The following is a 288,358-nucleotide window of genomic DNA, read 5'->3' on the forward strand; positions in this document are numbered from 1 at the left end:
GGCCAAGACATTGGGGACGCATTTGATTCACTGCCTACATCTAATAATACCCTCACAGAAGTATCAATGAAGGGAACGCTGACCGCAATGCGCAGATCCTTTCAAAAGGACATTGCTCAAGTACTGATCTATTACTGATTACTCAGTCTCTGGGCGACAGAACTGACCATATTAAAAACCAAATGGGAGAATTTGAGTCATCTCACAATGACCTTAGGAACAAGAAAATGAGGAACAACAGCTAAGAGCTAAAATTAGGTTTTAGTCAGATTTATCCAAAAAGTGTAGTAATTCCAATTACTAGTTTGTAGGATAATGTGTGTCAGTGTCATGCTCGGTCCATGGTGTGTGACTGAAGAGGTGCCGATTCTATCTCTGTGGGTTTTTTGTACTTCTGTAGTGTGAACACAAGTTTTAGTTGCTATTCTGTTTTGATTGATTCACGTCACCTCCTGCAGCTTAGCTTTAGTCTTGTTTTAGTTAACCATGGTAATTGACAAGTTTAACATCCCTCACTTGCTCTCTGAGCTAAGGCCAAATCACTTTTGAGTTTGGGGCTTTGAGATCACATATAAGTCCTGCCCACCCTTCCTAGGTTGCTGGTTATATACCGCATGTACTCGAGTATAAGCCGAGTTTTTAAGCACAAAAAATGTGCTGAAAAACCTCACCTCGGATAATACTAGAGTCAAGAAAAAACTGTGTACTCACTTTCTGAGGCCCCCTTCCTCCTGGCAGGTCCTCTTCTGTACAGCGATGATCCAGCATAGGCTCTGTGTCACTGCACCGTCCATCACAGGGATTGTCTCAGTGGCTGACGTCATGATCCCTGCAATGGACAGTGCGGGGACACGGAGCCGATGCCAGAGCATCGCTGTATAGAAGAGGACCTGCCGGGGGGCGTTGGAGGGTAAGTACACTGTTTGTTTTTTACTTACAGGCATTATTTTGGGGGCAAGGGGCTGCAGGCTATACACTAGGGGGCTGGCAGGCTATAAACTACAGGAGGGTGGCAGTCTATATACTACAGGGGCTGGCAGGCTATATACTCCAGAGGGCTGGCTGGCTATATTCTACAGGGGGCTTGCTGGCTATATACTCGGGAGGCTCTGACCAATTCATTTCCCACCCTCAGTTTATACTCGAGTAAATAGGTTTTTCCATTTTTTTTTTGTTAAAATTAGCGGTTTGGCTTTTACTTGAGTATAGCTCCAAACCTTCCTTGCAATTTGTATCTTTGATTCTTGATTTTCTGACTTTAGATTGTTATTCTGACTTCTCTCCTGTCTAGCATTTTTGTACTGTATTGCCCTATTTGTTGTGAAGAAAAACTTGTAGGGCAGAGTATACAGGTTGAACTTTCAACCTAGTTATAAGGTACTCACTGTGACCATTTAAACTTAACTGTGTTACTTAACTGTCATTGTAAGGGAAGTGAGGAGCTCAAAGATTTCTTTCTGTAAGCAGGGACGTATTTTAACTTCGCTAGGACACAGCCAGTTTGTAGCTTAAGGCATTATTACAGATAGTTTTGGCATCACTGTGACTGCGGGTTACTGGAGGCATCATTGTGACTAATGGCTATTGGGGGCATTACTGTGGCTACTGGTGCATCACTGTGAATGACTAGGGACATCATCCAGGCCTACTGACTACTGGTGGCCATCACTGTGACTACATGGGGCATCATTGTGACCAGTGGCGTAACTAGCATCTGATGGGCCCCAGTGCAAAGACTGTGCCAGTCCCCCAACTATATTGTATGGTTTATAGTAATAGTCTTCTCATATGGGAAAGTGACATCATAAGGGCCCCCTAAACCTCTTGGGCCTGGGTGTGACCGCAACCTCAACACCCCCTCAAGTTACGCCCTGATTGTGAGTGCTTGGTACATCACTGAAACTACTACTAACTGGGGGCATTATTGTGACTACATGAGACATCAGGGTGGCTAATGGTTTCCAGAGGGAATCACTGTGATTAATGGCTATTGGGGACAATACTGTGACTGCTGGCTACATTATTGTGGCTACTGGGGGCATCACTGTGACTGGAGACATCACTGTAACTACTGCCTACTGTGAGGCATCATTGCGACTGCTGGGTGCTGGGGGCATCATTGTGAGTGCTGGCTGCTGGGGGCATCACTGGCTAGGGGGGCATTATTGTGGCTACACGGAAAATCACTGTGATTTACAGTGCTGACAATGAGCTCACAATTATGCACTCAATACAAATTTTTTACAATGAGCTTGGTTTTATTTTTATTCACTTACCAGTTGTTGGGTTCCGGTAGTGTTTTTATCAACTAAGCTGACTTCTGGTGCTGCATTTATTTACTGATCTTGGTTCTGATGCTGTGTTTATATATACTAAATTCTATATATTATATATAGAGAACTTGGTTATAAGGCTGTATTTATGGTATGATCTCGGCTCTGGGTATTTATCTAACATGGTTCAGGTGTTGTATGTGTTCTACCTTGTGGGTCTATTCAGTTAAACCAACATTTTTGTATTTCTGGTTTGGTAAAAGGGTTTATACATGAGTTAATATAATCATTTTAGATACATATGGTTGCTTTAAATAGTTCATTAGGTGGCACTTTTTATTGTTATTAAAAAATATACACCCACTCCTGCCTTCACCTGACCAAAGCCCCTACTCCTACGGAAGCAGGTAAGACCTGTCCTTGTGTTTGATTTAGTTTAGACTTTATCTGAGCCCCATGGGTCATATTGCTATATGTTGTATGTGCTTTCTTTTAAGGTGAGATTTTGTGCTTTATTTTTACCTCAATAAAAGTTATGTTTTATGTGTATATACTTTTCACCTTTGCTTACATATAACTGCAAATGATGCATATTAATTGTAAAAATTTACTTGAAATTAAAATGTATGGGATATTGCCTAGTTATGTAGACAATATTTTTTGCGTAGTTGTGGCATATGGAAAATAAATTAATCAGCTTGTCACTTGCAGACAAGCCCATTTTGTGTACATGTCTCTGGGCAAGGGAAAATCCACAGGAAATCTGTAAGTAAACATTGTTTTATGTGTATTTCATGTGGATGTATTCCAAAAATTACATTTAATCACAAGTCAAAAAGAGCTTAACAATCTGCATCAAAACCGCAATACTAAAGAAACCTCAAGGAAAATTTACATAGATTTTCCACATAATATTCTGGGTCCCATACAAATACCTGGTCACAGTGAAACATATTCTGTTTTTTTGAATGCTATATGTTCTAGATTATTTCTAGATACACTCTGGTCTATGTAATTTAAATAACCGTAAAATGTAATAAAGTAGTATTGCTTGTCACAGGTGCTCCTGCGAACCAGGTCTCGGGTCGCGAGCGCACCCATGTGCCTCTGTGTGCCATCTTCGTGGTGGCTTCAGGTGTGCTCAGCCGTCCATGCTCCAGTGACAACCCCTGTGGTCCAGCACGCACATCCCGGCCCACTGGGGCGTGCACACATCTGCTCTCGAAATTTAAAGGGCCAGTGAGTCGCAAGTTGGCACTGCCCTGCTATATAGCATGCCTCCTATGACTTCTGCTGGATCTTTGTGCCCAGTTGCCTTAGAGAAAGTGTTATTTTTGAGACTCTTGCGATTTATCCGTTGTGACCTCTGCTTCGTTTCCTGACCTCGATTCTCTGCCTTGACTGTCTGCCGACTGTTCCCGACTCTGATCCTCTGCTGCTGGTCCTGACCTCCTGCCTGACTACGACTCTGACTTTGTTTGCTGTCCTTGTCCAACCCACTTTGTGGTGGGCTCTGGTGAACACCGGGTGCGACTTAGACTCTGCTCCCAGGAGTCGGTTTACTCCATCACTCGCGGCAGTTCAGTGGGTCCACCACCACCGATCCTGACATTGCTTTAGTATTACTATTGCTTAGCAGCAGATAAAAATATGTTGATGGTAGTTAACACTTAGTGGCCATGCTACCAGGTCATACATTTAAAAAAACTAACAAAGCAGCCAAACTCTTTGATATAAGTGGGTCTCAATGCCACCAGATTTATTCATAAGCCCCTCACGAGCAGTAAAACACTTATATCAACTGTTTCTAAATGTATATACATGTATATTGGCAGACTGAGGAACAGTCACATGAAGAATGCAGATGTCTGAAAATCAGGATCTGTTGCAACAAATGACAGTTGTCAAATGTCAGACGAAGTGCAGGAGTCTGTGAAACGGGCCATCGCTATAATTGTGTACCTACTGTACAACTCTTTGTCACAAGGCTGACATAAAATGAAAGAAGATTTTATCGGTGAGTGCCGCAGATTTTTTGTCTTTTTTGCTGCAAAATGTCAGTGAAAAATGGCATTAGGATACAAACTAGAACCAAAAAACAGAACTTTTACAAAACAATTATATATTTTCATATGACAAACATGTTGTGTATATGTATACAGTTCTGTCACTGTGTGATATAAATACAGATGTCTACTGCAACTTTGCTGGCCTGCCGCAAACAACTTACAGATTATCTACATTACAAGCAGTATCCATTGGAAAACTGTAAATATAATCTGTTGCAAATTTAAGATTTAGGTTTTTTGGCCACAAGCATTTTTCTCATGCACGTGCAGTCAGATTTGTCATTGCCCTCGGTCTGAACTCTAAAACATCTGAGAAAAATGACACATCTGAGAAAAAACGCAGCATTCCCTACTCTATTCCAAGTCCTATGAAATAAAGACCAAAAGAAGTCAATGGGTACTTGAATTGACAACACTAGGATGCATTATAGTGAGGTCAGTTTTTCCCCTGCATGAATTTCAAGAAAGTAGCTGAGAAAACTCAAAAACAGCTAAAGGTTATAAGAGCCACAACAAAAAAAGGGATGGCTGAATAGTACAGGATGGAACTCTGACAAAACTTTGAACAAGCTCTTATGATTTTCACTAACCAAAATCATAAGATTTGACTCTCGGTTCGTGTGCAAGTGGCCTTAGTAAAGTGAAAAAATAGAATTGTAATAAAAGCATGGGAAAGCTTTAAATGTGAAATACACAAATAATAAATAACTAGTTTGAAAGCCAAATATATGAGAGTTTGAATTGAATTTTGGGCTCATGAATGTAAGCCAAAATAATAAACCAGTAAGAACAAAACAAGATCAGATAATGTGAGCAAACACATTATGTGTCTTTCATCATTGCTGGGTAAATGAAAACATGATGAATGTGCACTTGTCTAAGGAAATATTGTTTGCTTACCAATTTAAAGTAAATGAAATGAATGGAAAGTTTGTTCACTTAAAGGACTTGCTACATTGTTGTGGAACACTTTCTTTTTATACACAGCAATTCTTATGACGTGGAAGAGTTTACCTCTTAATCCTCTTGGTATGGTTTGTATCCTGGAAACAAAAAGAGCAGTAGAGCTCAAATATTATTGAAGTCTGACACTCTTCTCCCAATGCCAACCTAATGGTTTTAATCTTGTTGATAATGACACATCCATAAGGAATTATGAAAATTCTATGTAAAAATGTTTATATATTAGTTTAATGTATTTGTGTTATAATTCTGGCATATCACTGTGATTTTTGATTGGTGGATATGGGTGCTGAGAGGTGAGAGGTGCTAAGAGATGAAAATGTGTGGTGTGGATTAATAGAAAGGTCTTTTGTTGTTGCAAACACAACATGGCACAAAAGTTGGTGGTGGTCTGGGTTCTGAGATCCTCTATCACTTTAGCGCTCTACCTATTTGCTTCTTTTTTATGCTCAATGCTCCTAGGAGTGCTAAATTTGAAGTATGTCAGGGAAACTGCAATCATCAGAATCCCTGAACTAAACATGTAAAGCCCAGGGGGCCCACAACCGCACTATGTACCCCCCTACTCGTTACACTTTTATGGAATGTGACTGCCAAAAGCCACTTTGCTCACTGATACAGTCACATACTTATTCCATACACTAATCTTCGCTGCCCCCACCCATTGATTAAGGCCTCCTGGAAGCCTACACCAGGACTGAACATGTACACCTACATATGCACTCCTCTAACTGCTAGCACACAGACAAAAAGAAAAACAGACCTCTAACTATATAGATTGGCAAAGATATCCCCATGGGAGAAATAATGTAATTCTGGACAGCTTGTATGCTCTTTTTAAATATCCACCTAATCAGCCTCTTTGGCATGTGGGAGGGGCATGGCTACACTTGTATCAAGATGGGATGTGGAGAACATATTTCCTAACTATGTCATATCTTCTCCCAGGGCTCTCCTAAGAAGAAGATATGTCCGGCACATTCCCCAACATGAATTTGCCAATTTAGGAATACCAAACACCAGGGGTGTTGCTAGGGGTGTAAAAGATCTGGGGCACAGGCCCCAATACATATGTAGCGCTCTTACAGTAATGTCCCCTCCTGTACATAACCCCCTCATTGCCAATAACAACTGACGGTGTATACAGCTACAGAAACCACAGGAAAAATTCCTACTTTTGCCTCCAGTGACTGCAGGTGACGTGTCCTCCATCTTCTCCATTAGGCCCAGAATCACAACATCTTATGTTTCTCATAGTTCATAGTTCCTAAGTCTTGGTTCCCTGGCAGTGTTATTCTGCTGCTGCCCCTATAAAATCAAATCCCCCAAATACTGTAATCTGTGTTCACAAGTTTGTCTTTTAAAACAACACCAGGCGCTTGTTACCCACCACATGGGTATTACTGGAACGCAAATGAGATGAAACCAAGGCCTGTCCTAGTGCCATGTGTGAACACGCCCCAAGAAATGCGCCCATTACCCCCAGTAATGTCCCCCACACAGCCCCCAGCAACTAATGTGCCCACACAGCCCCCCCATAAGTAATGTGCCCACACAGCCCCCCAGTAAGTAATGTGCCCACATAGCCCCCCTAGTAAGTAATGTCCTCACACAGCCCCCCCCAATATGTAATGTCCCCACACAGCCCCACATGTCCCCCCTCACCTCAATGATGCAGCCCTGTGTGTGCACTGCTTTCCCTGGCAGGTCATGTGACCATGGCATCATCAAAGGTCCTTCAGCCTCTCGGAGTATTATTCTCCCGGAAGCCGCAGTTACTGCCGTGGAAAGTAATACACTCATTCTCATCACAATCTGATGAGAGAGGGGAGGATGCCTGGGCAGCGGTGCAAATGTCTTGCTGACCCGAGGAGATCCGGGGCACTGGCCAAAAGATCCAGGGCACGAGCCCCAAATCTTTTGACCTAGCGACCCGCCTGCCAAAAACCATCATGACTAGAGATGAGCGAACACTAAAATGCTCGGGTACTCGTTATTCGAGACGAACTTTTCCCGATGCTCGAGTGCTCGTCTCGAATAACGAACCCCATTGAAGTCAATGGGAGACTCGAGCATTTTTCAAGGGGACCAAGGCTCTGCACAGGGAAGCTTGGCCAAACACCTGGGAACCTCAGAAAAGGATGGAAACACCACGGAAATGGACAGGAAACAGCAGGGGCAGCATGCATGGATGCCTCTGAGGCTGCTTAAACGCACCATTATGCCAAAATTATGGGCAACAGCATGGCCATGACAGAGTGACAGAATGAAGCTAGATAGCATCTAAAACATGCAATAATTGACCCTGACACTATAGGGGACGGCATGCAGAGGCAGCGGCAGCAGGCTAGAGAGTGTCATGGCGACATACCCTAAATGGACTCAGGCTTCAAACCAATGGGTGGCAGAGAGGAACCAAAGGAGGTGAGCAAGAAGTGCTCAAATAATATCGGTACATGATAAAAGTTTGCCAGTATATTTTGTGGATTACACAGCAGGGTGGCGACAAAGTTAACATGGAAGCCATGAAAACAACCCAAAATTCTGCCTGACACAGCTCGTTTGATAAGGGGACCATGTATGGAGGCAGTGAACTAGTAGTAGATTAAAGGTGCTGCAGTTAAAACTATGTTAGTTGGATCTTGGCATGGAGCTGGCGCTCCGCTGCCAGGCGAGCTTTCGCCAATCCAAGCCCCTGTCTCTAGGCTACTCCCCAAACAGCACTTCTAAGAACCTTTTGTATAAGATCAAGTGTAGTAGCGTTCTTATAAGTTTAGGATATGCCGGGTGAGGGGAATGTAAACAGATGCGCAAGAAGCGCATGATGCGCATGGAGCTGGCGCTCCGCTGCCAGGCGAGCTTTCGCAAATCCAAGCCCCTGTCTCTAGGCTACTCCCCAAACAGCACTTTTGTATAAGATCAAGTGTAGTAGCGTTCTTATAAGTTTAGGATATGGCGGGTGAGGGGAATGTAAACAGATGCGCAAGAAGCGCTGAAATAATATCCCTAAATGGTAAAAGTTTGCAAGTATATTTTGTGGATTACACAGCAGGGTGGCGACAAAGTTAACAACTTTGATGTGGAATCCATGAAAACAACCCAAATTTCTGCCTGACACACCTCGTTTGATAAAGGGACGATGTATGGAGGCAGCTATATGGACGACTTTTGGAGGTAGGAATGGAGACAACGTGTGGAGGCTGCTATGGAGACAATTTAATTTGGATAGTGCCTGTATGTGGCAGTCCCAAACATTTTTCAAACCAGAGGAGCAGGTAGGTGGCCCTCCAGTAAAATGGGATAGATTGAGTGCCTGTATGTGGCAGTCCCAAAAATTGTTCAAACCAGAGGAGCAGGTAGGTGGCCCTCCAGTAAAATGGAATAGATTGAGTGCCTGTATGTGGCAGTCCCAAAAATTGTTCAAACCAGAGGAGCAGGTAGGTGGCCCTGCAGTAAAATGGAATAGATTGAGTGCCTGTATGTGGCAGTCCCAAAAATGTTTCAAACCAGAGGAGCAGGTAGGTGGCCCTCCAGTAAAATGGGATAGATTGAGTGCCTGTATGTGGCAGTCCCAAAAATGTTTCAAACCAGAGGAGCAGGTAGGTGGCCCTCCAGTAAAATGGGATAGATTGAGTGCCTGTATGTGGCAGTCCCAAAAATGTTTCAAACCAGAGGAGCAGGTAGGTGGCCCTCCAGTAAAATGGAATAGATTGAGTGCCTGTATGTGGCAGTCCCAAAAATTCTTCAAACCAGAGGAGCAGGTAGGTGGCCCTCCAGTAAAATGGGATAGATTGAGTGCCTGTATGTGGCAGTCCCAAAAATGTTTCAAACCAGAGGAGCAGGTAGGTGGCCCTCCAGTAAAATGGAATAGATTGAGTGCCTGTATGTGGCAGTCCCAAAAATTCTTCAAACCAGAGGAGCAGGTAGGTGGCCCTCCAGTAAAATGGAATAGATTGAGTGCCTGTATGTGGCAGTCCCAAAAATTGTTCAAACCAGAGGACCGGGTAGGTGGCCCTCCAGTAAAATGGAATAGATTGAGTGCCTGTATGTGGCAGTCCCAAAAATTCTTCAAACCAGAGGAGCAGGTAGGTGGCCCTCCAGTAAAATGGAATAGATTGAGTGCCTGTATGTGGCAGTCCCAAAAATTGTTCAAACCAGAGGACCGGGTAGGTGGCCCTCCAGAAAAATGGAATAGATTGAGTGCCTGTATGTGGCACTCACAAAAATTGTTTCAAACAGAGGACCGGGTAGGTGGCCCTCCAGAAAAATTAAATGCATGAAGTATAGCAAGAGCCAGTGGGCCCTGTCAAAAAATAGCCATTTTCCTCTGCTTTACTGTACAAAGAGGAGGAGAAGGAGGAAAATGAGGAGGAGGAGGAGGAGTGGATCAATTATTCAGGTTGAGCTTCCTTCACCTGGTGGAGATTGGAAATTCTGAGAAATCCAGCCTTTATTCATTTTAATAAGCGTCAGCCTGTCAGCGCTGTCAGTCGACAGGCGTGTACGCTTATCGGTGATGATGCCACCAGCTGCACTGAAAACCCGCTCGGACAAGACGCTAGCGGCAGGGCAGGCAAGAACCTCCAAGGCGTACAGCGCCAGTTCGTGCCACATGTCCAGCTTTGAAACCCAGTAGTTGTAGGGAGCTGTGTGATCATTTAGGACGATGGTATGGTCAGCTACGTACTCCCTCACCATCTTTCTGTAAAGATCAGCCCTACTCTGCCGAGACTGGGGACAGGTGACAGTGTCTTGCTGGGGTGACATAAAGCTGGCAAAAGCCTTGTAAAGCGTACCCTTGCCAGTGCTGGACAAGCTGCCTGCTCGCCTACTCTCCCTCGCTACTTGTCCCGCAGAACTACGCACTCTGCCGCTAGCGCTGTCAGAAGGGAAATACTGTTTCAGCTTGTGCACCAGGGCCTGCTGGTATTCATGCATTCTCACACTCCTTTCCTCTGCAGGGATGAGAGTGGCAAGATTTTGCTTGTACCGTGGGTCCAGGAGAGTGAACACCCAGTAATCGGTGCTGGAATAAATTCTTTGAACGCGAGGGTCACGGGATAGGCAGCCTAGCATGAAATCTGCCATATGCGCCAGAGTACCAACGCGTAAGAATTCACTCCCCTCACTGGCCTGACTGTCCATTTCCTCCTCCTCCAACTCCTCCAACTCCTCTTCTTCTGCCCATACACGCTGAACAGTGAAGGACTCAACAATGGTCCCCTCTTGTGTCTCGCCAACATTCTCCTCCTCTTCCTCCTCATCCTCCTCCACCTCCACCTCCTCCGATATGCGCTGAGAAACAGACCTCAGGGTGCTTTGGCTATCAACAAGGGAATATTCTTCCCCCGTCTCTTGTGACGAGCGCAAAGCTTCCGACTTCATGCTGACCAGAGAGTTTTTCAACAGGCCAAGCAGCGGGATGGTGAGGCTGATGATGGCGGCATCGCCACTGACCATCTGTGTTGACTCCTCAAAGTTACTCAGCACCTGACAGATATCAGACATCCACGTCCACTCCTCATTGTAGACTTGAGGAAGCTGACTGACCTGACTACCAGTTCTGGTGGAAGTTGACATCTGGCAGTCTACAATCGCTCTGCGCTGCTGGTAAACTCTGGATAACATGGTCAGTGTTGAATTCCACCTCGTGGGCACGTCGCACAACAGTCGGTGAGCGGGCAGTTGGAGGCGGCGCTGCCCTGAGAGTGGCAGCATCTGGGCTGGACTTCCTGAAATGCGCACAGATGCGGCGCACCTTCGTGAGCAAATCAGACAGATTGGGGTATGTCTTGAGGAAACGCTGCACTATCAGATTTAACACATGGGCCAGGCATGGCACATGTGTCAGTCTGCCGAGTTGCAGAGCCGCCACCAGGTTACGGCCGTTGTCACACACAACCATTCCCGGCTTGAGGTTCAGCGGTGCCAGCCACAGATCAGTCTGCGCCGTGATGCCCTGTAATAGCTCTTGGGCGGTGTGCCTTTTGTCGCCTAGGCTCAGCAGTTTGAGCACCGCCTGCTGTCGCTTAGCGACGGCACTGCTGCTGTGCCTAGAGCTACCGACTGATGGCGCCGTGCCCACGGATGGTAGTTCGGAGGAGGAGGTGGAGGAGGGGTGGGAGGAGGAGGAGGCATAGTAGGCCTGAAACACCTGGACCGAGGTAGGCCCCGCAATCCTCGGCGTCGGCAGTATATGAGCAGCCCCAGGGTCAGTCTCGGTCCCAGCCTCCACCAAGTTAACCCAATGTGCCGTCAGCGATATATAGTGGCCCTGCCCGGCAGCACTCGTCCACGTGTCCGTGGTCAGGTGGACCTTGTCAGAAACGGCGTTGGTCAGGGCACGGATGATGTTGTCTGACACGTGCTGGTGCAGGGCTGGGACGGCACATCGGGAAAAGTAGTGGCGGCTGGGGACCGAATACCGAGGGGCGGCCGCCGCCATGAGGTTGCGAAAGGCCTCGGTCTCTACTAGCCTATAGGGCAGCATCTCCAGGCTAAGCAATCTGGAGATGTGCACATTAAGGGCTTGGGCGTGCGGGTGGGTTGCACTATATTTGCGTTTCCGCTCCAGTGTCTGGGGTATGGAGAGCTGAACGCTGGTGGATGCTGTGGAGGATCGTGGAGGCGACGATGGGGTTTTTGGGCCAGGGTCCTGGGCAGGGGGCTGACTAGCAGCTGACACAGGGGAAGGAGCAGTGGTGTGCACGGCCGGAGGTGAACGGGCTTGTTGCCACTGAGTGGGGTGCTTAGCATTCATATGCCTGCGCATACTGGTGGTAGTTAAGCTAGTAGTGGTGGAACCCCTGCTGAGCCTGGTTTGGCAAATGTTGCACACCACAGTCCGTCGGTCATCCGGTGTTTCCTTAAAGAACCTCCACACTTCTGAAGATCTAGCCCTCGCCGCAAGAGCCCTCACCACGGGAGCTTCACTAGTTGACAGTGGCGCTGATGCACCAGCTCTGGCCCTGCCTCTCCGTCTGGCCCCACCACTGCCTCTTCCAACCTGTTCAGGTCGAGGACTCTCCTCCGTCTCAGAAGCACTGTGTTCACCCGGCCTCTCAACCCAGCTTGGGTCTGTCACCTCATCATCCTCCGATCCCTCAGTCTGCTCCCCCCTCGGACTTCCTGCCCTGACAACAACTTCCCCACTGTCTGACAACCGTGTCTCCTCATCGTCGGACACCTCTTTACACACTTCCACTACGTCAAGAAGGTCATCATCACCCACAGACTGTGACTGGTGGAAAACCTGGGCATCGGAAAATTGCTCAGCAGCAACCGGACAAGTGGTTTGTGACTGTGGGAAGGGTCCAGAAAACAGTTCCTCAGAGTATGCCGGTTCAAATGGCAAATTTTCCTGGGAGGGGGCAGACTGGGGGGGAGGAGGCTGAGGTGCAGGAGCTGGAGGAGTGGGGATTTCGGTGACATGGGTGGACTGCGTGGAAGACTGACTGGTGGTGGACAAATTGCTCGAAGCATTGTCAGCAATCCACGACATCACCTGTTCGCACTGTTCTGGCCTCAACAGTGCTCTACCACGAGTCCCAGTAACTTCAGACATGAACCTAGGGAGTGTAGCTCTGCGGCGTTCCCCTGCTCCCTCATCAGCAGGTGGTGTCTCACCCCGCCCAGGACCACGGCCTCTGACCCCTGCAGTAGTTGGACGCCCACGTCCCCGCCCTCGTCCTCTACCCCTAGCCCTGGGGTTAAACATTTTTAAAATGAGAGTTATAACTTTTTTTTTTTTTTTACTTTTTTTTTTTTTTTTTGTGTGTTTTTTTTGTGTTTTTTGTTTTTTTTTGTGTTTTTTGTTTTTTTTTGAGTTTTTAGAACCAAACAATCCTATCCTATTGCTATGGCTATTTTCTAGCCAAGTATCAAAGGAAGCACACTACTATGCCAGATGAGATGACACTGAGTTATTGCCTAATAGAAATCCAACCCCTACTGAATTTTGCCACTTCAGCCTTTGCTATGGATATGTGCGCCACTAAGCGCAGAACACAGCGGTCGCAAGTCTCACTACAAATTGCTCAGAATTGGCAAGTACATGCACTGCAGAAACTACAGCCACCAGCAGATCAACCAGAAATCAAATATATAGAACGCTACTGTAGGCTTCAAGAAGCTATTTGTATTCTCCTATGGCTATTTTCTAGCCAAGTATCAAAGGAAGCACACTACTATGCCAGATGAGATGACACTGAGTTATTGCCTAATAGAAATCCAACCCCTACTGAATTTTGCCACTTCAGCCTTTGCTATGGATATGTGCGCCACTAAGCGCAGAACACAGCGGTCGCAAGTCTCACTACAAATTGCTCAGAATTGGCAAGTACATGCACTGCAGAAACTACAGCCACCAGCAGATCAACCAGAAATCAAATATATAGAACGCTACTGTAGGCTTCAAGAAGCTATTTGTATTCTCCTATGGCTATTTTCTAGCCAAGTATCAAAGGAAGCACACTACTATGCCAGATGAGATGACACTGAGTTATTGCCTAATAGAAATCCAACCCCTACTGAATTTTCCCACTTCAGCCTTTGCTATGGATATGTGCGCCACTAAGCGCAGAACACAGCGGTCGCAAGTCTCACTACAAATTGCTCAGAATTGGCAAGTACATGCACTGCAGAAACTACAGCCACCAGCAGATCAACCAGAAATCAAATATATAGAACGCTACTGTAGGCTTCAAGAAGCTATTTGTATTCTCCTATGGCTATTTTCTAGCCAAGTATCAAAGGAAGCACACTACTATGCCAGATGAGATGACACTGAGTTATTGCCTAATAGAAATCCAACCCCTACTGAATTTTCCCACTTCAGCCTTTGCTATGGATATGTGCGCCACTAAGCGCAGAACACAGCGGTCGCAAGTCTCACTACAAATTGCTCAGAATTGGCAAGTACATGCACTGCAGAAACTACAGCCACCAGCAGATCAACCAGAAATCAAATATATAGAACGCTACTGTAGGCTTCAAGAAGCTATTTGTATTCTCCTATGGCTATTTTCTAGCCAAGTATCAAAGGAAGCACACTACTATGCCAGATGAGATGACACTGAGTTATTGCCTAATAGAAATCCAACCCCTACTGAATTTTCCCACTTCAGCCTTTGCTATGGATATGTGCGCCACTAAGCGCAGAACACAGCGGTCGCAAGTCTCACTACAAATTGCTCAGAATTGGCAAGTACATGCACTGCAGAAACTACAGCCACCAGCAGATCAACCAGAAATCAAATATATAGAACGCTACTGTAGGCTTCAAGAAGCTATTTGTATTCTCCTATGGCTATTTTCTAGCCAAGTATCAAAGGAAGCACACTACTATGCCAGATGAGATGACACTGAGTTATTGCCTAATAGAAATCCAACCCCTACTGAATTTTCCCACTTCAGCCTTTGCTATGGATATGTGCGCCACTAAGCGCAGAACACAGCGGTCGCAAGTCTCACTACAAATTGCTCAGAATTGGCAAGTACATGCACTGCAGAAACTACAGCCACCAGCAGATCAACCAGAAATCAAATATATAGAACGCTACTGTAGGCTTCAAGAAGCTATTTGTATTCTCCTATGGCTATTTTCTAGCCAAGTATCAAAGGAAGCACACTACTATGCCAGATGAGATGACACTGAGTTATTGCCTAATAGAAATCCAACCCCTACTGAATTTTCCCACTTCAGCCTTTGCTATGGATATGTGCGCCACTAAGCGCAGAACACAGCGGTCGCAAGTCTCACTACAAATTGCTCAGAATTGGCAAGTACATGCACTGCAGAAACTACAGCCACCAGCAGATCAACCAGAAATCAAATATATAGAACGCTACTGTAGGCTTCAAGAAGCTATTTGTATTCTCCTATGGCTATTTTCTAGCCAAGTATCAAAGGAAGCACACTACTATGCCAGATGAGATGACACTGAGTTATTGCCTAATAGAAATCCAACCCCTACTGAATTTTCCCACTTCGGTCTTTGCTATGGATATGTGTGCCACTAAGAGCTAAACACAACGGTAGCAAGTCCCCCTGCTAATTCCTCACAAAATGGTAAAAGATGCAAATTAAAATAAAAAAAGTAGAACGTTATTGTAGCCCTAAGAAGGGCTGTTGGGTTCTTTGAGAATCACTCCTGCCTAACAGTAAGCTAATAGAACACCCTAACGCTTTCCCTGACCAGCAGCAGCTCTCTCCCTAGCGGCATCCAGAGACAGAATGATCCGAGCAGCGCGGCCAGCGGCTAGTCTATCCCAGGGTCACCTGATCTGGCCAGCCAACCACTGCTATCGACGTGTAAGGGTACCACGTCATGCTGGGTGGAGTGCAGAGTCTCCTGGCTTGTGATTGGCTCTGTTTCTGGCCGCCAAAAAGCAAAACGGCGGGAGCTGCCATTTTCTCGAGCGGGCAAAGTATTCGTCCGAGCAACGAGCAGTTTCGAGTACCCTAATGCTCGACCGAGCATCAAGCTCGGACGAGCATGTTCGCTCATCTCTAATCATGACATATTGAGCCAATTGTTTAATAACTATTTTGTCAGTTTCCTGACTCTATAACAAAACTGCACTTAAAACCACCCCAAAACTGATTGCGTTGCAGTTGTAACTGCAATGTGTGATTGCACCCTTACACAAAACTATATATGCCCACAGGAAAGATTGCATGGACACTATGACAGGTGTGGCTATTAATAAGACTAGCATATCACTTATCTCCTGTTAAACAGAACAGCTTTATTTTATTTTACTTTTTAAGCTCTATAAATATTGGTTTTCTTTTCTTAAGAAAAGTTGTATACCACACTGAAAATAAAGTTGGCAGCAGTAAAAAGTTTTATAGGCCCATAAAACTAAGGTTTAGTCCTTGTACCATAAATAAATGGCCTTTCAATGTACTTTGGGGCAGACTTATCCAAAGCATTGCAAGGAAAGGTTCTGGAAGTATTGAACAACTGTAATGTCTGTGACTTTTTAATTCAATTATGCTTAAAAGTCAAAGCACACAATTCAATGAAGTGGTATGGCACAAAGGCATGGTAGATTATATAGACCACCCTCATCTATATACTGTATCTATTATTGATGCTTAGTCACACGTGTCTTAACTGCAACTATAACATCTGGTTGGTAGCGGTTAGTACAATCTTACTTCAACCCTTTAATGACATGTGTCATACATGTATATGTGCTCACAGGCTTCTTAATACAGGGTGGCTGTCTTAAATCCACCTTACCACCAGTAATTTGTGCATGCACAGTATTACTTGTTTAGGTCCCACTGCATTTCAATACTAATACCGTATATTCCGGCGTATAAGACGACCTGGTGTATAAGACGACCCCCCTACTTTCCTGTTTAAAATATAGAGTTTAAGATATATTCGCCGTATAAGACTACCCCTTTTCCAACGCATACAGTAGTATACAGCACAGCCCCCAGTAGTATACAGCACAGCCCCCAGTAGTATACAGCACAGCCCCCAGTAGTATACAGCACAGCCCCCAGGAGTATACAGCACAGCCCCCAGGAGTATACAGCACAGCCCCCAGTAGTATACAGCACAGCCCCCAGTAGTATACAGCACAGCCCCCAGTAGTATACAGCACAGCCCCCAGTAGTATACAGCACTGCCCCCAGTAGTATACAGCCCAGCCCAGCCCAGCATTAAAAAAAAATAAATAAACTTATATACTCACCCCGATGCTCCCCGATGTCCGCGCCGTCTTCTTTCTTCTGCCGGGCGCCGCCATTGATCTTCCCCGGCAGGCGCCTAGTATGACGCGCCGCTGCTGACGTCATACTAGGCGCCGACCCGGGGAAAGACATGGCGGCGCCCAGCAGAAGAAAGAAGACGGCGCGGAAGACTGAAGACAGCACAGCGCGGACATCGGGGCCAACGGAGGGTGAGTATTTTCCCCCCGATGCCTTTTTGAGGCTGCCGGCAGCTTTTTGAGGCTGCCGGCAGCCATCGCTGTGCAAACACCCGCGATCGGTGCTAGCACCGATCGCGGGTGTTACCGGTAAGCCTTTGCTGCAATATGCAGCAAAGACTTACCAGGTATGGAGAGGGCTCAGCCCGTGAGCCCTCTCCATGCACCGGTACCCGCCGTATAAGACGATTACCGGCGTATAAGACGACCCCAGAGAAGACAGAAGATTTTTCTGTCTTCAAAAGTCGTCTTATACGCCGGTATATACGGTATATTTTAAAGAGAACCTGTCATGCAAAATAACCCCCCTAAACTAAATATATTTTCATAAACTGCCATTAGAGAGCATTGCCTCTATCCCTTCATTGTCCCTCTACATGCCTGTAAACCTAAGCAATGAGGTCCTAAAGCTGTATGCAAATGACCTGTGAAATGTCCAATGAAGCATTAGCATATTCAAGCTGTCCCCTCTATTCATGAGTGGGAGGTGCAGCCACACCCCCAGTGCATGACTGACAGCCTGTATAATGATGTGAGGCTGTATAATGATGTGCTTCCTGGTGCTGGTGGCCACGCCCCCTGCAGCCTGTGTGTGTATAGGAGAGATACAGCAGCTCCAGGCAGCCATGTTACAGCAGAACATGTCAGATTCATGTGTAGCTGATGTCTGTGTCTCTCACCTGTATATTAGGAGGATGCACCATGTCAGCAGATGCAGCACACACTAGCAATGCTTTACTATACATTACACACAGACATGAGCAGGGGGAGGAGAGGGGAGGGGGAACAGGGGTGACATCACTGCCTCTGACCATGTGACCAGCCTCATTTACATGATAAAAAATAGATGATTTTACAATGAATAATGTATGAAATAACTAGATAAAGGCTGGGATGGGATCCTTGTGAGCTGCTCCAACAGGTAGTAGTGACAGGACAAGTGACACAGACCTGATGACAGGTGTCCTTTAAGTGTGTAATGCAACTGATTGAGCATGCTGATGCTTGCGGGGTTGCTTACAGGTTTTACAAGCACGATCTGGTGATAGGTGGTAGAGGAGGGTGTCAGCTGTAATACGTAACTGAAGCCTGCGGCCTCTGGCACCGGCATTGCTTGTGAGCCAGTCCCAGAAGCCAGATGTAATAGTACTGCGTGATGTGTGAAGTCACCTGCTGCCATGCAATACTTTTACATCGAAAGTCGTGGAGGGGTTAAAAGTATTCCATTTATGTCAAGAGAGGATGATAGCACCAGAGGTTTGATGTGGGGAAAAATATGGACTTACTGTATATATGTCATGGAGGCAGACTATTAGATTATCAGGTTTTGTAAGGATGATGCAGCATAAGTGAGTGCCTAAGTCATATGGTACCCTTAAGTTACAAAGTTGTGCTGAGGGGGATTCTTTGTTTTTGGGACTAGATGATGGCTGGTTCTTCAGTCATTTTATTACAAAAAACACTGACCAAAATCTATCATTGTGCCAAATTCAAGAGGCATGACTTTTAGTATAAACTTCTGATTTATATCTGCATCAGACTTCCTTATTTGTTATTCTATGTAAAGATCAAAATGTTAGCTTTTTCTCCACGTTCACACATCCGCAAGAGGCGGCCTTGAGATAGCTGCAAAGGTCATGGCCTCCATAAAAGTGCATTGTGCAAGGACATTATGCAATAAGTTCAGTTTGCCCCACTATCCTGCGGGCGCCCAAACTGAATGTACCAGGTTTTTATTTTTGTACACTCATTTAAGTTGGACTTCCAAGTTGTGCGGCTGCTTCACAAGAAATAGAACAGGTCCTATATCTGCCCTGATTTGCAGCGCAACAACTCAGCTCTCTATGGAGAGGGGAGGAGTGAGCAACAACCTTCCCCTTTCCTCCCTTCTTGCGGCTTACGTCACATGTCTGCTGCTGCGGATATGTGCATGGAGCCTTACATATACTGTAGAGCTAAAGAGCAAGAAGGTATATAGATTGAAAATTTGTGACGTCAGAGGTCTGTTGCAGCCAGACTTCCTTTGTGGACATGACCCTTGAGGGGTCACACTTAGCCACATGTTGTGTCTAATGCTTGCGCATTGCACCAGTTGGAGAGAAATTTTCCTAATTAAACAGCTGTTAACACTTGCGTTTAAAACGCATACAGTACACGTAATGTGTGACTGCACCCTCACCCCTCCTTAGGTGACATTCATTGCACAAACCACCTCTTGATGCCCCTTAACTTGAATGAGCAGAGTAACTGCCATGGCTACATCCCAGAGCCATATAACCATTAAATAGACATTTATAAATACTTATACTTTATATTTAATTGAATGTCTGCAGAAAAATGGGATTTGCTCTTTCTATCCTGTCAGTAGAGAATAACATAGTAATCCAGGTCCAAGTCTTAGCATCTTTTAATCCCTCTACTTCTAATTTTTTATCATTGTACCAGTGTTGAAAAAAATCTAATTTTAATCATGTAAAAGTGCAACATAAATTCATGAAGGATCCAAGTCAAGATCTTTCCACCTCCACACGTGGAATCCATTGTTACAACATTTTTCTTCTCTGCCACTCAGGAAGTCTTGCTCTTGTGCCATGTATAGTGGATCCTGATTAGAAACCCCACTGATTAGAGTGTACTGGTACATGTACCTGCATCATGGTGTGCACATTGCATGAGCCATGTGCAGAGGAGAAGCAGATGTAAATGTTAAAATATATAAACAGGGTATCGGTGCATAACTAATAATAATTCTTTCTTTATATAGCGCACATAGATTACGCAGCACTGCACAGAGCTTGCCAAATCAGTCCCTGTCCCCATGGGACTCACAATCTAATCAACCTACCAGTATGTTATGGAAAGTGGCAGGAAAGCGGAGGACCCAGAGGAAATCCAGCATTGTGGCTGAGTGGGTAGCACAACAACCCTGCAGTGCTGGGGTCCCGGCTACAAGTCCCCCCCAAGTCAACATCTGCAAAGAGATTGTACATTCTCTCCGTGTTTACGTGGGTTTTGTCACGGGTGGTCCCGCGACCCATATCGCGGGTCGCGGGCTCACCCGTGCCCCCCGAGCCTCGCAGGCGCGGTGCCGGCGCGACTCACCTCTCCCCGCTCCGGAATCGCTGCCAGGTTCCGGCCGCGCGCGTCCCTGTCTCCCAGGGCGCGCGCGCGGTATCTTCAGGAAATTTAAAGGGCCAGTGCACCGCTAATTGGTGCACTGGCTGATCACTTCCCCTTTAAAAACTCTGCACCTCCCTCACACTCTTGCCGGATCTTTGTACCTCATAGCCTTAGAGAAAGCTCTGTTGCGATTTGCCTGCGTTCCAGTGTCTTCTGCGTTCCTGTGTTTTCCGCGTGCCTGACTCCTACCGTGTTCCTGTGTTACCTGACTACCTTCGTGTTCCCGTGTACCAGTGTCCCTCCGTATTGCTGTCGTGTATTCTGTGTTCCCGTACCCTTCTGCTTGGACCTCCTGTTGCTGACCCCGGTTTGGACCCTGACGTTGCATCTCTGCCGCCTGCCCTGACCCTGTGCCTGGACTGTGACCTCGAGCCTGACTGTTGTTTCTGTACCTCAACCTTGGCCGCCACTGCAGACAAGTCACGCCTGAGGAACGACCTGGTGGTACCACGGCGCAGCTTGTCTAACCCGCTTTGCGGCGGGCTCTGGTGAAAACCGGGTACCACTTAGACTCCGGTCCCAGGTAGTGGCTTGAGCCATCGTCTGCAGTGGTCCAGCGGATCCACAACCCGCAAGCCTGACAGTAAGATCCGGCCATGGATCCCGCCGAGGTTTCGCCTCCCAGCAAGCCGGACCTTGCCACTATTGTAATGCACCAATCCCGGCAGATTGCTGCACAGCGTGATCAATTGGAGCAAGTCACCGCCATGCTGCAACAACTGCTAGCTAACCAGCAACAGGTTCCTGAGGCTGCTATTGCGACTCCTTCTGCACCGACGGCTCTACCTGCTGTTGAACCCAGAATGCGGCTGTCCATGCCCACCAAGTATGATGGCGATTCCAAGATGTGCAGGAGCTTTATAACTCAGTGCTCTCTGCACATAGAACTTATGCCAAGCCAATTTATCACGGAGCGTGCCAAGGTGGCGTTTATAATCAGCCTTCTCTCTGGGAAAGCCCTGGCCTGGGCTACTCCCCTTTGGGACCGGAACGACCCAGTCACGGCTTCCCTTGCGGCCTTTCTGTTTGAATTCCGGTCTGTATTCGAGGAACCGGCTCGGGCCTCCTCCGCTGAGTCTGCCTTGCTGAATTTACGTCAGGGGACTTCCTCCGTCGGAGAGTACGCCGTTCAGTTCCGCACCTTGGCGTCAGAACTCTCCTGGAACGACGCGGCTTTGTCGGCAGCTTTTAAGAAGGGTCTATCTTCTCAGGTTAAGGACGCACTGGCCGCTCGTGACCTGCCATCCTCTCTGAGTGGCCTCATCTCTCTGGCCACCCGAATTGATGTGCGGTTCAGAGAGCGTGCTGAAGAGTCACGTTTTGAACAACTTCCACTCCGTCCACGACGCCCTCCTCGCCTAGCTCCTACCTTCCAAAGACCATTCCAGCCTCCGGTCACACTACCTGCAGAGGAGTCTATGGAAGTGGACAGAGCCAAATTGTCACCGCAGGAGCGTACCAGAAGACGCCAAGGAAACCTCTGCCTCTACTGTGCTAGTCCTGAGCATTTCCTTGGGTCTTGTCCCATTCGACCCCAACGTCCGGGAAATGCCAGCACCTAGGGTTCTTGGGAGAAGCGTCCCTAGGTGTGAGCAGTGCTTCTCCACGCTTGTTGATTCCGGTGCTTCTCAGTATTGGTACCGGCAACCAGACCCAAGTTTCTGCCTTCCTGGACTCTGGCTCCGCGGGGAACTTCATGGATGCCGCACTGGTTTCCTGGTATCGCTTTCCAGTGGTCCTACTTGACAAGCCGCTGGTTATTTCCTCAGCGGACAAGTCCTCTCTGATCCGGTGCGATATCGCACTAAGCCTTTAACTATGCAAGTCGGTGCTCTACACAAGGAGAAGTTGTCCTTCCTGGTGCTACCTCGCTCTACTTAGTCTCTTCTGCTAGGTCTTCCATGGTTGCAGAGCCACGCACCAGTTCTTGATTGGAGGACGGGAGAAGTTCTTCGTTGGGGTCCGGATTGTCGGTCTCGTTGCTTAGAAGTTCCTCACCCTGTACCTGACTTGCCAACTACCTTGGGCGACAAGTCTCTGAAGAACCTTCCTGCGTGCTACCGAGACTATGCTGACGTTTTTTCTGCGAAGCAAGCGGAGGTTTTGCCTCCACACCGTGCCCATGACTGCCCCATCGACTTGCTACCGGGTACGTCTCCTCCTCGAGGACGAGTGTATCCATTATCAGTACCTGAGACCGAAGCCATGTCTGGCTACATAAAGGAAAATTTGGAGAAAGGATTCATCCGGAAGTCTTCTTCCCCCGCTGGAGCTGGTTTCTTCTTTGTATCCAAGAAGGATGGGTCCCTCCGTCCGTGCATTGATTACCGCGGCCTCAATAAAGTCACGATAAAAAACCGCTATCCCTTGCCTCTCATCACCGAACTCTTTGACCGCCTACGGGGTGCCAAGGTTTTCACCAAGCTGGATCTGCGAGGGGCATACAACCTCATTCGTATTCGGGAAGGCGATGAGTGGAAGACAGCTTTCAATACTTGTGACGGACATTTTGAGTATTTGGTAATGCCCTTTGGTCTCTGCAATGCTCCGGCGGTATTCCAGGAGTTTGTTAATGATATTTTTAGAGACCTGCTCTACTCCTGTGTTATTGTCTACTTGGACGACATTTTGGTGTATTCTTCAGATCTTTCCTCTCACCAAAACCACGTCCGGCAGGTTCTCAGACGCTTAAGGACTAATCATTTATACGCCAAACTCGAGAAGTGTCAATTCCACCAGAGCAGTCTTCCGTTTTTGGGATACGTCATTTCTGGCCAGGGACTCCAGATGGATCCTTCTAAATTGGCAGCCGTACTTCAGTGGCCACGCCCAGTGGGACTGCGTGCTGTTCAGAGATTTCTGGGCTTCGCCAATTACTATAGACAGTTTATTCCGCACTTCTCTTCACTTGTGGCTCCTATTGTGGCATTGACTAAGAAGAATGCCAATCCTAGACAATGGTCTCCAGCTGCTGAGGAAGCCTTTACTAAGTTAAAATCTGCCTTTGCCTCTGCGCCAGTACTTACAAGACCAGATACAGAGAAACCTTTTCAGTTGGAGGTTGATGCTTCATCCGTCGGTGCTGGTGCAGTTCTTACCCAGAAGGGGCCCAAGGGCCGTACCTTCACCTGCGGGTTCTTCTCGAAGACATTCTCTCCTGCCGAGAAGAATTATTCCATTGGAGATCGGGAACTGTTGGCCATAAAGTTGGCTTTGGAGGAGTGGCGCTATCTCCTGGAGGGGGCTCGTCACCCGGTTCACATTTATACCGACCACAAGAACCTCCTATACCTTCAGACCGCTCAGTGACTGAATCCTCGTCAAGCCCGTTGGTCTCTTTTTTTCTCCCGATTTGATTTCTTAATTCATTTCCGTCCTGCGGAGAAGAACGTTAAGGCAGATGCGCTCTCCCGTGCTTCGGATGTGGTTGGAGAAGACCCTGTGCCCAGTCATATTGTGCCTCCAGAACGTCTGGTCCTTGCAGCTCCAGTGGACCTTAGGCAGCTTCCACCAGGCAAGACATACGTCAGACCTGCCCTTCGTAAGAGGATCCTGATATGGGGACATTGCTCTCGTGTGGCTGGACACCCTGGAGTGCAGCGTTCCATAGCCCTTATTTCCCGTTATTATTGGGGCCAGACCTGGCCAAAGATGTGCGGGATTTTGTGGGTTCCTGCACCTCCTGTGCCCGAAATAAGTCGTCACGCCTTAAACCTGCCGGTCTCCTGATGCCGTTGCCTATACCCAGCCGCCCGTGGACTCATGTGGCAATGGACTTCGTCACTGACCTGCCTTCATCCTCGGGGAATACTGTCATCTGGGTGGTAACCGACCGGTTCTCGAAGATGTCGTATTTTGTCTCCTTGTCAGGTTTGCCATCTGCTCCGCGTCTTGCCAGCCTGTTCTTCTCCCACATCTTTCGGCTGCATGGACTCCCATTGCACATTGTTTCGGACCGTGGGGTCCAGTTTGTCTCCCGTTTCTGGCGATCCCTGTGTAACCATCTTCAGGTGAAATTGGACTTCTCGTCAGCATATCATCCTCAGTCGAATGGACAGGTAGAGAGAGTCAATCAAACCCTTGGCTGCTACCTTCGGCACTTCGTCTCGGCCCGCCAAGATGACTGGTCTTCCTTGTTGCCATGGGCGGAGTTCTCGTATAATTCCCTGGACTCTGAAGCTTCTGGTTCTACTCCCTTCTTCATCATTTATGGACAACATCCACGCCCTCCTCTCCCTCTGCATGTGTCCACGGAGGTTCCTGCTGTTGACGAGTTGGTACGAGACCTTAAAACCATTTGGGAACAAACTCGCCTTGCGTTGAAGCAGGCTTCCGCCCGTACCAAACTCCAAGCGGATAAGAAACGCAGGCCATCTCCTGTTTTTTCTCCTGGGGACAAGGTCTGGTTGTCAGCTAAATACATCCGGTTAAAGATTCCTGGATACAAGCTTGGTCCACGGTTCTTAGGTCCTTTCGAGGTTATATCCCGCATCAATCCGGTGTCTTACAAGCTGCGCCTTCCTTCCACCATGCGCATCCCGAACTCCTTCCATGTCTCTCTACTCAAGCCTGTTATTCTGAACCGCTTCTCCCGGCAAGTACCTCCTCCTGCTCCGGTGGCTGACTCCTCAGATATTTATGTGGTAAAGGAGATCCTCGACATGAAGACCGTAAAGGGTAAGCGGTTCTTCTTGGTTGACTGGAAGGGGTTCGGGCCTGAGGAGAGATCTTGGGAGCCTGAAGACAACATCTTGGACCATGATTTACTACAGAGATTTTTACAACCCAAGAAGAGGGGGAGGCCGAAGGGGGGGGGTACTGTCACGGGTGGTCCCGCGACCCATATCGCGGGTCGCGGGCTCACCCGTGCCCCCCGAGCCTCGCAGGTGCGGTGCCGGCGCGACTCACCTCTCCCCGCTCCGGAATCGCTGCCAGGTTCCGGGCCGCGCGCGTCCCCGTCTCCCAGGGCGCGCGCGGTATCTTCAGGAAATTTAAAGGGCCAGTGCACCGCTAATTGGTGCACTGGCTGATCACTTGCCCTTTAAAAACTCTGCACCTCCCTCACACTCTTGCCGGATCTTTGTGCCTCATAGCCTTAGAGAAAGCTCTGTTGCGATTTGCCTGCGTTCCAGTGTCTTCTGCGTTCCTGTGTTTTCCGCGTGCCTGACTCCTACCGTGTTCCTGTGTTACCTGACTACCTTCGTGTTCCCGTGTACCAGTGTCCCTCCGTATTGCTGTCGTGTATTCTGTGTTCCCGTACCCTTCTGCTTGGACCTCCTGTTGCTGACCCCGGTTTGGACCCTGACGTTGCATCTCTGCCGCCTGCCCTGACCCTGTGCCTGGACTGTGACCTCGAGCCTGACTGTTGTTTCTGTACCTCAACCTTGGCCACCACTGCAGACAAGTCACGCCTGAGGAACGACCTGGTGGTACCACGCCGCAGCTTGTCTAACCCGCTTTGCGGCAGGCTCTGGTGAAAACCGGGTACCACTTAGACTCCGGTCCCAGGTAGTGGCTTGAGCCATCGTCTGCAGTGGTCCAGCGGATCCACAACCCGCAAGCCTGACAGGTTTCATCCAGTTTCCCTCCACACTCCAAAACATATATAGATAAGATAATTCCAGGACATGGTAGTGATACTTGAGTAATTTCAGAAGAGGGTATAAGTACATGGTTCTGTCCATATATAGCATAAGTATCATTTCAGAATGGTGTAAGTACATAAAACACTTATGAGTTGTTTATTTATAAACAGATCAACATGGTCAGGGTGGGAGCACATCAGTGATTTCAGTATGATGCAAGAGTACGTGGATCATTTGAGGATAGAGTATTAGTACATGTATCAGTCCAGGAAAGGACTTCTTTAAATAGAATAGAATAAAAGTACATGAACCAATTATTGAAAGCGGTAGATTAATTATTCCAGAATATTAAATGAGCCTATTATGTTCCCTTTAAGACTTGCAAAATACCGATCTGAAGTGCTGGAAACAGACAGAAGCACTACAATGAATCATCACTACATTATAAATTACTTCAACTCAGTTTCATAAATTTTAATTCTGCAAGGGTGACCTGCTTTTTAGAATCACCTAATGTAGAAAAATGTCTTATGTGACATTATTATTCTCGGAGGTAGGAGAAAGTTATTACCACAAGTTTGCAAAGGAAACTCTGTGTTCACAAATTTTCAAAATTTAGAACTAATTCATCATCTGGAAAAAAGCGGTCATGGTGCAAGTCACATGTACTGTACAAAAACTGTTGCATTTAAACAGCTATTAGACAAGATAATACAACTACACAGTAACAAGAAAGCATCCCAATAGTAATGCCCTTTCAGGTTTATAAGGTATCAGTAAATCTAGAATATTATCCTAATACATGGTTCATTCCAGGACAGTGAATACTCTCTTTTGGTGATTGACAAACCATGAAAGACTACCTCTATTATAATCTAAAACCTACCATACAACATAGTATATTACGATACAGACCTATTGAATAAAGTAAGACATTTTAAGAAACATTAACATAGTGAAAATGTATCATTCCAGCAAAGCTTATTAGTGCAGGAAGTATTTCCTTCATTTCTTACTTATGTCAACGTTACGAGTACAATGCATAGAGATAGAGGGAAATAGATTTGAACAACCAGTTATTGCTAAAATATATTGTAAAGCTACTTGCATATCAGTCTTGGGTAAAGCATTTGGACAGGTCACCTTTCAGAATTAGATTACATTAGATAAAACTTTATCACCAAGAGGAAATTGAAATGCCCCAGCAATGATAAAACACATAAAGGATATTATAACAAACAACATTGTCACGGGCATCCCGGGTGCACCAGGGCCCCTCTCAGCGGCGCAGACCCCGCTCCCATGGACTTACCTCTCCAGGTTCCTGCTCCCGTCCGGACTAGGCCCCTTCAAGATTTAAAGGGGCAGCGCACAGGTGATTGGCCACTTCCAGGTCTGCATTTAATCCGGTGGCTCCCATAATTCCCCACTGAATATTCAAGCCATTCCTCTGAAGAGAAAGTCCTCCTGTGTATTCCTAGCGTTCCTGTGTGTCTCCAGTGTTTCTGTGTGTCTCCATGTATACTGCGTTCCAGTTCCCGTGGTCCTGCTCCTGATCCGTGTGCCAGTCTGTTCCTGTGTTCCTAATCTATGTGCCAGCTCCTGTGTTCCTGCTGTGAGTCCTAGTGTGCCTTCCTGTGCTGTTCTCACGTTGTCACCCAGGGTACGGACTGTCTCCTGTATTGCTACCTTGGCTGCCACCGCGGGCTAGTCGCACCTGTGGAATGACGTGGTGGTACCCCGCCGCTGCAAGACCATCACGTTTTGTGGGGGGCTTTGGTGAAGACCAGGTGCAACTTAGACTCCAGAGGGTCCACAGACAAACATCACACAATAATTAATATAACATAAACACAGTTTAAAGGAATCTACTTCTGTACTACTACTGTGTAGGGATTAGGCAAATTTGGGGAATTGACTGTCTGGATATGCTAAGTAGATTCCTGACAGAAGACATAACAAAATCATAACCCCACAGCACAGATAAGTACACCAGGTTTCCTCTCAAATCCCTTTACAATTTCCCTTTATGACATCACGTTAGAACCCCTTGCTAGGAACTTTGAAGATGCAGGACTCTTCAAAGACATAAAAATCAGAGAAAGGGAGGTAAAGATAGCACTTTTTGCAGATGATGTGATTCATGGCAGATCAATTAAAGGATCTCAAGTCTTTGATACGATTAAGAAATTTGGAACCTTTTCAGGCTATAAAATAAATGCCCATAGAAGAGAAATATTAGAGCTCGGCGCTTTGAATACCTCGGGAATAAAAATTAAAGGGGTATTCTCGTCTGGACATTCACAATCAGTTTGATAAATCTGCCATATATAAACATTTTTTCAATTGGATGTTATTAAAAAAAATGTTCCTGTGTGAAGATAATTTCTCATAAATGTAGTGATATGGTCCCTTAGAAATGAGATAGCTTCCTCGGATACGGCCACCTCTGCTGGAGGGATTGCGCAATGAAACAAAAGGTGTTTGTATATGAAGTGTCCGGGAGTTACTACATATCGCACAGCTGTCCTGTGGTAATGATCGCTGAATCAAGGAGGTCAGACAGGACTCTATAGCGCATGTCTGGCCACTGCTGCCAGAGTATGACGTGGTCGTAACCGAGGAAGATATCTGGTTTCTAAGGAACAGAATGGCTACCTTTATGAGAAATTATCTTCACACAGGAACATTTTTTTTAATAAGATCCAATTGAAGAAATGTTTATAAATGGAAGATTAGTGAAACTGAATATGAATGCCCAGACGAGAATACCCCTTTAATATAATGATCTCTCATTTTCCCAGATTCCCAGAAATTAGAATAGAGAACTCGAATATGGAGTAAGATGTCGTGTGAAGTGGATAGGCTGGGATTAATCAAAATGGTGGTTCTCCCATAAGTTCTTTATGTTATTGCCAACTGCCCCTGCTGGATCAAGGACAAATGGTTCAGAAAATTGAGAGCAATTATGAATAAGCTTTTATGGGAAAGATCAAGAGTCCAGATTAAGCAAAATTTTTTATGGAAAAGTATCACGAGCGCAAATCCTGTTTGTTGGGGAATGCAGGGACTCACTCTTCTTTAAAAGGAGAGTACACGAGAAGATCTTTTCCGGATTAGAATCCGGTGTTTTGAACAAAAAGATAATGCAGCGTGTGCCCACATCAGGTATGGCACAAATATAAGGCCCTTTTAGGAGTGTATGGAACAATTGAATGGATCTCATTATGGGAAAACTTATAGTTAAAAGCATTTTTAAATTTGGAAGGGATTGATTTTTGAAAAAGAAAAGGGTTGAGATATGTTACATAGTTGTTTCACAGGGGGAAAATTAAAGATTTTCAAGAATTGAAACACAAATTAGCATTAAATGACATTTGATGATTATTTTAGATTTGTACAATTAAAACACTGAAATAGAGGGATAAGTAAATGTTTTAATTGTGTCTTATGTAAGATGATTGAACCAAGAAGTTTAATCACTTTTATTTGACAAGTGTATTCGTGATGTACAGTGATTATCTATTATGTATCACTTGTTGTTATCATTTATAGAATAATAAAGTAAATTAAAAAGGGATAACCAAAATTAAAGCTGAGCTGGACAGATGGAGCTCATTACCATTATCACTTTTAGGAAAATACCACCTTATGCGTATGATGAGTTTTTCTAATCTGCTATACCCCATGCAGACCCTTCCACTTTTGTTGAGGCATTCTGACATCCAGTCAATTAACAATCCATATTGTAATGGAGGGCAAGAAAACCATGTATAGCTTTGAAAATGTTAATGATCCTGAAAGAGGAAGGGGGCCTAAATTTCCCGAATGTAAGGGCCTATAATTTAGTATGTTTATTTCAACATGTTTTAGATTGGTCTCAGAATGCCTCTTCATATTCAAACTGGCTATAGGAACAAGACTATGCAGATTCATGCGAACCACTTGCATCCATACGAGATATGATGGAAAGAATGGAAAGAACTTTTCGGCCTGCCATATTCACTATCAAAGAAAATTACATTAGGAGGGCATCCTGAGTCCCCATGGCAGGGAAATAAAATAACAATGAATGAATGGAAGGAGAAGAGAAAACATATAGTGCAGGATCCAATGAATAAAGAACATTTGAGGTGGTCCACAAACTCAGAGTTGTCTTTGACATTTAATTTGAACTTCAAACAACAACTGGAATTACAGCAATTTCTCTTCTTTTGCAAACAAAGGGTCAAAGATGTCAGGTAAGAGTTTACAGAGCAGGCGTTCGAGTGCCCAGGACGTTGTTTAAAGGATAGGAAAAACGTTTAGGAGTCCCAAAAACACAACCTTTAATCTTGATAAAGTAGGACATAGTTAAGTGATTACCAACGAAAACCGGAGGGAATCATATTTTAAACTCATGCATTGGGCAATCTTTGGATTTAACTTCCATCCGTGCCCCAAATGCAGCCAACCTAGTAAAGACATTTGGCATGGGATTTGGGAATGCTTAGAGATAAAGGGCTTTTGGAAACTTGTAGGCCAATACATTGAGAAGGGTTGGCGTATACAATTAAGTCTCTTACCACAAGAGTGCTTAGTTTACAATATACTTGGAGATGAGGAAGAGACAAATGAGACAGGCGGGACAAGCTGGGCAAATTTTGTTTTTGTTCATGTTTGTTGTCTGTTAGAGTTATTCAATCATCGGGACCATCGGGATTTTTTTTTAAATGCGGCGTTTTTTCTGAAACCATCAGGTTTTCGTTCGGCCACGCCCCCCAATTTCCGTTGCGTGCATACCAGCGCCAATGCGCCACAATCCGATCGCGTGCGCCAAAATCCCGGGGCAATTCGTGGGGAAATCGGTGCAAATCGGAAATATTCGGGTAACACGTCGGGAAAACGTGAATCGGGCCCTTAGTAAATGACCCTCAATGAGTCAGAGCACTACATAGTGGCAGCTTACACGGGACACAGTGTCAAATACATGACACTGTCCAACATTAGGTTTCCACCTTGTTGTACTCCGTAACTCGGAGCAAGATGGAAAAGATGGTTATAATTCTCTATATGAGAGGCTGCTGCTTCTGACCTACTATATTGAGCCCTTGAACTCTAAGAAAGCCTATAGGAGGAATTAAAATAAAGTGTTGTGATATGTCATGTTACGATAATGTAACTTCATTGATCTTGGAAAGTATCTGATCTGTGTTGTAATAATTTTATTTGGAACATCAAATAAAATGTTTTGGGAAAAAAAACAACAAAATCTTCTGTCAACGATAAGCATTGTTCTGTATTAACTAGTGTGAACGCTGGTTTGTAACAAAACTGTATTGGGCCCTGTTGGGAACTTTATATGGGGACCCCAATCCAAACTCTTACCCCCATCCCCGTCCCCACACATATAATCACAGAATCCTACTTATACACCTTATATGTAGTGTCCAGCAGCAGCCTCCCTTATTAATATACTGTCCAGCAGCTTTTATTAAAGAAATGTTCACAGCAGCCTTATTATTGTTATGCTCACAGCAGCCCCCTTAATGAAATTCCCACAGTGGCAACCTTAATGAAATGCCCGCAGAGGCCCCCTTAATGATATGTTCGCAGATTCTCTCTTAATGAAAAGAAAATAATAAAATCTCAAAAACCTCACCCAGCGATCCCCCGACTTTCTTTTTCATGCAGCAGTGTAGGCAGATGTACGTCCATCCATGTTCTCTGGTTGCGCACCCTGTGTGATGTAACATAAGCGCCTTTGATGACATCATACAGCATTTGCAGACAGGGCGGATAGACGTGTCTGTCTGCATGCGCCAATATTGTAATCAATTTTATGCGTGTTTTGCATGCACACATACAATTGATTCTCTTCCTCTCTGAGGGGGCCTGCAGACAGCTGGCAGATTGTGGGTCCAGCTCCATTGCTAGGCCGCTGTCCAGCAGTGTCCTTTTTGGTTCAGTAACAGTTATCCTGCTGTGATGGTCAGAATCCTTATCCTGCTTGTAATAGTTCACACTTGGCCAAGCATGCATATATACTGCCTGCTTATATCTTGTATCTTCTGACCCCTTGTCTTCTTGGTTAACCCTTTTAGTTATCAATTTGGTACTCGGGTGACTTTTCTTACTCGTTTATTCGTCTTGTCCGCATCTTTTCTTGTCATTTAGAGTTAAATGACTTTCTGCTAAGGGGCTCACTGTTAAGAGAATGTATCACAGATACTGGCCACTGCCTGGGTTGGTTTTGAGTAATTAGGTAGGGACCATCTGGTAGGTTCAGTTTTAAGGCTCATTGTCTTGAGCGCATCTTTCTGTTCGTAGTCTGCCCAGTTACATTATAACAAGCCCAATTGTTCTCTCCTCTACTCTGGTTCAGTATGACCTCCATTCCAGATCTTGAGAACCAGACAAAGGGTTTAGCTAATGTGCAGATAGCGGAAAAGGTCCAATCTCTGTCACAACAGCACAAGTTGTAAAAATAAGGTAAAAATGTTGCTTAAAGGGGTTAAGCCATGAAAAAATTGACTGCAAAAAGCTGTCAAAGATGTTAAAATATTTCAAATATCTATTTGTAATGGTTACCTGGAAGTAAACGTACCTTTCTATTTGTTATTATGATGCTTGTTCAGCCTCTATTCTGCTCCACACAGAAGCAGATGTGGGAGGGGCCTAGCAATCAGCCTTTAGAGTCTCCTTCCACCTGCTGTGCTCAAATAGTCCCTGCATTTACAGATCCAATAGAAGTCCAATAGAAATGTGTCACACGCCCCATGTTAAAAGTGCACCAAAAAAAGTTGGTGCAGTCAGTCAAAGTAGTGCAGGGGGCACCAGATTCATGAAGAACGTGCGCCAGAAATCCTGATTCTGGCAGCCCTGCACACTACACAGGACACTGCACATGGTACACATGTACTATGTATTCTCACAGCATCATGGTCAGTGAGGCTGACATGCATGGCGGAAGTCTAGGTTTGTGCAGGGGAGGCAAACCCCACGTGTATCGTCACTCCAAAGTGCCACTTACCCCTGAGACCTAGCATGATGCTGTGAGAATACACTGAATTGCAACTAAATCACTAGATAGATATTTATGAGATAGATAGATATGAGATGGATAGATGACAGGTGATAGATAATAGGACTTGGATAGATAGATAAATAGGTGACAGCTTCTCACATGTTACTGATCTTTAGCCCTGTCAGGGACAGGGCCCCTTTGCAGAACAGCATGGAGGGACAGTGAATGATGGAGAGTACAGGAGGAGGACTGCATCAGGAGAGGTCAGAGCTCAGCCTGTTACTTGTGTTATCTCTGCAGCCTCCTGTGTGACCTGACTAATGGTGGAGGGAGGAAGGGCTGCTATATTGCTATGATCCATGTTAGGGGAGGACTCCTCTTAGCAGCAGATAGCCATGTCTGGCTGCAGTTACCTTGTATCTACTGCTGTAGGCTCCTGTGTGACCTGACTAATGGTGGAGGGAGGAGAGGGCTGCTACATTGCTATGATCCATGTTAGGGGAGGACTCCTCTTGGCAGCAGATAGTCATGTCTTACTGCATTTACCTTGTATCTGTTGCTGTAGGCTCCTGTGTGACCTGACTAATGGTGGAGGGAGGAGAGGGCTGCTACATTACTATGATCCATGTTAAGGGAGGACTCCTCTGGACAGCAGATAGTCATGTCTGGCTGCATTTACCTTGTATCTGCTGCTGTAGGCTCCTGTGTGACCTGACTAATGGTGGAGGGAGGAGAGGGCTGCTGCATTGCTATGATCCATGTTAGGGGAGGACTCCTCTGCGCAGCAGATAGCCATGTCTGTCTGGCTGCAGTTACCTTGTATCTGCTGCTGGAAGCACCTGTGGAGCTGGTAAGCAGTGGACATCACAGCACAATCTCTGCCCCTGCTCCTCTCTTACTTCCTATTGGCTGCAGTGTGTCAGGTGATCTCTCTGTGTGGAGAGGAGCTGTGAGCCCAGTGGAGTGATCTGTAGAGCAGCTGCTGAATCCTTGAGCGCAGACTCGGCCAGATCAGCTGTTGCTCAGGACGGGACACAGCTACCACTAGAGGGCGCCAGAAACCAGGACAAAATGAGTTATCTCAGTAAGGCTGCATATTTTGTAATAAGTGTAAATGGTGAACGTACTTGTCACAATGCATTGGACCCAATTACAGCCTTTTGCTATGGTGACACAAGCCCTTTAAGGAGAATTTCTCCACAGACAATGCGACATTTTAAAGATTCTGGGAGTCCTGTTTGCTATATTTTTGAGTCATTTCTCTAGACTCCCAAGCCAGATAGTAGGAAGATCACAGTCCTGGGCTTTGCAGCTTCCCTTAGGTGTGGAGGAATGGTCATCTTGGATCAATTTTTTTTTCAATACTTAGGGCTTATTTATTCTGAAACTGATCATATAACACTTGCAGAATCTAAACTGCTTTCCAGCACTCAAGTTAAACGCTCTGTGGAAGAGTATTGTAAGTACTGTGTTTCTGTGAATTGGTGTGAACCTTCCCTGAAGGCCCTTTTTAAACAGGGACTTTGGGCCATGCTAAAGATGCCTAGATTGGTCATACTCACTGTAGTTCCTTGGAGCAAAACATGGCACTGGCAGTCTGTATTTAAAATTGGACAACCCTTTCCACAAGTCTGGTGCATGATATCACAGCAGAGGAGAAGTACTGAGCAGGGGGAAAGTTGACAAAAGCTAACGCAACAGCCCCCCACCGGGGTATGGCATTTCTTCAGTGGATGTAGACAGTCAGAATACCAGAGTGGCTGGCTTATGCGGCCTTGGGCACGCTATGGACACGGTGCTTGGTATTGGGACCAGTGGACAGGCCTACAGCCAGGCAGGTCTTCAGCAGGTGGTGTGTGCAAGAAATATGGAGGGAGAGGCTGATGCAATAAGTTTCTCCATAGGGCAACCCTTGAAGTATATGTAGGAGTCCCTAGATGATGGACGTTGGGGAGCCCGTGGTGGTGATGCAGCCTGATCCAGGGATTACATGGAGGCACATTGTGCAAATCAACTTACAGTTCTTTATTCAACTTCAAACAGAAGTCAAAGGTTAAACTTAGCAGCAGATTCAGAAAGCTGGAAGGTTGATGGAGATAGCTGGTCCGCAGGAAGGTTCCTCACAGCCTGGTAGTAACTTCAGACTGAGCTGGTAAATATAGAGCCCAAATCGTGGATCTCTGCTCTGGGGGCTTAGACTCCTGACATTCCATGGGTGCTAGGCAGTGGCCAGAGGCACCTCTGCTTTCTGGTTTTATGACAATGGCTGGTGCAGCTCTGCATTCTCCTCCGCTTGCTTTGCTGTCATGTGCTCCAAGATGGAGTCTCTGCTCTCTGACTAGTTCTCACTGAAGACCATGTGCTCCTGCCCACCGGGGGCTTTTATACTCCCTCAGTCAGGTCATAGCACTATCCAATCAGCCTCCAACTTGCATTACAATAGTATAGCTATTCTTATTGGACATTACAAAGTTCTCCAGTATTTAGAGACCTCCTAGAGAGGTGATCAATCTCCTTAACATGGAGAGGGCACTATTTGCAACAACCATCTTGCCTATGTGTTGGCAGGGGCGTGGCACTTAGCTCTCAACCTCCATGACTTTATGAAACTAACTTGCATCTCACTTTAAAATGAATCTGCCACCGTCTTCAAAGTGGATGTCTTCAAAGCTGTACCATGAAAGAAACATGATCTGGACGATGTTAAGCTGCTTGACAACATACTGGTAATGGTTTATTTGGTCTATTGCTGCTGACAGGTTCCCTTTATCTAATCAGTTGTAGGTGTAATAGTGTTGTTGTATAGCCTAGTGTAGGATAGGTGTAGTAGTGTTGTGCTATGGTCTATTATAGAATAGTTGTAGTAGTGTGCTATAATATAATGTTGTATTGTTGTAGTAGTCATGTGCCATAGTCTAGATTAGGATAGTTGTAATAGTGCTGTTCTATAATCTATTGTAGAATAGGTGTACACTCACCGGCCACTTTATTAGGTAAACCTGTCCAACTGCTCATTAACACTTAATTTCTAATCAGCCAATCAGAAGGGTTGGTCTAAGTATTTCAGAAACTGCTGATCTACTGGGATTTTCAGGCTTTACAGAGAATGGTCCGAAAAAGAAAAAACATCCAGTGAGCGGCAGTTTTGTGGGTGGAAATGCCTTGTTGATGCCAGAGGTCAGAGGAGAATGGGCAGACTGGTTCGAGCTGATAGAAAGGCAACAGTGACTCAAATCGCCACTTACAACCAAGGTAGGCAGAAGAGCATCTCTGAACGCACAGTACGTCGAACTTTGAGGCAGATGGGCTACAGCAGCAGAAGACCACACCGGGTGCTACTCGTTTCAGCTAAGAACAGGAAACTGAGGCTACAATTTGCACAAGCTCATCGAAATTTGACAGTAGAAGATTGGAAAAACGTTGCCTGGTCTGATGAGTCTCGATTTCTGCTGCGACTTTCGGATGGTAGGGTCAGAATTTGGCATCAACAACATGAAAGCATGGATCCATCCTGCCTTGTATCAACGGTTCAGGCTGGTGGTGGTGGTGTCATGGTGTGGGGAATATTTTCTTGGCACTCTTTGGGCCCCTTGGTACCAATTGAGGATCATTGCAACGCCACAGCCTACCTTAGTATTGTTGCTGACCATGTCCATCCCTTTATGACCACAATGTACCCAACATCTGATGGCTACTTTCAGCAGGATAATGCGCCATGTCATAAAGCTGGAATCATCTCAGACTGGTTTCTTGAACATGACAATGAGTTCACTGTACTCAAATGGCCTCCACAGTCACCAGATCTCAATCCAATAGAGCATCTTTGGGATGGAACGGGAGACTCACATCATGGATGTGCAGCCGACAAATCTGCGGCAACTGTATGATGCCATCATTTCAATATGGACCAAAATCTCTGAGGAATGCTTCCAGCACCTTGTTGAATCTATGCCACGAAGAATTGAGGCAGTTCTGAAGGCAAAAGGGGGTCCAACCCGTTACTAGCATGGTGTACCTTATAAAGTTGCTGGTGAATGTAGTAGTGTTGTGCTATGGTCTAGAGTAGGATCGGTGTAGTGGTGATATGCTATGTCCAAAGTAGGAAAAGATAGGCAGAAGACAGGCAGAAACAGCAAACACATTCAGGCAGACACACACATGAACACACAGAAAACTCATACTTACCTCACACAAGTGCTCCGTCTCCCCTCTGCAGCGCTGCATGAACAGAACCTTTTGATGACTCACCCTCAAAGCTTAATAGTATAAATGTGTGTTTGGAGCAGCCACACATGTATTACCATATTGACTACCCCTGGTAGCTACGCCTCTGAGTATAGGCATAATAAACAGTGAAGTCTTAGGGGGAGCTTTATCAGTAGTGGTATGTAGCTAGTTGGCGTATCAAATACAAATTGAGTATTGGAGCACAGTAACTTCAAATTAGCCACAATTTTGAGCTCAATGTTTACTGTATAGCATGTGGTTGCTGCTAATTGTACTGTTTTGTAGAATAATGGCCAGCGGTTTCCGATTTGTTGGCATGCTCATGAATGGTAGGATTATGGGCTGCAGCTTGTAGTGTTTGGGGAAGGCAATGTTGGTGCAGGTTGGGTTGGAGATGGCATGGTTCAGCTTGTAGGGTTGGTGCTTGCACAGAAGTTCCCTAAATATTTAAGAAAGACAGTCTCTCCTGCATAATTTTATGTATTAATTAACCTCAGGGTTACAATTGCCTCTATCCCGCCTTTCTGCACGTTCAATTGTCTCAGTCTTGCTCAATTTTAACATTTTTGCACAATTTTAGTTTTTTTTTGTCTTGTATCAGAGAATTTTCTGTGCAAAAACATTGCAAAAAGGCAGAAATTGCACCGATGTTAAACATACGTAGACTGATGCTAGTCTATTCGCACAGAGCAGACACAGCCAATACTTGCGTCAGCAAGCATTTTACACCGGACTATAAATAAGACAGTGGGAAACCTGCCTGTCTAACACATAGATGTCTGCGCAAACTACTACCTAAAGATAAATGCCCCCCCATAAAGTAGAGGAATTATGTACACTGTGATGTCACATAACTAGTCTCAGTGTCTGAGTTGTGCTGTATTTGATTATATGTGCAAAAGGTTGGTTTTTACATTGGAGTTCACTTGCAGATCATTCCTGCTCCTCCCACTAAAAGATGTAAACATAAAACTATGATTGGTTGTGAACCCGCACTTGAAACAGATGCAAGTTAAAACATTGGATCATCTAAATAATTTTTTGTAAGTGTGAAAGATGCTGTATGTTAGAGTTTTTAGACTTCATCATCCTCTTCATTTTCCATCTCACAGAATATCAAGTTATCCCACAACACCCACAACAGGCTGTAAAATAGCAAGAAGACAAGTGTTCTTCTGTGAATTGTTCTGCCCACGCTGACATAAAGTACAAGTGATGAGGAGATTCTTTTCTTTCAAAGGAGAGCGACAAATTCTAGTGTCCATGTGTAAGGGATTAGTTCCAGGATCGCCATAAACGGCCATATAAGCAAGTCACAGTCCACACTGTGCAAGTGACCACAGACCAGTTAAAAAATAAAATAAACAAAACAAACATAATCACAAATCTTAGGCCTCTTCTGCACTAACTGGCTGGCACAGTTCTGCAGTCCACAATTGCCATGGAATGACCTGGCTCTACCAATCAGCAGCAAAAAAAAATCTTCTTTTTAATTATATTCTGAGACCAATAACTTTTATCTTTTGGTGCACAGCGCTGTTTAAAGTGTCTTGTTTGCGGTATGAGATGACGTTCACATTAATTTTTGGGACTGTATGACCTTTTGATCGCTGTTACTTAACATTTTTATGTCTTACAAAAAAGTGGCGTTTCGAACATTTGGGCGCTATTTTCCATTACAGGGTTCACTGACAAGAATAACTGGTTTTAATATTGATAGATCGGGACTAAAATGGGGCGATACCTAATATGTTTTATGATTTATGTTTTTATATCAGTTCTAGGGAAAAGAAGGTGTGTTGATTTGAACTTTTGTTTTTTTTTTTGTTTTACATTTGTTTAGACCCCTAAGGCACTTACCATATTCTGCTATACTACAGTATAGTAGAATATGGGGATTTTGCACATGTGCAACTGGCACATTGTAACAGATGTTCAGAAATGAATGAAAATTCTGCAGTCTAAAGACCCCCATTGCTCCCTGATGACATCATGCAACCCGGCTGTTACATCCAACCAGCAGCTTTGGTGGTGGCATGTAAAGGGTTAACACCTGCAATCTGTGCCAGCACCGATCGTGGGTGTTTGCTGCATCATGCATCATACACCGGCTGCTGCATCATGACGTTGGGTTATGTTATGGTGCAGCAAGGGGTTAAAGAACATCTACCATCAGAATTATTGATGGTAGGTGCTTATTACTCATCACCTCGTTCTGAGGTACTGTGCAAGGACCCCCTAACTCCCGACGGAACTGCGGTGCTCACACAGTAACATGATGCTTGCTACTATACTGCAGCCACAGCAGATTTGGGGTGTGGCCAGGGTGAGGTTAGGGGCGTGGCTAAGGTGTGGCTTCCAGGGGGGTAAAAAAAATCGCCCCCTCCAGCCTAAATGTGACCACTGCCATTACTTATGTACCAAGACAAGAGGACGTGTTATAGGTACTGATACTGTACACAATATGAGTGACAATAAAGTATCTTTATTAGTATTTACATAAACCAAATGTAAGTGTATGTCAAACCAGTTAAAAACAATTAAAAAGCACTATCCCTTGCTGGGTCTCAATATAGCAGCAAAGACATATAATGTGCAAAAAAGTAAGCACTTGTTGCTATGGGCAACCGTACGGTCATGTGCAAAAATAAGCAATTGGTTGCTATCAAAACTATCCTGATATCTAATCAAAGTGACCAATGCCTAGCAAATTAGAATAAAGATATTATATTACAACATGGATATTGCGCAGAGTAAATACATCATGCATATGTGAGTCAAAGAATGGCACTGCCATTACTACTATTCAATAATTAAATACAAATGGTTTTTATGGTGCGGGGGGAGGAAGGTGCAAAACCCCTGCCAGCCCAATGTTGTAAAATCAAAATCTCCCTCCATTCAATAGTGTTTCTCTCAACCTTCTGTTTCTGATCAACCTAGGAAGACCTCAAGTGTCTGGAAATGGTAATGGTAAAGGGGTATTCCCATTTCGGCTAATAAATGTTATTGTTTGAATAATGAAAAGTTGTACAATTTTCAAATAGACTTTCTGTATAAACTCCACATGGTGTTCTAGATCTCTGCTTGCCATCATTCTATAGAAAGCTTCTATGTTTTCTTTTAGTGGATAGAAATCTGACCATGGTCACACAGGTGCACGACTCGTTAGTATCACAGAGAGTAACCAGAGCTGTGTGTTATAACGAGCTGTGCACCTGTGTGACCATGGTCAGATTTCTATCCACTAAAAGGAAACATAGAAGCTTTCTATAGAATGATGGCAAGCAGAGATCTAGAACACCATGTGGAGTTTATACAGAAAGTCTATTTGAAAATTGTACAACTTTCCATTATTCAAACAATAACATTTATTAGCCGAAATGGGAAAAATCCTTTAACAAGCTGCCTAAGAAGGAACGTATAATTCTTGCAACCAATGACATGCTTTGTTGCTATTGCATTGTAAAGAGAGTGCTGGATGAGACACTTGTCACCTCACAATGGGAGGTTATTAACCCCTTCCCGCTCCTTGGCGGATATATATCCGACTTTGAGCTGATGCTGGCTCAGTTCGAGATCGGAACCGAGCCGGCATCGGGATACACTGGATGTCAGCTGCAGCCAGTAGCTGACATCCCAGTGTAACACTCGCAGTCAAAGTGGGCTCCACGGCATTCAACTTGCCTGCCAGGGGTCTTTCCCCCATGATCCCCAACGTTCCCTGCGCCGTCTTCACGGGGCGGAGGCGTAGATTGTTGGGTGTCGGGGTTGAACTCGGGGTTTCTGCGTCCCCGGTGCGTGCTGTGCCCCTTCCCCTCCTATGTGGCATCTTGCAGGCGGGGAACGGCGCTCCAGATCCAGTAATGGCGCCTGTCAGTGAGGAGCTCCTGAGGTGAGCGTTCTCACTCCGCCATGTCCAAGCCACGCCCCCCCTATCCACTCACTTTCATTCGTACATTCGTCCATCACAGCACTTACACTACACGGTTATGTAGATTCCAAGCACACATGAACATTCACCATCATCCTCTCACATTTGTTGTCCCACTTTCCACTGCATTTTCACACACCATGCATTCTCACTTATTTAGCATATATTGCACACTGCACTTCATCCACGTAAATTTATGTGCAATACTATCCTTATATGTGCATGTCCTTTTTCATGAAAAATTTTTTTTGTACGAAACCTTTATGAAATTTTTATATTCTTTTTATATAATTACGCGATAATGTAATACATTCATGAAATTTGTCCATTAACATTTGCCGATTGTAAATATGTATGCTTTTGTATTGTACAAATATGGTGCAGGTCAGTGGATGCCATAATTGTTACATTTGTATTAGACCCATTTTTCTGGTTCTGCTATCTCCCCTTAGTTGTCCTATATATTGTGGGGATTTGGCCCAGTAGAGACCGTGGTAGCGGGGTGCTGTGATGCAGTTCAAGACAGTGACACCAAGGTACAGTCCAAAACAGGTCTCGCCTGCATTTATTGCAGCAGCAAAATAAAACAGCCTTTACATTCAGGCATTAAACAAACAAAATCCTTCCCGTCGGGGTGCTAACTATACAGGTATTCCACTAACTCACCACTATACAAAATCACTTGGCTGCTCCAGGCACAGAGGTTAGGGCTGTGTGCTCTCCAGCCTCCTTACAGAGAGACCACACTTCCAGCTCTGCTGAGCGGCTTTATGGGGCTAATTGGGCTGTTCCCACCACCTGTGTCCAAGGTGCTGGACACAAACCTCAGCACTAAGGCCTTGCATAATAGCAAAACCTAGGGGAAACATACCGCCCATCCACAGTTAACCCCTTCAGTGTCTCACATACCCTCCCCCTCTGTTTGACCCTGTTGGGGCGAACACCTTTGGCCATCAGACTGTGGGTACGAGACAGGGCATCGGCATTCCCATGCAGCTTTCCTGCTCGATGTTCCACCGTGAATTTGAAATTCTGCAACATTAGGAACCACCTTGTGACCCTGGCGGTCCTCTCTTTGGCCTGACTCATCCAGGTGAGGGGAGAGTGATCGGTCACTAGTGTAAACTGTCGCCCTATCAAGTAATATCTCAGGGATTCCAGAGCCCATTTAATCGCCAAGCACTCCCTCTCAACTATGCTATAGTTCTTCTCAGGGGGTGTGAGCTTGCGGCTCAGGAATGTCACGGGATGTTCCTCACCCTCCACTACTTGGGACAGGACAGCCCCTAAGCCCACGTCAAAAGCGTCAGTCTGCACAATAAAGGTATTGGTGAAGTTAGGGGTGATCAGCACCGGTCCCTCACACAAAACCGTCTTAAGTCGCTGAAACGCCCCCTCAGCCTCTTCACTCCACTTTACCATCACCGCCCTGCTACCCTTGGTCAGGTCAGTCAGGGGTGCCGCTATTGTCGCAAAATCGGGAATAAATCGGCGATAGTAGCCCACTATGCCTAGGAAAGCCCTGACTTGCTTCTTGCACATAGGTCGTGGCCACTGCTGGATCGCCTCCACTTTATTTGCTTGGGGTTTGATGACACCTCGCCCAATACGGTACCCCAGGTAACGGGCCTTTTCCAGACCAAGTGCACATTTTTGGGGGTTCGCTGTCAACCCTGCTGCCCTCAGGGAGTCTACCACTGCTTGTACCTTGGCTAGATGACTCTCCCAATCATTACTAAAGACTATGATGTCATCCAGGTAGGCCGAGGCATATCTTCGGTGAGGTTTTAGCACGAGATCCATTAACCTCTGGAATGTGGCGGGAGCCCCATGTAGCCCAAAGGGGAGTACCACATACTGAAATAGCCCATCAGGAGTAACAAAAGCGGTCTTCTCTTTAGCCCTGTCAGTGAGGGGTACCTGCCAATACCCTTTCGTCAGGTCAAGGGTGGAGAAGAATCTAGCCTGTCCAAGTCGTTCTATCAACTCGTCAACTCTGGGCATAGGATAAGAATCAAATTTGGACACCTCGTTCAACTTCCTAAAGTCATTGCAGAACCGTAGGGAACCATCAGGTTTAGGAATCAACACAATAGGACTCGACCAGTCACTTTTAGACTCCTCGATAACCCCCAGGTCTAACATCTGCCTGACTTCTTCGGATATGGCTAGCCGGCGCGCTTCAGGGACCCGGTAGGGTTTTTGGTGTACCCGGATGTGGGGTTTGGTTATAATGTCATGCTTGATGACTGAAGTACGACCCGGTAACTTAGAGAACACATCAACGTTTCGGAGCACAAACTCCTTCGCTTCCTGAATCTGGGCCCTGGAGAGGGACTCCGAGATCCGTACTTCAGGCACCTTGGCATCGGGTACACCTACCTCCGGTGTCACCTTCTTGGGGACAGGCGCTTTTTCTACTCCCACGGCCATCAGGGACTCTCTTTCCCTCCATGGCTTTAGGAGGTTCACGTGGTATATCTGTTCGGGTTTCCTCCTCCCCGGCTGAGATACCTTATAGGTAACCTCCCCCACTTTCTCCATGACCTCATATGGACCTTGCCATTTTGCCAAGAACTTACTCTCAACGGTGGGCACCAGAACTAGCACTCTGTCGCCTGGGTTAAAGGTCCTGAGTCTGGCTGATCTATTGTAGACCCTAGACTGGGCCTCTTGTGCCCTTGTCATGTGCTCCTTTACAAGGGGCATTACCGCCGCTATGCGGTCCTGCATAAGGGAGACGTGTTCAATCACACTACGGTGGGGGGTCCTCTCCTGTTCCCAGGTCTCCTTAGCTACATCCAAAAGCCCACGTGGGGAACGGCCATATAACAGGTCAAAGGGTGAGAAACCCGTGGAGGACTGGGGAACTTCACGTATGGCAAACATCAAATAAGGCAACAAACAATCCCTTTCCTTCCCATCTTTGCTGACCACCCTCTTTAGCATCCTCTTCAAGGTCTTGTTAAACCTCTCGACCAGGCCATCTGTCTGAGGATGATATACAGAGGTGCAGAGCTGTTTAACCTGCAGTAATTTACACATCTCCTTCATTACTCTAGACATGAATGGGGTTCCCTGGTCAGTCAAGATTTCCTTGGGGAGGCCTGTGCGGGAGAATACCTGGAACAGCTCCCTAGCAATGTTTTTGGAGGAGGTGTTCCTTAACGGGATTGCCTCTGGATACCGCGTAGCGTAGTCCAGGAAAACCAGGATGTACTGGTGCCCCCTTGTGGACTTGACTATGGGGCAAACCAAATCCATTGCAATCCGTTCAAACGGCACCTCTATGATTGGTAACGGGACCAGAGGACTCCTGAAGTGGGACACCGGGGCAGTAAGTTGGCACTCAGGGCAGGAGCTACAATACCGGTTTACCTCCTCCCACACCCCGGGCCAGAAAAATCTCTGCAGGATCCTCTCTCGGGTCTTCTCAGCACCTAAGTGCCCTCCCAGCACATGTTTATGTGCCAAATCTAGCACCAGCCTACGGTGAGATTGGGGTACTACAAGTTGCTCAACCTCCTCACCCCGTACCTGGTCAACCCTGTACAACAGTTCCCCAACAATCACCATTCGGGGGTATATTTTGTCAGCACCTGGTATTTGGAGTACCCCATTTATCACTTTAACATTCTCCCGTGCTTTAAACAAGGTAGGGTCCTGTAGCTGTGCAGCCCCAAAATTTTCACGGGAAATCTCAAGGTCCGGCAGGTCGGCTACCTCCTTGTGGCCCTCGACCTCACCAGCTAGGACCTCTAGGGGAGAGAATTCATCACATGGGGTCACCCCTACTGCTGGCGTGGGAACATTGGCCTCAAAGGGTTCAGGGGCCAAGGCCGGACATAACTGATGTCCATTATCTGCAATAGCACCTGAGGTGGGTCTTCGTCTCGTCTTCGTCTCCAGAGGTCCCAAAACACTGGTAAGTCTCTGCCAATAATAGCCTCATGAAACAGGGTCCCCACCACCCCCACTTCATGGGTAATAGTACCACAAGGGGTATGTAGGTTGATGACAGCAGTGGGATATTCGCGAGTGTCCCCATGTACACAACACAACACTCCCACTTTCCGCCCACTGTATAGTCCAGGATCAACCAAAGTTCCCCTCACCAGGGTGACCAGACTCCCTGAGTCTAGCAAGGCTTCCACTGTGTGGCCCCCGATTGTGACCATACACACTTGGGGTTCTGCATCCGTGACCGTTTCAGCTGTCAGAACCGGCCAGGCAAGCAGTGACCCATACGGCCCATTTCATGGCATCGCCAGCACTGGATACGGCTATGACCTCTGTCACGAGCCTCACTGGGTTTCTGGGTATCCACGCCCCCCAATGAACCTCCTCCCAACCTGACCTGTCTCCCCTTTTCCGCAGTAGCAGTCTTGCCAGATGATTTGGTGACCTTGTCACTGGCACTGCTTCGTGTGGGAGAGGTAAGTAGAAGATCCTCCGTAGCCCGATATCTCTCTACTAGGGACACGAGTTCCTCAGCATTTGTGGGACCGGCCTGTCCAACCCACCGCTGGAGCCGAGAGGGCAGAGAACGGGTGTACTTGTCAAGAACCACTCTCTCTACCATCTGTGCTGGGGTGCAGTCCTCTGGTTGTAGCCACTTCCGGACAAGATGGATCAGGTCATGCATTTGGGAGCGTGGGGGTAGTTTTTCTGAGTATGCCCACTGGTGGACCCGGCTGGAGCGAACTTGAACGGTGACCCCAAGACGAGCCAGAACCTCCGCCTTTAGCTGGGGGTACTCACGTGCCTCCGTTTCACTCAGGTCGTAGTAGGCCTTCTGCGCTTTGCCCGTCAGGAACGGTGCCAGGACATCTGCCCACTGCTCAGCTGGTAACTCCTCTCGCTCAGCTACTCGCTCGAACACAGTGAGATACGCCTCCACGTCATCGGTCGCCGTCATTTTTTGTAAAGCCTTTTGTACTGCAGCCCGTGCGGAACGCTGGACAACCGGGTACCCTTGCAAACCAGTATGGGACCCCTCAGTAGTCGTTGCTTGCGGTGCTGCCATAATGCCAGAAAACTTTTCCATCATCAGCTGGAACATGGCTCGGGACTCTTCCTGCTGCTGGCGGGACCTCTCCTCCTGCAGCTGGAACATGGCTTGCTGCAGCTGCCGATTAGCCTGGGACTCTTCCTGCTGCTGCTGCCGATTAGCTCTGGCCTCCTCCTGCTGCTGGCGGGATCTCTCCTCCTGCTGCTGGAGCATGGCTTGCTGCTGGCGGGACCTCTCCTCCTGCTGCTGGAGCATGGCTTTAATAAAGTCCTCCATCTTGACTTTATCCTGCAATTTGCCTGCTGCTTTCACCCAGGCCATGCACTGTTGCAGGATGTAGCGAGCCTTTCAGGTGTGTGTCTTTTTGAACTGCCCGCAATCCGAAGCACCATATGTGGGGATTTGGCCCAGTAGAGACCGTGGTAGCGGGGTGCTGTGATGCAGTTCAAGACAGTGACACCAAGGTACAGTCCAAAACAGGTCTCGCCTGCATTTATTGCAGCAGCAAAATAAAACAGCCTTTACATTCAGGCATTAAACAAACAAAATCCTACCCGTCAGGGTGCTAACTATACAGGTATTCCACTAACTCACCACTATACAAAATCACTTGGCTGCTCCAGGCACAGAGGTCAGGGCTGTGTGCTCTCCAGCCTCCTTACAGAGAGACCACACTTCCAGCTCTGCTGAGCGGCTTTATGGGGCTAATTGGGCTGTTCCCACCACCTGTGTCCAAGTTGTTGGACACAAACCTCAGCACTAAGGCCTTGCATAATAGCAAAACCTAGGGGAAACATACCGCCCATCCACAGTTAACCCCTTTAGTGTCTCACAATATGTATGGCTATATTTCTCCCTTTTCTCTAATAATTCCGGCTCTTATCTTAGTTCCTTATGTCATAGCTGAGACCTCCCACCTGTGCGCACACGCCTGAGGCGGGACACCCCCCGATCACCTGATCCGCAGCCCACATGATGCGTCCCACCGTGATGTCACCATCACGTGTTGGGTCATGTGCATTGGGTAAGACACAGGCGGGAGGTGTGTCCCTCTCGGATGGCGTGCGCCCGATGGTGCCGTTTGGATTGGGCTACTAATTTCTGACAGGTCTGTCATAAAACCCCAGTGCACTCATCCACATAACAACCCCAGACAAAGGCTTGTGCCGAAACGCGCGTTGGGGACCTCACACTAGACGAGGGTGAAATTTCATCATGGGTACGTGCAATACTTCCTTTCCAGCTCTTATGCATTAAGATATTGTAACAATGTCAATGGGTATGTGCAATATGCTTCTTTGTATTATCATGCAATAGGACTAGACACAAGCATTTGTCCTTATTACAGGCAGTATAGTAAGGAGTGTATTCTTGGAGGATGTCATTTGGAATTTACATGTTCTGTGCACTTTATAGCACCTGACACTTTCTCTGCAAACAGCAATAGTGTAATTTCTGACATTTGCCCCCACATGCAATACGCACCTTAAAAACAAAAATATTTTACCACTGCCCCCTATTGTCACTTATCTACATTTCAGTTTTTCATTGTTCTGTGTATTATTTTTGATATTTTAAGCATGAACCAGTCCCATGCATTACCCTGTACCATCTGGTTGTATCTTTTGTAGGGATCTTCCCGGGGGATGGTGTGTTAGGACACAGTTCACAGCAGACGTAGATGTATAAAAGATCAACTTGGCGTTTATTTTTAGCATAAACAGTCCAGCAAACATAAATACAGCAACACCGTGCTTTTAAAAGTTCAAACAAAAGACCTACCCGTCTGGGCGCTTACTAACAGGTTGTCTCACCTATCTAACACTCGTAAACACAGCGGCCGCATAGACAGGAAGATGCAGGGCTCCTCCAAACCCACATAGGCTGTTTCCTGGCTGAGAGCCCAGACCTGCAAGCTTTTGGAAAGCTTTTACCTTCACAGGCTGATTAGGAGCAGAGCTCACCTGATCCAAAACCCGAACTGGATCGAGGGGAGGGAGTGGCAAGTCCCACTACCAAACCTACCTGCCACTCCATGTAAATCCAGGCCCGGCAAGATTAAACAACAACTCAGCAGCATAATACTGCTGAGCAACAGATCAATCCTGGACTTACCATCTCACACTACGTAGCAACCTAGGTGAGATGTACACCCCCTCGAGCACTTCTCCAGTGAGATGTCTACATATCCCCCCCCTCTTTTTCAGACCGGAGGGCTGAGCATTTTGTCCCCACAGACAATGTACCCTTGACAGTGCATCAGCATTCGCCTGTAATTTCCCTGGTCTGTGTTCCACAGTGAAATTGAAATTTTGTAGGGACAGAAACCATCTAGTCACCCTTGCATTTTTCTCCTTGTTTAGTTTCATCCATGTTAGGGGGGCATGGTCTGTCACTAACTTGAATTTCCTGCCTAGCAAGTAATACTTCAGGGATTCTAGGGCCCACTTCACTGCCAGACATTCACGCTCCACAATAGCATAATTCTTCTCGGCCGGGGTTAACTTCCTACTCAAGTACATCACCGGATGCTCCTCACCATTCACCACCTGTGAGAGAACTGCACCTAACCCTGTGTTAGAGGCATCTGTCTGGACCAGAAATTCTCGCCTGAAATCGGGGGTAACTAGCACAGGTTGTTGGCACAGAGAAGACTTAAGGCTTTGGAAAGCCTTCTCGGCCTCTGGAGTCCACGTCACCATTGCTGACTTTCCGCCCTTTGTCAAGTCAGTTAGCGGGGCTGCAATTGAGGCAAAGTTCGGCACAAACCTACGGTAATAGCCCGTAATACCCAGGAAAGCTCTGACCTGTTTCTTTGACAGGGGTCTAGGCCAATTCTGTATTGCCTCAATTTTATTTAACTGTGGCTTAATCAAACCCCTCCCAATAATGTAACCCAGGTACTTGGCCTCTTCTAGGGCTAGTGCACACTTCTCGGCATTTATGGTCAACCCTGCATCACTTATGGCATTCAACACAACCTGTACCTTACAGAGGTGACTTTCCCAATCGGGACTAAAAATGACCACATCATCGAGGTAGGCAGCTGAATAATCACGATGTGGTCGCAGAATCAAGTCCATCAACCTCTGAAAAGTCGCAGGTGCTTCATGTAACCCGAATGGCATCACTACATACTGGAACAACCCCTCAGGGGTGGAGAATGCAGTTTTCTCTTTAGCCTCATCAGTAAGAGGAATCTGCCAGTAGCCCTTTGTGAGATCGAGGGTGGTTATGTACCTGGCATTACCCATCTTTTCAATCAGCTCATCTACCCTGGGCATAGGATAAGCATCGAACTTGGAGATCTCATTCAACCTTCTGAAATCGTTACAGAACCTCCAAGTTCCATTGGGCTTTGGGATTAGCACAATCGGACTGGACCATTCACTCTGTGAAACTTCAATCACTCCTAGGTCAAGCATACGTTTCACCTCAGCAGACACTGCCTCTCTGCGTGCTTCTGGTATCCTATAGGGCTTGAGGTTTACTCTGCTTCTAGGCCCAGTTTCAATGTGATGACGGATGAGGTGTGTACGCCCTGGAAGGTCAGAAAACTTGTCTTTGTTTTTCTGCAAAAACTCCTTAGCCTCCTGTTTCTGTGACCCTGATAGGGTATCACCAACCTTGACCGAAGGGATTGGTTGTGACAAATTATTACCAGGATTTGTTGCCACCAAGGATTCCCTGTCTTTCCAGGATTTGATCAAGTTTATGTGATAAACTTGGAAAGGCTTCCTTCTACCTGGTTGGTGCACCTTATAGTTTACCTCACTGACCTTTTCAACAATTTCATAGGGACCTTGCCACTTCGCTAGGAATTTACTCTCTATAGTGGGAACTAGTATGAGAACCCTGTCACCTGGGTTAAATGTCCTGATTCTCGCAGAACGGTTGTAAATTCTACTTTGGCTCTCTTGCGCCCTCTGGAGGTGTTCCCTTACTAGGGGCATTACAGTGGCTATACGGTCCTGCATTTGTGCTACATGCTCGATAACACTTTTGTATGGGGTGGACTCACTCTCCCATGTCTCCTTTGCAATATCTAATAGACCCCTAGGGTGACGACCATAGACCAACTCAAAGGGAGAGAACCCTGTGGACGCTTGGGGAACTTCCCTCACAGCAAACATCAGGTAAGGTAACAAGTGATCCCAATCACGACCATCTTTTTCTACCACTTTCTTCAACATATGTTTGAGGGTTTTATTAAACCTCTCCACCAATCCGTCTGTCTGGGGGTGATATACAGAGGTGCGTATAGGTGTGATTTTAAATAGCTTACATAGCTCCTTCATCACCTTAGACATAAAGGGCGTACCTTGGTCAGTCAGGATTTCTTTGGGGATCCCAGTCCTAGAGAACATATAAAACAGCTCCCGGGCAATTGTTTTAGATGCAGTGTTTCTTAAGGGCACAGCCTCAGGATAGCGGGTCGCATAGTCTAAGACAACCAAAATGTACTGGTGTCCTCTAGCCGATTTTACAATGGGACCCACTAAATCCATGGCAATACGCTCAAAAGGCACCTCTATAATGGGGAGCGACACCAAAGGACTACGAAAATGTGACACTGGGGCGCTAAGCTGACATGTGGGGCATGACTCGCAGTATTTTTTAATGTCATCATAAATTGCAGGCCAATAAAACCTCTGGAGGACTCTCTCCCGCGTTTTTTCAGTCCCCAAGTGTCCCCCAAGAACATGGTTATGTGCCATGTCAAGCACCTGACGCCGGTACGGCTTAGGGACCAGAAGCTGTTCCACAATTTCATCATTAATTTTAGTGACTCTATAGAAGAAATCATTAGTCACGGAAAAATGTGGAAATTTATTCTCAGCATCTGGTTCCTGAGGTACCCCATTCAAAACAGTAACCTGCTCTCTCGCATTTTTAAGAGTGGGGTCCTGCAACTGTGCAGTCCCAAAATTAACCCTAGACACCTCTAAGTCTGGTATATTTTGCTCAGTGGGAGGAGCTTCCTCTTCCTCTCCAGCCAGGACCTGTAAAGGAAAAGCATCACTTTCATCCTGCACAGTTTTATCATTTACAGTGGGTAATGCAACAACCTTAGGGGTATTCTCACTCCTTTCGGGGGTTTTTCTTTTTCCCCATAAAGCCCAGAACAACGGAAAATCTCGTCCCAATATTACATTATGCATGAGGTTTTTAACCACACCCACTTCATACTGTACGGAGCCTAGTTCAGTCCCGACTTTAGCCAGCACTATAGGGTAAACTTTTGTATCACCATGTATGCAAACCACACTCATGTGTTTTTTTGACCCAAAGTCCCCAGCCACCAGGCTGGCATGCACCAAGGTTACAAGGCTTCCTGAGTCCAGCAACGCCTTAACAGGGAAGTCATTAATGGTAATGTTGCAGACTTGCGGTTCAGTCTCTAGTCCAGGAACTGCAACACAAGATGGTTCCGCAAATAGCGACTGACGCCGGCTAGCGTCACACTCCATTGGCTCAGAGGTAAGGGGGCAATGGGCAGACACGTGTCCCACCTCATGGCATCTCCAGCACTTGATAGGGCCTGGTCTCCCTGGCAGGGAGTCCTTTTTAGGGCCACTTGGCCACCCGGGACCATCGCCAGTCTTTTGCCCCTGAGATACCTCTTGAGCCCTTTTCCCTCGATCAGCACCCCTCCACACTCCCCCAATCGATGGAAGTCTCTTACCAGGTGACGGCACAGACCTGGCACTCCGGGGAGGTGAAGAAGCTGCAGGAACATCACGGAGGTAGTCCTCAGTCGCTTGGAACCTCTCCACAAGGTTGACAAGTTCGTCTGCATTCTTAGGATCACCTTGTCCCACCCAGCGTTGCAGGTCAGCAGGCAGTGCTCGGAGGTAGCGATCCATCACGACCCTCTCTAGGATCTGTGCAGGAGTAGAGGTGTCTGGCTCCAACCACTTTCTTGCCAAAGGGATCAGGTCATACATCTGGGACCTCGCAGATTTGTCCAGACTGTAGTTCCAGTTGCGTACCCTCCGGGCACGGACAGCAGCGGTAACTCCTAGTCGGGCAAGTATCTCTGCTTTTAGCCGAGTATAGTCCTTGACCTCCTGCTCACTGAGGTCATAGTAGGCCTTTTGAGGTTCACCTGTTAAATAGGGCGCAATGACCTCTGCCCACTCAGCAGCTGGTAGCTTCTCTCGCTCAGCCACACGTTCAAAGACAGTTAGGTAGGCCTCAACATCGTCCTCAGCAGTCATCTTTTGCAGCGCTCGCTGCACAGCCCGTCTCACATAAAAAGTCTCTGGAGCGGCTGCCACCGCTGGCTGTGGATTAGCCTCTGCAGACGCCTCTTGCTTAGCTATCAGGAGCTCGATGAGTTTTTGTTGTTGAGCCATTGCTTGTTCATGGCGCAGGTTAGCCGCTGTCTGAGCCTGCTGCTGTTGCAAATTCACTTGCATAAACTGCTTCCACATCTCCTCCATGGCGCTTGTCTGTTTTTGGAGTGAAGTAGCAGTCTTCACCCAGGACATAAGCAGCTGTAGCCAAGTTGATACACACCGTTGCCCCTAGCAACCGTTTTTGCCCGCTCCGCAGCACCAATTGTAGGGATCTTCCCGGGGGATGGTGTGTTAGGACACAGTTCACAGCAGACGTAGATGTATAAAAGATCAACTTGGCGTTTATTTTTAGCATAAACAGTCCAGCAAACATAAATACAGCAACACCGTGCTTTTAAAAGTTCAAACAAAAGACCTACCCGTCTGGGCGCTTACTAACAGGTTGTCTCACCTATCTAACACTCGTAAACACAGCGGCCGCATAGACAGGAAGATGCAGGGCTCCTCCAAACCCACATAGGCTGTTTCCTGGCTGAGAGCCCAGACCTGCAAGCTTTTGGAAAGCTTTTACCTTCACAGGCTGATTAGGAGCAGAGCTCACCTGATCCAAAACCCGAACTGGATCGAGGGGAGGGAGTGGCAAGTCCCACTACCAAACCTACCTGCCACTCCATGTAAATCCAGGCCCGGCAAGATTAAACAACAACTCAGCAGCATAATACTGCTGAGCAACAGATCAATCCTGGACTTACCATCTCACACTACGTAGCAACCTAGGTGAGATGTACACCCCCTCGAGCACTTCTCCAGTGAGATGTCTACACTTTGTAGTGAACTTATTTCCCTTAATCAGATCAACCTGTTACCAGTTTTTAAATGTTTGTCTATGATTTATTATTTAATAAAGATTAATTTTTTCATACTTCGGGCAAATTGGCTTTGTTGTTCTTTAGTTTAGGTTTTGTATGCATTTATAGCCATACCGTACTGCTAGATTAGGAGCGCTACACAGAAGTAGAGTATAGGTACAGTACAGTTAGGGTGATCCCAATGGGAATGTTTGTACCGTTAGATTAACATTAATCCCACCCTATCACTACCATTTCTGCCCTTTACCTCATGTATACAGCTACATTATTTGTATATACATCTATACCCTGATAATCTAACCACATTGTCAGCTCACAGCATTAGAAGGATCATGTCTGCTCCCAGCTGGGGGGAACTTGCACTGACCAGCCTAGGGAGTGATAAGAGCTAAAACTGCAATAAAACTGAGTAAAATTGTAAAGTAAGGGGTTAAAATGATCTTTATTATGTAAACATCACTAGGGGATTGAGATTTGAGAATTTTCTTTTGTGGGAAAACCTCTTTAAGCAGTGGCGTAACAAGACCAAGTGGGCCCCGATGCAAACTTAGAACTGGGGCCCCCATATACCTAAGCACTCATTGCTGACCCTATACTGCACATTATTGAATTCACATATCTCATATATACACTCCACAGACATAAGCACACATACAGTATATATGCATAACACGCATAAACACATATAAACACAGCACCATATATACTCTACACACACTATATTTACGCTACACATACAAATACACACCATAAGAAACACTGAAATACATAAATATATTTATACCCACACCAATACCCACATGCCTGAACAATACTAATAATATTGCTGTAATGAGTACACCACACATACAAACATATACCAACTGGGGAAAAAACTACACATTACTATACAGCACAAAAAAATTACTTCACTCCAGGGCTACCATAAGGAAAATATAGACATCACTCACTGTGTAACTCAGTCGTAGCTCCGGAGCTTCTACCTCTGATTTGATCTGTCCTGGTCTTCATCAGTTACAGAACCTTGATGACTTCTCCGTCTGTACCTTATTGCTACAGAATTCACCACAAGACGTCTATTGCGGCTCCAGGCAGCACATCCCGAAACGGAGTCCCTAAAAACGTCACAGTCACTTACAGTATAATGTTACATGGATAATGTTACATTGAGTGGCTGGCGGTTGCGGCCTAGGCACGCTGATGTCACGGTGCTTGGTATGGGGACCGGACCGGGGACAGCCTGGCAGGTCTCCAGCAGGTGGTGTGTGCAAGAAATACGGAGGGAGAGGCTGATGTACTGAATCTCCCGAGGGCAACCCCTTTGGTGTCTGTAGTACGAGTCCCCCTGACTGTCTCTCAGTCACTCACTCCCCCTGACTGTCTCTCAGTCACTCACTCCCCCTGACTGTCTCTCAGTCACTCATTCCCCCTGACTGTCTCTCAGTCACTCACTCCCCCTGACTGTCTCTCAGTCACTCACTCCCCCTGACTGTCTCTCAGTCACTCACTCCCCCTGACTGTCTCTCAGTCACTCACTCCCCCAGACTGTCTCTCAGTCACTCACTCCCCCAGACTGTCTCTCAGTCACTCACTCCCCCAGACTGTCTCTGTCACTCACTCCCCCCGACTGTCTCTTTTTCACTCACTCTCACTAGCTGTCTCTGTGTCACTCTCCCTGGCTTTCTCTCTGTCACACACTTTCCCTGACTGTCTCTCTATCACTCACTCTCCCTGGCTGTCTCTCACTCTCCCTGCCCATCTCTATGTCTCTATCCCTATACATCTTACCTCACACATAAGTGTCTTATACTCATTGTCAATTGTAACCAATCATAGCTCAGAGCTCAGGGTGCAGTCACACATTGCAGTTAAAACTGCATCGCAATTAGTTATGAGGTGGTTTTAGGTGCAGTTTTGTCAATTTCACAGGTGAAAGACATGAACTGAATGGGTGAATTTGATTTTGAAAGAGAAAGCTGTTCCACAAATGTCATTCACCCGTTGATTTGATGTAATTTACTTGTTAAAATAAGTAATACCACCTAAAACCAACCCAAAACTAATTGCAATGCAGTGTGACTGCACCCTCATATTAGTGACCTGTATTCCACTGTATGCTTATACAGTAGGATACGTCCCCCAGGGACCCTTCTCCCCCCCCTGAATGCAGGGGTAGGAGTGTCCATGAATGAGGTGTTCCACCAGTGATGTCACTGTCCTGCTGAGCAATGTTATGTGCTTGGTGGGGCTGTAGGGAAAGATGCAATGAGCTGCATCCGCTTCCCATAGCGTACGCTGCTCAGACAGAGACTGTATGATAAAAGACTTACCATATATACTCGAGTAGAAGCCTAGTTTTTCAGTATAAAAAATGTGCTGAAAACCCAAACTCGGCTTATACTCGAGTAAAAAAAATATAGGTTTTACCAGGTTTTTGTAGTAAAATTAGGGGCCTTGGCTTACACTTGGGTAGGCTTATACTCGAGTATATATGGTAGCTTGCTACTTCTTTCCTGCTTTTTTTGGCGAACGTCTCCATTTGTCACTATTTGACATTGTATACGCTTAGGGTATACATAAACCGTGGTGTAAACCCAATCTAAGGGTGATGCCACACATGGCGTTTTTGGTCCGTTTTTAGTCCGTTTTCCCCAATTATCTTAATAGATAAACAGGTTGTAAGCAGCCAAATGCATGGTAAACTGCCAAAAACAGATGTTTAAAAACGGACCAAAAACGCCATGTGTGACATCACCCTTAGGCTTAATGCACAAACGAGTATGGGGTGAGCACTGCTCGCCCCTGCCCCTCTACCATTAAAAATACTAGCTACACGTCCTTAGATATGGCCAAAGATAGAGCAGGCTCTTTCTTTTTGCGGCTATGGCTTAAAATGGTGAGCGCTTATTGTGCTCACCATACCAAGCCGTGCGCCATAGCTGTCTATGGGGATGTATGTACTTCCCACTGACGGTTGTGCGCATGAGGCCTTATATGCAGTGTCAGCAGTGGTGTAACTTGAAGCTGATGGGCCCCAGTGCAAAATCTGTGCCAGGCCCGTGCTGCAGGGGCGTCGCAATGTCAAAAGATCCGGGGCTCGTGCCCCGGATCTTTTGGCCAGAGCCCCGGATCAGCAGGTCACTGGTCCCGCTGACCGGGGAGTTTTTCTCACTCTCATCCCTATCTGTGACGTCAGGACACAGATAGAGATGAGTAGTGTGGTGGAGCACTGAGCTGTCAGCTCCGTGCAACAATACACAGAACCGGAGATGCGATAATGTGATTACATTGCGTCTCCTGCTTGGAGCAGCTTAAGACAGCAGCCGGGAGCAGGAGACGCGATGTGATGACGTCACCGCCGATCGTCCTGCACAGAAGACTGAAAGGGTAAGGAGGGGAGACTGGTGAGAATTAGTGAATTTTTTTGGTTTATTATTAGACAGTGTGGGCATAGTTATGGACTGGGGGCATTACTGTGCACTGGAACTATTACTTTATAAAGGGGGATTTACTGTGGATGGAAGGCATTACTTTATAAAAGGGGTATTGCTAGGGGCATTACTTTATAAAGGGGGCATTACTATGGACTGGGGGCATTATTTAATAAAAGGGGCATTGCTGTGGGCTCAGGGCCTTACTCCATAAAGGGGACATTTCTAGGGACTAGGGGCATTACTTTACAAAGGGGTCATTACTGTGCACTGGAACATGACTTTATAAAAGGGGCATTGCTATGGACTGGAGACATTGCTTTATAAAGGGGACATTACTACAGACTGAGGGCATTATTTTATAAAGGGGGCATTATTTGATAAAGGGGCATTACTGTGGACTAGTAGCATTACTTTATAAATTGAGCATTCCTGTGGGCTGGGGGCATTACTCCATAAAGGGGGCATAATTGTGAACTGGGGGCATTATTTTATAAAGGGGGCATTACTATGGATTGGGGGCATTATTTTATAAAGGGGGCATTTCTATGGACTAGGAGCATTACTTTATAAAGGGGGAATTATTTTGGCCTGGAGGCATTACTATATAGAGGGGGCATTACTGTAGACCATGGATAATAATGTGGGCTGCAGGTAATTACTGTGGGCATTTTTATGTGGACTGTGGCGTGTGGACTTATTTGGTGTGAAGGCACTATTAGGCAGGGGGCTCCTTTCAGTGGACAATGTTAGGATGGGAGCCTCAATTGAGGAAGGGGAATTATTAGGAAGGGGTCACAGTGAGAGGACATTAGTGGGGTCCACAGGGATTAAGTGTGGATGGCATTATAGCATGTCAGGACATATTAATGGAACATTTATTGGGTGGGTGGCACAATTAGGGGACATTATTAAATGCAAATAACACAAGAGAGAGAGGGGTAATATAATGTATGGGACTACTGGGGGGTTGGAAGGTTATTCATAAAATGTGAGGACCACAATAAGGGTGTATTATAAAGTGTAAGGATCAAAATGGGGACGATATACTGAGTTTAAACCACAATGTGAAGTTTAATGATTGTGGGTCATTACTAAGTGTGGGGGCCATAATCAGGACAGCATTTTGCCACAATATCAGGCTTTATAAAGAATGGGGCCCACACTTGAGGTAGTGGTGGTATTTTAGAGCGCAGGAATGAGGGCTTTTTACCTACAATGGGGAACATTTTACAGTGTTTTACTAGGAAGCATTATTACTGTGTACTGGTAGTATTTTCAGGGGTACTTAAAAATACCATTTAGTACCCCTGTTGGGGGAGCAGCAGCATAACACTGTTAGGAGATCAACATGTAGGGACATAAGATGTGTTTGTGGTAAACCACACAGGTATGACGTGTTGCTGAAAGAGGAGACATGGTGATACTGGGCCTAATGGAAAAGATACAGAACAGTTACAATGCGAGGGCACATCAACTGCATTTACTGGATGGAATAAGTAGGGATTTCGCCTGTGTTTTCTCTAGCTGTATAGGTACAATTGTTTTTGCTGCAAGAACATGTACAGGAGTGGACACTTCAGAAATTATGGTACATATACATTGGGGCCCGTGCCCCGGATCTTTTGCTACCCTAGTGACGCCCCTGCCGTGCTGTAATGTATAATATGTATATGTATAAATATAGCGCACACAGATTACACAGCACTGCACAGAGTTTGCCAAATCAGCCCCTGTCCTCATGAGGCTCACAATCTAATCAACCTACCAGTATGTTTTAGGCTGCTGCCACGCGTAGCACCGGCGCGGGCCGCGGCCTGATCGCATCGGCATTTCTATGGAAACGCCTGCGATCGGGAACGAGACGCCGGTGTTTTGCGTTAATTTAATAAGTGTGGTACCAGCCTTAGAGTGAGGTAGGAAACCAGAGGACCCGGAGGAAACCCACACAAACTCGGAGAGTGCATACAAAATCTTTGCAGATGTTGACCTGAGACTTAAACCGTAATGTATGTATTATAGTACTAGTTTTCTCATATGGGAAAGCACAGCCTTATGAACCCCTAAGCCTTTTGGGCCCAGTTGTGCACCTTGTAGTCTGTGAGCTATATCCATGATAGCAGTAATATCTATGTGCAGTGTCAGCTGTACCAGGGGTGCACCTAGTACACAGTCTGTGAGCTGTATCCATGATAGCTGTATTATCTATGTGCAGTGTCAGCTGTACCAGGGGTGCACCCAGTACACAGTCTGTGAGCTATATTAATGATAGCAGTATTATCTATGTGCAGTGTCAGCTGTACCAGGGGTGCACCTAGTACACAGTCTGTGAGCTGTATCCATGATAGCTGTATTATCTATGTGCAGTGTCAGCTGTACCAGGGGTGCACCCAGTACACAGTCTGTGAGCTATATTAATGATAGCAGTATTATCTATGTGCAGTGTCAGCTGTACCAGGGGTGCACCCAGTACACAGTCTGTGAGCTATATTAATGATAGCTGTAAGATCTATGTGCAGTGTCAGCTGTACCAGGGGTGCACCTAGTACACAGTCTGTGAGCTGTATCCATGATAGCTGTATTATCTATGTGCAGTGTCAGCTGTACCAGGGGTGCACCTAGTACACAGTCTGTGAGCTGTATCCATGATAGCTGTATTATCTATGTGCAGTGTCAGCTGTACCAGGGGTGCACCCAGTACACAGTCTGTGAGCTATATTAATGATAGCAGTATTATCTATGTGCAGTGTCAGCTGTACCAGGGGTGCACCTAGTACACAGTCTGTGAGCTGTATCCATGATAGCTGTATTATCTATGTGCAGTGTCAGCAGTACTAGGGGTGTACCTAGTACACAGTCTGTGAGCTGTATCCATTATAGCTGTAAGATCTATGTGCTGTATCAGCTGTACCAGGGGTGCACCTAGTACACAGTCTGTGAGCTGTATCCATGATAGCTGTATTATCTATGTGCAGTGTCAGCTGTACCAGGGGTGCACCTAGTACACAGTCTGTGAGCTGTATCCATGATAGCTGTATTATCTATGTGCAGTGTCAGCTGTACCAGGGGTGCACCCAGTACACAGTCTGTGAGCTATATTAATGATAGCAGTATTATCTATGTGCAGTGTCAGCTGTACCAGGGGTGCACCTAGTACACAGTCTGTGAGCTGTATCCATGATAGCTGTATTATCTATGTGCAGTGTCAGCAGTACTAGGGGTGTACCTAGTACACAGTCTGTGAGCTGTATCCATGATAGCTGTAAGATCTATGTGCTGTATCAGCTGTACCAGGGGTGCACCTAGTACACAGTCTGTGAGCTGTATCCATGATAGCAGTATTATCTATGTGCAGTGTCAGCTGTACCAGGGGTGCACCTAGTACACAGTCTGTGAGCTGTATCCATGATAGCTGTATTATCTATGTGCAGTGTCAGCAGTACTAGGGGTGTACCTAGTACACAGTCTGTGAGCTGTATCCATGATAGCTGTATTATCTATGTGCAGTGTCAGCTGTATCAGGGGTGCACCTAGTACACAGTCTGTGAGCTGTATCCATGATAGCTGTAATATCTATGTGCAGTATCAGCTGTACCCTGTCTGTGCCCTTCCTCCCTGCTGTGCCCTCACCTCACCCCCGCCTCGCAGCATTTTCTCTTTCTCTCTGCTAGTCTGCACATCCTCCCACACGCGGCTCATTTGCATACGTGTTGACGCGGGGGGCGGAGCCTGAGAATCTCCCGGAGCAGACAATGGAAGTCGCGGACCGCTAGCTGGGATCCTCCATGTGAACGGCCGGGGGTGCACTAGCGGGTTATGTCAGTGAGTTGGAGCGCTCTATTCTTACATCATGGAGCCCGTGCTGTGCTCAGTGATGTCTGTGAAAAGTCACAGCTACGAGGTGACCCTGGACCCCTGCATGGCGATACTGTCCTGGAGAGAAGTGAGGCCCCGGCGGGGACGGGACAGCAGCCGAGCTGGTGAGTAAATGGTGCAGCATCACATGCTGCTGGGGCTGGTATGGCTGCCCTGGTCTGGGGGCAGGGACCTCACCTGTCAGTCTGTCCTGCTAGTGGGCCTTGTGCAGTGTGCCAGTCATCATGCACTGGTGCTATGCACTGTACTTTATCTGTACCCCTAACTATTATACTAGTGCCCTGTACCGCTAACTATTATACACAGTGGGGAGGCCATGTAGCCACATACAGTACAGTGCCCCTAACTATTATACACAGCGGGCGGTCATGTAGCCACATACAGTACAGTGTCCCTAACTATTATACACAGGGAGGGCCATGTAGCCACATACAGTACAGTGCCCCTAACTATTATACACAGTGGGGAGGCCATGTAGCCACATACAGTACAGTGCCCCTAACTATTATACACAGCGGGCGGTCATGTAGCCACATACAGTACAGTGTCCCTAACTATTATACACAGGGAGGGCCATGTAGCCACATACAGTACAGTGCCCCTAACTATTATACACAGTGGGGAGGCCATGTAGCCACATACAGTACAGTGCCCCTAACTATTATACACAGTGGGGAGGCCATGTAGCCACATACAGTACAGTGCCCCTAACTATTATACACAGTGGGGAGGCCATGTAGCCACATACAGTACAGTGCCCCTAACTATTATACACAGCGGGCGGTCATGTAGCCACATAAAGTACAGTGTCCCTAACTATTATACACAGGGGGGGCCATGTAGCCACATACAGTACAGTGCCCCTAACTATTATACACAGCGGGTGGTCATGTAGCCACATACAGTACAGTGCCCCTAACTATTATACACAGGGGGGGGCCATGCAGCCACATACAGTACAGTGCCCCTAACTATTATACACAGCGGGGGGGGGGGGGGGGGTGGAGGCCATGTAGCCGCATACAGTACAGTGCCCCTAACTATTATACACAGCGGGGGCCATGTAGCCACATACAGTACAGTGTCCCTAACTATTATACACAGGGGGGGCCATGTAGCCACATACAGTACAGTGTCCCTAACTATTATACACAGGGGGGGCCATGTAGCCACATACAGTACAGTGCCCCTAACTATTATACACAGCGGGTGGTCATGTAGCCACATACAGTACAGTGTCCCTAACTATTATACACAGGGGGGGCCATGTAGCCACATACAGTACAGTGCCCCTAACTATTATACACAGGGGGGGCGGTCATGTAGCCACATACAGTACAGTGTCCCTAACTATTATACACAGGGGGGCCATGTAGCCACATACAGTACAGTGTCCCTAACTATTATACACAGGGGGGGCCATGTAGCCACATACAGTACAGTGTCCCTAACTATTATACACAGGGGGGGCCATGCAACCACATACAGTACAGTGCCCCTAACTATTATACACAGCGGGGGGGGGGGGGGGGGGAGCCATGTAGCCACATACAGTACAGTGCCCCTAACTATTATACACAGCGGGTGGTCATGTAGCCACATACAGTACAGTGCCCCTAACTATTATACACAGGGGGGGCCATGCAGCCACATACAGTACAATGCCCCTAACTATTATACACAGCGGGGGGTGGGGGGGGGAGGCCATGTAGCCACATACAGTACAGTGCCCCTAACTATTATACACAGGGGGGGCCATGTAGCCACATACAGTACAGTGTCCCTAACTATTATACACAGGGGGGGTCATGTAGCCACATACAGTACAGTGTCCCTAACTATTATACACAGGGGGGCCATGCAGCCACATACAGTACAGTGCCCCCAACTATTATACACAGCGGGGGGCCATGCAGCCACATACAGTACAGTGCCCCTAACTATTATATACAGCGGGGGCCTTGTAGCCACATACAGTACAGTGCCCCTAACTATTATACACAGCGGGTGGTCATGTAGCCACATACAGTACAGTGCCCCTAACTATTATACACAGCGGGTGGTCATGTAGCCACATACAGTACAGTGCCCCTAACTATTATACACAGCGGGGGCCATGTAGCCACATACAGTACAGTCCCCCTAACTATTATACACAGCGGGTGGTCATGTAGCCACATACAGTACAGTGCCCCTAACTATTATACACAGGGGGGGCCATGCAGCCACATACAGTACAATGCCCCTAACTATTATACACAGCGGGGGGGGGGGGGGAGGCCATGTAGCCACATACAGTACAGTGTCCCTAACTATTATACACAGGGGGGGCCATGTAGCCACATACAGTACAGTGTCCCTAACTATTATACTCAGGGGGGGCCATGTAGCCACATACAGTACAGTGTCCCTAACTATTATACATAGCGGGGGCCATGTAGCCACATACAGTACAGTGTCCCTAACTATTATACACAGGGGGGGCCATGTAGCCACATACAGTACAGTGCCCCTAACTATTATACACAGGGGGGGCGGTCATGTAGCCACATACAGTACAGTGTCCCTAACTATTATACACAGGGGGGCCATGCAGCCACATACAGTACAGTGCCCCTAACTATTATACACAGGGGGCGGTCATGTAGCCACATACAGTACAGTGTCCCTAACTATTATACACAGGGGGGCCATGTAACCACATACAGTACAGTGCCCCTAACTATTATACACAGCGGGGGGCCATGCAGCCACATACAGTACAGTGCCCCTAACTATTATACACAGCGGGTGGTCATGTAGCCACATACAGTACAGTGCCCCTAACTATTATACACAGGGGGGGGCCATGCAGCCACATACAGTACAGTGCCCCTAACTATTATACACAGCGGGTGGTCATGTAGCCACATACAGTACAGTGCCCCTAACTATTATACACAGGGGGGCCATGCAGCCACATACAGTACAGTGCCCCTAACTATTATACACAGGGGGCGGTCATGTAGCCACATACAGTACAGTGTCCCTAACTATTATACACAGGGGGGCCATGCAGCCACATACAGTACAGTGCCCCTAACTATTATACACAGCGGGTGGTCATGTAGCCACATACAGTACAGTGCCCCTAACTATTATACACAGGGGGGCCATGCAGCCACATACAGTACAGTGCCCCTAACTATTATACACAGGGGGCGGTCATGTAGCCACATACAGTACAGTGTCCCTAACTATTATACACAGGGGGGGCCATGTAACCACATACAGTACAGTGCCCCTAACTATTATACACAGCGGGGGGCCATGCAGCCACATACAGTACAGTGCCCCTAACTATTATACACAGCGGGTGGTCATGTAGCCACATACAGTAAGTGCCCCTAACTATTATACACAGCGGGTGGTCATGTAGCCACATACAGTACAGTGCCCCTAACTATTATACACAGCGGGGGCCATGCAGCCACATACAGTACAGTGCCCCTAACTATTATACACAGCGGGGGGGGGGGGGGCATGTAGCCACATACAGTACAGTGCCCCTAACTATTATACACAGGGGGGGCCATGCAACCACATATAATACAGTGTCCCTAACTATTATACACAGGGGGGGGGGGTCATGTAGCCACATACAGTACAGTGCCCCTAACTATTATACACAGTGGGGAGGCCATGTAGTCACATACAGTACAGTGCCCTGACTATTATACACAGCGGGGGCCAAGTAGCCACATACAGTTCAGTGACCTGTGCCCCTAACTTATATACCCGGGGGTGAGGAGCATGTAGCCACATACAGTTCAGTGCCCTGTGCCCCTCATTTATATACCTGGGGGGGGGGGCATGTAGCCACATACGGTACAGGGCCCTCTGCTCCTAACTTCTATACACAGCAGGGGGGGGGGGGGGGTCATGTAGCCACATACAGTACAATGCCCTATTATACACAGCGGGGGTCATGTGGCCACATACAGTACAGTGCCCTGTTATACACAGCGGGGGCCATCTAGCCACATACAGTGCCCTGTTATACACAGCGGGGGCCATCTAGCCACATACAGTGCCATGTGCCCTGTTATACACAGCGGGGGGCCATGTAGCCGCATGTAACACTTGTTGGTAGAAGTTCCTAGCCTCTAAGATGAGATGATGGTGAATGTCAACTCTGGAAACACTTAGTTGCTTTTATTGTAGTTTACATGTGGTTCAGTTGTGGCACCAGGGATGTCAGGGCATTACTTGGGTGAGCTGTCTTGTTGTGTTACTTTTAAGTAGTCGGTTGTGAGTTGTTCTTTTCTTTCTCTTAATGTGTATCTTTACTATCTCATTGTGGTCCACGATGGAAGAATTAGCTGATGGGAGCGCCGTTGTGAGCGTGTGCGTATATGCACCAAAATTTGAGACTTAAAAAAAAAAACAAATCACAATTTCAAATCTTGGATCTGGTGATAACAGGGAACACACCAGAAAAATAAACCGTGGAAAACTCTGAAGGGAGATTGCTTTAGGTACAAAAAAAAGTCTCAATAAAGGGTCATTATAAGTCGCAAATGAAGAAGAAAAAGCAAAGCCAAAAATTAGATACACGTGCTTCACAAAGTTTAAATACTGAATTCTAAGGAAAGATCCTCTTATTAGCTAAATACATTAATCTTTAAAAAAGGAGGAGAAATATTTGACTTTTTAAAAGGAACCTGTCAGCAGATATTGACCTAATAAGCCACAACCAATATGTTTCAAAGCAGCTGAACACCTTCCAGATTATGTTTCTTTCATGATCCAGTGTGGTGGCATCATCCAGAAAATCTACTTTACCGACATGTAAACTGGTTGTATAAAGTGAAGGAGGACACTAAAGTGAAGCCCTCTTCCTCAGAAAGCCCCCTGCACTGTAATTGATGGTCCTACATCCAGAGGCATCACTAACCAGGTCTCTTAAAGTCAGATGCATAATGTCAATCACAGAGGAGGCGGCGATCAGAGCTCCCCCACCTCGACTTCAGTGTTAAACTCTCCACCTCCGTGACTTTATGCAACCAATTTACTTCTCACTTCAAACTTTATTTTCTGGATCACACTGGGACATGAAAGAAACAAAAAGTAGATTGTTACACTCTTTGACAATATTCTGGAAGTGGTTTATTAGGACAATATTGCTCATGACAGGTTCCCTTTAAGTGGAAAACTGTAGCAAAGAGGTATAACATTTCTTGGTGGTAACAATTTTGCATTTCTTCAGACACGGCCAATACATAGTAGAAAAGGGCAGTGGTTGTAGCTGGTGCTCATATAACCAGCCCTTACTTACGTAACTCTCGTATTTACATGCTCTACAGATTCGGCTCCTATTACAGCAGAGCAGCTGACTGAAAACACCAGAACATTTGTAATAGCAGTCATGAAAAAGGAACAGAATAGATCAACTGCTGATTTTGCACATGACGAACCTTAGTGTTGGTGTGAATGCCATTACTACAAACAAAAATGACATCACATGGATTAATCTATAAATTAATCTACTGCATATGTCTGTTGTGACTGCAACCTTATAAGGGTTATCCATAGATTTTAAAACATACTTTTTTCTTCCAAAAAATGCTCCTCTCATGACAATGGTTTGTGCTGGTTTTGCAGATCAGCTCTATAGAAATAAGTGCAGCTTTGTTGCAATACTACCCCTTGTCAGGAGAGGAGCTGTTTTTGGCAGGAAGCAGCCATGTTTTTCAACCTTCAAAAACAAATCATCTCTTGTTTGCTGGTTAGGTGATAATGTGGAGACTAGAACAGGCTTCCCTTGGCCTGAACGTAGCAGCAGATAGGGCATGTGTGCTTTATTTCTTTGGGACTGACGATTTACATACATGGTACATGTTTATCTAGTCGTTTTTAGATATATTTTGAGAAAAACTTAACGAAAGTAAAAACACTTATACTCAATGCTAGTAATATGTAAAGCAATCGTGTGTGTGACTTAGCTTTTTCTTGTGTGCGCAAGTTAATTCTTTTTTTCCACTGTTAGCTTTTGGTTCACCTTTGAACACAATTTTCTATACAGATACAACCTGCATAAAAAGCTGAGTAAGTCTGTGATTTTATTGCATTACATACCTTGTCCTGAATGACATCAGATTATGATGCAGTACCTGCCTAACGCATCACAGAGATTGCTGGCACATTTAATGTTTGAGGCCTGCAGAGATGTACATTTTGTAGTAACCTTGTTTACACAAATAGAACTGTTGCAGCAAGTGTTGGCTCAGTCTGTTCAGAAATTCATGGAAACATTTCTTAACTTTTCCCTTAGGGTGAAGACACACATGGCGTTTTTGGGCCGTTTTTTACTAAGTGCGTTTTCAGATCGTTAAAAACGCATGCGTTAAATTTGAAATTGCGCAATGAAAAACTGACAAAAACGCATGCGTTTTCAAAAACCGCATGCGTTTTTTTTAACGCATGCGTTTTTAACGATCTGAAAACGCACTTAGTAAAAACGGCCCAAAAACGCCATGTGTGTCTTCACCCTCAAAGAGTATCTCTGCTAAGGCTAGATTCACACCACTTGTATTATTTTTTCATCTGCTCAGTGTACATGCCAGGAGAGCATCGTTTTTTTTTTTCCTTCAACTGTCTTAACAGTATGCAACATGGAAATGCAGCAGGCTGTATTTTTCCATTCTGTTCCCTCCTGCTGAGTGACATATATGCTCAGCGGAGGCCATTGAAGCCTTTGGGAGCTGGATCCAGCATTATTGTATTGCCACCGGCCTCCACGAGTGTAGGCTCAAGGGGATTCCTCTGTGATGTCACCGTCCATAGAAGGACAGTGACATCGATCTGGAGACGACCTGAACATCGGCAGCAGCCAATCAACGACTGCAGTTGCCAATGTTCACCCCTCTCCCTGCATTCATTAGGGGAGACACTGGGTGCCACACATGGTGTTTTTGGTCTGTTTTTTAACGCATGTGTTTTTTTTACTGTTTACCATGTGTTTGGCTGCTTTGAACCTGTTTAGGTTCTTAGCAGCCAAACGCATGGTAAACTGTCAAAAACGTTTTTTAAACGGACTGAAAACTCATGCTTAAAAAACGTCATGTGTGGCATCACCCTAAGACTGGTGGTTCAAATGACAGTCTTCATACATACCTGTCACTGTGAGACGTCTGTCTATGTTGTAAGGACACGTTAGTAAACTGCCCAACGTGCCCTCACAAGGTAGGCAAAAAAAACAAGGTGTGAATTCGGCCTAAGAACTTCATTTGCAGTTTATAGCAGTGTTTTAACCCCTTAAGGACGCAGCCTGTTTGCAGGTTAAGGCTCGCAACTTTTTTTTGAAATTTGACCTGCGTCTCTTTATATGGTTATAACTTTTGAACACTGTTACTTATCAAAGCGATTCTGATATTGTTTTTTCCCCACATGTTGTACTTCATTTTAGTGGTAAATTTTGGCTGATACGTTTTGCGTTTATTTACAAAAAAAAGAAAAAAGTGATGAATTTTTAGAAAAATTTGCCATTTTCGAAATTCAAAATCACCGCGTTTTCAGGCAGATAGATTTACCACCTAAATAACTTGCAGAATAACATTTCCCATTTGTCTACTTTACATTTTCATAATTTTTGAAATGTTTGGATCATTTATTTTGACGTCACGCGGCCTACAAATCGAATAGCGCTTTTCCGTATTTTCGGAATTGACTATTTTGGGGATAAATACTGTTTGAAATCAAATTTTACATATTTAGCAACAAAACCACCTATATAACCAACCCATTTTCAAATCTGCACCCCTCAAACTATCAGAAACAGCATTTACAAAGATTGTTAACCCCTTGAGATCTTCATAGTAATTGAATCAAAATGGCGGTGAAATTTAGAATGGTCAAATTTTGTCGGTTATACGTTCATCTAGCCCTAAAATTTACACATTTCCAAAAGATAAAAAGAGAAAACTCACCATAAAATTTGTTCTACAATTTCTCCTGAGTGCAGCGACCCCCCACATGTGGACATTACTTGTGTTATGGGGGCACAGCAAGGCGCAGAAGGGAAGGAGCACCCTGCAGCTGCCAGGATTTTAGTTTCCTCGTTGCCCCCTTTTGAAGGCTATAACATTTTCGCTTTACCGTTATTTGGGCCATGTGACGGCATTTTTTTTGCGGGATGAGATGCTTTTTCCAGTGTTACCATTTTGGGGTTGGTATCACCTATTGTTGAAAATTTTGGAACTTTTTTTGAGGTCATGAGTAGAAAAGCATCAATTCTGTACTGGATTTTTTACTTTTTTTTTTTTTTGTGTTCACCGTATAGCCTAAAAATCCTGTTATCTTTATTCTATGGGTCGATACAATTACGGGGATACCAGACATGAATATTTTTTCTTATGTTTTACTAAATTTGCCAAATAAAACCCTAATGTGGGGAAAAATCTATCATTTTTGCATCGCCGTCTTCCAAGTGGCATAACATTGTTACGTTTTTGGCTACAGAGCTGGTTGATGGCTTGTTTTTTGCGGGACATGTTTTTCTTTGCAACAATATCATTCTGGAGTACATATGTTTTGTTGATCACTTTTTATTGCATTTTTAGTGGGATATAATAGGTAAAAATCATAATTTTTGGCGGGTTTTTAACGTTTTTTTTTTACGGCGTTCATCATATGGGTTCAATAGTTATTTAGTTTTATTCTATGGATTGTTACGGACGCGGTGATACTATATATGTGGGGTTTGTGTTATGATTTAGACTTTTTTGAGTGTTATATGTCTCTTTATATGTTTTGGGGCTTATGGGCATTTTTAGTGATTTATAAAGTAATTTTTTATTGAAAAACATTTTTTTTACATTTTTTTACATGATCCACCATGGGATATGAACAAGCAATCATCTGATTGCTTGTTCTTGATAATACTCTGCAATACTAATGTATTGCAGGGTATTATCAGTGCCAGCCTATGCAGATGCATAGGCTGACACTTTGCCTTTAAGATGACGTCACAGACGCCATCTTAAAGGTAAAGCCTCCAGGCTTCTCTGGGGTCCCGATCGGACCCCAGAGGTGCCAAAACAGCAATCGGCCCCCCCGAAAACGGTGCGGGGGGGCCGATTGTGATGTAAAGACCCCCAGAAGGCAGGTTAAATGCCGCGGTCGCGTTGACCGCGGCATTTAACGGGTTAAACACCCGCGATCGGAGCCCACTCCGACCGCGGGTGTTAGCCGGGGATGTCAACGGTAGATTACCGTTGAAATCCCGCGGCTAACGATGCCGGTTCGGCTGCTATACAGCGCTGAACCGGCATCGTCTCTGCGCAGTAGCTGTACTGCGCTGAGCGCTATTCGCGGGACTCAGCGCAGTACAGCTACGGCGCAGAGCGCTAAGGGGTTAATGTAAATGTATGTGCTTCATCCTTCAGTTGACTAATTCAGCAATTGTGCAACTTCTGGAATTGGCCGCACTGTATTTGCTAGTACATTTATAGTGGGAAGCTGCTTATTTATAGGTGAAAATGTTATAAAAAGTTGGAACTGCACATGGGGGGAGTGGGTTATTAAAAGAAAAAAAAAAATTTTGAGAGCAGAAGTGTTCTAGTTACCGATTGCAACCAATCAGAGCTCAGTTTTCATTTGTCCACAACTGTTTATAAAATTACAGCTGAGCTCTGATTGGTTTCTATGAGCAAGTAGAACCGTTTTACCTCAGACATTTCTGATAAATGTCCCCCGTAATTTTTGTACCATGGTTTACCTCAGATACGGTAGCACTGCGTCTATATAAAGATGGATGCAATTCCATGTGCTACTTTCATTTCACTGCCACGTTGCACACTAAATGTAAAGCTGCACTACTATATTTCCAGTTGTTTGTAATCTTTTTCCTATGTAGAGGGAATGACACCTGTTCCTTGTAGCTGGGGACTGTACAGATAGCAGGAGTTGCCTTTCACTTTCCTTCAGCATGCCACTTACTGTTTGTATACACTGCAGCAAAACATATGTTAGAGCACTCCATAAAGAAACCGTAGCAGCTGTAAACACACCCAGCACAATATTACTCCTACATTAGGACAGGATGCTGGGATCAATCATGCACACAAACCGATTTACCTCAGGTGATACAGCTGTGGTTTTTGTGTCTAGCTCATGTCCTCTATGCACTTAATGGAAACCTACCACTTGAAGTGGCAGGTTTCAGAAGAAAACACCGAGCACCAGCTCAGGCTGAGCTGGTGCCGGTGCTTATTTTTGTTAGTGTTTTAAACCGCGGTATCGCGGTTTAACCGCTTAAGAACGCAGGGTTTTTCGGCTGATTTCTCGCTCTCCAACTTCAAAAATCCATTACTTTTTCACTTTTACGTGTACAGACCTATGTGAGGGCTTATTTTGTGCGTAACAAATTTTACTTTCCCGTGATGTTATTTATTTTAACATGCCATGTACTGCGAAGCTGAAAAAAAATTCCAAATGTGGAAAAATTCAAAAAAAAACGCACGTGCGTCACATTCTTGTGGGCTCAGTTTTTACGACTTTCACTCTTCGCTCCAAATAACATGCCTACTTTATTCTTTGGTTCGGTGTGATCACGGTGATACCAAATTTATACAGGTTTTATTGTGTTTTAATACATTTTCAAAAATTAAACGAATGTGTAACCATTTTTATATTTTGATAGATCGGGCATTTTGGGATGCGGCGATACCTAATATGTCAGTGATTTTTACTGTTTGTTATGTTTTATATCCGTTCTAGGGAAAGGGGGGTGATTTGAACTTTTAATATTTTATTTTTTTTTATTTTTTAGACTTTTTCTTTTCTTTTTTTTTTCACTATTTTTTAGACCATCTAGGGTACATTAACCCTAGATGGTCAGATCGCTCCTACCATATACTGCAATACTACAATATTGCAATATATTTTTGCAGGTCATACATTACAATGAGCCACTAGCTCATTGTAACGAACCTGCATAAGCCATGTAGCCTTGTGTCAAAAGAAGACCCGAGGCTACCATGGTAACTGATCGCCGCCCCCCGATGACGTTCGGGGGCATGGCGATGGGAAAAAAAATGGCGGCGCCGGCGACTTTGCCGGCGGTGTTTAGAGGGTTAATAGCCGCGATCGGTGCAAGCACCGACCGCGGTTATTAGCGGTGGGGGTTTTGTGCAAAATGCAAAAACCCCCACCTCTGTATGAAGAGGACTCAGCCCGTGAGCCCTCTTCATACATCCCTTATACCTCTGCGCCGTAGAGCTACGGCGCAGAGCGTTAAGGGGTTAAAACACTTTTTAAACTGTATAGCGCAACCATGTGCGCGACCGTGCGCGCGGCTACGCATGGTAAGCGCCGAGCGCGTACCTCCCTGCGCCGGCTATACAGTTTAAAAAGTGTTTTAAACCGCGATACCGCGGTTTAAAACACTAACAAAAATAAGCTCCGGCACCAGCTCAGCCTGAGCTGGTGCTCGGTGTTTTCTTCTGGAACCTGCCACTTCAAGTAGGTTTCCTTTAACTCTGGCATGTGTTTGAGCCTGGTGCCCCTGAGTAAAAGCTTGGTGCCGTTCGTGGGCATTGTTTTTTTTTTTTTATTATTATTTATTTTTTAAATCAAACTAGTTTTTTTTTTTTTTTAATTTCATAGCATAAACAATTACATACAGTAACATTTCATTATAGTCAGTCATATACACTTCATAAGGAGAGCTCGCCAATACAGTTAGTGTTAAAAATGCATGCGTTTTTTTGAAAATGCATACGTTTTTGTCTGGTTTTCCTAATTATCTTAATTAAAAACTGACAAAAATGCATGCGTTGTTTAACGGACTAAAAACACATGACTAAAAATGGGTTCAAAATGCCACGTGTGACTCCACCCTAAGGCTGCAATACAGGTTCCACACTGCACGCACTTTATGCTTATGGACTTGTCACATCTACAAGTAGTCAATTTTTTCTGAATAAAAACTAGGTATGAATGGCTTCTTAGTTATAGCTTTGTATAATATATATGGTCAGGGTCAAAAGTCATACACAAACAAACCAATAATATATTCAAAAGAAGTATGCTATAAGACCCAAATTCAAAATATAAACAAATTTATTTGTACCGTGGTACACCACAACACAAAAACACATATAAAAACAATTAAAAAGTGTGGAAAACACACAAACACAATGCAGCAGGAAGACCTAGCATATGGTGATGCTGGTCCTCCTGACAGCCACCAGCTCCCCCTACTCTCAGCGACCTCTCTAACTACATGTATATCATAACAGTATAAACTGAAAAATGATGGCAATACATAAAACAAAGATGGCAAAACCCAAACAAACAACGGTATAAAGGTATGGAGTACTCAATTGACAATAGAGCCAAATCACTATTTGAAAATTAATAATATGAAAAAATGCTGATAGGTCAATAAGGGTATTTACCTGTCATGTAAAGGATCCAAACCAAGGAGAGGTTAGGGGAAGCTGGGGCACAAAGCCCCACGCGTATCACCAACCAACTGTCTTCCTCAAGAGTCAAGGGGCCATTAAAGATTTTCTTGAGCGGAGGTGTACAATAGGACGCTTTGTGGAAAAAAAGAGATATACACGTAATGCAAAGTTTGTTTTCTTTCCCCAATAGTAATCTGGTTGAACCACATTTTAAAATCTTTTTTTAATATGTAGCTGATTTTTTTTTTTTTGAGGCTGCATGCACACATTCCATCCTTCACTGGACCACAAGCAGAGCCCCACCAGGAACAGTAGAGGAACTTTGGACACTCTACTCCGCGTCCTTAACTTGACATGTATAATAGGAGTCAGGATACAGAATGGAGTGACAAGAGAGGACAAGGGAGCAATGAGAACCTCAAAGCTACCCAGCCTCCTGTATCAATGAACACTTCAGTTATGATACATCAGTTATGGAAGTGCTCATTGGACTCTGTCAGCAGGGTGCGGACTGCAACTAATGTGGGTTGTGCATCCCCAATCTAGGCTCCTAGTTGAAATGAATAAATTAATGGAGCTGCACTTTATGTACACGTTCAGTAGTAAAACTCCTCTGCTACAGGTTAGGGTACGTTCACACGGTGGCATACCGCTGTGCACTGTAGAGGAGGAGGAGGTGATTCCCCCCTATCCCCCATAGAAAACAGTGGTACACGGGGAAATATAGAGCATGCTCCATCTTTTGTCAGTGTACGGCGCCATACACTTGTGGCACTTTATTGCCACCGGGCCGCCATTGCAGTTTATGGGGACGTATACGCGGCCGTATATACATCCCCCTCGCCCCCCAGATGACCGTGGGAATGCTCCCTTAGAGGATAAAGACTCTGGGAAGTTATGCCTGCATTTATGTCGGCACTGCTAGAGTGACAAAGAATACAGGGCTGTGGAGTCGGAAGTTTTACCGAGTCCACAGCTATGTTTTTAAGTATATTCCAGTTTTTGAATTTCAGAAGTTTTCTTTTTGAACTTAATAGTAACCAAGGTATCCAAGGCAATGCTGAGGAATCAATGGCAAACCAATGAAAGAGAGAAAATTTGGTAAGTGAAGCATGTAGCGCAAAAGATGAGTGATACATCACTTTCCTCTAGATAAATAAGGTGTCCAAAGTGGTCATCAAATGCCTTCTTACTTTCTTATAAAAGACATGTCTGTAGTTGGGGCTTTTGATTTGCTGTTAAAATTCAGTTCTGTATCATCTTTCTTTAGTAGTTACATTAGTGTACCTTTGTATAAGCTACTTTTTAAGAAGTGTTCATTATACAATTTTATCAATGACTGTTCTCAATCTGTATTTCAGAGTTTGTATTATGTTTTTCTCTTTTCTTCCCAAAAGATAGCCAGATCGACCCAAGTGAAATATGGCCAAAACTAGCCAAAGAGAGTCCACACACATTTGCCGTTACACACAGTTTTTTTTGTCTGGAATTTCTGTAAGGACATATTTAAACTCTACCTGAGCCTGTGATGCGGCCGCACTTAGTGTTTGACTGTACCATCGCCTAGCCGGGTGGCCTCCCTACTCCACCCTGCTGTTTTCTATGCTATTTATACTGTTCAGGCGAGCACAAGGCCATGTGAATGAAGCCTAATACAGTTGCAGTGTGTTCAACTACTTTGGGCTCCCAATAACTGATGCAAAAAACTGCTGAAATAATCGAGGTATTCCCAAGAAGACAAGTTTCCTACCATACTAAGGACAACGAAATAACGCATTCTCTAATTCACTGTTATTAACCAAAATACAGCATTTCACGGATATAATTCCAACCTGTCTCTATCAATCCTGGTGTACACAATTTCAGTTGCCTCTGGTTTCCGACCCTGTATCTTCTGACTTTTGGGTCTGCAGCCATCTTTCCTAACGTTGTGGAGCTTCGCTCTTTTCTGCTCCCTGCAGCGACCCCTCCCCCTGCATAAAAATACAATTGTCACAGACACCAAAAACATGGGTGTCCTGTTTGGCCGGCGCCTCCCAGCTAATCCGCCCCTTATGCCTTATGTCCCCTTACTGGTGACAGCTCATGTGAGCAGAGTGACTTCATTTCAGGTACTTTAACTTCTTAATAATAGCAAACTGTTTCCCATGCATCTTTCTGACCACATGGTCTTATACTGCTCTCCATTCTCCATGAAGGCTGCTGTGATTTCATGTGATCACATACATGGTGTACAGTTTGCTATTCTTAGAAGGCTAAAGGACCTGCGATGATGTCACTAGTCACATGTCATGAATGTCAATCTCTATTGAAATAAAATAGAAAAGACCTAAGGCTACTTGTTTTGGTCGGGACCTATATTCAAAACTGTGTTTTCACATTACTTGCATTTCTGCAAGAAAAGAAGGTCCTTAGACCAAGAGTAGAAAATAGCTTTTATTGTTTTCAATTAATAAAATCAGACCTGTGTCTGTGTTGATATTTAATCAGAATACATGTGCAAACCAAAATAGGTGAGATAAAAACGTAATGTGGTGGGAGTAGGTGCTAAATTATCATTTAAAGGAAACCTACCACTTGAAGTGGCAGGTTTCAGATGGAAATACCGAGCACCAGCTCAGGGTGAGCTGGTGCCGGAGCTTATTCTTGTTAGTGTTTTAAACCGCGGTATTGCGGTTTAAAACACTTTTTAAACTTTATAGCCGGCGCAGGGAGGTACGCGCTCGGCGCTTACCATGCGCGCGGCTCTCCTTCACTTCCTATGTAGCCGCGCGCATGGTAAGCGCCGAGCGCGTACCTGCCTGCGCCGGCTATAAAGTTTAAAACACTAACAAGAATAAGCTCCGGCACCAGCTCACCATTTCCATCTGAAACCTGCCACTTCAAGTGGTAGGTTTCCTTTAATGGAGAGGTGGGGATTCGGTATTATAGGAGTAAATGTGTGTTCATACAAGTGTGTCTGTTTAAGAGATAGTTATCGACTGGCATGTGCTGTCAATCTCTGGTGGATTATACAGAGATATTTGATTGATAGTTGATGCCAAGTTTAGGTGAATAGGATATTGAAATATCCCACTTATAAAGTAATAAACTCTGCTGTGAAGATAACTCCTAACGCCCACACACACACAATTATTGCTCTTTTTCAACGCAGCTCTCTCATTCACCCCTAGTCTTTAAATGCTCCACTAGCCCTAAATTCTTTAAGTCCTCTCCAGTTGGTTGATTTCCTAGATCTTATATATCGCTGCAGTCCGACATATAACTAGTCTGATTTGCCCCTACTAGTCTGATTTCACCACTAATAAAATTGCAAATGCTCATACAGCCCCCCCCCCCCCTCCTGACATGTTTCGCCATATTTATGGCGTCCTCAGGGGGTAGTGCAGCCCCGTTAACACCTTGTAGTGGGTTTACCCAGTCAAGTTTCAATATTTGCAGATGATACTAAGCTGTGTAATATAATAAATACTGAGGTTGATAGTTAAGCATTACAGAGGTATTTGTGGAAGCTTGAGGAGTGAGCAGAGATGGTTGACAAGGTTTAATGTAGATATATGTAAAGTAATGCATTTGGGCCGTGGAAACAAAGTATAATTATGTTCTAAAGGGTCAATTACTTGGTAAAACTGGAGCTGAAAAACCTTGGGGGTATTGGTGGATGGCAGCAGACGGCTGCTGCTAAAGCAAATAAAATTATGGGATGTATCAAGAGAGGAATAGATTCTCATGATAAAGACATAGTTTTGCCCTTATATAAATCCCTGGTCTGATCACACATGGAATATTGTGTACAGTTTTGGGCACCAGTGTACAAAAAGGACATAGTAGAACTGGAATGAGTGCAGAGGAGAGCAACCAAGATAGAAAAAAAGAAGACTGAGGGGAGACCTCATTACAATGTACAAATACCTGAACAGACAGTACCTAGGCCTGTGACCAGGACAAGGGGGCATCCTCCACGCCTAGAGAGGTGATTCTAAGGTTCTTTACTGTAAGAGCAGTGAGACTGTGGAACTCTCTGCCACATGAGGTTATTATGGTGGACTCTATGTACATGTATGTACATGAGGCCTGGATGCCTTTCTGGAGAGAAAAATATCACGGGTTATGGGGACAAAACATTTATTTAATTCTTAAAGGTTGGACTTGCTTCTTTTTCTGGCCTTATATACTATGATACTATGAAACTGTAAAGTGGGTTTCTAAAAAGTGAACCTCTGAAAAACAAGAAATTAAACCAAATATACTGGTGACATCCAGTATATTATGAGATAAACAATGAAATATACAGCAATGGATACCTATTAAACACCTATTAAACACCTATGTGTATGTAGTCTACACCTCCATCTGCACCCCAAGGAGATGTAGATTACATACATAGGTGTTTCATTGTTTATCTCACAATATACTGGTTGGTGCATGTATATTTGGTTTATTTTAAATCTTTTAACTTGGGCGTTGTTCATTTGTGGTAAAATCCAACATGTCATCTTGATGCAGTGCATATTGGGTTAAATGAAATCTGCCGTAAAAATCAGGCTTGAGAAACCAGAGACCCTGGTCTTCTAGTATTCTAGGGTTATCCATGGCCCCCTTCCAATCAAATTATATTAATGAACCCAAAAGGCTCCTGGAGTGTTACCAAACCCCTACTTGTCCTGCATATTCACAGGCTGTTGCGCTACCCCCCCTCCCTGCTTCCACAGAACTTCTTTCCTCCCTTTGATGTAATCTCATTGCAGCAAAGGAAGTTTCAGCACACAGTGGGAGTGGGATAGTGCTCCATGCACACTGTAACAGCTGGTAAATGGAGATAAGTGGCCCTTACATTTGCGTTCGGCTTCACCTGTGTGACCCAGATATTTCCGGACTGGCTGTTCACCCGCCAATCCGGCAATATCTGGGTCCACTGCCGCTTGCTACTAGTCATGGCTAAGACTGGCCAAAACTCAAATATCCATTCCTCTCTACCTGTGAATTCGGAGCATAGAGGGGCTCTGGTAACACCTCCCAGAACCCTTTAGGCTGATTAGTATAATTTTAAAAGTTGATTTTAGAAGGAAAAAGGCCATGGATAACAAATATAAGAAGATTACCATAGTTGCAGAAACCTGGATCTACCTGTAAATGTCCCTGGTTTATCACTATGGATTTTGATTTTACTTTTCCTATTTTTATTTTGCTGTTGTTACATGTAGTAGATATGTGCTATGAAGCCATTACATATGTCAAAAATAAAAAAATGCAGATAAGATATTGCTATAGGAGTTGCTCAAGCGAAGAAATGGCAGAAACCCTGCCCTAAATTGTGTAGATGTCCTTCCTTCAGTTTGTTCCAATCCTCTTTCCAACGTGGTATGCTCCACAGTCGAGCATCTATACGGATGGTTTCTTTTTCTTTAAACTCTGAACTTAACCTGAACCCATATCGATTAAGCTGATTGATGGCAGGTCGGATGTATAATTTCCTTACAAGTATTCTGTTAAATCATCTGACTGTCTAGAAAAATCCCTGTAAAATGTCCCTAGTGTCAGATGAGTATAAAGGGTCTTGGAGGTCCTTGAAATCTATATTCTAGAGTTTGAAAAGAGCTCAATTAATGACAAACATATTAGCGTTTCTTTACTGTTTTAACATCTCTCTGTAAAAATACAGTAATATTTATATTTGTATGGAAACAGAAGGAAAGGGTTCATAGTGGAGCATCTGTTGTGTACAGAGCAGCAATGTAGAGCTTTATAAATGATAGTATCAATAGAATCTTGCAGACTAGTCCATTAGTATTATACTAGGTGGGTAGACCAGCAGTCCATATATATAGGTCTCCGCTACAGTCTGCTTATATTTCTAATTCTTCTCATTTGTTTTGCTTGTTCCCATAGCAACTTTGGTCTCTGGAGAAGCTAGGAAAGTGCCTGAGAAATCTCTACATGAGCACATGAACTCCACCTCCTGGGGTGTCCAAATGTCTATAAATTAGCTTTCACATAGTTGTTAGTTTTCTTACATTACAAAGAAAACTTGTTCCTATTTTTGGGGATTGAGAATAAAAGCCCTGCACTTGGGTTATTCTGCTAAATTAGCACACCATCTGGTCATATGCAGATCTATTCAGTTTCAGTTATGGGCTGACATCACCATTTATAGAAACTTCATATAGAAACTCTGGTGCCACAACCCTGCGATTTATAATCCGAGGGCAAAAATAAACAATTCCATGCCTCTCTTACCAGCCAGACTAATGTGGGTGAACCAATCTTTAACCAGTACACAGCGTGTCCTCTGGATAGCGATCATATATGTTGCATTGGTTGTGAAAATATTTTCACCATTTACATGTGTAGAAAACAAGTGACAAACTGTGTGGTGCCACTTAATCCTCAAAGTGAATCATAATATAATAAGCTGCCAGTAGACACACATGCTTTCTCTCTTCTCCACTAGGTCATTGAGATCCTATACAGACTTGCTGTAACTTATTGTTCCCTGTCCTACTTGTTTGCTAGGGGAAGGAGCAGAACCACTAAAGCCAACCCCAGCAACAAGGATGTGGCCATAATGAGAAGCTCCACTTCAAGTTTCCGGCAGCCCGGTATTTCCACTGTGCCAGGCCTCTGGAGGCTGCCGGAGCTGAAACAAACAGGGGCATTGCTCTGATGGACTGGGGAACTAGGAGAGCTGGAGGAGAGAACCTCCCCAGCCCACCTGATACTTCTTTTGTTTTTTTCTAATAGTCTGACAAACCCCTTAAATGCTTGGGTACAAAAGGGTCAACCAAATGGACAATAAAATTAAGCATACTGCAAAACTGGCTACAATGTGGCTTAAGGATAAGACTTAAGTTCATTAAGACAGGGGTTTTGTACGCTAGTCTTCTAGTTCTTGCAGGTGATGCTCTGCCCTCTTAGCAAATACTAGTGCAAATCCGACATGTAGACCCGACCTGAACTGGCAGAGTGTTTTGCTAGAGCCCGCTCCACTCTCCACCTCTACACGTCGAAAGTGATGTGTGGGTTGGGGAAACAGGAAATCTGGTGGGAAAGGGGAGATTCATGTGCCTACTCTGCAGAGAAGGCATAATGAATCTTTCCAATGTTTTGGAAAGATCTGATCTGAATCCTAATGAAAATTTATGGAGCAAAGCTGAAAAGGCAGGTGCAAGGCAGGTAGCCAAAAAACATGGCTCAGTTACATCCGTTCTGTCAGAAGGAATGGGCCCAAATTCCATTCAAGTATCATAAGAAGCAAAGCATTAATTTTGGATATCCTCAAAATGCAGTAAAAATTCTCCTGTTATTCTGGCATTTGGCAAACATAAATAATTTTGGTTTGATTAACTATGATTATCTAGTAAATTGTAGATTTTTTTTTTTTCAGAACGACATTACAGACAAGAAAATCAGTTAGTCTAAAATACCTATGTTATCCATAGGAGAATATGACGTGAAGGTGGTGACGGTTTCCTTTCTGTAAATGAATTGCCAGTTCTATTCTATATCCAAGCTGAAGGGGTTGAGTTACTCTTTAGGCTCTGTGTAATATAGAAGGGTTGGAAGGTGATCCTCGTGTTATGGGAAAACAATGTCTAGGCTATTTCTGTGCTTGCAATTTTTACCTTCATTTTTAAAATAGATTGGAGGGGGAGGAACTGACTCATTAACTATATCTGTCTCTGGAGGACTGTATTGTTATGCAGTATTCATACATTATGGTAATGATTAATGAATAATTTACAGCAGAGACAGTGATAAATCTTACGTTGCATAGCAATTAAAACTTCAGCTTTTACTGTGTGTCAAATAGCGTATAGTAGTAGCTTTTAATATCCTTTTCTTGTATTATATTTCTTCAAAGAAAAAAATATGCTGTAAATATGTCACTAGTAGATCTCTGAGCCTTACAGATGGTGTATTTTAACATACTTGCTATGCACTTTTCCCTTTTAGTTTACAGGGAACCTGTCACCAGGGACCTAATTTTCAATAAAGACAGGTTGCAAAAGCCCATTACAGCTGCAGTGCAAATATGTCTTTCTGCCTTCTCTAAGCATTTGCATTACAATATAATTGCGTGTTAAACTTGGCTTGCACCCTGACAGAATCTTCTGTGTAGTCAGAGGTTGGGCTTTGTGCTCCTCCCTACATACATGCACCCTCCTCTCCTCCATGTAGCTACGGATTCACATGGCAACCAACCAAAGAAAGGCAGTCAGAGAGACCATGTAACTGCTAGCTTCTAGCCTTCTAGCTGACAAATGAGTGTAAATCAGAGAATTGCTTATTATAGCTTACTGCAAAGCTATGCAAAAGTTTAATCTTAGACTACATTCACACTGCCGTTGCCCGCCGTACCGTAGCATGGCGGGCAACAACCCGGGGCGCAGGGATAGGGATGTATGTCCTATCTTTTTCCCGGGTACGGAGTGGTACGATTGCCGCACGTGTGCTGCACCGTACCGCTCCCGTAGGGCGCAGTGCGCCCATTGCCGTCTATGGGGGACGCATATCGGCCGTGTATACGTCCCCCTTGCGGCAGTGTGAATGCAGCCTTACTCTAGGAAGAGAGAACATTTTCAGGTCATTGGTAGTATATGTTTCAGTGCCTCCCTTCCGGAACCCCCACAAACCATACACTGTGTACTTGTTAATCATGAAAATCCACCATAAAAATCCATCATGATAAACCAGGGGCACTGATAGATCCAGGAACTGCGACTGTGGTTATCTTTTATATGTGTTATCCATTGCCTCCTTCCTTCAAAAATAAACTTTTGAAATGGCTTGGCTCTGGAAACACCAACCAAAACCTCTCATTGATGTCTCTTCACTGGTTGTTACAATGAGTAGAGCAGGTTTCTCCTCACTCTGCTGCTGCTCTGGTAACATCCACCAGAGTCCCTCAGGTATATTGGCACAATTTTAGAAGGAAGGAGGATATGGATAACAAACATAAGATTACCACAGTCACGATGCCTGGATCTATGCATTGTTTATCCATGCTTATTTTTGATGATAGATTTCCTTTATATAGAAGGTCAATAGCTCATACAAGTGAAGCTTGGAAAAATAACTGGTCTGCTTACATAACTAGAGTGAAGGGCCACAGTACATAAGCTGTCTCGAGAACATCCACATTATTTCCAATTTCTAGAGAGGGTTGTAGCTCTATGGCAGGGGTGTCAAAGTAATTTTCCCAGTGGACCACATCAGCCTTGTGGTTGCCTTAAAGGGGCCATATGTCATTTTATTACTGTATAAATGTATCTACTTAAACTGTTCAGTGGGTACATTTATACAGTATTACCATTATACTCGGCCAATTCAGAGAAACCGCAAAGTTAAACATATTCTTAAATGATCTCCATGGTAAGGGTCCCCCCCCCCCCAAATAGTAGCCAATAGTCAGAATGACGCCACAGATGCCACAGTGCTCCCCACAGCCGCCACAGTTCCCTCCACAGATGCCAAGGTCATAGCTGCTAGAGTTCACCTGTAGAGCCTCCGAGATGCCCCCCTCCCCACAGTGATGCAGCGGCCGTCATCTTCTTTACTCCGCTGATTGACAGCTGTACATGCCGGCTCTGAAGCCAACAGACGAGATGACATCATCATGTCTGCCGGCTTCAGAGCCGGCGTGTACAGGTGTCATTTAGAGGAGTAAATAACTTGATGGCTGCTGCATCGGGGCAGGGAAAGGTGAGTTAAGTAGTTACCCAGACCCTAAGCTGCACTCCTGACTATCGCAGCCTAGGAGCAGGGAGCCGGTCCAGACAACGCAAATCTAGCCCATGGACCTAGTATTTGACACTCGTGCTCTAGGAGATAAAGTAAAACAAATAGAAGAACTGCCTCTGACTGCTTCATGTGAATGAAATTCCAGTAATAGCAAGGTAATTCAGAGCCTTGTAGACTACCAAAGTCAACAGATAAATACTACATAAATGAAAAATCCCATCAGAATGATCAATAAAGTGGTAATTCTGGTTTTAATAGTTCACCCATAAACCTGATCTGATAACTGAAACCGCCATCGATTGGCTGTTTGAGTTCAACATGGCTGACCAGTGGAGCTACTTCTGCTTTATTGGCCAGTGATATTACTTTCCATTAATTTTGTAGCCTAATGAAGTGAAAGGGACTAAGCTACAATAACTATGCCAGCTGCTTTTAGGGAAATGGCAGTGTGCTTTGTAGATAGAGAACATATTGCAGTTCTGGTCTAAAAACTGCAGTCTTTAACTGAGCCAATCCATGAAATACCCCTTTTAGGCCCCATGTACATGACCATAATTGGTGCTGTGATGTGGCTGCAGAAACTGTGGTCAGATCTTGACCACAATAGAGGTCTATGGCACCTGATCGCAATACATTGAGCACACACCGAGTCTCTCCGCATTTTGATCCAGCTGTGTGGCCATTCCTGCTTTCTACGGATCAGGAAGGAGTTATGAGTGCACACCCCTCTACCTAACTTCACCAGCTGGCTTTGTGCTGTGCCCAGGTTTCGGCGCCACTGTGGACACAGTTGTGTGCATGTAGCCGCAAAAAGAATGGATAGGAGTCTGAGAGCACACATTTTTCCAAAATCCTAGGAGTTTCATGTGAATTTTCCAATAAAATGTTTATGCTTGAAAGGATTGTCCCACAAGGAATGCAGCTTATACTTATGTTCAGCCTGGTCATTTTAAACATTTCCTTTGTATAATCTTATACTCATTGTTTTAATTTCCTGTGTAAGGCCTCCTGTCTGCGAATGTGAAATGTGGATGTACGCTAGCCATTCGAAAAGTGGAAGCAGACATTCAAAAAAATTAGAATCGATGAATAGCGCAGATGATAATTGTTAGAGATTTTTATCTAGGACTTTAAACAGTCCTTACTTCATGTTGTACAGTAACTTTCATATTAAATATTTCATGGTTGTCCTGGTACCAGGTACTTGAACATAAAACCAAGACGCGTCAGTCTCTTAGTGTATGTAAAGATCTTCTCCCGTTTAATCACAGCTGCATGTATAAATCACCCATCACCCACCAAATGTGCCCCCCATAATCCTCCCCTCAGCCCCTTTCTCCCGAGCCATTTTGTTTTTTTTTAAATTTATGTGCCGTAAATTCATTTAAACCGATCCAACCTGTTACCAAATAAGAGGTCGGATCGTGTATTGGTGTGCTGGTAGTCGGCCTTATTCATAAGAGGGCGTGCCGACACGCCCCCAGCACGGCCTTGCAAGCGGTCACATTGTAGGAGAAGTCGGCAGCCTGGACTCACATTGCGACCCTATCTTGTATGTTAGCCGGGGGCTGCCTGTATTTAACCCCTTAGCGCTTATTTAACCCCTTAGCGGGCTCCTGCTATTCGTGCTTACAAGTTAAGCTCTAAGCTGATGCCGGTTCGGCTCGGCACTGGAGCCGGCATCGGGAGTCGCCGAGTGTCAGCAGTAATCCACCCCTGACGTCCCCGAGTAGCACCCCCGAGTGTGTTTAACACCTTCCCAACATTTGACATAATAGTACTGCATGGCAGGAGGTGCGTTCCCGCATTTTGCATTACTATTACGTCAAGCTACAGGTGATTGCTGAATATTATAGAGGACACCCACCTATAACACCCGCGATCGGTAATTCTGGGGTAGTCGGCTGCTCCGATCTGAGCCCCAGGGCTGCATGATCCTCTAATCCTAATTAGTTTCCTAATACAGTTTCTGTAATAAAAAGAATTCATTAAATAAAGTGAAAGTCCCCTAAACACAAACATTCCCTATACATATCTAATAAAGTAAAAAATAAAAAATCACCAAAACCCCCACATATTTGGTATCGCCGCGTCCATAACAATCCGTACAATAACTCAGAAACATTATTGGACCCGCTCGGTGAACGCCGTATAAACAAAGCCTAAAATGTACATTTCTCATAAAATCCCTTCACAAAAATGTTTTAAAAAGTGATCAAAAAAGTTATGTGCTCCAAAATGGTACCACTGAAAAGGACTTTTTTTTAAATTAACATTTACTGACATGTAAGCTTGAACAAGTGCACTTGTTCTAGCTCTTATACAGCTTATACAGATGTATTGCACTGTGTAATGTAAGACATTGAGCATACTGCGCATGCTCAGTGTCTTACAGCCAAAGGCTAGAAAGCAGGACCCGGCTCCGGGAAGAAGATCACGCAGCCCTGGGGCACTTGCAGTGCCGCGGCTGCGATCGGAGCAGCTAACCCTCTCCTCCCCAGTGTGTGTGTGTGTGGGAGTCCAATTGACGTTAAATGCCCCTTGCACGCCGCGGTCAGCTTGACAGCGGTGTGTTAGTGGTTAACACCCGCACGGGTGTTAGAGGCGGTTGTCGGCAATAATATATAGCCAACACCCACCAGAAGCTTATGTCAAATGTTGGGAAGGGGTTAAGTAATGAAAAGTGCTGCTTAATTTGGTTTCCTATTGCCTTTGGGATAAAAAATATTTATTTGTAATCTATCGTTATATCCCTTTTAAACAGTTGATGGTTTCTGAATTTGCACAGTATATTGTGGAAGTATGTTGTGTTTTCTTTTGGGGAAAAAAAATTCATTACGTTGTATTTATTTTCTGCAGAGATATTTAATATTTCGGTCATCACTATATTGTGACCTCAGCCAAAGTTACTTGATCTTTTATCCTTGACAAGCACTTGAAATGTCTGGAAGAAACAAAAATGTTCCGTGGATGAGTATACCCTAGTGCAGATGAATAGTCCAGAAAATGAAGCATAATTAGTGCCTCATACATTAATTTGACAGGCCGGTAATTAGAGTGAGACCAATAATGAACAGTAATTGAGCAATGTAGCATAAATGTGCTGTGCTCTGGGTGACATATCCAGTATTTCCCGAAAGGAAGAGTCCACATTTTAGTTTCGGTGGTATTTATATTCCTCACACTTGCACGTTCCATCCTTATTGGATGTATATGTCTTGTTGATTAGGCATCCTTATTCGGGAGACTGCTTTACTATAAAAATGAGTGGTGACCTTTTCAAACGTCATCCTTTCACTTCTGCTTTGTTGCTTTGCTTACAGTCTACTAAGAATAGTGAGCAGTCTCCTTTCACTGTTTATTGCTTATGAAACTTCCTTGGCAGTCGTGGAAACATTTTTACAATTCTGGGATGCACTTATCAAAATGGGATGCATATAACTCATGCATATGACATTGTGGGGGTGAGTAGATTGCTGAAACTGTGGTATGGGAATAAGCAGCAATCATACCTGAACACTGCTCAAGATGTTATGTTTATTCTACAATGTGCAATAGACAGCTGTGCCATGTTATCCATTCCACTTAGGGTCTTATCCCAGTGACCCGACAGGTTTCACCATTTAAAGAGGACCTTTCACCACCTCATTTATAAAGAGATTAGCACACTGCTGTACAGCTTCAGGGGCAATTTGAATTTTCTTCCTATCCCCTACAGTTGCAGAGATATCAGTCCCAGTCACTGGCCATTCTAATTTGTGTTCTGTCAGAGGGGAGGATCTTGGGCTGGAGCTGGAAGCATCTGTTATGCTAATCATCTCTCATACTAACCAATCAGCAGCAGATGCAGTGCCTGAGGTAGGAGTGGTCCCAAAGCTATGTTTCTGCTCTCAGAAAGGGATGGTAGGGAATGGGGAAATAAGTCCAGAGAGTCGGGGTCTGCAGTGAACGGTTTCCTTCTTTATTGAAAAAATTCATGTGCAATGCAATACAAACAAATCAAAGTGCTGTTGTCTCCAGTCACCTCCATGGCAGAAGAAGGGTTATATGCTGAGGAAAAGCCTGGGCTAGCTATCCCTCTTTTTTTTTTTTTTTCTCAGAAGCCTGGTACCCTGGTCACAGGCCAGGAGCCCAGGATCTATGGCAGAGTATCCCAGTTTTAACTTCTTCTTCTTCTGGTTGATCAAGTAGACTGGTGGCTTCACCTCCAAGCTGTGTTTCCTAACTGAAATTAAGGACTGGAATTGTTCTCCTTATATACCTTCTTCCAGGGGAGGAGTGGTAACATTCCAGCTCAAAATACTGACAAAGGGTTCTTCCATAGACTTTCATTGAGTGCCCATAATATTCTGTGGCATCAAGAATCTAAAATTTAAACAACTTTCCAGACAACACCTTGCATTGTAAAGGTCATGTTTGTGCTTACATCGAATTTGTATTTACGTGGAATTTGCATTGGCAGGGTGCTTGTGTCATATGTACGATTATGGTTATGTTGCATTTGCATAAGGTTTGAGACTGTTTATTTCGCTGTTTGCTTCGATTTAACGCTTCTGTTTACATGCAGTTTGCATTTACGGCTTGCTTATATTTTACGTGGCGCTGGCATTTAAATGGTTTTCGCATTGCTTTGTAAACTTATTGTTTACTGAATATTAGCAGAATACAATCTATAAACACAGAATCTAGGTCTGCCACTGATTGGACAGTATGAGAGAAGATTAGCATAGCACACACCCACAGATTCTCCTCTCTGACAGAGGACAGAAGGGAATGGTCAGATACTGGGACTAATATCTCCACTACCATTTGGGCTAGAAAAAAATGTTCAAAGTGCCCTGAATCTGTGTCACAGCCCATACAGAATAGTATGTTCTGTGCGGTAAACTTCTATAATGGATCTGGACCTTGTAGAGTGAGTTGCAAAGCATCTACCTTTCACATTATAGCTTGTATAGATTGTTATACACAAATATTGTTTCATCTGGTCAGTTTATAACTATACAATGTCTTATTTTGTTTGTGTATGTACTTAATTTATAAAGTTCTGTGAAATATAATGGAACCAGATACATGGTACTTACCACAGGTTGGGAAGGGCAGTACGGATTTTAGTCAAGACATGTGGTGTAAACCTTGCGTGACTAGCATGATTGCCAAGTGGGGGAACTATCATGCCAAAAAGTTCAAGAACATCATTTCTTCACTGATTCCATTCCAGTGATTAGTGAGGCTGTGAGCCCGTCCAGAGGAGTAAGTAATGTTTTGCTATATTTATATGTATATTAAGAAGGTCAGACGAAGTGTGTAATGGGCTTCACTGGACTTGTCGGTGATGAGCATTTTATTTTGTCACCAAATTGTTATTGCTAAACATATAGTTTCTTTTTGAAGGTTTTGAAATGCACAAGATGTAACCCAGACATCTAAGATTTATGAGTTTTGACAGAGGGGTTATCATAGTTTGGCAGTGGGTTGATCAAGATTTGTTGGAAGGTTGACACATCTGAAGGAAAGATGAGCAAGATGTATAGCAGGGAGCAAGGTTTGTATGAGAAATGACAAACATTTGGTGAAAACATGACCTGAGTATATTTAGGAATGACATCTGACTGTCAGTGATGATACATTGTCAATGGCATGGTGCTACTTGCAAGGAAACATGGTTGCTAAGGTGAGCGATACTGTGGAGGAAGTAATATTAGAGCATCTTGCAAACAGTAGTTTGTCCTTATGTTGCTGGTAATGAAGCAGAACGTTGTATGATGGCTTCTGTGTGGTGTTGCATGAAAATATTTATTAGGCCAAGTTTAAAATGTATCCAAAATCCAAATCAATATGGTTACTACATGCAAAAGAAATGCTGGTAGTAATTCTAGAACAATAGGCTTTGTATATTTAATGTTTAATGATAAATAATGTCTACATGAGGAGCTTGTTTTGTGCTTCCTAACATTACATGCGGTTATAGTACAAATTGTGAAATGAAGAAAGTTGGCACTATAGGATCTGTAAGGGCACACAATACTCTGGAGTCTTGGCAATGTGGATTTTATTAAATGGTATTTCATGTGTTAAAATGGTTGTTTCCATGGAAACGGTATGATGCTTTATTCAGAAAAGTCTTGTTTTTAACTAGTCCATTGTCATGCCATTGTCATTTCTGGATTATTGTAGCTGTGTTAGGGGTTGTCATCATGCCACAACTACTTGTTGGTAGTTTTCTTGCATTTACAACAATTTGATGTGGACTTTGTGCATTTCTAGTAATTTGATATCATATAAATGCTCCGTATTGGATAAGAAAAGCTCCCTGACTTATAGACTGTTAAGCTTCTGTGGCCAGTATAAAAAAGCAATATTTAGATCTCTCCTTCTAAAATGTTTATTAGTTTCTAGGAAAATCTATGGATATCGGTCAGTTCTAAGTACTTTTACTAGAGGAGAGTATTTAGACTTGGGAAAGTATCTTTCGCTCGATAAGCTGGAAGTTATATGCTTAACCCCTCAAGGACGCAGGGTTTTTCCCCTCATTTCTCGCTCTCCACCTTCAAAAATCCATAACTTTTTTCATTTTTCCATTTACAGAGCTGTCTTTCACTGTCTTTATTCTTTGGTTTGTTGCAACATTTTGATCACTTTTCATTACATTTTTTATGGCATGTAAAAAAGTGACATGTAAAAAGTGACAATACCGTTGTATTGCAGTCTATGGTAGGAACGACCAGATCATCTAATAATTAATAACATCACGGGAATAATAAATAACATCACGGGAAAGTAAAATTTTTTACGTACAAAATAAGCCCTCACACAGCTCTGTACACGGAAAAATAAAAAAGTTATGGATCTTTGAAGATGGAGAGCGAGAAATGAGCGAAAATACCTTGCGTCCTTAAGGGGTTAGAGGTAAAAACTGAAAACATTCTGTTGAGTGAATCCTTTAATATAATTTTGTTAGAAATTTGGGGGTTTAAAATCAAAGTCCTGCTTGTAAAAAATATTTGATAAGCGGCTTAGAACACAGAAAAAAATAACATCTTGTTGCAAAAACAATCCCTGGACCCCTCAAAATTGCAAGAGGCGCAGAGAAAGATATCCGTCCGGTCTACGTATAACTTTCTTATGTTGGCGTATTGAAATGTGTTATCAGCTATGCTTGGGGAAAGCACATACAGTATAGTGCATTGTACTGGAGTCACTGTGTGAGGCATACACATCGCAAGGCTTTATGGGTAAAAATATGGACCGGATGTAAAGGACTAAGCTTTTAGGCAAGACAAGAAGAGGTTAGACTCTAGAAAGTTGGGTATTGTACGGTTTGTTTTACAAGGGCAAATCAGTTATAATGATTTGCAAAAAAAATCATTATGAACCTAGAGTACACTTTAAGTGTTCTATTATTTGCTAGCTTATTTATATAGCATTTTTTTTGTCTGTTTTTCTAGATGCTTGCCTCACACGAGTCCTACACAGAGCTCAAGGTCTAACCGGCAGATTAACTCATCGATTGTATACAGGTAGGAAACCTCTAAACCTGTTAAGAAGCAGTGCCTTCAACCCGGAAACCAATTTTTTTTCAGGTTCTTTATCAAAAACACATAAAAACATCAAGACTTGACACTCCTTAAAGAAGACCTGTCACCAGAATTTTCCCTCCCAAACCAATAATGCTTGCTGGTAAAGGGTTACAAGTACTGCCCATTTCACCTATAATTATCTGGCATTGAGGCACTGTAGCTTAATTACAGACGTTTTTCTGATATGAAAATTAGCACTCTTGACTCTTTATCCTGGATATGACTCTTCATGGCAGTGAACCAAGCTCCAGTACTTTGACTGACTGAAATCTCAGGCATTGCCCTGCCTCCTTGTTCCTGATTGACAGATCTCACTTCTAGGACATGCTGCCTTATGGTGAACAGGAAGAAAAAGAGCTCTTGTGGATGTTATGAAATTGCAACTGATATTCTACTGGAGCCACCCATCTAACTTAGAGTAGAGTGACATGCAGTTCTGTATCACTTTAGCAAAAACTCAACGTCTATCACTATATGCTTATTATTAGGCACTGTTTAGATATTTCTGTCTTGCAGACCTCTATGGTGACTGCAGCACAAATGCTATATGACTGTCAATTGTTGAGTGTGTCACTTGGTCTAGTGAGCTAGTCTTACCTTGAAGGCTTTGTCCTGTGTGCAGCTGGTCTTACCTTGAAGGGGATTAAAAAAACAAATGCTATTTATTGCTGGGGGCTATAAACACAATAAACATATTTGCCTCCTCTGGCACTCCCGTTCACCCGCAATGCTGCTTGTTAATGCCCGGCCTTTGTATGTTTGCACTGACCAGTGATGCTGTGCCTACCACCTGCGCACCTCCTGTGGTCGGGACAAAAATGAATAAGATAAATTTGTACTGTAGTAGACAGTGTAAAGTTTTTCAAACCTACTGCTGTGTACTTGGAAGGTTAGATTTTTTTTTTTTCTGCTATAATTTGTTCTTTATGTTTAAATACAACCCCTAGGAGTTCTTCTGCCCAGTGCTTGTAAATTTAGATTTACTTAACAAACTTAATCACATTGTATGATTTAATTATGGATGCTTATTTGATTTTCTTCTCACAACGGGTAGACTTTTGTCATCCTCAGTAAGGATAATTGAGGATGGAAAATCACAGTTAAATCTTTTTTTTCCAGTTTAATAGTAAGAAATCCATTTGCAAGGACTACTTAGGGGCAGTTTGCATCATGTGCATTTCATTGCTCAAAAACAATGGATTCACATTCCGTTTTGCGGCCATTTTTTTTCTGTTTCTTTTGTGAATCGGCAAAATAACTTGTCCCTCTCCCAACTTTTTGAATCATGACATGATGTGTTAACTACAACACTCAGCAAGAAAGCCTGGATCTTTTGAATAAGGATAACTTAACGTAAGTGGTCTGACCCTTTACAACAAACTTGTATGACCAACAAAGGGTTTTCAAGAGGCCACACAAATGTGTTTTTTCTTATTGTGAAGAAAAAAAATAATTATAAGGCTTTGGCCTAGTTTAGTTGTACAGTATTATTTCATGTTCTGTTCCACAAACCATCTTTTGAACATTTTATTTTAAATGTTTTTATTGAGCACAGCCTTTTATCCTGTGGAGCAGAACACCTTTTCCTTTCATTCTGTATGCAGCCACTTACTGTATAAGAGCCTCACACTTGTCATTGTTATAGCTCATAACATCTAAGTCTGTTCCCTAAATTTTTCCTCATTTTGCAGGTGGTCAGACTGTCCCAGTATCTGAGATTGTTTCTGTTGGAGAAGCTGAGATTGATGAGAAGTCCTATCAAGGCATGCAGTGGAAGCACATGTGCAAGCCTCATGCATTTACAGGTAGATCTGGGAAGAGATACACGAGCCAGATAGATGGTTAATACTATACTAGATGTGTAAGGGTTTAATGTTCTGCTCTTTATTTATTGATCAGCAGTTGCTACTGTGCTTGTTAAAACAGTGCTTTTCGTCATACAATATTTTCACACGTCGTTGAAAAAAAAATATCTGTTTTTAACCCCACTTGTTGTTTCATTATTCTAAATTTGCTATTCCTGTGTATTATGATTGCACATATGTGGAATATGTTCTAATATAGTTCTAATAGTTTTGTCATGACTTTGGTTTGATACCATGATTCTGACCAAGTCTTACTGTGGCTGAGCAGCGCATTTTACTAGCTGCTCTCTAGGATATCCTCAGCCTTGTTCTGAAAATAAGTATAATCTTTATTTATATAGTGGCATTGAATTCTGTACTACTTTACAACTCCTAGGGGACATATACAAATTAAATACTACATTACAGAGTACAAACAGTCATGGAACAATATAAGTGAGGACCCTGTTTACAAGAGATTAGTCTGTGAGGATGATGGGGTATAAGAGGTATAAGAGCTTGTATAATGGTCCAGCCATTCTTTATAAGGGAACAGAGTATAATAAGTTAATAAAATAAATTCTGCTGCTTCAACCAGTCATCATTCATCCTCTTATATACAAAGTCCAAGGTCAATGGGACTTCAGAGAAATCCGTAGCTTGGTATATATCTGGTGTGCTGGATAACAGGAGCAGGAACAACTGCATGTTTCCTCATTACAGACATCCCTAAGAGAAATCCTCAGTTTGTGTCTAGTTGGGGGATATCGCCAAAAACCGCTGGCGATCTGCTGCCCTATGATGTTCATTTGTGTCCCTGAGCATGTGATGCCATGAATTGTACTGTCAGGCAGTCGGGATAGTGGCCACACACAGGCACTTAAAAGTTTTGTAATTTTTTTTTTTTTTTTTTTTGCTGTTTCATCTTGTATTTGAGGATCCTAATACTCGCCCCAATTTGGAATTCAGTACCAATACTTAGTTATCAATAGAACTGTTATGTTCACACTTTTAAATCAAAATGATTATGACACAGGAGAGTAGGAGGACTTTACAGTATCTTTTGCTTGTAGGTAAAGTAGCTTATTATATTAAGATGTCATTACTTATCTTCTAGTGCACTACGTCCAGAGAATGAAGAAGCACCGCTGGCGGTGTAAAGCAGTGACATTCTGGTGCAGTGATGAAGTTCTGTGTTGCCACTGGTTACAGGCACTTAATGATCTACTTGAACAGCAGAGTAGGTATCTTGATTGCTCTATAGCTGTAATATAGGTGGTGTCCTGCCCAGGAAGGTTTTCTTGAATCTTCAGCAGGGATCCATCAAAGATTCCATTGATAGGTCTCATTCTAACAATTCAAGGTGTATTGGGTGATCATTTATAGCAGAACCAGGCATGAAAAAGTTCTACAGAAGTGTAAGACAAAATGTCCAATGAGTGTAAAGTCAGTAAGTTTAGAAACCCCTTTTTATAAATCTTGTCTGTTATACTGAAAGATAGTGTCATTGAAAACAAGGGTACTTCTACCTCAGAGCAGTTTTCCTGATTACCATCAATAAAACATTTTGTCTCTTCCTACAAGATCTATTACTCTCAGCTAACATCTTGGTTGAGAACTCTGAATGCCCAAAGAGGCTAAAAATATAAACAAAGTGGGAGACAAGATTCTGCTGGTATTACATAACATACTGCTGTATAGAAAATAAACATAACACTGCACTATCTCTAAGGAATGCCTTGATAGCCTTTTTTCCGCTTTGTTGTCAGAATGTCTTATTTTCTTCTCAACAGCATGGAGACCAAAGCATTTACTAGTCTATATAAACCCATATGGGGGGAAGAAGAAAGGAAAGCAGATATATGAAAATAAAGTAGCTCCTTTGTTCAGCCTTGCCTCCATTTCTACAGAAGTTATAGGTAAGAAGTAAGATCTGTATGCGACTTTACATCCTTGTGACCTCCCCCTGACTGTATATAACACTTCCTTTATACATTTTATGCATACTTTTTGCCGTACAATCTCTGCTATGCCTAAAAAAGACTCCATTTTAACTTTTGTATTTTCCATTTCATTATTCTTATCTTTTATCTTTCCTAGAATCACATGATCAGTCAGATTCTGCTTAGTAAGCTGAAATAACTCAAGTATACAGTCAAAGGGGCTAATCTGGGGGCTCTGTGTCAGAAAACTCTTTAATAATATGAGGTGCGACTTGATCAACAGTTGATAGCCCTTACCACCTTCATGCAACTTTGTGTCAAACACAAATTATTGAAAAAAAATGCATGAAAACATACATTTCAGCATTAAACTTGAATCAAATTATAGATTTAAACCAATTACTGATATAAAAGATATATTTATATATACCACAAACAAGAATTTACACTTCCAAAAGCCTCTAACGACAAAGCCATGTTAACTGTTGGTGTACACAAAGTAAAAAGCACAGCCTACCTGGTAAAAATATAAAAATATAACTTTATAGTTTATTCACACAACCACCTTCATTTAGTTTTGTAATAAAATGTACATATTTTAGTGGAAACTTTTTGATTTCCATGTAATTTTTTTGCAACGACAGAATACTTAAAATAAACACTTACTTTCTTAAAAACGATGGTACATTAACCGGTTCGCGACCGGTTCGCGACCGCCCGCCGTGTATTCACGGCGGCGGTCGCGTTTCGATGCATGGAGAGGGCTTGCGGGCCGAGCCCTCTCCATAGCCGGTAAGTCTCTGCTGCATATTGCAGCAAAGGCTTACCGGTAACACCCGCAATCGGTGCCGGCACCGATCGCGGGTGTTTTCTTGCTGATCGCCGCCGGCAAAGATGCCTGCGGCTTCAAACATGCGCCGCCATCTTTCCGAGGATCGCCGCTCCCCGTGACGTCATCGGGGAACGGCGATCCGTTGCCATGGTAGCTTCGGGTCTCATGAAGACCCGAAGCTACTTCGGGTTAACCCATTCATTACAATGTGCTATCAGCACATTGTAATGTATGAGGAGTAAAATCCCCATATACTGCCATACTGTAGTATGGCAGTATATGGTAGGATCGATCAGACAACCTAGGGTTAAAGTACCCTAGGGAGTCTTAAAAAATAGTAAAAGGGAAAATAAAAAAAAAAAGTTACAAAAAAATTATAATAAAAACACCTAAAAATTCAAATCACCCCCCTTTCCCTAGAACTGATAAAAATATAAATAAACCGTAGAAATCATAAACACATTAGGTATCGCCGCGTCCGAAAATGCCCGATCTATCAAAATATAATAACGGTTTTTCACTGCGCTTAACCCTGTAACGGAAAATCGCGTCCAAAGTCAAAACTGGCACTTTTTTGCCATTTAAAAAAAAATTAAAAATTCTATAAAAAGTGATCAAAAGGTCGTACAGTCCTAAAAATAATATCATTGAAAACATCATCAAAAGTCGCAAAAGATGACACCACCCTCAACTCCATACAACGAAGTATGGAAAAGTTATAAGCACAAGAAGACGGCAAAATAAAAAAAAAAATTTTGTTCATGAGGTTTTAATTTTTGTATATGTATGAAAACATTATAAAACCTATACAAATTTGGTATCCCTGTAATCGTACTGACCCAAAGAATAAATTAGATGCGTCATTTGTGGCGTGAAGTGAAAACCGTAATATCCAAGAATATCCACAAGAATACGACACAAATGCGTTTTTTCACCATTTTCACTGCATTTGGATTTTTTTCCCGCTTTCCAGTACATGGCATGGAATATTCAATGCGATCACTATGAAGTGCAATTTGTTACACAAAAAATGAGCCGTCACATAGCTTTTTACGTGTAAAAATAAAAAAGTTGTAGATTTTTGAAGGTGGGGAGTGAAAAATGGAAATGAAAAAACGGGAAAGGGCCTGGTCCTTAACCGGTTAAGAATGATGTACATTCACCAGAATACGCATCAAAGGGAATGTTAAATCTGCACAGTGCGCCAGACCATTTTTGCTGAGTATTAGATATTTATTTTATACTCCCTTACACAGTAACACAAATAAAAACTATATATTCATATATTCATAAACCAATTAATGAGATAACATTCAAACAGTGGTATGCCTGCCGGGCGGGCATTTCGCTGTGTGCTGGAGAAGAGGAGGCGGAGGTGACCCCTCCCACCTCCATAGAGAAAAGAGGCACACAGGCTGCACACACCCAGGGAAAGATAGAGCATGCTCTATCTTTTCCCCGCGTATGGTGCAGATCGATGCCACACATGCGTGGCACTGTACCGCTGCCATTGCTGTCTATGGCGACGTATATGCGGCTGCAAATTTGCGGCCACATATACATCCCCACAGATGGCCATGTGAATGCACCCTTAATATGTTACTTGCTTACCAACAGAAGATAAAATGTTTTGTTCTAAACTTCTTTAGAGAAAATTAAAGAAAACTCATATATGACAATTGGTGAGCAAGTGTTCTCTATGATTGTTCTGGGTAAGAGAGGGTTCATAACATGAACACTAGTTCATGTTATCCCTTTCCCAGATTTACTCACAGAGAAAGTCAAATGTTTACTTCATCTGTGAGCATCTGCTTCTCTCCACCTCTTCCTTCTCTGCTCTGTGCTGGAGAGGGCATGTTTAAGAGGGCTATGACTTTAGATTAGTGGCATCTAGAATCACAATTCTGCTGTCATCTGAAAAAGAAGTCTTCACTTTCATAGGGTACCAGAAGTGTGTTTCTATGTACCAGACAACCAAAGATATTAACTGTCAAATTGCAAGTCTAGAGTGGGGTCTGGATATGAAGATCACACACCCAAATTTCACTTTAACCATTAATATGTGTAATAAAATATAATAATATCCGGTTCTCTGGCATCTAGAAACTCAATTCTGGATTCTCTTAGAAGTTTGGATGTATCGGGCACATCCCTGGCCCCATAGGTTCCAACCTTGTGAGGGCGTATCAGATAAGTGGTTAAGGGAAGGGAAATGGTTAAACATATTGCAATATTGCATAGTGTTTGTGCAACTTCCTATACAGATCAGATCACAACGGTGCATCTGATCCATCCTGCATGCATGTGCCCCAAGCAGAAGCTCAGCAGAGCTCTTCGTTCATGAGAATAAGGGACAAATCTGTTAGTGACCTCATATGATTTCCTCTGTAAAGTTCAGCATCGGGTGTTGGTCTGTAATTATTTTTTATTTCCTACACACTATCTTCTTAAATATATATTGATGACTTTTTATGTTTTACTACATTAAATACTGTCATCAAGTACTAAAGGCAGAATAACTTCTCTCAGCGCTGCTGTGTAATAATTAAGGAAATGATGAGATATAACAGTAGAAATTTATAGTGAATTGGCTAATACTAGCCAAGCAGATAGTTTTGTTTTATTTTTGTCTTGTGGAGTGGTTCCATGTGTTGTTTGAAAATAAACCCATACCACCCCATTGGCTAGTATGAGCCAAATCATATATAACTTACAAGAACCAAAACTTTTGTGTGGTTTTATAGATTTGACTAATAAATAAATATAAAAAGCGCACAAAGAGGGGGAAGTGCTGAGGGGGTGGAGGAGACAGTATAGCAGCCTGTGAAGCTGCAGCACGGAGGTGCACTGTTAACAAAAAGTCAAGGAGTTGGGGGAGCTTCCTCTACCTTCTCACTACCATGTGGAAGCATGCCCCTCAGCTCTGTAGTCACTACCTTCTTCTCCTGGGCTTGCGCTGCTTCACTGCATGATTGAACTCCCCCTCATCTTTTACACCTAGCTCATACTTGCTCCCATGCTGAGAGAGATATGAACTATGCGCTGAAGTACTGCATGCGCACTGTGCCTGTGGAGCCAGCCGCTCCGAGAAGGTGGTGGAAAACCGTATTGTGTGAATTTTTGGGGGTTTAGTGGAAGCTTTTTGTTTCTTTTCTTTGACATGCATCTCTTATATACTGAATTAAAACATTTCTGAATGTTGTATCATACTTTCACTTTGTTTTATATTCTCCTTTATGTAAAAGGATGGTTGTAGGGTATATGACATGTAAATCTCTGCGAGTAGTGGGTAGTACAGTTTCTGTGAAAGCACTGCTCTTTTGTACTGTATGGAGATATTATATGTAATTTTCCTTTTGTACTTTCCAAGTATTGTAGGAAGCTTCTAGACTGTCTGCTAATCATTAGTTCTGCTGCTATTGGAACATGATGATGGAATGCCATTCACAGCCAAGGCATATTCTGCGGTTGTCACCACTAATGATACAGTGTCAAATAAATTGCACATTGCTGTTTTATTTTTATCTTTATAATTGCAGCAACATCTTAGAAATCTGGAACTGTAGTAATTATCAGCTTCGTCACTATTCCCATATTTCATCTGTTTTCTTTCAATTTGCTTTAATTTAAAGGGATTTTTCCATTTCCTCTGCCTTCTGTGCTGGCACCAGGAAGTACTGGCTAATTAGCTGTATTAATTAAGAGCATTTATGAATTGTTGCCTTTTTAGGTCAGGGCTCTTTGGTCCATTTACTAAATTCTGTGTGCTAGGTATATTTTACCTGATTATGTAAACTTAGTTCATGATTAGAATTCTTGTATGCAAGTAAGCACATTCTTTATTTTAATCATGTTGTGTAAAGGAATACATAAGGGTCATATTAAGCAGTAGGAATGGAAATGATCAACTAAATTACATGAAAACAGGAGTGTTCCTATTAACTATTAGGTTTTATGTTTTTTTTTGTTTTTTTTTTTTTTTGCTTTTTTATTTCTTTATCATTTTTTGTGTATCCAATAATTTTTTAACCAATGTCCAGACTGGTGAGTGTCTCAACATTTCAAATGGGTTTGCTGGGTTTTAGCTAATGACCTGTGTGGTTTTCAACAGGTATGCATTGCAGTGGGAACCAAAAGCATGCAGCTGTGTCTGCAGTGTACCTGCAACCCTCACAGACTACAGGATCAACTCATTTGATTTAATTGGAGTGGAAGCTGCTGTGCGCTAGGACAATTGCTATACTATATACAGCAGCTTACTGCACAGATCAAAGCGTAGTTACTCTGCTGGCACTGGTTCACTCAGCTAATCAGTGGGGGTGCCTAAGGCTGGCTCATTAAAGTGTAACTAAAACTTTTAGGGAAATATTTATATATTTTTATTGGCAAAAATGAATAGTGCAGATGATAACAGTAATATTTGTAATATAATTTATTAAAGTGGTCGACCACTCATTTACATAAGTTGCCCAAGTGCCTTTATAATAATTATTATTATTTATACAGGCAGTCCCCTACTTAAGAACACTCGACTTGCATACGACCCCTAGTTATAAACGGACCTCTGGATATTGGTAATTTATTGTAATTTAGTCCTAGGCTACAATTATCAGCTGTAACAGTTATCACATGTATCTGTAATGAAGCTTTAGTGTTAATATTGATTTTTATGACAAGTCAACATTTTTAAAATCCAATTGTTACAGAGACCAAAAAAGTTCTGGCTGGGGCTACATTGATAAAATATACAGTTCCAACTTACATACAAATTCAACTTAAGAACAAACCTACAGACCCTATCTTGTATGTAACCCGAGGACTGCCTGTATAGCGCCTACAGATTAGGCAGCGCTGCACCAAGCATGAGGCATTGGTCCCTGCACCCTTAGGGCTCACAATCTAAACAACCTACCAGTATGTTTTGGAGTGTGAAACTAAACCGGAGAGTAAATCCACACAAACTTGGAGAGTACATACAAACTCTTTGCAGAGTTTGAACCCAGGTCCCCAGCGCTGCAAGGCAGAAGTGCTACCCACTAAGCCACCATGCTGCGCGACACTACCTTTACTGCCTTGTCGATAATCCCTGAAAGTTCATGAGGATATTCAGCAGGCCTGCTAGTTACATTTAACAGTCTTGCTAGTTACTTTTGTACTGTGTGCAGACTATACATGCTCTGCTGCACATCTTTAATCTCTGCTGCATGGGAGGATCTCCAGCAGCAGAGTTATGACTCATCTTGTTATCTTCCCTTTACCAATCTCTGTCAGAGACACAGGGTGACGCCATTATAGACGACCCGGAGCAGAGACAGAGGGGGCTGCTGTGTATCTATGCAGTGGGTAGCTTGCATACAAAAGGGAAAGGCAGCAGCTTTGAAAGGATATAAAAAGACAGGCACATATACATGCAGAGCCATGTCTAATAGAAGAAATTTATTGAAAAGTGGCCAATCAAAAAAAAAAAATCTGTCCTTTTTGGGGTTTTTTTTTTTTTTTTTTGCTACTTTCTTGCCTTGCTGTGAGCAGTGTTTCAACAAAGCTGCCTTAAATAAACAGCAGATATAGCTTGTAGAAAATGGTCATTTATATTGTACTACCTCTAATGCCCATGTCCTGCTGTCTTCTGGTGGATGAAGGGGGCTGTGTGGATGTTCCTGTATGCATGCCACCTCAGTCATTACCACTACAATATTAGTGGTTATGATGGAGATGGCAGGCAGGCAGCCAGAAATGTTTGCATGGCCAGAAGGCAGGATGATATGGGATGTTGCAGGAAGTCCCAAGTCCTTCTGCACGAGGTTTTATATGACCCATGGTTCCTGTTGGCAAAAGGGAAACTTTATTGGGGTAAGTAAGACCAGGGTGACCATTAGGGCCTTATACATACCCTGTGAAAGATTAACAAGTGACAAACCCATTTAACTACTTACACAAATAGATAATTAATCTCCATAAGTAAATTTAGCTTATCTGTGACTGTCGCCAAAAAGTCAAAGGGGTTTTACTATGAAAGTTCTCAAATTTTAATCCTCTAGGGATGGGAACAATGAGGATCATTTTTAACCCATACATTGCAATAATTGTCAATTTTATTGCTGATTTTGGTCCTATCACTCCCAGGCCTAGACAGCTTGGTCCACTTTCAGATGGATTTATACATAGCTTTCTGCTACCTGTCCCACTCTCTAAGAATTGTCTGCTGAAAAGAGCTGATCACTGGGGTGCCTTTTCATGTACTCTCACTGATCCTATATTATGAACTTATTCTATGGACATTTAGCATTTTAAAGAAACTATTTACCCAGGAAAATTGTTTTTTGTCTGTACATTAGGCTTGGATAGTCATGGTACCAATTATTCTGATCAGGGTGCCCCCTTTTGGTCTCTCTTAAAATGACTGCTGACCTCCATTACCCTAAACTGGGACAATGGAATAGTAGTGGGTAAGGTGCACGGGCAATAAGCAAATGATGCACTTGGGACAGAAGCTAGTAGTAAAATAGTATGTTGACTATTCATGCCTAATATAGACGGTCATGATATCCATTTATAGCAGGAGCTAAACATTCTAAACATTTTACCGTTTAGAATTTTTAGAGCCCATTTAGATTTTAGACACTTCTATATGCAACCTTGTCCTTGTTCTGCATTGTGTCCTGAAAGAGGAGAGTCAAAATGCAGCAAAAAAGGTAAATGTTGAAGCTATTCCCCAATATGTTCATATGTATTTAACCTTTCCCTTTAAGTGTCAAGTGTCAGTTTGACTACTGACAAAGATTACATTAGAAAACTTAACCCCTTCCCGACATTTGACGTACTATTACTGCATAGCGGGAGGTGCGTTCCCGCAAAATGCAGTAATAGTACGTCATGCTTCTGGCGCCGGCTCCAACAATTGACAATTTTCTTTTCACCCATACATTCAAGAGTTAATAAAATCTCATCAATAAGCTCATGACCCACGAAAATGAATTATTTGTAAACTGCATCTCATGTCGCAAAAAATAAGCCCCTAATATGTCCAAATTGCCAAAAAAATAAAGATTGTATAGCCAATAAAAAGTGACAATGCATAATCTGTTCTGAATGGCGCAGCTCCCTTCGATGCCCTGGCGTGTGCCCATACAGCAGGTTACCACCAAATATGGGGATTTTTTTTATATGCGGGAGGGATTGGATATCAAATTTTGTGGAGCGTTTTGGTATTTTATCCACTGAGAATTTGTGCATTTTTTGAGAACACATTCATTTAGCCAAAAAAGTTTACTTTCAAAATTGTATCCGATTTTGTTTTAACCCCTGTAAAACAATTAAAGGGTTAACAAACTTCATAAAAGTTGTTTTACGTACGGTGAGGGGTGTAGTTTCTATAATGGAGTAATTTATGGGGTTTTACTTTTATTTAGGCCTCTCAAAGTGATTTGAAACCTGAGCAGGTCCCTCAATAGCAGGATTTTGCGTTTTTTATGAAAATGTGAAAAATCGCACCTAACGTTCAAAGGCCCATAACATCCTACAAAAATAAGAGGATGCCTAAAAAACCATGTCCACATAAAGTAGACATTTAGTGAATGTTAGTTATTACATTTTTTTGCGGTTATGACTATGTATGGAAAAAGTAGAACATTTTGAAGTTCGAAAATCAAGAATTTTTCCAAATTTTCACCAAATATCTGATTTTCTCATAAATAAATGCAAAACATAACACCAAAATTTTTCAACTAACATGAAGTACAATGTGTCACGAGAAAACAGTTTTAAAATCACTTGGATATGTTAAAGCGTTTCGAAGTTATAACCACTTATAGTGACACAGGGCAGATTTGAAAAAATGTGCCGTGTCAGAAAGGTGAAAAGTGGCTTCAGCGTTAAGGGGTTAAATTTAACCAGATCCTTTCATAACTGTCACTTATGAATGACATTTGCTTTTGCCATTTATTTATCGGCTCTCAACTCTTAATTTTACTTTTAACAGTGACAGAATATGCAAACCATGCACGAGATAACCTGTATGAGGTCAATTTAGAGAAGTATGATGGGTAAGTTTTTCACCTTAAATTTTATAAAATATAATAAATATATATGACTTATCCACGGGTTAGACTATCAGTATTTTATCAATGGAAGTTTGACCCTTGGTATGTCAAATGATCAGATGGTTCAGACAGCCTCTGGCTTCTAATAATTTGATATGGAGTCCAGCTCCATTCTTTTTATTGACTTTCTTTTCATCGGATACTTTTAGCTGAGTTGAAGTTTACTTGTATAATAGCTCTTCTACAGTTCATGGAGTAAACCACTACATGGGAAGGAGGAGTTTGACTTCTGGTTCTCTTAGTTTATTACTATTATCTGATCCGCAGGGGTCCTGAGTTTCAGCCTTCCACAGAGCTAATATTGAGGCCTTCACTAGGGAATAAGTCAGACAGTGTTGTAAAAAAGACTTAGGTTATCTACCTAAGCTTTTTAAGGCCTGGTCAGAAAAAAGTTAAGGAGCTTTTGTTCAGCTTTGTTATTGTTGTTAAGGGTATTTTGCATCACTTCTTTGTTCATTGTGTATAAAATCTGTGTTGTTTCAGAAAGCCATCATGCTTGATGAAGGGATCTTGCCAGTCCCGAAAGCTTGCTTGTAACATCTTATATTTAAGTTAGCCATTAAAAGGTACCTCAATTTCTAGAACGTTGGTTCACCTTATTTGATCTATCAAAAGCAACAGGAATTTCTTCAACTGGCTAAGGCCTCATGCACAAGAAGGCGAGCAACTGGGTGCAGGAAAAAGAGTTAAGTGCTCATCAACCCTCACCATAGAGAGACTTGATATGGCAAAATATGACCACAATGTGACCAGGTGCCATAGTTATCCATGGGAACTGTGATCAATTTCTGTGCATGAGGCCTAACATAATACAAAACTTTTTTCCTCCTACATGAACTCATAGTTGCATGTGCAACTTGGGGCCTGGAGACAGCTGGGGCCCGCAGTACCTGAGTGGCTGGCGGTTGCGGCCTGGGCACGCTAGTGTCACGGTGCTTGGTATGGGGACCGGAGGGCTGTCCTACAGCCGGGCAGGTCTCCAGCAGGGTGGTGTTGGCAAGAAATAATGAGGGAGAGGCTGCTATAGCGGTTCTCCCTGGGGCAACCCTTTGGGGTTTGGAGTATGAGTCCCTGTGTGGTGAATAGGGTGCCCGTGATGGGGACAGCCGTAGTAGCAGGGATCAGACGGAGGCAGACGTTGTCTAAAAGCAACTTAGTTCTTTATTGGAACTAACAGGAACAGTGGAGAACTTGCCAAACGAATCTTGACAAGGGTAACAGGCTGGAGATGCACTTGGAGAGAGGGAACCACAGGGATTGATCACCAGCCTGGATGCAGGCTGCAGAGGTAGGCTGGGAGATAGCTGTGTCCTAGTAGGATGCTTCAGCTTGTCCTGGGTTACTTCAGATATCACCCTTGAAGGTAGGATGATACCCCTTTTCTCTCAATAACTCCTCAGAGCTGCTCAGGCAATCAGCTGGCTCTCCCCCGTCTGACTAGACTGGTCTCATCTGGTTTACTGGCTGCACTGTACTGGTCTCACTCAGAGACCAACTGAACTACTCTGTCTGACTGACATTTGTCAGACTAACCTGACTGGATTAACTCCAATCTTCTTCTCCCTGACTCCTGTCAGACTCACTTCTAGAAATTTCCTGACAGGGGTTTTATTATTCCCACTGGTCAGGTGGTGGTTACTCCTCCACATTAAAACAATTAACTCCTGCCTTGCCAGGCAGGATCTACCGCTGCAGTGTTCCCGGTGTTATGTAGTGACCTGCTGTGGGGTTGATCAGACTCCACACAGGTTGCGAGCTACATATTGGGACGTGTTTGCAACAACCACTCTGCCTTGCAATGACAGGGATGTTGCACATGCCTACTCCATAAAGGAATAGGCATCTACCAGACAGCTCTGGTGGTGACTTCTCTCTTGTGATAACAAGGTTTGTTGATTTCATGATGCCAATACTTCTTTATCCAAACATCTGTCACAGCAAGAGGTGACATACCCCAGTACATGTAATGTAAGATAGTCCTCCTGAAATTTGCAGGTTGGGTTGACATTACCATTATGTATATTTATCTACCACCAGGATCAAGGATTGTAAACCAAGCACACTGACAGACTGTTGTGAACCTTCTTTGGAAGGATCCAATCTTATTTTAGCTTCTTGTTCCCTTGTTTTTACAAAAAAAAGTCTTTAAAAATTATGCAAATGAGCCAGAGGGGCTCCAGGCTCCATAGCTGTTAATGGAGCCTGGAGCCCCTCAGGCTTATATGCATATTTGTTATAGCCTTTATTTTGTTAAAACATAAGTATAACTAAGATTGGATCCTGTCAGAGGGGGCGCACACCTGTATGTCAGGGTTTTTCGTTTAAAATCCTTCAAAGCATTCTAGATTTGATTCTGGAAATGCTTGAACTGTGTTAAGCTACAGTCATGGTCTCAAAAATGTAACATTTTCTTTCTTTGGGTTAAAAGAATCATATTATGTTGCACAGGTAGCTGTGTATTTTCTGTTCTGTAAGATCAGATAACATGTACTTCCCTTTATTTGCTCCCCTGTCACACAAGCTGCTTACAATTTGTCTGTATATTCTCTTCACCTGCAGCATTGTTTGTGTTGGTGGCGATGGTATGTTCAGTGAAGTGCTTCATGGCCTCATAGGCCGGGTACAAAAGGATGCTGATGTCGATCAGAACAATCCCAAAGTCCCATTATCTCGGTGCAATATGAGGATTGGCATTATTCCTGCTGGTAAGGGGACTAATTATGTTCATTCTGACCTCATATTGTTCTGCTTCGTTTGTGATTTTGTGACATTGACTTTTCTGCTCAGTGATGCAGCTCATTTTAATATTCCATATGTGACCTTGCACGGCTCGCAAAGCTATTTTAAGTATGGTACAGAGCTAGCATATCAAAATGATTATACATTCTGGTTCATGCCAACGTCACTAAGGATTAAACCCTGTGCATATACTCCATTATATTTCTTTGCTTCTGGGTAGGGTCATTTCTGCTATCTTCCTTCATACTTCAGTCACTCATTTTATACTTTTTATGTCTTTTTTCCATGCTAAAAATGTACACTTAATAGTTTTAGTATTGTATGTATAATATGCACTGTGCCATATAAACGACTGTTATTGACTTGTAACATGATTTCACCCTTGGTCTCTGTTAGCTAAGAATGATTGAACGTGATAAAGCTGTTAACCCTTCACCTTTGTGCTGTACATTATTTACTTGATCGTAATCTCACATGAAGGCATTTAGCATAATTCTATATACTGATCTCCGCTTCTGATTCATCATATGAGACCAGTGGATCACTCTGACAATAAGGTTCCATCTTTTTAGATGGAATCTTAAGAAGAGCCTTGTAATGGATGCAAATGTGAACGTAGCCTAAAGTTATGTTTAATAGTTGACTTGTGTACATGGTGTCTTGTATAACAAACACAGATTCTTAGAGCTTGTCCCGAGGCTGCCTAAACTTCTTATTACAGCTGCAGCATGATACAGCGTAAAGACTCGGAGCACAATACACAGTGACCCGTGTGGTGTTATACATATGCCTTTTATCTCTAAATTTAGCATTAATGTCACCAATTATAAGACTAAGAAGTCTTTGAGTACTGTAAGAAGCAGTTTTGGTCTATAAGATTGGACCAATCAACAGGGGCTGTAAGCTTTCCATGTTTGGGTATACCAGCAGCGAGCAGCTTTTTGCAGAAGAGGGTTCGGATTTTCAGTGGCCTGATGTAAACTCATCCAATTGTACAATAGCTTTGTCATTATACTTTGATCTTTTGCTAATCTTTACTGTAGTTATTCATGGGAAAATGCTTCATGTCAGAGAAATGTTTGCTCATGTACATTCAACAATAAATGATACTATAATGGAAACATGTAAAATATTTCCTGATTGATTGATTGTTTTTTTATCATCTAAATATCGTTAACCAATAACCTGTATTGTTTTTATACCTTTTTTCTAGAAATTAAGGGCCTAAACAAATATTGTTGCAGAAATTCAGATAAACCCAGATAGTTAGTTACATGCTGCAGCTGTAACAAGATGGTTGTGGGAATTCCTGGCCTTATTGTGCAGAAAAGAACTTCAAGTGAGGCACCCAGCTGAGACCAAAATTGAACTCTTTGACCAGACTGTGTTCTTACAGTTTTTCACATACTTTCTGTCTATCAATAGTTTTGTGTGGAGAATGTGCATACAGGCCATTAGCCCCTTTAGGATGCAGCCAGTTTATAGCTTAAAGGACACCTGTCTTGAGGCTGGTCAAATGGTCAGAGGGAGTGATGTCACCCCGGTTCTCCCTCCCCTCTCCTCCCCCTGCTCATGTCTGTGTGTAATGTATAGTAAAGTATTGCTAGTGTGTGTGCTGCATCTGCTGACATGCTGCATCCTCCTAATACACAGAGACTCAGACATCAGCTACACAAGTACCTGATATGTTCTGCTATAACATGGCTGCCTGGTGCTGTTGTATCTCTCCTATACTCACACACAGGCTGCAGGGGGCATGGCCACCAGGAAGCACATGGAGGAGCCATTACATCATTATACAGCCTCACATCATTTATACAGGCTGTCAGTCATGCACTGGGGGTGTGGCCGTTCCTCCCACTCATGAATAAGCTGGACAGCTTGAATATGCTAATGGCTCATTGGACATTTCACAGGTCATTTGCATACAGCTTTAGAACCTCATTTCTTAGGTTTACAGGCATGTAGAGGGACAATGAAGGGATAGAGGCAATGATCTCTAATGGCAGTTTATGAAAATATATTTAGTTTAAGGGGGTTATTTTGCCTGAGGTTCTCTTTAAGGCCCAGGCTCTTGTTATGTAATCTGACATACATCTATATGGTTATAACTTTTGAACACTTCAACCTTTGACAAAAAAACAAATCTTACTGATTAGTTACATTTCACATTAGTGGTAAATTTTGGCAAGATTTTAATTTATTTATAAAAAAAATGAAACATTTTTTTCAAAATACAAAATTATCTGTTTTTTAAACACATTTTACCAGCCAAATTAGTTGCCAGATTAAATTTACACAGCAAGGTGCAGAAGGTAGGGAAGGTATGGGGCTCGCTTCAACTGTGGGTGTTACACACCATGGAATCTCATTTTTTCCCAATGATAGTTCAGCTCCGGTGTAGAGCTAAACCACCATCCAGTCCATGACATACTATTACTGCATGATTACTGCAGGATTAGCAGCTTTTGACACATCAGCTTCAAAAACAAACTTTCCATTAGATGCCTAATATTTACCACCTAATGACAGGCGGCATCGTCACAATAATAAATGTTTTTCTTTTCACCTTGGTGTTGATTTAAAGGACATCTACCACCAGGACCAACCAAACACACTGACACTTGCTTTTTTGTTTTTTACAATAAATGCTTGCATGTCGCACAATGCACATATAGCAAAATGCATGTGCAGCAGCTGGTGAGAGCCCCCTGGTGTGCACCTTACATTAATTTAAATGGTGCTGGTGGCTTTGACAGCAACATTTAAATAGATAACACCCGCAAATGGTGCCAGCGGGCATTATTGTTTCGGGGTACAGAACTTTTAAATTCGTGGCCACTCACCCCTATTCATTAGCATAATTTTAAAAGTAGATTTTAGAAGGGAGGAGGCCATTGATAACAAATATAAGATTACACCTTGGATATGAGTTAGTGCCTCTGGTTTATCGTGCTTGATATTAGGTGTAGATTTACTTTTATTATTATGAAGCATGATAAACCAAATGCACATGAACAGCCCATGGAAACTGGCCGTATGTTGGGCTGATCCCATGGACTGCACACAGTGCAGTATAGGGTAGTCCCTGGGTTATATAAAAATATAATGCAAGGATATCCCACTGCCAGTTGATGATTGTATTAGCTAATATAATTCTGTTCAGCCGACAGACCTCTGTGCATTATTTTTCTATATAACGCAGAGATGTGGGATTGTGCCAATGTATGACTGTAACAGCATGTGAATCTGCAGCACAAAAGGCCCCCTAGGGCTCATTAGCGTAATTTTAGAAGGAAAAGTCCATGGATAACAAATATAAGGAGATTACCATAGACACCCTGCCTGGATCTATAAGGAAGTGTCCCTGGTTTATCATGCTTGATTGATAGTGGGCTGTATATTAAAGGAAATGTGAAAGAAGAAACCTTTAAGATGGGAGGACATTGTGATGTACATGTATGATTCTTAGCAAATATCAGTGAATAACATTCTTTTAGTAATATTAGTGTGAAAGATTCAAGTTCCATCTTCTGTCACCCTCTAAAGTCTCCATTATTAAGTACAAGTCTTTCTGCTGGTATTTTCCACATTGCATGATGTTCTTTGGGCCGATTGTATAATCTCTGTACATGATCAGTTTCCTGGATACACACACAAATAGAATGTGTAAAACATGTAGCTGTAAAATGCTCTCCCACATTTAATAAAGTTTACTTCACGGCTATGAAATTGTGTTCATTTTATAACCAATGTCATAAAATGGAAGCCACTGGAGCTTTAATCTACTGTGTGTTATATTTCTAGAGACAGATGTAGAGGGTGCTACAAATTGCCATCACGGGCCATTTTAAGATAGGATTTTTGTTGTATTTTTTTTTTTTTCAGTTTATTTTTTGTGGCCATCATTCTGCCTTTTTGTACCGCGAGGACAATAAGTATTAAAGTGTAGCCGAAGGCCTGATAATAAATGAGAGCCTTTAGCAGCCCTGTACTCATCCTTGTAATGATGAAGTGTACTCTCTTGTGCATTGCCTCGCTCTTATGAATGTTCTTTGGACTGGTTACACAGCGATCCCTTATTAGTCAGCTTCCCCACCCCTTTTACTTTTATACACCGCACAATTTCTTTCCTGCGGTCTTGACTTATTGCAACAAACTCAAAATATAATAAATACCTCTGAAATCCAACTGCTCTGTAAGGCAGAGGTTTTATTAGTAATATGTCAAAGACTGAGATTTATCTGATGTGTTGACTTGAGCGTATAGTTCTATTGAAGCACCATTTTTTTTCCTAAGACCTGCAAAGACTAATCCTTTCTTGAGAAGCATATGCCCTTGGAATTACATTAAACTTTTTATGTGGGCAGTGATAGAAATAGGGCCGCTTCTGCACAGCGGTTTGATCCATTGCGGCTTTTACTACAAGCTTAGTAAAACTGGATTTAACATACAGTGCAGGAGCTGGGCATGGTTCCAGCTCTTCTCTGCAGAAAGAAAGAAAGAAATGAAACTCTCCAATTTTCTGTCCATTATAGGAAGGTGAAACATAATCTTATAACCAACTGAACTATCACGTTTTTGTTTTGATTTACAGGAGCGTGTTTTATTGTAGTCTTTTTATTTTCCTCTACTTAGTTTCTGATTGTGAAAGCTGTGCATGTCACTGGCTTGCATCTCCGGTCGTATTATAAAGCATAGATTTTTGATATAGTTAATATTTAATAAAGTGATTAAGTAGTTTGGGTTCAAAGATGCTTATTTTAAATGGTTCTAATTATATAACCGAACTATATGAGAGGATATAGGGTTTGTCATATTGACAAACCTAGTTATTCTATGTATGTTTAATAGGTTTATTATGTGAAAATACTTAAAGGGAACCTGTCACCAGAGGGCCATTTTTAGCTGAGGACAGGTTCCCATAGATACAGTACTGTATTTCCTGCACATTCTTTTTAAAAATAGCTCTGCGTTGATTATTTTAAATGACAATACGCAATCTCAAACTTTAGCTAGGTTACAGATTCTGCAGCCGAAGTCCCAATTTGCTTGGGTGCATTTCATAACGTCTGCTCCTGGAGGCCTCAGCCACTTAGCGCCTCTCCTTCAGCCCATCCCACATCCTCTGTTTTCTCCACCTTCCCCTTAATGTCGGCTCACCCTGAAATGTTCTCGGTGTGTTTACATTACTTTCTCCAACTCAGTTTCTAGGAAGTGAGGTGCCATTGGTACCCAAACAGCGCTAACTGACTGAGGCATCCAGCAGCAGACTTCTGCTCCGAATCAATAATGACAGAAAGTAGAGCTATTTTAAAAACTTGTGCAGGAAATACAGTACTGTATTTATGGGAACCTGTCCCCAGCTAAAAATGGGCCTCTGGTGACAGGTGGGATTAACAATTTACACTTTGCGGATACTTTGTGTTTTATTGGAAGAATTTATAATTTTTTTTCATCCTTTTTTTTTTTATTTATGAATTTTTTTCTGACATTAAATGTGTTTCCTCAGGTTCCACAGATTGTGTATGCTTTGCTACTGTAGGCATCAATGATCCGGTCACTTCAGCTCTGCACATTATTTTAGGTATGTAATATTTAGAAATACTTTTTGCATTCTTTTTTTTCCCCCGGTGGCAGAATATTTATAAAATCCTTGAAAATATGAGCAGTGAGCAAAGCTATGGAATTTGTAATGTTCATGTTAGTAGAACCCATAAACAGTGGATGTACTATTAAACACCTTGTGAAATAGACTGCTTAAGAGTATTGTTATTCTTTTCTTTTTAGCCAGACACACATATATCCTTCTTATATTGGCCATGCCTGGTACTGCAGTTCTAATCAGGAGTGGAAATCCAGTACTGGAAGTAACCAGGAGTTGCAATATCAGACACAGACGCTACAAAATGTATGCTTAGAAAGCAATAAATGGAATGCATTATTAACAAGGGGTCAGCTTTTTACTTTGGCTGTTGTTGGTGCTGTAGCCTAGGCTCATTGTGACAGATCATATGGTAAAGATGGTCCTTTTACTTTCATACTCAAAGCCCCTGTCTGAACATCACATTTTTGTGTGCTTTTTTTCAACAGGTGATTGTCAGCCGCTAGATGTATGCTCCGTTCACCACAAAAATATGTTTCTAAAATACTCAGTGTCATTGTTGGGTTACGGTTTCTATGGTGATGTGTTAAAAGGCAGTGAAAAAAATCGCTGGCTGGGTCCCGCTCGATATGACTTTTCAGGTAAATTTACAAAATTCTTATGTTTAACATAATAGATGTTCTAGCATTTAAGGAATAATCTGTACATTTAACTTGTATGGTGGTGTTGGGTGTCTCGTGATGCTGTCAGGCATAGGCCTCACAGCTTCCAGAGAGGCCCATTAAAGTGGAAATATTATGGCCATTATCATACACTTGAGGCTACACGCAGATGGCCAAATATATGTCAGCGGCTGACATTATAGTTTGTGCACCGGCCAGGCACGTGTGACATGGAGCCGGCGCACGTGAAGTAAAAAGAGGACCTGCCCGTGGCGTCGGCAAGGTGAGTACTCTATTATAGTGAGTATATTTTTTTTTTATGTGCTGGGTATCCTAACGGGGGCTGGTTGGCTATTTACTATACAGGGCTGGCTGGCTAGCTAACTATATACTACTTTGGATGGATGGCTATATACTACCAGCGGCGGCTGGCTGACTATATGCTACTGGCAGCGGGCTAGCTGGCTGTATGCTACCGGGGGGCTGGGCTGGGTGGCTATATGCTACCAGGGGGCCGGGCTGGCTGGCTGGCTATATGCTAGCGGGGGGCCGGGCTGGCTGGCTGGCTATATGCTAGCGGGGGGCCGGGCTGGCTGGCTATATGCTAGCGGGGGGCCGGGCTGGCTGGCTGGCTGGCTATATGCTAGCGGGGGGCCGGGCTGGCTGGCTGGCTATATGCTAACGGGGGGCCGGGCTGGCTGGCTATATGCTAGCGGGGGGCCGGGCTGGCTGGCTATATGCTAGTGGGGGGCCGGGCTGGCTGGCTATATGCTAGCGGGGGGCCGGGCTGGCTGGCTATATGCTAGCGGGGGGCCGGGCTGGCTGGCTGGCTATATGCTAACGGGGGGCCGGGCTGGCTGGCTATATGCTAGCGGGGGGCCGGGCTGGCTGGCTATATGCTAGTGGGGGGCCGGGCTGGCTATATGCTAGCGGGGGGCCGGGCTGGCTGGCTATATGCTAGCGGGGGGCCGGGCTGGCTGGCTATATGCTAGCGGGGGGCCGGGCTGGCTGGCTGGCTATATGCTAGCGGGGGGCCGGGCTGGCTGGCTGGCTATATGCTAGCGGGGGGCCGGGCTGGCTGGCTGGCTATATGCTAGCGGGGGGCCGGGCTGGCTGGCTGGCTATATGCTAGCGGGGGGCCGGGCTGGCTGGCTGGCTATATGCTAGCGGGGGGCCGGGCTGGCTGGCTGGCTATATGCTAGCGGGGGGCCGGGCTGGCTGGCTATATGCTAGCGGGGGGCTGGCTGGCTATATGCTAGCGGGGGGCCGGGCTGGCTGGCTATATGCTAGCGGGGGGCCGGGCTGGCTGGCTGGCTATATGCTAGCGGGGGGCCGGGCTGGCTGGCTGGCTATATGCTAGCGGGGGGCCGGGCTGGCTGGCTATATGCTAGCGGGGGGCCGGGCTGGCTGGCTGGCTATATGCTAGCGGGGGGCCGGGCTGGCTGGCTGGCTGGCTATATGCTAGCGGGGGGCCGGACTGGCTGGCTATATGCTAGCGGGGGGCCGGGCTGGCTGGCTATATGCTAGCGGGGGGCCGGGCTGGCTGGCTATATGCTAGCGGGGGGCCGGGCTGGCTGGCTATATGCTAGCGGGGGGCCGGGCTGGCTGGCTATATGCTAGCGGGGGGCCGGGCTGGCTGGCTGGCTATATGCTAGCGGGGGGCCGGGCTGGCTGGCTATATGCTAGCGGGGGGCCGGGCTGGCTGGCTGGCTATTTACTACCTGGCTGGACTTGGCGCATGCAAGGTTTTTTTTTCTTTTATCTTTTAATCGCTGCAAAGATTCTGTCATAGCCGCTGAAAGAAGTTTAATAATTCATTATGGGAAGTAATTCCGATTGGTATCTACTTGCCATTTATCAAACCTCTCTTTCTAAAGAGTAATGTTTTGTATGTGATGCCGCAGTAGGAAAATTAAACACAAATTTGCTCTAAAAACATCTAAGCTGTGATATGCAATTAAAAATGTAAATGTAATTTGTGGATTTGAGTTTTTTTCACTGAGCAACAGCAATCTATCATCTGACTGTATGAAATCTTTCCCAAACTCCCAACACCCTTAAATAGAATTATGGAAAGTTTATTTATTGTTGTGTTCATTTTTTATGTCTTTCTGCTTCCAAACACCATCAATCCTGGCAATTTACTGCAGTAAAATTACCTTTACTCTTGTATCAAAATTAGACTCAAAATAAATTACATCTTCTAGTCATTGAATAGTGCAGTTTTTTCTATATGAGATTATTACTCTTTCTCCACTTTCTGCACATCCTACAATCGAGGTTGTGTCCTGGAGTATATACCGTAATTGGATGCAAACATGTGGCTTGCTTTAGGTGCGCATGTAAAGAGAATGCGTGCTGATGCCAGGGAGAAAGACTGCAAATGACAGCTGGGGTGAATGTGATTTACAGAAAGAGTACAATATTAATTATGTTAATCGAGGAAGTAGCCACTGGGGATCCATGGGCAGTTTAATTTTACCATTTGGTTGTTGTAATATCATATTCCTGGTACTTTTCTCCGCTCATAAATCTGCTGTATAATTATTGTAATTCAGTCTTGTCCCGCTGTTCACATAAAGATGGCTTTATTTCTATAAAATTGTTTGGCATAGGACAAATATTAATTTAACTCCGGAAGTCCATGAAGTTGTAGGCACCGAGGTAAAAAACAGTTACTCAGTCACATTATAATGCTTCATCTTGAATCCACACAAATATCTATATATATATATATATATATATATATATATATATATATATATATATATATATATTATATTCTGCACTGATTTATTTCCAGGATGGGTCATTTTTATAAACTTGGAAAATGTTTTAATAGAACCAAGAACACAGAACAGTATTGTAGGATGATGCTAACCATCAGAAATCGAAGCAAAAAGATGGCACTAGAAGTAGAGAACCAGCATATGGCGTATGCCATTTGTTACTAATTCATCCCATAGTAGTACTCCATAGAAAAAAAGTCATAGAATTCAAAGTATCCTGACACGAAATGTAAGTTAGTTACCTGTCTGAATAACCTCTTATAGTTTAACAAAAATAAATGAAGTTAAAGGGGTATTCCCATCTGGGCATTCACATTTCATTTAATTCATTTGCCATATGTAAACATTTCTTTAATTGGATGTTATTAAAAAAAATGTTCCTGTGTGAAGATAATTTCTCATAAATGTAGCCATGTTGTCCCTTAGAAACAAGATGGCTTCCTCGGATACGACCACCTCACATTTTGGCAGTGGTGGCCAGACATGCACTATTGAGTCCTGCCTGACCACCTGGCTTTAGTGTTCATGCAGTAACTCCGGATATTTCATATACAAAAACTTTTTGTTTCTTTGTGCAATCCCTCCAACATAGGTGGCCGTATCCAAGTAGTTAGTCTTGTTTCTAAGGGACTATATTACTACATTTATGAGAAATACTCTTCACACAGGTAAAATTTTTTCGAAGAAATGTATATATATGGCAGTTTAATGAAACAGAATGTGCATGCTCAGACCAGAATCGTAAAATACAAAACACAGTGTGTGGAGTTTCTCTGTATATTGTGGTCTAGGACGAGAGATTCTCCAACTCTCCCCTAAAAACGCATACAGTGAACAATGTCCAAAAATTGACCAAAGAAATAATCTTTCAGAAAAGTGTTGCTTTTACTTCATAAATTCATAGCCATACATTATCTTTTAATACTTTCATTTTGTTCCATAATTATACGTAGAAAATAGCACATCTTTTTAGTGTCTGCTTGCAAAACTGTAAATACCTTAGGATCCAGTGAGCCGATTCCTGTTGCTACTATTCACCATCCTTTAAGTCCGATAATACGGTACATGAAATATATCATATTAGAAAGGACTTGCATAAGTACGATCCCTGGGACAGAGACTCTACCTCACTTGCCAAACAGGTAAGCTCCATGTTGGTATGTGACGTTTCGAGGGACACGCCCTCTTCCTCATGTCTGAATGCCCATTGTTCACTGAATGCCCAGACCAGAATACCTCTTTAAATTAGCTGCTAAACTATATATTGAGTGCATTGGTAAAACACTATTAAACACTATATGACTAGCAATCGTGCAGCCTATAGGACATAAGTTCTCCACGCAAACTGTTGATAGTGTCCAGCAACATGCCATCTTAGATGTCTAAAATGTTCCAACAATGTCCCAAACTGCAAAAGGGCCGACAATGTGGATAAAGGCACTATATAGTCCTCATATACTATAAGTAAGTACTAGTGCTTAATAAGTTTCTTAAATTGTTACTAAGAAAGGCAACTGTATTGCATTTTAATACAGTTTCAAAAATTAAACGAATGTGTGCAAAAAAATGTTTTCGCTATCTTCTGACTTTAACAAAGTTTTTATATAATGGGGTACGGAGCTGTGTGAGGTGTCATTTGTTGCAAAATGAGCTGAAGTTTTCATTGCTACCATTGCAACATTTTGATCACTTCTTATTATATTTTTTATGTGATGTAAAAGTGGCTTTTGGAACATTTTAGCCGCTATTATTGGGCCAATGACATTCGGGTACATGATTATCACAACAAAGATGGCGGCTCCCACACTGCCGTCTTTTAAATGCCGCCTGCGGCATCTGCAGGGTTAATGCCCATAATCGAGAGCGTTTAAGAGTTTAACGTTTTTTTTTTTTTTTTTTTTAATAAAGAAGTTGCTGCTATGGACTGAGCACATTATGTAGAAGGTGTGTGTTTGTTGCTACAGATGTTATTCTACAAAGTAAAGAGTTGCATATTGGAGGTGTACCCTGTTGCCATTAAAAGTTTTTGAATTATTTCTGCCATCAAAATTATAAAATTGCACTCTTTTTGCTACAGTGTTTAACTCCGGTTTCCATACAATTCAGTACCAAGCCTAGATCTTGTTGCCACAAGAATTAGCAGGAGGAATAATTTCTTCTGGCCTCCGATTGCTTTTTGGACAAATGCCTGAACTGATGACCTCCTGCATTTTCTCTTTGAACTCCTCTACATCACATTATGATCACAGACATGATTACAATGATTACACCTATATCTGTATAACAAAGGATCCATCAGTCTCACCTTCTCCCCCTCCTTGCTCAATGGATTTGGCACGTAGCGGTTTTTGAACATTCAGCCGTAGAAGTTGATGATTCCCTCGTGTCTGCAGAACCTATGGTTCATGTGGCTGGTAGAATAACTTTGGTTGCACTCATAAAAATATATAGATTTACAGAAATGTATTAAATAGACCACTTATTCGAAAAATAATCTGTTAGTATGTGTTTTGATTTGTCACAAAAAGAAAATGATAAATGTTATATTTTATGTAACGTTGAAACCCACCACTAATGCTCACAATTTAAGTAAATTGCTGGCTGCGTCTGTATTTTGATTGTTCTGAGTTTGCATGTCCAGGTGAAGCCAAATAATTATCATAAAAATTAAAGCATTAGCGTTTGGTGCTAATGTCCATGAAATGATAGCTGTGCGTGTAGAATACTAAATAATTGTTTGACTGACGGCCATCTTCTCTGTACAAATACCATTATCTCCCTTCAACAGCAGTAGTATATGTTCTATAGTTCTGTGTTCAGACTTTTCTGTTTCATTTATTACTGTCTTTTAACAAAGTAAATACATTTTACGATACTTGTGCACCAGCTATATTCCAGCAATATACCACCAGTATAGCCCCTGGATGGACTGAACAGTCTGCCTGTCAGCCTATGCAAGTGCATAAATGGTAGCAATGAAAACATCAGCTCGTCCCAGGAATACAGGCAGTCCCCGGGTTACATACAAGATAGGTTCTGTAGGTTTGTTCTTAAGTTGAGTTTGTATGTAAGTTGGAACAGTATACTTTATTATTGTAAAAAATTATTGTATAGTCAAAAGATTTTTGGTCTCTTTGACAGTTGGATTTTAAAAATGTTGGATTGTCATAAGAACCAGGATTAATAATAAATCTTAATTACAGACACCTGTGATAACTGTTATAGCTGATTATTGTAGCCAGGGGCTAAAGTACAGTAAATTACCAAAATCCAGAGGTCCGTTTGTAACTAGGGGTCGTATGCAAGTCGGGTGTTCTTAAGTAGGGGACCACCTGTATATTACAGATGCCATTTGGAGCACACAGTGAAAGACTTTAAAACAGAGCCCACAAGAAAATGGTGGTTTCTTGTCAATTTTACTGCATTTTGAATTTGATTTCCACTTTCCAGTACACGGCATGGAATATAAAATAATGTGACTAGGAAGCACAATTTGTTACACAGAAAACAAGCTCTCACACAGCTCTGTACACTGAAAAATTAAAAAGTTATTGATTTTTGAAAATGGAGAGCAATAAACAGAAAGTAAAATGGAAATAGCCCATCAGTGACAAGGGGTTAAAATACCCCTTACACCACATGACAAAAAGTTTAAAAATTTTCTTGGATAAGGGGCGAAACCTGTGTGGCACCTGAGGCCACGTTCACACGTACCATTTTGGTTGTGTTTTGAAATGCAATCCAAAGGCTGTTCACACGTTTCAGTAACATTGTGTTTCCAACACGTATCTAAACACCAAGGAAATGTTACTGCAGCCTGCACGGTATGGCACCTGGAAAACATTCTATCAAAATCAGTCTTAAAAAAGTTTGATGTTGCTCCTTCTGCACCCCGCCATTTGCCAAGACAGCAGGTTACTTCCACTTATGAGGTGTCCACTTACTTGAAAGATACAGCACAATATATTACTAAATGCATTCCTACTTTTATTCAATTTATGTGGGTATATTTTAGGACTAAATGAACGTATTAATGATAAATATTAGTGAATTCCAAATCAAACCTTCATTTTGTTTGAAGTTCTGTAAAATACTTAAAGGGTTAACAAGCTTAGTTAATAGAACAGGGTTATATGTGGCGGCTTTCTCTTAACAGAACTTCCAGAACCCCTATAAAATGGTCCTTAAATTTGATAAATATATCAACCAAAATGTACCACTTTCTTGAAGTACAAAAGGTCATGATAAAACAAACTCAAAAACACTTGGGTAAGTTAAAGCATGCTAAAGATGTTACCAGATAAAGTGAGACATGCTGGTTTTGAAAAATAGGCCTTGGTTATCAAAGCACAAATGAGCTTGGTCACCAAGGGGTTAAGAGTGGATGTCTTCAGGTTCAGTGAAACATCCATAAACAATCCTTATATCATATTAATGGGGGGATTCTCCTGACATTAGATCTGTGTTTCTAAGTACCAGGGTTCAGGAGATATAGGCATTGGAAATGTGCCCCCTCCATCCTGTCAGCTCAAGGCAGAATGAAGAAGAAGCTGCAACAAGTACATGCACCCTCTTGTATCTGAATTTGGGGAAAGGGTGATGGATTAATGTTGTACATATTTATAACATATTTTGGTAAAAGTGTATTTAGTTTACACTTTTTTTAATAAGTAGTAAATTGGAAAAATAACAAGTTAGTTTTTTTCTATTTGTAGTAATTTATCAGCTAATTTCATAAATTATTTAAACAATCTTATCAAGTATCACATGCCATGACATTGACTGTCAAAATTGTTTGGATATGTAAATCATTTCCATCATTTTTTATGCCGTGGTTTTTAAGAAAAAAGGCTTTAAAATTTATGCATATGAGCTTGAGGGGCTAAAGGCTCCATTAACTACTATAAAGCCCGGAGCCCCTCAGTCTGATTTGCATAAGCTTTTTTTTTTTTTTTTTTTGTAAAAAGACTGGGCATAAGAAGTTAAAAGAAGAGATCCTGCCAGGGGTTGCGCACCAGTCAGTGTGCACTTGGTTTACAATCCTTCATACTGGTGGTAGATGTATTTTAAAGTAGTGCATAACAGAACTGCAAAAAATTACCTGAACATTCAGGTATGAATGACCATCAGTGACGAGGTTAATGTTGAAGTGAAATTGCATAGAAATAAAGTGTTGTGGACAGTTTTAATGTAAATTCTCTCAAATGGAATGATCTGTAGTAATGCCAAAAACCTGTTTAACCCTTAAGATGTTGATGTCATGTACTAAATATGTAACTCATAGGTGTAGTGTTTTCCATCCATTGAAGGACCACAACCTTTTCTGGCCACAATTACATTTTCCTGACGGAATATCATTTGGTGTGCCCATTGTTAATTTAGATAGATATTTTACAGAGAAGGTTCAGAAAACCCTTCAGCATAGCATTTCCCCTCTTTACCTGAGACAGAAGTAATAACTGCAGCCCCTGGAAACTGTGTAAATGAGGTATGCTAAATACATCTATAAGTGGTAAGAGGAACCTCATTGTTCTTTCCAATTGTATTTCCAATCAACCCTAAAAGGTATTGTTCCTTCAACCTAGTCAGGGCCTAAAATGTCCTGTATTCATAAATTGTTCAAAAAAAGTAGTGAATGTGCAGGAAAAATGACTTTTAGCATGACTAAAGACAATTGATAAATCAAATTGCTGCATATTCCAGAAAAACAACCTTTAATTCCCAAATTACAAACTGCCCCCTGATGATAAGACTACAGAGTCGCCCTATGGAGAAATCCAGACAAAACACTTGGTATTGCTCTATAAAGGGTCTCTCCCAGCATATAACACACGTGGCTGGGTATTTTCACCGGATCTAGTTTACATTTGAGTTGTCTTTACCATGCAAGAAATAGGTCCATATTTGTGCAATTCCTTTCTTTTTCATCAGAATTAGAGTTGGCAGTGATATTAATGATATAATTGTCTTTTCTGTTAGGTTTCAAGACGTTTTTGTCACATCGTTACTATGAAGGAACGGTCTGCTTCCAACCAGCAAAGTGGGCTGTAGGGTCTCCAAGGGACAAAGTCTGTTGCACATTTGGGCAAGTTGGTTTATAATACCTAATATGTGATAACCTCCCAAGCACGTTGTCCTTTCTGTTGTGATGTACACCAATCCTGAACACATAAGACTCTCCTGACATATCTCACTAAATAGTTTTATTCAATATGAAATCCTTTCCTAGAATTCTGTGTTGTATTTTCCTTTGTTATAAATAACAAAGTTACAGTAGTTACCAGTTGGGGGTGGTAGGATTATTACAGCATCTTGTTGTCAATTTGTTCATAAGTTCTTGGTGAAATAACTTATAGTACAAGCAACTCATGACAGTTATAAGACAAAATACTCCAGTATTGTAATCCTATTACAAGCCGTTCATAAAACAGACATGTACGGAAAATTTGACAGGTCCTCGAGAAGGACATCATATGCTATGACATTGGTGGCGAACCTATCGTACGGGTGCCAGAGGTAGCACTCCAAGCCATTTCTGTGGGCACTCAGACCATTGCCCCGGCACAGAGTTCACCAAATAGGACCAAATCCATCTTCCTGCAGTCCCAGGCAACTTAAGAGATGCTGCTCCTAGTGGTATTTTAAAGCGACACTTCAATGGCAGTTTGGAACTGAGGGAAAGTGAGAAGGTGTTGACAGAACTGCAATATGTTTGGAGGTCCTGAACCCGCCATTCTTCCTCTATAGGGAGACTCTGGAGAGAAGCTGCAAGAATCTGAATTTGCCTCTCTTCTTTCAACTGTATTGTTGACCTCAGGCGGTCTATACGATTGAAAAATGTGCAAGAACAATTAGCAATAAGTTATCGCTTAAAATGCCATGTTGGCACTTCACGTTAAATAAGTGGATTTTGGTTGTAGTTTGGGTACTCTGTCTCCAAAAGGTTCGCCATCACTGAGTGGACTGCTTGACCTGGCATTCCCCTGCCACTCTTCACCCTTGGCAGTGAATAAAGGCTGACTACTATGTATACATAGCATCCCATTTGTTATCACAAGGAAGATGCAGGGAGCGGATTTTAAATTAGCCACCAATGCTGGTATTTCTAACAAGAGTTTTTCGTGTTCCAGGTGCTACATTTGCAGGCAAAGTAGCAAACAGCTGGAAGAGCAGCAGAGAGTGAAGACCAATGGGCTAGAAAGCAATGGTAAGGCCATGTTAATGAAATTGTAATTGCTAGCTCAGTGTGGCACAGAGTATTTAAACTCCTTTTTAACTTGCATTTCAGTTTGGTAAAGCCCCACATTGGAATCCGTGCACTTCAAGATAGAAAGCAGAGGAATAAGAATGTTTTTGTATTAAATTGTATAGGAGTAATAGCTTCTAGCACGCTTTCGATAGTTTTGTAAGATACAGTCAACAAAGAAAAAGGAAAGTTGTTTAGCACTCTTGCTACTTGTTTAATTCTAAGATAGGAGTGTACTCAAATATCACAATTTGACACCACATCAAGGGTTTTGCATGTCCGTAAGTGAGCACCTTGGGTGCATTATGCTCCACTACACAGTCTCCCTTTACACATCTTTGTCATATATGTGTACTTGATTAACCTCTTTGAGACGATTTTTTTTTTTCCCCCATTTTTTTCAAGTAGTAAAACTTGAATAAAGTTTACAAAAGTATCTTCTAAATATGTACATCATCATCCATCACCATTTCCCCGAGTTCATCTAAAACTCATAGTGCATGTGCATGTACAATGCAGCGGGAACATTGACTTCTGCAAACTGTAGGCTAAGTCTGGAACCAGGCTAGTTGGATATAGAGGGGTGAGAGCTCCGCATCCCTCTGATTTCCATAGCGAGATGGGAGGTCGTCCGGCTTGGTCATGGTGCGGTGAGATACGGCGTGAATTTAACTTGTATGAAGTAATGAATTACTAGAGTATAAGCCGACCCGAGTATAAGCCGAGACCCCTAATTTCAACACAAAAAACTGGGAAAACCTATTGACTCGAGTATAAGCCGAGGGTGGGAAATGCATTGGTTACAGCCTCCCAGTATATAGTCTACCTGCCCCTGTAGCATACAGCCTGCCCAACCCCTGTAGCATACAGCCTGCCCAGGCCCTGTAGTAGGAAAAAAATAACACTGTACTCATCTTTCCGACGTCCCCCATAGGTCCTCTTCTGTCTCAGACTGTCTCAGACAGAAGAGGACCTATGGGTGACATCAGAAAGGTGAGTTTTGTCTTTATGTTTTTAGTTGACTCGAGTATAAGCCGAGTTAGGGTTTTTGAGCACAAATTTTGTGCTGAAAAACTAGGCTTATACTCGAGTATATAAGGTATTCAGAATGCTGACAATGGAATTTTTAATATCAGCATAGACTAAAAATGACTTTCCTGGAGACAGGTTGCCTTGAGGTCCATCCAATACGGTGCAGGAAGAAAAGGTTTTCAAAAGCTGCCTTGTTATTGGTAATGGCAAGAGATCTAGCCTCTGTGTATAACAGATGGACAGTAAATGACTTGTGTTATCATCTGAAATCTCTTATTACAGCACAGGTGGAAGTCACATAATTAGCTCATCTGGAAGCAAGGACAAAATATTGGTTTTCGTTGTGTTTATTCACCTTTGTGATGTCATGTTATCGACTGTTGGTGTATGTTGTAACCAGTTACTTGGAAAAGCTGAGATGATTATTAACCCCATCTGCTGCTGACAAGGTTAATATGAACAAAGACTGATGGGTTTATCATATTTGGCAAATTTGTTTGCATGATTTATCCAGATGTCTCAGGAACTAAAAAACAATTATGGTATTGGCAGTTAGTCTTGTTTCTCAGAGTTTGGCATGAGTGACATTGTGGCTTTTTGCCCACTGGAAATGGCTGAATCAACATATATGGCATAGTGTAGTTCTATTGGTTTTGTGTTTATTTAATACGTCCCACAGTCCAGAATGTTTTTTGACCCTCAAAAAAACCATCATGTCACATTCATCTGTAAATAATTTCTTAAAGGTACGATGAGTTGAGCTGCTGTGCACTCATTGTATCCTAGAGTCTCGTGAATGTGGATATATGGTAAATCCATTTCTTGGGGGCTGGCTGGAACTGCAGGGTTTAACAATGCTTTCCTTTGAAGTTTGGAAGCTATACCTTGTATGATATGAACAAAAACACAATTGAGCTCTAAGGAATTTACTATATTCTGGACTTTGAATGGCTATGTATAGCCTAAAGTGCATTTCCAGTTTTGTTTTTCAGAAAAGCTTTTAACTGGCCAAAAACGTGAACTATAAATTGAAGGTATTTTTTGTTTTTTCTTTTTATTTAAAAATATACAAATTGCTCTAATTATTCTTTAATACAGCATGCCTTCATGGCATTGTAAATAAATGGGTTAATAAAATGAAAAGCTAAAAAGGCTTCTTTCCGGTTTCTAGACTTCATCCTGAGCATCATAGGTTACATCACAGAGCTCATTTGTGATCCGCTGATCACAAGGGGTCCCAAAGGGGACTTGTGGATAGGAGATTAATGTTGGTGGGGAAAGACCCCTTGAAGGTTCCTTTCAGTAAATGCCACTAGTGTACAAAAAAGTGTGTGTGGATGTGTATACCTGTAGATATAGAAATATATACACACACGCTGGTGATCAAAATTAGAAAAGAACACACACTTTCCTAGATGTGAAGGTCATTGTGTAGTCCTATGTGAATATTTCCTAACATGAGGAAAATAGCAGTATTTTAACCCCTTAAGGACCAGACCTTTTCGCGTTTTGTTTTTTTCACTTCCCACATTCAAAAATCTATAACTTTTTTTTATTTTTCCATGTACAGAGCTGTGTGATGGCTTATTTTCTGCGTAACAAATAGCACTTTGTAGTGGTAGTATTCAATATTCCATGCCATGTACTGGGAACTGGTAAAAAAATTCTAAATGCAGTGAAAATGATGAAAAAACACATTTGCGCCATTTCTTGTGGGCTTGGTTTTTACAGCTTTCACTGTGCGCCCTAAATGACAGGTCTGTTTCATTCATTGGGTCAGTACGATCACGGGGATATCAAATTTGTATAGGTTTTAAAATGTTTTCATACATTTACAAAAATTAAAACCTCCTGTACAAAAAAAATTTCTTCATTTCATTCTTCTTGCACTAATAACTTTTTCATACTTTGGTGAACGGTGCTGTGGGTGGTGTCATTTTTTGCAACTTTTGATGACTTTTTCAATGCTTTTATTTTTAGGACTGTACGACCTTTTGATCACTTTTTGTAGAATTTTTTCTATTTTTCAAAATGGCAAAAAAATGCCATTTGTGACTTCGGGCGCTATTTTCCGTTACGAGGTTAAATGCAGAGAAAAACTGTTATTATATTTTGATAGTTCTGGCATTTTCGGACTCCGTGATACCTAATGTGTTAATGATTTTTACTGTTTGTTTATATTTATATCAGTTCTTTTTTTTTTTTTTTTTTTTTTTTTTTTACTATTTTTCAGACTCCCTAGGGTACTTTAACCCTTGGTTGTCTGATTGATCCTATCATATACTGCCATACTGCAGTATGGCAGTATATGGGGATTTTGCACACCATCTATTACAATGTGCAAATCGCACATTGTAATAGATAGCCTAGATTATGATAGCCTCGGATCTTTGCGTGATCCGAGGCTGTCATGGCAAAGGATCGCCGCTCCCTGATGAAGTCACGGGGAGCGACGATCAGAGCCAAGATGGCGACGCCCTTGCAAGCACCGATCGTGGGTGCTAGCGACGGGCATTTGCTTCATTATGAAGCTGACTGTAAGGAAAGTATGTTAAATTGATTTCAGTGGTTCTCCAGACCGAATGCATTGTTATGTATGGAAATATAATTATTATTTTTCAATACTGAAAGTTTGCACTACAAGCCTGGAATATTAAATAAAGTAGTGTATATGTACCGGACAGACTAGAAGTGAAGGGGAGAGCTCAGTGAATACTTACCTGCATGTGAATAACCAGAAGAGATGCAGTCATATGTTGTAATACAGGCCATTGTATAGACGGTAAAACAGCAGACATATAGATGGTAAAACAGCAGACAAACATACTCTACAAAAATATGTTTTATCTTTGACTTTGTATAGTGAATCATGTGATGGAAGTATCTAGAACTTAGCCTTTGAGCCGAGGGGGTTTCACAGGATTTTGTATTGTCCCATGGTTTGCGACATCCTAGTCTGTAAACACATGTTGTACAGTGACAAGTTTCTAGTGACCTCCGGGTAGACATGAATGTAGTTCCTTTGACTGGACATGGATCTACAGTCTTTCAGCCCAAATCAGCTGTGAACAGGATTCAATCAGCTGTGAATGTCATTCTTTTGCCTGACTGACTATTTTTTTCCTTGTCATTATCTTTTTTGTTTTGGGTAAGCAGAAAACAACCAGAAACCTATTTTTTTTTCACTCTAGTCATTACATTGAGCCGGTGCTTCAATAAGGGAGTTAATTAGTTCATCGACAGCGTCAGTGCAATGTGTAGTGGATATGAAACGTATTCATGGCGACATCTTTAGAGACCATTTCTAAAAATAGGTCTGAACGGAGTTGAATCTATGTATATCAGATACAGATTTCAGCATTACATACTCTGTTATTTATGGAACAGTTTTTAGTGCATAAAGAAAGGGCATATTTGCTAGGAAAATATATAAATGTGCCGGAGGTGCTCAGGCTGATGTAGTCCGAGTGCCCCTTGGCATCGCCGGGTTTTAATTTATGCACCCCCCTTTCCCGATGTAACTGTACCTCTTGCTCCCGGGAGATATGATTACAGCGAGGGGGAGGGCGATAGGGCCTGGCGTCAGCCTGAGTAATTTTCATAGCAAATATGCCGTAAAAACTGTTTCAATTAGTACACAGAGAAAAAAGTATGTAACACTGGATATCTACCATCCGTCTACCAGGATTGTATATGTCCTTTGAGAACAACCCTAAAGAACCTATCTTGTATGTAACTCAGGAATTTATCATTATGCACGTATTTGATTTTTTTTTTTTTTGTAATAGACCATCTTTATGTTTTTAAGTGTTAAAATTGTTCTTTCAGAAAAAGAAAATTGGACCATAGTCAAAGGAAAATTCATGGCCATTAATGCGGCCAACATGAGTTGTGCCTGTCCACGCAGTCCTAGAGGCCTGTCACCAGCAGCTCACTTGGCAGATGGAACAGCTGATCTTATTTTAGTTCGTAAATGCTCCCGATTAGATTTTCTGCGGCACCTTATCAGGCATACCACCAGCAACAATGATCAGGTATTTAGTCATTACCCTGAGAAATTGGAAATGTGAAACTGTTTATTATATGGAGTCTTAAGGTCTTAACAATGTAACTTTGGAGCAACACAACTCCATCATGGTTACTATGTTAATATGTTCTATAATATATTTCATTACACAGCCTATCATTATTCTGTACAGAATAGCCATAAGTGTTTGCTATTTGCCAGATTTTCTTAGATTTTATGATTTAGAAAATCATTGCATAAAGGCCAGAATTCCTTCCAACTGGCAGAGTACATAATAGCACTAGGAATATGCCTCACATTTAAAGGTGTTTGGGACTTAAAGGGGTTTTCCCATGAAACCAAAATTTGCAAAATTCCATCCCCCTAGTGATGTTAACACAATAAAGATAATTTTTAACCCTTTACTTTACAAATTTACTAAGTTTTATTTCTGTTTTAGCTCCTATCACTGTAAAATTCCAGGGTGTAGACAGGGACTCTCTAAGCAGACACATTATGATCCCCCTATTTGTCTGTGCTGCCAATGTGGTTAGATTGTCAGGGTACAAGGTTTATATACACTTTAATTTATCTTCTGAACATTGTACTAGTATCTGACACATAGAGAGATGAGACAGATCAGAGATGAGATTAAGAGATCCATGAGATGCCTATTACAAAAAATGACACTACATCTCTGCTATTCCACAACACACATCTGTTGTGTCATCTTCCCCAGGTAAAGAATTTATCTGTCTGTAGCTTGTAGCTTTACACTCCTCACGCTGCTGCCGACAGGATATCCATGTCTGTGGAGTGGAGGTGCTAGAGTGCAGGGAGCAGAGAGAGCGACAGAAATCTCAGCTCCACGGTGGTCACACAGAAATCCAAGTTTGCTTCCTCAACCCCAAGTCAGAAGTTACAGGGTCATGTTTAAGGGCAACTGAAATTGTGTACACCAGGACTGATAGAAACAGGTTGGGAAATGCTGTATTTTTGTTAATGACAGTGAGTTAGAGAATGTGTTATTTTGTTATCCTGAGTACATTTAAGAAACTTCTATTCGTAAGAATACCCCTTTTAAAGGGGGTTTTAAATGTAAAATTCCCAGTGGGGCCTAAGCAGGGTAGGGTGAGGTTAAAAAAATAACTGTGTTTTCCTTTATATGGCTCTCTGTTTCCTTCCACATGGCCACTCCAGCATATTTACACTTCTGTTGGCTTCAGTGGTTTTAGGAGAGAGAAGGGATACCTAGTAATAACTGCTAGGTGTGAACAATAAATTATTGGGCCACATCACAGGAACTAGGAGCTAGAGGAGGGTAGTACAGTTAGGTTGCTATAATAAAATGTCTCAAGTTCCAAGTTTATTTCCCAGGTTTTTATACATTGTACCTCGGGGGTATTTGGAAAATTTCTTCTTGTTTCAAGTTTATTGTTACAGTTTATAAAGTCATATTAGGGTGACTATTTTCAAGACGTATAGCATATAGGAGACTTATCTGGGAACTTTACAAAAGCATTACCTCAAAGGGTACCATTCAGTTATTGTGGAACCCTTTAAATTCCTCTGCCTGCAAAAGTTGCACAAAGCACAGTGCCGGAGTCTTTTGAATTCTGATGTTAATCTCATAACTAAGCATTGCTCATAACAACCTGTTCTGTTTTGTTTTTGTAGTTTGATTTTCCATTTGTTGATGTTCATCGGATAAAAAGTTTTCAGTTTACTCCAAAACATTTTGATGAAGAAGATACTGAAAGCACTGATTTGGGGATTATTGGCAAAAAAAACTTTGCACAGATTTGCACAGACCACCCCTCATGTGGGTGCAACCAATTAAATAGTGTGTGGAATTGCGATGGGGAAACTTTGGAGCAAACTGCCCTTGAAATGAGGTACATTTTGAAGAACAACTTTCCTTTTATACTTTATCATTAGAGTGGTGAATAACATGGATTGAAAAAGAAAAGTGAAGCAGCACCTGCTGAGGCCCTGCACTGGTCATTGCATATGGATGTCTGAATAGTACCTTCAATTATCCAGAAATATTTGTCCTGAAATCCCAGATTTATTTTTTTGGGACTTCACATTGAAAGTGCATCACAATCAGTTTTGAGGTGGTTTTGGGTTGCAGTTTCTTATTTCAACAAAAAAGTTGGTAACGGAAGTGGGGTCTCAACAGGAAATCAGACAGGCACTAGGCATCGAAACAAGCTTTCTCTGATGCGTGTAGCACAAAGATCCGGCGGGGAATGCGGAAAGTGGCCATCTTTTATAGAATTCCTGGAAATGGCCAGGAATCTTCGAGCCCCATGCATGCCCTAGAAGGCAGGGGCCCGCACTCGCTGGTCTCCTGGATCCGGAGCAGGAGAGCGGAGAGGTAAGGAAGAAGGGAAACCACCTCAAAACTGATGGTGATGTAGTTTTAACCGCAACGTGTTACTGCACCCTCACAAGGCAAAGTTGATGTGAGAGAGTGGTCACTGTTAAGTGCTGGGAACTGCAGAGTTTCAGATGTTCTTTTACAATTGTCCTCCTCCATGTTTTACTTCAACCCTTACCTGCCTTGGGTAATGGTAACATATACCGCTAGCGCTGCTTTTACAGGGTGTTCCTCAGCCCCCATAGCGTATGCGCTTCTATGGAAACAAATGCAATTGCTAACCAGAACCCAGTGTTCTGTATAGATGTACAGTTAGTATTTTATTTCTGTATTATAATTGATTTTTTTTTGTCATTTCTTCCAGGGTTCACTGTCAGTTGATTAAATTATTTGCACGTGGCATTGAGGAATCTCAAAAACAAGAAGATGATACAAACCCAAGCAGGGTTTAGACGGATGCAAAGTTTTTTTTTCTTTTTTGGCTATTATGTGGTGTTTATTTATTTTACATTTAGATGTAATCCACTTTGAAAGAATATTGTGGAGCATAAAAATAATTATGTATTTTAAGTTTGAAATAGTTGTAACTTAAAGTGACTTAATGGACATCTACCATCAGATAACCTGATGGTAGATGCTTATACTGACCTCCCAAACGGCAATAATCTTTTGTCATATATTTGAATGCCTGGGTTTTATAGAGCTTCATAACATATCCATGATTTGCTATGATTGTTCATAGCACAAGAATAGCAGAAGGAGAGCTGGTGAAGTCATCGGCTCTCTTAGAATAGTGTTGGTGTGTCAGTCGGTCAGGGGGGGCATGCATATATTAATTATCGGCAGAGTCATTAGACGCCTCACAATCATTTGCATATGTTATTCTTAAATATGACAAAAGAACTTGGTGCCCTTTGGGGTGGGATGGGGGAGTTGAGTATAAAAATCTACCATCAGGTTATCTGAACTCATCGTGTAGCCTGAATATTTGCTTCTAGTAGACTTTTGAAATGTTTCCCAAATTGCTATTCCTCTAGGTTTTGGTAGATTACATATGATTATGTACTCAACTAAAATATGAGTGTATGCAGATTTGTTGTTAAAAAATGCCTAATCTTCTAATAGTAGACATAATTTACTAAGATCTACTTGATATGCATTGTGGTGCAAAAGTTTCATACAAATGGATCATTAAAAGATTTGCATCACATAGTACATTGTCCATTAGTCTTTTAGATCTAGATCCATAAAATATTAAATGGCTTTTCCAGGCTGAAAATAGGTAATCAGTATTGGATTTAGGGAAGTTCAACACCCCAGCTTTCCCACAGATCAGCAGTTCTCATCCATTGATAAACAGATAATCTTTTTATTATATAGTGGTCAAACTAGGAAATTGTAATTCAATTCCAATTTATTTGAAAGGGAATTATGACTTGGCTCTGCCAAAGAGAACAAAGGTGTCTGCTTCCCTGCCAATTCTCTGTGTAACAGCTTCTATTTACAGTTGATCTATAGGAATGCTGGGTGTTGTTTACCTATTATTCTGTATCATGAATATTGCTTGGAAAAGCCCTTCAATATCCATTGCCCATAGTTTGAGAGCTTCGGTATTGCAAGCCATTGTTGGTTGTTCGTGTCTTCACAAATGATGAAGAGAACTTCTTGAACTTCTGCTCCTTCCGGTTCTTTGAAGAATTTAATAGGTTGAACTACACTGATTCTGGCGCAGTTGGAATTTTTTCCTCTTTTTTTGTCCAGAATTCTTTGGAACTCTACTGGATGGAATGCGGCTGTGTGCTCGAGCTCAGCATCATCCAACTCACAGAAGAGCCATTTTTGCATAATGGGTGCTGAAATTACCCTGACACCTTATGCCAATTAGGACAGCCTTTTTACTGCCCATCCAACAGTTGAGAGATAAAAATATTAACATTAACTCAGGATGCTGAAAGGTCCCCTAAGGGTCCTCTTAAAGAGGCTCTCTACTTGATACTGATGAAGGCATTCAGAAGCAACCCTCTCTAGTGTTTTTGTTATATTCAGCAAAAAGCTCTGGACTTTGTCAGAGGTGTAAATCTAAATCAAACTGTTATGTACCCGTCTGCTCTCACCAGCAAGCCAAAGTGCTTATAATAGTTTGTTTCACTAAAATGTATCTATCTTATGTCATCAGTAATCAGTAGTGGGTTTGAAACATATTCACTAGTGCTTTGGATGAAGTTATCTGGATTGACCTGTAAAGGGTAAAAGCAATAACTGTTTTCAATGAGAAATTAAATCATTTCACATATTACCCACGCAAAGAATTATTCTTTCTGAGTGTACATCCACTCAACGGTATGCCCACCGGGCAGGCATACCGCTGTGAGCTGGAGAGGAGGAGGTGACCCCTCCATAGAGAAAAGAGGCGTGGGGAAAGATAGAGCATGCTCTATTTTTTCTCCGTGTACGGCGCAGATCGTGCCACACATGTGTGGCACCGGGCCGCCATTGCCGTCTATTTGCGGTTGCATATACATCCCCACAGACGGCCATGTGAATGCACCTTAAGGCCTCCTGCACGCAATCATGCAAAGCCCATGGGAAAGCCGCTCGTGTGTCAGCCTGATCCCACAGACTGCACACCTTGTACTGAGGGGAGTCCTTGCATTGTTGAAAGCAGACATGTAAAAAACCTTTTCTTAAATGTATTTTTTCCAAATATATTTTACAATGAAAGCCATTTATGAGTTTGGTCCTGGAGACCAGCCGAAATTTTTTTTCCCACTGTGTTGATCATAGTGTTCTTTAGACTTTATTGACTGATGTAGAATATACTTTATGGTTACTATTCTAGGTAGTTCAGTAGAATGGTATGTTGAGCTTCCAGGTGATTTGCACAATTTGACTTACAGTAAATGGCAGTGTTTTGCTGATGACTCTTATTTAAGTAGCGCTGGTATCATGTACTCCCCAAATACTGACGTGATTCAAAAGGTGTTTGGCCCTTAAATGTGATTGTTGATTATGAAATATGAAAACTATATCCATAATTCACTAGCTAAGCTAGCCTTCATGCCTGTTTTGGGTCGGTTATATTTCTAAAATGCATACACTTTCTGTAATGTAAGAATGTATTTAGTGATCTGCATGTTCCTTGTCATTTCAGTTCTAATGTGCAACTCAGCAATGCAAAAAATGAACATTCCTGCTATTTTTCAAGTGTGAAATAAAATATTTTACTATTCAAAAAATTGTTTTAAACTTTGTGTTTTTTATTGTGCAGTTAAATAAAACATTCTGCCAAAAATGTATACTCTACTAACTTTTATATCATTTCTAGTACCTTTGTACCTTTCTAGTGGGGCAAAGGCTGTATCTGTAACACATAAGACTTTGACACTGCTGTAGTTGAAAAGTTAAAGTTGTGGGAAGGAAGTCTGTTTCATGAATTATTCCCGAGTGTGTGTGTGTGTGTGTGTATATATATATATATATATTTTCTATAATTGCCCAAAGTACATTTGGATTTAGAAGTTGCACACTTTTCTTTGCAGCAGGGAATCTAAGGGAGTTCTACACAACTGCAGAGAATGCTAGGTAATATGTAAATAAGTTTTCCTACATGGGACAAGAAAAACCATGCCTCTTTTGCTAAGTTGTATAGCAGCCCTCTTACCATTAAGCATGACTTTCGAAAGACTAATGACATGTTGGAATAAAGCAGAAGGAACAGATTCCCAAGCATAGACAGCATTGTTTCATTGTGGTTGTGTCTGTTCGGTACAGTGTAGGGAACTGGTTTAGCTGAATGAGAAGCTCTTGACTTGGGAGTTCCTTACAGAGTTTGCCAATTAGGGCCACCTTGCAGACGTGTGGAGACTAATAGCCATTGATGCTCCACTGGTGGATTCTGGAAACTATGCAAAAAGGTTTTCTTAGATGGGTCAAGGAAAACCATGCCTCTTTTGCTTCCTTGTAAGGCAGCCACCTTGCCATCAAGCACGACTTTGAAGAAGTCTAATGACATGATGTGTGATTAAAACCAAACCAGACAGCACTGTTTAAACGTGGTTGTGTCTTTTCAGTACAGGGCGCATTGTTTGAGAGAAGATTCTGTCTCGGATTCCTTTGATGAAGATAATGAAAGTTATCCCATGTTTTTAATTGAAGAAATTTGCAAGCCTGGTAGAAAAGCAAAGGAAGATGTTTTCCTATTTACAAAAATGTTTTATCATTGATTGAAAAGGAATGGAAGAAACCTTGGAATGGAAGAACCTTGTTTTACAAGGTGCCCCATATATACCCTCTTCCATTTGAAGACTTGGGTTATGTAAAAGACCCCATGGATAAAAATATATAATATTTCTCTATTACTCTCTGACTGCTATACAAAAAGCTTCAGCATTTTTTTTTTAAAAGATGCATCAGTTGATCAGATCTGCAGCGCAGTCAAACTCCTTTGTCACTGTGAAATTTTGTTTGGTCCTTTCTTAGACTGTATTCTGGAAAAGGCATCTGACAGAAAAAGTGGGTCCCTCAATGCTTTTCATCCTTTCAAAACAAGTCTTTCAGAGAGGTCACAGACAGATTCTGAGAAACCCAGCCCACAATGACACCAGGCCACTTATTGTGGGGAAATTTAACCCATTTCCTACCTGCTTAGAGTAGCATTCAGGTAGTAAGTGGGTTCTGGAAGTGGAATGGAGGAGGGGACCTGAACACTAACCATAGAAATTCTGCCATAAAGAAACTCCCTTGGTAGGGAAGTCTATCCAGAAGGCTATTGAAGGGGAAATGAGAGTCCCTGGTGGAAAACACAGTTCTGGTGGAAGTCCCAGTGTTAGAAAGAGGTCTAGGATTTATCCACTCTTTTTCATATTAAAAAAAAAACAGACTTCTCTTTTCGGACAATCATAAATCTAAAGCCTTTAAAAAAATTCTTGAAGGTAGAGAAATTCAAAACCTTTTTTGCAAGGTGCTTATATGGCATCCATAGCCCGGGCAAACGCAAATTATCACCATTTGTCCAGAATCCCAAAAGTTTTCAGGGTTGCAGTTCCAATAAAAGGGGTCCTATGTTATTTTCAGTTTTGTTCTTTACATTTTTGGCCTAGCTATCGCTCCCAGGGTCTTCACAAAGCTGGTCTTAGGGATGGCTTCTTATATCAGGAAGGCTCCTTTTTTATAGAGGATTCAGAAGGGGGCGGTAAGACTGTGAATTTCCAGAACCCTAGCAATATTGAATCAGCTGGGGTAGATGGTAAACCCCTTCCTAGATACTTCCCAATCAAAGGTTTTTCTGGGTATATGTCTCGGCTGCAGATGTCAAAAGTCTTTTCTTCCAGAAGAAAAGGTAGTAAAGAGGGTGTGATTCAGAATTAGCACACAGAACTGGGTTGCCAATTACTGGATGAACACTAGCTAATATAGACTAGCTGTCCAACTAGAGTAAACTAAGCATGTTTACATCCAAGGCTGTCTACACTCACAGCCAATTATTAGATTGATCCATATGGAATATACATCAGCTGACTAGCTCTACAATCACAGCCAATGCCTGAATAAGCACTTACTAATAAAAAATGGCTACCAGCTAGAGGAAACACTGTATGCCTAGATCAGAGGCAGTCTACATTCACAGGCAATTGCTAGATAATTAAACATTAAATCTAGGGCTGTCTACATTCACAGCCAGTTGCTAAATAGACTAACTCGTATAAACATGTGGTCCCACTAGATTACGCAGCACTGCACAAATCAGTCCCTGTCCCCATGGGGTTCACAATTTAATTGACCTACCAGTATGTTTTTTGGAGTAAACACGGAGAGAACATACAAATTCTTTGCAGATGTTGACCTAAAGCACTGCAAGGCTGTAGTGCTAACCACTGAGCCACTGTGCTGCCCAATCCATGGATCTTGCGAAGAGAATTAACTGTAGAGACTACTGGGGCATGTACTAGGCCGGGCACTCGGAGCTAAGGCTAGTACATCCCCCAGTAGCCTCTGAAGATAATTTACATATTAATAAAATACGTTTTTTAACAAGTTGGGTTCCAGGATTAATAAATTACAGATTCTGACATAGGCAGGCAGGAGAAATCTACCATCAGATCTCCTTATGATAGTAGATTCCTCATGGTAGGTTTCCTTTTAAGAAGTTAGGAAGACCGTTATTTACCTTATCTACTTTAGGATCTAGAATCTAGAAGGCATTTGCTTCTTTTTGCAAGGATACTAATGTAGACTTCCTTCAGGCAGGCCTAGGAAAGGGCCTTTAACCCACAACTCTTAAGGCTCAGGTTTATGTAACTATGTACATAAAAAACTGACCTACCCATTTCTAACCGATCTGTTCCTGCTCATGGTCTTGTGAATAACAGCCTACAGGTGGTTTGAAACGCATAGGACTGAATATGAATTGCCTGCTGGATGAACTACTTCTATTTTACAAATATTCTACCATAAGCTTTCCACATCTTTTTTTTTCTGAAAACTCCCGGAATGCAAATCATTTGGAAACAGAACAGACATGTCCTCTTAAAGTACTCTGATGATATAAACCAAACTCTCCTACTGTGACTAGAATTGGATTCTACAAAATGTTGGTCTATTTGGTTCCACTAGACTCCCGTCATAATACGTAAAAAATAAACTACAAAGTTTCTGTAATTTCTACTGTGACAATTTGAAGTAGCAATACCTGCATATTGCACAATAAAGTCTCAATGTCAATCAGCCAATGTGTATAGTTTAATGTGACCTGTACATTTCATTTTAAGGGATGCATGGTCTGAGTCTGTTTTATTAAGATACACATGTTTGTCTGGAATAATGAAATATGTACCTTTTCCTTGCCGTATTAGTAGCAAAGGATTTCCTTCTATTCTGAGGTCTTTCAATACATCATTTTAAACGGTAATATGCAAGCAAAATGTAATGGTTACTTTTGCTGAATCATAATTGTATGTAACTAAACTGGAAATCAATTGAATGGTGGTAGAGGGGGTTCAGTTTTTACATGCAGTGCTTGTTTATAAATTTGAAGAAATTATGTTTTTTGCATAATATAATATTTTATATGAATGTGAATGGAGTCTAACCTGTTATCTTGCAAGTTGATACACTTTGATACAATCAGAAATAAAAAAAAGAGAAAAAATCTGCAGCAAGCTCTATTACCTATAATCTATTCTCAATAGCTGCATACAAAATAACTTATTGTGAAGAAGCACATGGGAAAATTTGTATATACTATATATACACTGGTCACAAACAGGGATGTTTGGCTATAAGTAAAATTTTATAGGAAACATAAAAAGTTCACTCTACAATGATACACATTATGCAAGAAGAATTTAAGAAGTGGTCAATACACAATTGCTGAGAAAGCAGGGGCAGGGGTGAGACAATCTAACAGCCTGTAAAGCCAGATCACAGAGGGGCTACGGTAGTTCTTCAGGGTCATTAGCATAATGTTAAAAGTTGATTTTAAAAGTTAGGTCATGTATAACAAATATAAGAACATTATCACAGTCACAGTGCATGTATATATGAGTAAGTGTCCCTGGTATCATACTTGAGTTTGAAGGAAGATTTCATTTAAGAACATGAACACCATCCTGAAACTGAACTGCAAACTGCAAGACCATACAGTGCCTTAACAAGACAGGTTCCAGTAAAAGGGGTTGGAGGTCAGTGATAAGACCACATGCTGTACATGGTGGGGGGGCATTCATCACTCCTATTGCTTTCTTTTTTGTGCGACTTTCCACAGTTTTGAGACTTTTAAGGTGCAGAATCAAGCAGCGTACCTCAAAGTGTGCCATATTTATCTGTGTAGCCCAGATGTTTGTTCAACTTGTCAGACTTTTGGGTTCTGAAATTATCCCATTATTGGGCCTAATAAGTCCTAAAACAGGATGCCAGACTCGGACTTACTTTTGGGAGCTACTATTTGGGACCTAAAATTCGCAAAAGTGAGCATAAACAGGCTACTCATCCCATGTATTCACAAAGGGAAAAGACCGAAGATACATTGCAATGATTACCGTATAAACTTTGATATAAGCCGAGGCACCTAATTTTGACTCGATTATAAGCCGAGGGTGGGAAATCCATTGGTCTCCGCCCCTGTAGTATATAGCCTTCCACCCCCCTGTAATATATAGAGAGCCAGCCCCCCCTGTAGTAAAAAAAACAAACAAATTAACACTGTACTCACCTTTCCGATGCCCCCGTAGGTCCTCTTCTCGCTTCGCAGGGTGAACCGAAGAGGAGCGGAACGACCTGATCACCGGAGCATCGGAAGCAAGAAGAGGACCTATGGGGGGTGTGGGAAAGGTGAATACAGGCTTATACTCTAATATATACGGTAGGTAGGCCAACTTCAGGAAACTTGAAAAAGTCAGCCAATAAACTATTATACATGTGCCCCATGGAATTCATTTGGTCTACATTGCGATAACCCAAGGGGGCTACTTCTAAGTATGATACATTAGTAAGTCTGCAAACAGTTTGATGAAGACAAGCAGACTAAGGACATGGAATGCTGGAACCATGTCATGTTTTCTGATTAAAGCAAATTTAAATTTATTGGTTTAGATGTTGTCAAATAAGTCTTGTGCTAACCAGATTAGGAGAACAAAGACAAGTGTGCCTTGCCTAACGTTGTGCATGGTGATGGGTGTATCATGGTTTGGAGCTGCATAAGTGCTTCTGGCTGTGGGGAGCTACTGTTCATTGAGGGAACCATGAATGCCAAAATGTACTGTTAGGTGAAGTGCAGCATGATCCCCCCCTCCCTGGAAACTGGACGGCAGGGCAGTATTTATAACTGGGGTAAAGGTGCTAGACTGGCAAATCCTGTATCCAGATCTAAACCCGATTGAGGATATGTGGTGCATTCTCATACAGAAGGTGGAAGAGCTCAATGTCTCTAACATTCATCAGTTTTGTAAGCTCATTGTGGAGGAGTGGAACCTGTGAACCTCTAGTTAACGCCATTCTTAAGAGAATTGAAGACAACCTGTCACCAGGGACACACACAAACCACACACAGTATCTTTCAGATACATGTTCTACTCTATCCATGGGATTATAGCCAGGGTTCTTCTTCAGTCATATATGAAGGACCCCATTAATATCATTGTACTCACCTCAGGTAAATTGCATAAGTTTACAAACTGATTTTTTAACATTGCAGCCATTTACGGATAAGGGCAATGCTTTTTAATCATATTTTAATGAAGTATTTTATTTTGATGGGTTAATTTGAATGCCAGGATCTATTTAAGGCAATGTTGGAAAACAAATGGTGGCCACACAAAATATTGACACTTAGGGGTTTACACTTTTTGCCAACGCTTTAGGCATTAATGGCAAGCTGTACACTGACTGCTTAGCATTGAATGAATTTGTTATATATTAATTTATTTTATGTTCTCATGGGAAAAAATTATTTACAAAATATGTAGGGGTGTACTATATATATACCTTTTTCTTTTTTTAAATGATTTACAGTACATTGTCTTATCCTACTTAGTTTTTTTAAATATATTTTTTATATATTTTTACTGAAACTGATACTTCTGAATTTTCAGCCTTAAAAGGGGTATTCCAGGATTCAACATAATTCATATACAAATGGGTCCTTAAAATATAAGCTTATATGTAATTAGTTATTTAAAATTTTGCTCCCCTTAGCAGAAAAATGCTGATGACACACTGTAATGAAGAATTAATATGCTACTGGCCCTTTAATCAGTCCATTAATTCCCTGCTGGTCATATGTCCACATCACATGTCCTGTACCTGTCTGGGCAGGTCATGTGATCACCACTATGTTTGTCTGTAGTCGGTTGGTTGCAGTGCATCCAGTATGGCCGTTGTTTTGGTGATGGCAGTTACATATCATTGCTATGGTAACAGAGCAAGAAAACCTGTTATATCACCACTGGGAGCAGAGCATAAGAGGTAGGAGGAGTTACTAAGAACTAAAGGATCTTGGGACCTGTAGTTTTCAGTAGCAGCCACCTTGGTGATAACTTTAGAGAGGCCATAACATTTTGTAAATCATAAAATAACACTGTTTAACCCCTACGGGACTCAGCCTATTTTGTCCTTAAGGACGCGGCCCCATTTTCAAATATGCCCTGTGTCACTATACGTGGTTATAGCTTTGGAACAATATAAGATATCCAGGGGATTTTAAGATTGTTTTCTCGTGACACATTGTACTTCAAATTAGTTTAAAAATTTGGATGATATCTTTTGTGTTTAGTTATGAAAAAAAACTAAATTTGACAAAGATTTTGAAAAATTCTTTATTTTCAAAGTTCTAAATTCTCTACTTTTGATGCAGATAGCCATAGCACCCAAATAGATTCATAACTTACATTTCCAAAATGTCTGCTTTATGTTGGCATGTTTTTTTAAGATTCCACGTATTTTACTAGAATGTTATGAGGCTCAGAATTTGGGTGCCATTTTTCAAATTTTTGGGAAAATCACCAAAACTAATATTTAGATGGACCTGCTCAACTTTTAATTGACTGTGAGAGGCCTGAATAATAGCTAGACTCGTAAATTACCCCATTATGGAAACTACACACCTCAACGTATGAAAAAACAATTTTAAGAAGTTTGTTAACCCTTTAGGTGTTTTATAAGGGTTAAAACAAAATCGAGGTGTGGTCTACAAATTGTAATATTTTTTGAAAATACATTCATTTTGGGTGGAAAATTAAACATTTGTAATGGATTAAATGAAAAAAGGCTCCACAAAGTTTGATACCCAATTTCTCCCGAGTACTCGAGTCTGCATCACTGACTTTCATATGCATAACTTTTTTATTTTTCGGCTTACAAATCTGGTTAGGGGTTTATTTTTTGTGAGAACGATTGTTATTTTAGTGGTCTTATTTTAGAGTGTGTAACTTTTTTAAATCACTTTTTAGAGCATTTTTTAAAGGGTATTAATTGAAAATCATCTTTTTTTTTTTTGCAGCGTTTTTGAGTTTTTTTTTAACGGGGTTCATTTTGCAGGTCCAATAACGATTCTGTTTTATTATGCAGATTGTTACAGACGTAGCGATACGAAATATGTGGGGGTTTTGTGTATTTTATTCAATTTTATTGAATAAAAACTAATTTGGAGACAATTTTGTTCATTTTAGCATCACTAACTTTTCATTTCATAACTTTTTTATTTTTCGGCTGACAAATCTGGTTAAGGGCTTATTTTTTGCAAGAAAGATTGTTCTTTTTAGTGGTCTTATTTTAGAGTGCGGAACTTTTTAAAATCACTTTTTAGAGCATTTTTTGATGGGTATTAATTAAAAATCATCTTTTTTTCGGTGAGTTTTTTGAGGTTGTTTTTTACGGGGTTCACTTTGCGGATCCAATAATGATTCTGTTTTATTATGCAGATTGTCACGGACGTAGTGATACCAAATATGTGGGGGTTTTGTGTATTTTATTCAATTTTACTGAATAAAAACTAATTTGGAGACAATTTTGTTCATTTTAGCATCACCATCTTTTCATATGCATAACTTTTTTATTTTTCGGCTGAAAAATCTGGTTAGGGGCTTATTTTTTGCGAGAAGAGTTGTTCTTTTTAGTGGTCTAATTTTAGAGTGTGTAACATTTTTTTAATCACTTTTTAGATAATTTTTTAAAGGTATTAGTTAAATATTATCTTTTTTCGGAACGTTTTTTGCGTTTTTTTCCCCCCGCGTTTACTGTGCAGGTCCAGTAATGATTCTGTTTTATTATACAGATTGTTATGGACGCGGCAATACCAAATATGTAGCGTTTTTTTGTGTTTCTGTGTTTTTTATACTTTATTAAGTGTTTTTATGGGAAAATATCATTTTAGGGGCTTATATTTTTATGTATTTAATTTTTATTTATTCTAGTGTGTAGTGTTTAGTGTTTATACATGATTTTACTTATACTTACTTGAACTTGAACCAGCGATGCTCTGATTGCTGGTTCAAGTCCAATACACTGCTCTACAATACTTCTTCATTGTAGAGCATTGTGTCAGCTGTGATAGACAGCTGACAGCCGCTGCTTCTGGTACCGGCTCCGTTCGTGAGCCGGTCCCAGAAGATGGACGTTATACTACATCCCGGTGCGCTTAGCATGTAGCAGCGGGGACGTAGTATAACGTCGTGGTGCACCTAGGGGTTAAGCTCCATTTTGTGACTAATGACATTAAGTTTTGTTACATTCATTTATTTATAGAATTATGGGGTTTTGTATCAGACATTCATATTCCCGGAATAGCCCTTTGAGCCATAACTTTTGTAGGAAGACTTGTCTCTGCTGGACAAATTGTAGTTCTTTTTGATGCACCAATTAATATTCTATACAATATCCTGGGAAGCTGTAAAAGAATTCCAAATGAGGTGAAATTTATGAAAAAAAATAGCACCAATCTATAATGCACTATTTTTTATTGACGTCACTGTGCAGTCCAAATGACACAATAAGGTAGATCCAATGGCAGGTTCCTTTAATTAAATTTTTAGTGCAGAAGAAGCTTGTAAAAAAGTTATCTTTGATTTACGCAAATTTTATGTAGAGGCTACTGGGATGTGGAGCAGCCGAGCCGTGGAGCTACAGCTATTCCACGCTCCAGTAGCCCCTTTTAATCCCTGCTACCCAGCTTCTCTTCAGCAAAGCCAGAGTTCTGTGCATACGCAGTAGCGCCAGCTTCAGAGACAAGGCTGCTGTAACTGTGCACACTAGTCTGCGAAGCTGGAGCTGCTCTGCATGTGCAGAACTCTGGCTTTGCACACGACTACATGCAGCTACAGCGAGCTGTCCGCTGAAGAAAAGCTGGGTAGGAGGGATTGAAAGAGGATACTTGGCCATGGAATAGCTATAGCTCCTGCTCTATTGCCCGGTTATTTCATGCCCCAGTAGCCTCTAGACAAACTTTGAAAAAAAAGTTTTTAAAAGCTTCTGCCAAACTAAAAGTTTAATCAAAAATACCATAGGGCTTGGGCAGACTAAAGGAACCTGCCATCAGATTAACCTTATTAGGAAGATCCAAGATGATAGGTTTGCTTTAAGCACTGCCCATAGTAAATGTACATTCTCAAGTTCACAGGTCCTCTCAATAAAGAGCAGGTATCTGTTGTATTATACAACAGACAACTGTGGCTATGTGCTGAAATCGATGCTGACAACTGTTGTAGCAGTTTACCTGTTAGTTGCTGAAGTCAGAGTTGATCATTTCACATAAACAGCAGCTTCACATAGGTGTGGTACCCACCACGATATCATCAGGGCTTGCTGATTGGTTGAAATGATGGCTGGGAGCCACTGGGTGGCTCCTATGGCTGCTAATTTACTATCTTTATCACAGCCTGCCAGAGGCACACTTTAAAAGCTGTACATTCACCATATATTACCATACATGTGTATTTCAGTACATTGGATGAACATTCAGACTCCCTAGTGTTCAAAAACCCTGAGGGACCTAAAAAGTACTAATAGTTGTTCCAGTCCTTGTCACCAGTATTCACAGTTCTTGTTCCCTGTAGTTACAGTGCCTGCTGCCACCAGTAGCCAATGGTATTTTTTTTTTCTTTTAAATACTTGCCTTCTTCCTCTGTGTCCTTATTTTGCCGCTTTGTTGAAGGATATAAGATGGCGGCGACGTGTGATGACATCACATGTCTGCCTATGTGGGCTCATCTCTGGCCATTGGCCTCAGGTGCTTATGACCAGGCACAGGTGGATGCGTCATCACTCGCCGCCTGTGCTGCATTTGCCATCACACAGGCCACATTCATACAACAAGCCAGGAAGGGACGAGGAGATGGATGTTTTTTTTTACCAAATGATCAGATGTTGATGGTCTATCCTGAAGATAGACCATCCAAAAATTTAATCAGAAAATCCCATGAAAAAGGTCAAACAAGTAGGGGTCTCTTGTTTTTTTCTTAATGAAAACAATTCAAGGCATTTCATATATCTATTAAATAATAATCTAGCAGATCATGGTTGAATGATTCAAATATTCTTCAGTGATCTGAGAAACTGTCTTCTATGGCCTTCACTTCAATTCATACATGCCACTGGGCATGGCATTTAACATGTAGACTGGTTCAAATACAGTTCCAGAATATTTTGACGTCAAGGTAATGTAGAGTGGTTCCACCTACCTGAACAACCTCTCCGACTTAAACACTTCTAAGATACTTTAGCCAAATCCAACATTTACCATGACACGCATTCACCTGAGGAAATGTCTGAAACCACTGTATGTATATCTTACACCATAACAAAGACAGAAGGGGGGGGGACCATTTCCTTAAAGGTGTATTCCCACAAAGACAAGTTTCTTGTATGTACTAAGGATAACAAAATAATAAATTCTCTAATTCACTATTATGAACCCCTTCCTGACGTGCACCATAATAGTACGGCGTGCGTTGGGTGAGGGTGCATGAAGAGAGCTCACGAACTGAGCCCTCTCCATAGTCTTTGCTGCATATCACCGGGAACACCTGCGATCGGTGCTAGCACCAATCGCGGGTGTTATCCTGTCGATATCTGCCGGCAGCTTCAAAAAGATGGTGGCGCATGGGTGTCAACGGGGAGTGGTGATTTGTCGCCATGGTTAAATTGGGTCTTCCTAAGACCCAAGGCTGTTTTGTTTTAAACCATTTCATTACTATGTGCAATTTGCACATTATAATGAGTGAGGATGAAATTCCCTATATACTACCATACTGTAGTATGGCAGTATATGGTAGGATCAATCAGACAATCTAGGGTTAAAGTATCCTAGGGGGTCTGAAAAATAGTAAAAATAAAAATTCTAATTTCCCTAGAACTGATATAAATAAACAGTTAAAATCATAAACAAATTGGGTATCACCACATCCCAAAACGCCTGATATTTCAAAATATAATAACGTTTTTTCACTGTATTTAACCCCGTAATGGAAAATAGCCATTTGCCATTTTAGAAAAAAGTGATCAAAAGGTCGTACAGTCCAAAATATGCTAGCATTGAAAACGTATTTAGAAGTTGCAAAAAATTACCCACAGCTCTGTACACCATAGTATAAAAAAGTTATTAACTCCTTAACGCTGAAGCCACTTTTCACCTTCCTGACAAGGCCCATTTTTGCAAATCTGCCCTGTGTCACTATAAGTGGTTATAACTTCAGAACGCTTTAACATATCCAAGTGATTTTAAAATTGTTTTCTCGTGACACTTTGTACTTCAGGTTACTTGAAAAAATTTGGTGGTATGTTTTGCATTTATTTATGAGAAAATCAGATATTTGGTGAAAATTTGGAAAAATTCTTGATTTTCGAACTTCAAAATGTTCTACTTTTTCCATACATAGTCATAACCGCAAAAAAACGTAATAACTAACATTCACTAATAGAGATGAGCGAACATGCTCGTCCGAGCTTGATGCTCGTTCGAGCATTAGAGTACTCGAAACTGCTCGTTGCTCGGACGAATACTTCGCCCGCTCGAGAAAATGGCAGCTCCCGCCGTTTTGCTTTTTGGCGGCCAGAAACAGAGCCAATCACAAGCCAGGAGACTCTGCACTCCACCCAGCATGACGTGGTACCCTTACACGTCGATAGCAGTGGTTGGCTGGCCAGATCAGGTGACCCTGGGATAGACTAGCCGCTGCCCGCGCTGCTCGGATCATTCTGTGTCTGGATGCCGCTAGGGAGAGAGCTGCTGCTGGTCAGGGAAAGCGTTAGGGTGTTCTATTAGCTTACTGTTAGGCAGGAGTGATTCTCCAAGAACCCAACAGCCCTTCTTAGGGCTACAATAACGTTCTACTTTTTTTTTTTTTTATTTGCATCTAGTACCATTTTGTGAGGAATTAGCAGGGGGACTTGCTACCGTTGTGTTTAGCTCTTAGTGGCACACATATCCACCTCAAACACCAAAGTGGGAAAATTTAGTAGGGGTTGGATTTCAATTAGGCACAGTCTGCCATTTTTCCTTTTTTATTTTACGTTTATTTTGTTTAATAACTCAGTGTCATCTCATCTGGCATAGTAGTGTGCTTTCATACTTGGCTAGAAAATAGCCATAGGAGAATCCAAACGGCTTACGCCTACAGTAGCGTTATATATTTGATTTCTGGTTGATCTGCTGGTGGCTGTACTTGCTGCAGTGCATCTACTAGCCAATTGTGAGCAATTTGTAGTGAGACTTGCGACCGCTGTGTTTTGCGCTTAGTGACGCACATATCCATTGCAAAGACCGAAGTGGGAAAATTTAGTAGGGGTTGGATTTCAATTAGGCACAGTCTGCCATTTGTCCTTTTTTATTTTACGTTTATTTTGTTTAATAACTCAGTGTCATCTCATCTGGCATAGTAGTGTGCTTTCATACTTGGCTAGAAAATAGCCATAGGAGAATCCAAACGGCTTACGCCTACAGTAGCGTTATATATTTGATTTCTGGTTGATCTGCTGGTGGCTGTACTTGCTGCAGTGCATCTACTAGCCAATTGTGAGCAATTTGTAGTGAGACTTGCGACCGCTGTGTTTTGCGCTTAGTGACGCACATATCCATTGCAAAGACCGAAGTGGGAAAATTTAGTAGGGGTTGGATTTCAATTAGGCACAGTCTGCCATTTGTCCTTTTTTATTTTACGTTTATTTTGTTTAATAACTCAGTGTCATCTCATCTGGCATAGTAGTGTGCTTTCATACTTGGCTAGAAAATAGCCATAGGAGAATCCAAACGGCTTACGCCTACAGTAGCGTTATATATTTGATTTCTGGTTGATCTGCTGGTGGCTGTACTTGCTGCAGTGCATCTACTAGCCAATTGTGAGCAATTTGTAGTGAGACTTGCGACCGCTGTGTTTTGCGCTTAGTGACGCACATATCCATTGCAAAGACCGAAGTGGGAAAATTTAGTAGGGGTTGGATTTCAATTAGGCACAGTCTGCCATTTGTCCTTTTTTATTTTACGTTTATTTTGTTTAATAACTCAGCGTCATCTCATCTGGCATAGTAGTGTGCTTTCATACTTGGCTAGAAAATAGCCATAGGAGAATCCAAACGGCTTACGCCTACAGTAGCGTTATATATTTGATTTCTGGTTGATCTGCTGGTGGCTGTACTTGCTGCAGTGCATCTACTAGCCAATTGTGAGCAATTTGTAGTGAGACTTGCGACCGCTGTGTTTTGCGCTTAGTGACGCACATATCCATTGCAAAGACCGAAGTGGGAAAATTTAGTAGGGGTTGGATTTCAATTAGGCACAGTCTGCCATTTGTCCTTTTTTATTTTACGTTTATTTTGTTTAATAACTCAGCGTCATCTCATCTGGCATAGTAGTGTGCTTTCATACTTGGCTAGAAAATAGCCATAGGAGAATCCAAACGGCTTACGCCTACAGTAGCGTTATATATTTGATTTCTGGTTGATCTGCTGGTGGCTGTACTTGCTACAGTGCATCTACTAGCCAATTGTCAGCAATTTGTAGTGAGACTTGCGACCGCTGTGTTTTGCGCTTAGTGACGCACATATCCATTGCAAAGACCGAAGTGGGAAAATTTAGTAGGGGTTGGATTTCAATTAGGCACAGTCTGCCATTTGTCCTTTTTTATTTTACGTTTATTTTGTTTAATAACTCAGCGTCATCTCATCTGGCATAGTAGTGTGCTTTCATACTTGGCTAGAAAATAGCCATAGGAGAATCCAAACGGCTTACGCCTACAGTAGCGTTATATATTTGATTTCTGGTTGATCTGCTGGTGGCTGTACTTGCTGCAGTGCATCTACTAGCCAATTGTGAGCAATTTGTAGTGAGACTTGCGACCGCTGTGTTTTGCGCTTAGTGACGCACATATCCATTGCAAAGACCGAAGTGGGAAAATTTAGTAGGGGTTGGATTTCAATTAGGCACAGTCTGCCATTTGTCCTTTTTTATTTTACGTTTATTTTGTTTAATAACTCAGCGTCATCTCATCTGGCATAGTAGTGTGCTTTCATACTTGGCTAGAAAATAGCCATAGGAGAATCCAAACGGCTTACGCCTACAGTAGCGTTATATATTTGATTTCTGGTTGATCTGCTGGTGGCTGTACTTGCTGCAGTGCATCTACTAGCCAATTGTGAGCAATTTGTAGTGAGACTTGCGACCGCTGTGTTTTGCGCTTAGTGACGCACATATCCATTGCAAAGACCGAAGTGGGAAAATTTAGTAGGGGTTGGATTTCAATTAGGCACAGTCTGCCATTTGTCCTTTTTTATTTTACGTTTATTTTGTTTAATAACTCAGCGTCATCTCATCTGGCATAGTAGTGTGCTTTCATACTTGGCTAGAAAATAGCCATAGGAGAATCCAAACGGCTTACGCCTACAGTAGCGTTATATATTTGATTTCTGGTTGATCTGCTGGTGGCTGTACTTGCTGCAGTGCATCTACTAGCCAATTGTCAGCAATTTGTAGTGAGACTTGCGACCGCTGTGTTTTGCGCTTAGTGACGCACATATCCATTGTAAAGACCGAAGTGGGAAAATTTAGTAGGGGTTGGATTTCAATTAGGCACAGTCTGCCATTTGTCCTTTTTTATTTTACGTTTATTTTGTTTAATAACTCGGTGTCATCTCATCTGGCATAGTAGTGTGCTTTCATACTTGGCTAGAAAATAGCCATAGCAATAGGATAGCATTGTTTGGTTTTAAAAACTCAAAAACACAAAAAAAAAAAAAAAACACAAAAAAAAGTTAAAAAAAAATTAAAGCTATAACTCTCATTTTAAAAATGTTTAACCCGAGGGCTAGGGGTAGAGAACGAGGGCGGGGACGTGGGCGTCCAACTACTGCAGGGGTCAGAGGCCGTGGTCCTGGCCGGGGTGAGACACCACCTGCTTATGAGGGAGCAGGGGAACGCCGCAGAGCTACACTCCCTAGGTTCATGTCTGAAGTTACTGGGACTCGTGGTAGAGCACTGTTGAGGCCAGAACAGTGCGAACAGGTGATGTCGTGGATTGCTGACAATGCTTCGAGCAATTTGTCCACCAGTCAGTCTTCCACGCAGTCCACCCATGTCACCGAAATCGCCACTCCTCCAGCTCCTGCACCTCAGCCTCCTCCCCCCCAGTCTGCCCCCTCCCAGGAAAATTTGGCATTTGAACCGGCATACTCTGAGGAACTGTTTTCTGGACCCTTCCCACAGTCACAAACCACTTGTCCGGTTGCTGCTGAGCAATTTTCCGATGCCCAGGTTTTCCACCAGTCACAGTCTGTGGGTGATGATGACCTTCTTGACGTAGTGGAAGTGTGTAAAGAGGTGTCCGATGATGAGGAGACACGGTTGTCAGACAGTGGGGAAGTTGTTGTCAGGGCAGGAAGTCCGAGGGGGGAGCAGACTGAGGGATCGGAGGATGATGAGGTGACAGACCCAAGCTGGGTTGAGAGGCCGGGTGAACACAGTGCTTCTGAGACGGAGGAGAGTCCTCGACCAGAACAGGTTGGAAGAGGCAGTGGTGGGGCCAGACGGAGAGGCAGGGCCAGAGCTGGTGCATCAGCGCCAAATGTGTCAACTAGTGAAGCTCCCGTGGCGAGGGCTCTTGCGGCGAGGGCTAGATCTTCAGAAGTCTGGAGGTTCTTTAAGGAAACACCGGATGACCGACGGACTGTGGTGTGCAACATTTGCCAAACCAGGCTCAGCAGGGGTTCCACCACTACTAGCTTAACTACCACCAGTATGCGCAGGCATATGAATGCTAAACACCCCACTCAGTGGCAACAAGCCCGTTCACCTCCGGCCGTGCACACCACTGCTCCTTCCCCTGTGTCAGCTGATAGTCAGCCCCCTGCCCAGGACCCTGCCACAAAAACCCCATCGTCGCCTCCACGATCCTCCACAGCATCCACCAGCGTTCAGCTCTCCATACACCAGACGCTGGAGCGGAAACGCAAATATAGTGCAACCCACCCGCACGCCCAAGCCCTTAATGTGCACATCTCCAGATTGCTTAGCCTGGAGATGCTGCCCTATAGGCTAGTAGAGACCGAGGCCTTTCGCAACCTCATGGCGGCGGCCGCCCCTCGGTATTCGGTCCCCAGCCGCCACTACTTTTCCCGATGTGCCGTCCCAGCCCTGCACCAGCACGTGTCAGACAACATCACCCGTGCCCTGAACAACGCCGTTTCTGACAAGGTCCACCTGACCACGGACACGTGGACGAGTGCTGCCGGGCAGGGCCACTATATATCGCTGACGGCACATTGGGTTAACTTGGTGGAGGCTGGGACCGAGTCTGACCCTGGGGCTGGTCATATACTGCCGACGCCGAGGATTGCGGGGCCTACCTCGGTCCAGGTGTTTCAGGCCTACTATGCCTCCTCCTCCTCCCACCCCTCCTCCACCTCCTCCTCCGAACTACCATCCGTGGGCACGGCGCCATCAGTCGGTAGCTCTAGGCACAGCAGCAGTGCCGTTGCTAAGCGACAGCAGGCGGTGCTCAAACTGCTGAGCCTAGGCGATAAAAGGCACACCGCCCAAGAGCTATTACAGGGCATCACGGCGCAGACTGATCTGTGGCTGGCACCGCTGAACCTGAAGCCAGGCATGGTTGTGTGTGACAACGGCCGTAACCTGGTGGCGGCTCTGCAACTTGGCAGACTGACACATGTGCCATGCCTGGCCCATGTGTTAAATCTGATAGTTCAGCGTTTCCTCAAGACATACCCCAATCTGTCAGATTTGCTCACGAAGGTGCGCCGCATCTGTGCGCATTTCAGGAAGTCCAGCACAGATGCTGCCACTCTCAGGGCAGCGCAGCGCCGCCTCCAACTGCCCGCTCACCGACTGTTGTGCGACGTGCCCACGAGGTGGAATTCAACACTGACCATGTTATCCAGAGTTTACCAGCAGCGCCGAGCCATTGTAGACTGCCAGATGTCAACTTCCACCAGAACTGGTAGTCAGGTCAGTCAGCTTCCTCAAGTCTACAATGAGGAGTGGACGTGGATGTCTGATATCTGTCAGGTGCTGAGTAACTTTGAGGAGTCAACACAGATGGTCAGTGGCGATGCCGCCATCATCAGCCTCACCATCCCGCTGCTTGGCCTGTTGAAAAACTCTCTGATCAGCATGAAGTCGGAAGCTTTGCGCTCGTCACAAGAGACGGGGGAAGAAGATTCCCTTGTTGATAGCCAAAGCACCCTTAGGTCTGTTTCTCAGCGCATATCGGAGGAGGTGGAGGTGGAGGAGGATGAGGAGGAAGAGGAGGAGAATGTTGGCGAGACACAAGAGGGGACCATTGTTGAGTCCTTTACTGTTCAGCGTGTATGGGCAGAAGAAGAGGAGTTGGAGGAGTTGGAGGAGGAGGAAATGGACAGTCAGGCCAGTGAGGGGAGTGAATTCTTATGCGTTGGTACTCTGGCGCATATGGCAGATTTCATGCTAGGCTGCCTATCCCGTGACCCTCGCGTTCAAAGAATTTATTCCAGCACCGATTACTGGGTGTTCACTCTCCTGGACCCACGGTACAAGCAAAATCTTTCCACTCTCATCCCTGCAGAGGAAAGGAGTGTGAGAATGCATGAATACCAGCAGGCCCTGGTGCACAAGCTGAAACAGTATTTCCCTTCTGACAGCGCTAGCGGCAGAGTGCGTAGTTCTGCGGGACAAGTAGCGAGGGAGAGTAGGCGAGCAGGCAGCTTGTCCAGCACTGGCAAGGGTACGCTTTACAAGGCTTTTGCCAGCTTTATGTCACCCCAGCAAGACACTGTCACCTGTCCCCAGTCTCGGCAGAGTAGGGCTGATCTTTACAGAAAGATGGTGAGGGAGTACGTAGCTGACCATACCATCGTCCTAAATGATCACACAGCTCCCTACAACTACTGGGTTTCAAAGCTGGACATGTGGCACGAACTGGCGCTGTACGCCTTGGAGGTTCTTGCCTGCCCTGCCGCTAGCGTCTTGTCCGAGCGGGTTTTCAGTGCAGCTGGTGGCATCATCACCGATAAGCGTACACGCCTGTCGACTGACAGCGCTGACAGGCTGACGCTTATTAAGATGAATAAAGCCTGGATTTCTCATAATTTCCAATCTCCACCAGGTGAAGGAAGCTCAACCTGAATAATTGATCCACTCCTCCTCCTCCTCATTTTCCTCCTTCTCCTCCTCTTTGTACAGTAAAGCAGAGGAAACTGGCTATTTTTTGACAGGGCCCACTGGCTCTTGCTATAGTACTTTATGCATTTAATTTTTCTGGAGGGCCACCGACCCGGTCCTCTGTTTTAAACAATTTTTGGGAGTGCCACATACAGGCACTCAATCTATTCAATTTTTCTGGAGGGCCACCTACCTGCTCCTCTGGTTTGAAAACTTTTTGGGACTGCCACATACAGGCACTCAATCTATTCAATTTTTCTGGAGGGCCACCTACCTGCTCCTCTGGTTTGAAAACTTTTTGGGACTGCCACATACAGGCACTCAATCTATTCAATTTTTCTGGAGGGCCACCTACCTGCTCCTCTGGTTTGAAAACTTTTTGGGACTGCCACATACAGGCACTCAATCTATTCAATTTTTCTGGAGGGCCACCTACCTGCTCCTCTGGTTTGAAAACTTTTTGGGACTGCCACATACAGGCACTCAATCTATTCTATTTTTCTGGAGGGCCACCTACCTGCTCCTCTGGTTTGAAAAATTTTTGGGACTGCCACATACAGGCACTATCCAAATTAAATTGTCTCCATAGCAGCCTCCACACGTTGTCTCCATTGCTACCTCCAAAAGTCGTCCATATAGCTGCCTCCATACATCGTCCCTTTATCAAACGAGGTGTGTCAGGCAGAAATTTGGGTTGTTTTCATGGATTCCACATCAAAGTTGTTAACTTTGTCGCCACCCAGCTGTGTTATCCACAAAATATACTAATAAACTTTTATCATTTACCAATATTATTTCAGCGCTTCTTGCGCATCTGTTTACATTCCCCTCACCCGCCATATCCTAAACTTATAAGAACGCTACTACACTTGATCTTATACAAAAGGTTCTTAGAAGTGCTGTTTGGGGAGTAGCCTAGAGACAGGGGCTTGGATTGGCGAAAGCTCGCCTGGCAGCGGAGCGCCAACTCCATGCCAAGATCCAACTAACATAGTTTTAACTGCAGAACCTTTAATCTACTACTAGTTCACTGCCTCCATACATGGTCCCCTTATCAAACGAGCTGTGTCAGGCAGAATTTTGGGTTGTTTTCATGGCTTCCATGTTAACTTTGTCGCCACCCTGCTGTGTAATCCACAAAATATACTGGCAAACTTTTATCATGTACCGATATTATTTGAGCGCTTCTTGCTCACCTCCTTTGGTTCCTCTCTGCCACCCATTGGTTTGAAGCCTGAGTCCATTTAGGGTATGTCGCCATGCCACTCTCTAGCCTGCTGCCGCTGCCTCTGCATGCCGTCCCCTATAGTGTCAGGGTCAATTATTGCATGTTTTAGATGCTATCTAGCTTCATTCTGTCACTCTGTCATGGCCATGCTGTTGCCCATAATTTTGGCATAATGGTGCGATTAAGCAGCCTCAGAGGCATCCATGCATGCTGCCCCTGCTGTTTCCTGTCCATTTCCGTGGTGTTTCCATCCTTTTCTGAGGTTCCCGGGTGTTTGGCCAAGCTTCCCTGTGCAGAGCCTTGGTCCCCTTGAAAAATGCTCGAGTCTCCCATTGACTTCAATGGGGTTCGTTATTCGAGACGAGCACTCGAGCATCGGGAAAAGTTCGTCTCGAATAACGAGTACCCGAGCATTTTAGTGCTCGCTCATCTCTAATGGCAAGTTCTCTTTAAGTAGTGTGCCCAGACCCTTGTGTGGTGTTGTCAACATTGGGCAGTATGAGAGCATAATAGAACACCCCACAAAATAATAACACCCAGTGGACATTTTTGTCATGAATATCTTGAAGGAATAACAAAGCAACAGTAACCAAAAATCTATGAGTTGGTTATACTAACTAGCAGACCTGACAGGGTATCACAATTACTGGCTGTGGGAAGTAGTGACCGCAAAATCATTGATTTTATATTACGCTTTACTAAGATGGTTAGAGGGGCAGTGAGAACTCTAAGCTTCAGGACAAATTGGACAGCTATTGGAGAACCTTAAAGGGAACCTGTCATCAGGAGTCCCATTTTTAACACACCCCCAGTCCCTACAGAGCATAGTACAAACACTACCAAAGAGTTTTTGTATCAAAAGTAGTGTTTACAGAAAAAAAGATATATTGTGTTTTTCAATGCCATGTGTTCTGTGACTAGGCACTTGTCCCCTGGGAGTCCCTGCCCTTGGGAAACTGCACCTGTGTGTCCTTTTCAAATATATGAATAACTCCAATCAGCATTTTCATATATTTGAAAAGGACACATTAAGGAGCGATTTCCCAAGGGGGGAGACTCCTTCTCTATAGCCACTCCCAGGTGACAAGTGCCTAGTCACAGAGCACACGGCATTAATAGGTACTACCGTATATAACATATCTTTTTTCTGTAAAACCTATTTGTTTATACAAAAACTATTTGGCAATGTATGTCCTATGCTCTGTGTGCACTGGGGGCATGCTAAAATTGGGTCTCCTGGTGACAGGTTCCCTTCAAAGGCATAAACTTTTCACTAATATTCTAAAAAAAAGTATATATACGATAGGGAAAAAAGGTTAAAAATCTCACATACCCAGGCTTCTCTATGGGTGGGGTCCAGCAAATGAGTGCTCTTCGGCATCTGGCAAATTATGCAATCCACGGAAGAAGTGAGGGAGAGCTGGGGAACATCCAAATAAAATCCAAATCATTTTTTTATTGAGTATTCATTAAAAATAGCACACCGCAAGTGTGTATGGTCGGTATAGGTAAAGGACATGGTGTAATGCAAATGACTTAACAAACACATCTTTAAAACAAAACAGTACACCTGACCAATTAACAATGATATATGTCATTTCCGGTAACTAAAGTGAATGACTAGTGAGACAAACAAACAGATATATTTTCAACAGAATTAGATAATCCAAACTATATTAACTGCAAATTAATAAATATATGTGAGATAATTTTTAGAATGCATACTGTTCAGATATCTGGAATTTAATGCTAGGATTCAAAAGGCAGTTCATATAGTAAACACATAGCATATGCGAAAAAGCATAAGAGAAACAAGAAAAGCCAATGTGATTAACTAGTACTGTAAGGCAAGCAATAAGCAAGAAAGATAAAGTGTTTAAGGCGCTAAAACATGAAGGTAGCAATGAGGCGTTACAGGATTACAGAGAAAAAAATAAATTCAGTAAAACACAAAGGCAGCAAAATAGAGACTGAGAGAAATATTGCCAAGGGGAGTAAAAATAATCCCAAATTATTTTTCAAGTATGTAAATGATAACAAACTAAAATAATAGAGAGTGCTGGCCCTCTGAGGAACAATCTGGGGGTCTTGGAGAAGGGAAATAAGAAAAGGGCCAATCTACTGAATGCTGCCTTCTCAACTGTCTTTACCCAGGAAATCCCATGGGGGAAGACATGACGTGGAACAATGTAAAAGTATGCTGCATGCAGAATGCGATTGGGTATGAATTTAGTATGGCTGGGCAGGGGCACAGTCTCACTGACATTCACTGGTCACTGTTACAGCTTGGAAGCAGATGTACTCTGAGAGACAGCTGTGAGCTTATTATTTTAACCTTGCTGGTGGTGGCCTCCTTATGAGTAAAGTGGTGGGGGGCCCAGGGCATGTGCCCATGGAGCTCTCCCTATAATTTTGCCCTGGACCTAACTATGGGAAAACTAATACTTCTATAACAATTGTTAAAATGGCTGTATGGTTTAATTGGTTAATAACTTTTTTCTACATATATGTTAACGCAGATAAATAACTTTCTAGGCTGTTTATTAAGGTTCCCTTTATCAAATAATGTATGACAGAACTATAAGAAGAGAACTGGGAGAGTTTCATAGACACCAAAGGCACTTTTATCTTGATACATCTTTTATCTCTAGTTTTACAGTTCTTTGTAATGATACATTATATAAAATATATAAAATGTCTAAAATTCGACTTAGTTGTTTAATAACTGACACCTCCCTTAAATTAAAACACAATTCTGACATTTTTGTCAAAGTACATAATGGTAGTAGCCACAGCAACTAATGAACTAGTAACTGTGATCAATAATGTGTAAATGAGCCTGTTGAATAAAATGTCTAGCATGTCTGCACTCTGTGTATAACCTCGTCATCTTATGAATTCCAGCTGAGCGTATACATGTCTTATACTTATGATATGACTAATAAAAACTTTCTAATGTAGCATCCAATTAACAGAGGAAACAGAAGGTGTTTAGCATTCCCTGTGAAAGCTTTGATTCTGAAAGGAGACTTATTTGGTTTCGACCGTAAGCTTTATGGGATTTTGGACAAGTCACTTTATTTCTTTGTGTTCCAGGTGCCAGAGTAAGATTGAGATCATAGACTTAGTGCTTAGAAAGGCACACAATGTTAATAAAAATGGCTTCATTCAATCACCGTGGCCCCAAGGCTGTGGCGCTGAAAGTAATGTTAAATAATAGCACCGCAAAAGGTACTTAGGAAGCCTAATGACCTAAACGTTTTCAGAACATGGCACAAGAAAGCTGCCATTCCCAAGATCCTTTACAACCAAGTAAAGGGCCAATTACAACAGTAACCTTGTAATGTGAAGATAGGACCTTCATGCCCCATAATATGACCCATGTTTAAACCATAAAGCACACTCAATCACTTAATATCTTCTAAAGCTGCGCAAAGGAAAACCTACATAACTTATATGTACATAAAAATCACTTCAGCAGATTGCAGAGTGCAGAGCATGTATTATCAGAATCAGGGGCTGTATAATGTGCTTCATAATGTCTAGCATTGATTACAGATTTACATTACATGAATACATTACTATGTACTAGGTATGTTCATGGCTAAAAATGGAGAAAAACATGGAATCATGTATTAAAATATTGTAGAATAAAATGAACATTAGGTAGTCGGACCTAGAGTCAAAGATTTTCACTATACATGGACCAGTTATTAGGGTATATAGCAGGTTTTAGGCTATTTTTATATGTGCAATTTTGAGCGGCTCGATCATGTATGCAAATACTGTTTACACAGTAATGTTAGAATGACCTAAAGATTACTTTTAAATGGGTACTTGACAAAAGAAGCAGATCTTACTGTCAGTAAACAATGCCTACATTTAGGTGTCCTGCACATGACTGTGTATTACACTGAACTAAACCCTACTATGGCATCTATAGCACAAGGTCTGCATAATGTTTCCTTGTGTCTTGTTCAATACATTATTTCTAAAGCACTGTTCTCCACTAGGAATCAAAGTACTAGGTCAGTGATGGCAAACCTTTTAGAGATCGAGTGCCCAAAATGAGATCCAAAAAAAAACTAGCTTTTCCCAAAGTGCCAACACGGCAATTTAGGCAGTAACAAACTTATTGCTACCAGAATTTTTGAGCTCAAATCCGACACTGTCCACACCTTTTCACTCTTCGGACAGGACCAAGCAGCAAAGGATGGGTCACTTTAAAATAGCAGGGCACTACTTGGACTGCCTGAGACTGCAGGAAGATGCCATGTCTGGTAAACTGGTAAACTGTGCCTGGGAGACAGCCCTTGTGCCATAGGTTCACCACCACTGTACTAGGACAATGTATAGAAATTGTGAAGATAAAAACATTTTAAGATAGCAGTACTTTTTAGGGCTATATACTGGGGGACAGCAGGCAGGCTATACGCTGCGCGGCAGCAGGCAAGCTATATACTGGGGGGCAGTAGGCAGGCTATAAAGTTGGGGGTAGGGGAAAGGCTTTATACTGGGGGGGCAGGAGGCCGGCTATATACTGGGGGCTGGCTGGCTATAAACTGGTGGAAGGAGGCAGGCTATGTACTGGGGGCAGGAGGCAGGCTTTATACTGCGAGCTGGCTGGCTATATGCTGGGGGCAGGATGCTGCCAGGTATATACTGGGGGCAGCAGGCTGCCAGGCTTTATTCTGGGGGGCAGGAGGCTGGCGAGCTATATACTCTGTGGAGGCTGTGACAAATGCTTTTTCCTACCCTAGACTTATACTCGAATCAATAGGTTTTTCCATTTTTTTGTGCTAAAATTAGGTACCTCAGCTTATACTCCGTTCGGCTTATACTGGTTTATAGGGTATGTTTTTGAATTGAAAAACATGAAAATTTGAGCAGAAAAGTGACCCTCTTTTTTTAAATGAAACACTTTTATTTAGTAATTCCACATTATTGTGGAGGTTTTCTTTTTTAGAAACCTAAGGAAGAAAATATTTACCCACAGAAGGAGAGCCCAAGACAGAAGCCCATGCACAATGTTTTTCTATGGCTTATGGATACAGTCAAAACAAAACTTTCACCTACACATGTTTTTATGCTCCATATGCTGCATTTCTAGTTTATGTACCGGTTAGTAATGAATGATAAATGTGACCAGGATTTTTGCAATTGACCCAACATTATTATTCGGATTTAACTTAATAGTGTGAGCTCTGCTCATGAACAATATATTTAAATGTATACGAATTCAACTGGTTTGGAAAGCATTTATATAAACCCTATATAGCTGAGCAGATTCATACATCTTAGTAGAACAAAAACATTTTTTCAGTGGAAATGTTTGTTAGTGGCTGTTCTCTTTTTGTTCTTTTCTTCACTGCATTTTTTTTTTTATGACTATAAAAATTGTAGATTCACACTCAAGGCATCAAAACTTTGAATTAACACATGTGGAATTATATACTTAAAGGGGTATTCTTGTCTGGGCATTCACATTCAGTTTCATTAATCTGCCATCTATAAACATTTCTTTAATTAGATGTTGTTAAAAAAAATGTTCCTGTGTGAAGATAATTTCTCATAAATGTAGCCATGTTGTCCCTTAGAAACGAGATTGCTTCCTCGGATACGGCCACCTCTGATGGATTGAGTGCACAAAGAAACAAAAGGTTATTGTATATAAAATGTCCTGGAATTACTACATGTCGCACAGCTGTCCTGTGGTAATGATTGCTGAATCCTGGTGGTCCGGCAGGACTTTATAGTGCAAGTCTGGCCACCGCTGCCAGAGTCTGATGTGGTCGTATCCGAGGAAGCTATCTGGTTTCTAAGGGACAACATGAATACATTTATGAGAAATTATCTTCACACAGGAATATTTTTTTTAATTAACATCCAATTGAAGAAATGTTTACAAATGGCAAATGAATTTAATTAAATGTAAATGCCCAGATGGGAATGCCCCTTTAAGTTTGAAAACATCTGAAAATATGTTTTATATTCTAGGTTCTTATAAGCCATCTTTTGTTTTGATTACTACTTTGCACACGGTTGGTATTGTCTTGATAAGCTTCAAGAGGTAGTCACCAGAAAAGGTTTTCACATCACAGGTGTGCCCTGTCAGGTTTAATAAGTGAGATTTATTGCCTTATAAATGGGGTTGGGACCATCAGTTGTGTTGTGCAGAAGTCAGTTGGATACACAGCTGATAGTCCTACTGAATAGATTGTTAGAATTTGTGTTATGGCTAGGAAAAAACAGCCAAGTAACGAAAAACAAGTGGCATAAATGAAGGTCAGTCAGTCCGAAAAATTGGGAAAGCTTTGAAAGTGTCCCCAAGTGCAGTTGTAAAAACCATCGAGCGCTACAAAGAAACTGGCTCACATGAGGACCACCCCAGGAAAGGAAGACCAAGAGTCACCTCTGTTGCGGAGGATAAGTTCATCCGAGTCACCAGTCTCAGAAATCGCAGGTTAACAGCAGCTCAGATTAGAGACCAGGTCAATGCCACACAGAGTTCTAGCAGCACACATATCTCTACAACAACTATTAAGAGGAGACTGTGTGCAGCAGTCTTCATGGTAACATAGATGCTAAGGACAGGTAACAAGCAGAAGAGACTTGTTTAGGCTGAAGAACACAAGGAATGGAAATTAGATTAGTGAAAATGTGTGCTTTGGTCCAAATTTGAGATCTTTGGTTCCAACCACCATTCCTTTGTGTGATGCAGAAAAAGTGAACGAATGGACTCTACATATCTGTTTCCCACTGTGAAGTATGGAAGAGGTGTGATGGTGGGGGGTGCTTTGCTGGTGACACTGTGGGGATTGATTCAACATTGAAGCTATACTGAACCTGTATGGCTGCATGCTATTCCATCTGATTTGCGTTTAGTAGGACTATTATTTGTTTTCCAACAGGACAATGACCCCAAACACACCGCCAGGCTGTGTAAAGGCTATTTGACCAAGAAGGAGACTGATGGGGTACTATGCCAGATGACCTGGACTCCACAGTCACCAGACCTGAACCCAATCAAGATGCTTTGAGGTGAGCTACACCACAGAGTGAAGGCAAACGGGCCAACAAGCACTAAGCATCTCTGGGAACTCCTTCAAGACTGTTGGAAAACCATTTCAGGTAACTACCTCTTGAAGATCATCAAGGGAATGCCAATAGTGTGCAAAGCAATATATATATATCTTGTACCAAAATACATCAGCAACAAAATGTGATATGTGAGATATGTAAACATATATTATCTCCATAAAGATTGTCCCTTTAAATAATACGTTATCTCAGAAGCAATGTATTAACCTTGTGCCTATGTTAATCTATTTGTTTGTTACAACAATGATTAAATTACTTTATCAATAGCTACAACAGGGGAATTCCTGGTAGGAATGTCTCAGTCACTGTATAAATAATGACCTAGATATAATTATTAGTTCCAAAAACAGCACCAGATTATTCTGCCATGAGTACAACCTTGAAAATCACATCCTGTAGCAAAATATTACTCAATGCTCAATAAAAAAAAACACTTTACTTTTGAGTTATTTTTGTTATTTACTAACGTTCTCCAAATCCTGCGTCCTATTGTTTGGGAATACAAAGCTAGGTCTGTCAACGCTAAAATACCAAATGTCATTGCTTTCCTGTGTTGATCATTATTTTACTCTCCTATTATTCATCTTATTTCATTATTCTTTTGTATAGTTTATAGAAAATCATTGCTGTGAAGGCAAATTATATGTGTAGGACTCCTCCACTGAAATGCAGACTCTTAGATCCTTCCCCTTAGAGTCCTAATGCTTCAGACATTCATGGTGACCTCACTCTTTTCCCTTGGATAATTAGTTCTGAAGTGACAGCTAATCAAAGAGTGACTCTTCTCTATGAGCGGCACACTATTACGACACGATACTCAAAACCAGGACATATCATTTGATCATATTCTATTTCCAGGAATTGAATATATAAATAATACTTTAAGTATAATAAAAGGATGATATTTTGTGCTGTACAATAAAGGTTCTGCAATGATTCTTTTATAAACATGAACTACCAACCTACAAAATTATTGATAGATTATTAACATTTTACTACTACAGAATGAACCATTTATTATTTATATATTGGCAAGATTTCAATTATTTTCAAATGGTTTTTATATTATTATTATTATTATTAATATTATTATATATTAGATTACTGTATTCTATCATGTAAAAACAATCATCTGTTACAGTGATATTTTACATTTATCAGTGGTATCTTTGATTTCTCAGGGTATATGCAGTCATTACCCCAAGCTTTCTGAATGTTTTGTCAAAGAATAATCAAAACAGGGATTCACTGTTACAATAAAACATAGAGGTTATTGTCTTCAGGACAGACATTTTCACGTAATGACAGGTTCCTTTAGACTTTTTAATACTATTTTCAAATCTGCTTTTACATTTAACATTAATGGTTCTAAAAGCTTTTAAAAGTACATAAAAGTATACCTGGCTTCCTGGCAGCGAACTACATTAAGTCATGGGGATGTCTTTTACAAGGCTGTACTCATCATTATTATCTGCTCTTCCTCCTTCCTCCCTACCCCTCCATTATAAAACCGATAGCTGACTCCATGCTCCAAGCAAATCTCTGTCAGCTCAAGTCTGCATGAGAAAGGTAAAAGAGAGGAAGGAGGAAATTCTAGAATAGCATATAATGATGATGACAGCAGGGACTCCAACTTTTGTACAAATACCATTTATTTCTTTCACCAGATCCTGATACCAATAAATCTTTTCATACATGTGTTACGCATCCTTCTTTTATGTTTTTATTGCTACCATTTTGGGGAGTGTACAACCTTTTGATCACAATTTTTTCGAATTTGAAAGTCACAGCCAACAATAACTTTATTTGTTATTACTATATTTACTATTAATTATTACTTTTGTTTATTACTACTGTTTATTAATAGATATTTCCCAGTAGGATGTCTTGCTGTTTGATTTGACACTTTCAACTTATACCGGGTATATTTCCAAATCTTCACTTTCACATCCATTCTTGGATCTTAAAGGGGTATTCCAGGAATCAGCATAATTCATATACAAGTGGGTACTCAAAATATAAGCTAATGTGTAATTAGTTGTTATTTAAAATTTTGCTCCCCTTAGCAGAAAATGCTGGTGACATAGACTGTAATCAAGAATTAAAATGTTACTGGCCCTTTAATCAGTCCGTTAATTTCCTCCGCGCGGTCCGTCGCAGAAAAGAAGATGGCCACTGGTCACATGTCCACATCACATGTCCTGTACCTGCCTGAGCAGGGTCATGTGATCACCACTATGTTTGGCTGTAGTCGGTTGGTTGCAGTGCAGCCAGTATGATCAGTGTTGTGGTGATGGCAGTTACACATCATTACTATGGTAACAGAGCAAGAAAACCTGTTATATCATCACTGTTAGCAGAGCATAAGTGGTAGGAGGAGTTACTGAGAACTAAAGGATCATGGAACTTGTAGTTTCCAGTGGCGGCCATCTTAGTGATAACTCCACCTACTTTAGAGAGGCCATAAATTTTGTAAATCATAAAATCATATTATTTTAGCTCCGTTTTGTGACTAATGACATTGAGTATTGTTGTATTCATTTATTTATATCATCATGGGTTTTTGTGTCAGACGTTCATATTCCCGGAATACCCCTTTAAGCTTTTTTCAACAACGAAAGGTAATGCATGCTGTCAATCCTCATTCGTCTTGACTCTTGCAGAATCCTTTTTAATTAGGCTTATTAAGACCATTCCTAGAAAATAGATTTTATCTGTTTTCTATATCCTCAGTTCACTTTTCTTCTACTTCATTAAATCTTCAATGAAGCTAAATTCTTCAGTAAAATAATCCATTGTGATGTAACAGATAAATACTATGTTTCTAAACACTTTTCTCGACCTTGGTGGAATGTTTGCTATACATCTAAAGGTTAAAAATATATACAGATTCATGAACATGTGTACAGAAGGATTATGAAACTCTAATGGATGAACCACTCATGTTTATCTCTATATCATATCTACTTGGTGATTACAAAGCTGTTTGCAGCTATAACAAAATAAAATCCATGTTTAACTCCTTAAGGAAGCAGCCTTTTGAGGATGAAGCAGTGACGGTATTTATTATACCATGCCTTGTACACATTTGCACTATTTTGTTTTGGCTTCAGTTTTTACCACTTTCACAGTGGGCTCCAAATAAGACCTCTACTTTATTCTTTGGTTCAAAAAACTCCTGCTATTGAAATAGGAAGAAATTCTTTGGCCCGAGGACTGGGCATAGACAGCGATCCAGTCTTCTAGTGTGAGTCCCCAAGACTGAACCAAAGCCATGTGGCTGCTTTACCAATTTAAACCCAGGGGAATTTTGACCCCTTCCCCTGGCTGTGATGTCACTGTGAGGGGGAGTTTTTCTATCCACCTCCCATCAGTGAGGTACTTTTTGGGTCTGGGTTTTATCAAACCCCATAACTTTTGATACGAAGATGGCAAAATCATGCCATTGCGTCAAATCAACTGGGTGCATTATTCCCATTAACCACATACCCTTATAGCAGGGGTGTTCTGCTATTGGTTGACATCCCTTGTAGTTTGACTTTTGAGAAATGGCTACAGGCATGTGTCTAGACCCCATAAGTGTCCTGTGTAACTGGGGACCCAGAATTATGAATTATGCCTAAGTTATGGACAGCCCTCTAAGTTTTGGAGGGAAAACAAAAGTCTGCTGGTTCTTTCACCCCCCCTTCCTTCCTGAACCACTCTGGCCTAAGGTGTTAATTTCCACACTAAGGTAAGAGCACTGATCAAACAGAGACTCCCTGGGGTGTTAAAGACACACTGTCAGGCTCCTCTTCCTGGCTAGTTGTAAAAAGCAAATGGAGCCACAGGACATGATTGTAACAACACAAAAGAAAGAAAAATAAAAAGTAAAACAAAATCTTTTTCTTTAATAATCCATATTAAAAAGGATGTGTCAAAATAGTACAGCCATGACAGAACACATTATTGTAAAAAAAAATCATCATATTATATATTGATTTTGAGAGACTTATCAAAACAGGACAAAATCCTTTCTCAGAGTTAATCCTTGTGGTAGTCTTGTATTCAATACAAATATCCAGTAGGACTTTTAAAAAGTTTTCATTTGTGGTCCCATCCACTTAAAGCAGCATTTACAAAATGTTATGTTAACACAATACTAAGATATCACATTTGCATTGTATTAACATTATGTTAACATTGTATTTACAAAAGAAAATGCCAATGTTTACTAAATTAAATTAGGCAAATCTCCTCTTTATTCCACTTGTATTGCTTTTCAAAATGCAATGCAAATGCCACATGTGAATGCAGCCTAATGGTTTAACAAATCATTTGGGGAAAATACCTGACAAATTAGAAATATAGATATGTGTTGCACACTTTCCATACACAGAGCTACAAAACATGCGGTCATGCGGTCATGGGCGGTCATGCAAAGCTAGCGTCCCGTTTTAGGATTTTTATATGCACATTTTAATCAAGTGATTTGCGAGTATATTTTATATAAATAAAATACATTTGTACAGACATACTATGCGATCCGTATGCATTTTTCTTCCAGCAACTAACCATGCTGTATGGTGTAACTAAGGGAGGATTAATCGCAACGGTGATGGTCTGAACAGTGGCCCATTTCTGTCGGAGGTTCTTTTATGTATGCTAAAATGTGAAAAAAGTACAGCATTTGGAAAAGGAATCCTGGGACACCTAATTGAAAGGAAGGAGAACAATCGAAATTCTTGGCGCTCCGGTCAAAGTAAAACCTGACAAATCAGTGCCTATTCTAAATATGAAATCACCATCCTAAGAAAGAAGTGGACTACTACACCAAGGATCCTATTACTGAAGTCTAATTGGAGATCATTCATCGAGGAGGCCGGAAGATATCTGAGTAGGGGTGGAGTCATGTCTGTTTGCAGATTTGATTGAGATAGTGGGGCAGATTTATCAAGCAGTCTGAAAGTCAGAATATTTCCAGTTGCCCATGGCAACCAATCACAGCTCAGCTTTCATTTCACCAGTGCTCATGAATATTTTAAAGGGGAGCTGTGATTGGTTGCCATGGGCAATTGGAAATATTCTGACTTTCAGACACTTGATAAATCTGCCCCAGTATTTTGTTACCATTTATTTTAGTTTTTAATAAATAAGTCATTCTTTAAGTATTTATAAGGCAATTCCAGGATATGGCAGTTAACAGGAACAACCAACTTATTGGTTGTTCAAAGTGAAACCCCATGGATCGCCAGCATTCCTTTCCCTAAAGTGATGGGAAATGGCTGATTCATCATTTGCACTATTATTGATATTTATACAAGTCTCTGCATTCTAACTTTGAGAGGCCCTGTGGTGCAGCCCTCACACTGTTTATTGCAAATCATGTATACTATAAGATATTTTACAGATAAAGTATTGCAGTTAATCTAAGCAGTAAAAACCATGTAGTGAAGGGATGAAATTGTACAGAAATAATGCACAGGAAAGGAACAGTCTCATAAATATTTCTATACCCAATTAAATGCATGCATCAAATACATGACTACATCTGCTAAAGGGAAAGATATAATTGTTAGCCATGAAAGGATTTTCCTTTAACCCCTTAACGCTCTGCGCCGTAGCTCTACGGCGCAGAGGTATAAGGGATGTATGAAGAGGGCTCACGGGCTGAGTCCTCTTCATACAGAGGTGGGGGTTTTTGCATTTTGCACAAAACCCCCACCGCTAATAACCGCGGTCGGTGCTTGCACCGATCGCGGCTATTAACCCCCTAAACACCGCCGGCAAAGTCGCCGGCGGCGTTTAAAAGACGGCGGCGCGCGGGCGCCGCCATCTTTTTTTTGATCGCCACGCCCCCGAACGTCATCGGGGGGCGGCGATCGGTTGCCATGGTAGCCTCGTGTCTTCTTTTGACACGAGGCTATCTGGCAGCTGCATATTCGTTACAATGAGCCAGTGGCTCATTGTAATGAATGTGCTGCAAAAATGCCATATATTGCAATACAGAAGTATTGCAGTATATGGTAGCAGCTGACCATCTAGGGTTAATGTACCCTAGATGGTCTAAAAGATAGTGAAAAAAAAAAGAAAAAAAAAAGTTTAAAAAATAAAAAAAATTAATAAAATATTAAAAGTTCAAATCACCCCCCTTTCCCTAGAACGGATATAAAACATAACAAACAGTAAAAATCACAGACATATTAGGTATCGCCGCGTCCCAAAATGCCCGATCTATCAAAATATAAAAACGGTTACGGCCGGCGGTGACCTCCGAGGCGGAAAATGGCGCCCAAATGTCCAAAATGCGACTTTTACACCTTTTTACATAACATAAAAAATGAAATAAAAAATGATCAAAATGTCGCACAGACCTCAAAATGGTAGCAATGAAAACGTCGCCTCATTTCGCAAAAAATGACCTCTCACACATCTCCGTGCGCCAAAGTATGAAAAAGTTATTAGCGTCAGAAGATGGCAAAAAATTTTTTTTCTTTTTTGTACACATTCGTTTAATTTTTGAAAATGTATTAAAACACAATAAAACCTGTATAAATTTGGTATCACCGCGATCGCACCGAACCAAAGAATAAAGTAGGCGTGTTATTTGGAGCGAAGAGTGAAAGTCGTAAAAACTGAGCCCACAAGAACGTGACGCACGTGCGTTTTTTTTTAAATTTTTCCACATTTGGAATTTTTTTTCAGCTTCGCAGTACACGGCATGTTAAAATAAATAACATTACGGGAAAGTAAAATTTGTTACGCACAAAATAAGCCCTCACACAGGTCTGTACACGGAAAAATGAAAAAGTTATGGATTTTTGAAGTTGGAGAGCGAGAAATGAGGCGAAAAACCCTCCGTCCTTAAGGGGCTAAATAAAGTGGTATGGACTCTCGTGACAGGGATGTAATATTACCACTGTACAAGGCAATGATTCGGCCTCACCTGGAATATGCAAGTCAGTTCTGAGCATCAGTCCATAAAAAGGATGCCCTGGAGCTGGAGAGGGTTCAACGTACAGCCACAAAATTAATAAGGGTTATGGAGGGCCTTAATTATGAGGAAAAAAAATAAACCAGCTAGATTTATTTAGTCTCAAAATGAGACTAAGAGGGGACATGATTAATTTATATAAATATATGAATGGTCCACACAAAAATATGATGGAAACATGTTCATGGTTAAAAAAAAAGACGAGGGGGGACTGTCTGCTTCTGGAGAAAACAAGGTTTAATCACCATGAGGCACTAGGGCTGTTTTACTATGAGAACTGTCAATCTGTGGAATAGCCTGCCTCAGGTGCTGGTCACAGCAGAGACAGCAGAGAGCTACAAGAAGGGTCTAGATGCCTTTTTACATCTGAATAACATTGATGATTATGTTATGATATAGACTTGTTTCCCTTAAACCCCTTTCATATCCGATCTCTTCCCTATCTTGTTTGAACTTGATGGACATGTATCTTTTTTCAACTGTATAGACCAGTGATTTTCAACCTTTTTTGAGCCGCGGCACACTTTTTATACTGGGGCACACCACCAACCAAAATAAGGTGTACAATGAGAAGTACTATGGCCATGAGGCCAGAGTACAAGTGCCAGCTCATATAGTCAGCATATGAGCTGGTACTTGTAGTACTGAAGCCTCATGACTATAGTATTTCTCATTTTACATTTGTACATGTCGGTCACTTGTAAGGGAGGATGGCAGAGATAACATGCTAGATAAATGACAGGACACTGGGCTCTGCAGCTTACCAGATGGAGTTCTTGATTTTCTATTGCAATGCATTGGCCTCTGTGCCCTGCAGTCCTGTCATCGGAGCTGGCAGTGCCCCTGTTGACGAGGAGGGCAGCTGAGGGAGCTTGGGGCAGCTGAGGGAGCTTGGGGCAGCTGAGGGAGCTTGGGGCAGCTGGGGGAGCTTCTGCACAACTTGTTGTTGCTCCTCTGCCATGATGATTGCTGATGCTGGACTCAGTGTGTGAGGGAGGGGTAGAATCAGGACGACGGACACAGCTCTGCACACTTGTCCTTTACCCCGACCTCCAGTATATCAACTCCCGTGACTGTAGGGACATGATGGCGGCAGCTTGTCCGGGGGAGGGGAGGAACGAGGGCAGCTAGTGCCATACAGCAGTGTGCAGCAGAGTTTGCTTGGACTGGAGGACAGTACAGGGCCAGGTGATAGTAGCAGGATGGGAACTGGCAAATGGCTTTTTTTTTACCTGGTTCTGCAGTACTGTGGAGCAGAGGAGCGTGTGTGGCTGAAGTCTGGCAGCCGCACAAACTAATGAAACACTTGCAGACTCCAGTGCACTCAGCCAATGACAAAGTCCCTTACATGCTGCTTTATACTAACAGCGTGAAAGGAGCTTTGTTATTGGTCCTGTGGACACTGCGTCATGTGCTGAGCAGTGCCCCCGCGTTGCGATCACAGTGATACTTTCCTCCACGACCGCAGCGCGCCGGTCTTTTGGTGCTCCTTTATAACATGAAATTACAGAGGTAATGCCTTTATTGGAAAATACTACCTTAATCCAATATTTAATTGAATACAATACAGTTTCTTTTTTTTCCACCAATTCTATACGAATCCAAAAGTAGAAATATATATAAAGGGAAAATGGCTTCAAAACTTTCCATGTCACGCTTCAAACTATACACAACTTATATACAGTATATATATACTGTATTATTTACAGTATATTCATATATTGATTGCGCTTTTGATTGATCAAAAAATAAGTATGTAATGAATGATTTTGGCATACAATACAACTGAGAATTGCAGGAATCCTTAACTGTTGTACTGTACATTTATCTTTACATTTATCTTTTTGCTTTAATTTTATTTTACATATATTTTTGTTAAATGTACCATCTAAGCTACCCGAATTAGACTTCTTGGCTGTTGTGACAGAGACATGAGATAATAATTCTGCGTGGCAGGTATCCCCTAGAGTGTTAGACCTCATAATTCAAACATTTCGATTATAGCCAAGATGTTGCTGATAAATATTCCAACTGAAACAGAGCATTGACCCACTATTAGACACTGAAACTCATGTGAATTCATGATGCACTTTACTTGCGGCAGAGGTGCGGGCAGCACATTCACTTTGATTGAAGGTGTTAGACTTGACAAGGCTATATTGGGATTAGTTGAGTGCATATGATCGCACTAACATAATTGTTATAGTCAAGGCCAGCGGCTGATGGGTACAAAGGAACAAACTGTCAAGCCCAAGCACAAGGTTGTTCAGACAGAATTCATTCAGGGAGAAGTCAGTCTTCTCTCCCTTAGTCTGGGTTAAGACATAGATCATCTTGGCAGTGATGTTCAAAAAATATCAAATATAGTATCTCCAGCTGTACTTGCAGAATTCTCTTTGAAATCTTGCTTGTAGCCCTGCAAGGTTTTATTGCTCATAATTGTATTTCAAATGAATAAGCCAAATCTGTCCCATTGATAATTGAAAATGTAAGGAAAATAATATGCATATTAATCCCATTTATGGTCGCAGGGGAGAGGAGCAGCATGAAGAGCCTTCTATCTTGGCCATTTATTTCCACGTTATTGTCACGCTGTGCTTAAACTCTGTACTGCACAATAATGTTGACATATTTAATTGCTTGTTTTCTGCTCTTATTCCCGTAGTATTATTCTGGCTCTATGAGAGGTGTAGCATGTACAGGGATCTCAATAAACAGAGAGCTTTAATGTGGATATGCCATTTTTCCTTTTAATTTATTGAAATGTCATGGGGTGCTGAACAGTCTTTTTTTAAGAATTATGCCAAAGGTCAATTTCTCCAGAAAATAAAATGAGATTGAATGGTGCGGGAGAGTAAACGATTACAGCAAAAAAGGAATATTTGGCTTCCAACGAAGCTGAGCAGAGTTTTTAGACTGTAGGAGACTATATTAGAACAGTGGTGGTGAACCTATGGCACTGGTGCCAGAGGCGGCACTCAGAGCTCTTTCTGTGGGCACCCGGGCCATCGCCCCAGCACACCAGACAAGACTGAAAGAATCTTCCTGAGGTTCCAAGCAACTTAAAAGATGCTGCTTTTGGTCATATTTTCATACTTACTTGGCTACCTGGGAATGTAGCAAGAGGGAGAATGAATAGACAGGGCTGAATTATCTTTGGAAGACCTTCTTCTGGCCACACAATTCTCTGTGCACAGAGGGACACAGGAAAGCAGCTAAAATTATGCAAATGTTCCATCTTTCTACTGTGTTGCTGTCCTCAGGAGGCCAATATGATTGAAAGTTGTTGAAGAACAGGGAGCAATAATTTTCTGCTTTAATTTTTGGATGGCACCTCGCAATAAATAAGGGGGGGGGGTTGGGTTGTTTTTTGGGCACTCGGCTGCTAAAAGGTTCGCCATCACTGTACTAGAAGATTCAATTAACCCACAATGAAGTGTAAAAAGTGTGATGCCAAAAAAGAAATTTAGAACTTACCTCTACCTTTTCTATATACAGTCAGCATATTGTAATGCATTCTAATTATCTTAGGCTGCAAGCAAGGAAGAAAAAATGTACTATCTTTATAATTTACATATCAACCTCTATCTGTGTTTATGTTATTAAAGAAAAGATTACTGTCAGGTCTTGAAGGGCTTGTGTCATGTTTATATGCCCAAGTAGAGCATGTAGAGGACAAAACTCTGCAAACAAAGAATGATTCTTGTCCTTGTGAAAAGGCACATCAATGCCTTGCCAAATAAGTTCTTAGAGTTCTATCAATGAATGATGGATTATGAAAACATATTAACTGATCCCCAAGAAACACATATATTTACGGTCATTTGTTGCTTTATATACCGACAGTAATCAACTTTAACCGACTATTTAAATCAGGTGGCAAGTCCCAATCTCAATGATAGACAATGTATAATACCTCCCGCTGACCTTCATTGAAACACCAAACTGTGCTTATGTGTCAGATGTTGGTGTTTTGGCTGTATTACAACCACAAAAACCATGCGAGGATACAATGCGTGACAGTGATGTTATGGTTAAAGGCAAGCTCTTCAGGGTGCTGCTCTTGCAAGAGCAGGAATGTTTTTAAATCTGAAAAAGTGATGTTGAAGAATGAAATTTATCACCCATATTGAGTCATATTTGAAAGCAGGTGCATATAAATTGACATTGAAGTTAAATGGGTTAAGGTTACAAAAAGAGGAGATTTTTTATGTAATATAGTATGCATTTTTTCAGTTTTCATATTAATTCAAAATGACCATTATAAATTAATTGTTTTGATATACAGGCAGTCCCCGGGTTACATACAAGATAGGGTCTGGAGGTTTGTTCTTAAGTTGAATTTGTATGTAAGTCGAAACTGTATATTTTATAATGGAAGTTCTAGACAATTTTTTTTCTTTTGCCCCAGTGACAATTGGAGTTTAAAAATTTTTGGTGTAATTGGACCAAGAATTATCAATAAAGCTTCATTACAGACATCTTACAGCTGATCATTGCAGTCTGGGACTATAGTAAAGCATCCAGAGAGCTTCACCAGAGGTCACAGTGGGCAGAGGGGTCCGTCTGTAACTATGGGTTGTCTGTAAGTCGGGTGTCCTTAAGTAGGGGAACGCCTGTATAATATGTATAGTCATGGGCAAATGGATGGTTTTTATAGTGGGAAATATTGGAAAAATGAATGATTATTTCTAAATATTTTACAATATTTTGTGTGTGTGTTTCTGGGGGAAATTTCCAGGTTTTTATCTTATTAAAATTAACTACAGTATTTTTTGCACTATAAGGCGCACCATCAATAAATGCCTGCTAAAACATCTAGGTTCATAGATAAGGCACACTGGACTATAAGGCGCACCTGATTATAAGGGTGAATGACCAGCAGGTGACAGACCTGTACACAGTTCAAGGCAGCTGTTGGCTGTAAGTACGGTTCATATATAAGGCGCACCTTTGATTTCTGAGAAAATCAAAGGATTTTTTGTCTGCCTTATAGTTCGTAATAGTAAGTAAACTGCTATATGTGAAAACTGCATATTGTATAAGAGGGAAAGAAGTATTGTGTGAATCAATATGGTACAGCACAGTAAGAAAAACACTACTTGGCAATTTTTTCCTTCTGCTTATAATGTTTTTTAGTTATTTCATTATATTTCTGCTGAAACAAACAGCATGATCCAGTCTTTGATGTAAAACAGGTAAGCAGAATGTCTGAGACTACAAGTCACACAACATCAGCAAAGCCCAATTGGTAGGAGAATCTCTACATGGGATTAGCAATTTGGGGGCTTAATTAAGAACTCTGCAAATACTAATCAATCTAGCATTTACTTTAATTAAGTTTAATGAGTGTAACCTGAACAAAGTTGGTCAATGTTAATATTTGCCTGGTTCATCATTGCGGGGCATTTGTGCTACCGTATCATTAAATAAAACATTATGTTGCCAATTATCTTGTCAAGTTAAACTTTTCTATTCTGCTACTTCTGAAAGTCATTGTTTGTCATTACCAGTGTATGTGAAATTACAGGGCCAGCATTTACAGAAGGGACATTGCCTGCTGTGCTGGTGTAGGCTCAAGTTAGCAGTTAGTCTACTTTGTCAATATAACTGAACTTTCAAGGCACATAAAGAGTTATGAACTGTACAATGTCTTCTGATTCACAACAGCTATTGTAATTGGTGGAACTATGGTGTACAATTGGGTACACTGGGTACTATCAATCACTGAGCTAGTAGCAACATTACATGACCTTTTGTCTCTGATTTGTGAACCTTCAGGAATCCTGGTTGTGAGTGTCACCACTGACAATTTTAAAAGGTAAAGTTGCTAAATTTACATTTTTTGTAAAGGGCAAAGGGATTATGTTAGACAATTACAACTTTCCAAACTGCAATTCACGTCCACATGACTGGCAAAAAGCAAAAAATACACAATTTAAAATGAGCAGACTGCCCAAAACCTACACTGACAACATAACTTGTGTCACCTGAATATTACAATAGCAAATTCAGTTTAATACAATTAGTAACACATTTAGTGATGTTCATTTAATGGCTGATAATTAGAGATGAGCGAGCACTAAAATGCTCGGGTGCTCGTTATTCGAGACGAACTTTTCCAGATGCTCGAGTGCTCGTCTCGAATAACGAGCCCCATTGAAGTCAATGGGAGACTCGAGCATTTTTCAAAGGGACCATGGTTCGGGAATAAAATGTGTTATTTAATTGAAAAAGAATGTCTTCTGATAAGTTAGCAGATGTATGCAAACATCTGCAATCTATTCTTCACTGTTCCACGCGTATATTATCTCCCGACAAGTTAGCAGATGTGAAGAACAGTGAAGAATAGAATAAAAACAGTGAACATAGGATCATTTAAGTGAAAAACACAGTGAAGAATAGATTACAGATGTTCGGCACATCTGCTTACTTGTCGGGAGAGGAGATACGCTGTCCTGGGATCCGCTCCTCTTCTTCCACTGAAGTCTCCCCGATGTCTCCCTGCTGCCCGATGTCTCCCTGGTGCCCGATGTCTCCCTGTTGCGCGCGATGTCTCCCTGTTGCGCGCGATGTCTCCCTGCTGCGCGCGATGTCTCCCTGCTGCGTGCGATGTCTCCCTGGTGGGCCCGATGTGTCTCTGCTGCACCCGATGTGTCTCTGCTGCGCCCGATGTGTCTCTGCTGCGCCCGATGTGTCTCTGCTGCGCCCGATGTCTCCCTGGTGCGCGATGTCTCCCCGTTCCGCGTGTATCTTCCGACAAGTAAGCAGATGTGCCGAACATCTGTAATCTATTCTTCACTGTGTTTGTCACTTAAATGATCCTGTGTTCACTGTTTTTATTCTATTCTTCATTGTTCTTCACTGTGTTTGTTTAATTAAATGCTCGATCTCGAGCAGGGGAAATACTCGTCCGAGCAACGAGCCGTTTCGAGTACCTTAATACTCGAACGAGCATCAAGCTCGGACGAGTATACTCGCTCATCTCTACTGATAATTCTTTATTGAATATAGTTTAACAATCCCAAAGGCTGAGGAGAGATTTGTAACATATTAAGCAGCAAGTGTGTCTGATGCCAGAAAATAAAGTATTTTCATTCAATTTTCCCAATATACCAGGACATAAACAAGGACAATGGGGCATATTTATCAGGACCTCTGCGCACCGCCAGTGGCGCAGAGGCCCGGATATAATCGCAAATGCTAGCTTATTGCTAGCTTTTGCGATTATTTTCCCCAATCCGCCACCTTCACGCCAGTGGGGCGTGAAGGGGCGTGAAGGGGGGCGCAACCGGCCGAGCGGGGGGTGCGGCTGGACGGGAGTGGGCCGGCGCGGGGCGTTACTGTCCCCGCGCCTGCGCACTCGCTGCTGCCGGCGACTTTTCATAGGTGAAAAGTCGCCGGCTGCGTTTTTTTGTACGCCTGGCAGCCCGATACATCAAGAGGCAGAAGCCTCTTGATGTATCGGGCTGCGAATTTGCAGCGGCGGGGCGATCATACGCTGGCACACGAGCGCCAGCGTATGATAAATATCCCCCAATGTCTGGAGCTGGAACACTCGGCCCGCCAGATTTACTATAGTCTCAGGCAGAGACTTTAGCAAAATACTCAGTTCAGATCTGGTCTTAGTTTCACACTAAGCCAGGCAAGAGATTTATCATAACCATCCAATAATATCACATATTTCCTGTCTGATGGCAGTTATCAGGGAAAATACGTTTTGGCCATATTGTTCATTAGATTGCACAATCTTGTGTTCTCATATGTGATAAAAAGCCATTCTTCTTATAGTGGAATTGGGTGAAGTAACTTCTTTCTGACAGCTCATTTAATGTACACAGTATTAATCACCCAGGACGATCTAATATCTAAACCAATGAAGGTTGTATTGAAAAAGGCAAGCATTTATTATTATTAAAATAAAGTTCTCATATTTAGAGGCATTAATGAGAATGAGTATAAAAAGCCATTCAATTGTTACTGTGGTCCATGATGTAAACAACTGAGCGTTATCCAAAACAAAGAAGAGAGGAGATACGTATAATGGACTAAGGTATCAAAAAAATTATTTTATTAGTACCAAAAAACATATAATCATGACAGAAAACCACACAAAAAAATTTTTTAAAAACACTAAAAACAGAGCACCCGGGGGTGCACTGAGCCTCCCTGGACCGGTGTGTCCAGGGCTCCCCAACCCTCAGCTGACCACTTAGAACAGATGAAAAAATGGTCTCAACAACAATATTGAATATCTGAAGCACATAGGACTGTGACAAGAAGTACGTGCATAAATAAAGTGACCAGTGCAAAATGATTATAAGATAGAGAACAGTCCTATAGATGTCTGCCTAAATACGTAGAATATACAATACCCGGAAAGAATCCACATGGTAGGATAGGGAGGCAGATGGGCTAGGTCAGAGTGGGGAGAGGAGGAGGAACGAACCCCACGCGTATCGTCACCTGCTCCGGTGACTTCCTCAGGGGTATATGGCTCAATAGGTGAGTGGTCCTGTTTATATGCAGCTCCCCCGCCCACAAAGACAAGCCCGACCCAACACACAGATAGCCGAATCACCTGCAGATAAGCAAAGTATACCTGTAAAATCAGCGTGTGATGCATAGTACCGCGCATGTCCGGAAGTAATCCAAGTCACGCGACCGGTCACATGATCGGAGGTATCCGAATCACATGACCAGTCACATGATCGGGCCACCGGACTAAAAAGGAGAGACAAGTAAGTGCACTTACGTTAAGGGGTTTATGAAAAACCCCTTACTGCGCCGAGTAAATGGAATATGATCACAAGATACTATAGAGCCGAACCGATTAAGAATGTAAAAGATGAAATTAAATATGTATTCTACCTATGAACACTATAGTAGGATAAGAAAGTGCTCCGTGCATTTGAAAGAAAAAATAAATAATAAAAATAAAAAATGAATATATATAATTTAAACAAATAACATTTAAATATCAGTACTGTGTCCCAACATGATGATCCCATGTTTAAAGTATTTACAACCCTATGCATCATGAAATATAAAGTAAGTATCAAAAGGTAAGTGAATTAAACAAAAAGGTTTCTTTTTGGCAAATAAATCAACAAAATGTATCCATATTGAATTATCAAATAATGGTACAATTTCTGGCCGTACCGGACCAATATATACCTAATTACGGCGAAATATGGCCCTATAGAAGAGATCCAGACATAAAAAACGGCGAGAGGGCATACAAACAAGTGAGAGCACATATAGTCTACAGATCTAGTCCCCATTATTTGTGCAGTCCAATAATGGAGAAGGGGAGTACTGTACGTGATGATAAAAGACCAAAAGAGGATTAAGATTGGGGCCAAGCCTTGGCTTTAGTATTTGGTGGTCAAACACGATCCTTGGTTCACTTCTCCATGTATTGATTGCTATATATGCACTATATTGACTTTATATATTTCGTCATTTACTTTAGCACCAACTTTATCCTCATACATCAGGCATTTTGAAAGAAAAATTCTGCCCTTCTAAAAGATCCACCTTGAGGCTCTCCCGTTAGATCTACTGATCCCACCTTATCGTCTTTATCGGATTCCGATCAATAGAGATTGCTCTTCACGATTGACTTCATCTGTACACAACTCCAACTACTGATGGACCAGTTGTTCATCAACAATATGAGCCACTAGGCCACATATCTGCACCATATGGGGCAACCTCCCGGATTTGCTTTGGACAGCGTGTTGCTGCATCTATGCGATAGTCTGCAAATAATTGTTGTTATTGAAATTTTTTTGTACTTTGTAATTAATTATTTTCTTTGTGGTTCTTCCGCCTGTGGGACGGGCCCGACCCGCACCTTTTTGTCGTTTTACCTGTAGACATAATCTATGTTTATTGCAAATACCTATTTTTATATTTATTGATGCATGTATCACTTCACAATTTCTATGTTCACGGTGTTCTTGCAACACCGGGTCATGCATTGTTGTTTGACCACCAAATACTAAAGCCAAGGCTTGGCCCCAATCTTAATCCTCTTTTGGTCTTTTATCATCACGTACAGTACTCCCCTTCTCCATTATTGGACTGCACAAATAATGGGGACTAGATCTGTAGACTATATGTGCTCTCACTTGTTTGTATGCCCTCTCGCCGTTTTTTATGTCTGGATCTCTTCTATAGGGCCATATTTCGCCGTAATTAGGTATATATTGGTCCGGTACGGCCAGAAATTGTACCATTATTTGATAATTCAATATGGATACATTTTGTTGATTTATTTGCCAAAAAGAAACCTTTTTGTTTAATTCACTTACCTTTTGATACTTACTTTATATTTCATGATGCATAGGGTTGTAAATACTTTAAACATGGGATCATCATGTTGGGACACAGTACTGATATTTAAATGTTATTTGTTTAAATTATATATATTCATTTTTTATTTTTATTATTTATTTTTTCTTTCAAATGCACGGAGCACTTTCTTATCCTACTATAGTGTTCATAGGTAGAATACATATTTAATTTCATCTTTTACGTTCTTAATCGGTTCGGCTCTATAGTATCTTGTGATCATATTCCATTTACTCGGCGCAGTAAGGGGTTTTTCATAAACCCCTTAACGTAAGTGCACTTACTTGTCTCTCCTTTTTAGTCCGGTGGCCCGATCATGTGACTGGTCATGTGATTCGGATACCTCCGATCATGTGACCGGTCGCGTGACTTGGATTACTTCCGGACATGCGCGGTACTATGCATCACACGCTGATTTTACAGGTATACTTTGCTTATCTGCAGGTGATTCGGCTATCTGTGTGTTGGGTCGGGCTTGTCTTTGTGGGCGGGGGAGCTGCATATAAACAGGACCACTCACCTATTGAGCCATATACCCCTGAGGAAGTCACCGGAGCAGGTGACGATACGCGTGGGGTTCGTTCCTCCTCCTCTCCCCACTCTGACCTAGCCCATCTGCCTCCCTATCCTACCATGTGGATTCTTTCCGGGTATTGTATATTCTACGTATTTAGGCAGACATCTATAGGACTGTTCTCTATCTTATAATCATTTTGCACTGGTCACTTTATTTATGCACGTACTTCTTGTCACAGTCCTATGTGCTTCAGGTATTCAATATTGTTGTTGAGACCATTTTTTCATCTGTTCTAAGTGGTCAGCTGAGGGTTGGGGAGCCCTGGACACACCGGTCCAGGGAGGCTCAGTGCACCCCCGGGTGCTCTGTTTTTAGTGTTTTTAAAAAAATTTTTTGTGTGGTTTTCTGTCATGATTATATGTTTTTTGGTACTAATAAAATAATTTTTTTGATACCTTAGTCCATTATACGTATCTCCTCTCTTCTTTGTTTTGGGTACATGTACTTATTGGATACGTGGACTGTAGCACTGCATTGCATATTGGGTAGTGCCTGTCCTATCTTTTTGTTTGGTTATAACAACTGAGCGTTAAACACAGCTTTATATGATGTAAAAGAGGATTCTGGAAATGGAAAAACACAAATCCAATGTCCATGGAGATGTCACATGTACTGCCTTATATGAAATATGTCACAATGGTAGTTTCCCTCTCTGCAGACATATTTTCCTTAAGCTGATGTCAAAGTATCTATATTGTTTGCTCCAGAGGACGGGAAAATGACAGTGAAATATAGCCTTGCACAGATATACATCAATGTTAGCACCAATATATAATAGTTATATGCCCCAGATCACATAGGGGAAGGCTATAATTTATTGCTTCTAGATATTACCTAGAGATTGGACCCTGATATGCTTGTAAATACTAGCTGGGTATGCTCGCAGTCTTTTTAAATATGGTTTAGGTGTAGAAGAACTACAGAAATAGGAAACATTAACAGGCAATAAGAACATGAGACACAATGGGCAATTGGAACATTTTTCAAGTAGGGGATCTCTGAAAGTTGCAAGCACAAAAAGTGGTGTGAAACCATTAACAGTTCGGGAAGCAGCAGAAAAGGGTTCATTATTGTGACACATATTCCTAAGAATTTAAACACGTGAGTCACAGAATTATTAGAATCTGCTAGGAGCTACAAAGTAAAACCCACATTGTAACAATAAATAAAGAGATGGTGGATCCATTCATTTCAGAAGCTGAAATAAGAAGACTGTATAGAGTCCTAAAGATTGTTAACAGAATATCTTAACAATCTAATGTGAATGGAGCCTCTCAAATCCTCTCTTTAATGTAGGTAGGTTGTAGGTTGGGGGAAAAAACAAACACGTGATTGTTTTTTTTTCAACATACCCCATTAAATGCTTGTTGACCTTTGATATTGAAATTCGAGTTGATTAAAATGGATGTTGGTTTAATGAGCATGTAACAATTGTTGAGGGTGTATGCTCAATTAAAGCCTTAAAGGGGTTGGCCACTTTTCAATAGAGCTGTTCCATTAAACATGTCTCTGCATGTATATGTACCTGTACCTTGGCCTCCTTTGATAGCTTTAGCCTTTCCCTGTTCTCAGCATGCTGCCCTCTGAATATATACACAGCTTCCTCTCCCTCACTGCTCTAGGCCATTGTTATGGCGTCTCCCATTGTATCTTTCTTCTCAGAGTTTATCCTCATTAACAGAGACAGTAAGAGGGAAGGGGAAGGGATCTGGATGAGTCATAATTCTCCTGCCTTAGCCCCTCTTATTCAGTATAGCTCAGACATGTAGACAAAGAAATACAGAGAGTCTGCAGACAGCACATAACTAAGTGTCAGGACAGCTGAATCATTGATTATTTAGGGATTATCCACAATGCAGTAAGGACACATGGGTAACCCCTTTAAAAGGCAGTGTGCAGTAATATGATGGACCACAATTAAAAGAGGCATGTACTGTAAATTACAGAAAAAAATACATGCAAGAGAAAGTCCAGCTACCACAGTACACCTCATTTTTAGTATGAATTATTGTATTATTTTGAATCTGATTATTATCTTTGAACTCATTTTTAATATCCTTTAAGAAAGAAATATCCTATTACACTTTATATATATGTACATTAAGAGTTATAACCTACAAAGTATAGCTTAAACCTAGCAAGGCTGGAAATATGTAGTGTTTCTTGAAATAATGCTTTAAGTTTTCAAGTCAACCTTTCTTACATCTCTAGCAAAGTTTCATGGATTTACTAAATCTCATAGAGCCATTTGTTCATGATATTCCCACTTAGCACACCACCTTCGAGCTTAAGAGCGCGACCTCTTGTTCATGGCCTTTTATTTCTTTTTGTTGTGTATCTCTATCCTGCAGTTTTATGCCTTTCATCTATCTGAATATCTCTTACATATCACTTACTCTCTACTCACTCTTTTAAGTTCATACAACTTATGAAAAGGAGGTTCATGACTATGTTTCTGTTACTATGAATTCTCAAGGGATGCTGTTACATTTATTATGTGGTAAAATCATTGGTCTACATTTAACAAACCATAAAATTCAGTTTCACGTGGTACATTGTATGCAGCTTCCAGCTTCTATTTATTATAATGTTCTTGTGACCTCTATGATTCTGCTAGACTTACATGTTGTGTTTCCTGAGATAAATAGTACCAATGACAGCCTCTGAAATATCATACCATATAAGCTATTGACTCCCATGTTATCATTGGCATTTTGTTTATATATGTTTACTGTATTCATGTGTATAAAAAAAACGTGTTTTTGTTACATCCATGCCTCTCTCTGCCTTTTTTTAATCTGAACACTGGTGCATACATTCTCCTTGCAGACTTAAAGAGGACCTGTCACCCCCATAAAAGACCCACACCAAACATGCCCTCAATAATTTTCTCCCCAGCCCCTTTTCATATATGTTAAATTTATTTTAGTTTATGTTAGTAAGTTGTTAGTCAAATAAGAGATCGGATCCTTTATCCAAGGTGCTGGCAGTCATGTATATTCATGAGGGGGACGTCACTCCTCTCTATGCGCTGGCCAACACTCCCCCACCATGTTTATTTCATGGCCCAGCTTGATGGCATCATCCAGAAAATCAACTTTGAAATTAGATGTATGTTAGATGCATAAAGTCAGGGAGATAGAGAGTTTAACACTGAAGTCAAGCTCTTGCTGCTTCTGAACACCTCCTCGCATGTGATTTACATCATGCGCCGGAATTCATGAGTTCTAATGAATGATGTCTCAGGACATGGGACCATCAATTACAGTAAAGGGGGCATTTTAAGACAGGGAAAGGTTGACTTCAGTGTTAACTCTCTGCCTTCTTGACTTCATAAAACCAATTTACATATCACAAGTTGATTTTCTGGATGATGCCACCACACCAAGCCATTAAGAAACCATCTAGCAGCTGTGAAGCTACTTGACAACATACTTCTAGTGGTTTATCAGGCCAATCTCTAATGACAAGTTCCCTTTAAGACCTAGTATATGCCAAAAAGACACTCAATGTTGGTTGAATGGGAGCCTATGGACATGTAATTATGATGACAAAAGTTAGATATTTTGCATTGCTGTATGAAACTTAACTTGAATGCTATCTAATCTATGGTACTAGAGAAACATCTACACAAAAGAGAATATTTTTCCTTGAATATGCTTAAAATAGAAAGATGTTGCATACAGACCAAACTGAAAAGTTAAAGGGTTTTATACTTTAACTATATTAAAATATGAGCCGAGCTGCAATCCCTGGGCCTGGCCAAAGAATAGCGGATTGTGGGGGTGCGACTGTTGGATTCTCACAATCTCATATAAATGATCTATTATTTTACCTATTCTATGATCAATCAAAATCTCAACCCCTTGTGGAACCTTAAATGATCACTTGTTCAACTCCCAGAATAGAACAAAAAAGACTGTAAAAAAGAGGAAAAAAGTTTAATAAAAATAAAATTTAATACACAATAAAAGTCCCCTAAATGCCCCACATAGTCTTAAACTCCCAAACACAATAACAAGTGAAAATCACCACACAAACAACACATATTGGGTTTTGCCACATCTGTAATAACCTGTACACTAAAATAAAATCATTACTAAACCTGTACTTGAAACGCCTTAAAAAAAACACACAGCAAAAATTCAGATTTTTGTCCATCCAACCAAACAAAAAAACACCATAAAAAGTCATCAAAAAGTCACATGTTCCCCTGCATGATACCAATAAAAAGTACAACTCAACCCACAAAAATAAACCCTAAAACAGCTCAATCAACAAAATAATAAAAATGTTACGCCTCTTTGTAGTACAAGTAAAACATAAAAAAGCTATATAAATGGGATATCATCCGTAACTGTACTGACCCATAGAACATAAGTAACATGTTATCTATGATATTTGGTGTGTAAAACACAAAAAAAAGTACATATCAATTACAGAATAGATTGTTTTTTGCATCCCTCCCCCAAAAAGGCTATTAAAGATTAAACAATGGGTTATTGCCCAAATATAGTGTTACCTTGGGTGGTCTAGTTTTTAAAATGGGTCCACTCTTTGGAGATTTTTACTGGCTTGTGACTTATCCCCTGAAATATGTTCCAGAAAGATACGCCCTCCAAAACCAAATAGACGCTCTTTCCCTTCCAAGTCACACTGTGCGCCCCTACAGCAGTTTGGGACCATGTGTAGGATATTACTGCATTCTAGAGAAACAAACTATAGGGTGTTTTTTCTTCTATAAACCCTTATAAAAAATAAAATTTTGGGGGCTAAAGCAAGCAATATAACCCTTGATAAATTATTTGGGTGCTGTAGTTTTTAAAACAGTTTATTTATAGGAAAACAAAAAATGCAAAAGTCCCTCTGCATCAACGTCCTCCGTAAATATTAGATAAAAAATTAATTAAAAAATAATCAATAAGAAAAGACACAGTACCTCTCCATTTTCAGACATATGTACCCGAGTAGAGGCAAAAAACCTTATTTGTGCGTTATCACTCCTTGGTGTAGTGTTCTTTTTAAGCTCGATGCGTCCGTGGATCCTGCGGCTCCCACTGGAGATGCGGTACGAGTGTCCGGTCTTCTGACTCAGAAACTCAAACTCCTCCAACGTTGGTTCCGCTACGGTCCGGAAAGGGAACACTTCAAGTCCATTCACCAATAAGGAGAGAAAGAACACACAATGGTGCAATAGGGTTTTGCATAAAACTTTTTCTTTTTATTTCGTATACTCACAAAAAAACTTCTGATAAAAGGCCTTATAAGAATAAAATGGTTGCACGTTTGACATTAGGAGCCCGACTCCGAGTTTCGCCAGGTGGCTTCATCCGGGGCTTGTCGACGTGCACAGGTTGTTGCTCATTTATAGATAATGAATCGCAAGTACAAAAAACTTAACCCCGACTGCCAGTTTCTGATCTAACTAACCCAAAATACTAGAAGTATTATATCTAACAATAAAAATTCCCAAGAAATAAATTGATAAAAGGCCTTATTTGTATACATAGGTAAAAATCCACGAATAACAATAGAACATGAAAAATTAAAAAATATTTAAAAATATACAAAAATATACAAGGAAACAATTAGAGGGGAGGGGATTACCACCCATCTTTTCTGTAATATTGATTCAACTGTAATGTTATTTCAAATGTTTTCAACTATAAGAAACATTTTATTTCTAGGTCTGCATTCAGACAAAGTGGAAGCAGCGTTTTTAATTGAAAGATCCAGAAGGATTCTCTCTGGCTCATCTTTTTTATAAGATCTTCACCTCTCCAATGGGGAAACACCTTTTCTATACTAAAGAAGGAAGTTCCTACAGGATTTTTATTATGGTATTTCGCATAATGTGCAGACAGAGAATGATCTAGTTTTCCATTTTTAATGTTTCTAACATGCTCATTCACCCAGGTTTTTAACTTCCTTATAGTTCGTCCTATATATTTTAAACCACACGGGCAGACGATCATGTAGATAACACTCGTCGAATCGCATGTGGCAAAGTGCTCTATATTAAAAAATTGTTGACTATCAGATGATGTGAAATTATGGACACCTCCAGTGCAAATTTAATTTGTGCTTTTGCATGCTTTACAACGGGAACAATTAAAAAAAACGGTGTGTGTAGTCCTAAAGCTTTGTGAATTTGTCCTAATACTACTGTGAACAATGTGGTCCTTAATGTTCTTTAATCTTCTATGGAAAACCTTTGGTTCTGCCATTCTATGCCCTAATACTGGATCGTGCTGTATTCCCCTCTGCCACTTTATAAATATATTCATAGTGGCTTACGAGAGAAGTCCGTATTTATCCCAAACTTGCCCAATAATGATTGTATAAATACTTTCAAAAGAATTGTGACTGAAGAATTAGAACGAGTCCCCATACGGAAGAAATATAATCGCAATTTGACAAATGAAGAATTAAATGCACTGGAGGTGTCCATAATTTCACATCATCTGATAGTCAACAATTTTTTAATATAGAGCACTTTTCCACATGCGATTCGACGGGTGTTATCTACATGATCGTCTGCCCGTGTGGTTTAAAATATATAGGACGAACTATAAGGAAGTTAAAAACCCGGGTGAATGAGCATGTTAGAAACATTAAAAATGGAAAACTAGATCATTCTGTCTGCACATCATGCGAAATACCATAATAAAAATCCTGTAGGTACTTCCTTCTTTAGTATAGAAAAGGTGTCTCCCCATTGGAGAGGAGAAGATCTTATAAAAAAGATGAGCCAGAGAGAATCCTTCTGGATCTTTCAATTAAAAACGCTGCTTCCACTTGGTCTGAATGCAGACCTAGAAATAAAATGTTTCTTATAGTTGAAAACATTTGAAATAACATTACAGTTGAATCAATATTACAGAAAAGATGGGTGGTAATCCCCTCCCCTCTAATTGTTTCCTTGTATATTTTTGTATATTTTTAAATATTTTTTAATTTTTCATGTTCTATTGTTATTCGTGGATTTTTACCTATGTATACAAATAATCTTTTTCATAAGGCCTTTTATCAATTTATTTCTTGGGAATTTTTATTGTTAGATATAATACCTCTAGTATTTTGGGTAAGTTAGATCAGAAACTGGCAGTCGGGGTTAAGTTTTTTGTACTTGCGATTCATTATCTATAAATGAGCAACAACCTGTGCATGTCGACAAGCCCCGGATGAAGCCACCTGGCGAAACTCGGAGTCGGCTGCTAATGTCGAACGTGCAACCATTTTATTCTTATAAGGCCTTTTATCAGAAGTTTTTTTGTGAGTATACGAAATAAAAAGAAAAAGTTTTACGCAAAACCCTATTGCACCATTGTGTGTTCTTTCTCTTCTTATTGGTGAATGGACTTGAAGTGTTCCCTTTCCGGACCGTAGCGGAACCAACGTTGGAGGAGTTTGAGTTTCTGAGTCGGAAGACCGGGCACTCGCACCGCATCTCCAGTGGGAGCCGCAGGATCCACGGACGCACCGAGCTTAAAAAGAACACTACACCAAGGAGTGATAACGCACAAATAAGGTTTTTTGCCTCTACTGGGGTACGTATGTTTGAAAATGGAGAGGTACTGTGTCTTTTCTTATTGATTATTTTTTAATTAATTTTTATCTAATATTTACGGAGGACGTTGATGCAGAGGGACTTTTGCATTTTTTGTATTTCTACGTTTGGATATTTGGACTTTTATCCGTTTTTTGTCTCTCTTGCGCCGTTATGCCGTTCCCTACAGCGGATTTGGTTTTCCTTGTTTTTTCTATGCAGTTTATTTATAGGGGAGGTTCACTGTTCTGGTAGCTCAGGAACTTTTCAAATGAGTAATGTCACCTAAAAGCAACATCATAAAAATCTGTTTTTTAAAGCTGTTGAACTGTAACCATTAGGCCTGGTTAGGTCTAAATATGTTAGGTAGAGGAAAGATTATGAAATCCGTTTCGTCTATGTTAAGTTTTAGAAAACGGAAGAGAAGAAGAAGGATATGGCTGATAGACACTGTGGAAGAGGAGAGGAGTTATCCGGACAAGAAATATAGGTCTGTTTGTCATCTACATAGGAGAGCCTATGGGACTTTATGAGCTGTCTTAGGCCAGAGGTGTAGATGGGGAAGAGTAGGGGTCCCAGGACAGAACCTTGAAGGGCCCCAATAGAGAGGGGACTAGGTGAAGCAGTGGTGTGAGAGTGATACTAAAAATCAAGTTGGAGAGAAGCATATGAGAAGATCCAGAAGAGGGCCAGTGATGCCAAGAGAACATAGGGGCACACTAAATGCAGTTTGAATGTGTATAAGGCAATATGTGCCAGATTCAGATTCATCAATCTGGCACTCCCTGCACTCCCCCGACATAGGGCTTGTGACACACTTCTGTCAGACTTTGCTTGAAAAATCAGGCACATGGTCTGACTGAGCACCGAAATGCCCCCTGATTTGTCTTGCAAGATGCCTAGTGCAGCTGCGCCACAAATGGTCACGTGTGACACATTTGTGATGCGGACACTTCTTAAATACCTGAGCCAGCTTGTACCTACAAGGACATGCAAAGTCATACAGAAAACTGGAACAAGGGCCTCAGTTAATGTGTCCCATAGTGTCTTCAGCAGTAGGGAATGGTCAACAGTGTCAAAGGCAGAGGAAACACAGTAGGAAGAAAACAGAGTAGTGGTGTTTTGCCTAAAGAGCCAGTTCTGCATTTCTACCTTATTTTGCATATGGCTATGTGGAGAGATCTGATTTATATGACAGGTAAGCACTAGAGATGAGCGAACATACTCGTCCGAGCTTGATGCTCGTTCGAGCATTAGCGTACTCGAAACTGCTCGTTGCTCGGACGAATACTTCGCCCGCTCGAGAAAATGGCAGCTCCCGCCGTTTTGCTTTTTGGCGGTCAGAAACAGAGCCAATCACAAGCCAGGAGACTCTGCACTCCACCCAGCATGACGTGGTACCCTTACACGTCGATAGCAGTGGTTGGCTGGCCAGATCAGGTGACCCTGGGATAGACTAGCCGCTGCCCGCGCTGCTCGGATCATTCTGTGTCTGGATGCCGCTAGGGAGAGAGCTGCTGCTGGTCAGGGAAAGCGTTAGGGTGTTCTATTAGAATAGTGTTAGGCAGGAGTGATTCTCCAAGAACCCAACAGCCCTTCTTAGGGCTACAATAACGTTCTACTTTTTTTTTTTTTGTTTGCTTGTGGCTGGGCTTGCTCGCACTAGTAGTGCAGCTAGTACCATATTGTGAGGAATTTGCAGGGGGACTTGCTACCGTTGTGTTTAGCTCTTAGTGACACACATATCCACCTCAAACACCAAAGTGGGAAAATTTATTAGGGGTTTGATTTCAATTAGGCACAGTCTGCCAGTTTCTTTTTATTTTACGTTTATTTTTTCATAACTCAGCGTCATCTCATCAGTGTGCTTTCATACTTGGCTAGAAAATAGCCAAAGGAGAATCCAAACGGCTTACTTACGCCTACAATAGCGTTATATATATTTTATTTCTGGTTGATCTGCTGGTGGTTGTCCTTGCTGCAGTGCATATACTAGCCAATTGTGAGGAATTTGGAGTGAGACTTGCGACCGCTGTGTTAAGCGCTTAGTGACGCACATATCCATCGCAAAGACCGAAGTGGGAAAATTTATAAGGGGTTGGATTTCAATTAGGCACAGTCTGCCATTTCCTTTTTATTTTACGTTTATTTTTTCATAACTCAGCGTCATCTCATCAGTGTGCTTTCATACTTGGCTAGAAAATAGCCAAAGGAGAATCCAAACGGCTTACTTACGCCTACAATAGCGTTATATATATTTTATTTCTGGTTGATCTGCTGGTGGCTGTCCTTGCTGCAGTGCATATACTACCCAATTGTGAGGAATTTGGAGTGAGACTTGCGACCGCTGTGTTTAGCGCTTAGTGACGCACATATCCATCGCAAAGACCGAAGTGGGAAAATTTATTAGGGGTTGGATTTCAATTAGGCACAGTCTGCCATTTCCTTTTTATTTTACGTTTATTTTTTCATAACTCAGCGTCATCTCATCAGTGTGCTTTCATACTTGGCTAGAAAATAGCCAAAGGAGAATCCAAACGGCTTACTTACGCCTACAATAGCGTTATATATATTTTATTTCTGGTTAATCTGCTGGTGGCTGTCCTTGCTGCAGTGCATATACTAGCCAATTGTGAGGAATTTGGAGTGAGACTTGCGACCGCTGTGTTTAGCGCTTAGTGACGCACATATCCATCGCAAAGACCGAAGTGGGAAAATTTATTAGGGGTTGGATTTCAATTAGGCACAGTCTGCCATTTCCTTTTTATTTTACGTTTATTTTTTCATAACTCAGCGTCATCTCATCAGTGTGCTTTCATACTTGGCTAGAAAATAGCCAAAGGAGAATCCAAACGGCTTACTTACGCCTACAATAGCGTTATATATATTTTATTTCTGGTTGATCTGCTGGTGGCTGTCCTTGCTGCAGTGCATATACTAGCCAATTGTGAGGAATTTGGAGTGAGACTTGCGACCGCTGTGTTTAGCGCTTAGTGACGCACATATCCATCGCAAAGACCGAAGTGGGATAATTTATTAGGGGTTGGATTTCAATTAGGCACAGTCTGCCATTTCCTTTTTATTTTACGTTTATTTTTTCATAACTCAGCGTCAACTCATCTGGCATAGCAGTGTGCTTTCATACTTGGCTAGAAAATAACCATAGCAATAGGATAGCATTGTTTGGTTTTAAAAACTAAAAAAACACAAAAAAAAAATAAAAAACACAAAAAAACACAAAAAAAAGTTAAAAAAAAAATTAAAGTTATATAACTTTCATTTTCAAAATGTTTAACCCGAGGGCTAGGGGTAGAGGATGAGGACGAGGGCGGGGACGTGGGCGTCCATCTACTGCAGGGGTCAGAGGCCGTGGTCCTGGGTGGGGTGAGACACCGCCTGCTGATGAGGGAGCAGGGGAACGCCGCAGAGCTACACTCCCTAGGTTCATCATGTCTCAAGTTACTGGGACTCGTGGTAGAGCACTGTTGAGGCCAGAACAGTGCAAACAGGTGATGTCGTGGATTGCCGACAATGCTTCGAGCAATTTGTCCACCAGTCAGTCTTCCACGCAGTCCACCCATGTCACCGAAATCGGCACTCCTCCAGCTCCTGCACCTCAGCCTCCTCCCCCCCAGTCTGCCCCCTCCCAGGAAAATTTGGCATTTGAACCGGCATACTCTGAGGAACTGTTTTCTGGACCCTTCCCACAGTCACAAACCACTTGTCCGGTTGCTGCTGAGCAATTTTCCGATGCCCAGGTTTTCCACCAGTCGCAGTCTGTGGGTGATGATGACCTTCTTGACGTGGTGGAAGAAGTGTGTAAAGAGGTGTCCGACGATGAGGAGACACGGTTGTCAGACAGTGGTGAAGTTGTTGTCAGGGCAGGAAGTCCGAGGGGGGAGCAGACTGAGGGATCGGAGGATGATGAGGTGACAGACCCAAGCTGGGTTGAGAGGCCGGGTGAACACAGTGCTTCTGAGACGGAGGAGAGTCCTATAGCAGAACAGGTTGGAAGAGGCAGTGGTGGGGCCAGACGGAGAGGCAGGGCCAGAGCAGGTGCATCAGCGCCAAATGTGTCACGTAGTGAAGCTCCCGTGGCGAGGGCTCCCGCGGCGAGGGCTAGATTTTCAGAAGTCTGGAGGTTCTTTAAGGAAACACCGGATGACCGACGGACTGTGGTGTGCAACCTTTGCCAAACCAGGATCAGCAGGGGTTCCACCACTGCTAGCTTAACTACCACCAGTATGCGCAGGCATATGAATGCTAAACACCCGAATCAGTGGCACCAAGCCCGTTCACCTCCGGCCGTGCACACCACTGCTCCTTCCCCTGTGTCAGCTGATAGTCAGCCCCCTGCCCAGGACCCTGGCACAAAAACCCCATCGTCGCCTCCACGATCCTCCACAGCATCCACCAGCGTTCAGCTCTCCATACCCCAGACGCTGGAGCGGAAAAGAAAATATAGTGCAACCCACCCGCACGCCCAAGCCCTTAATGTCCACATCTCCAGATTGCTTAGCCTGGAGATGCTGCCCTATAGGCTAGTAGAGACCGAGGCCTTTCGCAACCTCATGGCGGCGGCCGCCCCTCGGTATTCGGTCCCCAGCCGCCACTACTTTTCCCGATGTGCCGTCCCAGCCCTGCACCAGCACGTGTCAGACAACATCATCCGTGCCCTGACCAACGCCGTTTCTGACAAGGTCCACCTGACCACGGACACGTGGACGAGTGCTGCCGGGCAGGTCCACTATATATCGCTGACGGCACATTGGGTTAACTTGGTGGAGGCTGGGACCGAGTCTGACCCTGGGGCTGGTCATATACTGCCGACGCCGAGGATTGCGGGGCCTACCTCGGTCTAGGTCTCAAAGGCCTACTATGCCTCCTCCTCCTCCCACCCCTCCTCCACCTCCTCCTCCGAATTACCATCCGTGGCCATGGCGCCATCAGTTGGTAGCTCTAGGCACAGCAGCAGTGCCGTCGCTAAGCGACAGCAGGCGGTGCTCAAACTGCTGAGCCTAGGCGATAAAAGGCACACCGCCCAAGAGCTATTACAGGGCATTCCACATCAAACTTGTTAACTTTGTCGCCACCCTGCTGTGTAATCCCCAAAATATACTGGCAAACTTTTATCATTTACCGATATTATTTCAGCGCTTCTTGCGCATCTGTTTACATTCCCCTCACCCGCCATATCCCAAACTTATAAGAACGCTACTACACTTGATCTTATACAAAAGGTTCTTAGAAGTGCTGTTTGGGGAGTAGCCTAGAGACAGGGGCTTGGATTGGCGAAAGCTCGCCTGGCAGCGGAGCGCCAGCTCCATGCCAAGATCCAACTAACATAGTTTTAACTGCAGCACCTTTAATCTACTACTAGTTCACTGCCTCCATACATGGTCCCCTTACCAAACGAGCTGTGTCAGGCAGAATTTTGGGTTGTTTTCATGGCTTCCATGTTAACTTTGTCGCCACCCTGCTGTGTAATCCACAAAATATACTGGCAAACTTTTATCATGTACAGATATTATTTGAGCGCTTCTTGCTCACCTCCTTTGGTTCCTCTCTGCCACCCATTGGTTTGAAGCCTGAGTCCATTTAGGGTATGTCGCCATGACACTCTCTAGCCTGCTGCCGCTGCCTCTGCATGCCGTCCCCTATAGTGCCAGGGTCAATTATTGGATGTTTTAGATGCTATCTAGCTTCATTCTGTCACTCTGTCATGGCCATGCTGTTGCCCATAATTTTGGCATAATGGTGCGATTAAGCAGCCTCAGAGGCATCCATGCATCCTGCCCCTGCTGTTTCCTGTCCATTTCCGTGGTGTTTCCATCCTTTTCTGAGGTTCCCAGGTGTTTGGCCAAGCTTCCCTGTGCAGAGCCTTGGTCCCCTTGAAAAATGCTCGAGTCTCCCATTGACTTCAATGGGGCTCGTTATTCGAGACGAGCACTCGAGCATCGGGAAAAGTTCGTCTCGAATAACGAGTACCCGAGCATTTTAGTGCCCGCTCATCTCTAGTAAGCACATAATAAAATAATATTCTGGCCTTGGGCTCCAGGGTTTAGAATAAAGAATCTTTTATGTCTCTATTGATTCTATATCTACTAGATGAAGTGTATCACTGCGCACTGATAGCTGTGAATATTGTTCAGTATTGTATTTAATGTCTATCTTTGTTCTCAGCCCAATGAGCTAAACCAGTCGTGTAAAACATCTTCCAAATCTGTTTTGGCTGTAGAATTTCTCTGCGTCCTCAGTAATGATTACATATGCTGTTTTACACATTTACCTAACTGTGAAATTCGCATTGTGGACATTTGCTTGCCTATAGTATTTCATTTATCGTATCATTATCACCCTGTTTTTGTGCATTGCAGTGTTTATTTCAGAGATTCTACTCAGGGTTCTGTATGTTCACTGAAGACACCAGTGAGTAATTATAATTAAATTATGCATGAAAGTATAATTTCCTCTTCTTTATCTATTACAAAATAGGTAAACACACGTTTTTAGCAAATTGTAAAATGAAAAGGCAGTTTCTTTCCAAAAAATCAGAACAGTCTGTCCGCCTCAGAAATATTGCCATTTTTGTTTTGTGCATTTTTTAAATTCTGCTTTAGAAAGATATTCAAGTGTCTCTGTTTTATTTCTTTCCTAGGGCAAACTGCTACCCAGTAGTCTAAACTTCATTTGCCTAAATTCAGTAATCTAAGCAAGTCACAGTTACCATGGATACAATTCCCAATTCTCTGTACTTACTTGGGAATGGTGGCATAACAATGCCTTTTTTTTGTCTTCTGTATCTAAGCATATTTTTAAGCAGAGGTAAGAAGAGTATTCCCATCAAGACCATCTGTTTCATTGTTACACTGAATTTGTCATTAGACTGACAAGGTGGCCATTGTGATGTTAAAATGGCACTTTGTACGCATTGTTATATTTCCTAATTAAGGAAAGATAGAAACAAAGAAACTGCATCACCTTAAATCTATTTTGTTTGGTGTCCTGTGATAATTATTACAATGGATTGTGGACAGTTCTTCATAATTGAAATCGCTTTAAGAATGGTTCAGAGGTAAAACAAAAGCTGCAAGACAATGTACAGTGACATAGACTCAGTGACTATTACATTCATGAATAATACCATAATAAATATTTTAATATGATATTGTGCTTAAATGTTATGGTTTTGGAAAAGGCTGGCATTGTAGATCTGCTGAGTGCTGCTTATGGAGGGTTAATTAGGCTGTAAAGTACTACATTAAGGAAGGGATAAACAGGGATTATTAAATTTTTGTGCCAGCTGTTCCTTGGCATGTACGACAAACATGTCATGGCAGTTCCAACATCCTAAATAAGACGATGTGACAGACTGCCTCAATGATCACATGCCAATAGGCAAATGCATGCCAGCTCATCTGTTCACAGTACTGAACATGGTTGTGCAGAGAATAATCTGCTGTACACTGCAGCCTTCAGAATCACATTTTGCATCCCACAGGTCTCATGCCTTGCAAATTCTCTAAGGAAGACTGCATGTCCAATCTTATGAAAGCTAATGCTGTTTCTAAAAATGTTGTTGGAAAGCAAAAGTATGTATGTTAATGGTGGTATACATTTCTGTAAATTATTCAGAATAGTTTTACACTGTAAAACCATGTTAAGAGCAAGAGCTTGATGTTCATAGGACTGCGGATATACAAGACAGAGCGTACTTTTCAAGGTAATCCAATTTGTGTGTATAAAAAACAATAGTACTTCCAATAATAATATGAATTATTTCTCGCATTTATCAGCAGTTCTCTACTCTGTAGATTTCTGAGGATTCTGAGGCCAAGTTAACATCAGAGATAGGAATTCTGTCATAGTTTTATATATTTTTTAAGGTTTCAAACATAAAAAAAGTCTTTGGTTAATCTTAAATTAAATCAAAATCCATCATGATAAAACAGGGACACTTATTCATAGATCCAGGCACCATGACTGTAGTAATCTTCTTAGTTTTGCTATCCAGAGCTTCCAAGTCTGAAGGGCTCTTGGGGGCTTTACCAGGGCCCCCAGGTTTTCTGGCTTCACAAGCTGTAACACTGTCTCAGCTCCCCTCCCTCTGCCTGATGTAATCTAACAGCAGCAGAGGAAGGAAAGGGGAAGTGCACAATGTAACAGCCTGCACAACAGGGAAAGCTCTGATATACCCCCCAGGAGCTCTTCTGTCTCATTAGCATACTTAGCTTATTATAAACTTGCTTTTAGAATGAAAGAAGACCATGGATCACAAATAAAAGAAGATTTCCATAGTCATGGTGTATTATATTATAACCCTAATCAACCAGCTCTTCTATCTTATCAACTGTAACCTGATTAAGGAATGTACACTCAACCTATTCAACTGGCCGTTTGTTACGTTAAATCTTTTTTTTTGGTACTGGCATTTTTTCATCATTGGGTTGGTAGTGAAGTAACATAATGAAGTAACATACTTATTACAACATTTTCCATTATGCCCTGCATTATTCATTTCTGTGCAGGCAGTTTTCCCTTTCCAACTTTGAAAAAAGTATTTTCATATTTCTGACACATAATCCCCAGTGGAGCATGCATTGCCTTTAAGATTCTTTACTTCTGAAAATTTTTCCTGCAAAGGCAACCCTCATAAGGAGAATAATTCCCTTCCTCACATGTAGAAAGATGCCCTTAAGAGAAGTTGTTCAAATAGATAGGGGCACCGCAACTGAACATTTGGCCCTGATTTGGTCCATGATTCTGAAGCTATGACTTTACTATCAATCTAGTACTTGAGTGGGAATAAAACACATGCCAGAAGCAGTTGAATCTCATTTTGTCTGTGCCTCTAGTTTTCTCTGAATCTGCTCTCTCGCCTTTTCTTCATTGTCTTTTATGAAGAGCAGTTATAACATGTTCTCTTAGGCCCCTTCCACACTAGCGAGTGTGATGCGATGAACTCGCATCACACTCGCAACGCAAGCTGCCGGGAACGCACGGCCCGAACGCTGCACTGCGGGAGTGAACTGACATGCTGAGTTCACTCCCGCGGTGCAGCGTTCGGGCCGTGCGTTCCCGGCAGCTTGCGTTGCGAGTGTGATGCGAGTTCATCGCATCACACTCGCTAGTGTGGAAGGGGCCTTAGTGAAACTGAATATGCGTCTCCTCTACCGCTAGCTTTCTTAAGCATTTTAATTTTGACCCTAAATATTAAGGCATGAAGGAAGACTTCCAACCATCTACAGTACAGGTTAAACACAGAGGTAAAAATAACTTCCAATTATAGCCAGTCATTTAACATATTTTTATGTAAAATTCAAGGAAATGAAACCCAATTCAGATGTGTGGGAGTAATCTGGATTATAACATTGAGATGTATATTTTCCTGTAATTTGACTGTAGATGCTCTTTTATGGCTATCCATTTACCGTACTGGATAGTTTTGTTGTGTACAAAAATATTTTCAAGAATGTCCTTCACGGTCTAGTAATGTAAAACAGGGTTATTTGGTACTAGGAGCTTTGTCCATAATAACAACACTTTCTGGAATATCCAACATAGAAAGACAAATAGCGCTCGGCACAATCCAGGTTATGTCGATGGCAACCACAGGCCATTTGCGGGGCAATGGTGTTTACTGCAGATAGACTCCGGTGATATTATCCTCTTCAAATGGCACTATAGGTGGTGCTCAGCTAGTGTGGTAAATAGTCCAATAGATATTCAAAGAAGAAAAGATAAGCGGCACTCACCATTACTGTGCAATCGGTATCTTTATTTCGGGTGCAAGTACAGGGAGGAGCGGGACCTGGCGACGAGTCATTGGCTTGATGATGCGCCAGTAGGCGCGAAACGACTCGTCGCCAGGTCCCGCTCCTCCCTGTACTTGCACCCGAAATAAAGATACTGATTGCACAGTAATGGTGAGTGCCGCTTATCTTTTCTTCTTTGAATATATACTTTCTGGAATATGTTCTAGAAAATGACTACTGTGAAAAACTTATTGTATTTCTATGCATTTTTGTTACCACATGTCAGGTTGTCTATTTGTATACAGACAGATTTTTCAAATTTGCCTACGTAACGATATGTAGTTATAACTTTGGAACGCTTTATCTTACTAAGTTTATTTTCAGACTGTATTTTCATGGCATGTCGTACTATAGTATTTGTTAACAAGTTTACGGAATCACAGGAGAAATCAGCACAGTCAGGAGACACAGTTATTGTAGAGACAGGCTAAACTGAGGAGGACAGCAAAGAAACTGCTGCACAAAGGTTATCAAGATATTAGACAAGAGCTATTGATTTGTAGAAAAAAACCCATCAGATTTGCTCTTTAAAAGCAACAAGCATGGTAGGTAAGGAAAATATGGGATATACACCAGATAAAATCCCGTTATTTTTTTATTAAACAGTAAGGTCACAGAACTATATAACAGCTGTGCATATAATTCAACTTGCTGCTATCAAAGTCAAGAGGTTTTGGCCAGGCTGTTGTTTCACACAGTGAGCACATGGATGTCTCGCCATTATGCAGTAATGTTTTACAAAAGATAATTTCCTATTATACAGCTGGGATATTAAACAGTGATATAAGTGATAATATTTATGCCATTAAAAAGAATCTGTCTTATAGAAACAGAGGACAGTGATCAAGACTGTTATACAGAAGGTAGAAACACGTTTTTCACACTCTTTAAGTTCTTAGTGTGCATTTGAACTGTAAAAGTTTTTAAATTGAACATCATGTACTTTGGTTTACAAAATCTTGTTTATTTGTAGTAAAAAAAATAATAAAGAAAAGTCACCTCAGTAATCCAGTGCAGTGTTGTGGTACAGGGAGGACTCCACTTGTTCCATTACTAAACCCTCAGGGGTAGAATACCTGAGTCACCTATAAGCTGGATTTTCACACGTCTTTCTTCTCCTTTTGTGTGTCACATCTTGAAAATCATGAAGCAGCATACTTTTGCAAAATTTTAGGCTTTTAGGACAAAGTAGAGAACACTACATTGTCAATTCTGGATGGCATAGAGACCTTCACTATGCAAGAAACTGTAGAAATAGATATTATTGTCAAAAAGTTTTTAGATGGTCTTAAACCACTGCCCATTCTCTGTAACCCTGACACCATTTAATAGGTTTCCAATTTGGGAAATCATGGGTTAAAATGAAAGGCTGTAAGTAAACACAGAGGAACACATAGAATCTCTGAGCATTTGTTTCCTCCAGTTGCAGGCAGGAATATTTTCCCAGTGGTATTAGTTTGCAATACTATTAAAATCCAAAATATTCAGCCATCCATAAATTATGATATAATACATATTACAAATTGAGTTGAATCCAAAACAAAATGAGTCTCACCACACTCAAATAGAAAATATGTCAAGATGATCAATGTGTGTTTAAAATTTCAATAATAGCGAAAAGAAGCAATTATGGGAGCTGGTTACCTTCCTGATAGGAAGAGATTTGATTGCTTGTCCCAGCTAAGAGGTGCAGACCTCAAAACATCAACATATTTTTTATATTATTGTATTTATTTTACTTAAAATGGTTGTTTTGCACTGAACGCCACATCTAAATCATAAAATGTGATTTTTTCTTTACCCTTTCTAATAAGAATGATGTTCAGCCTGTAGTTAGAAACTAATGAAAAATGTAAAAATATTGAACAACCAAACCACTTTCAGAAACTCAGCCTTCGACCTATTTATAAGGTATGCTTGTTTTATAACAAATGCACTGCAGGCTCAAAACATGACGCAAAAAGAAAAGTCAAATATTAGATCAAATCAATTTATTATCGTAAAAATATGCTTATATAATATATACAGTATAATACATAAAAATATATCTGCCTATAACAGCAGATAACCCAAAATGTCGAGCGAGTTACTTGCCTCTATGGTCTATTGTTAATTTTGTAATTTAGCAATAGAACTGAATTTGTTAACCATGGGTAACAGATCTTATGTTACATTTTTATGAATATTGCATGCTTTGTGAAGGTATAATGCTCAATTATGATCTAGGTAAGTTATGCATAAATTTATGATTGGAGGTTTTAAGGGAACCTGCCACCACATTTGCATATATACAGCCAGTGACAGGTTCCTCTAGAGCTCTATTAACTGACTGACACCTTTCTTTTAACTAAAAATTGCTTTGCTTACATCCACATAAATCACCTTTTATTGTATATTACTTGGCATCAGAGGGGGGCGTGCGCTGCTCGGCCGGACCCTCCCATCTACCTTAATGAAGATTTATGCTTCCTTACTGGTCACAGTTCATGTCATGTGACCAGAATGACATCATCCCAGGTCCTTTAGACTCTTAACAATAGCAAACTGTACCTCATGAATGTATTTGACTACATGAAGCCACAGCAGCCGCCATGGATTTCTACTCCTCTCCATACTCCTCTCCATCCTGTGATTTCATGTGATCATGTACATGTTGTGCAGTTTGCTATTCTTAGAAGACTAAAGGACCTGTGATGATGTCACTGGACATCCTGTAAAAAAATGTACACAATATTTCTCAACTGTACATAGACCTTTCTATAATTGTAGTTGAATATTAGCAGACGGCCCCTAAGTACAAGAAGGAAGATCAGGGATTTGATTAGACACAGAGCTGTCAGTCAGAATAATGGGATGTGGTTCACTGGTATCTCTGACTCTTCTTCCCTCTCAGACTGCCAGAGATGAGTCAGAAAAGCTAATTTGCATATCAGAAAAATGTCTGTAATTAAGGTACAGGGCCCCACTGGCAGCTAATTTAAGGTGATATAGGTAGGACTTGCAACCCTTTATCAGAAGACATTGTTAGTCGGGGTGGGGGGGGGGATCTGGTGACAGGTCCTCTTTAAGACCTTATGCCCACAAGCGAGTTTGATTAACTTGCATCAAAAGCTTGCCTAAATGTCTGGTTTGAATATTTAGAGACCGCAACTGAACTGACATGCTGAGTTCAGTTGCGGTCTCTAAGCATTAAGGCAACTTTATGTTGAGAGTGTGATAGGAGTGAAAAGATAATCCTTTATTAGTCCCACAGTGGGGAAATGCACATCACTACAGACAATGCAGTACAAACAACGAAAGAACCATAATATTAGAGATGAAGAAAAAAAAATATGAAAAAGTCAAATAAAGGAGACAAGCAATGATCAGCAGTTTGATGTTGAGTCTGTGGATGGGAGCTGCAGGGACTGGTTAGATGAACACAGCTTACTTCTGTTTAGGCCTTGTTGGTTGAACAGCCTTTCACATTTGGGGTGAAGCAGTCATTCAGTGAAGTTGCTACCCAGTGCCACAACAGTCTCATGCATAGGATGGGAGCTATTCTCCTATGTAAATAGATTTCAACTTACACAATATACTCCTCTTAGCTACCATCTGCACTGTGTCAAGAGGGCAGAGCTAATTATTTTGTCCAGTCTGCACCTTTCCTAAGCTGAGATGCTGCTTCCCCAACAGACTACACCAAAGATGGCTGATCCCACTAAGAAGGTCTTAAGAACAGCCCCTGCACTCCAAATGCCCTCAGCCTCCTCTGCAGGTATACCCTGCTCTGACCCTTCCTGTGAAGAGTTTATGTTTTCTGCCCAATCCAGTTTATTGTTGAGGAGGACGCCAAAGTAGTTATAGGACTTTTCTAACTCAATGTCCATCCCCTGGATGACCACTGGTTGAGAAGGTGGGCTGCGCTTACGGAAGTCCACCACCATTTCCTTTATCTTCCCAGCATTTATCCGAAGGTGGTTTTGCTGGCACCAATCCATGAATACCTGAATCAATTCTCTGTTCTCCCTGTCATTCTCACTGGTAATGAGGCCTACTATAGCAGAGTCATCAGATAACTTCTGAAGGTAGCAGCTAGTAGAATTGTACCTGAAGTCTGTTGTGAACAATGTGAACTGTTGCACCTGTACTACAAATCACAGGGTCCGACACACAGTCCTGTGCTTTCACATACTGAGGTTGGTTTGTGAAGAAGTCTAGAATCCAACTCGAGAGGTCATGGTCCACTCAAGCCAGATTCAATTTCTTAGTAGCCCTGGCTGTATATTGTTTAATGCACTGGAGAAATCAAAGAACATTATTCTCAGTGTTCCCCAGTTTCTCCAGGTGAGAAGGATCTTGCTGTTGAAGGTGGATGATATCATGGCTGATAAGCCAGGCCGATAAGAAAACTGTAGGGGGTCCATAGATGAGCTTACGAGAGGGCAAAGATGTTTGAGAACCAACCTCTCAAAGGCCTTCATCAAATGGAATGTTAGTGTCACCTGTATGTAGCTGTTTAGGTACAATGGATGAAGTGTCTTTGGAACTGGTACCACACAAGATGTTTTCCCCAATTGTATATTCCCAACAGCAGGCTCACATTGAACATATGTGCAATGATACCACAAAGCTTGAGCAGTATGGCCCTGATATTATCTGGACCTGCAGCCTCGCCCACTTTGAACCTTTTCAGTTCTCTTCTCACCTGGGGACTTGTAAGGATCACACTGTAACCTGATGACTGACAGCTAGTTTGACTGTTCTGGAGATGAGGCCTAACAGTGCAGGAGGTCTCATTGAGTGTGGAGGAGACAATAGAGTGGTATTCTGGGGACACGGACTCATGTTGTCTCAGCAGGGATGATTGTAAGTTGGGAGGGGCAGGTGTGTGATCAAACATATTAAAGAATAGATTAAGTTTATAAACCCATGCCTGGGGTTGTTGTGTCAGCAGCCAGTTTACCACAGCTTGCAGAACCTTACAGTCAGCATCAGTATTCGCACAGGGGGGCATATAAGCAGCTATGACAATGATAGCCAATAGTTCCCTCAGCAGATGAAATGGTCTCATGCTCACAGTGAACAGTTCAATGTCTTTAGAGCAAGTTTGCAATGTGCCTAGAATCACACCATCTCTAATTCACAATTAACACCAGCCCTCCCCCGTTCCTCTTACCGCTATCCCTTGTCCTGTCTGCGCAAAAGAGTTTGCAAGTTTCCAAGAAGACAAGTGTGTCCGGAGTAAGTCTGATAAGCCAAATCTCTGTAAATCAAATCATACTCATTCATGAGCAAAAGGCCTAAAAGATAGGCTAAGATGTACAGATGGGAGACAATTCAATGTAGAGAGCTATATTGTTTCTGCATCTCATGAATTAGAGAAACAACCACTTCTTTAATAATGCCATAAAGCTGTTCCATATTACTTTTTCATATTTCTAATGACATAGAACCAAAAAAGTGCTGACAAAGATTGGCGAGCGGCAACAGCTCCAGTCATCTTAGGGAACTGACAAGGGGTGTGACGGGGGTACAAGGGAACCCTTTTCTTGCAATCCCTGGGGCTCTCAGTGATGGGACCTGTGAATAGGACCTAACTTGCTTTGTAGGAAAACCCCTTTAAGAGGTAATGCCCAACCTTTAAATACCACACAATACAATTTTAGAACACAAGAAAGAATAATAATAGTCACAATACGATTTTAGAACATAAGAAAGCATAATAGTAGTCAATTATGTTGAAACCTTTGTTATTTAAGGAGAATCACTTCTTCTAGGAAATCATTTCAGACACCTTTTCAATATCAATCAGACTAATAGTCTATTAATTAGACTATACTCTATAAATAAAAAAGTTTTATGGTTTTAAAAGTTTTAAATCCATGCATTTAAGTCTACAGCTATAAAAAAAACTAATGAAACTCTGCAAAAGTGATAGTAAAAGTATGATAAAGTTTTTAGCAATGGAAGAATTGAACAATATCTTTTCATTCACACAAAAGTCTTGCCTATATGCTGCAAGTTTTAATTTTAAAAATTCAAACTCACATCCATCAAACTCTCTCTTATGCCATCTTTCTAGCATGTATTTGTATAAGAGTGGCAGAGAAATAATAATACCAACCTTATGATGAGAGAGACAAATGCACAGCAGAAATAAAACACAAAATTTGAATTATAGACAAAACTGATGTTCGCGGTTTCTCATGTGCTGCCTCGGTTCTGATTGGAAAGTCCATTACTTCAAAACAGTTCAGGTGAATTACAAAGTTTATTACAATTTGTAACCCTTTCTCTAATTACCATATTTATGGCATAGTGGCCACATTTCTGGTCACAGTATCCAACACAAATATTGGACTCAATAGGTTATCACTAAAGATGAGCGAGCACTAAAATGCTCGGGTGCTCGTTATTCGAGACGAACTTTTCCCGATGCTCGAGTGCTTGTCTCGAATAATCGTCTCAATGGGAGACTCGAGCATTTTTCAAGGGGACCAAGGGTCTGCACAGGGAAGCTTGGCCAAACACCTGGAAACCTCAGAAAATGATGGAAACACCACAGAAATGGACAGGAAACAGCAGGGGCAGCATGCATGGATGCCTCTGAGGCTGCTTAATCGCACCATTATGCCAAAATTATGGGCAACAGCATGGCGATGACAGAGTGACCGAATGAGGCTAGATATCATCTAAAACATCCAATAATTGACCCTGACACTATAGAAGATGGCATGCAGAGGCAGCGGCAGGCTAGAGAGTGACATGGCGACGTACCCCAAATGGACTCAGGCCTCAAACCAATGGGTGGCATAAAGTGACCAAAGGAGGTGAGCAAGAAGCGCTGAAAGGATTTCCTATGTGAACAAAAGGTTGACTGTATATTTAGTCGATAACACAGCATGGTGGCGACATAGTGACCAAGTTCCATAACGTATCTGGTGAAACACCCGAAAAATGAGCCTGACACAGCTCGTTTGATAAGGGGACGACATGTGGAGGCAGCAATGAAGACGACTTCCATGATTAAGAGTGACAGTATGGGGCATCCATATTGCTTCTATGATTGAAACTTCAGGTCTCCAGCATGGCGGCGACAGATGTGCCGAGTTCCATTATGTATCTGGTGAAACACCTGAAAATTCTGCCTGACACAGATCGTTTGATAAGGGGATGATGTGCTGTATATCCTCTCGCGCTCCAGCGTCTGGGGTATAGAGAGTTGAAAGATGTGCATGGAGACATTGATGGACGCTGTGGAGGATCGTGGAGGCGAAATGGACAGGAAACAGCAGGGGCAGTATGCATGGATGGAGCTGGCGGTCCGCTGCCAGGCGAGCTTTCGCCAGTCCAGGCCCCTGTCTCTCGGCTCCTCCCCACCCAAAATGGGCCTGGGAGCCAGAAGCGTTTACTTTGAAAAAATTATAATTTTCAAAGCAGGCGCTGAAAGAATATCGGTAAATGATAAAAGTTTGCCAGTATATTTTGTGGATAACACTGAAGGGTGGCGACAAAATTAACAAGTTTGATGTGGAAGCCATGAAAACAACCCAAAATTCTGCCTGACACAGCTCATTTGCTAAGGGGACGATGTATGGAGGCAGTAAGGTAGGAGTAGATTAAAGGTGCTGCAGTTAAAACTATGTTAGTTGGATCTTGGGATGGAACTGGCGGTCCGCTGCCAGGCGAGCTTTCGCAGCTCGTTTGCTAAGGGGAAGATGTATGGAGACAGCTATATGGAGACACGACGTGTGGAAGCTGCTATGGAGACAATTACATTTGGATAGTGCCTGTATGTGGCAGTCCAAAAAAGTTTTCAAACCAGAGGAGCAGGTAGGTGGTCCTCCAGAAAAATTAAATAGGTTGAGTGCCTGTATGTGGCACTCCCAAAAATTGTTTAAAACAGAGGGCCGGGTAGGTGGCCCTCCAGAAAAATTAAATACATAGAGTACTATAGCTAGAGCCAGTTGGCCCTGGCAAAAAATAGCCAGTTTCCTCTGCTATAGTGTACAAAGAGGAGGAGAAGGAGGAAAATGAGGAGGAGGAGTGCATACATTATTCAGGTTGAGCTTCTTTCACCTGGTGGAGAATGAAAATCCTAAGAAATCAAAGCTTTATTCATCTTGATAAGCGTCAGCCTTTCAGCGCTTTCAGTCGACAGGCGTGTACGCTTATCGGTGATGATGCCACCAGCTGCACTGAAAACCCGCTCAGACAACATGCTAGCGGCAGGGCAGGCAAGAACCTCCAAGGCGTACAGCGCCAGTTCGTGTCACATGTCCAGCTTTGAAACCCAGTAGTTGTAGGGAGCTGTGTGATAATTTAGGACAATGGTATGGTCAGCTACGTACTCCCTCACCATCTTTCTGTAAAGATCAGCCCTACTCTGCCGAGACTGGAGACAGGTGACAGTGTCTTGCTGGGGTGACATAAAACTGGCAAAGGCCTTGTAAAGCGTACCCCTGCCAGTGCTGGACAAGCTGCCTGCTCGCCTACTCTTCACTCAGTACTTGTCCCGCAGAAGTACGCCCTCTGCCGCTAGGGCTGTCAGAAGGGAAATACTGTTTCAGCTTGTGCACCAGGGCCTGCTGGTATTCATGCATTCTCACACTCCTTTCCTCTCCAGGGATGAGAGTGGAAAGATTTTGCTTGTACCGTGGGTCCAGGAGAGTGAATACCCAGTAATCGGTGCTGGAATAAATTCTTTGATCGGGAGGGTCAGGGGATAGGCAGCCTAGCATGAAATCTGCCATATGCGCCAGAGTCCCAACGCGCAAGAATTCCCTCTCCTCACTGGCCTGACTGTCCATTTCCTCCTCCTCCAACTCCTCTTCTTCTGCCCATACACGCTGAACAGTGAAGGACTGAGCAATGCTCCCCTCTTCTGTCTCGCCAACATTCTCCTCCTCTTCCTCCTCATCCTCCTTCACCTCCTCCGATATACGCTGAGAAACAGACCTGAGGGTGCTTTGGCTATTAACAAGGGAATCTTCATCCCCCGTCTCTTGTGACGAGTGCAAAACTTCTGACTTCATGCTGCCCAGAGAGTTTTTAAACAGGCCAAGCAGCGGGATGGTGAGGCTGATGATGGCGGCATCGCCACTGACAGATATCAGACATCCACGTCCATTCCTCATTGTAGACTTGAGGAAGCTGAGTGACCTGACTACCAGTTCTAGTGGAAGTTGACATCTGGCAGTCTACAATCGCTCTGCGCTGCTGGTAAACTCTGGATAAGAAGGTTAATGTTGAACTCCACCTTGTGAGCACGTCGCACAACAGTCGGTGAGCGGGCAGTTGGAGGCTGCGCTGCGCTGCCCTGAGAGTGGTAGCATCTGTGCTGGACTTCCTGAAATGCGCACAGATGCGGCGCACCTTCGTGAGCAAATCAGACAGATTGGGGAATGTCTTGAGGAACCGCTGAACTATCAGATTTAACACATGGGCCAGGCATGGCACATGTGTCAGTCTGCCGAGTTGCAGAGCCGCCACCAGGTTACGGCCGTTGTCACACACAACCATGCCTGGCTTCAGGTTCAGCGGTGCCAGCCACAGATCAGTCTGCGCCGTGTTGCCCTGTAATAGCTCTTGGGCAGTGTGCCTTTTATCGCCTAGGCTCAGCAGTTTGAGCACCTCCTGCAGTCGCTTAGCAACGGCACTGCTGCTGTGCCTAGAGCCACTGACTGATGGCGCCATGCCCACGGATGGTAATTCGGAGGAGGAGGTGGAGGAGGGGTGGGAGGAGGAGGAGGCATAGTAGGCCTGAGAGACCTGGACCGAGGTAGGCCCCGCAATCCTCGGCGTCGGCAGTATATGACCAGCCCCAGGGTCAGACTCGGTCCCAGCCTCCACCAAGTTAACCCAATGTGCCGTCAGCGATATATAGTGGCCCTGCCCGGCAGCACTCGTCCACGTGTCCGTGGTCAGGTGGACCTTGTCAGAAATGGCGTTGGTCAGGGCACGGATGATGTTGTCTGACACGTGCTGGTGCAGGGCTGGGATAGCACATCGGGAAAAGTAGTGGCGGCTGGGGACCGAATACCAAGGGGCGGCCACCGCCATGAGGTTGCGAAGGGCCTCGGTCTCTACCAGCCTATAGGGCAGCATCTCCAGGCTAAATAGTTTGGAGATGTGGACGTTGAGGGCTTGGGCGTGTGGGTGGCTTACACTGTACTTCCTCTTGCGCTCCAGCGTCTGGGGTATGGAGAGCTGAACGCTGCGCATGGAGACATTGGTGGATGTTGTGGAGGATCGTGGAGGTGAAGGTGTGGTTTTCGCATGGGAGGTGTTTGGGCCGGGGTCCTGGGCAGGGTGCTGAATAGCAGAGGCAGCAGATGACACAGGGGAAGGAGCAGTGGTCTGCCTGGCCGGAGGTGAACGGCCTTGGTTCCATTGAGTGGGGTATTTAGCATTCATATGCCTGCGCATACTGGTGGTGGTTAAGCTGGTAGTGGTGGAACCCCTGCTGATCCTGGTGTGGCACAGGTAGCACACCACAGTCCGTCGGTCATCCGGTGTTTCTTTAAAGAACCTCCAGACTTCCAAAAATCTAGCCCTTTGCCACGGGAGCTTCACTACGTGAAACATTTGGCGATGATGCACCAGCTCTGACCCTGCCTCTCCGTCTGGCCCCACCACTGCCTCTTCCAACCTGTTCTCATCGAGGACTCGCCTTCGTCTCAGAAGCACTGTGTTCACCCGGCCTATCAATCCAGCTTGGGTCTGTCACCTCATCATCCTCCAATCCCTCAGTCTGCTCCCCCCTCGGACTTCCTGCCCTGACAACAACTTCACCACTGTCTGACAACCATGTCTCCTCATCGTCCGACACCTCTTTACACACTTCTTCCACTACATCAACAATGTCATCATCACCCACAGACTGCGACCGGTGGGAAACCTGGGCATCGGAAAAGAGCTCAGCAGCAACCGGACAAGTGGTTTGTGACTCTGGGAAGGGTCCAGAAAACAGTTCCTCAGAGTATGCCGGTTCAAATGCCAAATTTTCCTAGGAGGGGGCAGACTGGGGGGAAGGAGGCTGAGGTGGAGGAGCTGGAGCAGTGCTGATTTCGTTGACATGGGTGCACTGCGTGGAAGACTGACTGGTGGACAAATGGCTTGAAGCATTGTCCGCAATCCACGACATTACCTGTTCGCACTGTTCTGGCCTCAACAGTGCTCTACCACGAGTCCCAGTAACTTGAGACATGAACCTAGGGAGTGTAGCTCTGTGGCGTTCCCCTGCTCCCTTATCAGCAGGTGGTGTCTCACCCCGCCCAGGACCACGGCCTCTGACCCCTGCAGTAGTTGGACGCCCACGCCCTCGTCCACTACCCCTAGCCCTCGGGTTCAACATTTTCAAAATTAAAGTGTAAACTGTAAATTTTTTTTGTGTTTTTTTGTGTTTTTGTTTTTTTAACAAAATGATGCTATCTATTGCCATGGCTAGTTTCTAACCTACACTGACAGCACACAACAGAATTTTGTGCTGTGCCTGATGACTTTTAGTTTTGAAAAAAAAAAAAGAAAATGCAGACTGTGCCTAATTCAATTAAACCCCTAATAAATTGTCCCACTTAGGTGTTTGAGTTGGATATGTGTGTCACTAAGAGCTAAACAGAACGTTCGCAAGTCTCCCTGCATATTCGTCACAATATGGTACTAGCTGCACTACTAGTGCCAGCAAGGCCAGCCACAAGCAAATCAACCAAAAATAAAATATATAACGCTATTGTAGCCCTAAGAAGGCCTGTTTGGTTCTCGTATGGCTAGTTTCTAGCCTACACTGACAGCACACAACTGGATTTTAAGTCACTTTAAGTTTTGAAAAAAAAAAAATTGTCAGACTGTGCCTAATTCAATCAAACCCCTAATAAATTGTCCCACTTAGGTGTTTGAGATGGATATGTGTGTCACTAAGAGCTAAATGTTATGTTCGCAAGTCTCCCTGCAAATTCGTCACAATATGGTACTAGCTGCACTACCAGTGCCAGCAAGGCCAGCCACAAGCAAATCAACAAAATATATATATAATGCTACTGTAGCCCTAAGAAAGCTGGTTGGGTTCTTGTATGCCTAGTTTCTAACCTACACTGACAGCACACAACTGGATTTTAAGTCACTTTAAGTTTTGGAAAAAAAAAAAAAAATCGTCACTGTGCCTAATTCAATCAAACCCGTACTAAATTGTCCCACTTAGGTGTTTGAGATGGATATGTGCAGGGCCGGCGCTATGGGTAGGCAAAGGTGGCAATTGCCCAGGGCCCCCAGGGAGAAAGGGGAGAATCTCTTCTTTCAAATGAATCTTGAATTGTGTTTCTAGGTGCCATGGATCCAGAGATATTCAGGTTTAAAGTGAGAATATCAGGTGCCATTTTTATATATAAATATCACTTCCGACGGCAGTTTAACAGTTAATATCTCCGTTTTTCTACATTTTAGAAACACAAATTTAGATTCATATAAAAGAGGAGACTCTCTTCTTTCATTGGAAAAAAGAAGTCAGGTTCTATGAGTCACAGAACCAGAGATACAGCCCCCTGAAGTGTCCCCCCCCCCTCCAGATTCTTAGCCATCAGGCTGCAGGGAGAATTAGCTGCACACAGGAGCTGCTGCACCTCACAGATAATGGAAATATTCACTTTATATGTTACTACATTTTGAGAAGGGATAATATCAACTAATATTCATGTTTTTAACCCTTCTCTATGCAAATCTAAGAACACACTTTGGGCCACATGTATCAATCGTTTTTTTCTGTTGTTTTTGCGCCTTTTCATTCAGGCGCACCGTTTTTGTGCCATTTTTGCGACTAAATGCGACTAAATGCTAGCTGCGCAGCAAAAAATAACCAGCTTTCCCTCATTTATCCTAGCAATCCAGATGTTTTGATGCGCCTAATGATATTCATCACTTGAGACTTTTCATTTAGGCGCAAAAACTGGCGCAAAAACACTCCAGCCCGAAGGGGCGTTAACTGAGAAGAAAGCACTGAGCCCCTTTGCAGAACAGCTCATTTCTAGCAGAAAAGCTCATCCAGACACTGCAGACACTAGAACAGATCATACAGACATGAGATACTCTGCAGACACTAGAACAGATCATACAGACATGAGATACTTTGCAGACACTAGAACAGATCATACAGACATGAGATACTCTGCAGACACTAGAACAGATCATACAGACATGAGATACTCTGCAGACAGGAGCTGCAGACTCTATTTACAGTTCATCACCTTCTATTTACAAAACATTCTGCAGAATCCTGAGCTCACAGCAAGAGAGAAGAGAAGTTTGCAGAATGTTGCACATAGTACTGACAAGTGTCCCCCATGTAATTCTGCACAGTATCACCAGCGTTTCTGAGGGGGATACAGTGCAGAATTACAGGGGTGCAGCAGGAGACCAGCACTGGGGATCCCCTCCAGGAGAAGCCCCTGCTGAGGAGATGACTGGGTGCTGGGTGTCACACACCTGGGTGCTGCTGAGGAGGTAACTGGGTGCTGGGTGTCACACACCTGGGTGCTGCTGTGAGTGTTATCTTCATTCTGGGCTGTGGGAGAAGCAGAGAGGAGCTTGTAGCAGGATCACATACTGTGTTAAAGTAAAGTGATTAATAAGAGGCAGAAAATATACTTATCACAGATGGTTGTAGCTTGTGATAATTCTGGAAAACAGTGCACCAGAATTTAGGCGCAACTACTACACTTAGGCGCACAAAAGTGATAAATGTGGCCCAATCTCTCTTATTCCCTTTTATTTTGTGATAGTTATTTTTTGTTGGGAAAATTGACAGATACGATGAACATTCAATCCTCTTCGCCTAATGTGACTACACCGCGACCAGAACATGTCCATAAAGTTATATGTAACACCAAAGACACTCTTATAGATTTATATCTGGGGCTCAAACCCCTAATCATTGTAAGGTGACTTTCAAATTAAATGAGTCTGTGTCCAGCGCTGGAATTGACTAACTTGAATGAAAAGACAAGACCTGTCCTTGCAGGAAGTTAGCAACAAGACTGCTACTTTATTGTGGGACTGACACATTTATAGAAAACCATAAGGCACTTTACATAAGGCGTGTAATTAGAAAAGCAGCAACTATAATTGGGTGTTCTCACCCAGGAAATGTAATACTATTGGATGTAAGCACACAAAGGAGTCTGATACTATTGGCTACATGCAAATACTGAAACTTCACATAAACCTAATGTCCAGATGTCCACCTGGATACCTTCCACTAGGTGGTGCTAGCGAGCACTAAGCCTTTGTGTGCTGAGTGACCAAACCCAAACTTTAGTTATCACTACACAAAGTTATGTGAAATAATGCTGAGTCTTTAAAATGTCCGACAATATGTAAGATGGCGTCTGAGTCCAGTGTAATATCTTTAACAACACCCACATGTTCTGGAATAAAGCTTTTATTTCCCATCATCCTCCATTATTTACACCTATGTTATGACGTTCTCACTTTCATTCTTATGAAGCGCGGAGGGTTCTGTTATTGTGATAATACAATGGCGCACATCTAAAAGTGACTTTTATGATCTCTTTAGAGAGGTTTATGGATATAAAGTTATTTATTTGGGTTACCATTGTGTAAGGAACAGACAATGATAAATCTGTGTGAATTTTCTGCAGTTCCCTTTGCTGCATATTTCGGTGAATACAGTATATTGGTGTGGGGTCTGTATGATCTCCTCACATCTTACTGTTTTAGGAAAGTAGATTTTCTTTATATAAGTATCTGGATTTGTACATATTTTAGAGGAAATTTTGAATGTTAATTGCCAAATGCATCGCCTGGCTGTCTGCTTTCAAAAATCCAAAGGTTTTATGGCGCCTTTACTTTTTATTCTGTTTTATTGATATATTGTGCAGGTTGTGACTGTCTAAAAATGTCTAGCTGAAAAGCAGATATCTAGTTATTACAGTTTTAGTGATATTATGTGGATTTATTTATGTGAATATATCAATAGGGCACATTTGTGAACTCTACACATGTCCATGTATTACATTTAGGAGATGTGAAGGTAAATATTTTCTGTTTGGATCAAATTTTTTGCCATCAAAGTCAAATTTTAAGTATTTTTAATAAAATGTTTCAATTTGAATCAAAATTGCATGAAGGCGCCTATGTCTATAAAATCTTTGATGCAATTTTGAAAATGGGGCAAGTGTCTGCTTTCAGAAAATATCGGTCCCCCTCCCCAATGGGCCTCACAGTCTAATCAACCTACCAGTAATTTTTTGGAGTGTGGGAGGAAACCGGAGGACCCGGAGGAAACCCACGCAGACACAGAGAGAACATACAAAATCTTTGCAGATGTTGACCAGCGCTGCAAGGCTGTAGTGCTAATCACGGAGCCACCATGCTGCCCATAAATCTCCCTATCATTTATCTATCTCCTATAAAATTCTCCCATATTACAGTTTGTTTTACCATACTAAAGGAGCCTCTTGCTGACTGTGACTGGTCATAAAATAGTTTTATTTTGGGGCCCCACTTTTAGTTTTGCCCAGGGCCCCACTTTGTCTAGAACCGGCCCTGGATATGTGTGTCACTAAGAGCTAAATAGAACGTTCCCAAGTCTCCCTGCAAATTCCTCACAATATGGTACTAGCTGCACTACTAGTGCCAGCAAGCCCAGCCACAAGCAAACAAAAAAATAAAATATATGTAGCCCTAACAAGGGCTGTTGGGTTCGTGTAGAATCACTCCTGCCTAACAGTAAGCTAATATAACACCCTAACGCTATCCCTGCAGCAGCAGCAGCAGCTCTCTCCCTAGCGGCATCCAGACAGAGAATGACGCGAGCAGCGCGGGCAGGGGCTAGTCTATTCCAGGGTCACCTGATCAGGCCAGCCAACCACTGCTATCGACGTGTAAGGGTACCACGTCATGCTGGGTGGAGTGCAGAGTCTCCTGGCTTGTGATTGGCTCTGTTTCTGGCCGCCAAAAATCAAAACGGCAGGAGATGCCATTTTCTCGAGCTGGCGAAGTATTCGTCCGAGCAACGAGCAGTTACGAGTACGCTAATGCTCGAACGAGCATCAAGCTCGGACGAGTGTGTTCGCTCATCTCTAGTTATCACCAAATTAGCAGTTATAACTTTTCTGCTTGATATAATCTCCCAGTAATTGTTATGCAATTGTTCCCCTGATGAAGTCGACTGGTGTGACAACGCGTGGGGTGAAATCTCACACCTCCTGGCTGAGTTAAGTGTTCATTACCCCTCGCGCATTCCTTTGTTTGTTTATTGACTGACACACCTTGTGAACCTTTTCATCTGACAGGTTGTATAGAGACGATTTTTAGTATATACCTATCTATCCTATTGACTTGTAATGTATCACATCATCTGTTTACAAAATTGTTTACATAAACACCGTTTGAATTTGTTACAGCCAGAGGGGTTTGTGATGGTGATTGTATTGTTTTTACATCAGTGAGTCTTTGCAGTGTATACCAGTATGCTTTTTAAGTGTTTTTCTCTATTTTTTGGTCTCTTGTTCTTTGTATGTATTCTAATAAAGATTGTTAATAATTCATGGTCATTATGACACTTCTTCTTGTTCTTGCTACATTACTTATTCATGTGTCGATGGACCAATAGAGGTATTTATTGTTGTGCAGGACTCTGTTTTTTGTTTATGGGAGGTGGTCTACCATCATACAAGGATACGATACCATCATATGTCTCGAGACGTGGATTGCAGGGACACCCATGACAAAAACATTTAAAGCAAGTATGCATGTGTGCTTAAAGGGGTTATGCCACGAAACAATTAACTGCAAAAAGCTGTCAAAGAGGTTAAAATATTTCAAAAATCTATATGTAATGGTTACCTGGAAGTAAAGATACCTTTCTATTTGTTATTATGATGCTTGTTCAGCCTCTATTCTGCTCCACACAGAAGCAGATGTGGGAGGGGCCTAGCCAGGCACATGCACAGCACTGACAGCGGCAGTTATTGCACAACCTTCAGAGTCTCCTTCCACCTGCTGTGCTCAAATAGTCCCTGCATTACTGATCCAATAGAAGTCCAATTGAATTGTGTCATACGCCCCATGTTAAAAGTGCACCAAAAAAAGTTGGTGCAGTCAGTCAAAGCAGTGCAGGGGGCACCAGATTCATGAAGAATGTGTGCCAGAAATCCTGAATCTGGCGCCCCCTGCACACTACACAGGACACTGCACATAGTACACATGTACTATGTATTCTCACAGCATCATGGTCGGTCAGGCTGACATGCATGGATGCATAGATAAATAGGTGACAGCTTCTCACATGTTACTGATCTTTAGCTACTTCCCTGCTAGTCAGGGACAGGGGCCCCTTTGCAGGACAGCAGGGTAGCATGGAGGGAGAGTGAATGGAGGAGAGTACAGGAGGAGGACTGCATCAGGAGAGGTCAGAGCTCAGCCTGTTACTTGTGTTATCTCTGCAGCCTCCTGTGTGACCTGACTAATGGTGGAGGAAGGAAGGGCTGCTACATTGCTATGATACATGTTAGGGGGGACTCCTCTGTGCAGCAGATAGCCATGTATGTCTGCAGTTACCTTGTATCTGCTGCTGGAAGCATCTGTGGAGCAGTGGAAATCACCTCATTCACTGGTGTAGACGGCTGAGCTCTCTGCCCTCTCTCTCACCTCCTATTGGCTGCAGTGTGTCAGCTGATCTCTCAGTGTGAGGAGGAGCTGTGAGCCCGTGGAGTGATCTGTAGTGCAGAGCAGCTGGGGGAATGATTGTGCGCAGACTCGGCCAGATCAGCTGTAGTTCAGGACGGGACACAGCTACCACTAGAGGGCGCCAGCAACCAGGACAAAGGGAGTTATCTCAGTAAGCCTGCATATTTTGTAATAAGTGTAAATGGTGAAAGTACTTGTCACAATGCATTGGACCCAATTACAGCAATGTGCAATGGTGACACAACCCCTTTAAGGGAAGAGAGTAGTAAGTCACCCAGATACCTCTTGTGGCAGGTGATCTCCTAAGCAGAAAGAATTATGAATAACACAACCAGTTGTAACCAGTCTAATGAATGTATGTGAAATGACATTGGATAATCATATAATTTATATGAAACCGTTCCGTTGTTGGTCAATTCATTTCACTCAAAATGTTTATTCTTATCTTTTTTATATGCAGAGAAGCAGTGGCGTACTTTAAAGAGAAGAGAATTTAGGCGTTTGAAAGGGACGGTACTTGAGCGCTCAGAGGGAGAAGTGGAAAGTGATTTTTTCGATACCCTTCCATGTGATTTCCTCATCTGGCACAATCCAGTACCGGATCCCGGGAAGACGCAGCCTACCCTATCCACTTCACTAAGAAATGACTGGACCCACCTGCCTTAACGCATAAGACAAAAAGTGAGCAGATATAACAGTGACAACATAACCTTCTATATTACCATAGTGCACGGTTTCTTCTCTTTTGCTGGTTATATACAGGGGGGGCTGGTTGTATACAGGTGGGAGGGGCAGGCTGGCTCTATATGGGGGGGCAGGCTGGCTATATACAGGGTATACAGGGGGGCTAGTTGTGTACTGGGGGGACTGTCTGGCTGTATACTGTGGGCACTGGCTATATACATGGGGGGCTGCCTGTATACTGGGGAGGGGCTGGCTGGCTGTATACTGGGGGGGGGCTGTATACTGGCAGGGGGTTTTGTGTATATATAAGGCAGTATTAAGTTGTTTTCTTTTTAAAAAATAAGCTTCATTCATGTATAAGGGAGGTAGTATGAATCTCTTTCTCTGCACTGTTGATTTAGACCATATATAAACAGTTTGTGTGGAGTTTAACCCCTTAACGCTCTGCGCCGTAGCTCTACGGCGCAGAGGTATAAGGGATGTATGAAGAGGGCTCACGGGCTGAGTCCTCTTCATACAAAGGTGGGGGGTTTTACAAAATGCATAAAACCCCCACCGCTAATAACCGCGGTCGGTGCTAGCACCGATCGCGGCTATTAACCCCCCCGTTGCCGCCGGCAAAGTCGCCGGCGGCATTTAAAAGATGGCGGCGCGCGGGCGCCGCCATCTTTTTTTTGATCGCCACGCCTCCGAACGTCATCGGGGGGCGGCGATCGGTTGCCATGGTAGCCTCGTGTCTTCTTTTGACACGAGGCTATCTGCCAGCTGCAGATTCGTTACAATGAGCCAGTGGCTCATTGTAATGAATGTGCTGCAAAAATGCCATATATTGCAATACAGAAGTATTGCAGTATATGGTAGCAGCGATCTGACCATCTAGGGTTAATGTACCCTAGATGGTCTAAAAGATAGTGAAAAAAAAAAGAAAAAAAAAGTTTAAAAAATAAAAAAAAATTATAAAATATTAAAAGTTCAAATCACCCCCCTTTCCCTAGAACGGATATAAAACATAATAAACAGTAAAAATCACAAACATATTAGGTATCGCCGCGTCCCAAAATGCCCGATCTATCAAAATATAAAAACGGTTACAGGCGGCGGTGACCTCCGAGGCGGGAAATGGCGCCCAAATGTCCGAAATGCGACTTTTACACCTTTTTACATAACATAAAAAATGAAATAAAAAATGATCAAAATGTCGCACAGACCTCAAAATGGTAGCAATGAAAACGTCGCCTCATTTCGCAAAAAATGACCCTTCACACATCTCCGTGCGCAAAAGTATGAAAAAGTTATTAGCATCAGAAGATGGCAAAAAAATTTTTTCCTTTTTTGTACACATTCGTTTAATTTTTGAAAATGTATTAAAACACAATAAAACCTATATAAATTTGGTATCACCGCGATCGCACCAAACCAAAGAATAAAGTAGGCATGTTATTTGGAGCGAAGAGTGAAAGTCGTAAAAACTGAGCCCACAAGAACGTGACGCATGTGCGTTTTTTTTTCAATTTTTCCGCATTTGGAATTTTTTTCCAGCTTCGCAGTACACGGCATGTTAAAATAAATAACATTACGCGAAAGTTAAATTTGTTACGCACAAAATAAGCCCTCACACAGGTCTGTACACGGAAAAATGAAAAAGTTATGGATTTTTGAAGTTGGAGAGCGAGAAATGAGCCGAAAAACCCTCCGTCCTTAAGGGGTTAATAACGCCACCCAATCACATGGTCACGCCTACTTGTTTTGATCCCACCCACAGATGGGGCCACTTTTACAGTTTTTTCCAGGGCCACTTTAAATTCTCAGTCTGCTCCTGCAGAGAAGAGTTTGTCAAAGTATGAAAATGCACAAATAACACACATATGAATGGAAGAACAGATTTAACTACATGTATCTAACAAATGCATGATATTTAGAAAACCTTGTAATATACAATACATTATGTATACATGCAGTAAACATTGATGTTACATTTGCTGTTGTGCAAATGTTTCCAATTTCCAAATGTTACATGAAATGTCAGTGTTTTTTCCCTCTCAACATTGCTGCGTAGGCTGATGCTTCTATTTCTGAATCTGCTCCTAAAGGGCTTTGACCTCTAATTAGCAAACATCCCACCACCAACACAAATGAGGTTCACTCTGGCTGCCGAACAAAGAACACTAGAAATGAAATGTAGTCATAGATGGCATTTCCTTCAAAAGCAACACCACTTATCCAATGCACAATGCTCAATATTAGCTTCTGTGTGAAAGTGTATGTCTATTAGGTGGCCTTAGAAAGGGACCTATAAAATGAGGGATTTCTCATACCGGAGACAATGTGGAAGATGTATGAATCTGGAGTAATTTTTCCCTGAAATGCTGTGCACCACATTTACTGAAGGTTTTAGACCCTTATAAGACCATTTTCAGACTCCTCAAAAAAAGGGCCATGTCCTCCGTAAATAGGGAGCATGAACATACAGAAAACAGCCCGTGCACTAAGGAGGTGCAAAGTATTCTCCAGTCTAATACTTCACCAGATTAATCCTCCAGAATCAATCACAGTAATAATCTAGTCTACTACCTCTACTCTTCACTGGTCTGAAGACTGACACTTTATAATATCTCCCTAAATAGTGTTGTTACAAATGGAAGGGCAGGTTTGAAGGGAGCTGTCCATAAAAAAAGTTCTCAAATTATAACCCCCTAGTGATGTTTACATAATAAAGTTCATTTTTAACCCTTTACTTTCCAATTTTAGCTCTGTGATTGTTAGTGCAAAATTCCATTGTTTGGGAGCAGACACTTAATGATCCCTGTGTGACACTGAGCTTAGATTATCAGGGTCCATGGTTTATCTACACTTTTATTTAGATTCTAAACATTCACTAGTATCTGCCACATAGAGAAAGAGAGATGAGAAAGATCAGAGATGAAAGATGATGAGAGCCATGAGATAAATATATCACACAATGACACCCTGCTTACTCACCTATAACACACACTGTCAGCTATACTATGTATCAGCTATAACACACACAGAGGCAGCTCTGCTATAACTACTTCCCCTGCTATAAAGACCTTATATTGCCTGTAACTTGTAGAGTAAGTCTGTGCATCCTGCTGCGGCAATTTTCTGTGTATGAGCTTGTCTTGTAATGGAGAGGGGCAGAGCTCACACTTCAGTGTGCAGACAGTAGAAGCTATTCATGCGACCATAGTCATAAGATTTACAATCGGATCACAGGGGAACCAAAATTGTATACACCAGGACTGAAATTGTATCTGTGAAATTCTGTATTTTTTTGTTAATAACAGTGAATTAGAGTGTGTCCTTTTTTTTATCCTGAGTATATTTAAAAATCTTGTCTTTGCAGGAACACCCCTTTAATATTATGGTTTAGTGAATTATTGGTCAGACAGGTATAAGGTTATTGGTCAGACAGGTATGATGAGCATAATAAACAGCAAATACTTAACCAGGTACAGTTAAATTGCTTTTATAAAAGTTATTACGATTTGATCATTAGGCTAGTTTTAGTCCCTGTTTAAGTGTAATTAATACAATATCTCATGGCAAGGAGAACACAGTTATGTTATACCAATTGATATATTTTTTAGATGGTTCAATTCCCAAATGTCGAAGTTATTTCATCTTTCCCGTTTTTCTTATTTCTCTGGTTACTTCTGCATCTATAAACAGACCTGTTCTTTTTCCTCTGTAATGTCCACTGGACATTTCACAAATGTTACATATGTTTCTTTGTTCTTTATTGTTAAAAATACTTACAATAGTTTTCAATAAACATAGAATTAAATAAAATTACTTGATTTTAATACAGATAAATATGAAATAAATATTTTGCTGGGAAAGTATGGCTCTAATCTATAGCGGATTGTATATTAAACTATTTCTAAAAACATATCAAAATGGGCCATCCTATTTATTCATATTCTTGATTGGTTCAGAGGAAGGGGTAGAAAGTGAAGGTATACAAATGAATTCAAACAATAAAAACTGTTCTCTTTAAATTGAAAATGTAATTCAACGGGATAAGTGGAAAGTACTAGACAACTAGCACAGACTGTACTTAATACAAAAAGCAAGTGGCTTAATCAATTTGTTAATAGCCGAGACTATAAAAAAAAGTGCTTAAAAGTGCATGTAAAATAGAATCCAATATATTAATGAGGTATTCTTAGTAGGTGGTTGGAATCAAGAATTCATTATTTATAGCACTGGTCTTCAAACTGTTGATTTTACTGCTGAAAGCTTGAGGGCATGGTTTTCCCAAGAGAACATGTTTTACTGGTTCCAAATCTTCTACATTCTATTAAGTTGAATACAAATCATAGATCCCATACTTTATGATATACAGGAGCCTTATCTGTAAAAAGAATGCAAACACAATGCGGAGCAGTTGCCCCTAGAAATCATTGTGTATTTAATCTTCTACTGCACTTATAAGAAGGAAGTATCTTTAATGTTAGTCAAAATTCATGTTTATACTCAGAAACTACAGTGTCTTGTATTACAAAACAAACAATGACACCATTCAACCATCATCCATTTCTGTTCCCTAAGAGGTTGCCTGGTTTATTTCACCCCTTTGTAATTTAGATATTAAAGGGAACCTGTCATCAGGAGGAAGCTCCCCCATTCCATCATTGAGAATAGTGTACACATTGCCAAAGAGCTTATATAGTAAGACTGGCTTTTTCTGAAAAAAAAAAAAAAGATAAGTTAGATCAAAGTTTACCTTTCTGAAAAAATACAGTAGTGAAGCAGCACTCCTTAAAAAAAGTATTTCTTTATTCCAAAAAGCAACGTTTTGCCCTCTCTATGAAGGCATTATCAAGCAACAATGTAAGTGCAAAGCGAGTATGGGAGTGGCCGGAGAGGAGTGGGGCAGACGTGTATGATGTCCTGAGGAGGAAGTGATGGAGACAGGAGATATGGGGGATATGGGAGGGTTTTTTATTTAAAATTGATGCATGACCAAGTGATTTCCTAAGGGAGGGCTGACCACTGCTCATTGGCCGCTACCATAGGACTAGGGACACAGCTCTGCATACAAAAAGGTAAACTTTAATCTAACTTATGTTTTTTTTTGTAGAAAGCGGGTTTCACTATAAAAACTGTTTTACCTTATTGTGTGCACTATTCTCCATAGGGAAATGGGAGAGCCAGAAAAAGAATGTAATAGATGGGAATACCTGCTTAACACAGTTATGTTTTACCCACAGTATATACAGAGAGCTTTTCTATAGAGGTCAAATTTATTATGCAGATAGGCCATGGAGGTTAAAGGAAACTATACACAGGTTTTTCTATCCTATGGACACTTTCTATGTACACTGTGGAATTGGACACCTGCTGCTAGGATCATCTTCAATTTAAGAATTTTTCCAGAACTCGAAGCTGCATAAAGAAATGCATGAAAAGGGCTGCTTGCCTAGATGGCAAGAACCCATTAAAATTTGTTATGTTGATCATTACAGCAAGCCATCTCAACATTGCATTGCAGTTATTGTATTATAGTCTATTGCTACATCAAACTTTTAGTTAGGATTTTTTCACTTTATTTACATTAACATTTGAACAGAGCAGTAAAATGACTACACCTATTTATGTATCTTTTCATAATCTTACCCCACCTCTGTATATAATATGTCCTACAGCTATAGTTCATTCTAACAGTATTCGAGTTTCTTAAGCAAGCACATCCAATGGTTTTAAGAAATGAGCTTGCTTTACCACTGTGCCAGCCCATTTCTAGGAATATTGGATCCTCTTGAAATTGATAATAACCAGTTATCGTTGTCAGAAAGGTACATCCTATATTTAACACTCATAATTATTAGCAAATTGATATAAATTGTATATAATGAACTGTGAGCTCCAGTAACTTGCAGAAAATATTACTCCACATATAAAACAATTGTTAATCTATATCAGCTACAGTGATTATGCAGCACTCATTAGTATAACCTAATGAACAAGATTATATACAAGAAAGCAGATGGTTCCTCCAAGGGAGAATTACAAGACTTGCGCTCTCAATATGTTTTCTGCTCCATGGAATTAAACTATTGGACAAAAAGTTTATGGCTTCTATTTTGCAAAACCCATCGCTAGTATACAAGAAAATCAAGTGTTTTTATTGTGTTATAAACAAAAAAGAATTTCTGAAATTGCTTTTAGTGTTGTAAGTTCTATTCAATACTCTTTAAGACAAAGCATCCCTTACAAATTGTGATACATAAATGCTAATTTCTATGCTTATTCACTTCAATGGATGTTTTTTGATCAAAGATAACAACAGAAACACCTGCAAACACGTAATTATAGTCTTATTTATAAAGTAACAAACTAGATATTCTGAATAATGGAATTGAATTTGTATTTGCTGATTGGCATGTACTGGGATAGGGGGAACTGTGACTGGCATGCACTTATATGGGAATACCTGCAGCTTGCATATATAACTAGGGCGGCAGCTGTGGTTGATAAACACTGAGATAGGGTCAACTGTGCCTGGCACACATGCACCTAATACACTGAGCAAAAACATGTATATTGCTCAGTTATACGGTCACATCCGAGACAACTGGCAATTTTTACGAAGAGGATGATATAAGTGTTCCACCAATGACTATTAAGACTACTGACTATAATCAAATTATATCTCTGGGCAAACTATTCCCATTTCCTTATTTAGGGAACTTGATGTATATGAATTAATATGTATAACGTAAGTAAAATACCATCATACTATACAAGCATTCTAGTTCCCTGTGATGGAGGTTCAGGAGAATTCACCACTTGATGCTGGATCCAATGCTGATTACACCTGATCATCTGCTTTCCAACAGCAGAACACCATGTGATCATCTCTGCTACAGGGGACCCTTCTATAGCTCTGTTCACATCTGCATTAGACAATAATGTACAGCCAGTTAGACAAATTGGGTGAATCTGAACCCAACTGATTTATTATTGTGGTGTTCTGCTATGGTTTTTTTTTGTCATTTTACGATTTTTTACATTTTATGTTATGTTTTTTTTGTGCAGCATGAAGTAAAGCATTTCCTAAAAAAGGGTTACTTGTTACTGTAAGTAATATGGAATAATACATTTAACTGTTTTGGTAGCCATAGAGAACAGACCTAAAATAGACAGGTAAACCAAATATCCTGAACCAAAAACTAATTACAGCAATGATTAATTAATATGTGTCTGGCTACTATGGGGGAGATTTATCAGTGCTTCCACACAATTTTCTGGCATAAAAGCACTGAAATAATAACAAATTCTTGTACACTGCAAGAAATTGCAATCATTGCAATTATGCGACTACCCCACCAAGTGTACGTGGATGGGGCAGGAAATGCTGATATATTATGGTGTAGCTAATATGCATATTCACTTTATAAGATATTTCATATTTAAGCTCGTACCCGTAGTCTTGGAATTTAGTTATGTCTGTAATGTCTTGCATAGGACTTGATTCAGAAGACACCCAGAGATAATAAGCAAACCTTGATAGGCCATAGACTTATTCTAAAAACATATTTACTGTTATAAGATGTGTTAATTCTAAGATGTTGGTACATCCCCAAATAGCAAAAAGCTAAAACACTTTGTTTTGGGCTGAGTTTCAGACTCCTGGCTTCCTATGGCCAGGTCTCCGAGGCCTGCTCATTTTCCATTTATTTCATTATTTCGCTCATTACATTATTTTTATATTGTATCTTCAATCCAAATGAACTTTCTTTCACTGCTTTCATTCCCTGTGAGATGCATTATTTTGGATTTCCTCATCAAGGCCACAGGACAGCTAGAAGTGGAAATGACGACAAAGCACATCTGGTTATTCTGACCATTTAAAAGTTACCATTTTCATTAACACAGGGATTTTCTCTTGGTGATGTAAAATTCAGCTTTGTTCAAACTCACATGTTACTGACTGACAGGTCTTTACTCCCTGATGGAGGTGTAACTTCCTACCAATTGTCTGACAGATTCCATCTTTTATAATGGTTGTGGGATTGTAAAAATAAAGAAAAGCGTTTCCCAGCTGCTGTTCCATTTTATTTAGCTTGTCAGTCACATGGATTTCCCAATTTAGACATCAAGTTGTGAAATTGCAGAACCTTCTAAAGCAAATGGCACAACAACAGATATCTACTACCCAATCAAACTGGATAAAATCGGCTTCTCTAAACGTAGAGGTATAAGTCCTGACAAGAATATTACTGTAAAACCAAGAAAGTCACTTTTTGTTTTAGGAAATAAAAAGAAAAAAATGAAACATTGACAATAATGTCAAAGAATGTTCTAAGAAGAATAACACATGGAACAATTCATTCTTAAATCTGTGATTTCTGGTATAAACCAGGGGAGACCATATTTCCTGAATCGGTTGACGGTGAAACAAACTATAGGCCAAAATATTCTGATATTTTTAGGTCCTCGATATAACAGACAATACTTCTCATACTGATACCTCTCATTTTAGATGCCGCGATTCTACTCTGGCACATCAAGGTTCAGTAAAGCCTTGGTGTGTATTGGACCTAGTATGTGTTCAATAATTTCATATACACACAGTCCCCGGGTTACATACAAGATAGGGTCTGTAGGTTTGTTCTTAAGTTGAGTTTGTATGTAAGTCGGAACTGTATATTTTATCATTGTAATCCCAGCCAGAACTTTTTTGGTCACTGTGACAATTGGATTTTAAAAATGTTGGGTTGTCATAAGAATCAATATTAACACTAAAGCTTCATTACAGACACCTGTGATAACTGTTATAGCTGTTTATTGTAGCTTAGGACTAAAGTAAAATAAATTACCAATATCCAGAGGTCCGTTTGTAACTATGGGTCGTATGTAAGTCGAGTGTTCTTAAGTAGGGGACCGCCTGTATCCTAAAAGGGATGAAATATAGGGCAATCCCTGAAGGTATGAGGTAAATTGCCTTGCATGCCGCATCCCCTTTAACGATCCAAAGTGCTACCTCAACATAAGTTTAATCATGTTTTTAATATATGCAGTAAAATCATTTTAACACCTTACCATACATTTTTACTCATTGTACAGCAGGACTAAATTCTGTACAGCAGGACTGATAGAGACAGGTTGGACTTATATCTGTGAAATGCTGTATTTTTAACCCCTTAATGTATACATGTATAATAAAAAATGTCTAACTTTTTTAATTTTTACATGTAAAGAGCTCTGTGACGGCTTGTTTTCTGCTTAACAAATTGCACTTCATAGTAGCGGTATTTAATATTCCATGCCATGCACTGGGAAGCAGGAAAAAAATCCCTAATGCAGTGAAAATGGTGAAAAAACGCATTTGTGCTGTTTTCTTGTGGGCTTGGATTTTACTGTTTTCACTGTACACCCCAAATGACATATCTACTCTATTCTTTGGGTCGGTATGATCACAAAGATACAAAATTTCTATAGGTTTTATAATGTTTTCATACATTAAAACCTCCTGTACAAAAAATGTGGGGGGTATTTTGCCATCTTCTGGCATTAACCCCTTCCCGACATATGACGTAATAGTGCTGCATCGCGGGAGGTTCGTTCTCGCAAAATGCAGTACTATTACGTCATGCTTCTGGCACCGGCTCCTGAACGGAACCGCCGCCAGAAGCTGCAGGTGTCAGCTATATATTATAGCCGACACCTCCGATCACGGGTGTTAACCCCTGACACACCGCGGTCGCGCTGACCGCGGCGTGCAAGGGGAATTTGAGAAGAATCTGACCCCCCCGCGGCGCTCTGCCAGTGCCCGGGGCTGCGCGATCCTCCTCCTGCTGCCGGGTCCTGCCTTCTGACAGGACCCGGCTATAACACACTGAGCATGCGCATGCAGCATGCTCAGTGTGTTACATTACACAGTGTAATACATCTGTATTACACTGTGTAATGTGAAGAATAGCTTGAACAAGTGATCAGTGGATCAATTGTTCAAGTTAACCTGTAAAAATGTTAAAAACATTACATAAAATAATTTTTTAATAAAAATAATTAATTAAATAAAGTTAAAGTCCCCTAAACACAAATATTCCCTATACACATGCAATAAAGTGAAAAAAACACAAAATCGCCAAACAACCCCCACAAATTTGGTATCGCCGCGTCTGTAACAATCCGTACAATAACTCAGAAACCTTATTGGACCCGCTCGGTGAGCGCCGTAAAAACAAAACCCGAAAAACACGCAAAAAATGTACATTTATCATAAAATCTCTACACAAATGTTCTAAAAAAGTGATCAAAAAAAGTTATGTGCGCAAAAATGGTACCACTGAAAAGAACAACTCAACACGTAAAAAATAAGTCCTAAACTAGCTCTGTCAACCAAAAAATATTAAAGTTACGTCTCCGAAAAGATGGCAATGCAAAAACAATTGAGATTTCCTGTATATTAGTTTTATCCAGTAAAATTGTAAAAATAAATGAAAAACTATATAAATGAGGTATCACCATAATCGTAGTGATCTATAGAATAAAGATAATATAGTATTTTTATTGTACGGTGTACAACCCCCAAAAAATACGAAAAGAAAGTAAACCAAAATTGACAATTTTCTTTTCACCCATACATTCAAGAGTTAATAAAATCTCATCAATAAGCTAATGACCCACTAAAATGAAGTATTTATAAAGTGCATCTCATGTCGCAAAAAATAAGCCCTTATATGTCCAAATTGCCAAAAAAATAAAGATTGCATAGCAAATAAAAAGTGACAATGCATAATCTGCTCTGAATGGCGCAGCTCCCCCTTCTATGCCCTGGCGTGTGCCCATACAGCAGGTTACCACCACATATGGGGTATTATTATACGCGGGAGGGATTGGGTATCAAATTTTGTGGAGCGTTTTGGTATTTTATCCACTGAGAATTTGTACATTTTTCGAAAAACACATTAATTTAGCCAAAAAAATTTTACTTTCAAAATTGCATCAGATTTTGTTTTAACCCCTGTAAAACAATTAAAGGGTTAACAAACTTCATAAAAGTTGTTTTACGTACGTTGAGGGGTGTAGTTTCTATAATGGGGTAATTTATGGGGTTTTCTTTTATTTAGGCCTCTCAAAATGTGAAAAATCGCACCTAATGTTCAAAGCCCCATAATATCCTACAAAAATAAGAGTATGCATAAAAAACCACGGAGACATAAAGAAGACATTTAGTGAATAGAGATGAGCGAGCACTAAAATGCTCGGGTACTCGTTATTCGAGCCGAACTTTTCCTGATGCTCGAGTGCTCGTCTCGAATAACGAACCCCATTGAAGTCAATGGGAGACTCGAGCATTTTTCAAGGGGACCAAGGCTCTGCACAGGGAAGCTTGGCCAAACACCTGGGAACCTCAGAAAAGGATGGAAACACCACGGAAATGGACAGGAAACAGCAGGGGCAGCATGCATGGATGCCTCTGAGGCTGCTTAATCGCACCATTATGCCAAAATTATGGGCAACAGCATGGCCATGACAGAGTGACAGAATGAAGCTAGATAGCATCTAAAACATGCAATAATTGACCCTGACACTATAGGGGACGGCATGCAGAGGCAGCGGCAGCAGGCTAGAGAGTGGCATGGCGACATACCCTAAATGGACTCAGGCTTCAAACCAATGGGTGGCAGAGAGGAACCAAAGGAGGTGAGCAAGAAGCGCTCAAATAATATCGGTACATGATAAAAGTTTGCCAGTATATTTTATGGATTACACAGCAGGGTGGCGACAAAGTTAACATGGAAGCCATGAAAACAACCCAAAATTCTGCCTGACACAGCTCGTTTGATAAGGGGACCATGTATGGAGGCAGTGAACTAGTAGTAGATTAAAGGTTCTGCAGTTAAAACTATGTTAGTTGGATCTTGGCATGGAGTTGGCGCTCCGCTGCCAGGCGAGCTTTCGCCAATCCAAGCCCCTGTCTCTAGGCTACTCCCCAAACAGCACTTCTAAGAACCTTTTGTATAAGATCAAGTGTAGTAGCGTTCTTATAAGTTTAGGATATGGCGGGTGAGGGGAATGTAAACAGATGCGCAAGAAGCGCTGAAATAATATTGGTAAATGATAAAAGTTTATTAGTATATTTTGTGGATAACACAGCTGGGTGGCGACAAAGTTAACAACTTTGATGTGGAATCCATGAAAACAACCCAAATTTCTGCTTGACACACCTCGTTTGATAAAGGGACGATGTATGGAGGCAGCTATATGGACGACTTTTGGAGGTAGCAATGGAGACAACGTGTGGAGGCTGCTATGGAGACAATTTAATTTGGATAGTGCCTGTATGTGGCAGTCCCAAAAAGTTTTCAAACCAGAGGAGCAGGTAGGTGGCCCTCCAGAAAAATTGAATAGATTGAGTGCCTGTATGTGGCAGTCCCAAAAAGTTTTCAAACCAGAGGAGCAGGTAGGTGGCCCTCCAGAAAAATTGAATCGATTGAGTGCCTGTATGTGGCAGTCCCAAAAAGTTTTCAAACCAGAGGAGCAGGTAGGTGGCCCTCCAGAAAAATTGAATCGATTGAGTGCCTGTATGTGGCAGTCCCAAAAAGTTTTCAAACCAGAGGAGCAGGTAGGTGGCCCTCCAGAAAAATGGAATCGATTGAGTGCCTGTATGTGGCAGTCCCAAAAAGTTTTCAAACCAGAGGAGCAGGTAGGTGGCCCTCCAGAAAAATGGAATCGATTGAGTGCCTGTATGTGGCAGTCCCAAAAAGTTTTCAAACCAGAGGAGCAGGTAGGTGGCCCTCCAGAAAAATAGAATAGATTGAGTGCCTGTATGTGGCACTCCCAAAAATTGTTTAAAACAGAGGAACGGGTCGGTGGCCCTCCAGAAAAATTGAATAGATTGAGTGCCTGTATGTGGCACTCCCAAAAATTGTTTAAAACAGAGGACCGGGTCGGTGGCCCTCCAGAAAAATTAAATGCATAAAGTACTATAGCAAGAGCCAGTGGGCCCTGTCAAAAAATAGCCAGTTTCCTCTGCTTTACTGTACAAAGAGGAGGAGAAGGAGGAAAATGAGGAGGAGGAGGAGTGGATCAATTATTCAGGTTGAGCTTCCTTCACCTGGTGGAGATTGGAAATTATGAGAAATCCAGGCTTTATTCATCTTAATAAGCGTCAGCCTGTCAGCGCTGTCAGTCGACAGGCGTGTACGCTTATCGGTGATGATGCCACCAGCTGCACTGAAAACCCGCTCGGACAAGACGCTAGCGGCAGGGCAGGCAAGAACCTCCAAGGCGTACAGCGCCAGTTCGTGCCACATGTCCAGCTTTGAAACCCAGTAGTTGTAGGGAGCTGTGTGATCATTTAGGACGATGGTATGGTCAGCTACGTACTCCCTCACCATCTTTCTGTAAAGATCAGCCCTACTCTGCCGAGACTGGGGACAGGTGACAGTGTCTTGCTGGGGTGACATAAAGCTGGCAAAAGCCTTGTAAAGCGTACCCTTGCCGGTGCTGGACAAGCTGCCTGGTCGCCTACTCTCCCTCGCTACTTGTCCCGCAGAAGTACACCCTCTGCCGCTAGCGCTGTCAGAAGGGAAATACTGTTTCAGCTTGTGCACCAGGGCCTGCTGGTATTCATGCATTCTCACACTCCTTTCCTCTGCAGGGATGAGAGTGGAAAGATTTTGCTTGTACCGTGGGTCCAGGAGAGTGAACACCCAGTAATCGGTGCTGGAATAAATTCTTTGAACGCGAGGGTCACGGGATAGGCAGCCTAGCATGAAATCTGCCATATGCGCCAGAGTACCAACGCGTAAGAATTCACTCCCCTCACTGGCCTGACTGTCCATTTCCTCCTCCTCCAACTCCTCCAACTCCTCTTCTTCTGCCCATACACGCTGAACAGTAAAGGACTCAACAATGGTCCCCTCTTGTGTCTCGCCAACATTCTCCTCCTCTTCCTTCTCATCCTCCTCCACCTCCACCTCCTCCGATATGCGCTGAGAAACAGACCTAAGGGTGCTTTGGCTATCAACAAGGGAATCTTCTTCCCCCGTCTCTTGTGACGAGCGCAAAGCTTCCGACTTCATGCTGATCAGAGAGTTTTTCAACAGGCCAAGCAGCGGGATGGTGAGGCTGATGATGGCGGCATCGCCACTGACCATCTGTGTTGACTCCTCAAAGTTACTCAGCACCTGACAGATATCAGACATCCACGTCCACTCCTCATTGTAGACTTGAGGAAGCTGACTGACCTGACTACCAGTTCTGGTGGAAGTTGACATCTGGCAGTCTACAATGGCTCGGCGCTGCTGGTAAACTCTGGATAACATGGTCAGTGTTGAATTCCACCTCGTGGGCACGTCGCACAACAGTCGGTGAGCGGGCAGTTGGAGGCGGCGCTGCGCTGCCCTGAGAGTGGCAGCATCTGTGCTGGACTTCCTGAAATGCGCACAGATGCGGCGCACCTTCGTGAGCAAATCTGACAGATTGGGGTATGTCTTGAGGAAACGCTGAACTATCAGATTTAACACATGGGCCAGGCATGGCACATGTGTCAGTCTGCCGAGTTGCAGAGCCGCCACCAGGTTACGGCCGTTGTCACACACAACCATTCCCGGCTTGAGGTTCAGCGGTGCCAGCCACAGATCAGTCTGCGCCGTGATGCCCTGTAATAGCTCTTGGGCGGTGTGCCTTTTGTCGCCTAGGCTCAGCAGTTTGAGCACCGCCTGCTGTCGCTTAGCGACGGCACTGCTGCTGTGCCTAGAGCTACCGACTGATGGCGCCGTGCCCACGGATGGTAGTTCGGAGGAGGAGGTGGAGGAGGGGTGGGAGGAGGAGGAGGCATAGTAGGCCTGAAACACCTGGACCGAGGTAGGCCCCGCAATCCTCGGCGTCGGCAGTATATGACCAGCCCCAGGGTCAGACTCGGTCCCAGCCTCCACCAAGTTAACCCAATGTGCCGTCAGCGATATATAGTGGCCCTGCCCGGCAGCACTCGTCCACGTGTCCGTGGTCAGGTGGACCTTGTCAGAAACGGCGTTGGTCAGGGCACGGGTGATGTTGTCTGACACGTGCTGGTGCAGGGCTGGGACGGCACATCGGGAAAAGTAGTGGCGGCTGGGGACCGAATACCGAGGGGCGGCCGCCGCCATGAGGTTGCGAAAGGCCTCGGTCTCTACTAGCCTATAGGGCAGCATCTCCAGGCTAAGCAATCTGGAGATGTGCACATTAAGGGCTTGGGCGTGCGGGTGGGTTGCACTATATTTGCGTTTCCGCTCCAGCGTCTGGGGTATGGAGAGCTGAACGCTGGTGGATGCTGTGGAGGATCGTGGAGGCGACGATGGGGTTTTTGTGGCAGGGTCCTGGGCAGGGGGCTGACACAGGGGAAGGAGCAGTGGTGTGCACGGCCGGAGGTGAACGGGCTTGTTGCCACTGAGTGGGGTGTTTAGCATTCATATGCCTGCGCATACTGGTGGTAGTTAAGCTAGTAGTGGTGGAACCCCTGCTGAGCCTGGTTTGGCAAATGTTGCACACCACAGTCCGTCGGTCATCCGGTGTTTCCTTAAAGAACCTCCAGACTTCTGAAGATCTAGCCCTCGCCGCAAGAGCCCTCGCCACGGGAGCTTCACTAGTTGACACATTTGGCGCTGATGCACCAGCTCTGGCCCTGCCTCTCCGTCTGGCCCCACCACTGCCTCTTCCAACCTGTTCTGGTCGAGGACTCTCCTCCGTCTCAGAAGCACTGTGTTCACCCGGCCTCTCAACCCAGCTTGGGTCTGTCACCTCATCATCCTCCGATCCCTCAGTCTGCTCCCCCCTCGGACTTCCTGCCCTGACAACAACTTCCCCACTGTCTGACAACCGTGTCTCCTCATCATCGGACACCTCTTTACACACTTCCACTACGTCAAGAAGGTCATCATCACCCACAGACTGTGACTGGTGGAAAACCTGGGCATCGGAAAATTGCTCAGCAGCAACCGGACAAGTGGTTTGTGACTGTGGGAAGGGTCCAGAAAACAGTTCCTCAGAGTATGCCGGTTCAAATGCCAAATTTTCCTGGGAGGGGGCAGACTGGGGGGGAGGAGGCTGAGGTGCAGGAGCTGGAGGAGTGGCGATTTCGGTGACATGGGTGGACTGCGTGGAAGACTGACTGGTGGACAAATTGCTCGAAGCATTGTCAGCAATCCACGACATCACCTGTTCGCACTGTTCTGGCCTCAACAGTGCTCTACCACGAGTCCCAGTAACTTCAGACATGAACCTAGGGAGTGTAGCTCTGCGGCGTTCCCCTGCTCCCTCATAAGCAGGTGGTGTCTCACCCCGGCCAGGACCACGGCCTCTGACCCCTGCAGTAGTTGGACGCCCACGTCCCCGCCCTCGTTCTCTACCCCTAGCCCTCGGGTTAAACATTTTTAAAATGAGAGTTATAGCTTTAATTTTTTTTTAACTTTTTTTTGTGTTTTTTTTTTTTTTTTGTGTTTTTGAGTTTTTAAAACCAAACAATGCTATCCTATTGCTATGGCTATTTTCTAGCCAAGTATGAAAGCACACTACTATGCCAGATGAGATGACACCGAGTTATTAAACAAAATAAACGTAAAATAAAAAAGGACAAATGGCAGACTGTGCCTAATTGAAATCCAACCCCTACTAAATTTTCCCACTTCGGTCTTTGCAATGGATATGTGCGTCACTAAGCGCAAAACACAGCGGTCGCAAGTCTCACTACAAATTGCTGACAATTGGCTAGTAGATGCACTGCAGCAAGTACAGCCACCAGCAGATCAACCAGAAATCAAATATATAACGCTACTGTAGGCGTAAGCCGTTTGGATTCTCCTATGGCTATTTTCTAGCCAAGTATGAAAGCACACTACTATGCCAGATGAGATGACGCTGAGTTATTAAACAAAATAAACGTAAAATAAAAAAGGACAAATGGCAGACTGTGCCTAATTGAAATCCAACCCCTACTAAATTTTCCCACTTCGGTCTTTGCAATGGATATGTGCGTCACTAAGCGCAAAACACAGCGGTCGCAAGTCTCACTACAAATTGCTCACAATTGGCTAGTAGATGCACTGCAGCAAGTACAGCCACCAGCAGATCAACCAGAAATCAAATATATAACGCTACTGTAGGCGTAAGCCGTTTGGATTCTCCTATGGCTATTTTCTAGCCAAGTATGAAAGCACACTACTATGCCAGATGAGATGACGCTGATTTATTAAACAAAATAAACGTAAAATAAAAAAGGACAAATGGCAGACTGTGCCTAATTGAAATCCAACCCCTACTAAATTTTCCCACTTCGGTCTTTGCAATGGATATGTGCGTCACTAAGCGCAAAACACAGCGGTCGCAAGTCTCACTACAAATTGCTCACAATTGGCTAGTAGATGCACTGCAGCAAGTACAGCCACCAGCAGATCAACCAGAAATCAAATATATAACGCTACTGTAGGCGTAAGCCGTTTGGATTCTCCTATGGCTATTTTCTAGCCAAGTATGAAAGCACACTACTATGCCAGATGAGATGACGCTGAGTTATTAAACAAAATAAACGTAAAATAAAAAAGGACAAATGGCAGACTGTGCCTAATTGAAATCCAACCCCTACTAAATTTTCCCACTTCGGTCTTTGCAATGGATATGTGCGTCACTAAGCGCAAAACACAGCGGTCGCAAGTCTCACTACAAATTGCTGACAATTGGCTAGTAGATGCACTGCAGCAAGTACAGCCACCAGCAGATCAACCAGAAATCAAATATATAACGCTACTGTAGGCGTAAGCCGTTTGGATTCTCCTATGGCTATTTTCTAGCCAAGTATGAAAGCACACTACTATGCCAGATGAGATGACGCTGAGTTATTAAACAAAATAAACGTAAAATAAAAAAGGACAAATGGCAGACTGTGCCTAATTGAAATCCAACCCCTACTAAATTTTCCCACTTCGGTCTTTGCAATGGATATGTGCGTCACTAAGCGCAAAACACAGCGGTCGCAAGTCTCACTACAAATTGCTCACAATTGGCTAGTAGATGCACTGCAGCAAGTACAGCCACCAGCAGATCAACCAGAAATCAAATATATAACGCTACTGTAGGCGTAAGCCGTTTGGATTCTCCTATGGCTATTTTCTAGCCAAGTATGAAAGCACACTACTATGCCAGATGAGATGACACTGAGTTATTAAACAAAATAAACGTAAAATAAAAAAGGAAAAATGGCAGACTGTGCCTAATTGAAATCCAACCCCTACTAAATTTTCCCACTTTGTTGTTTGAGGTGGATATGTGTGCCACTAAGAGCTAAACACAACGGTAGCAAGTCCCCCTGCTAATTCCTCACAAAATGGTACTAGATGCAAATAAAAAAAAAAAAAAGTAGAACGTTATTGTAGCCCTAAGAAGGGCTGTTGGGTTCTTGGAGAATCACTCCTGCCTAACAGTAAGCTAATAGAACACCCTAACGCTTTCCCTGACCAGCAGCAGCTCTCTCCCTAGCGGCATCCAGACACAGAATGATCCGAGCAGCGCGGGCAGCGGCTAGTCTATCCCAGGGTCACCTGATCTGGCCAGCCAACCACTGCTATCGACGTGTAAGGGTACCACGTCATGCTGGGTGGAGTGCAGAGTCTCCTGGCTTGTGATTGGCTCTGTTTCTGGCCGCCAAAAAGCAAAACGGCGGGAGCTGCCATTTTCTCGAGCGGGCGAAGTATTCGTCCGAGCAACGAGCAGTTTCGAGTACGCTAACGCTGGAACGAGCATCAAGCTCGGACGAGCATGTTCGCTCATCTCTACTTGCCATTCAAATTAAACCACCCAAAATAAATACTTTATTAAAATCTATGATTCAAAAGCATTGCCTTTATCCATAAATGGTTCCTTTCCATGGCTGCAATGTTAAAAAATCAGATTGTAAACTCAAATGCAACTCACCTGAGGTTAGTCCAAACATTGTAATTGAGTCCTGCATGTTCATTGTTCCCTGCACTGCCCTGCCTCCCTGTTCCTGATTGACAGGTCTCACTACCATATGGATTCAATACTAAGGGACCGTCTGCCAATATTCAACAACAGACAAATACATTTCTCTTTTCTTATTATGTGGGGGAGGAAAGGCTTCACAGCGCCTTGCCGTTTAGTTAATATGAGGAGTAGGAAATGCTTTAAAGTGTCTTGCTGGAACTTTGAGAGAGAGCGATGTGACAGATATATATATATATATATATATATATATATATATATATTTACAATTATAATAATAATCTTTATTTATACAGCACCACCATATTCCATAACGCTTTACAAATCAATTATAGGAAACTATTTACAAGAATAATACACTGCAGAATCCTGCTAACAGTTCCTGATCCGCTGGAATATTTTACAAACACCTATGCATCCTGTTTGTGGTTTGCTTGGTTTTTAAACCTTTGTCTTCATGTTCACAGATCGGGCTCAAGTTGTGCACAGACAAAGAAAAGATAGGTGAGAGCACACTTTCCAAATGACATGTCTGCAATAAAGCAAAGCTTGTACAATGACTCTTAACACTTACATGTGCTGGTCTGTTGAAAGCAATTTCTTTATTTTCAATTACATATTTTGAAATGTTCCCTTGATTTTTAGGTCCATAAAACAGCACAAAATTTGAAAAGAAAATAACATAGACAGGAGAGTAATTCTAGAGGCTTGTGGTTATGTAGGTGCAGTCACCATATCCAGGATTTAGCTGCAGTGCTCCAGCTCCCCCCACTGGTCCCCACGCTTCCTGCAAATCAGTTCCAGATACAGGTTGTAATCAGACAGATAAGACAGTGACATTTGTAAACCAAGTACCTTTGCCAGCAGCTCAGACTCCTCTATAGGCATCAACTATATAACATCAGACTGACAGAATGTGTATCATATTGCATCATACTATTGTGAAACCGAATAAAAGATGAAAAAGATCTCAATTTTATTTATTGATTGGATGTATGGCATACTCATCTCCACGAATGTCTCTTACGACAACTTACTAACATGATTCTTTTACACACAGCTGAGGAATATTAGAAAAGCATTTAAATCATTTTATAGAATAAATTATAAAATGTAATAAGATATATATACAGTACATATACAAATAATCTTTTATTTTTGGCATTTGGCAAAAATATACATGATATATACAATGCTAAACGTAAAATTTAGTTTTTCACCCTGCACTATGTTCCATGATATGGCAAGGTTTTCTTTGATGTTGCAAATAATGCTATTTTAACCCTTAACGACCTGGCCCTTTTTTGTTTTTTCATTTCCATTTTTCACTCCCCACCTTCAAAAATCTATAACTTTTTTTATTTTTACACATAAAGAGCTGTGTGGCGGCTTGTTTTCTGCGTAACAAATTACACTTCATAGTGATGGTATTTAATTTTCCATGTCATGAACTAGGAAGCGGGAAAAAAAATCCATATGCAGTGAAAATGGTGAAAAAACGCATTTGCACAGTTTTCTTGTGGGCTTGGTTTTTTACGGATTTCACTGTGCACCCATAGTTACATTTCTATTTGTATAGCTTTTATAATGTTTTTATAAATTTACAAAAATTAAAACCTCCTGTACAAAATGTTTTTTATTTTATTTTGCCATCTTCTGGCACTAATTACTTTTTCATACTTTTGTGTATGGAGCTGTGGGTGGTGTCATTTTTTGCAACTTTTGATGAAATTTTCAATTCTAGCATGTTTAGGACTGAATGACCTATTGATCACTTTTTATTGAATTTTATATGTTTTTCAAAATGGCAAAAAAGTGCCATTTTCGATTTTGGGCGCTATTTTCCATTTTGGGGTTAAACGCAGTGAAAAAACATTATTATATTTTGATAGATTAGGTATCACTTTATCCAAAAATGCCCAATGTGTTTATGTTTTTACTGTTTATTTATATTTATATCAGTTCTAGGGAAAGGGGGGGGGGGTGATTTGAATTTTTAGGTTTTTTTTTAATTATATATTTTTTAAACTTTTTTTATTTTTACTATTTTTCAGGCCCCCTAGGGTACTTTAACCCTAGGTTGTCTGATAAATCCTACCATATCCTGGCAATGGCGATTTTCATCCTCATACAACGGATCCAAGCCCTCTCTATGCACCGGCACCTGACACATGCCATACTCTTATGGCGGTGCGTCGGTAACGGGTTAAAGGAATTAACTTTTCCTCAATTTATTATATATTGTAATTATGGTTATATATGTTTATATAGTTATATGGTTAGCCTCTACCAGGAAATAAACAATTATTCAATAGATGTATCAGTGTCTAGTACATGATAGTATAGATAATTAATGGTTTTAAACTTTACTGATGGTAGATGTGTCCTTCTAAAAAGTTTGAAGAACGATGCTCCTTAACCGGGCCGATTCTTGCCTTGAGGCGAAAATTTAATTGGTGTGGCATTCTAAGGGCCCCATGCCTACTCTCTGTACTTGTCAAAAGTATCATGGGCACATTCATTTTTAATGCAACAGAAAGTAATCCCTGTGGGACGGTCAGTCAAGGAGGCCAAAAAATAATCATAGGAACCATTATCAACATTAACATAGGCATTAACTTTAACTCAAGGTTTTGACATTATCAACATTTCTCCATTATTCCCAATAGGGGATGGGTTACAACAAGTTCCAAAGGGCAGGGCAACTAATGGGGACTAGCTGTTCCCTGTTCTCAGATTGATCACTCATTATGAGACATTTATTATTATATATAATATATAAATTAATTAATATAATTTTTTTTTTTAAACTGATCTGTAAGGGAAAAAACCCAGATAATAATATCAGAACATGAGCAAAAACTGTCTGTGTTGTTTTTACATAAAAAAGAGATAAAACCCTTACCATAACTTTGTATGTAATCTGTTTTGGTTTTCCCATAATCCAAAATGTGTAACACAGCTGACATCTGCCTTTAACTTCCACGGTCAATGCTGGCACCGATCAAGGTATTTAACCTGCGCCCCCATCTTAAATGGCCAATCAGTGCCCCATGACATCTTCGGATGGCACCCTGATCGGTTGCCATGACAGCCTACAGTCACATAGAGACTTGTAGGCATGTCATGTATACTGATCTCTAATAGTCTGCAGATGGCAGGCTATTAAAAATAAGCAATAATACAGTATTATTTCAATATATTGTATGAGTGATCAGACCCTCTAAGGTTAAAGAACCCTAGGGAGCCTGAAAACATAACAATAAATAGTAAAATGTTAAATATTAAAAAAGGTTTAAGTCAAAAATACAAAGTAATACACAGTAAAAATCATAAAAATGTCCAAAATGCCCATTCTCTTAAAATATAAGAAAGATTATTAATGTCTGCGAACACTGTAATGGAAAATAGCACTCAAATGTCTGAATCTCCACTTTTTTTCTATATTTAGATCAATAAATATTTCAATAAAAAATGATCAAACAGGTCCCAAATTAATATAGATATAAACACCAGCACATCCCGCAAAAATAAGAACTTAGGTCCATACACCAAGGTATGAAAAAGTAATTGGCTTCAGAAATTATTTTTTTGGGGGTGTACTGAGAGTGTTTATGCTGTATGCTTATATACTGTATATATTCGAGTATAAGCCGACCTGAGGATAAGCCGAGGTACCTAGTTTTACCACCAAAAACTGGAAAAACCTATTGACTTGAGTATAAGCCGAGGGGGGGGGGGGGGAAATGCATTGGTCACAGCCTCCCAATATATAGCTGCCAGCCCCTTTCAGTATATAGCCTGCCAGACCCTTTCAGTATATAGCCTGCCAGCCCCTTTATGTATATAGCCTGCCAGCCCCTTTATGTAGATAGACTGCCAGCCCCTTAATCTATATTGCCTGCCAGTCCCTTTATTTAGATAGCCTGCCAGCCCCTTTATGTATATAGCCTGCCAGCCCCTTTATGTATATAGCCTGCCAGCCCCCTGTTGCTGATAAAAAAAATAGTAAACTTACTACTCACCATTCAGATGGCCCAGACAGCTCCTCTTCATCTTCATCTTCATGCCGCAGGTCCGCGGCAGCCCAGTGACCGCGCCGCTTCTGTCTACATGTCGGCTCAGGGCCGCGACAGCTCCATGCACACGGCCCTCTGTGACGGGGCATGCGCACGGAGCTGTCGCGGCCCCGAGCCAGCAATAAGACAGAGGAGGCGCGGCCACTGAGCTGCCGCGGACCTGCGGCATGAAGATGAAGATGAAGAGGAGGCTTATACTCGGGTATATATACGGTATAACTGTATGTCTGTATATCGTATTGTATATATGTGTGTATTTACTGTATGTGTTTCAATATGTATATATACACTCACCGGCCACTTTATTAGGTACACCATGCTAGTAACGGGTTGGACCCCCTTTTGCCTTCAGAACTGCCTCAATTCTTCGTGGCATAGATTCAACAAGGTGCTGGAAGCATTCCTCAGAGATTTTGGTCCATATTAACATGATGGCATCACAGAGTTGCCGCAGATTTGTCGGCTGCACATCCATGATGCGAATCTCCCGTTCCACCACATCCCAAAGATGCTCTATTGGATTGAGATCTGGTGACTGTGGAGGCCATTTGAGTACAGTGAACTCATTGTCATGTTCAAGAAACCAGTCTGAGATGATTCCAGCTTTATGACATGGCGCATTATCCTGCTGAAAGTAGCCATCAGATGTTGGGTACATTGTGGTCATAAAGGGATGGACATGGTCAGCAACAATACTCAGGTAGGCTGTGGTGTTGCAACGATGCTCAATTGGTACCAAGGGGCCAAAAGAGTGCCAAGAAAATATGCCCCACACCATGACACCACCACCACCAGCCTGAACCGTTGATACAAGGTAGGATGGATCCATGCTTTCATGTTGTTGACGCCAAATTCTGACCCTACCATCCGAATGTCGCAGCAGAAATCGAGACTCATCAGACCAGGCAACGTTTTTCCAATCTTCTACTGTCCAATTTCGATGAGCTTGTGCAAATTGTAGCCTCAGTTTCCTGTTCTTAGCTGAAAGGAGTGGCACCCGGTGTGGTCTTCTGCTGCTGTAGCCTATCTGCCTCAAAGTTCGACGTACTGTGTGTTCAGAGATGCTCTTCTGCCTACCTTGGTTGTAAAAGGGGGTGATTTGAGTCACTGTTGCCTTTCTATCAGCTCAAACCAGTCTGCCCATTCTCCTCTGACCTCTGGCATCAACAAGGCATTTCCACCCACTGAACTGCCGCTCACTGGATGTTTTTTCTTTTTCGGACCATTCTCTGTAAACCCAAGAGATGGTTGTGCGTGAAAATCATAGTAGATCAGCAGTTTCTGAAATACTCAGACCAGCCCTTCTGGCACCAACAACCATGTCACGTTCAAAGGCACTCAAATCACCTTTCTTCCCCATACTGATGCTCGGTTTGAACTGCAGGAGATTGTCTTGACCATGTCTACATGCCTAAATGCACTGAGTTGCCGCCATGTGATTGGCTGATTAGAAATTAAGTGTTAACAAGCAGTTGGACAGGTGTACCTAATAAAGTGGCCGGTGAGTGTACTCTATATGTGTTGGTATATGTGATGTGTATATTCTGCATAGGTGTATATGGTACTGTATGTATGTGTGCATATGCTGTAAGTATATGTGGTTTGTATATACTGTATGTATATTTATGCTGCATGTGGTGTGTATATGCTGCATGTGTTGTGTATATGCTGTATGTATATGTATAAAAGTAAATAAAATGTTTGTATATATGTATGTGATTGTAACTCAGATGTGTGAATATATAAATCTGAATATTATTTTAATGGGGAAGGTGGATCCTATTCAAAAGTCTTCATTGGGGTCCTGCCTCTCCTAGTTATACTTCTAGATCAAATACCGTGAAAGTGTCTTAAGACCTCTTTTAGACAAACATTCTTGTGTGATTTATTTTTTGCGGAAAGTCACTGGTGTCTATAACATTAGCTGTAGGATAAGACATCTTAGCAATTAGGACCAATAAACCATCAATAGCTGTTGGCCAAGCTCTTCTTTAGTTGGCAGATTTTCACCCGGACTACATCATTATATTACACATATTTATTTATTTTCAGATGGAAAAAAGTTAGTCAACTAACTTTTTCTGATAACAGGTCCAGTATTTGTTAATACCACAAGTAGCGTAAGCCAGCAGTGGGGGTCTTTTCCTTTACAAAGTACAGGGATATTAGCAGACAGTTGAGAGTGGTACATGAAAGCTCTGGTGCTTTCCTTATATTTGATAGCTGATAGATGTTGCATCATGAACCAGTAGTATTTAGAGGTTCACTCTATTTCCATTTATTTGCACAACTTGAACTTTCAATAATTGTTTTTAGGTGCCAAAATAGAATATTAAATTCTCGATTGTTTAGCCTTGTTTATTTTGTCAAATCCCTCAAAATAGGAGGTTTTACCTTCATCATTATTATAATGTTTATTCATTAAAGCATAAAAACGTTCTCATCTTCAGTGGATAGGACACATGGAGTGGGTAAATGCAATCCATTGCAAGCACACTTTTATTGCTCGTCAGCTTTAATAAAACTCTGTTTGCACTGGATCAGAGATGCCTTGCACTTTGATGCTCATTTCTTCTTTTAGATATAATTTTCATTTACGGTCGGTAGAATGGAAAAATTGCAAATTACATGCCTGTGTTGTTTTCAAAATATTTCCAGACATTGGATGTGACTTCACCTGTGTTAATATCTTATATGAAAGTAAACACAAGGGATGCTGATAGGTAGTTTTGTCATTATAGTGGCTGTCTACTCCAGAAACATTATTTTCCAGATTTTATAGGCACAGTTACTTAATCTCCTCACCCTTGAGACAAAATACTCAATGGATTACATTTAGACAACTTATTAAGCATTGTTTTTCTATCAAAAACTGCATAAACATTGAGCCTGTTCTGCTCTAAACTGCCAATAATGTGGCTTCCGGCAGTGAAACCCCTCTGTTCAACTAATCAAAGAATACACTACACTGTATAATGTAATAACAAAGAAGAAGAAACGTAAAATAGAAGTTCAAAAAGTTCTTAAATCATCTGTTGGGAGTATAAATAAGGATGTTGTAATTATTTCTTTATTATTTAGTTGGCTTGGACGCTGTATATTTTTCCAACAACATAGGGAACAATAATTATTGCATATCTGCATCTCTCTCTATCTTGGTTATAACACAAATCCTTTCAGCAGATTTGTCTTTCACTCCTTCCTATAGGAAACTCTCTCCCTTATTGCTATGGACAGGCATGTTTATTCCACCAGGTGTGGTGAGCGACGGCCTTGGGGTGGAGGGGACAGTGTGCTGGCTACCTGTATACTGGGCGGAAGCAGTGTACTGGCTACATATATACTAGGGAGGGGGAGAAACGCTGTGCTGGCTAGCTATATACTGGGGGGAACAGTGTGTTAGCTGCCTATATACTGGAGAGGGGAGAAGCAGTGGGCTGGATACCTATATACTATGGAGGCGAGAAGCAGTGTGCTGGCTAACTATATACTGGGGGTGTATGTGTGGTACAATATGGGGGCTATCTATTTACTGGGGGGAGCAGTGTGCTGTCTACCTAAATACTGGGGGAGCAGTGTGCTGACTAACTATATACTGGGTGGGAGCAGTATGCAGGCTGCTCATACTCTGGGGGAGAGCAAATGTTCTGGTTACTTATATACTGAGGGTAGCAGTGTGCTGGATACCTATTCAGTGGAGGGCAATGTGATGGGCATCTCATTAGTGGAGGAGGCTGCTGGACATTTTGTCAGGTGGCTGTGACAAATTCATTTCACACCCTAGGCTTATACTCGAGTGTCATGAACTTCCTGCTCACTGACTGGAGCTGACTTAGGTTCTGGAAGGGAGCCTGCCGGGTTTCACTGGACCATGCTCTTACCATTCTCTGCCCCCAAAAACCTGAGGAATTTTAGCTGCCACCACTTGTCATATATAGAAAATATAATATAGTGCTAGACGGCACTGCTTCTACATCCACAGTTTTTCTTTAACATACATATGTAGGTGAACAGGGCTTCAAACAGTAGCAGGTGGTGCTCATGCTACTGTAAACAAAGTAGTATAGATAGGCCAAAAAGTAAGTAAAATAGGCACTCACCTGTTTCTTACTGCTCAGTTAAAACTCTTTCCTTTATTCATGATTCTTGTAATCGATATATATCAGGGGAGAGAGAAAGTGCTATGCATAGCACTTTCTCTTTCCCCTGGTATGTATCTATTACAAGAATCATGAGTTCTTGAATTCTGGCATCTGTCCACGAGGGATCCCCAAAGAATGGTACATGATAATTGCCTTTTATAACTAAGTGGTATAAACAAACCTTGTATGCCTCTTTCATGGCTGATATCTTGCCCAGTGGTCATTCTTTAAACATGGTTTCAATTCCAATTCATCCCTCATAATGTCCCGCACACATAATGATTTTACTGGTAATGGTTTAGGAATTAGGTAATTGCTTCCTGTTGTAGTGAAGCCACCTCTTAGCCATTGACATAGTTACTGTAGAAGCCTACCTGTAATTATAAGGGGCATCTGTAAAGCTGAAATATGGATTATGCCACATTTTCCTTTGATCTATAAATCAAAATAAAATATACCTTTTATTGGTACACAATATTAAAATAAAAAAAAATAAATTAAAAACATCTGGTGTAATACCGAAAATCCTGTGGATCCTAGTCACTAGTCCACAAGTAATAAAGTGTGTCAGGGCTAAAGCGTCAGAAGTTGGACTGACCGCAGATTGCATTGTGCACTCTATCGTATCCACGGACTGCCCTAGTTGTGGCAGTACCCTGTATATGCACAAAACTGATGCAAATGACCTTAAGTTCTATAGCAGGGCAAGGCATGTAGAACTTAAGGTCATTTGCCACAGTCTTGTGCATATACAGGGTACAGCCGCGACTAGGGTAGTCCATGGATACAATACAGTGCACAATACAATCTGCGTTCAGCAATCAGATACGGACTAAATTGGTGTGTGCACTAATCCCAAGAAGTCACAAGTCCAACTACTGCCGCTTCAGCCCAAACACACTTTATTATTTGTGGACTAGTGACTAGGGACCAGAGGATTATTGGTATTACACCAGATGTTTTTAATTTGTGTTTTTTTAATTTTATTTTTGTGTACCAATAAAAGTTATATTTTATTTTCCTAAATGATACATCAGTGAACTCTCTAAGTGATAAGAGTAGTGTGGGATATTGTATAAAATACACTCTCCAGTGAAATACTGATCTACAAATCAAGATGGGGTTATATAACTTTGACTTTTAGTTAGTAGGCCATAACCTATAGTTGAAATAGTGAAAGGAAGTAGAGAGGCTCTTGTCCCCACCACATTAATTTTATGAGCAGGGCCGTAACTTGAGGGGGTGCAAAGGTTGCAATCGCACCCCTGCCCTAGAGTTTTACACATATACCGCCAGTGACATAAAGCTCTATTAACTAACACCCTTCTTTTAGCTAAAAATATTTTCGCTTACATCCACATAAATCACCTTTTATCTTATACTAGCTGTAGCAAATGTCCCGGCATTGCCCAGGATAGTAAATAACTGCTCTTAGCTGTAACAAAATAGAATGGGTTAACAAAAATATTTCATATGTATCTATAGACTGTCTAAGACTGTTTCTGGCAGTCATTTTCAGTGACTGTGTGTCTCGGGCTCTCTCATTCAAGTGACTGTCTCTCTTGGGTACTCTCATTCCAGTAACTGTCTGTCACTGTCTGTGACAACTGTCACTTTGTCTATGGAGAGATTTATCAGAAGTGTCTGAGAGCATAACAGCTCTAGTTGCCCATGGCCCATGTAACACAAGGCACCGTGTAAAAAATTGACACAATGGGGCAGATTTACTTACCCAGACCTGTCGCGATACCCGAGGTGCGTTCTCTGACGAGGAATAAATCCGGTGCGATTCTTCAAGATCGTGTGTCCATTTTCCTGCATCTGTCGCTTCCCCGCTGAAGTCCGCCGGAGTTTATCTTCTGCTTCCCGGTGTATGTGAGTGCATTGTCTTGTGACACAATTTGAATTGTAAATCCCACGCTTAGTCCGAATCAGTCGGGTTGTCCGTTGGCCACGCCCCCAATTTGTGTTGGATGATGCACCAAAATCCAACCGCGTGCACCAAAAACCCCACTTAAATGTGCCCAAATCGGAAATAGTCAGGAAACCCGACGAGAATGCGCCGTGCGGACACTTAGCAAATGTGCCCCAATATTTCCTATCCGTACATAGATGTTTATATGTCTGTAGTTGAATATTAGCAGGCAGTCCCTACGTACAAGGAGGCAAAGCAGTGATTTGTAGAGACAAAGAGCTGTCAGTCAGAATAATTGGGAGTAGTTCACTGCCAGCCTGGGAGAGAGATGAGTCAGAGATAAGAGAGATGAGTTAGAAAAGCTAATTTGCATATCAGAAAAAAGTCTGTAAATAAGGTAGCTAATTTAAAGTGATATGGGGAGGACTTGTAACCCCTTTATCAGCAAGCATTGTTAGACAAGGTGGTTAAAATCTGGTGACAGGTCCTCTTTAAATCATGAGTAAAGTAACCACTTTCGAACACCTCAAAAATTGTTCTTATTCTGCCTTCAGTAGAATTCACTAGGAATATGATTTTAAACCATTCTCTGCATCTTTAAATTTATCTTGCAATCTGTTGCAAAATATGTTATATTGTACCTTTCATTAGCATCTGCTGTGTGACTAGGCAGTTGCCTTTTGGGAGGGGCTGGAAAGTAGCAGTTCCCCCCCACCCTTGGGGAACAGCTACCCCATGTGACCTTTTCAAATATATGAAAACACCCATCACTGGGCTTAGCGATGCCCCCTGCTCCTGTGTGGGGAGTTATTCATATATTCGAAAAGGTCACATGTTTCCCAAGGGTGGGGGTGGGGGGACTGCTCCTTTCCAGCCCCTCCCAATTGGCAACTGCCTAGTCACACAGCAGATGCTAGTGAAAGGTACAATATAACATATCTTTTTTTCTGTAAAACCTATTTTTTATACAAAAACACTTTGGCAGTGTATGTGCTATGCTCTGTGGGGACTGGAGGAGTGCTAAAAATGGGTCTCCTGGTGACAGGTTCCCTTTAACCTTGGACAGAAGTTCGGTTAAGATCCCACTTTTCTCTTGGGGTGCTCCTGACTCCAGTAACACAGCATACTTAGATCCTGTAGCCCTCCTGTAGTGTTACCTTTGGCAGGCATTTTGTATACCGCACGTTATTGGTGTAAAAACACAAAAATTATGAATACAATGTTAATATTACATGCACCATCAATATTGTGTTAACATAACCTGAATTGCTCACTTAAGACATTTTTATCATGTTGCCATTCTGAATATTCATTGTTTGGATTCTTTGAAGCAAGTTTTTTCCCTGTGGTTACCAGTGCAGAAAATGTTTTGTACAAAAAATTACAAAGAAACTGCCCTGGCTATAGAAATTTTTGCTGATCACACTTGTCTCTTAACCTTTGAGCAAAGTAAATGCTAAACTATAGACCATTTCATCCTATACTCTCTAAATTTTACAAGATCATAGGTGGACGGGAGAATTTATAACTCAGGCTGGTTTTCTGATTTTTTTTTTTGCAATTGTTTTGTCTCTGTTGGGTTTTTTGGGTTTTTATGAAATATTTGAAGCATGTGGATTCAAACTCAATGAGACTAATTTGACTACACTGAATTCACTGGGTATTGCACATCACTCATTGATGGGTAGTTTAACACCTGATTTGTGGTAAAAGTTTTTGTGGACCTTTAGGTGCAAAATAAATCTCAAATTTCACCGCAAAGTCAGGTATACAATAAAATGGTTGCAAAAAAGGACACCAGCCAAGCGTAAAAAGCACTGAACGCGCTGAAATTAGAGATAATGGGGCTCATTTACTAAGGACCCTGCGGACATCCCAAGGATTTCCATTTTGTGCCCTTGGGACAGGGATTTAAAAGGTGTTTTTGGTGCGCGTGATCGGATTTTGGAGCAATCGCGGCAGCTTCAATTCGACACAAATCAGTGGGGAGGCACTCGGACGATCCGATGGATTCGGACAAACCGCAGAATTTAACTTCAAAATTGTGTTGCAAGCCAAGCACTTACATGCACCCTGAAGAAGAAGGTGAACTCCAGTGGACCTGATTGGGGAAGCGACACATGCAGGATATCGGGCGCACGATCTTCATGAATCGTGGCAGAGTTCATCCTCGTTGGACAGTCCAGATCGCGCAGGGAATGGTTAAATAAATGTACCCCATTGTCTACCCACATAATTTTCTATATTTGGTATTGCAGCTGTGATGTTTGATAATTATTAATCTTGTTTGTAATAAGGTCCCTGGTTGGATAACAGAATTCTCCACCCCCTCAAGAAAAGTTTATCAAACTCCCTGTGGCTAGAAAGTTTCAGATCTGAGATGATGGAGTGATGAGAAGCAGGTGTTGTCACAGTACGCTGTAAAGTATTCTTGATATGGTGTTTTGTAGTGTGTTACAAGTGTATTTGTATGTAATCATGTGTGTAACATTGACCTCTGGAAGTTTGTAGTCCTGGAATGTTCTACACTCTTCCAGAAGTCTACGTCATTTCACAGCTCCAGTGGGGGTCTGCTGGACTAGGGTAATAAATTCCCACCACCTACTAGGTGATAACCAGATAGCAGAGGAAGTGGGGGTGGATTTGGGTGTGGGGCTGCTGTTGGAAAACTGGTTTAGAAAGAGTTTTTGATGAACCTTGGTCTGGAGAGAAAGCTGCAGCGATCTTCCATACTTGTTTCCTATATTGGAATAAAACTCAAGAAATATCGCTCAGTGCTTGTCTTTTCTGATCACGAGGGCCTTTCGTGACCGCTGTGTCTGTGGATGCTGTCCAGACAAACAGCCTGTAGACCCCAGGCCTGCTGCTTGCTGCTCTGACTACATACATAGATTGCCTCTTCAGCCTAAAGTTATAGAAACTTGGCTGTGAGCATTCTTTGCTAGACATAATCCAACCAGCTATGTCGGACTTTTATGTTGGCCTGTTGCCTTTGCTGCGTTTGTGTTCTGCAATAAAGTTATTGAGTTGTTGTTTTACATCTCTGGTTTAAGTGGGATCCCTATAGATGCCAATAAGATTAAGGGTCTCCCCTCTACCATTTACCTAGGGATCCTCATACATGCTTATATCGGGAGTGCCCCAGGGAGAACTATTTCCATAGTTTCTCGGCGTCTCCCTCTTGCTTGCAATCCACATGTCGACACCTGCCCGGTGTTGATGAGGTCTGTTCAACCTGGACCAAGTGACAGTGACCCATTTGAATGCTAGGCAGTGCTTAAGCCAGCCACTCAGATACCAGGGAAAGCTTGCCCCCAGCCCCAACGGGGTGATGTTGCACAAAACTCAGAATCGTTGTTAAACCTTATATCTTTTTATAGAATGCTTTCCAGTGTCTTTGTTCAAAAAACTTCAGCTAGCTATGCTTGTTAGTCTAGCTTGTAAAATTGTATTTTATCTCTATCTAAAAGTGTTTTGCATGGCTTCTAAGCATTGCTTGCCTTTGTATAGGATGCAGAAATTAACATGAGGCTTTATTCAAAACTTCTGGGCCTTGAATACTTCTTGGTGTATACTTTTGTGATAAGGTTGAAGATTGCACCCAAAGCAAGCATCAAATGCATGAGAATTATTTTTTTTCTTTGCAGTTTCTGAAATGGTGCACATGTATAGTATATCTAAGAATAAATCTAATGTTAGTTATAGAAAAAAATGTTAAGACATATGTATAATTCCAATGGCTGTGTAACCAAGGTCCTCTTTAGCATTTCTATTTAGCACAACACACATGTCCCATGAAACAGCTTGAAGTTTGTGACATCTTACTTTGCCTATAATTTTCCAGTCCCGTTATGGTCACTGTATTTAGGTAATTAATGTTGTTGTACTCATTATGTAGACATTATGTTTGGCAGAACAGGAGCTTTAGGGGAAAATTCAAGCAAGAAGTAGATAAGATATTAAAAAACAACCATAGCACTGTTGTGCTTACATCCTTTATGACCACCCTACGTACCTTAATGGTCCCTAAGCCCTCTCCCTATGTGGTGGGTGTGAGCCACGATCGCGCCAGTTAACCTGTTAGGTCCCAGGTTGAAACCCGACTGCAGCAGCTAACAGCTCTGCACGTGGGCACCGCTTTCTTTAATTGCTGAACAACTCCCCTGAGATTTCATCTGCTGACACGATCCATTGCCATGGTAGCTGTCATTTAGCAGACTCCGTTAAAGTCTGCTGGACAAGTTGACACTTTCACCATCTTGCCTCCCATAAAAGTTTTATTAGAAAGTGATGAAAAAGTTGTACTGTTGTCCAAATTGTATAATTCAAAACATCCTCAAGCAATAACACTTTAACCAACTCCGTACACCAAAATATGAAAAAGTTGAATTGTGGAAGTTGGGGAGTGAAAAATACAAATCCAAATACCTGAAAAAATCCTGGTCTTCAGAGAAATATATCAGAGAAAACATAACTTTATTTCATATTACTCTCACGGTATATGTCATACACTGTACTGGATGTGTGTATTATATTTGAGGCCAGGGCCACACACAATAATGTCGCATTTATATGAACGCATGTCCGCATGAGGAAGGGGAGGAGGGGTACCCTACCCTCTCCATAGAGATGCACGCCATATGCCCATGCACTCTAGGAAAAATAGAACATGTCCTATCTTTTCCCCATATATGAAGTGGTACTCTCTGTGCGGTCATTGCCATCCGTGGGGGACATATATACGGCCGCAAGCTTGCAGCCATACATACGACCCCCATAGAGTTGTGTGAATGCAGCCTAAAAGGGTACTGAATTTCTTGCAGGATACTCCTCTGCTGCAGCAAAGTTAGACAAAACCGATGTCATCATTTTGAGTCTTTTGCAGCTTTCAACCTTTGAGTCAGTTTGTGCTGCTGTTTCCCGTCACAGCTTGTGTATAAGGGTTATATTGATAGGAATGTATCAAGATTAGAGATGAGCGAACATACTCGTCCGAGCTTGATGCTCGTTCGAGCATTAGCGTACTCGAAACTGCTCGTTGCTCGGACGAATACTTCGCCCGCTCGAGAAAATGGCATCTCCCGCCGTTTTGCTTTTTGGCGGCCAGAAACAGAGCCAATCACAAGCCAAGAGACTCTGCACTCCACCCAGCATGACATGGTACCCTTACACGTCGATAGCAGTGGTTGGCTGGCCAGATCAGGTGACCCTGGAATAGACTAGCCCCTGCCTGCGCTGCTCGGATCTTTCTGTGTCTGGATGCCGCTAGGGAGAGAGCTGCTGCTGGTCAGGGAAAGCGTTAGGGTGTTCTATTAGAATAGTGTTAGGCAGGAGTGATTCAACAAGAACCCAACAGCCCTTCTTAGGGCTACAATAACGTTTTATTTTTATTTTTTTTATTTGCTTGTGGCTGGGCTTGCTGGCACTAGTAGTGCAGCTAGTACCATATTGTGAGGAATTTGCAGGGGGACTTGCTACCGTTGTGTTTAGCTCTTAGTGACACACATATCCACCTCAAACACCGAAGTGGGACAATTTATTAGGGGTTTGAGTAGAATTAGGCAGAGTCTGCTGATTTTTTTTTTTTTTTAGCTGTATTTCATTTTATAGCTCAAACTCATCTTGCAAAGCAGTGTGCTCTCATTGTAGGCTACAAAATAGCCATAGGAGAACCCCAACAGCTTACTTAGGCCTACAATAGCGTTATATTTTCCTTTTTTTTGTTTGCTTGTGGCTGGGCTTGCTGGCACTAGTAGTGCAGCTAGTACCATATTGTGAGGAATTTGCAGGGGGACTTGCTACCGTTGTGTTTAGCTCTTAGTGACATGCATATCCACCTCAAACACCGAAGTGGGACAATTTATTAGGGGTTTGAGTAGAATTAGGCAGAGTCTGCTGATTTATTTTTTTTTTAGCTGTATTTCATTTTATAGCTCAAACTCATCTTGCAAAGCAGTGTGCTCTCATTGTAGGCTACAAAATAGCCATAGGAGAACCCCAACGGCTTACTTAGGCCTACAATAGCGTTATATTTTCCTTTTTTTTGTTTGCTTGTGGCTGGGCTTGCTGGCACTAGTAGTGCAGCTAGTACCATACTGTGAGGAATTTGCTGGGAGACCTGCGACCGTTGTGTTTAGCTCTTAGTGACACGCATATCCACCTCAAACACCGAAGTGGGACAATTTATTAGGGGTTTGAGTAGAATTAGGCAGAGTCTGCTGATTTATTTTTTTTTAGCTGTATTTCATTTTATAGCTCAAACTCATCTTGCAAAGCAGTGTGCTCTCATTGTAGGCTACAAAATAGCCATAGGAGAACCCCAACGGCTTACTTAGGCCTACAATAGCGTTATATTTTCCTTTTTTTTGTTTGCTTGTGGTTGCGCTTGCTGGCACTAGTAGTGCAGCTAGTACCATACTGTGAGGAATTTGCTGGGAGACCTGCGTCCGTTGTGTTTAGCTCTTAGTGACACGCATATCCACCTCAAACACCGAAGTGGGACAATGTATTAGGGGTTTGAGTAGAATTAGGCAGAGTCTGCTGATTTATTTTTTTTTTAGCTGTATTTCATTTTATAGCTCAAACTCATCTTGCAAAGCAGTGTGCTCTCATTGTAGGCTACAAAATAGCCATAGGAGAACCCCAACGGCTTACTTGGGCCTACAATAGCGTTATATTTTCCTTTTTTTTGTTTGCTTGTGGCTGGGCTTGCTGGCACTAGTAGTGCAGCTAGTACCATACTGTGAGGAATTTGCTGGGAGACCTGCGACCGTTGTGTTTAGCTCTTAGTGACACGCATATCCACACCGAAGTGGGACAATTTATTAGGGGTTTGAGTAGAATTAGGCAGAGCCTGCTGATTTTCTTTTTTTTTTTACCTTTATTTCATTTTATAGCTCAAACTCATCTTGCAAAGCACAAAATCCAGTTGTGTGCTGTCAGTGTAGGTTAGAAACTAGCCATAGCAATAGGATAGCATCGTTTTGTTAAAAAAAATAAAAAACTAAAAAAAAAATAAACACAAATTTTTTTTTTTTCAAGTTTACACTTTAATTTGGAAAATGTTTAACCCGAGGGCTAGGGGTAGAGGACGAGGGCGTGGACGTGGGCGTCCAACTACTGCAGGGGTCAGAGGCCGTGGTCCTGGGCGGGGTGAGACACCACCTGCTGATGGGGGAGCAGGGGAACGCCGCAGAGGTACACTCCCTAGGTTCATCATGTCTCAAGTTACTGGGACTCGTGGTAGAGCACTGTTGAGGCCAGAACAGTGCGAAGAGGTGATGTCGTGGATTGCGGACAATGCTTCTAGCCATTTGTCCACCAGTCAGTCTTCCACGCAGTCCACCCATGTCACCGAAATCGGCACTCCTCCAGCCCCTCCACCTCAGCCTCCTTCCCCCCAGTCTGCCCCCTCCCACCAAAATTTGGCATTTGAACCGGCATACTCTGAGGAACTGTTTTCTGGACCCTTCCCAGAGTCACAAACCACGAGTCCTATAGCAGAACAGGTTGGAAGAGGCAGTGGTGGGGCCAGACGGAGAGGCAGGGCCAGAGCTGGTGCATCAGCGCCAAATGTTGCCCGTAGTCAAGCTCCCGTGGCGAGGGCTAGATTTTCAGAAGTCTGGAGGTTCTTTAAAGAAACACCGGATAACCGACGGACTGTGGTGTGCAACCTTTGCCAAACCAGGATCAGCAGGGGTTCCACCACTACTAGCTTAACTACCACCAGTATGCGCAGGCATCTGAATGCTAAACACCCCACTCAATGGCACCAAGCCCGTTCACCTCCGGCCGGGCACACCACTGCTCCTTCCCCTGTGTCATCTGCTAGTCAGCCCCCTGCCCAGGACCCCGGCCCAAATACCTCCCGTGCGAAAACCCCATCTTCGCCTCCACGATCCTCCACAGCATCCACCAGCGTTCAGCTCTCCATACCCCAGACGCTGGAGCGCAAAAGGAGGTATAGCGCAACCCTCCCACACGCCCAAGCCCTCAACGTCTACATCTCCAAGTTGCTTAGCCTGTAGATGCTGCCCTATAGGCTGGTAGAGACCAAGGCCTTTCGAAACCTCATGGCGGCGGCCGCCCCTCGGTATTCGGTCCCCAGCCGCCACTACTTTTCCCGATGTGCCGTCCCAGCCCTGCACAAGCACGTGTCAGAGAACATCCTCCGTGCTCTGACCAACGCCGTTTCTGACAAGGTCCACCTGACCATGGACACGTGGACGAGTGCTGGCGGGCAGGGCCACTATATATCGCTGACGGCACATTGGGTTAACTTGGTGGAGGCTGGGACCGAGTCTGACCCTGGGGCTGGTCATATACTGCCGACGCCGAGGATTGCGGGGCCTACCTCGGTCCAGGTCTCAAAGGCCTACTATGCCTCCTCCTCCTCCCACCCCTCCTCCACCTCCTCCTCTGAATTACCATCCGTGGGCATGGCGCCATCAGTCGGTAGCTCTAGGCACAGCAGCAGTGCCATCGCTAAGCGACAGCAGGCGGTGCTCAAACTGCTGAGCCTAGGCGATAAAAGGCACACCGCCCAAGAGTTATTACAGGGCATCACGGTGCAGACTGATCTGTGGCTTGCACCGCTGAACCTGAAGCCAGGCATGGTTGTGTGTGACAACGGCCGTAACCTGGTGGCAGCTGTGCAATTCGGCAGACTGACACATGTGCCATGCCTGGCCCATGTGTTAAATCTCATAGTTCAGCATTTCCTCAAGACATACCCCAATCTGTCTGATTTGCTCACGAAGGTGCGCTGCATCTGTGCGCATTTCAGGAAGTCCAGCACAGATGCTGCCACTCTCAGGGCAGCGCAGCGCCGCCTCCAACTGCCCGCTCACCGACTGTTGTGCGACGTGCCCACGAGGTGGAATTCAACACTAACCATGTTATCCAGAGTTTACCAGCAGCGCAGAGCGATTGTAGACTGCCAGATGTCAACTTCCCCCAGAACTGGTAGTCAGGTCAGTCAGCTTCCTCAAGTCTACAATGAGGAGTGGACGTGGATGTCTGATATCTGTCAGGTGCTGAGTAACTTTGAGGAGTCAACACAGATGGTCAGTGGTGATGCCTCACCATCCCGCTGCTTGGCCTGTTGAAAAACTCTCTGGTCAGCATGAAGTCAGAAGCTTTGCGCTCGTCACAAGAGACGGGGGAAGAAGATTCCCTTGTTGATAGCCAAAGCACCCTTAGGTCTGTTTCTCAGCGCATATCGGAGGAGGTGGAGGAGGAAGAGGAGGAGAATGTTGGCGAGACAGAAGAGGGGACCATTGTTCAGTCCTTCACTGTTCAGCGTGTATGGGCAGAAGAAGAGGAGTTGGAGGAGTTGGAGGAGGAGGAAATGGACAGTCAGGCCAGTGAGGGGAGTGAATTCTTGCGCGTTGGGACCCTGGCGCATATGGCAGATTTCATGCTAAGCTGCCTATCCCGTGACCCTCGCGTTCAAAGAATTTATTCCAGCACCGATTACTGGGTATTCACTCTCCTGGACCCACGGTACAAGCAAAATCTTTCCACTCTCATCCCTGGAGAGGAAAGGAGTGTGAGAATGCATGAATACCAGCAGGCCCTGGTGCACAAGCTGAAACAGTATTTCCCTTCTGACAGCGCTAGCGGCAGAGGGTGTACTTCTGCGGGACAAGTAGCGAGGGAGAGTAGGCGACCAGGCAGCTTGTCCAGCACTGGCAGGGGTATGCTTTACAAGGCCTTTGCCAGTTTTATGTCACCCCAGCAAGACACTGTCACCTGTCCCCAGTCTCGGCAGAGTAGGGCTGATCTTTACAGAAAGATGGTGAGGGAGTACGTAGCTGACCATACCATCGTCCTAAATGATCACACAGCTCCTTACAACTACTGGGTTTCAAAGCTGGACATGTGGCACGAACTGGCGCTATACGCCTTGGAGGTTCTTGCCTGCCCTGTCGCTAGCGTGTTGTCCGAGCGGGTTTTCAGTGCAGCTGGTGGCATCATCACCGATAAGCGTACACGCCTGTCGACTGACAGCGCTGACAGGCTGACGCTTATCAAGATGAATAAAGCCTGGATTTCTCCGCATTTTCATTCTCCACCAGGTGAAAGAAGCTGAACCTGAATAATGTATGCACTCCTCCTCCTCATTGTCCTCCTTCTCCTCCTCTTTGTACACTAAAGCAGAGGAAACTGGCTATTTTTTTGCCAGGGCCAACTGGCTCTGGCTATAGTACTCTATGTATTTAATTTTTCTGGAGGGCCAACTACCCTGTCCTCTGTTTTAAACAATTTTTGGGAGTGCCACATACAGGCACTCAATCTATGTAATTTTTCTGGAGGACCAGCTACCTGCTCCTCTGCTTTGAAAACTTTTTTGGACTGCCACATACAGGCACTCAATCTATGTAATTTTTCTGGAGGACCAGCTACCTGCTCTTCTGGTTTGAAAACTTTTTTGGACTGCCACATACAGGCACTCAATCTATGTAATTTTTCTGGAGGACCAGCTACCTGCTCCTCTGGTTTGAAAACTTTTTTGGACTGCCACATACAGGCACTCAATCTATGTAATTTTTCTGGAGGACCAGCTACCTGCTCCTCTGGTTTGAAAACTTTTTTGGACTGCCACATACAGGCACTCAATCTATGTAATTTTTCTGGAGGACCAGCTACCTGCTCTTCTGGTTTGAAAACTTTTTTGGACTGCCACATACAGGCACTCAATCTATGTAATTTTTCTGGAGGACCAGCTACCTGCTCTTCTGGTTTGAAAACTTTTTTGGACTGCCACATACAGGCACTCAATCTATGTAATTTTTCTGGAGGACCAGCTACCTGCTCCTCTGGTTTGAAAACTTTTTTGGACTGCCACATACAGGCACTATCCAAATTAAATTGTCTCCATAGCAGCCTCCACACGTCGTCTTTTTAGCTGCCTTCACACGTTGTCTCCATTGCTACCTCCACACGTCATCGCCATAGCTGCCTCCAAAAGTAGTCCATATAGCTGCCTCCATACATGGTCCCCTTATCAAACGAGCTGGGTCAGGCAGAATTTTGGATTGTTTTCATGGCTTCCATGTTAACTTTGTCGCCAACCTGCTGTGTAATCCACAAAATATACTGGCAAACTTTTATCATTTACCAATATTATTTCAGCGCTTCTTGCGCATCTGTTTACATTCCCCTCACCCGCCAGAACCCAAACTTATAAGAACGCTACTACACTTGATCTTATACAAAAGGTTCTTAGAAGTGCTGTTTGGGGAGTAGCCTAGAGACAGGGGCTTGGATTGGCGAAAGCTCGCCTGGCAGTGGAGCGCCAGCTCCATCCCAAGATCCAACTAACATAGTTTTAACTGCAGCACCTTTAATATACTACTAGTTCACTGCCTCCATACATGGTCCCCTTATCAAACGAGCTGTGTCAGGCAGAATTTTGGGTTGTTTTCATGGCTTCCACATCAAACTTGTTAACTTTGTCGCCACCCTGCTGTGTAATCCACAAAATATACTGGCAAACTTTTATCATTTACCGATATTATTTGAGCGCTTCTTGCTCACCTCCTTTGGTTCCTCTCTGCCACCCATTGGTTTTAAGCCTGAGTCCATTTGGGGTATGTTGCCAAGACACTCTCTAGCCTGCCGCTGCTGCCGCTGCCTCTGCATAGTCCCCTATAGTGTCAGGGTCAATTATTGGATGTTTTAGATGCTATCTAGCCTCATTCGGTCACTCTGTCATTGCCATGCTGTTGCCCATACTTTTGGCATAATGGTGCGATTAAGCAGCCTCAGAGGCATCCATGCATGCTGCCCCTGCTGTTTCCTGTCCATTTCCGTGGTGTTTCCATCCTTTTCTGAGGTTCCCAGGTGCTTGGCCAAGCTTCCCTGTGCAGATCCTTGGTCCCCTTGAAAAATGCTCGAGTCTCCCATTGACTTCAATGGGGCTCGTTATTCGAGACGAGCACTCGAGGATCGGGAAAAGTTTGTCTCGAATAACGAGTACCCGAGCATTTTAGTGCTTGCTCATCTCTAATCAAGATGTAATTGTCAGCATCACTTTCCTCCAAGTGTTTAACCCTAATGTTTTCAGGACAGCACAGTTTTTCCCCTGACACACCTCTCCTGTAGATGGAAGTCTTGGAACCCCTGTGTAGCTCTGACCCAAGATTTGTTCACATGGTTTCAGACAATCATCATTTTATGTGCAAAAGAGATGGTGTAAAAAGTATTGATCTTCCTTTTAAATTCTCCATTGAGATTTCATATGTTACTCTTTGATGTCAGTCTAGTCTCTAATAAACATAAAAATGTTAAATCAAGCAAATATTCCATAAAAGAAGAGAAAAGACAGCTGATTAAAGCATATATGTCTATTAATGTGAATAAGAGTAATTGGTGAATTTGTAAGCAAGAAAGAACCTTGTCTCATGGGCGGATAATTGCCTCATAGTAAATCACTACTATCATGCTGAACATGTATCCGAGAAGCTGAATGCTCATTCATATTAGTTACAACATTACAAGCATCACTGTTAACTGAAGTATTAATAGTAGCACATAAACAACTGCCGAGACAAGAGTAATGTATTATCTTATAGAAGTAGCATTAATAACATCACAGGTAACGAATGAGAACATTATCAGATACATCACCGACATCAGCATTGTTCCTTATTGAGGTCAGGAGAATGACAGTCATCTTAATAAGTGGCATTACATTTGTGCTGGCAATTTGTGTTCTGCATCTTCAGAGTCTACAAAGTACACACATTTTATTCTCCTGCCATTATTCTGTCCTGCCTATTTCTGAGCATCTATAGCAGCACAGCTTCAGCACATGGAGGCTCTCAAGTCTTCCGCGCTCCATGACGTTTTGCATCTAATACAATGGCAGTTCATCCATACAATATTTAGTAAAAAACCCCACAAATATTGAAGTTTCCTTTTTACTGTATGCTGTATATAGGTGCATTACAGGGAATGCCTGATTGGGATTTGTGATCTAAGTTACATGTCTCCAGAACTCATAAAAACACTTATCAAAAGGCCAATTACATTTTAACAGTCAAGTTAAAAAAGGAAAAACCACATGTGTGGACATATCAATACTGAATTGTTATTCTGGTTTTCCAATATTTACTTCTCTGATGTTTTCTGGCTAATAAAATTTTTTTTTCAACACCTCCGGTACATTCACTCATACATATGGTAGTAGACATAGTTGATATAGTTGAGATTAATATAGCCATCTATAGGTCCTGAGTTGGAATTTTAAGCTCCTTTAAAGGAAACCTACCACTTTAAAATGCCAATTATAACCCACAAATACCTTGCACCAGCTCAGGGTGAGCTGATGCCGGAGCATATCTTCACTATTTGCAGAAACCACCGTATTCCGTTTAAAACAGTTTTATTCTTTATATTCCAACCCCATTTCGGCACACCACGATATGTGCTCGGCAGACCATGCGTGCACCTTATTAGGAGGTGCTGGAGAGCCGGTGACTACAAATTTTTATCCTGGCCGGCTTCGCACATGGCTTCAGCATATTGCTCTACATCTAAAGATGGCATATTATTCATTTGGACCTACATCTATGGCCCTCTCCCCAGCCAAACCAGTTCTCTTCATTGCATTGACGGGGAGCATAGACTCTGTAGTAGCCACTAATATTAATAAAGAATAATCCCTTTATTTATATAGAGCTCACAAATTACGCAGCACTACACAGAGCTTACCAAATCAGTCTACTGCATATGGACATCTTTTCCTCCTGAAATAGATTTGCATTTTTGCCTTAATATATCACTATTCTGTGTGGTTTACTGACTTTCTTTTTGCAACTTTTCAGGTGCAAGGCAGTAATGTGCACCTTTTCAGACACACTCCACTGCTGTGCAGCTTTTTAGGTGCAAACGCTGCCTTGCACCTGAATCAGACAGAAAAGTGATCATATTACATGTGAAGTTGCCATATTCTGTGGACTGTGATGCACAGTTATCCTTTTACTATGAAGACTGATTTACATATTTATTTTCAAGTCTCTTGACTTTCATACATTATTACATACAAAATTTGCCCAACTGTGTTTTGCTGGCCTGTTTCTATTTCACCCCATTTCATAAAGAATTTTTAAATTAACATAAATTTATAATAGAGGAGCTCTATAGGGGACCACTTAAATAAAAAACTAATTACCCCAGACCCCTGTTGCACTGGAACCAACGCCCCTGATCCCACAGGGATTTCACTGGGAGCACCAGTAATAGGGATGCAGCGGAGTGTAAAGTATTGTGATGAAACGTGGCCAATGTTAGAGCGTTGCTAGGGGTTAACTTGATCCTCACTGTGTTATAATAAAATAGTTATAAGTTTATTAAAATAACTATCCATTGGATAGGTAATCAATACTAGATCAGTGAGGCGATCTAGTATCAGCTGTTTCTGGCAGGCTTAGAAAGCTGATACCAAATTGTTCAAAAAAGTTCAGTTTTATTCTTTGTGTAGTGGCTGGCACCATGAACTGCATCAAAACTACTCTGCCATTGTGGGCTGGGCAAAGACTGAGCTAATGGTCTGATCCTGATTTTAGGACCCCCATCAATCTGGATTCATGGATGCAGTAGGAAATAAAAGTTACAAACCTGGAAAACCCCTTTAATTTTTTGTCTTTTGGATAAATCATGATTTTACACTGTTATGTTAATTGTAACAGAGGTTGTCTGCTTGATTTATTCTGTACAGATAAACACACATCCGATTCACCAAGATCGTGCGCCCCAAATCCTGCATGTGTCGGTTCTCCACTCAGTTCCGCCGGAGGGAGTTCACCTTTTTCTTCCTGGTGCATGTAAGTGCATTGTCTTGCGACACAATTTAAATGTTAGATCCCACGCTCAGTCCGAATCCATCGGATCGTCCGACTGCCTGCCCCCCGATTTGCGTTGCGTGAAATCCTCTGCCGATGCGCCAAAATCTGATCGCGCGTGCCACAATTCCTTTTTAAATGCGGCGCAAAATGGTATGGTGAATATCTGACATTTGTGCGGTCCGCGGACCCTTAGTAAATGAGCCCCAGGGTCTTTTCACCAGGCTTTATATGATCAACAGGTACAAGAAGTCTTTAGCTATGCCACTGCAAAAAAAGGTGATGTAAGAGTAAATTGAACTGTACAAGCTTGTGAGGAACAGTTTGAATAAAGTTCTTTTCAACTCAATCCTAAATACATTTGTATTCTTTCCAATGTGAATTTCTTTTATGAAAGATCACATACACTATAGTGCACAGCTAGTTAAAGGGGTTCTCCAGTCATTAAGATTATCATTTATAAGGTGTAAATGTGTAAAACAACCCAAAAGTTAATTAGCTCTAATTACCCATAAATAGCGGTTCTTTAGATATAAAAGTCACTTTAATTACCAGTCCAGCTCTTCTTGGTAGATAAAACTCCATGGTAACGATCCAAAGTTCTCCCCTTGTCTTGTCGTGCATGCGTGAATTGCATCTATTGTGAACGCCCCCACATGCCACACAGAGCAAAAAGCGCAGGCGCTGTCTTGTTGCGCATAGAGGTGTGTGCCCACACTCGCCCATTGCTGCGCTGATGTGCATGCGCAGGATGTTGTGGCACAGCGACAATTAGTGAGCAGCGTGTATCGTGCATGGACCAAGCTCATGGGAAGGATGGAACTTGAAGTCCTGACCAGGCTCCGGCCCCGCCATCTTCTTTTACCTGACCTGCTTAACAGAAGGTAAAAGGTATGCTTTATAAATTATAACAAGCAAAGGACTGTATAAATACAGTATATAATTGCAAACATGTAAATAAAATTTACAGTGGCTGGAGAACCCTTTTAAGGGTATAATGGAAGTATTGCCAAACTGATTTCTCCCAAATTGATTGTTGCACAATATATTGTAACCTAGGATTTTGGTCCTCATTAACACATTCTACCGTGGCTCACTGATTAGCACTACAGCCTTGCAGTGATGGGGTCCTGGATTCACATCCCATCCAGGTCAACATCTGCAAAGAGTTTGCTATCTTCATGTTTGTGTGGGTTTCCTCCAACACTCCAAAAACATACTGGTAGGTTGATTAGATTGTGAGCCCCATGGGTACAGGGACTGATTTGGCGAGCTCTGTGCAGCGCTGTGTAATCTGTGTGTGCTATAGTATAAATACAGGAATTATAATTTATTACATTTTAGCTGTGAAGAATATAGCAATGGGGCTCACTTCTTCCCACCTTGATCTTCCCACCATGATCTTAGTGTAAGTTGTTTAACTTCCGGTGGTCTGGCTGAAAAGACTAATGTTCAGACGTTGGTCAGACTGGCTGGCATTGAAAGCCATCACAGGTTCAGCCAAAACTTCAAAAGAATCTTTGGAATATAATTTAATAACGGAGTTATTAAATTTTGTTGCTTGGTACCCAAGACCCCCCGCCCCCACTGCATAACCTTCCAGTGTCAGCAGCAACACATGATTATGAGCTTGGTTGTTTAACTGTTAACATCTTGTCCCCTTATGACTTGTATCTTGTAACCCTGCCCACTTGACAGATGTGGTAAAGATGTGGTACAGAAGCTAGCAGTAAGTGCCAACTCAGTTACACCACTGTTATACCAATCACCATGAAAGAAATTATTATAGATTTTGCACTCAGAGAATTTGTCGGATGATGCTATATGTGTAGTGTATGTCACTTTACATGTGGAGAGGACGTTTTGCATAAAATGTGATTCTAATGAGCTATGGTAAGGAACGTGCTGCAACCACTAAGCTTGTTTACAAATGGGCCTCTCAGCCACACAACACTTGATTGAAGAGCATCCCAATAATTGTAACGGGATTGTGTCAGAGAACATGAGCTGTGAATATGAAAATAGATGTTAAGCTGCTTTGAGGGATTTGTGTATTCTGTACTCAACAGGAAACATTTTTTAAATTCAGTCCTATGAAGCTCCCTGGGGTTTATAGTGAAAATGATCAGAAAGAACAGAAGGAATAAAATAGGTATGAAATATTACCTTTTTCCTCTGTCCCTATGGGCAAGAAAGTAAAGAAACAAATGATAGAAAAAGCTGACAATCAAGACAGCAGCACTTTATGCATTCGGGGATGTACAGAAAAGGTTTGGCCAGTAGCCTGTAAATTCTAAATTTCAAAATGATTATTCTTCGGTGCTCTGGCCAGGGATGTGAAGACTCCTAGTTTTTTCTTCTGTGTGTGTGTGTGTGTCTGCATGAAAAAAAAAAAAAAGGATGCATCAAAGAAGTAGCTGTAAAACTTTATTAAACTCAAGAATACTTGGAGGTCATGTGGCATGTTATCCGCACAGTATTAATATGTGTCATTTCAAGGTGTTTAACTCCTTGAGTTGTTTTCCAGATAATTTGTATTTTTTTTCTCTTTAACCAGACCAGTGTTTTGGAGTAGATAAAACTGAGACATGCAATTAAAAGTTTTCTTGAAGTTTTTTCTTTTCCTTTTCCTTTTGTCTTTCAAACAAAGACCTGTGTATCCAAGGTTACAGGTGCAGCATAGAGTAAATCAAAGGCAGCCAAATAAGGGAGCTTAATCAATAACAGAAAAGTTGCATATAACTAAGCTCATGTACATATAAGTTGGTGTATAAGACAGGTGTATAGGGTATATAGGGTGTATGACATATCAAGCAATGATTTACAAAATTACTTGGTAAATGGACAATATGGTGATTGGATGGGAGAAGTAAGTAAAACTTGGAGAGTTCACTCCCTGGGTCTTAAGATGGCAGTAGTCAATGAGCTTCTAAATGCAGAGGTTGAGCATAGTGTATGTTGGCGATGACACCAGCCGTACATGACTTCTGTGCTGTGGACGTCCCCTATTTTTATATCTACAGTACTATATTCTTGGAAAAATTTATAATTTATAATAATATTAACTCCACCTACTCTGTAACAGTGGCTTTCTTGAACATATACAAATTTTCCCTCAAAAAGATGGGCCATTTCATAAACCAAGCAGACAAACCTTTGCTCTTAAGTGGTATATGTAATTCAAGAATTTCCAACAAAATATCTACCACCTGTCTCCAGAACATTGCAATATAGTGACAAGACCGCATGAGATGCACAAAGTCCACCTGGGGAGTTTGACACTAGTGGCACAGTGAAAAAGTTGTTCTACCCAGTTTGTAGATGTAAATGTAGGTGAATTTGTTATTAGCAGCTGGGGAAACATTTACAGTAGGTATGGAAAGTATTCCAGCCATTTGGTAAGATCAAAAAAATTATTTTTGTTGATCATTAATGTACTCTGCACCCCATCTTGACAGAAAAAAAGAAATGCAGATATTTTTGCTAATTTATTAAACAAGAAAAACTGAAATATCACATGGTATTATCACATAAGTATTCTGACCCTTTGCTGTGACACTCATATTTAACTCACATACTGTCCATTTCCTTTTGATCCTCTTTGAGATGATTCTACTCCTTCATTGTAGTCCAGATGTTAAATTAAACTGATTGGACTTCATTAGGCACACACCCGTCTATATAATACCTCACAGCTCACTGCATGTCAGAGCACATGACAATCATGAAGTCTAAGGAACTGCCCAAGGAGCTCAGAGACAGAATTGTGGCAATTGTGAGACCTCATGAGCATGGTCTTCCTCCCACTTGTTCCACTTATCGTTACAAACAATAACTTCTTCTGTAATCTACTTCCCCTGGAGGTGTTTTTAGCATATTTCTAGGTTCCTGCATGAATGAAAAAAATAATCTTTTATTCTTTTGCATGATGCAGTCACCTTCTGCAGTCAGTCTGCTGTGCCCACTACATGCACCACCGATGCTACATGCTGGGTGGAATGCATGGAGTAGGCACAGCAGACTGACTGCATGGGGTGAGGTTGCCTGACTGTCTTACTGCATCCTACAAAAGAATAAAGGAAGATTTTTCATTCATGCTGCAACCTAGGATTATGCTAAAAACAGCTCCAGGGGACGTGCTGTTTGTAGGTCAGGGGGGTTTAGTTTGGTGACAGCTTCGCTTTAATGTAATGTATGGATTATTTTTTTTAATTGTGTAAATGATTTGCATTAACCAAACTGGAGCCATTCATGAGAGTTTAAGCCATTTTCTAGATACTTATATGCAGAAAGGGGTCATTTATTATAACTAAGAGGAAGTAATTGATGTATGTTAGGGTTTTAGCCCAAGTTAAAGGGGTATTCCAGGAATCAGCATAATTCATATACAAATGGGTCCACAAAATATAAGCTAATATGTATAGTTGTTATTTAAAATTGTGCTCCCCTTAGCAGAAAAATGCTGTGGACATACAATGTAATTTCCTCCGCGCGGTCCGTTGCAGAGCATACACAGGACAGAAGATGGCCACTGGTCACATGTCCACATCACATGTCGTGCAACTGCCTGGGAAGGTCATGTGATCATCACTACTTTGGCTGTAATCGGTTGGTTGCAGTGCATCCAGTATGGCCAGTGTTTTGGTGATGGCAGTTACACATCATTACTATGGTAACAGAGCAAGAAAACATGTTAGATCATCACTGGGAACAGAGCATAAGAGGTAGGAGGAGTTACTGAGAACTAAAGGATCTTGGGACTTGTAGTTTCCAGTGGCAGCCATCTTGGTGATAACTTTAGAGAGGCTATAAAATTTTGTGAATCATAAAATCAGACCATTTAGGCTCCATCTTGTGACTAATGACATTGAGTTTTGTTACATTCATTTATTTATAGCATCATGGGTTTTTGTATCAGATGTTCATATTCCCGGAATACCCCTTTAAGCCTTATCCTTTTATGGTAACACTACAGTGGCAAGCATTATTCACCTTATTGCTGTGATACACTTTGATGCTGCCGAGTTGGTTTTACTAAATCATGAAAACACATTTAATGCTTATTTATGCAACTTTGCTTAATATTAATTTATCCCAAGAGTGTATACAAAATAATGTCTACCCTCCTCAAACATTTATTGAGGCATCTCAATGGCTACTGTAAATCAATATTCAAGTGGGCTTTGTATTGTAAACTAGGAGAGACTAAAAAATGAGAAAATAATTTATGAAGTGTAGAATCGATAAGTAACGGATGTTGAGGGCTGGTGAGGGACATAGTAATGTAAAGGCTGTGTAAGTGCCTGTGCCTATTTCTCTGAAGCTGAGTACATCGATCTAAACCAAACGCAGCTAAGGTGCCAGGAGATCATTATTCTAAGAATGGAGAAAGCTGTGTTCTACAATGGTCTCATTTGTTGCATGCTAACACCTGTCTGTGTTTATAATTACTAAGCCATTTTCCCAATATTATCATTTATTAAGTAGCTATCTGGACTTCTATAGCTAAATTACAGCAATCTTATGTAAGACATAGATAGTAAGTTATATGTGCTACTAATTCAAAATTTTTATACCTATGTAGGTATGTAAGCAGCCCAATGACTCTGTAAGCAATAATTAACTAGGCCAATTGTTAGCAACTAGTAGATTTTTGTTCTTTTGCTGCTTATTTGGTATGCATGAGTATACAGTATGCTATTTTCACTTTGTCAGCATACCTGACACCTGAATGTTATTTTTCACAACATCACCATAGCTGGCATTTTCTTATTTCTATCATATATTTCTCTTGCTTTTGTCTGGAAGCGTGATTAATGCTGATCTGCATTGTGACTGTAACACTGTTGGGGCTTCAAGAATTATGCTAATAATAGTGCAAGATCCTGAGGAGAATACAGCGACTGCAGCAATGTCAGGCAAGTGGCACCTTTTAAGACTGATTGCTGTGCACTGAATGACATTTTTGTTTAAAAAGAAGCCATTTATTTTCCTGTGGCTTAGACTGAGCAGTGCTCACATCCCAAGAGAACAATGGTGTTTTTTCTTTACTCTGGAGCTGAGGTGCAATTATTTACAACCACACAAACCACTTTGTTTCTTTTACTTTCTAGAATAAAACAAGTTGTCTATCCCTAGCTTTATGTAGCATTTCACATATAATGTTCTCTATTTATGCCATTTAAGGGTTTTTTTTTTTACAGGAGTGAAGTTAGACAAATGCATAAAGGTCTATTTACATTTCTGACCAGTGATGGGACACAAACTCCAAAGTTTGGGTCGTATCTAATTTCACAGATTCGGCACCCAAACACATGTCATTATTCAGGACCGGGTCTGTGTTTTGGGAAAAAGTGCCAAGCTGCTTGATTGACTGCTGAAGCAGCCAATTAGCAACCACAGGCATTTCCTCTGTAGGCATGCCTGCTATTGCCTGGGCTGGACATGTGACACTACAGGAGAGCAGGGTCACTTGTCCAGATGCCATTAAACATAGCAGATAGAGCTAGGGAGAGATATTCTTCATGCTTATAGAGGACAATATGGCAATACAGACTGGAATATTCCCATTTATTGCATCATCCATCAAGATCCTTTCTGTATAATTTTCAACTCCAGAAAAATCATCAATCTTACCTCTGTTGTATGTAAGTGCCATTGTCTGTTAATATTGTGCACTGATATGTACATCATAAAAGTGTCGTCATCAGTTAATGTTGCACACTCATATGTACATCATAAAAGTGCAGTTGTCCATTAATATTGTGCAATGATACTCACATTCTAAAAGTGCTGTTGTCCATTAATATTGTGTACTCATATGTAAATCATAAAAGTGCCCTGGGAACCAATAAATGAAGCACTTCCCACTGGGTGTCTGTATTGTTTGTATTCTCACAAAATACAGAAAATGTACCATTTGCACCAGTCAATAAAGTATTGCCAAAGTTTTAGCAATTGGAGCACCTCACATATGACTATGACAGCTGCTGCAGTTGGCCAGGCCTGTTCCACCAACTCCCAAGGCCACCTGTCTCCCTACAAAGGGCAGATGTGACACCACCAGCACCACTGTCACCATTGTCACCATCAGCTTTCCATCCCCAAAGTCATGGAGAGAATGTTTGGCCCATCAAATGCACAAGCTCTGGTCCTGAATAGCATTTATAAATTGCTGGCCTTCGAAATGCTCCCATTCAGGCTGTGGAGATAAATAGCTGTCTGTCCCAAAGTATGAACTCCCCAGGCACCATTACTTTTCCTGTCAGGCAGTCACCGCCCTGCACCAGTAGGTTGTTGACAAGATTAAATGTGAACTGTGTAATGCTATTAGACCCGAGGTCCACTTCACAACTGGTATGCAGACAAGTAAACACGTTCCAGTGGGTTAATGTAGTGGCGGCTGGTCACAAGGCAGGAAGCACCATGGCTCACATTTTGCCCCACCCAGGATTGTCGGACAACACATGTTGCCTCCAGTTGCCTCCTACATGGCAGCAAGCCATTCCAACACTCATCTGTCTGGACAAAAGATACCACCAGGGAGCTGTGAATTTGGACTCTGGAGCAGACAGATGGTGGTGGTTTCTTCCACTGAACCTCAAGCCTGGCCAAGTGGTGTGTAATAACAGCTGGATTATTAACAGCTGAATATTTTTCCTTCATGTAAATATTACAAATGACCCTGCAAAGTTTGCAATAGAAATTTAATTAAATAAATAAATAAACAAATTGTGTTCTCTTGATCATTTTAAATTTTCCTCTATCACTTCTTGAAAGTGACAGGTAGCTAATATATATCTCTTCTTAGAAATAACACGCTGAGTCAAAAAGACATTTGTACTTATCACATGCTCAATAGTTATTGCATGTCTACGGCCAGCTCTCCTATGACAGACATGTCATATATTTTGCCTTGTAAAAAGTTTGCACTTTCCGGGGTACAGATGAATCCAGAATATATTGCACAATGTTGCAAATCTTTGAGAATCTCTGCAACGCGTCTCGGCTCTGTACAAGAGCCTTCGTCAGGCATGACTATGGCTGTAATGAAATTCTAGATGAGAAAGAAGGAAGTGGAGTAGGAGAAAAACAGAGGCAAGGAGTGAAGTCCTGCAATCCTCGGTGGTGGAAGTATATGTGCTACAAAAATTCCACTATATTAGCCCATGCTAACTTGTACACATATCAGTTGTGATATGTACCTTTCGACCAATGGCATTGCGCAGTGCACAACTTATTTTCTCCACAACCTGTTGGAAAATTCAGGCTGGGAATGAGGATTAATGGGACAGCCACCACCATAACATATTTAAAGCTGTCCAAAATAGTACCTTTATCAAAGGCCAACAATTTTGCAACTCTGTGGGTAAGATGGATCAAATGTCCACTTTCTATCCATTGTTTGGGGGATAGAAAGCAGAACTGTTCCCTGGCATGGTGAGGACAGGCTTGGTGGTAGTGGTGCTGGTGGTGGTGTCAGATGCTCCTTTCACAGGCAGACAGGTGGCCTTGTCCCTTGAGAGGCAGGGGTAGAGGCTTAGACAACCAAAGCAGCAGAAGGAGACCAAGGTGTTCCCATGTTTTTCTTGGTATGTCATCCACTGCAACTCATGCTTTGTTCACCATTGCCTATTGATACACATGGTTCTCAGATTCTTACTCCCTTCAGCGTGCAAATGGCACATGTTTTGTCTCCTGTACATTATTTGAAAAAACTAGGGAGATTCTCAGGGCCAGCATTTGTGTTCTCATCCTTGGGCACTGTGGATAGTAGCAGGCTGCATCATAGCTATGGGCTGCCTGATGTGCCTTTGTACCCTTTCACATTTTCTGCTGGCTACCTAGGGCTTTTTTGACCAAGTTATGCCAAGTTGTTGCAAAATTTGGTCAAACCCACTGGGGCTGATTTACTTACCCGGTCCTGTCGTGATCAAACGGCGCGTTCTCCGATGAGGATTCGGGTCTTCCGGCGAACCACTAAGGTCGTGCGCCCGATGTCCACCAGGTGTTGCTGCTGCACCGAGATCCGCTGGAGTTCACCTGGTTCTTCTCGGTGCATGTTAGTGCTTGATTTTTGCGACACACTTTGTTTTTTAAATTCCGCGGTTTCTCTGAATCCATCGGGTTTTCCGTCGGCCACACCCCCGATTTCTGTTGCATGAAAGCCGGTGCAAATTGTGCCAAAAATCCAACTGCATGTGCCAAAATCCCGGCAGAATTCGGCGCAAAACGGAAAAAGTCGCGAAACCCAATGAAAGTGTGGCCGCGGAGCCCTTAGTAAACTGTATCCGAATCTTGATCAACCTATTCATTTCTAGGTATTACTATTTCTTGGATGTACTTCATGCATATTTTTGCACATCACTAGTACTGATATTTGGATATTATATCATGTGGATATTAATTATGTTTTTAATTATTTGTCTTGGTAAATCTTTTTGTTTAAATTGATTCTAGGGGCGGCACGGTGGCTGAGTGTGTAGCACTTCTGCCTTGCAGCTCTGGGGTCCTGGGTTCGAATCCCACCCAGGTCAACATCTGCAAAGAGTTTGTATGTTCTCTCCGTGTTTGCGTGGGTTTCCTCCGGGTACTCCGGTTTCCTCCCACACTTCAAAACATACTGTTAGGTTGTTTAGATTGTGAGCCCCATGGGGACAGGGACCAATTTCATGTGCTTGTGCATCGCTGCGTAATCTGTGTGCGCTATATAAATAAAGAATTATTATTATTATTATTATTCTAAAAAGATTTTTGTAGATACTATTTATAGTATTGAGTGGTATATATTACATTTTCTTTTTTGCCATCATTTTCAGTTTGTATGTGTGTGTGACACCGGATTAGGAAATTTGGCCCCATTCTTATATAGTTTATTTCTTGGTTGAATTTTTAAGTTCATAAGGTTAAGGCAATTAACATCTGTACATGCAACTTGAAAGGCGCCGACTAGAGATGAGCGAACACTAAAATGCTTGGGTGCTCTGTATTCGAGACGAACTTTTTCCGATGCTAGAGTGCTTGTCTCGAATAACGAACCCCATTCAAGTCAATGGGAGACTCGAGCATTTTTCAAGGGGACCAAGGGTCTGCACAGGGAAGCTTGGCCAACCACCTTGAAACCTCAGAAAATGATGGAAACACCACGTAAATGGACAGGAAACAGCAGGGGCAGCATGCATGGATGCCTCTGAGGCTGCTTAATCGCACCATTATGCCAAAATTATGGGCAACAGCATGGCGATGACAGAGTGACCGAATGAGGCTAGATAGCATCTAAAACATCCAATAATTGACCCTGACACTATAGAAGATGGCATGCAGAGGCAGTGGCAGCAGCGGCAGGCTAGAGAGTGGCATGGCGACATACCCCAAATGGACTCCGGCTTCAAACCAATGGGTGGCAGAGAGGAACCAAAGGAGGTGAGCAAGAAGCACTGAAATGATTTCCTATGTGAACAAAAGGTTGACGGTATATTTAGTCGATAACACAACATGGTGGCGACATAGTGACCAAGTTCCATAACGTATCTGGTGAAACAACCGAAAAATGAGCCTGACACAGCTCTTTTGATAAGGGGACGACATGTGGAGGCAGCCATGGAGACGACTTCCATGATTAGAGGGGTTGTCCGAGTTCTTGAAAAAAAGCTAAAAGTGGCCGGGACAGGGCTGCTTAAAAAAAATAAAGATGTACTTACCTTCTGGTGCCCTCCGGTATCCAGCGCTGCTGTCACTCCGCTGGACTCAGTTCCGGCCGGACCCGACAACCTTCCGGCCAGCATACACAATGCTGTGTATAGGGGCGGATAGGCGTGCCCGGCCACGGCCGGCCGGAAGCTGAATCCAGCTCTGCTCCGGCGGCCATGTTTGTTTACATGGTGCCCGGACCGGAGTGACAGCAGCGCTGGATACCGGAGGGCACCAGAAGGTAAGTACATCTTTATTTTTCTTAAGCAGCCCTGTCCCGGCCACCTTTAGCTTTTTTTCAAGAACTGGGACAACCCCTTTAAGAGTGACAGTATCCATATTGCGCTGCTATGATTGAAACTTCAGGTCTCCAGCATGGCGGCGACAGATGCGCCGAGTTCCATTATCACCCCTGCCCTGATATCTTCCTAATAAAGTCTTTGCTGCTTGAGCTCGGTGAGTGCCATCTCTTTTTACCTTTTTTGGATATTCATGCCGAGTTCCATTATGTATCTGGTGAAACACCTGAAAATTCTGCCTGACACAGCTCGTTTGATAAGGGGATAATGTGCTGTATATCCTCTCGCGCTCAAGCGTCTGGGGTATAGACAGTTGAAAGTTGCGCATGGAGACATTGGTGGACGCTGTGTAGGATCGTGGAGGCGAAATGGACAGGAAACAGCAGGGGCAGTATGCATGGATGCCTCTGAGGCTGCCTAATCTTGGGATGGAGCTGGCGGTCCGCTGCCGGGCGGGCTTTTGCCTGTCCAAGCCCCTGTCTCTCGGCTCCTCCCCACCCAAAATGGGCCTGGGGGCCAGAAGCGTTTACTTTGAAAAAATTATCATTTTCAAAGCAGGCGGGGGCTACAAACAGCACTTCTAAGAACCTTTTGTATAAGATCAAGTGTAGTACTGTTCTTATAAGTAATTGGCTTGGTTATGGCGGGTGAGGGGAATATAAACAGATGCGCAAGAAGCGCTGAAATAATATCGGTAAATGATTAAAGTTTGCCAGTATATTTTGTGGATAACACAGCAGGGTGGTGACAAAGTGAACAAGTTTGATGTGGAAGCCATGAAAACAACCCAAAATTCTGCCTGACACAGCTCGTTTGCTAAGGGGACGATGAATGGAGGCAGTAAGGTAGTAGTAGATTAAAGGTGCTGCAGTTAAAACTATGTTAGTTGGATCTTGGGAAGGAGCTGGCGGTCCGCTGCCAGGCGAGCTTTCTCCTGTCCAAGCCCCTGTCTCTCGGCTCCTCCCCACCCAAAAAGGGGGCTGGGGGCCAGAAGCGTTTACTTTGAAAAAATTATAATTTTCAAAGCAGGCGGGGGCTACAAACAGCACTTCTAAGAACCTTTTGTATAAGATCAAGTGTAGCACTATTCTTATAAGTTTTGGTTATGGCGGTTTTGAGGGGAATGTAAACAGATGCGCAAGAAGCGCTGAAATAATATCGGTAAATGATAAAAGTAAATGATAAAAGACAGGCGTGTATGCTTATCGGTGATGATGCCACCAGCTGCACTGAAAACCCGCTCAGACAACACGTCTACAATCGCTCTGCGCTGCTGGTAAACTCTGGATAACATGGTTAATGTTGAATTCCACCTCGTGGGCACGTCGCACAACAGTTGGTGAGCGGGCAGTTGGAGGCGGCGCTGCGCTGCCCTGAGAGTGGCAGTATCTGTGCTGGACTTCCTGAAATGCGCACAGATGCGGCGCACCTTCGTGAGCAAATCAGACAGATTGGGGTATGTCTTGAGGAACCGCTGAACTATGAGATTTAACACATGGGCCAGGCATGGCACATGTGTCAGTCTGCCGAGTTGCAGAACCGCCACCAGGTTACGGCCGTTGTCACACACAACCATGCCTGGCTTTAGGTTCAGGGGTGCCAGCCACAGATCAATTTGCGCCTTGATGCCCTTTAATACCTCTTGGGCGGTGTGCCTTTTATCGCCTAGGATCAGCAGTTTGAGCACCGCCTGCTGTCGCTTAGCGACGGCACTGCTGCTGTGCCTAGAGCTACCGACTGATGGCGCCATGCCCACAGATGGTAATTCGGAGGAGGAGGTGGAGGAGGGGTGGGAGGAGGAGGAGGCATAGTAGGCCTGAGAGACCTGGACCAAGGTAGGCCCCGCAATCCAGTATATGAGCAGCCCCAGAGTCAGACTCGGTCCCAGCCTCCACCAAGTTAACCCAATGTGGCATCAGCGACATACAGTGGCCCTGCCCGGCAGCACTCATCCACGTGTCCGTGGTCAGGTGGACCTTGTCAGAAACGGCGTTGGTCAGGGCATGGATGATGTTGTCTGACACGTGCTGGTGCAGGGCTGGGACGGCACATCGGGAAAAGTAGTGGCGGCTGGGGACCAAATAGCGAGGGGCCACCGCTGCCATGAGGTTGCGAAAGGCCTCGGTCTCTACCAGCCTATAGGGCAGCATCTCCAGGCTGAGTAATTTGGAGATGTGGATGTTGAGGGCTTGGGCGTGTGGGTGGGTTGCACTTTACTTCCTCTTGCACTCCAGCGTCTGGGGTATGGAGAGCTGAACACTGCGCATGGAGACATTGGTGGATGCTGTGGAGGATCGTGGAGGCGAAGGTGTGGTTTTCGCACGGGAGGTGTTTGGGCTGGGGTCCTGGGCAGGGGGCTGACTAGCAGAGGCAGCAGATGACACAGGGGAAGGAGCAGTGGTGTGCCCGGCCGGAGGTGAACGGCCTTGGTTCCATTGAGTGGGGTGTTTAGCATTCATATGCCTGCGCATACTGGTGGTGGTTAAGCTGGTAGTGGTGGAACCCCTGCTGATCCTGGTGTGGCACAGGTAGCACACCACAGTCCGTCGGTCATCCGGTGTCTCTTTAAAGAACCTCCAGACTTCCCGAAAATCTAGCCCTCGCCACGGGAGCTTCACTACGTGAAACATTTGGCACTGATGCACCAGCTCTGGCCCTGCCTCTCCGTCTGGCCCCACCACTGCCTCTTCCAACCTGTTCTCGTCCAGGACTCGCCTCCGTCTCAGAAGCACTGTGTTCACCCAGCCTATCAACTTAGCTTGGGTCTGTCACATCATCCTCCGATCCCTCAGTCTGCTCCCCCCTCGGACTTCCTGCCCTGACAATAACTTCACCACTGTCTGACAACCGTGTCTCCTCATCGTCCGACACCTCTTTATACACTTCTTCCACTACGTCAACAATGTCATCATCACCCACAGACTGCGACCGGTAGAAAACCTGGGCATCGGAAAAGAGCTCAGCAGCAACCGGTCAAGTGGTTTGTGACTCTGGGAAGGGTCCAGAAAACAGTTCCTTAGAGTATGCCTGTTCAAATGCTAAATTTCCCTGGGAGGGGGCAGACTGGGGGGAAGGAGGCTGAGGTGGAGTTGCTGGAGGGGTGCTGATTTCGGTGACATGGGTGGACTGCGTGGAAGACTGACTGGTGGATAAATGGCTAGAAGCATTCTCTGCAATCCACGATATCACCTGTTCGCACTGTTCTGGCCTCAACAGTGCTCTACCACGAGTCCCAGTAACTTGAGACATAAGGAGTGTAGCTGTGCGGCATTCCCCTGCTCCCTCATCAGCAGTTGGTGTCTCACCCCGCCCAGGACCACGGCCTCTGACTCCTGCAGTAGTTGCACGCCCACGCCCGCGTCCTCTACCCCTAGCCCTCGGGTTCAACATTTTTAAAATTAAAGTGTAAACTGTAAAATTTGTGTTTTTGTTTTTTTAACAAAACGATGCTATCCTATTGCTATGGCTAGTTTCTAACCTACACTGACAGCACACAACAGGATTTTGTGCTGTGCCTGATGACTTTTAGTTTAAAAAAAAAAAAAAAAAAGAAAAGAAAAAGCAGACTGTGCCTAATTCAATCAAACCCCTAATAAATTGTCCCACTTAGGTGTTTGAGATAGATATGTGTGTCACTAAGAGCTAAATAGAACGTTCGCAAGTCTCCCTGCAAATTCGTCACAATATGGTACTAGCTGCACTACTAGTGCCAGCAAGGCCAGCTACAAGAAAATAAAAAATATATATATATATAACGCTATTGTAGCCCTAAGAAAGCCGGTTGGGTTCTTGTATGCCTAGTTTCTAACCTACACTGACAGCACACAACTGGATTTTGTGGTGTGCCTGTCACTTTAAGTTTTGAAAAAAAAAAAAAAATCGGCAGACTGTGCCTAATTCAATGAAACCCCTAATAAATTGTCCTACTTAGGTGTTTGAGATGGATATGTGTGTCACTAAGAGCTAAATACAACGTTTGCAAGTCTCCCTGCAAATTCGTCCCAATATGGTACTAGCTGCACTACTAGTGCCAGCAAGCCCAGCCACAAGCAAATAAAAAAAAATAAAATATAACACTATTGTAGCCCTAACAAGGGCTGTTGGGTTCTTGTAGAATCACTCCTGCCTAACACTAATCTCATAGAACACCCTAACGCTTTCCCTGACCAGCAGCAGCTCTCTCCCTAACGGCATCTAGACAGAGAATGATGCGAGCAGCGCGGGCAGGGGCTAGTCTATTCCAGGGTCACCTGATCTGGCCAGCCAACCACTGCTATCGACGTGTAAGTGTACCACGTCATGCTGGGTGGAGTGCAGAGTCTCCTGGCTTGTGATTGGCTCTGTTTCTGGCCGCCAAAAATCACAACGGCGGGAGATGCCATTTTGTTGAGCTGGCGAAATATTCGTCCAAGCATCGAGCAGTTTCGAGTACGCTAATGCTCGAACGAGCATCAAGCTCGGACGAGTGTGTTCGCTCATCTCTAGCGCCGACCTATGCAATGCGGGGATGTTTTATTTCAATATAATGCTTTCCAATCGTAACAATTAGAGATGAGCGAGCACTAAAATGCTCGGGTACTCGTTATTCGAGACGAACTTTTCCCGATGCTCGAGTGCTCGTCTCGAATAACGAACCCCATTGAAGTCAATGGGAGACTCGAGCATTTTTCAAGGGGACCAAGGCTCTGCACAGGGAAGCTTGGCCAAACACCTGGGAACCTCAGAAAAGGATGGAAACACCACGGAAATGGACAGGAAACAGCAGGGGCAGCATGCATGGATGCCTCTGAGGCTGCTTAATCGCACCATTATGCCAAAATTATGGGCAACAGCATGGCCATGACAGAGTGACAGAATGAAGCTAGATAGCATCTAAAACATGCAATAATTGACCCTGACACTATAGGGGACGGCATGCAGAGGCAGCGGCAGCAGGCTAGAGAATGGCATGGCGACATACCCTAAATGGACTCAGGCTTCAAACCAATGGGTGGCAGAGAGGAACCAAAGGAGGTGAGCAAGAAGCGCTCAAATAATATCGGTACATGATAAAAGTTTGCCAGTATATTTTGTGGATTACACAGCAGGGTGGCGACAAAGTTAACATGGAAGCCATGAAAACAACCCAAAATTCTGCCTGACACAGCTCGTTTGATAAGGGGACCATGTATGGAGGCAGTGAACTAGTAGTAGATTAAAGGTTCTGCAGTTAAAACTATGTTAGTTGGATCTTGGCATGGAGTTGGCGCTCCGCTGCCAGGCGAGCTTTCGCCAATCCAAGCCCCTGTCTCTAGGCTACTCCCCAAACAGCACTTCTAAGAACCTTTTGTATAAGATCAAGTGTAGTAGCGTTCTTATAAGTTTAGGATATGGCGGGTGAGGGGAATGTAAACAGATGCGCAAGAAGCGCTGAAATAATATTGGTAAATGATAAAAGTTTATTAGTATATTTTGTGGATAACACAGCTGGGTGGCGACAAAGTTAACAACTTTGATGTGGAATCCATGAAAACAACCCAAATTTCTGCCTGACACACCTCGTTTGATAAAGGGACGATGTATGGAGGCAGCTATATGGACGACTTTTGGAGGTAGCAATGGAGACAACGTGTGGAGGCTGCTATGGAGACAATTTAATTTGGATAGTGCCTGTATGTGGCAGTCCCAAAAAATTTTCAAACCAGAGGAGCAGGTAGGTGGCCCTCCAGAAAAATAGAATAGATTGAGTGCCTGTATGTGGCAGTCCCAAAAAGTTTTCAAACCAGAGGAGCAGGTAGGTGGCCCTCCAGAAAAATTGAATAGATTGAGTGCCTGTATGTGGCAGTCCCAAAAAGTTTTCAAACCAGAGGAGCAGGTAGGTGGCCCTCCAGAAAAATTGAATAGATTGAGTGCCTGTATGTGGCAGTCCCAAAAAGTTTTCAAACCAGAGGAGCAGGTAGGTGGCCCTCCAGAAAAATTGAATAGATTGAGTGCCTGTATGTGGCAGTCCCAAAAAGTTTTCAAACCAGAGGAGCAGGTAGGTGGCCCTCCAGAAAAATTGAATAGATTGAGTGCCTGTATGTGGCAGTCCCAAAAAGTTTTCAAACCAGAGGAGCAGGTAGGTGGCCCTCCAGAAAAATTGAATAGATTGAGTGCCTGTATGTGGCAGTCCCAAAAAGTTTTCAAACCAGAGGAGCAGGTAGGTGGCCCTCCAGAAAAATAGAATAGATTGAGTGCCTGTATGTGGCAGTCCCAAAAAGTTTTCAAACCAGAGGAGCAGGTAGGTGGCCCTCCAGAAAAATGGAATCGATTGAGTGCCTGTATGTGGCAGTCCCAAAAAGTTTTCAAACCAGAGGAGCAGGTAGGTGGCCCTCCAGAAAAATAGAATAGATTGAGTGCCTGTATGTGGCAGTCCCAAAAATTGTTTAAAACAGAGGAACGGGTCGGTGGCCCTCCAGAAAAATTGAATAGATTGAGTGCCTGTATGTGGCACTCCCAAAAATTGTTTAAAACAGAGGACCGGGTCGGTGGCCCTCCAGAAAAATTAAATGCATAAAGTACTATAGCAAGAGCCAGTGGGCCCTGTCAAAAAATAGCCAGTTTCCTCTGCTTTACTGTACAAAGAGGAGGAGAAGGAGGAAAATGAGGAGGAGGAGGAGTGGATCAATTATTCAGGTTGAGCTTCCTTCACCTGGTGGAGATTGGAAATTATGAGAAATCCAGGCTTTATTCATCTTAATAAGCGTCAGCCTGTCAGCGCTGTCAGTCGACAGGCGTGTACGCTTATCGGTGATGATGCCACCAGCTGCACTGAAAACCCGCTCGGACAAGACGCTAGCGGCAGGGCAGGCAAGAACCTCCAAGGCGTACAGCGCCAGTTCGTGCCACATGTCCAGCTTTGAAACCCAGTAGTTGTAGGGAGCTGTGTGATCATTTAGGACGATGGTATGGTCAGCTACGTACTCCCTCACCATCTTTCTGTAAAGATCAGCCCTACTCTGCCGAGACTGGGGACAGGTGACAGTGTCTTGCTGGGGTGACATAAAGCTGGCAAAAGCCTTGTAAAGCGTACCCTTGCCAGTGCTGGACAAGCTGCCTGCTCGCCTACTCTCCCTCGCTACTTGTCCCGCAGAACTACGCACTCTGCCGCTAGCGCTGTCAGAAGGGAAATACTGTTTCAGCTTGTGCACCAGGGCCTGCTGGTATTCATGCATTCTCACACTCCTTTCCTCTGCAGGGATGAGAGTTGAAAGATTTTGCTTGTACCGTGGGTCCAGGAGAGTGAACACCCAGTAATCGGTGCTGGAATAAATTCTTTGAACGCGAGGGTCACGGGATAGGCAGCCTAGCATGAAATCTGCCATATGCGCCAGAGTACCAACGCGTAAGAATTCACTCCCCTCACTGGCCTGACTGTCCATTTCCTCCTCCTCCAACTCCTCCAACTCCTCTTCTTCTGCCCATACACGCTGAACAGTAAAGGACTCAACAATGGTCCCCTCTTGTGTCTCGCCAACATTCTCCTCCTCTTCCTCCTCATCCTCCTCCACCTCCACCTCCTCCGATATGCGCTGAGAAACAGACCTAAGGGTGCTTTGGCTATCAACAAGGGAATCTTCTTCCCCCGTCTCTTGTGACGAGCGCAAAGCTTCCGACTTCATGCTGATCAGAGAGTTTTTCAACAGGCCAAGCAGCGGGATGGTGAGGCTGATGATGGCGGCATCGCCACTGACCATCTGTGTTGACTCCTCAAAGTTACTCAGCACCTGACAGATATCAGACATCCATGTCCACTCCTCATTGTAGACTTGAGGAAGCTGACTGACCTGACTACCAGTTCTGGTGGAAGTTGACATCTGGCAGTCTACAATGGCTCGGCGGTGCTGGTAAACTCTGGATAACATGGTCAGTGTTGAATTCCACCTCGTGGGCACGTCGCACAACAGTCGGTGAGCGGGCAGTTGGAGGCGGCGCTGCGCTGCCCTGAGAGTGGCAGCATCTGTGCTGGACTTCCTGAAATGCGCACAGATGCGGCGCACCTTCGTGAGCAAATCTGACAGATTGGGGTATGTCTTGAGGAAACGCTGAACTATCAGATTTAACACATGGGCCAGGCATGGCACATGTGTCAGTCTGCCGAGTTGCAGAGCCGCCACCAGGTTACGGCCGTTGTCACACACAACCATGCCTGGCTTCAGGTTCAGCGGTGCCAGCCACAGATCAGTCTGCGCCGTGATGCCCTGTAATAGCTCTTGGGCGGTGTGCCTTTTATCGCCTAGGCTCAGCAGTTTGAGCACCGCCTGCTGTCGCTTAGCAACGGCACTGCTGCTGTGCCTAGAGCTACCGACTGATGGCGCCGTGCCCACGGATGGTAGTTCGGAGGAGGAGGTGGAGGAGGGGTGGGAGGAGGAGGAGGCATAGTAGGCCTGAAACACCTGGACCGAGGTAGGCCCCGCAATCCTCGGCGTCGGCAGTATATGACCAGCCCCAGGGTCAGACTCGGTCCCAGCCTCCACCAAGTTAACCCAATGTGCCGTCAGCGATATATAGTGGCCCTGCCCGGCAGCACTCGTCCACGTGTCCGTGGTTAGGTGGACCTTGTCAGAAACGGCGTTGGTCAGGGCACGGGTGATGTTGTCTGACATGTGCTGGTGCAGGGCTGGGACGGCACATCGGGAAAAGTAGTGGCGGCTGGGGACCGAATACCGAGGGGCGGCCGCCGCCATGAGGTTGCGAAAGGCCTCGGTCTCTATTAGCCTATAGGGCAGCATCTCCAGGCTAAGCAATCTGGAGATGTGCACATTAAGGGCTTGGGCGTGCGGGTGGGTTGCACTATATTTGCGTTTCCGCTCCAGCGTCTGGGGTATGGAGAGCTGAACGCTGGTGGATGCTGTGGAGGATCGTGGAGGCGACGATGTGGTTTTTGTGGCAGGGTCCTGGGCAGGGGGCTGACTATCAGCTGACACAGGGGAAGGAGCAGTGGTGTGCACGGCCGGAGGTGAACGGGCTTGTTGCCACTGAGTGGGGTGTTTAGCATTCATATGCCTGCGCATACTGGTGGTAGTTAAGCTAGTAGTGGTGGAACCCCTGCTGAGCCTGGTTTGGCAAATGTTGCACACCACAGTCCGTCGGTCATCCGGTGTTTCCTTAAAGAACCTCCAGACTTCTGAAGATCTAGCCCTCGCCGCAAAAGCCCTCGCCACGGGAGCTTCACTAGTTGACACATTTGGCGCTGATGCACCAGCTCTGGCCCTGCCTCTCCGTCTGGCCCCACCACTGCCTCTTCCAACCTGTTCTGGTCGAGGACTCTCCTCCGTCTCAGAAGCACTGTGTTCACCCGGCCTCTCAACCCAGCTTGGGTCTGTCACCTCATCATCCTCCGATCCCTCAGTCTGCTCCCCCCTCGGACTTCCTGCCCTGACAACAACTTCCCCACTGTCTGACAACCGTGTCTCCTCATCGTCGGACACCTCTTTACACACTTCCACTACGTCAAGAAGGTCATCATCACCCACAGACTGTGACTGGTGGAAAACCTGGGCATCGGAAAATTGCTCAGCAGCAACCGGACAAGTGGTTTGTGACTGTGGGAAGGGTCCAGAAAACAGTTCCTCAGAGTATGCCGGTTCAAATGCCAAATTTTCCTGGGAGGGGGCAGACTGGGGGGGAGGAGGCTGAGGTGCAGGAGCTGGAGGAGTGGCGATTTCGGTGACATGGGTGGACTGCGTGGAAGACTGACTGGTGGACAAATTGCTCGAAGCATTGTCAGCAATCCACGACATCACCTGTTCGCACTGTTCTGGCCTCAACAGTGCTCTACCACGAGTCCCAGTAACTTCAGACATGAACCTAGGGAGTGTAGCTCTGCGGCGTTCCCCTGCTCCCTCATAAGCAGGTGGTGTCTCACCCCGGCCAGGACCACGGCCTCTGACCCCTGCAGTAGTTGGACGCCCACGTCCCCGCCCTCGTCCTCTACCCCAAGCCCTCGGGTTAAACATTTTTAAAATGAGAGTTATAGCTTTAATTTTTTTTTAACTTTTTTTTGTGTTTTTTTTTTTTTTTTGTGTTTTTGAGTTTTTAAAACCAAACAATGCTATCCTATTGCTATGGCTATTTTCTAGCCAAGTATGAAAGCACACTACTATGCCAGATGAGATGACACCGAGTTATTAAACAAAATAAACGTAAAATAAAAAAGGACAAATGGCAGACTGTGCCTAATTGAAATCCAACCCCTACTAAATTTTCCCACTTCGGTCTTTGCAATGGATATGTGCGTCACTAAGCGCAAAACACAGCGGTCGCAAGTCTCACTACAAATTGCTGACAATTGGCTAGTAGATGCACTGCAGCAAGTACAGCCACCAGCAGATCAACCAGAAATCAAATATATAACGCTACTGTAGGCGTAAGCCGTTTGGATTCTCCTATGGCTATTTTCTAGCCAAGTATGAAAGCACACTACTATGCCAGATGAGATGACACTGAGTTATTAAACAAAATAAACGTAAAATAAAAAAGGACAAATGGCAGACTGTGCCTAATTGAAATCCAACCCCTACAAAATTTTCCCACTTCGGTCTTTGCAATGGATATGTGCGTCACTAAGCGCAAAACACAGCGGTCGCAAGTCTCACTACAAATTGCTCACAATTGGCTAGTAGATGCACTGCAGCAAGTACAGCCACCAGCAGATCAACCAGAAATCAAATATATAACGCTACTGTAGGCGTAAGCCGTTTGGATTCTCATATGGCTATTTTCTAGCCAAGTATGAAAGCACACTACTATGCCAGATGAGATGACGCTGAGTTATTAAACAAAATAAACGTAAAATAAAAAAGGACAAATGGCAGACTGTGCCTAATTGAAATCCAACCCCTACTAAATTTTCCCACTTCGGTCTTTGCAATGGATATGTGCGTCACTAAGCGCAAAACACAGCGGTCGCAAGTCTCACTACAAATTGCTCACAATTGGCTAGTAGATGCACTGCAGCAAGTACAGCCACCAGCAGATCAACCAGAAATCAAATATATAACGCTACTGTAGGCGTAAGCCGTTTGGATTCTCCTATGGCTATTTTCTAGCCAAGTATGAAAGCACACTACTATGCCAGATGAGATGACGCTGAGTTATTAAACAAAATAAACGTAAAATAAAAAAGGACAAATGGCAGACTGTGCCTAATTGAAATCCAACCCCTACTAAATTTTCCCACTTCGGTCTTTGCAATGGATATGTGCGTCACTAAGCGCAAAACACAGCGGTCGCAAGTCTCACTACAAATTGCTGACAATTGGCTAGTAGATGCACTGCAGCAAGTACAGCCACCAGCAGATCAACCAGAAATCAAATATATAACGCTACTGTAGGCGTAAGCCGTTTGGATTCTCCTATGGCTATTTTCTAGCCAAGTATGAAAGCACACTACTATGCCAGATGAGATGACGCTGAGTTATTAAACAAAATAAACGTAAAATAAAAAAGGACAAATGGCAGACTGTGCCTAATTGAAATCCAACCCCTACTAAATTTTCCCACTTCGGTCTTTGCAATGGATATGTGCGTCACTAAGCGCAAAACACAGCGGTCGCAAGTCTCACTACAAATTGCTGACAATTGGCTAGTAGATGCACTGCAGCAAGTACAGCCACCAGCAGATCAACCAGAAATCAAATATATAACGCTACTGTAGGCGTAAGCCGTTTGGATTCTCCTATGGCTATTTTCTAGCCAAGTATGAAAGCACACTACTATGCCAGATGAGATGACGCTGAGTTATTAAACAAAATAAACGTAAAATAAAAAAGGACAAATGGCAGACTGTGCCTAATTGAAATCCAACCCCTACTAAATTTTCCCACTTCGGTCTTTGCAATGGATATGTGCGTCACTAAGCGCAAAACACAGCGGTCGCAAGTCTCACTACAAATTGCTCACAATTGGCTAGTAGATGCACTGCAGCAAGTACAGCCACCAGCAGATCAACCAGAAATCAAATATATAACGCTACTGTAGGCGTAAGCCGTTTGGATTCTCCTATGGCTATTTTCTAGCCAAGTATGAAAGCACACTACTATGCCAGATGAGATGACGCTGAGTTATTAAACAAAATAAACGTAAAATAAAAAAGGACAAATGGCAGACTGTGCCTAATTGAAATCCAACCCCTACTAAATTTTCCCACTTCGGTCTTTGCAATGGATATGTGCGTCACTAAGCGCAAAACACAGCGGTCGCAAGTCTCACTACAAATTGCTCACAATTGGCTAGTAGATGCACTGCAGCAAGTACAGCCACCAGCAGATCAACCAGAAATCAAATATATAACGCTACTGTAGGCGTAAGCCGTTTGGATTCTCCTATGGCTATTTTCTAGCCAAGTATGAAAGCACACTACTATGCCAGATGAGATGACACTGAGTTATTAACCCCTTAAGGACGCAGCCTGTTTGCAGGTTAAGGCTCGCAACTTTTTTTTGAAATTTGACCAGTGTCTCTTCATGTGGTAATAACTTTTGAACGCTGTTACTTATCAAAGCGATTCTGAGATTGTTTTTTCCCCACATGTTGTACTTCATTTTAGTGGTAAATTTTGGCTGATAAGTTTTGCGTTTATTTACAAAAAAAGGGAAAAAATTATGAATTTTTAGAAAAATTTGCCATTTTCGAAATTCAAAATCACCGCGTTTTCAGGCAGATAGATTTACCACCTAAATAACTTGCAGAATAACATTTCCCATTTGTCTACTTTACATTTTCATAATTTTTGAAATGTTTGGATAATTTATTTTGACGTCACGCGGCTTACAAATCGAATAGCGATTTTCCGTATTTTCGGAATTGACTATTTTGGGGATAAATACTGTTTGAAATCAAATTTTACATATTTAGCAACAAAACCCCCTATATAACCAACCCATTTTCAAATCTGCACCCCTCAAACTATCAGAAACAGCATTTACAAAGATTATTAACCCCTTGAGATCTTCATAGTAATTGAATCAAAATGGCGGTGAAATTTAGAAATTTCAAATTTATCAAATTTTGTCGGTTATACGTTCATTTAGCCCTAAAATTTACACATTTCCAAAAGAGAAAAAGAGAAAACTCACCATAAAATTTGTTCTACAATTTCTCCTGAGTGCAGCGACCCCCCACACGTGGCCGTTACTTGTGTTATGGGGGCACAGCGAGGCGCAGAAGGGAAGGAGCACCCTGCAGCTGCCAGGATTTTAGTTTTCTGGTTGCCCCCTTTTGAAGGCTATAAAATTTTCGCTTTTCCGTTATTTGGGCCATGTGACGGCATTTTTTTTGCGGGACGAGATGCTTTTTCCAGTGTTACCATTTTGGGGTTGGTATCACCTATTGTTGAAAATTTTGGAACTTTTTTTGAGGTCATGAGTAGAAAAGCATCAATTCTGTACTGGATTTTTTACTTTTTTTTTTTTCCGTGTTCACCGTATAGCCTAATAATCCTGTTATCTTTATTCTATGGGTCGATACGATTACGGGGATACCAGACATGAATATTTTTTCTTATGTTTTACTAAATTTGCCAAATAAAACCCTAATGTGGGGAAAAATCTATCATTTTTGCATCGCCGTCTTCCAAGTGGCATAACATTGTTACGTTTTTGGCTACAGAGCTGGTTGATGGCTTGTTTTTTGCGGGACATGTTGTTCTTTGCAACAATATCATTCTGGAGTACATATGTTTTGTTGATCACTTTTTATTGCATTTTTAGTGGGATATAATAGGTAAAAATCATAATTTTTGGCGGGTTTTTGACGTTTTTTTTTTACGGCGTTCATCATATGGGTTCAATAGTTATTTAGTTTTATTCTATGGATTGTTACGGACGCGGTGATACTATATATGTGGGGTTTGTGTTATGATTTAGACTTTTTTGAGCGTTATATGTCTCTTTATATGTTTTGGGGCTTATGGGCATTTTTAGTGATTTATAAAGTAATTTTTTATTGAAAAACATTATTTTTTACATTTTTTTACATGATCCACCATGGGATATGAACAAGCAATCATCTGATTGCTTGTTCTTGATAATACTCTGCAATACTAATGTATTGCAGGGTATTATCAGTGCCAGCCTATGCAGATGCATAGGCTGACACTTTGCCTTTAAGATGACGTCACAGACGCCATCTTAAAGGTAAACCCTCCAGGCTTCTCTGGGGTCCCGATCGGACCCCAGAGGAGCCAAAACAGCGATCGGCCCCCCCGAAAACGGTGCGGGGGGGCCGATCGTGGGGTAAAGACCCCCAGAAGGCATGTTAAATGCCGCGGTCGCGTTGACCGCGGCATTTAACGGGTTAAACACCCGCGATCAGAGCCCACTCCGACCGCGGGTGATAGCCGGGGATGTCAACGGTAGATTACCGTTGAAATCCCGCGGCTAACGATGCCGGTTCGGCTGCTATACAGCGCTGAACCGGCATCGTCTCTGCGCAGTAGCTGTACTGCGCTGAGCGCTATTCGCGGGACTCAGCGCAGTACAGCTACGGCGCAGAGCGCTAAGGGGTTAAACAAAATAAACGTAAAATAAAAAAGGAAAAATGGCAGACTGTGCCTAATTGAAATCCAACCCCTACTAAATTTTCCCACTTTGGTGTTTGAGGTGGATATGTGTGCCACTAAGAGCTAAACACAACGGTAGCAAGTCCCCCTGCTAATTCCTCACAAAATGGTACTAGATGCAAATAAAAAAAAAAAAAAGTAGAACGTTATTGTAGCCCTAAGAAGGGCTGTTGGGTTCTTGGAGAATCACTCCTGCCTAACAGTAAGCTAATAGAACACCCTAACGCTTTCCCTGACCAGCAGCAGCTCTCTCCCTAGCGGCATCCAGACACAGAATGATCCGAGCAGCGCGGGCAGCGGCTAGTCTATCCCAGGGTCACCTGATCTGGCCAGCCAACCACTGCTATCGACGTGTAAGGGTACCACGTCATGCTGGGTGGAGTGCAGAGTCTCCTGGCTTGTGATTGGCTCTGTTTCTGGCCGCCAAAAAGCAAAACGGCGGGAGCTGCCATTTTCTCGAGCGGGCGAAGTATTCGTCCGAGCAACGAGCAGTTTCAAGTACGCTAATGCTCGAACGAGCATCAAGCTCGGACGAGCATGTTCGCTCATCTCTAGTAACAATGAATGTACTGATAGCATTAGGTTCTCTTTCATTGTGCTAGATACACTGTGAAAAATAGACACAAGTTCTTAACAGATTCCTGTCTTACCCAGCAGTTTATGAATATGAAATAAGGCTTTGATAGTAAACTGTAATGCGATGATGCCTGAAGATGTAAATGAATGTGATTCCCCATGTCAGTAGTTTATAAAGGCAGTCCATTGACCAGCAAGTTAGTTATTATTTACAGCAAATGTTTTGCTCCCCGGCAGATATCTCATGTGACCAATTTGGCATGAAAAAAATGTACCATCTATAGATGTTATATATAAATTGTAGTGTTTCCTCATTATTCATTGCACCATAAAAAGACAGTCTGACATAGAAAATGATTTCAAGGTCCCAACTGAGAAGCAGTCTCAACACATTAATGTCTATGTTTCTGAAAAGTCACATTTGTTTGACGAGGGCTCAGGTCACAATAGAATATATCAAAACACCACTATAGATAAAACAGACTTGTAGGAAAGACCTACCTCTTACAACAGTGTTTATATATTTTACATTAACATATCATTTGAAGAAACAGACGGTGGCTTATCTGACTGCCATATAAATCAGTGGGATTAATGCATACATATTTTTTTTACAATCTTGTGTTCTTTTCCATATTTTCCCCTCAAGCTGTATTCATTTCATGAGTCTTCTTTTCAGAATCATGAAGAAAATTAAGACTTATGCTAACAAATTCAAGTTTAATTGTAGAATCATCATCACCCAACCGAAGACAGAAAGTTATATCTATATAATGCCAATGTTATGTTAGTAATAACAGCCCATTAAACTTTACTAAGTATACTGAGTCAAGTGGAAAGATAACTTGGAGAGAATATATGATTAGCTGACGGAGTCAAAATATGATCTTTGCTCATTACTAGTGTAGAACGGACCTGAAGCACAAAGTTCGAATTTGTTCCAAACTTTGAGGTTTCGGGACTCCTGGACCTGATCTTAAACTTCATTAGAAGTCAGAGTTTGGTACAATTTCCCCACCATTAAGGCCCAGAATTGATGCTGGCACTGCTCGCCCTGAACTCTTTAAATGCGTCTGGCAGATCGCCAGCAACAATCAAAATTGCTGTGACCATGCCAACATTTTGGGAGGATCGTCTCTCCCCGATAAAGTCATCAGGAGAGACAATCCCTCCCTGAAATGCTGGCACACATAGTGGCTGCTGTGCTTTGTGTGCCACAAGAGACTTTACCGGCAGCATTTAAACAATTAACAACCGCAATTGGTGCTAGCACCAATTGCACATGTATCAGGTGGGTGTTTGGGTTAAAGTTTGGTATCTGAACCAAACTTGATTTTCAAAATTTTGGTTGGATCATGAGTGTTAACCCCTTAAACATAGTGGTCAAGCATGACAGTGGCATTTAAGGGGCTTCTGTCTGCTTTCCTCCACAGTTTAATCCTCTATGCAGCTTATGGGGTATACAAGCGTTGTCACGGCAGCCCTTGTGGTCAATGAAGGACAGCAGTGCAGCCCGATGTCCCCACATGCCCCCACATCAGGACATAAACTATGATGTCAGTGAACAGCTGACGTCATGACGCGTTCGCCGGTCTGCGCAGGGACACGGAGCTGAAGCTGGAGTATTAATAGATAGAAGAGGACCTGCCAGGGGGATGTCAGAAGTTGAGTACACAATTTATTTATTTTTTATAGGCTGTGTTTACCTCGGGGAGGGGCTACAGGCTATATACTGCAGGAGCATGCTGGCTGTATACTGGGGGGCAAGGGCTGCTGGTTATATACTGGGGGGCAGGGGTGCTGGCTAGGTACTGGGGTCAAGGTATGCTGGCTATATACTAGGGAGTAGGGGTTGCTGGCAATATAGTGGAGGGGCATAGTTTACAGGCTATATACGGTTGGGCAGAGCTTGCTGGCTACATACTGGGGAGGCAAGGGCTGCTGGTTATATACTTGGGGTCAGAGGCTCTTGGCTAGGTACTGGGAGGCAGTGGCTTTATACTGGGGGACAGGGACTGCGGGTTATATACTGTGGGCAGGGACTTGACCTTGCACTATATACTAGGCTTATACTCAAGTCAATAGGTTTCCCGAGTTTTTGTGTTAAAATTACAGCTTAAACTCAGGTCAGCTTATAATCAAGTATATACAGTAATCAAGTATATACAGTAACAAAAAGGTTATAAACCAAAAACAAGAATTCACAAGTTTCTTTTTCTACACCCAGAAAGAGTTAATAAAATCTCATCAATAAGCTATAAATTCTCCACTGAAACTTCCCTTTCTAAAGTCTCCAATGATCTGCTCACTGCTCATTCTTCTGGATCTAATCAGCAGCGTTCAATACTGTGGACCACCAGCTCCTCCTCAGGAGGCTTCACTCCATTGGCCTAAAGGACACTGCACTCTCTTGGTTTTCTTCCTATCTCTCTGAACGCACTTTCAGTGTCTCCTTTTCTGGATCTTTCTCTTCTCATCTTCCTCTCAGTGTCGGGGTTCCTCAGGGCTCAGTCCTAGGTCCTATTCTATTGAATTTGCGTCAGGGGAATTCCTCCATGGGAGAATATGCTGTCCAGTTCCGTACCTTAGCGTCAGAACTTTCCTGGAACAACGCGGCCTTGTCTGCAGCTTTTAAGAAGGATCTATCCTCTCAAGTCAAGGACGCTCTGGCCGCTCGTGACCTGCCATCTTCCCTGAGTGGTCTAATCTCCCTAGCCACCCGGATTGATGTGTGATTCAGGGAGCGTGCCGAAGAGTCACGTTTTGAGCAACTTTCAGTCCGTCCACGACACCTTCCTCGTCTAGCTCCAGCTTTCCAAAGACCGTTCCAGCCTCCAGTCGTACCACCTGCAGAGGAGTCTATGGAGGTGGACAGGGCCAAATTGTCACCGCAGGAGCGTATCAGAAGACGCCAGGGACACCTATGTCTCTATTGCGGCAGTCCTGAGCATTTCCTTGCGACTTGTCCTATTCGACCCCAACGTTCGGGAAACGCCAGCACCTAGGGTTCTTGGGAGAAGCGTCCCTAGGTGTAAACAGTGCTTCTCCACGCCTGTTGATTCCCGTGCTTCTCAGCGTTGGCTCCGGTAACCAGACCCAGGTCTCAGCTTTTTTGGACTCTGGCTCCGCTTGGAATTTCATGGATGCTGCATTGGTTTCCTGGTACCACATTCCAGTGGTTCTACTTGACAAACCACTGATTATTTCTTCAGTTAGTGGACAAATTCTCTCGGACCCAGTACGGTACCGCACGGAGCCGATAACCATGCAAGTCGGTGCTCTGCATAAGGAGAGTCTGTCCTTCCTGGTTCTGCCATGCTCTACCTCACCCCTCCTGCTAGGTCTTCCGTGGTTGCAATTCCACTTGCCAGTCCTTAATTGGAGGACGAGGGAGGTTCTACATTGGGGTCCAGACTGCCATTCCCGTTGCTTGGATGCTCCTCACCCTGTACCTCTCATCCTAACTACTGTGGTTGCCAAGTCTCTGAAGGGCCCTCCAGTTTGCTACCGAGACTTTGCCGACGTTTTCTCTGAGAAGCAAGCAGAGGTTCAGCCTCCACATCGCCCCTATGACTGTCCCATTGATTTGCTGCCGGGAACGTCTCCTCCACGAGGTCGGGTTTACCCATTTTCTGTGCCTGAGATGGAAGCCATGTCCGCCTACAAAAAGAGCTGGGTTTTTCTTTGTCTCTAAGAAGGATGGTTCCCTCCGACCCTGCATAAACTACCGCGGTCTCAACAAAGTTACGGTGAAAAAACGCTATCATTTGCCTCTCATCACTGAACTCTTTGACCGTCTACAAGGTGCCAAAGTGTTTACCAAGCTGGATCTGCGAGGAGCATATAACCTCATCCGAATTCGGGAAGGCGACGGGTGGAAGACAGCTTTCAATACTCGTGACGGGCATTTTGAGTATTTGGTAATGCCTTTTGGCCTGTGCAATGCTCCAGCAGTATTCCAGGAGTTTGTTAATAATATTTTTAGAGACCTGCTCTACTCCTGTGTTATAGTCTACTTGGATGACATTTTGGTGTTTTCTCCAGATCTTCACTCTCACTAAAACCACGTTCAGCAGGTTCTCAGACGCTTAAGGACTAATCATTTATACGCCAAACTCGAGAAGTGTCAATTTCACCAGAGCAATCTTCCATTTCTGGGATACGTCATTTCTGGCAAGGGACTCCAGATGGATAAGTTGGCAGCCGTAGTTCAGTGGCCTCGCCCAGTGGGACTGACTGCTGTTCAGAGATTTCTGGGCTTCGCCAATTACTATAGACAGTTTATACCCCACTTCTCTTCACTTGTGGCTCCCATTGTGGCATTGACTAAGAAGAATGCCAATCCTAGACAATGGTCTCCAGCTGCTGAGGAAGCCTTTCTTAAGCTAAAATCTGCCTTTGCCTCTGCGCCAGTACTTACAAGACCAGATACGGAGAAACCATTTCAGTTGGAGGTTGATGCTTCATCCGTTGGTGCTGGTGCAGTTCTTACCAAGAAGGGGCCCAAAGGTCGTACCCTCACCTGCGGGTT

At 42.7% G+C, this 288,358-nt stretch overlaps 1 protein-coding gene and 1 long non-coding RNA gene across 2 annotated transcripts; one reads left to right on the forward strand and one right to left on the reverse strand.

Moving 5' to 3' along the window:
- Positions 1-4,021: 4,021 nt before the first annotated feature.
- LOC140126986 (uncharacterized) lies at positions 4,022-60,508 on the reverse strand. The gene is made up of 4 exons (XR_011854936.1): positions 60,427-60,508; positions 54,316-54,480; positions 5,243-5,385; positions 4,022-4,320 (listed from the first exon to the last, which is right to left on the reverse strand). It is a non-coding gene; the product is annotated as an uncharacterized lncRNA (long non-coding RNA).
- CERK (ceramide kinase) lies at positions 60,490-132,846 on the forward strand. Its single transcript, XM_072147092.1, has 14 exons — positions 60,490-60,776; positions 90,311-90,382; positions 92,134-92,247; positions 93,404-93,526; positions 94,080-94,205; positions 103,040-103,103; positions 105,720-105,865; positions 111,412-111,486; positions 111,993-112,145; positions 120,935-121,040; positions 122,086-122,162; positions 127,062-127,267; positions 128,917-129,134; positions 129,987-132,846. The coding sequence occupies exons 1-14, from the start codon at positions 60,647-60,649 to the stop codon at positions 130,072-130,074; spliced, it is 1,698 nt and encodes a 565-aa protein (XP_072003193.1). The 5' UTR covers positions 60,490-60,646; the 3' UTR covers positions 130,075-132,846.
- Positions 132,847-288,358: the final 155,512 nt, after the last annotated feature.

This window comes from Engystomops pustulosus, chromosome 4 (genome assembly GCF_040894005.1).
Source record: "Engystomops pustulosus chromosome 4, aEngPut4.maternal, whole genome shotgun sequence".
Classification (NCBI taxonomy): Eukaryota; Metazoa; Chordata; class Amphibia; order Anura; family Leptodactylidae; genus Engystomops; species Engystomops pustulosus.

Bases quoted from the DNA above. Each gene is read 5' to 3' on its own strand.
- CERK (XM_072147092.1), top strand. From the start codon at position 60,647: ATGGAGCCCGTGCTGTGCTCAGTGATGTCTGTGAAAAGTCACAGCTAC. The intron at 105,866-111,411 runs GTAAGGGGACTA...GTGTTTCCTCAG, and splicing joins GATTGGCATTATTCCTGCTG to GTTCCACAGATTGTGTATGC. The intron at 129,135-129,986 runs GTACATTTTGAA...CATTTCTTCCAG, and splicing joins CAAACTGCCCTTGAAATGAG to GGTTCACTGTCAGTTGATTA.